A 288,358-nucleotide genomic window follows, 5' to 3' on the forward strand; every position below is an offset into this window, starting at 1 on the left:
TGGTGCCATGTTGCATCGCTGTACGGACAGCGTTGCTCTCACACAAAAAACCTCAATCCTTTGGTGCAGCCTATTCTTTGGATTTGTATCCAGAGTTGAGGAACAACAAAGCACTGTAATGCCTGGTACATACGATGAGATTATTGGACGAATGATCAACTGTTTTTTTTTTGCATGCTAGTTTCATATTAAAAATGAAGAGTTTACTAAAAGTGACAAAAAGTCTTGTATGATAGATGTAATGGGTTGTAGTGTATTTGTATTTTACTTTCGAAAGACAACTGTACTGATTCAACGAAAATTGCAGGATCTGGTGTTGTACGAGAAACATTTTTGTGCGCGTCCCATCAGATAATATCGATGGGACTATCGTGACTGGCTCTCGAAAGCTGTGTACTAACCATCAGATTATCGTACGATCGATTCGAAAGCGGTATTTTTCATACAATCGTGTGTACGGCTCTTGACAATTAAAGCTTTTTGAAGAATAATAAAGATTTCTGCCCTGTTTTTGGCTTGAGTTCAGTTGGGCTTTATCCTCCCTAGCGGTATTCCCGAGTGTGGTTCGGGGTTACATTTCAGTGCCAAAAGCGGTAACCCCGAGCCACACTGGGGGTACTTCTAGGGAGATCGCTGGATCCTGTAAGAGAGAGTACTTACCTTGTCCCCAGGATCCAGCAATGTATCCCGGCAGTGTGCAGTGGCTGGATCTTCCTCCCGATGCTCTGTGCCCCGGCTTCCGTCTGCTGCGACGTGACACTCGCAGGGGGGTTGAACCGGCAGCAAATTCTAATAGTAAAACACCCAAACACACTGATACATTGCAAAATAAAATAAATTCACATTAGTTTGCCCCCCCCCAGTGCCCTTTCCTGCAGTTTTACTGTACTTTTTATGTGTATATGTATATATACTGTGTATATATATATATATATATATATATATATATATATATATATATATATATATATACATATATATAATATGTATGATATATATATATATATATATATATATATATATATATATATATATATATATATATATATACTTTAACTTATTTATAGTTATTTATTATATTATAATTTATGATTTTGTGTTTATAACTTTATCATACCCGAGATGTTATAAGAAGGACGCACAGTAAAAAAAAATCATATGTAAATAGTTGGTTTGGGCTGCTCATTCTTAAGAATTACATGCAAAATAATGGTACCGCTTTCAGCACCTAAAATCGGAAAGAATCATACCGCCAGGGAGGTTAATTGTTGTCTGTTAATGAGGTATATGACCATAACACCAGGAAGTTCACCAGCTTTTCACACTTTAATGACTTATTATTGCCATAATGATCCATGATCTGTAGACTGCAATTTGATCGGCAGAAGAACCTCTTGGCCTTGGAATTGTAGGGCTTATACCAGCAAGATTATTTCCTGTGTACTAATAAACCATGATTTATTTCTACAGTGCAAACACTGTTACAATGAAATAATGCATTTTAACTCATTTTAGTAGATAGTGATGGAAATGAAAACAACAACATCATCATTAAGACCAGTCCATGTAGAAATTGTTATTTCAACCTCCTGTTGGCAGGAACAATCTAACCGTTTTCTCCCTCCCTAGGCATGAAGCTGCTGCATTTTGCAGAGGCTGTGTGGCAAAAAAAAAAAAAAAAAGAGCTCATCATAGTGTGAAAGGGAGAGGGTTTAACATCTTCATACCTCAGACACAGTAAAGTGTTACTAAACCCACAATGGTAAAATCAGTCTGTATATGCAGTAAAGCATGCTTGTTATACACACTGTGGAACCTAAGGGTTTTGATCCTGTCTTCTTTGATTCTCCCCTTCTTCCACTGTCCCTAATCCATCTGCTGATAGAGCAGTGACCTATAAGGCACTCTGCACATGCGCAGTTTGGTCTGTATTGCTAGAGAGTTCTTTTTTTTTTTCTTGGGAGGGTGCATGTGATCAGCACAGGGCCAATTAGCACTGTCCAGGCAGAGGGTCAGGGGTCCTGCAGCCTACAAGCTCCTCCTACAAGCTTTAGCGAGTGCTCACTTGGACACTCATAGTCATAGGACGGCTATATACTAATGACGAGAAAAGGTATTTATCAGTTTATATTTACAAAAATAATTGCATTTCCAGGTTCTGTGTACTGTGGGAGACCAGATATAGTGAATGCAGGCTCCTGGGTTTAGTAACACTCAATACTTCTTCATTGGTCTAGAATGGGGTTTTACTTTTGTTCCAATTCTAGCCTGTGATATGTTGTAACAGTTGCTTGATTGAAATTATGGAAACAAAAGTATTAGGGTCCTTTCACACGGCCACTCCGTGTGAAAGGTCCGCTGCGGGACTTTTTTTTTTTTCCACGGAGCCGATGACATTTCTGTCATCTGCTCCGTGTGCCCGCATATCATCCTATCCGTTTGCGGATGATATGCGGACATAATGTAAGTATATGGCACTGCGGATGTCAGCTGATGATACCGCTGACATCCGATTTTCTTTCCTTTCCGTTTTTTACACGGAAGAACAAATAGGGTTCTGTTCCATTCGTAAAAACGGAACAGAACTGAAAGGAGGAAAATCGGATGTCAGCGGATGGTATTTCGCTGACATCCGCAGTGCCATTAACTTACATTATGTCCGCAAATCATCCGCAAAAAAATAGGATGATTTTCGGACACACGGAGCGGCCGTGTGAAAGGACCCTTACATAGTTGTGTAACCAGTGACAATGTAACACTTGTAAAGACAATCTTTGAGGCAAAAGCCCATGGCAGCAGCTCCTACACATATACTATACAACTGTAGGGGTCCTTTCTCATGGACAGCATCCATTCCAATCAGCAGGGAATCCACAAACAGATCCCTTGCTGATTTAGAGAAGAATAGAACAAATGGAACTTTTGTGTCTGTTCAATTTTTTCCTTCACTTTAACCTCTTATCTATCATGGTAGGTCCGAAAAAAATGGAAAAGGACAACTCTTTATTTTTTTATTTTTTGTATGTAAGTGGACTTGGAGATAGTTGGACGGAAACAGACTCACTTCACTTGATATCTGCGTAATCATAAACTAAAGGTTTTTTTTGTTCAGATCTGTTGGAAAAACTGACAGGCTGATTTGATCAGAAAGCTCACCTGAAAGAATTAAAAAAATGGCATGACTAACATTAAAGCGGAAGTAAACCCAAAGATTAAGGCCCCTTTCACACTTGTGCCACTTGTCCTGTGATTTGGGACTGCAAAGTCGCATGACAAGTCGTACCCCATGATTTCCATTGATTTCAAGTTGCGGCGACTTAAAAGTAGTCCCTGCACTACTTTGTTCCGACTTTGATGCGACTTAAGGTCCATCGACCTCGAGATTACACAGGCATTGCTTCAAGTCGTGTCAAAGTTGTGTCAAAGTCCCGTTGAAGTCGCGTCAAAGTCGCACGACATTCAGGTCGCACAAATATGAAAGGGGCCTTAACAGTTTCAAAACACTTACATTTCTGGCACGTGTCGGGAATGTAACTGTCATATTGGTTGAGCTCTCAACCTAACTGTCAAACCATCCAATGGCTGGTGTCATAACTGATCACATGCTGGCAGTTGAAGATTAAACAGAGGCCAAGATGGCAGCTTCCTTGGCAGAAAATAGTAGAAGGGTTTACTTCCACTTTAAGAAGACAGAGGTTTGATGATCTTATTTTTTTGCTATTATCACAATCAAACCCCACAAAACTATTATCCCCATTACAATCAAGGAGATTCAAGGAATAACTGTTATGGACAGGAGGTTCCAGTCCATAACAGATTTACTCCTTTGGAAAGTAATGGTGATGAGATGGGAAGAGGATGGGAAGAGGAGATTTTTTAGAACCCCGGATGACCCCAAATGGGGGTCCCATAGGAAAAGAATACACTTGAAATAGATTTGGAGCACAAAGAGGAGGAGGAGAGGCAGACGGACAGGAAAGAGGATTAAAAAAAAGAAAGCAAAATTAGGAGAAGGTATTTACGATCTGAGTGAGACTAGACTATCAAAGGAGGAAATTAAGGTTTTAGATAGGGGTCTCAAATTTACTCCATTTAGGAACCTCAATACATTTCAGACTTATATTATAATATATTCGGACCTTGAATATTAAAAACAATATTTTTTAGCCAAACTGGTTATTGACTCTTCCTCTTACCCAGTAGGTCAACATACGGAATTGAGGAACAAATCAACTTTTAATCCCCCAATGCAGATTATAAGCATTTAGAAGTGTTCCGTGATATGGTAGTTAATGATTTGGACACACTGAAAAAAGTCCCTGATCCACAATACATCAGAAAGGGTATACAACAATTAGAGGAAAGGAGAGACATAATAATTAGACCAACAGATAAGGGGGGAGGGATTGTCCTAATGACCAAAGAAAAGTATAAGTAAGAAATGGGCAGACTGTTAGCTGATAGAACCACCTATAGCTTACTACAAAAGAACCCCATACGTGCGTTCAAGAGAGAGTTAGATCAATTAATTAAAAGAAGTGTAAAGAAAAATATTTTGAATGACAAGGAAGCTGAATATTTAATACCCTCTATTTATAGTACGCCCACTATTTATTTTTTACCCAAAATACATAAGGATTGCCACTAGGCAACCAGCAAGACCGATTGTCAACAGTGTTGATTCACTGTCTGCCTGGTTAGGTCAATATATACATCTACAGCCGCTTGGTCAATACGAAAGCATACCTTAAAGATTCAAAACATATGCTGCAGATCATTGAGGAACTATCTATTAACAGTCATGGTGACAACGGACGTAGGTTCGCTGTATACCATTATAGGGCATCAAGACGCTATGGAATCAGTTAAATGGGTCTTGAGATCATCAGACCTGACTAGGACACTCAAAAGATTTATTTTGGATAGCCTAGCATACGGGCTATGGCATAATTATTTTTGGTATGCTAATCAATATTATCATCAGATCACAGGGGTGGCTATGGGAGCCCGATTCGCTCCCAGTGTTGCCAATATCTTTATGGCCCACTGGCAGGAAGAGGTAGTTTTTATAGACAAACCCCAAGAGTTGATCTGTTACAGACACTACATAGATAATGTGTTTATGGTCTGGCAAGAAGAGGAAGCAGCATTAAGAAAATTTATGTCCAAGTTAGATAGTAATAATAAGAAGTTTGTTTTAACATGGCATGTAGATTTGGATAAAGTGACATTCTTGGATTTAGAAATATAGGAATGGTAGCACTTTGGGTACTAAGAATTTTCTCAAGCCTACAGATCGAAACAGTATACTATCATTGGATGGCTGCCATCATAAATCTTGGCTTCTGAACATTTCGAAGGGGCAGTTTATTCGCCTTCGGAGGAATTGTACAGAAGAAGATGACTTCTTCAAACAGTCTAAAATTTTAGAACAAAGATTTCTGGAGAAAGGTTATGAACAAACTGTTATTAGACAGGAAATTGACAAGGTCAAAAATATGAATGGAAGGATAGATTAGGGGTGGTCAATAAACAAGAGGATCAGTTTAGAATCATCTTAGATTATAAAAAAGTTGAGAATATTATCAAAAAGCATTGGGATATTCTACAAAAAGAGTGTTAGGTCAAATGTTGCCCCCCAGACCATGGTTTGTGTTTAAAAAAAAGCTCTGGCACTTAGAAATATATTAGTTCTGGGAGTAGTAGATGTCCCAAAGTCTAATAAAGGTACAAATCTTTTCCCCTCAATAGTAGGTTTCTATTCGCGTGGGGAATGCAAATCGTGTAAAACTTCTAAGTGTAATGTAAGAAAGAGGAAAGAATTCACAGCGTTTCCTACTGGTAAAATGTATGCAATTAGGGATTTTATCAACTGGTGCTCCAAGGGGGTCATGTATATGGTAGAGTGTGATTATGGCACACAATATGTGGGACGTACCTCCAGGGAGCTGGGGGTGAAAGTGAGAGACCATTTGGCGAATATTAAAAAAGGCAAAAAAGAACATAGTGTCCCGAAACATTTTAGTATGCTGCATAACAAGGATCCATCCAGAGTTAAATTCTGGAGATCAAAAAGGTTACTAAACATTGGAGAGGAAGTAACTTTATTAGGCAGTTAAGTCAATGTGAATCCTTTTGGATCTGTATGACCAAGGTTCTGGCCCCTTTACGTATTAATACAGATTTTGATTTAAATAGTTTTATTAGTTATAAATAATTAATATCCAGTTAGAAACTATAATTATTGGTCTCTATTTATTTATAGTGGTCTTTAGATAGAATGAAGGTGGTGGTAGGGAATATATTCCTAATGTCATTTTATATGATATTTTAAGTATGTGTTTTAGATTGTGTATTTTTAGAATTTTATATTTTTTGTAGTGTCGATATAAAATTTTCTGTAATTGGAGAATGGATTAGGCAGGTAAGAATATGAGGATTTATGAGTATTCTGGTGTAGATTGAGGTCCTCTAAAAGGTGTGGACACTGAGTACTGGGCGGAGCAGGAGTCAGTTTACAATATAACTCGCCTGCTGACCCTTGGGGTCACCATAGAAGGGATTGTGATTAGGGATCGCTAGTATGGAATTATGGGAAAGGCGGAAATAAACATGGTGTCTTCCGGTTTCATTGCAGTCCGGGATTTCATTTCCAGTGATGCCATTTCCAATTTCTTCCATGTCTTTAGCGATAGGTCCAGGTGACGATTCGTCACTTCCGGTGTTTGGGAATAGGGCGGAAGTGCCCATAGTGTGCATAGTGAGTAGGAAGGAAGAGGACAAGGGACATGGGGACACATTTAGAACCACTTACAGGTAATCCCACCCCCTCAGCCTATTGCACAGGGGTCCACACTCTGGGGAAGATTGTTAATTAGTAATGTTATATAATCCTCCAAAAATGCATGGCTCCCCACTTGCTTAAGAAGCTCACCAAGGAGTGTAATGCATACAGGAGGAAGGAGCTGCTATTCAGGACGTTTTTTCGTTTATGTATTAGCTGGGAGAGCTGATGATATGCTTGTGTATCACATTGTTATGTGAGTATTTTTATCCCTGTGTATAATTTTAAAAAATTATTTAAAGCAGAGAGCACTATGGTTTCCCCTATTATTTTTTTGATCATACACGAATGATTGAGATTCCTAGAAGAGTTCAGTTTGGTCCAGGAACGTCTTGTGGAGGAGTATCTTTGTGGTATCCAGAGACACATATAAACAGGCGATTGGGACTCTGTAGTGGGGTCATTGCTTGGAGGCGAGCAGACATTCCAGCTAGAGGTGGTGGTCACTGAAGTCACTGGATTATATTAATTTTTTGAACACTATTTAGAATTGCATGACGGTGGAATTTTCATATATATAAAGTGGGATTTTTAATATTGGTTGCGTTCACTGGATATGTTATATAGACAACTACCATTGATGATGTGGGAATCTGGAGCCCATTCCTACTTACTTCCGGGATTCCGAGCAGCTGGCTCGCGCCTGCGAAGTAGTAACACTGCACAGCGTGTTGTTTACAGGTTGCCATAACAATGGTGGCATTGGCAGAATGGACTGCCCCATTTTATGGCAAACTGTGAATCTACACAGAACTTCCTGTCTTGAAATATTGCGAGATTTCACTGTTAGCCGTTCCTAGGTATTCCTGTGATAGATGATGCCGATATCCCAGAGGTCCTAGGGAATCGCCTAATGATCAAATCGCCTTGGTGGCTGGGACAGGAAGTGCAGACTGCACAGAAAAATATAAGTTATTTAGCAATAAAAATAAATAAATGATTGCCATTACATTCTTTTCTGCGGGTGGGCATTGTCTTGCAAGGATCATGAAAAAAGGGGTGGAAATCCGTTTTAACTTTATGTTTATAGTTAATACATTATCAAACCCTTAAGCCTCATCCATGCGATGAGATAATCAGAGGAATGATCGTCCATTTTTTTTTTCTTTTGCATGCTAGTCTCATATCGAAAGTGAAGAGGTTACTAAAGTTAAGAAAATTCTCGAACGACAGAATACAACTTTGGAAGTGATGTAATGGGTTGTATTGTATTGTAATGTATTCTTTTAGTTCCAAGTATACATGGTCTTGGTCTTCCAAATTTTTTTCAGATGAATACTGTACTGATTAAAAAAAAATCGTAAGTTCTGGTATCATACAAGAACAATTTATGTGTTTGTCCCTTCAGATAATTTTGCATGACTTGTCATGCTCTCGTACGATCACTTCTAAAACTGTATTTTTCGTCCGATTTTCTGATTGTGTGTGTGGACTGGGCTTTAGTGCTCAATGGATAAGGCACATCTATTGTATTCTATCCACTGAATTTAAATTTTCATCTGCTTTTCACTCTTTGTAATTTAAATTGTCACAGAAGAAAAACAAGGTACTTGAGGTTCCATAAAAGAAAAGTTTATAGGTGTTCTTTGTGTTATTTTTAGGCCCACGAGCAGAAAACTAGGTTTGGGAGCAAACCAGGTTCACAACAAACTAATTATACTCTCCTGCCATTACCTCAAACAAATTATTCAGAATCACAAAAGCTTCACATTTTGGATTTTTTTTTGGGTTCTGACTAATAACTGAAGCATTTCACATAGGTTTGCCTCATGTGTTTTATTACTGAAATGTCAAATATAAACACTTGTTTGAGGTAATACTTGCTTTTTATGCCCAATTGGTTCTGCAAAACACAGTTATCATGGGGTAATTAAAAAAAACCCTTAACCCAGAAGGACCTATGAGGATAGATCCTACATTGCTGATTTATTTTTTAAAACAGAACTCTATCCTCACCTTTTATGTCCTATCTGCTTCTGCCCTGGGTGCTCAGTGGAAAACTGTGTGGCTCTTTATCCCCCCCCCCTCTTTATCCCCCCCCCCACTGTGTTTCTCCAATTTTTCATTGAGGGGTATTGCAGCAGGCACACTACCTGTATGCAGATATCCATTATTTCAGGTACTTATATAGCGCTGTCAATTTTACGAATTTGCAATGTATATGTAAAGCGCTGCGTAAAATTGACAGCGCTATATAAGTACCTGAAATATCCATACCCCCACAAGACCTGCTGATTGTCTTAGACATGCTCCCTGGGCTTTAGGGGGTTTCATTCACTGCTGCTGTGTCATTTGTGGTGGCATTGCGCACAACTTCCACAGTGACAGTACTAGCTAAATACCTTTTTAACCACGTGCACAAGGTCTGGGGCGCGCACGCAGGTACGTGATTTCGTACAGGAGGGCTGCCCTGCCACAGTATATGTGTGGGGTGGTCCTTAAGGGTTTTAAATGGTTTTTGGCTGGTACTGGCGCTGTGGAAGTTGTTTGCACCGCCACCGCAAAGCACACAGCGGTAGCCAATCAGCGGGTTCGGCAGACGTGATGTTCACAGGAGAGGCAGTTTGCCTATGTAAAGAAGTTTTGTCAGAGAGGAAGATGGAGATCTTGTGTTTAAGCAGAAACAGTGATCTATGTCTTCCTCCATTTAAGCCACCCCCTAGGAGCACACTTAACCCTTTGATCGCCCCTGATGCTAACCCCTTCCCTGCCAATGTCATTAGTACAGTGACAGTGCATTTTTTTTAGCACTGATCCCAGTATTAGTGTCACTGGTCCCCAAAAAAGGTCAGTTAGGTGTCCAATTTGTCCGCCGCAATGTCGCAGTTCCACTAAAAATCACTGATCGCTGCCATTACTTGTAAAAAAATAAATAAATAAAAATTCTATAAAAATATCCCATAGTTTGTATAAGCGATAACTTTTGAGCAAACCAATCAATATACGCTTATTGGGGTTTGCTTTTAGCAAAAAATATGTAGCAGAATACATATTGACTTAAATTGAGGAATAAATTAGATTTTTTAAATTTTGTTATTGAATATGTTTTATAGCATAAAGTAAAAAATATTGTTTTCTTTTTAAAAATGTCGGGTTTATTTTGTTTATAGTGCAAAAAATAAAAAACGCAGAGGGAATCAAATACTACCACCAAAAGAAAGCTCTATTTGTGGGGAAAAAGGACATATCGCATGTCAGTGCAATAGTCAGTTAAAGTAACGCAAAAAATGGCCTGGCCATGAAGGGGGGTAAACCTTCCGGGGCTTAAGCAATTAATCTTTAATGCTAGCACTTAGTTAAAGTGGCATTAACCGATATAGCCCATAGTCCTAGTCCATCTCAGGTGTGACCAAGAGAGGGTGGCTACATTCCCACATACAATGGGACCACGAAGAACAAATGTAGCAACCTCTAATAGGAAGTCAAATAACAGCAGCAAAAATTTGGAGCTTTGGAGGAGGCTGGGAACAATAGAAGGTACCTTTTAGAGTTAGAAAAATATGCTTGGATATATTTTTTGTTAAAGCCAGATTTTACTGTCACTTAAATACACACTTAAAAAAGGATGGTGTGGGCTGTGACCCGCTGCCTCCTTAGATGTCTTTATTACACATTCTATGCAGCAGTGTTTCATGGTTTTAATGTGAGATCTCGTGCATGCACAGACATGTTCTGGGTCTCTGCCAGGTATTTGGGACCGGGTAGAGACCCACAGTGTGTGTGCACATGTGTGGGATAATGTTTCTAGATTGCAAATTTCAGAATGAAAGGCTTCTTATCAGGGGCTGACTGGCAACCTTTGGCCCAGGGGGCAAATACAATCCAGAGGCTCATGGTGCAGCGACTCATTCCCCCTCCCACTTTCCCTCTTCCCGGCCTCCTTGTGACCCCTATTCCAGGCTAAAACTCTGCTCCAGGTACTCTCTACCCACCGGCCGAATCTGGGTTCCCAGTCTGGCCAGCAGGGGCAGTTGGGGGGAGCTAGGAAAGCTTAGTTGGGGCTGGCCAGGGGAGAGTCTCCAGTGGGGAATGAAAGCGGCTTCTGCCCAGACACAGTTTACACCATCCATGCTGGGGTGGGGGGGGGGGGGGGGGGGAGGTCTGTGCTCTGTCCTTGTCTTCATCCTCAGTAGGTCAGCAGGGGGGACTTTTTACTTCTCTTCACCAGGAATCATTTAGGCATGTCTGTGGCAGAAGCAGTGCAGCCTTTTTACAGGGCATCAGAGTGGCCCAGGGGGCAATTGCCCCCTTGCCCCAGTCCTCCTCTGCTGCTTATATGCTTTTTATTTGGAATATACAACATTGTACATTTGATCTTTGTACAGTAACTTTTTTGCAAAGCTTTCAGCACTGAAAACAACTCATACCATTGATCTACAACCTATCTATGTTAAATCAATTCACCCTTACACAAGCGTATCCCTCATTAACACTTTAATCCATTCTAATCAACCCTAATCATGGAGTTAGGTACAGAGATTTTTGGGTAGACCCAAACATTTCTAAATCCAACTCCTATCCTAAAGCCCTGTACACACGGGCCAAATGTCAGACCACAATAGAACAGCAGGAGAGATCGTTGTACTAGCATCAGATAGTCAGTTTTTTTTTTTTTTCGTTCAGCCCACTGGGTTGAATGAACCAAAAAACTATCAGTGTGTACTAGGCTTTACACAAAAAGTAAACCCTTATCAAATAACTTAATCCGACACTTAACCATCATCCGACTCTTACTTAAACGGTATTAAATCCAAAAACAAAAGTGAAATATAGTGCAGCTTACTAATCATTGGATGTAGTGGCTGCATTAGTTTTCCTCTGTTTTCATCTGGTGATCTGGCCAATAACACACCTCCTGTATTAGAGTGCCTACACTCTGGATTAAGGAGCAACACAGACACCTTTGAATAGCAGCAATGTCAGCCTGGGGGTACAGATTTAACAAGACTAAAGCTGGCCATAAATGGATTGAGTTTTGGTTGTTTTAGCACAGACCGCCTGAATTTCGATCCTTCAATGGTTGTTCCCGCTAGGGAGAAGCTGATCTAGAGATTGGCTTCTCACAAACGGAAATATTGAAAAATTAATGTTCAATCAGTGATTGCGGCCAATTGGATGCTGCCCTGATCAATGTATTCTGACAGCTGTGGAGTCTTGCTGTCAGAATACAATAGTGCAGCAGGGAGGATTGACCCCATTAGTTTTTTTTCTTATATATCAGCTCGCTAAATGATAAAGTGTGTATAGAAAAGAATTACCCTTCTTTAAAATAGTCCCATTTTGTTGCTTTGCAGCCTGAAATGAAGCCAGATACAGTTTTTTTTATCAAGCTATATTTACTCAATTTATAACATTCAAGTGAAAGATATAACACCAATATGTCAGAAAAAAAGGACAATTCAAAAACAAAATCACTGAGTTGTAAAAAGGATCACCTCCCTCCTAAAAATAACTTGTAAACTCAATCAGGTATAGCTAATCACCTTCTCAATGGCACACAAAAGCCTTTTGACTTTCAACTGTGATCAACTGTGGTCATTTTGATTAGCTCAGCATGAAAAGAGCTTTCTGGAGAATTTTAGTCCCTGGTAGTGAAACTAAAGCAACTAAAGCAAACAATCAACTATGGTTGGCAAGGCACTGTCAAAATGTACGGTATCTGGGATAAAGTTGTTGACAGGTACAAGTCATGAGAAGGATACAAAAAATGTCAAGGCTTTTTTCAATGCCTAGAAGCACAGTGAAGTCTATTATTAAGAAGTAGAAGGTATTTGGTACAACAAAGACCCACTCTCTGGATCAGAACTTTGCTCCAAACTGGATGAAAGAACCTGGATGAAACTGGTCAGAGAGGCTACCAAGAGGCCTACAGCAACACTGAAGAACCTGCTTGAATTTATGACAGGAGTGGTCATTGTGTGCATGTGACAACAATATCACAAGTTCTCCTCAAATGTGGCTTGTATGGGAGGGTTGCAAGACAAAAGCCACTACTCAAGAAAGGCCACATGCAGTCTTAACTGAGCTTTTCCAAAACACACATTGAGTATTCTGAGGCCACCTGCAAAAAGGTGTTATGGTCAGATGAGACTAAAATTTAAATATTTGGCCTCAACGCCAAACAATATGTCGGCTGAAAATCCAATACAGCTCACAATCAAAATAATTATATTCCTACAGTAAAGCATGGAGGTGGTAATATCCTGATATGGGGGTGTTTCTCAGATTCTTGAGGAAAATCTGCTGCCCTCTGCCAGAAAGTTATCAATAGGAAGAAGGTTTACCTTCCAACATGACAATGACCCAAAGCACACAGAAAAATGACCACACAATGGTTGAAGGAGAAAAAGGTGAATGTCTTTGAATGGCCTAGTCAGAGCCCAGACTTAAACACCATTGAAAATCTGTGGAATGACTTGAAGACTGCAGTCCACAAACGGTGGCCATCAAATTAAACTGAACTTGAGCAGTTCTGCAAAGAGGAGTGGGAAAATATTAAAAAGTCTAGATGCATAAAGTTAGTAGACACATAATCCAACAGACTAAAGGCTGTAATTAAAGCAAAAGGTGGTTGAACAAAATAGTGACACAAGAGGGTGATCCTTTTTCTATTCTTTTTTGACATGTTGATGCTATAGCTTTTACTTGGATGTTATAAATTGCACTGGGTAAATACAGCTGGATAAAACAAAAACCATGTCTGTCTTCATTTCAGGCTGCAAATGGGGTAATTCTTTTCTATACTCACTGTTTGTCCAGCTTAACAAACTAAAGCTAAACTCCAGCTAACACTTTTTAATAAGTTACAGTAACTTATTAAACTTATTAACTCAATAACTACTGTAATTATTTTCCTTTTAAATGTACCTATTTTACATAAGTGAATAAAAGCTCACCATTTTAGGCACCCCGTCGGTGTTAAATGCTACATCTGCATGGCAGCTTGTTCTGTTGAAAAATAACAGACTTACTGGCAGGATTACTAGGTGAAAAAAAGAGAAAGAAAGTCTAAAAATGAAAACAAATGCAGCCATTACATCCAAGAATTGGTAAGCTGCCATATAATAAATGTTTGCTTTTGTGTTTAATATTGCTTTAACTTATAACCTAACACTGAAATGAGACACCTAACAGTAACTATAATTTCTTTGGGCATTATGAGAACATAGGGGCTCTGTTGAGGAAGCAATATGAGAACAAAGAAACATGAAAAATTCATTAGACATAGGTACTTTGAGCTATAATATAGGAGTCGTTTTTGCTTCACTGTCTGATTAGACCTTATTTGCCATATAACCAGCCCTGTTATCGCTGAAAAAAGTGCAAAGTCTTATGTTATAATGGCAATATTCATTTACTTTGTAAAACCTGCCTCTGTCACTTGGATTGGTGCACTTCAGGTAATAGCTTTTGGCACTATACAGTTAGTATGACCATGACCAGTCCATCATTTCCTTAGCAAATCTTCATCTGTTCTTTCTACTAAGCAAAGTCCAAGGCCTGTGCAACAAATTAATCAGGATTTACGTAAGAACATGAGTAATTGGTAATGCCACAGCTGCCCTGTCATTCTTGAGTCCCCTCTTCTCCTTGTTTCTCCTATCTACTTATTGCTCGAAACATTTTTCTTTGCTGGAAATAAACTGATTTTCTTTTTTTTTTTACAGGAAATCCTCGTTTCAATACTTAGTGTTTGTAAAGTCACATTTTGACTTTACTGGTATCCCCTCTGGATTTCCTATACTGTGTGTATTTTTTTTAAATGAAAAGGCTAAATACTTTTTCTCACACCGCAGCTGTGCGGTCACATGATCCCCGTCCGCTCTTCCTCCCCGATCTATGGAGATTCCCCTGTAACGTCAGCCGGTCAGCGGAGGGGTATCACGTGACCGCACAGCGACTGTGTGGGGAAAAGGTATTTAGCCTTTTCATTTTAAAAAAATGTGACAAAATGAAATCATCATGGCGTAGTATGTAGTTAAACCATTGCACAGCAGTTAGAGGAGGTACACCCGTGATGGATAAAATAAAATAAAATCTTCAGTGCTTCATTCCTTCAACCCCACATGCAATGCAAACTCACTAGATGCCAACTTGCAAACCCCCTGTCACCCACACAGTAGTGTTCTATCAATGGTATCACTGCCTCAGAGACCCCAACATCGTTATGGTAAGGGGACAAGTTCACACTCCCTCCTCTCCGTATGGCTTACAGATAGAACAAACAGTGTGTAATGTTGAAGTATCATTTATTGAAAGATAACCATTGTATAAAAATATCTGTACAAAACAAGTAAATGCCATTCACATTTGAAACACTGCCACGAACAACACCTGCGGCAGCGTAATGTCATGTGAGCAGCTCCACCCAGCGCGTTTCCAGCCAATGCTTGTTCTCAGGGGCCTATAGATCATGCCTTAAAGGAACCGTTTTATTTTTTTTGTTGTTTTTTTTTTAGGGTTACAGCCACTTTAATTGTATTTGCTTCACACTTTACATGCTCTAAGCTGTTGAGAACCTTTTTTGATTGGTTGTTATCATGGGCTGCTGCATGCCACTGTTCATGTCCTCATGTGTTTGTGGACATTTGCGATACCTGCTTTTCTAAATGGTACTTTACATAAGGCAAATATAGTCGTGTTATGTTTAATGATAGATTGGACATCTGTTCATAAAAGTCACAATTATTTAATGCAGGAATCTCTATTGAATATATGGGATTTTAAGGACATTTACACTTATATGTAGATTTAGGCCAGATTTAGACCTTGGCGGGCCCAGGGCACTTCAGGTTCTGGGGGACTCTCATACACAGAGATGGTTTACATTCTCAGTGACAGTCACTTATTTTTTAACCGCTTCCATACAGAGCAGTTAGACACCCTTCCTGCCCAGACCAATTGTCAGATTTCAGCACTCTCACACTTTGAATGACAATTGCTCAGTCATGCTACACTGTAACCAAACAAAATTTTTATCATTTTTTTCACACAAATAGAGCTTTCTTTTGGTGGTATTTGATCACAACTGGGGTTTTTTTTTCGTGATATATGCAAAAAAAGAGCAAAATTTTTTTTAAAAAAACACTTTTTTTTAGTTTCAATTATAAAATTTTGCAAAAAATTTATTTTTCTTCATACATTTGGGCCAAAATGTATACTGCTACATGTCTCTGGTAAAATTAACCCAAATTAATGTATATTATTTAGTCTGTGTGAAAGTTATTGAGTCTAGAAGCTATGGTACCAATTACTGAAAATTGATCACACCAGATGACCCCTTTTTGTAAAGAAGACAGTCCAAGGTATTTAGTAAGAGGCATGGTGGGTTTTTTGAAGTTGTAATTTTTTCCCACAATTCTTGGGAAAATTAAGAAAATTTTTTTTTCTTTTTTTTCCCCACAAAGTTGTCAATTTATAAGCTATTTCTAACACATAGCATGTACACAGCAAAAATTACACCCAAAAATACATTCTGCTACTCCTTCCGAGTATGGCGATACCACATGTGTGAGACTTTTACACAGCCTGGCCACAAAAAGAGACTCCACGTCCAAGAAGCACCTTCAGGCGTTCTAGGAGCATAAATACACATAAAACTTTCTTACTACCTATCACACTTTTCAAGGCCCTAGAGCACCAATACAATGGAAAAGTCCACAAAATGACCCCATTTTGGAAAGCAAACACTCCAACGTATATATTCTATGAGGCATTATGGGTCGTTTGAAGGTGTCATTTTTTTCCACAAGTTTTTGGAAAATGTGGGAAACAAATGAAAACCTTTTTTTTTTACACAAAGTTGTCAATTTATAGGATATTTCTAACACATAGCATGTAAATAGCAAAAATTACACCCCAAAATACATTCTGCCATTCCTCCTGAGTATGGCAATACCACATGTGTGAGACTTTTTCACAGCCTAGCCATATAGAGGGGCCTAACATCCAAGGAGCATCATCATGCATCCTAGCCACTTGCCTAGGCCTATTTTTGACATTTGGTGTTTACAAGCTAAAATCAGTTGTTTTGCTAGAAAACTGCTTAGAACCCCCAAACATTATATATTTTTTTTAGCAGAGACCCTACAGAATAAAATGGAGATTATTGCAATATTTTTTATCACACCGTATTTGCGCAGCGGTCTTCCAAACGCAATTTTTTTGGAAAAAATTCACTTTTTTTTTAATTAAAAAATAAGAAACCAGTATAGTTAGCCCAATTTTTTTCCATAATGTGAAAGATAATGTTATGCCGAGTAAATAGATACCCAACATGTCATGTTTCAAAATTGCGCACGCTCACGGAATGGCGACAAACTTTGGTACTTAAAAATCCCCATAGGCTACAATTTAAAAATTTCTACAGGTTGCCATCTTTGAGTTATAGAGGAGGTCTAGGGCTCAAATTATTCCCCTTGCTCTAACGATCGCGGCGATACCTCACATGTGTGGTTTGAACACCGTTTACATATGTGGGCGGGGTTTCTGTATGCTTTCGCTTCTGCGCGCGAGCTCACGGGGACAGGGCGCTTTAATTTTTTTTTTTTACTATTTATTTTATTTATTATTTTTTATTTTTACACCGTTTAAAAAAAAAAACATTTATCATTTTTATTTCTATAAAAAGGAATGTAAACATTCCTCGTAATAGAAATAGGCACGACAGGACCTCTTTTTTGTGAGATCTGGGGTCAAAAAGTCCTCAGATCTCACAAGTACACTAAAAGATAGAAAAAAAAAATATATTATATAAAATGAAAAAAAAAAAAAAAAAGGACCTTTAAACCGGTTGCTAGGCAACAACATTTTCCGTAGCTCCGGTCCTCCAAGACCATAGAGTCAATTGAGGGCAAGCTTGCCCTCACTCAACATCCTGTCTGTGAGGATATGGGACCGGATCGTTTTCCCCGCTGCCGGCGGGTCCGGTAAGCGGGGAAAAGGACCGGAACGCGGCGGGAGGGGGGGGCGCCTCTTCCGCCATCCCGGAAGGGTGATCCCACGGCGAATCCGCCGCTGGGACCACCCTTATCGGAAAGCCAACCGTCCACCGTTTAAAAAAATACCAGGGTTATGGCAGCTATCTGCTGCCATAACACCGGTATTTAGGTTTAAATGGAGGACGTATATAAACCTTTTTGGACTTGGACATGGTGGCTGTATGAAGGGTGACAGGTACTCGGGTACTTTGTTGGGCAGGTGACAGGTACTCTGGTACTGATGAGCAGGTGGCAGGTACTCGGGTACTCCGATAGGCAGGTGACAGGTACTCAGGTACTCTGATGACGGGTACTCCGTTGACAGGTACTCAAAGTACCCGAGTACCTGTCATCAGAGTACCTGAGTACCTGTCATCAGAGTACCCGAGTACCCGTCATCAGAGTACCCGAGTACCTGTCATCAGAGTACCCGAGTACCCGTCATCAGAGTACCCGAGTACCCGTCATAAGAGTACCCGAGTACCCGTCATCAGAGTACCTGCGTACCCGTCATCAGAGTACCTGCGTACCTGTCATCAGAGTATCCGAGTACCTGTCATCAGAGTACCCGAGTACCTGTCATCAGAGTACCTGAGTACCTGTCATCAGAGTACCCGAGTACCCGTCATCAGAGTACCCGAGTACCCGTCATCAGAGTACCCGAGTACCTGTCATCAGAGTACCCGAATACCTGTCACCAGCCCATCAGAGTACCCGAGTACCTGTCATCTGACTACCTGATGGCCTGATGGGCTGGTGACAGGTACTCGGGTACTTTGATGGGCTAGTGACAGGTGCTCTTTATTGGGGGGGGGGGCAATCAGTGTGTTTAGCGTGCACTGTAATCGGTAACTAGCTGTTACCGCAATCTCCTCCTCACACAGGATCAGTGTGTGAGGAGGAGAACACGGTGACAGCTAGTTACCGTGTTCTCTGTTGACATTTGTGACCGGCTGTGATTGGACACAGCCGGTCACGTGGTAAAGAGCCAATTTCATTGGCTCTTTACCTAGATCGGGGATCGACTCTGTCCGAGGGACGAGCCTCGTCCCCGATCACTGCTCTGCGCGCCCCCGGGGGCGCGCATTGCAGAGAGAACGAGCGGCTCGTGCTGGAGCCGCTCATGTGATCGGCTGTGATTGACACAGCCGATCACATGGTAAACAGCCAATTTCTATTGGTTGTTTACCTTGATCAGGGATGGGCTATGTCCGAGGGACGAGCCTCACCCCCGATCGCCGCGCTGCGCGCCCCCGGGGGCGCCAGTAGAGGGGAGATCCGGGCGACGTCATATGACGGCGGCCCGGATCCTTACAACCACTTTGCCGACGTCATATTACATGACTCGGTATGGAAGTGGTTAAATGCAGGACACAATGTCATTCTGAAGTTATGCATGCAAACACACGCACGCAGTCATATTGAATTGAGCGCTGTCATTTCTAAGCCTTTGTTTCTAATTTTTAGGGACTCGTTAAGGACTGGAATAGTACCACTGGATTGGCGTAGGGCCAATTTGGTGCCTATATTTAAAAAGGGATCAAAGTCTTTGCTAAGTAACTATAGACCTGTTAGTTTAACTTCTATAGTCGGGAAGATATTGGAGAGTTTAATAAAAGACCACATAGCTGAGTTCTTGCTGGAAAAAAATATTTTAAGCAACAGACAGCATGGATTCATGAAAGACAGAAGTTGTCAAACAAACCTGATTTCTTTTAATGAGGAGGTAAGTAAAACCTTGGACAGAGAGGTGGCTGTGGACATAGTAAACTTGGATTTTGCAAAAGCGTTTGACACAGTTCCCCACACACAGCTAATGTGTAAGGTAAAGTCTACTGGCTTGGAAAGATCAGTTTGTAATTGGATAGAAAATTGGCTAAAAGATAGAATTCAGAGAGTAATGGTTAATGATTCTTAATTTGAATGGTCTAAAGTTATCAGTGGTGTAGCCCAAGGTTCAGTGTTTGGACCCTTACTTTTTATTATCTTTATAAATGATATAAGGTCTGGGATTAAAAGTAGCATTTCAGTCTTTGCAGATGACACCAAGCTTTGCAGTGGAATAACTTCTTTACAGGATGTCTCCAACTTAAAAGCTGACCTTAATGCACTGTTTCATTGGGCAACTATGGGACAAATGAGGTTTAATGTTGATAAATGTAAAGTTATGCACTTGGGGGCTAAGAATATGCATGCATCATACATACTAGGTGGAGTAGAACTGGGGGAATCCATAGCGGAGAAGGATCGGGGTGTTCTGGTAGATCATAAGCTTAATAATAGCATGCAATGCCAAGCTGTGGTTTCCAAAGCAAGCAAAGTCCTTTCTTGTATTACCAGTGGCATGGACTCCAGAGAGATAGAGATCATTTTGCCCCTGTACAGATCATTAGTAAGACCTCATCTGGAATATGCAGTTCAGTTTTGAGCACCAGTTCTTAAAAAGGATATCGGGCAACTGGAGAAAGTGCAGAGAAGGGCAACCAAACTGATAAGAGGCATGGAGAACCTCAGCTATGAGAAAAGATTAGAGGAACTGAATGTATTCTCTCTTGAGAAGAGGAGATTAAGGGGGGATAGGATCACCATGTATAAATACATAAGGGGTCCATATAGTGAACTTGGTGTTGAGTTGTTCACTTTAAGGTCAACACAGAGGACAAGGGGGCACTCTTTACACCTAGAGGAAAACAGATTTCGTCTCCAAATACGGAAAGGTTTCTTCCCCGTAAGAGCTGTAAAAATGTGGAATAGACTCGATCCAGAGGTGGTTCTGGCTAGCTCACTAGATTGCTTTAAAAAAAGGCCTGGATTCTTTCCTAGGTGTACATTATATAAATGGGTACTAACATTTTTTTTTTAGGTAAAGTTGATCCAGGGAATATCCGATTGCCTCTTGGGGGATCAGGAAGGAATTTTTTATCCCTGCTATAGCAAATTGGATCATGCTTTGCTGGGATTTTTTTCACCTTCCTCTGCATCAACTGTGGGTATAGGATTGTGTATATGGGATTGTATGGTTGGGTTTTCAATACTGTTTTTTTTTTTTTTTGGTTGAACCAGATGGACTTTTTTCAACCTGACTAACTATGTAACTATGTAACTATGCTCTATATGTGGTTAGCTTGGGCTGCCAAAATTCGTTTTTAAATATGATACAATATAATTTAATAATGGCCGGAAAAATACTACTTCCCAAGATATATTTAATAATATATATTTTTTTTATTATTACATATTTTATATTATTTTTTTAAATTATTTTATACATTTTTTTATATTGATTTATATTATTTTTGTTTAGAGGGGACCCCTTCTGTCAGGGGGTCCAGGACAGTTGCCCCCTTAAAAATCCGGCACTAGTGGATACTGTACTGAATTTTACACGGCCGAGGCATAACATGTTTGTATTACTGTGCATGTCCATGGTCTGTAGGAAAGTTCACTGTATCTGTGAGGCTGTCTTGGAATTACTTTATCTCTATTGTTTATCTTTTCAAAAAAAAATCTGGCACTGCTTATATGTGTCCAGTGATTTCCAAACCTTTCTGTGTTTTGATAGATCATGCTGCCATCCCTCTAAAAAAATAAAATTAAGTGGGTTAATCTTTGTTTAAGATTCCTCCACCTACACAAGAAAGGTAGATGCTGGGTAGATAGCAGCACTAACCACTATAGCAGCACTAATACAGTTATCAAAGGTTACAGTTGGTTGGCTGCAGCCACTGATTAATGGAAAGTCTCCCAACAATCTCCCTTCAAAAGAAGTTGATTAAACTATTGACTTTTGTGGAACCGGGAGCCAACAAACTGATCAAAATTCATCTGGTGGATCTAGCTTCTGAAGAAGCCCTATGGGAGGGGTGAAACACGTAAGGTGGAGTCAACCAGTGATGTCACTTTCAGCGTGTGGAGTGCATGCTGATAAGGTGCTTCCGGGTTCTGTGGTTTCAACTGTTATGCTGTTTTAAATGGGAGTGTAAGCCATTTTATGCATTGTTTTAATAAAAGTGGAATTACGCTATGGGCGCACCTTCTTGTTTATCCCTTTACATGTGAGAGGCACCAAGCACCTTACTTTTTACTGTTCTGGGGGATCGGTGGAAGAAGGAGAGGAGCAGAGGAGAGTTCATCTAATGAGCTTTTATAAGCCTGGAAATACCTGCATTTCAAGCACTTTTGACTCTTAACCTCCCTGGCGGTATGATTATGTCAGGAATTACATACCAAAAGCGGTACAATTGTTTTCATGGAAATTTGGCGTTATGTATTATAGGCCTACAATTCTTAGTAATTACTGACTTAAACCTGACCAAAACAAGACTCTAGTAGACATCCCAGATGTGATAAATTATAATCGAATCAATAATATTATTTTATTATTTAATATATAATATATATAATAAAATTATATTATTGATTAGATTATAATTCATGCATTATATATTATATATAGATATATGTGTGTGTATATATATATATATATATATATATATATATATATATATATATATATATATATATATATATATATATATATATATATATATAATATATAACGCATTAATTGTAATTGAATCAATAATATAATTTTATATGTGTATATTAGTATATAGTATATTATGTGTGTGTGTGCATATATATATATATATATATATATATATATACATATATATATATGCATATATATATACCGGTATATATATATATATATATATGCGCATATATATATATATATATATATATATATATATATGCATATATATATATATATATATATATATATAATGTGTTTTGTGCAACGTTTTTTTTTTTTTTTTTTTGAATTTCCCTCCCTAGTTCCGCTCCCATGCAGCATTGCTGCTGCAGGGAACGGAACTAGGAAGTGATCATACCGATGGAGGACGGAGGAGCGGCGGGACTCTCGGCTGGCGATCTCAGCAATGAGAGATCATCGCTGGATCGCCAGGATAAGGTAAGAGAACACCGCTGCGCTCTCTGCAATCCACCCCGAGCGTGACTCGGGGTTACCGATCCTGCAATGAAAAATCAACCCAGATTCACGCTCGAGATTACCGCCTAGGAGGTTAAAGTAGAACCATAGGCAAAACTTTTTTTTTTCTTATTGGAGAGAGTAATGGAGGGTTGTAACCCCTGTCAGATTTTGTTTTCTCCATCTGTGCCCCATTACAGAGCTTTTTCTTCACTTCCTGTCCCATAGCCAAACAGGAATTGAGAGGAAATCCCTACAAATGAAAGGAATTTCTCAGGGACCCCCAGATCACCAGAACTAGTGTTCTCATTGGAAGATCTCCCCTCTAATGCTTTTCTGGGGAAAACCCAAAATTGGAGATGTTCTTTTACTTTTACTTTCAATGATAATGGCAAATGTAACAAATAAAGTTGGTAAATTTCCCTAATGGGGCACAGACAGCAATAAAAACTGACAAGACTTCTAATTCCCCCCCCCCCCCCCTCTCTCTATCTAAAACTTAAAAAAAGGGTTTTGCCCTTAGTTATACTTTAATGCCTTTGGCCTAGAGTCCACGTTTTCTGGTAAGTGTGAGAACAACAGGGGGGAGCACAGCGCTGTTATTGTCTGCACCAGAAAATAAGTTGTACACTGGCACAAGAGACTGCACCAAGTTATGAGCACTGGCAAACTGGAAACTTGTTTCTTTGCTTTTTCGCACAATATAAATATATATGATGGTTTCATAATTATATAGCAACATTGGTGGTGGATTTAAAGGGGCAGTGTTATGAGTTCCGGATATCATCTATTGAGGGTATTAAGCCTTTGTAACAGCAGCCATCCCATTTTAGTGTAAAGAGTGGCGACTCTGGGAACAATATATAGGGGGGCACATAAGACACCACAGTCCAAACTACTATTAATTTTCACCACTAAGTTGTACTACTGAAATTTTTTTTTATAGAAATAAGATTACTAAATACGATAGTAATATGGTATGCAATGATACCTAGGGTAGACGGGGTCCCTGCCCACAGGGAATATGGGGTCCCTGTCCCTAGGGTAGATGGGGTTCCTGTCCTCAGGGGAGATAGGGTTCCTGTCCCTAGGGGAGTTGGGGTTCCTGTACCTAGGGGAGATGGGGTGGGGTATGGGATGGTGTATGGGGAGATGAGATCATCTCATTCTCTGTGACCAAGGTGGAGGGACAGGTAATGGAGTGCGGGTACTAGATTCTGGCTAGCATGATCTAACTGTGCCACCCATGTCCACCTGGCTGTTGTAGTTGGTGAGGAAGCATACAGCCGTCCCCCTCCAAGCACTTGCACATGGTCGCTTTGGCTCCCTCCAGCAGCAGCACAGACAGAGTGATCAGTATGGGAGGCCACATCCTCTACTCCATGGGCTCTCCGAGGGTGATCTGTGTATGATGAGGTGGTGGGGGGGGGGTCTGGGAGACAAGCCTGCGGCTCTCATAGGGTTGCACTAGTGTGCAAATGCCTGGTGTGCCCAATGGCCAGTCCAGGCCTTTACAATGATATTGGTAATATGCAGCATGGAGGTGGCTTTTCAACTGCTCACAAGTGATGGTCACTACTGATGCATTAGGGACCAGTGGACCAGTGGCATTTAATTAACCCCTTTGTCATGCATTAGTGACACCAGTGTCAGTGTTTCTAAACCTCTCCATGCTTCAGCATATAGGGGTTACCTAGCACTGACACTGGAGTCACTGCCACTAATGCAGGACAAAGGGGTTAATAAAAATGCCATTGGTCACTAATGCGTCAATGACCAGTAGCAATACATTAACCTCCTCCATGCTGCATATAAAAAATAGCATTGTAAATGAATTTAAAACCACCCCCCCCCCTGCCCCCCTGTAGCGATGCCACTGAGTGTAAACTATTTACGTAATTTTTCACATATCTATGTAAATTTAAATTTTATTGATTTGTGGAATATTTCGCAATCCTTTCACGGGTAAGCAAAGATAGATTTAGAGTTTGGATAAGTGTATAGCCTGCTTTTGGTTTGGTTAGATTCATGTATAACTCCAGTTAACAGCAATATGAAGCTAAAGTGGATTATATTCTTGCTCTATTCTACTAAAAACAATGTTTTATTGGTGTCTGTGTCACTTTTGGAAATTCCCCCTCAGTTCCTTTGCTGTAATAAATAAAGGGCACAGACCACAGTAGAAACTGATTGAAGATTTAACCCTTCACCTCCCTTCACCTCAAAAACTAAAAAAAAAAAAGAGTTTTGGCTGGAGGTACACTTTATTCAACATAGACACTATCACTACAGTTATGTAGTCTGTTTTACATACTCCATATTTTATCACATACACTGGCTGGTCTTTAAAGGCCTACTCCTGACATTTCTTTTTTTCCCACGTTGTCACTAATTTTCGAGAATGTGTGGAACCATTGATGAAAGCTGACCTTTCTGTGCTTCATTGTTTTCTACCTTACAGGCGAAACACAGTTTCTTTTGTGCACAGGAAAGGAGTAAGAGGAGCATCAAACTAAACAGAAAGGCTCATGCAAAGTAAAAGTCAAAAGCAACATACTGTAGACGAAGGCAGTAATATCATAATCTCTTTTTTATTGTCACTTACACATACTTTACTTACAAAGCTAATGAGGTGGCATTTATATAACCAAATAACTAAGTGATCAAGATTCCTTTGTGCTTTCTTGTTGTCATTCACCATGTTAATTGGATATGTGTAACTGCGTGTTATGTTACGCTAGACCTCCTTAGAATCAATCGGAGCTTTTACCAGAGGGAAATGAAAAGAATTACAGTCTGTATACTGTAAAAGTACATGTAGGTGACAATTGCCTTATCGGGCCTTTTTGGGCTGATCAAATGATGGCTCTGTGGGGCTGATTCAGGGCTGGGCCAAGGTTGAAGAGGCGCCTACTTCGGGTTCCATGCCACTGGGGGGCCCTGCGTCAATGTCAGTAAGAGGGAGGGAAAAAACAAGCTGTGAAGAGGAGGCAGCTGATGATGGGAGCAGGGAGTATAGAGGGGGCAGTTGTTGGTGGGAGCAGGGAGTATAGAGGGGGCAGTTGTTGGTGGGAGCAGGGAGTATAGAGGGGGCAGTTGATGATGGGAGCAGGGAGTACAGAGGGGGCAGTTGATGGTGGGAGCAGGGAGTACAGAGGGGCCAGTTGATGGTGGGAACAGGGAGTACAGAGGGGCCAGTTGATGGTGGCAGCTGGGAGTACAGAGGGGGAAGTTGATGGTGGGAGCAGGGAGTACAGAGGGGGAAGTTGATGGTGGGAGCAGGGAGTATAGAGGGGGAAGTTGTTGGTGGGAGCAGGGAGTATAGAGGGGGCAGTTGATGGTGGGAGCAGGGAATATAGAGGGGGCAGTTGATGGTGGGAGCAGGGAGTACAGAAGGGGAAGTTGATGGTGGGAGCAGGGAATATAGAGGGGGCAGTTGATGGTGGTAGCAGGGAGTACAGAGCGGACAGTTGACGGTGGGAGCAGGGAGTACAGAGCGGGCAGTTGATGGTGGGAGCAGGGAGTACAAAGTGGGCAGTTGATGGTGGGATCAGGGAGTATAGAGGGGGCAATTAATGGTCTGGACAAGTAGTAGCGAGGGGGGCAGTCGATGGTGGGGGAAGACAGTACAGAGGGGTCAGTTGATGGGGGCGAAGGCGAATACTGCTACCTAAACACTTTTTACCTTAATGCAAGAAATGCTTTAAAGTTGTTGGAAAGTCACTACTCACAAATCCTCTAATCCCCTCTGTTACAGAAAGATATACTGTGCAGTATCTGTGTGTTTTAAAAATTATGCAGCAAAAAAATTTATTTTACAGCGCCGCTGTAAGGTCATGTGACCTGCCGACGCTCTCCTTCCCTGATCTGAGGACTACAGTGGGAGGGGCTGAGATTCCCCATTGACGTCAGCTGGAAGGAGAGAAGGAGAGCGGTGGGAGGTCACGTGAGTGCCCAGCAGTGCTCTGCAATCAGGTATTCCGCTGCATAATTTCTAAAACACAGACACTGCACTGTATATCTTTCTGTCCCAGAGGGGATTCCAGGAATTATTATTAGTGATTTTACATCTACTGCGGTGGGGGGACGAGGAGACAGCTCACACACATATTCCCGAGCTGACAGGCAGCGAGAGAGGGAGAGAGGGAGAGAGAGAAGCGGGATAATAGAGGCATGTAATCTGACCACGGTATCATGGATCAGTGTCCATGATCATCTTGGTCAGAACACTAAGGGGGGACACAGCAACATGCAGGATCAACCAGGTATATTACAGTATAGAGATGGGCAAATGACCCTGCACTATGCTATATATCCCGCTTTAAAAGAACAGGTTCTTTTTTTAGGGTTACAACCACTTTAAGGTAAAAAATGCTTAGGCTTTAGTACCACTTTAAGTGCGAGGCCCCTGAGCAGCTATCATTGGATCAGATTTGTCCATTCCCATGCTCCATATCTAATATTTCTCTTTGATTCTTGCTGGTCCTTGGCTAGGTGGTGCTAAATGCTTCGGCCACTGATCCATTTATTACACTGTAGCATCCTCCCCTCGTTCCTCTCAGGCCATGCTGTCTAATCAAGAGGCAGTGATGAGAGGGATCCAGAGTGGCAGCCACTCTACCCAAGCTGAATGGTTCTAGACCATACGTGGATCTCCTCTGAGCTGCAGCCACAAGTGACAGATGCTGCTGCAGCTCAAAGGACGGCTTCTGAAATTGAATCCCCAATGTGTACAGAGAGTTCACAGTGGGCCTCATCAGCCTGAAAATATGAAGGATATGCCACTGATGTAGCAATATTATTACAGAGTGGCACAGATGTCAGATGTGGAATTGCCTTTAATAATAGCCTGAGATCTAGGACCCTATAATGATGTTGCTCTGTACACAGCAATCTCCTACTCATTTATAAAATTGCATTGCTGCAAAGTCCAGTCAATTAGTTGAAATAGTTGCATAGGCAGTTAACTATACCAGGCCTTTGAATAACCAGGTGGTATGATCTTAGGAACCAGCAGTTAACCTTGACACTAATATGCTGGAAAAACAAACATTTCATACCCACATCAAATACATTAATCTTGCAGAGACCGGGTGGCTAGCAACAATTTACTAACAGTGACAGAATAAAACTGAAACAGAGAAAGTTTAACTCTCTGATTATGCCAAATGTGCAAATGTATGCAACAGCTTGTTTGTGAATCATAAACTGGCAAGAATGATGTTCATATGCTGTATTTAACCCAGCAATCATACAGCATATAAAGCAATGGTGTTCATCCTTAATTTCTTTTCTTTTGCTGATCATGAGCCCAGATTATTTTCAAATAACAAGTGTTGGCTATGGGCAAGGTAACATTATTAAAATATCTAAATTTAGAATGGTAAAAATATCTATGTAGGGGTATCAAATGTGTTCCTGGATACATTTCTGGTATCTGATACATTTTTTCCCGGCCAGGACCAAACTTATACTAATAATGTAGAAGATGGCCACATTGGGCACTTTATTAGACTTGGTAATGCAAATAGTTAAATGACAAATGATGTGGCTGGGATTTTCCCTAATGTTTTTGAGCGATAGGTGACTTGTGCTAGCTATTATACATGTGCAAATGATCACAGGTCTCTATGATCATTTCACAAGCCCCTCCCCCTCACAGTTAGCAAACACTCCCCTAGGCTCACAATTAACCCTTTCATCACCCCTAGGTTAACCCCTTCCCTGCCAGTGTCATTATTACAGTAACAGCGCATATTTTTACCACTGTAGTAATGTCACTGGTCCCCTCAAAAGTGTCAAAAATGTCAGTTAGGGGTCTGATTTGTCCTTCGCAATGTTGCGGTCCCGCTAAAAATCGCAGATCGCCGCCATTACTAGTAAAAAAAATAAAATAAAAAATGACATAAATATTTCCCCTGGTTTGTAGACGCAATAACTTTTGCACAAATCAATCAAAATACGCTTATTGCAATTTTTTTTTTTTTTACCAAAAATATGTAGCAGAAAACAAATTGGCCTAAAAGGATGAAACATTTTGATTTTTACTTTTTTTTTGGGGGGGGGGGGGGGGGATGTTATATAGCAGAATGTGAAAAAATGTTTTTTTTCATAATTGTCGCTCTTTTTTTGTTTATAGCGCAAAAACTAAAAATCGCACAGGTGATCAAATACCACCAGAAGAAAGCTCTATTTGTGGGGAAAAAAGGACATACATTTTATTTGGGTTCAGTGTTGCACGACCGCGCAATTTTCCGTTAAATGAACCCAGTGCCGAATCGCAAACAATGACCTGGTCATTAAGGGGGCAAATCCTTCCGGTTCAGAAGTGGTTGATTAATAGTTTGCAAAGTATTGTTGGTTGCACTATTTTCTGTTTGTATATTTGAAAAACCTTTTTTTAGACACATTTGATTTTATTTTTTTTTTAATTATCATTTAACTTTCTCTGCTGTTAACTTTAGAAATCCAAAATATGGTAAAAAGCAGAAAAGTTACTTACGTAACATTTCACTATTGCACTATTTTCTGTTTGTATATTTGAAAAACATTTTTTTAGACACATTTGATTTTTTTTTTTTTTTTTTAATTATCATTTAACTTTCTCTGCTGTTAACTTTAGAAATCAAAAATATGGTAAAAAGCAGAAAAGTTACTTACGTAACATTTCATAATTGTAATAAAAAAAAAAAAAACACAAATTCCTAATACTTACTGCAGTTACAGTATATTTAAATTTTGAATAACTGTTGTAAGTGCATATGCATTTGCATTGTTTTCATTAATATCAATGACATTCAAATGAATAAAACTAATTATATGCAACAATCCTGCAAAAAAAGGAAAATGACTAAACACACACTGCACATGCACATATTTTAATGCTTAAGCTGACTGTGTCCTTAATAAAGTTTACTCGTCAGCTCCCCTTTTCTTTCCAGGAGAACAGAGCAGCACTGTGACTGTAATCAAGCACCGGGAAAGCTTTGGCTTTGGCTCAGCTATTACTGTCATCACGAAAAGCTCTACCACCTACTCAGCTACACAAGCTGGCAAAAACAATTGTTACCCAGCACCTGGGAGAAAAGTCATCCAGTGTTTCTAAACCTTACATGATCCATCTCCACAACAACCTCAATCCACAAATGGCTGTAAAATACACATTTAAAGGAAACCTAGACTCCCATTCCTATCCTATTCTTCGTAATGCTAGTTGCCTGACTGATGTACTGTCCCCTATACTGCAATACTTTGAGGTAATGGCCCAGAATAAATGTGACAACACAGTGAAGTGAGTGTACTTGATCAGCATATTTATTTGAAGTTTGTAATTTGAAAATTCTTGAGGTTAATGGAGTTGGCTGCCTACTATGTGCTATTAATATGGGCATCACTTATGGGATAGCAGGCAGGACCTTATTCTATACATTTAAATAACTTAAACTAAAATAAAAGAGACTGACAACACCATTTGGAAAAATAAAGGCCGCGGCCGTTTTAATACTTGTATTAAAATTTTGTTAAACATAAACTCAATAACTTTAACCCGATCACTGAGATCCAGGTTACCAACAAATTATCATATCAAAAAGCAAATTATCCACACATACTCATCCCAATAACAGGGGATAAAACACCAAAGAAAAAGTCCCTCTTTGCACCACACAAAGATGACCCAACAAGTATAAACTGGCCGCGACAGCCAAGGGGAGGGGAGGGAGGGGAACAAAACTTTCAGCTTGACACGACGTTCTTCCTGAGGTAAGTGTGTGCTTCAGGAGCAGAGCCCCCCTTTAAATAGACCCTGGGCAGGCTCAAAGGCGGGAGAAAACAAGAAAATACCAGTTTAAGTGTTATTCTTCCTAGCTACAGAATAAGCCCCACAGTGATTGGGGCTTATTCTGACCATACACTGGCTAGCCCAACTAAATCTGCCTAGTAACCTATCTGAAATGACTAAAAGGATACCTATTTATTTTCAAAAAGGCCTGCCGCCATCCCATCTAGAAAAAGGGGTTATGAAACCCCTTTTTCTTTACATTCCATTGAGTGTCGGTTCACACATATGGGATGTCAGACTTCGCATGTGAATCGGAGCACACTGCTCTGAAAATCACATGCGATGTCTTTGCGTTTCGAATTCAGCCATATGGATTACATGGCTGAATTCGCATCGCATTCGGATCAAAGTCGCACAGGACCCTTTTTTTGGTCCGCACCAGAATCAGATTGCATCATACCTATGTCTGAACTGACAGATCGCACTGTTGCAAACTGATCTTGGGGTGTCGTTAACTTTGCATTGACACCCCCAGCGATTTGCATATGGCAGTGTGATTTGCCTGTGAGTCACTGCGATGCGGGAATCCGCAGTGGATTTTCAGGGTTCCCGCATCGCACCATTTTGAACTGGCACTAAAATCATAAAGCTCTATTTTCTGATGGAATGGAAAAAGAATGAAAAAAAAAAGAAAAAGAAAAGAAAATCGCAGAAGCAGATTGCCGCAGTGCCCGCACTGGCCCCACACCTACATGCGCATGGTCACATTCAGACACAGGCCCAAATGCTCCAAGCCTCCTCCAGTGCACAATGCCAGTCCTCCGTCGGACACCATTCGCACCCCCCGTATCCCACAAGGTGGATGTCTTTGCAGGTTCTCCGCCAACACGTGGGATAGCCTCTACTGCGCTCCAGCTCTCTCCGATACTCACAATCTTGCTCCTCCGCACACGTGTCTCCCTTTCAGCCCCACCCGGAGGTGGAAGCAATTTATAGACTTTCCTTCCTGTTCCAGATTGGCTGTGCGTGAGCGGTGTCTCCCCCCCACATCTCCAGATTGGCAGTGGCTCCTCCTGCTAGAACTTTCCAGTGTGCGCTTTCCTGCGCGGTATAGTAACCCTTCCGATGCCGCTCCCACTCAGCTTAGCCTGCATGGAAGTTAATGTAAAGCAGACCATGCCTCTCAGCTTGCACGCATCCGCTATCCTTGCATGTACCAGGGCTCCAACTGCGCCTCCATCACTCTGAGCCAGTTGACCCTCTTTGCTAGTCAGTAGAATTGTCCCACTGTCAGATGCATGGCCAACACTTCTCTTCTTAGCATTTGTACGAGCAAGACTCACCATACTGTATTTGAAAAATGTCCCACTGTCATTAAATGCATGGTCAACAGATTTCTGTACAGCATCCATTTTGCCACTATTTTGGAAGAATGTTCAGCTGTCATTGGATGCACGGTCAACATTTTCCTGCATAGCTCTGGCACACACATGGCCCCCGGCACACCAATCCACATGCCCTGGGCCGCCATTTTCTCCGTCCACACTTGCACCATTTACTGTTAACCTCTTGCCGACTGCCGCATGACTATATACGGCGGTGGTCAGCCCCTCCTGGGCAAAGTGACGTATATATACGTCACTCGCCCGCGAGCCAATAGGGGGCCAGCGCGCGCCGCCAGAGGCGCGCTCCCGCCCCCGCTCGTTCTCGGACATTCCAGCGGAGTGACCGGCGGCTCGGATGTCCGCCGGTCACTCACGATCGTCCGCTGCAAAGGGAGAAAGGCAGGCGGCTGCTGTAAACAAAGCCGCCTGTCATTCTCCCTGGTGTAACTGCAGAGATCATACGATCCTGCTATTTAAGATCGTATGTCTCTGTGGTTACATGAAAAGCCTCGCCCCTTTACAGTAAGAAGCACGCCCCTAGGGACACATTTAACCCCTGCCTCTCCAATAAAGTATTTTTACAGTAACAGTGCATATGTATAGCACTGATTACTGTAGTAATGTCACTGGTACCCCCAAAAGTGTCAAAAATGTCAGTCAAGGGTCCGATCTGTCAGCCGCAATGTCGCAGTCCCGCAAAAAAATCGCAGATCATCGCCATTACTCGTTAAAAAAAAAAAACACCAAAAATGACAGAAATCTTTCCCTTAGTAAACGCAATAACTTTTGCGCAAACCAATCAAAATACACTTATTGCGATTTTTTTTACCAAACATATGTAGCAGTCAACCCCTCACAGGCAGAGTGACGTATCGGTACGTCACTAGCCTGTGAGGCTCTGGGGAGCGAGCGCGGGGGAGAGGGATCGTCGGGGGAGAGGGAGAAAGGCAGGCGGCTAGTGTAAACAAGCCGCCTGTCCTTCTACCCTGTGTAGAAACAATGATCATACGGTTCTACTATGTAGGACCGTTGATCATTGTTCCTACAGCTCAAGCCAAAGCCAATCACAGTTAGAATCACGCCCCTAGGGACACACACAGCCCCTCCCTCTCAAATAAAGTTAACCCCTTCACTGCCAGTGTAATTTTACAGTAATAGTGCATATGTATAGCACTGATTACTGTAGTAATGTCACTGGTACCCCCAAAAGTGTCAAAAATGTCAGTCAAGGGTCCGATCTGTCAGCCGCAATGTCGCAGTCCCGCAAAAAAATCGCAGATCATCGCCATTACTCGTTAAAAAAAAAAAACACCAAAAATGACAGAAATCTTTCCCTTTGTAAACGCAATAACTTTTGCGCAAACCAATCAAAATACACTTATTGCGATTTTTTTTACCAAACATATGTAGCAGAAAACAAATTGGCCAAAAATGTTAAAAAATTTTGATTTTTACATTTTTTTTGGGGAATTTCATATAAAAAAATGTGAAAAATATTGTTATTTTTTTTTCAAAATTGACGCTCTTTTTTTTGTTTATAACGCAAAAAGTAAAAATCGCACAGGTAATCAAATACCACCAAAAGAAAGCACGACCGCGCAATTGTCCATTAAATTCACGCAGTGCCGAATTGCAAAATAGGCCCTGGTCAGGAAGAGGGTAAAGTCTTCCGGGGCTTAAGTGGTTAAGCAGGCACAGTCCATTTTCACAGTAAGATGCATTTCTCCCGCTCTGCAGCACATCACTTGATCAAACAATTTGCAATTCTGACAGGAATTATTCCATTGCCATGGGCAACCATTATTGTACATTTGATTCTTCTTCCCACTCTCCCTATCTCCTGGCGAGCAGGCCTCACACTTCTCTTGAGCATTAGAACACAGTTCTTGAGAGAAAAATGACATTTTCACAACTTTTCTTTGGCTGTTGCTGTTAGCAACCATTCCGGTAACCCAGGGCGACGTCCCTGATGAGCCCCCAAATGTAGAACTGCCCCCTGGGGAGCTGCTGAGATTGGATTCCCTTGGGTTACCCGTAGCAACAGTCCGTAGAAACTTGTCACTTTAACACTTGGCTCAGACAATGAACAGTCCAGGGGATTTGGTTTTCTGTGTTTTATTTTAGAACTTGGATGGGAGAAGGGATAAGTGGGATACTCCAACTTAGAACTATGCACAATGTAGAGGACATCTATCTGGAGAATGCGGCAAGGCCGCTGCTTCACCTTGCCACTAAAGTGAAGATAAAGAATATGGACTCACTTTGATTACTCTTCAGGGTCTAACTTGGCACCCTCTTTGTCACTGACTGTGTGTGCTGACCTTCTGTCTACTGACACCCTCCTGGAGTGGTTCCTGTCCTGAGCAGATCCCTGGTACTCAAGGACACTTTTTTTTCCTCAGGTCGCTCTGCCACTTGCTCTTCCATCAGTATACACAGGATAAAGGAAAAGGAATTGGCAGCACTCCAGGTTGAGTCAAAATCCAGATTTATTGACTGGACATCCATTGATGTCCAGTCAATAAATCTGGATTTTGACTCAACCTGGAGTGCTGCCAATTCCTTTTCCTTTATCAAGTTTTCACGGAGGCGAGCCGGGGCATGCACCGGTGTGAGTCATCAGGCAATCACACCACCTTGAGCAGTGAGTTCTTGTCTTTTCAAGTATACACAGGACCTCTTGGCTCAGCACCACACTTCTGGTCCACTAGGCCGACTGCCTGTGACCACCTTCCTCAGCAACAGGAAGAGAGACAGCCGTCACCCTCCTCCTGGGACCTGGCTTCCCGCCCAAAGACACCCTGTCACGTGTACCCCTGGCTTTTATGACCTATCCCAGGATGCACCGGTGTTGTGCCAACCCACTGGGACAGCCACAAAAGCCTGTCTGTCACTGGCTGGGTTTCCTCCACTGTCCAACAGGCTCCCCTATTGGACACAGTGGGGACACTCCCTCAGACCAAGTGAATCACACATGGACACATGTAACAGGCCTAACAATTGATCAGGCTCTCCTGTGAAGCAGGTACAGCAAACTATACTTTTCCTATCACCTACCTAGGAGGTACAAGTGTTTACATTTCCTGCTGTAGAAATCTTCTCTGGTGCTGCCTACATTTCCTTAGTAGCTCCCCATAAGCTTGAGTGGGGCTATACTTTTACAGTAGATACACTAGAGGTACAAACCAATGCCAAATATGAAATATCTTAAGCAATATTCAGTAGGATATAATTTATGATATTATCTGAATTGATTTGCGATATATTACTTGTTATAATTTTAAAACAGTTGGGCATCGAAAGCAGTTGGTAAGATGTCACATCTATTTTGGTTAATTCCGCCTCAAAATGGTTTGACTTACAGGTCAGATTGAGCAAACTCTGAACCTCTTTGATATGGTTATATTTCAAAATTGACTGATCCTGGGATTTCATAGCAGAATTGATCATATCAAACTTAATCTGCCAAATCTGCAAAAAATAGGTTTATATGTAGATAAAGAGCTAGCAAAAGCCATTTATATCTGTTCAGAAGTCTATAGATATTCTTAGATTGTAAGCTCTAATGAGCAGGGCCCTCTGATTCCTACTGTATTAAATTGTATTGTATTTGTACTGTCTACCCTTAAGTTGTATAGCGCTGTGTAAACTGTTGGCGCTATATAAATCCTATATAATAATAATAATATTGCTTGGCCATCATAATTGATATAATACATGTATCACTTACTACACGTTGTCATCATTTGACTATTCCTATTGTTTTCCATTCAAATGTTTTTGGACCCATCTGCTAAGCAGACCCCTCTTCTCCATCTTCTCAATAGACACTGTTGGATGGACACCCTTTTGATTAGTTATTCTTATTTATTTATTGGTCTGCTGAATTTTGCAGCCTCATAATGAACTCATTTATTTTGTAACCAATATTATTTGTATGCTCTATGTTAGACATTGAAATGTTCAAAAGGAATCATAGCACAGAAAAGTTCTTATTGAAAAATCACAGGTGATTCTCATTGCAGGCTATAATTATTTATCTAACATAAAACTCAGTGACACAAAACTCCTTAATACCTAAAAGGCAAAGTCTCCATTTACCACGTTTTTATTCATTGCCTTTCATTTTTCTAGCCTGATATTTTAATCCTGGTCTCTATTGTTCATGGAAGTTCATTTCATGGTACATTAGGTCTAAAATCCTTCTGTCCACTGCTGAATTATTGTAGGCAATGCTTTTTTCTCCCTTTAGAAATATTTCAGAGCACTCTCTGTCTGTTAGGTTATAGAAAAAAGACCAGCGCTATGGACTATTAGACGTGGAGGATGTGAGTAATAAAAAAGGTGTAAGCTGCCACCAACCAACCCTCGGGGTGCAAGGGTGAATGTATAAAAATAATACGTGACGATTGGTACTGGCGCTACCTTATATGTGACTGTAAAATAAACCACACGGTGTACAGTACGAATTCAAAAGTGAAAATATAAACACAATGTGACCAAAAAGTTTGTGGGTGTGATTTAGTGAGAGAAATAGAATTAAATTGTCAAAAAATTATATTTATTTAAACAGCACAAATTGAACAAAAAACAAAAAACCTTGGTGATTGTGAGTGAAAAACACTCTCGATGATTATTGGGGGATAGCTCCTCCCACTGGGAGTGAGGAGGAACCTGAGTGATAAAGACCGGTGTGTGAATTGACTTAGTGAAAGCCAAAAGCCCGGATGTGAATAGCAAAAACCTCAGTGTTGATTATCCAATGTTGGTGAACACCATATAGTGAAAAGTGGAATAAATGTGCTCATCCAAATACGCCACTAGGTGGCGTGTTAGTAATACGACCTGTATGCGGTCCACACTGGCTGTGTGGTTATGGGGTTCGTACTCCACTTAAGGGGAACAGTGAGCCGATGATCTTGCTCTAAATGCTCCAACAGAGATAAAACCCCATAATAAATGAGTTGCCAATGCAGTAGTATAGATTGCCGATATGCACTGCATTGGCAACTCTCTGTTGGAGCATTTAGAGCAAGATCATTGGCTCTCTATCTCTATCTATACTCTCTATCTGTATGTGCTAGTCATTAGCTCATATACTGTAGATTCTTATAACATGGTAAGAAATTAAATTAGTTGATTAGCAGGTAGATTTTGGCTATTATTTTAAAACTTCTCCAATGCTGGATATGAGCACCTCCTGACCCATATATACATACCTTCATTGCACTCCCAATCTGTCCAAGCCTCTGTATAATTTTTGGCACTTTTCCACTGCATGGTACCGCATGGTATGTGTTAGAACGGTTCGGTACGGTTTGGTACGGTTTGGTACAGCTGCGCTTTTCCACTACATGGTACGGCTCGGTATGGCTCGCTTAAACAGTTCCACCTCATTTGGGGTTCCAAGCAGGCCGTACCTATACCATATCCCACAATCCTTTGCATGCAGCCTTGATTGTTTGTCACTACTAGTCACTGATTGGTCAGAGAATCATTGCCACTTACTACTTTAGTGGAAAAGCAAATGAGCCGAGTAGAGCCTATACAGTGCTGAAACTTGCCGACTCGTACCACACAGTGGAAAAGCAAACTGAGCCGAGCTGGGCCAAGCAGTGCCGAGTGGAGCCGTGCAGGTACTTGCAGTGGAAAATTGCCGTTTGGGTATGGTGAAACAGGTGACTTCCTCTTATGTTTTAATGCTTAGGTCTTAACCGCCAACCACCAGGCCCCGAAACTGTCACATGAATAAGCTTCACACCATCCAAAACAGAGTTTTCACATACTGTGATGTAACAATTCTAAATACTACTTAATGGAATAATTTAATAATTGGTTCCTTGACTAGTAATGCTATGCAAGCGTTTATACCTAGGTAGGATTTCCCCTGACCACTATAGTAGAGGGCGCTTTGGAGTGCCTATAACTGACCACTAATATAGGTGTATCACCCTCCTAGTTAGGTGCTAGCAAGATAAGAAAGAGGTAAATGTAGTAGCTTTTAGGCTCTACTGTAGCCAGTAGAGTTTGTGGTTGGCTTTTTGTCTACTGGATTCTGTAGCTGCAGGCTTGCCTGTCTCCCTCTGTCTTTCCAGAAACCTCTGGAACATTGTGGATGGAGAAAGTAGAGTCTAAGCTGGCCCTGTATACAACCTCAGACAATCCCTGGTTGGGAGAGTGACCAGCAGGGGGCTGAGAGGGGTATATGGGGGGCTGGAGCAGACAGTAGCAGGGTCCTTTGCCTACTGGAGAGTGATCCAGCCTGGAAGTGCTGTCAAACCTTCCAAGGCTCAGAGACGCTTTCAAAAGTCCTGGATGATTCTAGCTCACCAAGGAGCTGAAGGACTTTAAAGTTGCAGAAACACCCAAGCAACATCCAAATAGGATCTTTCTGAGATACTTTTTACCAGTATCAGCTGAAGCAAGAAGAAGGTCATCAGACTGTCTGTGATGTGACATAGTGAGGGGGCCTTAGAGAAACCTCGGGAGAGAGATTCTTGCCTTTGCACCCCTTTGTTTCTAGAGGGACTTATGCAGACCTGCTGTCAGGGTTGTGTCCATAGTGGAAGTCCCCTGTGCTGAATTTTTGCTACTTTCTGTACAAAAGACTCTGCTTTATGTCAGTTAACCGTTTCAAGCTAGTGTCCTCCTTCAAGTTGTTAGTTCTGGGTATCCCAAAGTTTTTCCCAATCCCTATCTCAGTCCTACAAAACAAATAAAAACCACAAAAAAAAAAAAAAGATAATATCTGCCTGATTAATGTGTGAGAAATGATTGCGAGTTGATGCACCTGGCTAAAAATACCCCATGTCTGGCTGTTTGCACCATCAAGAAATCAGAACCTGGGTTAACAGTGGGACCATCCAAGAGTCTACGCACTACATAAATAAAAATGGCATTTCCACTGACCACTTTGAGAAAGGGGACTTCTGTTAGGGAACCTTTCCACTAACAATTTACACTCTAGCATTTACGAACACGTTGTGCTTTCAAACACATACTGGAGCAATTTTAGTATTTTTTAGCATACCTGTATATTTAGTGCATTTTAAAACATGCATATGTTAAAATGCAGCAAGAGGCACAACATTACATGCTAAAATCAATTAAACAAGAGAAAAGGCATAAAAAAGTATGTGAAAAGGCATTTTTTATGCTTTCGTGTTTTCCATGGGACTCTGTTAATTTTAGTTATATCATTTTGTTTACCGATTCAATATTAGTAGAACAGTGGATGTTGGAGTCATTTTTTTAGACCACCTACCTAGACCACATATAATGCCTCGTTTCCACTGAGCGGAACGGTTCGGGTCGGTACAGTTTGGAAGGGTTAGAATGGTCCGGTCTATTCAGGTGAGCGTTTCCACTGCAAGTCGGGCCACCAGGGACCATGCGGGGTTTACACCAAATTAGGTGTTTGTTTTGCTCTTTCATTTGACGTGAGCATTGATGGTTTCCTGTCCGCCAATCAGAGGACTCTATCGTGTGACGCCAGTAGCTCCGCCCTAACCGTACCGTACCATTTCCTATGGCCCTACATCTGAAGCAGGACCAGGAATGGTGCGGTTTGGTTCGGTTGTATGGGCCACTTTCATAATGGAAACACTCAAATTAGCGTACCGTACCGAACCGATCCGCTCAGTGGAAACGAGGCACTAGCTAGCTATTACAAGTAGTCCATATATGGAAGCTTATTGACCAGGTAGTTACTGATAATGAGAAGGGCTGAAAGATGAGGAGCAATTAAATAAATAATGTAAATAATTGGGTCAGGATCAAAGGTCCAATAAAGGAGTGGGAAGACTTTCTGGAGCTCTTAGTTCATGGCAGGAGATGGGAAGAGGAAGTTCAACAGGTTCTTTTCCACTATATTTCACTGTATGAAAATGTTCTTACTTCTTACATAATTATTATGTTCTTGGGCTGTGTGAAAATGTGCTAGTGCCACCAAAAATATATTTGCCTGTTTTAGATATGTTTTTCTAATTTTTGCATTACCTGCTTCATTGCTATTCCAGAACGTCTTGTCTTCCGACGGGCTCACAGCCTCTTGTTTGCATGCTTTTAATCCCTACAAATAAAACAATGATAGACATTATTTACCTGTTTTCCACTGTGCACAATATCTTTTTGAATTATTTATTCAAATATTTAAAAAAGATATCAAAATAGGCACACATAAGAACAACCAGCAAGTCCTAATATATATAAAATGGAGATCCTCATTTTGAAATCACTTATGAATGATACCCCTAAATAAGTATTGTATGCAGATGCTTCTATACTTTACTTGTCCTCTGGTAAATGCTGTGCTGGGTGCAAGCTATTGTTTTTTGCCTTCATTCATTTTAAGTTATTCAAAGCAATAAAGGACTGGGAAAAATGTACCTAAGGCTGGCCATACATGTTCAATTCTCTTGTACAATTTTCCATTAGATTTACCAAAAAAAAAAACACATAATATGAGGTCAAAATAAATTTCAATTGTCTCCAATTAGGCAGGGCATTGCACTACCTAGTTTGAGGTAAATCTAAAGGAAAATTTTGCAAGAAAATTGTATGGCCAGCTTAAACATTGAATGAAAATTGGGAAAAAGAAAACCTTAACCGCTTGCCGACCGCCGCAAGTACATATACTGCGGCGGTCAGCCCCTCACAAGCAGAGTGACGTATCGGTACGTCACTAGCCTGTGAGGCTCTGGGGAGCGAGCGCGGGGGAGAGGGATCGTCGGGGGAGAGGGAGAAAGGCAGGCGGCTAGTGTAAACAAGCCGCCTGTCCTTCTACCCTGTGTAGAAACAATGATCATACGGTTCTACTATGTAGGACCGTTGATCATTGTTCCTACAGCTCAAGCCACAGCCAATCACAGTTAGAATCACGCCCCTAGGGACACACACAGCCCCTCCCTCTCAAATAAAGTTAACCCCTTCACTGCCAGTGTAATTTTACAGTAATAGTGCATATGTATAGCACTGATTACTGTAGAAATGTCACTGGTAACCCCAAAAGTGTCAAAAATGTCAGTCAAGGGTCCGATCTGTCCGCCCCAATGTCGCAGTACCGCAAAAAAAATCTCAGATCGCCGCCATTACGCGTTAAATAAAACCCAACAAAAATGACAAAAATCTTTCCCTTTGTTAGTAAACGCGATAACTTTTGCGCAAACCAATCAAAATACGCTTTTTGCGATTTTTTTTACCAAACATATGTAGCATAAAACAAATTGGCCGAAAATGCTAATAAATTTAGATTTTTACATTTTTTTGGGGGGGAATTTCATATAAAAAAATGTGAAAAATATTGTTATTTTTGCAAAATTGACGCTCTTTTTTTGTTTATAGCGCATGATCAAAAAATAGCACAGGTGATCAAATACCACCAAAAGAAAGCTCTGTTTGTGGGAAAAAAAGGATGTCAAATTTGTTTAGGTACAGCGTTGCACGACCGCGCAATTGTCCGTTAAAGTCACGCAGTGCCGAATTGCAAAATACCCCCTGGTCTTTCAGCAGCCAAATCCTCCGGGGCTTAAGTGGTTAAAAAAATAAATAAATAAAAAAAAAAGTACCCTTTCCCCCTCTCCTCCGTAGACAGCTATTGAAAAGCATTGTTCTCCCCAACCTGAAGCAAGTGTTATTTAAAGTGACTCTGTCACTATGAGACCTGCCATTACCGGCGCTCTTTTAAAAATGCCTGTTGCCCAATTTTAATACTTTTGCATTACAAACCAGCATGTTGTAAATGAGTGGGAGAAAAGTGTCAGAATTTATTACTTCTATCATTGTTCCAGGGCAGTGAAAAAGAAGGCATTAAAGCCAAAGCATGAACATGACCACAAGGGAACTAACATTCTCAAAGGTGAGTTCAGCAGTGGCGACAACGATACATGACAAAATCACCTTAAGGAGTAATAAATCTGTGTAATCTTAAAAAATTTACTTTACCATTGATTTTTTTTTTTTTTAATAGTTAAAAAAACGCTGTTTTATAATAGCATGAGAAATGATAAAATCCTACTTAAAAAGTAAGCTAAATAAAGCATGTTATACACCTTTTTGAACTTTGCTAACTGAGCCTATAGTTTACTTTCTTGTGAAAATCAATAATAAGCAACCCTATGGCTTTAATCCATGAATCTAGTAAACATGCATGCATATACCTAAAAATGTGGCAATTGAATCTATTAGTAGTTGGATACCACAATCTGACAATTATGTTGATTTTCCAGTGACTAAGAAACCAATGAAGTGGCAGCTTTTGAAAAATTTTCTGCCGGAAAGGTAAGTATATGCAGTCCTCTTTCAGCATGTATACGGTACATATAAGTGACCCTGTCCTGGTAGGGTCACTTTAAGTTGATCCCTTCCACATGTATACCGAAATCTATTTTAAAGTAGTTTCACCTTACATTGTTAAATGCTAAGCATTGTTGTGAAGATATTGCATTGGTCGCAAGAAATAGTTTTTTTAAAAAAAGCTGCTTCTAGTATTTCTCCTATGACGCAAATAATTCTATTTATTTTCACTAAACCACGGATATCTTTAAACAGAGCATCTCTCCTGCTATGTGATTCTCTGTCAAACTTCGTTTATTTTTCCCTCATTCATAGAATTTTATTTTCCACAATTTACATGATGACGCAGTTATATGTTTGCCTTGTAAAGACATTTTTATGGTCTGTGTGTTTCTCATCCATGTAGCATTTTTTGTGAGTTATATTCCAAGCATTTGTATGTTGTTGATAACTATATAGCTATGTATTGCACAATGTCTGCCAATCATATTAACCCTAGTACACATTACTAATTTGTTTTCTTTCGACCCAGCAAGTTGAACGAAAAAAAAAAAAACCTGCCAGCATCGGTCAGAGCTGCTGTACTAACAATCCAATGTTAGGACAGCGATTTTCCCCACTGAGCTATTGTGTTCTGACAGGGGGGTGGCCACTCCCACCAGAACACTTCGGTCAGTGCTCTCAGCCATTGGCTGAGCCGGCCTGCTGTTGGTTTTCCAGCATGCATGTCCAACAGAAGGCGGCTGAACGGCTATCTTTTTTTCGGACCGGCTACCATACACATGGGCCAAATGTCGACTGTTTTTTATTGAACCGTCCGATGTTGCCCGACGTTTTTGGTCTGTGTGTACTAGGCTTTAGGCTGCTTTAGACATAAATTGCTGATAATTAACCTGTAAATGGGTTGAAGTCAACTGCTATAGCTGGTTTATTAGGTTCCAGCACTGTTTAGCATAGGTTTTTCAACACCAAAAGTGCAGACATGACTTGACCACTTGCCTAACTTATAGGCTGTTAGGAAAAAAAACAAAATAAAAATTACTTGACCCCCCCATCCACACACTCAAGGTGGATAGGGGGGGTCCTCCCACTGTGCCTTTGTATTCTGACAGTTGGGAGATGTTAGAGTACACTGATCAGTGCTGCTGGCTACAGCCGGTAGTGCTGAGCGAGCCGAAATTTTCCAATATTGCAGTTGTACAACAGTCTATCTGTAGTCTATCCCTGCTGAACCAGCCATATTTCGATCCATGTATGGTTGGCTTAAGCTTTACCTATGTTCTACTGCTCTGTTGAAGAGAAAACATCTGCTGAGGGACCACCAATTCCTAGAGCAAGGGTCTTCAAACTATGGCCCTCCAGCTGTTCAGGAACTACAATTCCCATCATGCCTAGTCATGCCTGTGAATGTTAGAGCTTTAAAATGCCTCATGGGATGTGTAGTTCTGCAACAGCTGGAGGGCCGTAGTTTGAGGATCCCTGTCCTAGAGTGTTGATCAACCGTGTCCCCCCTACTGCACTCATGGTTTCCCCAGCCAACCTTCATATCACTACAAGACAGAGTTGTGATGTGGAGGTTAGAGGAAGAAACCACTGAGTGCAGCGGGGGACACAGGAGATCAACACTCCTGGAAATATCGTTTTTGCAGCAGAATTCAGCAGTAGATTCCTGTTGAGTGATGTTGTGTGGCACCGACAGCAAGCAAGATATTTATTTTCTTTATGTTCCTTTATGTTACACCTGAACCTTACAATGTAATTTTAACACTTAACCTTCCCTAAATCTTAATCCTTAACCACTTTACCACCGGAGGATTTTGCTGTCTTACGTCCAGGCCACTTTTTGCGATTCGGCGCTGTGTGATTTTAACTGACAATTGCGCGGTCGTGCGACGCCATACCCAAACGAAATTTGCGTCCTTTTTTTCCCAAAAACAGAGATTTCTTTTGGTGGTATTTGATCACCTGTGCGATTTTTACTTTTTGCGCTATAAACAAAAAAAGAGCGTTTATTTTGAAAAAATAACAATATTTTTAAAAATTTTTTATATGAAATTCCCCCCAAAAAAGATGTAAAAACCAATTTTTTTTAAAATTTTTCGCCAATTTGTTTTCTGCTACCCATGTTTGGTAAAAAAAATCACAATAAGCGTATTTTGATTGGTTTGCGCAAAAGTTATTGCGTTTACTAACAAAGGGAAAGATTTCTGTCATTTTTGGTGTTTTTTTTTTAAACGCGTAATGGCGGCGATCTGCGATTTTTTTGCGGTACTGCGACATTGCGGCGGACAGATCGGACCCTTGACTGACATTTTTGACACTTTTGGGGGTACCAGTGACATTACTGCAGTAATCAGTGCTATAAATATGCACTGTTACTGTAAAAATGACACTGGCAGGGAAGGGGTTAATTTTATTGGAGAGGGAGGGGTTAATGTATGCCTGGTGCTTACTGACGTGTGGGGGGGGAGGTGACTGAGTGAGCCAGGGACAGATCGGATGTCCAGCTATGCTGAACACTCCGATCTGTCACTCCCTGTCACTTGGGAGATCCGCCCGCTTGTGTTTACACAGGCGGGTGGATCTCCACACTAGATCCCCGACGATCGGGGAAGAGCGGCGGCGATCGTCGCTGCTCCTCCCCTGGCCCGACTCCCGCTGTGACCGAAAACAGCGGGAGCGAGCCTCCGGCGGCGCGCAAGCGCCGCCCAGAAGGGGGAGTGTCTGACGACGTAGTACTACGTCGTCAGGCGATAACGAGCCAGTAATATTACTGTGGGCGGTGGTAAAGTGATTAAAGAGGTAGTTAACGCTCTATCTTAACTTGTACCCACAGGTAGGCTAGGTAGGTAGCTAAGCTGTATACTGAGGCAGATCAGTTTAGCAATTTTTTGGGCAATCACCTTATGTTTGTCCTTCTTACGATCTGTAAATTCTCCTCAGGTGTCAGACTATTCCATCATTTGGGCTTGGCTGAATCACCTGAATACCAACATTGTCATCCAGATTTGTTAAAATACCTGTGTTCGTAATATATCCAATCTAGCGCCCCAACCCTACCTTTAGTATAAACTTATTAACTAGAGGATCATGTTTCTATTAGTATTTTATAGAACCCAGTGTGTGACACAGATAGGTTTACACATAAGCTGTCATGCTAGACCTTAGAAACTCTTGTGTAACTGCATTAATTTTAACCCAACCCAAAACAATTTGAAATTTGGGAATCCCATATGATATACTCTATTAACACCTATAAATGATAAAATTTTTATAAAGATCAACAATTACCTCCCTCACAGCCCCCAATACATAACATGAAAGGATCTTTTTTAGTGCCATCTGATAACATTATGTCATCAAAAAACCTTTTTTGTGTATTGTCACTAAATTTAATGCATGAATGATCTTGACTGTGAAGGTGAAGTAATTAGGGTTCCCAAAACCAATTGAAAACACCCACAGCATAATAACTTCCTCTCATTAGACATAATACTGTTTTCACCAATAGCTTTAGAAGGTTGACAATACCTAGTAATTAGAAGATAAATCCAGAACAGATATATCCTGACAATATTAGTGAGGGTTCTTTTTTTCTTTTTTGGGAAACATGCATAGAAGAAATGCCTGCTTAAAGTATAACTAAAGGCAAAACTTTTTTTTTTAGCTTTGGATAGAGGGGAGGGGGGTTAGAATGCTTGTGAGGTTTTTATTGCAGTCTGTGCCCCTGTTAAAGAGATTCACCCTCTCTATTTGTCCTGGTTACCATTATCATTGAAAGTTAAAGTAAGAAAATCCCAAATTCTGGGTTGTCCCCAGAAAAGTAACAGAGGGGAAATCTTCCAATGGGAAAACTAGTTTTGGTGACTTGGGGGTCCCCTAAGAATTCCCTGAATTTGCAGGGATTTCCTCTCACTTCCTGTTTGGCTATGGGACAGGAAGTGAAATCTTTGCAGTGGGACACAGATGGTGAAAAAAAAATCTGACAGGGGGTTATAACCCTTCCTTGCTGCTCTATCCAAAATGAAGAAAAAAAAAAGGTTTGCCTATAGTTCTACTTTAATTAAACTGATCACCTAATAGCTGGATACTTTTACGCCAAAATCACAATAAACAGTGAAAAATAAATGAATGATCCCATGTTATTGTTTTAACACAACTCTTCGGTGTATGGCTGGTGGCTATAAATGCGATGATTTTCAAGAAGGAACATTCATTAAATATCCTTTATAGTATCTGTGATATTTAAATATTTAAATAGAATGCCACTTGTATGATTCTAATGTAGTTGGTCATTCTTTCTGATTGCTTATGCTATGAACAATAAATGTTAAGCTGTAATTGGCCCATGTGCTCAACATTTTTTTGTACTGATAACTTTTTTCAAAATGACTGCCTGCATACAATGGTTTACCAACATGTTGTAAAATAATTTTGTTCAATATATCCCATTTTATCTGACCTCGGTGATTGTTTTTGTACTTAGAATTCTGTTATGTCTTTGATATTCATTGAAAATTTATGTTATGTCTTTAATATTCATTGAAAATTTTGAGGGTTGTCAAATGTTCTCAAAATTGCCAGTCTATATTATGTGGTCTCCCTGATACAACAATTAGTGTAATCCTAGGAATATAGAATGAGACTTAATGGTCTTCTCTATATAATGTATATAAAGAGCAATTTCAGGTCAGTAGCCAGTGGATACAAATATTTTTTGCCATGTGTACAGAATAAGACATAAAATACACAGTCAGATGATAAAGTATCATAAAGTACACATGATGCATACATTTTTAGTGGAATTGTTCATTGAAATGAATCAGTAGAACTGAATCATAGAAGTGTCTTAACTGGGAACTTTTCCCCATGCTATCCATTCTGGCAACAGGTGAAATCAGTAACTGAAAGTAAGAGAAAATCCCATATGAGTCACTGTAACAGGAGGTGAAGGGTAATCTGCCAATGTGGACACCTGTTCCAGTGCAAACTATAAAACTTTGGATTTTTTTTTTTTTTTTTCAGTTAAAGCAGAGCTCCAGGTTCTTTCAGAAAAAGTAAGAAGTCAGCAGCTACAAATACTGTAGCTGCTGACCTTTAATATTAGGACACTTACCTGTCAACAAATCCAGAGACAAGTGGTGTGTTGGGCGCTTGTGCCGATGGATAGGACCCGAACTGAGCTGTAGATGGAATGGAGGGATGTTGATCCTAATGTGGCAAAATCCGAAGTGGGTTCCTGAAGGCAGCACTGTGAGCAGGCAGAAGCCGGAATCCCGCTGGCACATATGTAATTAGAAAGGACAGGCGCCACTCAGTAATACAACCACGATTTATTAAACAACAATATAGCACACTTACATGTAGGTAATGTGTGGGCTTCTCCTGTTATTCTCTCAACCCTGTGGCATGGCGCTCTCTTCCTCACAGCTGAACCAGCAGCCGGGAGATGACGCCGCCTCGATAGAGTCCAATGGTGGAGCGCCATGCCACGGGGTTGAGAGAATAACAGGAGAAGCCCACACATTACCTACATGTAAGTGTGCTATATTGTTGTTTAATAAATCGTGGTTGTATTACTGAGTGGCGCCTGTCCTTTCTAATTACATATGTCAACAAATCCAGGGGTGTTTTCACCCGAGCCAATCTTTCAATTGGTTTTCAGGTGCTGCCTCCGCCATCTCCGGTAAGGGAAACCGGCAGTGAAGCCTTGCGGCTTCACAGCTGGTTCCCTAGTGCACAAGAGTGAAACATGCTGTGCTTTGTGAAGGACCGGTCGTGGGGGAAGGAGGAGGGGGGCCAAACTTCCATATGAGTTTGCCATGGCGAAGTCATCCAGAAGTGAAAGCAGGTACCTGTCAAAACCAGGTACCCACTCCCCCCTCCCACCCGAAAGGTGCCAAATGTGGCAGCAGAGGGGGGAGGAGGCAAATAAGCCGAGCTTCCCCTTTTGAGTGGAGCTCTGCTTTAAGCAGTCTATACATTTTTTTATTTTCTTTCCTTTCACCATGGGTGTAAGAAAATAAAATCAGTCACTCAATTCCCCTTTTTAAGACAGTCAGTTTTGATGGGGGAATCCCTCCCACAGCGCTATTATATTCTGTCACCGGGGGAGAGCGCAGGGAGCCTTCCTGGCTAGTAGAACACAATTATTACAGCTGGCGGCTATAGCTGCCAGCAGTAATCATTTGTAAAAGACGGACATGCTGGTTTTATCCAAGTCGATTGATGGATCAACTTGGGTACAACCAGCTTGCCCATAGTTGGATTAAAACCAGTCCCTGCCGAATCGGTTGAGATTCTATGCCCGGCTTCAAAATGTGTTGCTATGCAAAACTTTTCTTTACTTTACTTTTGAATAGAATGGGGAAGGGCTAGACCCTCTGTAAAGGTATTAATGCTATCTGTGTCTCCAATGGGGACCTTCACCCCTCTCTTTTTACTTGTGTTCATTGTCATTAAGAACGAAAGCGAGGGGAAATCCAAAATGTTAGAGTTGTCCCCCCAAAGCAAGAGGTAAGGGGAATTCTCGGAATAGGGACACTTGTTCTAGGGACAGCTGTCTAAGAAAAGAATTCCATTGAATTTGGGAGATTTACAGCTGTGTTTCTGGGACACAAACAGCAAAAATAAATTGCCATTTTCAATCCTTTGATACTTTATCCAAAAAAAAAATGTTTTTGCTTTACATTGTTGAGAAAAATCTAAACAGGGACACACCAATAAAACCACAGATATTTGGCTGGACTTTCACTTTAACCACTTGCCGACCGCCGCACGACTATTTACTGCGGCAGTCAACCCCTACTGGGCAAAGCCCGCGAGCCTCTAGGGGGCGAGCGCGCGTCGCCGGAGGCGCGCTCCCGCTCGTTCACTAACATCCCCGCACGAGTGACCGGCAGCTCCGATGTCCGCCGGCCATTCGCGATCTCCCGCTGGAGAGGGAGAAAGGCAGGTGGCTAATGTAAACAAAGCCGCCTGTCATTCTCCCTGGTGTAACTGCAGAGATCATACGATCCTGCTATGTAGGATCGTATGTCTCTGTGGTTACATCACAAGCCACGCCCCTCCACAGTTATAATCACACCCCTAGGGATACATTTAACCCACTGATCACCAATAAAGTTAACCCCTTCCCTGCCAGTGTCATTTTTACAGTAACTGTGCATATTGATAGCACTGATTGCTGTAGTAATGTCACTGGTACCCCCAAAAGTGTCAAAAATGTCAGTCAAGGGTCCGATCTGTCCACCGCAATGTCGCAGTCCCGCAAAAAAAATTGCAGATCACCGCCATTACTAGTTAAAAAAAAAAACAATAAAAATGACAAAAATCTTTCCCGTAGTTAGTAAACACAATAACTTTTGCGCAAACCAATCAAAATATGCTTATTGGGATTTTTTTCACCAAAAATATGTAGCAGAAAACAAATTGGCCTAAAATGTTAAAAAATTTTGATTTTTACATTTTTTTTGGGGAATTTCATATAAAAAAATGTGAAAAATATTGGTATTTTTTTCAAAATTGTTGCTCTTTTTTTGTTTATAGCGCAAAAAGTAAAAATCGCACAGGTGATCAAATATTACCAAAAGAAAGCTCTGTTTCTGGAAAAAAAGGGACGTCACTTTCATTTGGGTATAGCGTCGCATGACCGCGCAATTGTCCATTAAACTCACACAGGGCCGAATCACAAAATAGGCCCTGGTCTTTGAGCAGCCAAATCCTCTGGGGCTTAAGTGGTTAAATAATGCTGCACTTACATATTTCTAATAACTACTGTTATACTTGACATAACCATTCATGACTGTTGAAGCAGAGCAAGCAAAGCTCCTCGGTTTTTCTAAATATAATCCCAAATCAAATGCAAGGTAATCATGAATAAATTGAATTCTGCAAAAGCAGAAATTATATAATATGACATTCCTAAAAGTTACCAGCTGCCATATTTAATTTACTAATGTTTAGTATTTCCACAATAGAATTGCCTTTATACACTTACTTTTCTTGACATAAAACATTTGCATATCCCTGAGGTCCCTAATCCCACGTGCTTGCTCTATGTATAGTTTGACATACAGCCAAAGTCAAGATCTTTGACAGAACTCCACAATAGAAAGCATGTGCCTCTCCGCCTGTTAGCATGACTTCTAGAAAGTCAGTTGCTGTTAATTTTACAAAGTAAGACTAAGTCAAAGCTGCTGATTTGGCTGCAGGTCAAGATTTATGTATAGCACTTGCTGCCATGACTTGTGAATCCACTCCCACCAGGGGCGAACTGGCTGACCAGGACTTAGGATAGCAGCTGGGTGGATGGTAGTGAAAGCCACAGAGTGGACACAGAGGATTTGGCTGGCCGTTTGCTTAGCAGAAGTCAGAATGATGAGAAGGGCCAAGGCACAGAGTCTAAGATTCCACCTGGTCTTTACCAGAGCTCCTAGAGGTGGAGATTTTGCACTGCAGGTGGTATCCAGGTTGCAGTCCTCCAGCTCATCCGAGCCGACCACAAAGAACTGTCATTCCAGATAGCAAGCAATTGAGCTGCAGGTCTGAAAATGACTTGACAAGCTATTGCTAGACTTGTCAGGCTTCACAAATTTGTTGCACAATTAAAGCATGTCTGCATTGCATGACTCCAGATCAACTTTCTTTGCAAACATTCTGCAAGTCTGCTGCAAGTTCTGGTTAAGCTATTTTGTGCAATAGTCATCCCACCACAGGGGTCACTGTGACTTGCAGAGCTCTTCCTGTAGACTCACTATTGCCACTTTGCTCTTGCTAGAGACTTGCCACGCAAATTTGCTACAAATTGGAAAAGTGTCAACTAGAACTTCTGCTTCAAGTGCTCTGCAAATGTACAACTTGCCAGTGAAAATGTGCAGTAAGTTAACAGACTTACAATTCAACACTGTCACAAATTTGTGGCAAGTTATCCTTGCTATTTGAGTTTCAGCGTTGAGGTACTGGAATCACCAGACTGCAGAGTACACAGACAAATATCCAATGATCACAGAGAGTCTCTAAGGCAGGCCATAGACGGTGCAGGCTAGGACAGACTTTGAGCAAGGCTGAAAATGAACTGGGACACACTGGAAGCAAGACAGGAAACAAGTTTGGGCACACTAAACGCAAGGCTGGAAGAAATACACTATATTACCAAAATGTTGGGACGACTGCCTTTACACACACATGAACTTTAATGGCATCCCAGTCTTAGTCCATAGGGTGCAATATTGGGCTGGCCCACCCTTTGCAGCATTAACAGCTTCAACTCTCCTGGGAAGGCTGTCCACAAGGTTTAGGAGTGTGTCTATGGTAATGATGTTCATTCTTCCAAAAGCGCATTTGTGAGGTCAGGCACTAATGTAGGCGAGAAGGCCTGGTTCACAGTCTCGGCTCTAATTCATCCCAAAGGTGTTCTATCGGGTTGAGGTCGGGACTCTGTGCAGGCCAGTCAAGTTCCTCCACCCCAAACTCGTTCATCCAGATCTTTATGGACCTTGCTTTGTGCACTGGTCTAAGCCATTTCGTGGAGGGGGATTATGGTGTGGGGTTGTGTTTCAGGGGTTGGGCTTGGCCCCTTAGTTCCAGTGAAGGGAACTCTTAAGGCATCAGCATACCAAGACATTTTGAACAACTTCATGCTCCCAACTTTGTGGGAACTGTTTGGGGATGGCCCCTTCCTGTTCCAACATGACTGCACACCAGTGCACAAACAAGGTTCATAAAGATATGGATGAGTGAGTTTGGGGTATATGAACTTGACTGCCATGCACAGACCTGATAGAAAACCTTTGGGATGTATTAGAGCGGAGACTGTGAGCCAGACCTTCTTGTCCACATCAGAACTCACAAATGCATTTTTGGATGAATGGTTAAACATTTTCATAGATACACTCCTAAACCTTGTGGACAGCCTTCCTAGAAGTGTTGAAGTCGTTGTAGCTGCAAAGGGTGAGCCAAATCAATATTGAACCCTACAGACTAAGACTTGGATGCCATTACCGTTCATGCGCGTGTAAAGGCAGGCAACCCAATACTTTTGATAATATAGTGTAGGAACACTGGGGTTTAAAAGAGGCACAGGGAAACACACTAAGAGAATTTAGGGTGGCCTAGCTGGATGAGTTGCTCGAACACTTCGCAAGACGATAGCTACACACAGAGGGAAAGACATGGATATTGAAATCAAACAGGAAAATGTGACACTTACCCTGGTTTATGGATACCAGGAAGGTGGGCAGAGTTGCTTTTTTCAAAAAGAATGTTATGTCTGACATTCTGAGGCAATTATTAAACAGTATACTGTATTAAATGAAGGTACAGGTTCACCTTTAAGAAATGTCTCTGTCACAGACAGACAGGCATATGACACTGATACCATTCATCATGTGCAGGTTCCTCCAGTGACTATTATGGCAGCAGGAGTACACGTCAATAACAAGGTATCAGCTAGAGTTCTCCTCAAACATTAATTACTAAAGTGAATACATTGATACTCTTGTGTTTGTCTCCAAGTGCGTCATCCCGCAGTGACTGTATTGAAAGCAAAATTGTACCATGGCTAGGGTAGGGGGGTTTGGAGATTTAACAACTTGTCCATGTTATGTAGACGTACTTAATGCAACTATTATATGTGCTATAATAATATGTGATAGAAAGCATCAATTCAAAAGGATATGACATCGTTGTTGCATTTTGAATTTATGTAAATAAATCAAAAATGTTAGTTTACTCTAGACCTCGGCTACCTCCAATGTGTATGGATGACAAGTACTCTTTAACATGGCGAAAACAGGAAAGAAGACATTGCGCTAAACACAGGGATTTGAATGACCGTGAATAAAATTACATATGAAAGATGATATTTGGATAAGAGTATTTTTGTTTAAAAATTGGAAAATCCTCAATAAAACAGTTAGGTGTCAGAAAAATATACAGCGGCTGTATAGAACTCAGGAATATGCTCATCCCAGTGAACACAGACAAGGTAAATGTAGACACATAAGTAGGGAGGAAGCTTTCCCTGTGGTATCAGGTGTACAGCTTCATGTCTACATGCCAACAAGAAATTGAGAAGCTACATTGCTGACTGTGTATTGAACTCAACATGCAATCGACACTCAAGCTGCTATTTTCAAGGCATTACATCTTGTGTCTAGGATTTGATTACCAATTCAAAAAACAGAAAGGTTCAACTGGTTCAACTATACCTTCTGCAGCTACCCAAATATAGGCCAAAAATGAACTTATGTATATTCCACTGAGCCCATCTATCAAAGGAATCACTGGGAATGATATTTAGGAAAATCAAGGATCTCGTGCTCAAACATTTGCTTTGCCTTTGTACAATATACAGGAAATAGTAGCAATATTCAAAATGACTATAGGTCTGGGAAAAAAAACCTGGCAGCTATGGTGTTCGTCTAAACTACTGGGGCTACTCAGTCTTAAAGTTATCATTGTTTTATTAAAACCACAAGCTTCATTACTCAGTCGACAGGGGGTGTTGTTCATTTTCTCAGTTAAAAGATTTTTTATGCACACAAAAGTTGCATGTTCAGATGCAGGCACACGTCCCTTTATCTCTAGTCCCACAACTTCTTGGGTTCCTAGACTTGTCCAATGAAGATATGGTTCTCTGTTTCACTTCCTCAGTAGTTCAGGGAGATCACACCTGATGCGTTAGAAGTAGCCATACAAGTGATATGCAGCCAGATGAGGGGCCCTCTACTGCTAGAACTGGCATGCTGGCAGCCAGGGCAAGAGCCAATTAGTACACAGCTTCTCTGGAAACCCCAGCTCTGCAGAGCACCCCCCCCAATTGCTAATTGCTACCCCCCAAAAGTACTTCAAGTGTGGTCCCCCCTTCCTCTGTATCTTCAGACGTGGGATCCCTCCAGCTGTTCACATGTGTTACCAGAGCTACTCTAAACTTCACTGAAAGAGATGCTGTTTATGAGATATGCTACCCCCCAAAAGTACTTCAAGTGTGGTCCCCCCTTCCTCTGTATCTTCAGACCTGGGATCCCTCCAGCTGTTCACATGTGTTACCAGAGCTACTCTAAACTTCACTGAGAGAGATGCTGTTTATGAGAATATAAATTATGAAAATAATCACAGTTTTGTGTTTGTGAAGTAGTTGTGTTTGTGAAGTAGTAATTTGCAGCTAGACTCTTTGGGGTTTATATATTAAAACATGAGAGTGCAAAATCTGGTGCAGCTCTGCATAGAAACCAATCAGCTTTCAGTTTTTCAAGCCTAATTGAATAGGCTAAAGTTATAAGCTGATTGGCTACCATGCACAGCTGCACCAGATTTTGCACTCTCTGGTTTTAAATAAACCCCTTTATTTTTATAGAGACTTATAGAGACTATGCTATGTAGCCAAGTGTTACTCTGATTGAGCCACAGAGACATTGCTGTGAAGAGTCTGTGTTTGTGCAACTTTCATTATTTTTTTTTTTTTAAAACAGTGAGGTTTATTGAAATCTTTGGTACAATACAAAAATAAACCGTGCATTGAAACTGCAATCAGGTTCATAACACATTGGGGTACAAAAATACAAATATACAAAATGATCATCACCGAGAAACAGAACAGACATAGTAAAAACAAAGCAGTAGTCAGTGGCTCTCCGTCGATCCAACACTCGAACAGAAAATATTGATTTACCAGGGGCGGTCAACATAAAATAGTTACCCACTGCATTACCGAGCCGTATCAGGGCACTGCACCCATTTGTCCCAAATCTTGTTGAACTTCTGAGGGCACCCTCTATGTTTATATAAAAGTTTATGAAATGGGATGACACTATTAACCTCCTTAATCCACAAACCTAGAGTAGGAGGAGTAGGTCTCATCCACCTCCTGGCTATCAGTTTACGTACTATAAACAAAGTTTCCTGAAGAAATATGACAGTGGATTTGGGCATCTCTCCATCTGGGTAAACCCCCAGGAGACACTCCTTAGGGGAGAGTTGCAGAGGAGACCCCATCTTGTCATGGAGGAATGTGACTACTTGTTGCCATAGAGTCTGTAATTGGGGACAGCTCCACAAGAGATGAAAGAAGGAGGCGTCAGGGTCTCCACACATAGGACAAGAAGGGACCAAGTTAGGGTGATATTTGGACAGTCTAAGTGGGGTGAGATAAGCCTGGTGTATTATAAAGGTCTGAGTTAGGCGATCCGACAGTTTTGGCGACACTCTGCGGCACGTCTCCAGGGCATCCTCCCATTCCTCATCCTCCATGGCCCCCACACTGCGCTCCCAGCGGGTCTTAAGTGCAAAAGCCAAGGCGGTCGAGGAAGGTGTGTGAAGTTCAGAATAGAACATGGAAATAAGGTGACTGGGTGCTGTACTTTTAACAATCTCAAGGGTGGTAACCGATTCTAGCTCAGGAGGGCCGTCAGGGAATTGAGATCTATAGGCATGGGAGAGCTGTAAGTATCTGTAGTGCATGGGGCCCTGGATCGCAAACTGATCCTGCAAGGCCTCGTAAGACCGCAGACCAGTGGTCGTGGAGATATGGCTAAGGAGAAGAATACCCCTCCCGCTCCATATCGACAGGTCAGGGATGGAAAGGAACTCGCGTAATGCGCTATTATGCCACAGAGGGGTGAATGTGTGAAATGGAGGGCACCGAAGCCTGGACGCTACCACCTCCCAGATCCGACAATAGTGGTATAGAAGAGATCTGGGGCACAAGGGCTCCGGCGAGCCCCTGACACCCCTAAGGATAACTAGGAGGGGGTCCCCGAGGGGATGAGCCCACCCAGGGCAGAGCAGGGTCAAAAAGCGTTCTCTATCCGTTTTATCTATGTGAAAGAACTGGGACAACTGAGCTGCCAGATAGTACAGATTAAAATCCGGCAGGGCCAATCCCCCTAGGTTTGTAGGATTCTTGAGTTTGCGCCAGGAGATCTTGTGCCGGTTAGCACCCCAAACAAAGGTCTTGAGGAGTGATTCCATCTGCTTAAACAGCTTGAGTGGCAGGTAAATAGGAGAGTGCCATACTACATAAAGTATTTTGGGAAGGAGAATCATTTTAATTAAATTGACTCTACCCATCACTCCCAGAGGTAATTTGGACCATACTTGAATTTTAGCCTTAAGCAGAGGGAACAGGGGTTGAACGTTATCCGGGACATAATCTGCTGAGTTAGCTGTCACTTGAATCCCTAAGTATTTAATGCGGGATACACATTGTAGGGCCGGGCTTGCGGGGGCGATTGCCTGTGGGCTCTCGTCAAGCGGGAGAATTTGTGACTTATCCCAGTTTATCTGAAAACCGGAGAATCGTCCATACCGTTCAATTAAAGAAAGGGCCGTGAGTAGGGATTCCCGAGAGTCTTCCAAATATAACAAAGTGTCATCTGCATACATGCTGATCTTCTCCTCCAGCGGTCCCTTACATAGGCCTCGAATCCCGGGATGCGCTCTAATGGCCATCGCCAGAGGTTCCGCGGCCAGGGCATACAGCAGGGGGGAGAGGGGGCACCCCTGTCGAGTGCCACGGGATAAAGGGAAGGCGGTCGACTGCCAGCCATTTGCCAGGACCCTAGCTACCGGGGCGCTATATAGAAGTTTGACCCACTTAATAAAATTAGGTCCAAAGCCGTACCGGTCCAGACAGGTCCACAGAAACGGCCACTCTACCGAGTCAAATGCTTTAGCCGTGTCCAATGAGACCACCACCCTGCCACCCATTCCGTCGTGCTGTGCCTGGAGATTCATGAATAACCGGCGAAGGTTAAATGAGGTGTTCCTCCCAGGCATGAACCCGGCCTGGTCCGAGTGTATGAGTGAAAGGATCACCTTGTTAAGGCGGAGGGATAAAATTTTCGCAAGGATTTTAGTGTCTACTGGGAGCAAAGAGATGGGACGGTAAGACTCCGGGGCGTGTACATCCTTGCCCGGCTTGGGAATGAGCACAATTAGCGCCTCCCGCATAGAAGGGGGTAGGGTTGCATCTTTGAATAGAGATTGAAACAAAGCCAATAATTTAGGAGAAAGGAGTTCCGAATATTGGGAGAAAAATTCAATCGGGAGGCCGTCTAGGCCGGGGGCCTTAGACCTAGGGAACTTGGACACGGCTGCTGCAATCTCTTCCACAGAGATGGGTGCCTCGAGGGTCGCCAACTGGTCGGGTGTCAAAGTGGGAAAGTCAATAGAGTCCAAAAAGTCATGCATGTCAGTGCAGTCAGCGGGAGCCCTAGAGGTGTAAAGAGTACTAAAAAATGAGCGGAAGCACTGTGTCACCGCAGCAGGATCAGCGATCTCATTACCCAGGTCATCCTTCAAAGTAATAACTACCGGGGGCCTATCCTCACAATGAACTAAGTATGCGAGGAGTTTCCCCGCCCGCTCACCATGTGCAAACAGATTCTGCTTCTGAAAAAACATCTTAGATTTCGCCCTCTCATAGTCAAGTTGGGAAAGGACTTTAGAGGTCAATTTATACTGAGATTCATGTGCCGGAGTCGGGTCCCCCATAAAGGCCTGTTCAGCTTCAATTAGATTTGTCGTTGCCCTGGAGATCTCCTCGGCAGCCCGCGCTCTAACAGCCTTGATTTTGGAAATCAAAGTGGATCTGGCGAACAGTTTAAACGCCTCCCACACCGCAGCCGGGGAGGCAGTGCCCTCATTGTCAGAGAAGAATTGTGTCCAGGTCCCCTCAATGTCGTTCCCATCCGACACCAAGGGGAGCCAGGCGGGATTCAGGCGCCAGGCCGGGGGAGGTCTATTGCAGGGCAAGGACAACAGTATCCAATAAGGGCAGTGATCAGACAGAGTCCGTGGGGCGAAGCCTGCCGTCAATAACCTGGGGAGCAGGGTTCGAGACAGCAATATCAGATCAATGCGTGACATAGAGTGGTGTGCAGCCGAAAAACAGGAGTACGCGCGCTGCGCGGGGTATTTGCTGCGCCAAGAGTCGGCCAAACCAAAGCTCTCCAACAATCGGGAGAACCTGGTCGGGGACGACCCCGGCGGCACCTGGGAGGCGCCACCGGACCTATCCAGACCCGAGTCCATCACATTGTTAAAGTCACCCAGCCAGATCACCGGGGCCCCTGGGCTCTGTGCCATAAACGCCAGTCCCTCCATAATAATCACAGCAGAGTAAGGGGGGGGCACATAGAAAGCCATCAGTAGCATCAATTCCCCATAGACTGACGTTTTGAGAAAAACATATCTACCCATTGGGTCGACCTGAGATCCTAGGAGCTGGAAATGTACCGATTTGGCCACCAGTAGCGCCACACCCCTGGAGTGTGAGCTATAAGCAGAGTGCTGCACCCAACCAACCCAGGGCCGTTTGAGGGACTGTTGTACACGGCCCTCCAAATGTGTCTCCACCAGAACTATAATATCAGCCCGTACACGGCGTAGGACATTAAAGACAGCCGTTCGTTTAATCTTATCGCGCATACCCCTGACATTCCACGTCAACAATTTCAATGCGGCCATGGCAGGGGTAGTACAGAGCGCGGAGCGGAGGCTCCCAGGATCTCAGGCAGCAAGGCCACGGAACCAACAAGTCCACGGTCACACACCAGCGGCGATAAACGGCAGCAAAAGAGCAAATAATTATTACTTGAGGTCAATGTACATAAAACAGAAACAGTATAGAGATTGTACCAAATATAAACCATAAACAATGGTAACACCCCAATCCCCCCTCCCTGCCCTGCACCAACCCCAACTTGTGCGGGCATGTTCCCAAACAAGTGCCTCAACCAGAACAGGCCCACATGCGACTGGGAAAGAGCAAGATCAGGAGGCCAGGGACCCCCAAGGTATGCAGCAAAAATACAGCAAAACACAAATAGAATAAACAAGGGGGCCCGGGGGCCCAGGTCCAGCAGAAGTCGCAGGGGGCAACAGGGGAGTTGGGCACAAACACACGCCTTAGCGGGTGTAGGGGGCGAAAACCAACAGGTGTATCGCTGGGTAGCAAAGCCTATGGGCAGGTGGAAGTCCATAGGAAGAGAACAGAGAAATCAGTTCCATCTGTGGAGCTAGGGAGCTCCGCCGGTCAAACACAGGAGCAATAGTGCAGGAAAATGAGGGGGGAGGGGGGGGGAAGGGGGATGCAAAGTCTTGAGTTCCACAGGATCTACAAAACCCCTCCTCCACCCTTGCTGCAGCTTAAGGTATAGGCCATCAGGGGGAAAGTATCATGAGGTCGCCAGGGCAAGGTGGTCAGGCTCTAGCTTCCAGTCCTTCTAGCCAGGAGATGGCGGCTTCCGGATCCTCAAAGAAGTGGGCTCGGTCCTCGCCCTCCACTCTAAGACGGGCCGGATACAACACGGAGTATTTGATATTCTTGATACGCAGTCTGCGTTTGACCTCCAAAAAGCTCTTGCGGCGCCTCTGGACCTCAGCAGAAAAGTCGGGGAAAATCGCTATTTTGTGATTTCCAAATGGAATGTTCCCCTTAACCCTGGCCAGGCGCAATATGGCATCTCGGTCCCGATAGTTCAGGAATTTAGCGATGAACGTGCGGGGGGGTGCACCCTGAGGGGGGGGGCGCCCTGAGAGGCGATGTGCACGTTCCACAACAAAAGTGGGTGAAAAGGATTCTCTGCCATAAGTCTGAGTGAGCAATTGTTCCAAATATGATGAAGGGTCAGCACCTTCAGAGCCCTCCGGGAGGCCAATGAACCGCAGGTTACAGCGGCGCAGCCTATTCTCCATGTCATCTTGTTTTTGGAGGATAAGGTGTACTTGTTGCTGCAGCCTGTCTGAGGAGCTTTGCAATGGGGGGAGGGAGTCTTCCACCTCACTAATTCTGTGTTCAGCCTCACCAACTCTGTCCCTTAGCTTCTGCATATCCTGACGCATCAAAGATATATCTACCTTCACCTCCTCGATTTTAGTTGTCAGCATGGTCTGGCAAGTGGCAATCGCTTCCAAAACCTTGGATGTAGCAGGGCTCTCAGGCTCCTCCACCACGAGCGACGGGCCGGCGCCATCTTGGATCGGGGCCTCCTTCTCCAGCCTCCGGAATGCAGCCAGTTTTGCCGCAGCTTCAGAGCCTTTCTTCGGCGGAGACATGCGGAGGTCGGTGCCGCGGGTGTGCGGGAGGTGAAGGAAGGATTATCGTGCCCGAAGGGCTGCAGGATTAGCGGTGAAGGATATCGGTCCGGCGGAGCTCCTCTCACACACGTCCTCTCACATGCTGCGCCAGGCCACGCCCTCCGCAACTTTCATATTTCTGGAGTATATCCACGCTGTTTACCATCCTCAATATGTTTTGCATTATTGCTTCTAACTGTTCACCTGTTTAGTTAGCTGCAAGCTAACAAGCCAGGGCAGTTTTTTAATACCATTCTAGAATTTCTACTATAGACTAAAACTAAAGGAGATTCTGGTCCTTGGCATTTGACAGCTTAGGGATACCTGCCTACACACACAAACACACACCTTAGCTTTTCTTTTATTTATATTGGCCCCTCTACATTTTTTTTCTTAACTTTGACCCCATTTTGTTTTTTATTTTAATTTTAGGTTGAGATGCTCCAATACTGTAAATTTGGTTGCTTGGAGAATTTATGTTTTTATAGGTTAAAAGGTGATAAGGTTGCTAGGCAGTGGTTGCTTCAGATTGCTGTAGCTACGCTAGGTGGAAGAAAATTTCACCTACCTACTACGCCTTTTCAGGAGAAATGACATCCAGTGGGCCGGTCACTATATCTGTAAATATCTATAGTGTCTTCTGTTTTCTTCTATGTTTTATCAAGAAAACATTGCTTACTATGTGAGTGGACAAATGACGATTACAGAAATAGTTTTATATATCTTACAGTGGCTGATGATTAAGCTTAGGTGTCTGAGACATGGTTTATGTTATAAAAGTTATAGTTTGGCTTGAGCTTAAAGTTCTAGAGCAGGGATCTCCAAACTTTCTAAAGAATGGGTCAGTAAAGACTTTACGGGGGCTGGACTGTGCCCAGTGGGAGTAAACAATGCCCGATCTTTGGTATTAGCAGAAGAAATAGTTGGTAGGGATTGTTGGGAGGAAGAGTGCCCGATTTTCATTGTGAGTGGAAGGAATTATGCCCCATCGTTGGTGTCAGTGGAAGGAATTATGCCCCATTGTTGGTGTCAGTGGAAGGAATAGTTCCCCACTGTTGGTGTCAGTGACAGGAATTATGCCCCACTATTGGTGTTAGTGACAGGAATAATGCCTCAAGGGCCAGATAAAGGCAAGCAAAGGGCCTCAGTTTGGAGACCACTGTTCCAGAGTCTAGTTTTAATGTGATGCTATTCTTTCTAAATTACATAGTTACATAGTTAGTCAGGTGGAAAAAAGACACAAGTACATCTAATTCAACCAAAAAAAATTAGTATAATTGTTACATAGATATCTAACCCCAATAAAGCACTGTGGCCAAAAAGGCAATGCAAATATATTTGTTTTTTTATGTATTTTAATTTAGCAATTGTTTGTTGATGCTGTTTAGTGGGTGGGGGGGGGGGGGTAGCTATATACAAAACTATGACAAAAGGTAAAGTGAAAGTGGATGTGGGTAGTTTAATATATTTTTACACAGAGTTTTCACAACTTCTATCAAGTGATTGCAAGAGAGCAGTGACATGAGAAAGGTGTCAAACAATGAACAGCTTCTCTGCCCAGGTACTATTACAGTATATGGTGAAGCAAGCAAATTGATATAGGTCATTTTGACCCCAAGGAAATATAAATACCTCATGTATCAAATACTTTCAGGGAAATATTTTATATTTTTTATAAAGTAACTTAGCACATACAGGAGCTATCAGAAGGCACTCTGTGCATTTCTCTTGTCCTCCAAGAGCATGGGCAACCTGTCCAAAAAGCTATAAACTTATAAATGTGTAGAAAAGTGCTGTACTCTACATTCACAGGAATGAAACTTGCAGCTTCAAACAGTCTTTGACATTATGACAATCTGTTGCTTCTATTGGCTTTGGATTAGGGAACGTTGGAATCTGATTTGTTGACACAAAGGAACTTTTCAGGAGATATTTTAATAGTTAAATATTTTACAAATAATACAGTGTTTAACCACTTAAGCCCCGGAGGATTTGGCTGCTAAAAGACCAGGGTTTTTTTTGCGATTTTTTACTGCGTGACTTTAATGGACAATTGCGCGGTCGTGTGACGCTGTACCTAAACGAATTTGACATCCTTTTTTTTCCCACAAACAGAGCTTTCTTTTGGTGGTATTTGATCACCTGTGCGATTTTTTGATCATGCGCTATAAACAAAAAAAGAGCGTAAATTTTGCAAAAATAACAATATTTTTCACATTTTTTTATATGAAATTCCCCAAAAAAAAATGTAAAAATCAAAATTTTTTAACATTTTCGGCCAATTTGTTTTATGCTACATATGTTTGGTAAAAAAAATCGCAAAAAGCGTATTTTGATTGGTTTGCGCAAAAGTTATCGCGTTTACTAACAAAGGGAAAGATTTTTGTCATTTTTGGTGTTTTTTTTTTTAACGTGTAATGGCGGCGATCTGCGATTTTTTTTCGGTACTGCGACATTGCGGCGGACAGATCGGACCCTTGACTGACATTTTTGACACTTTTGGGGGTACCAGTGACATTACTGCAGTAATCAGTGCTATACATATGCACTGTTACTGCAAAAATGACACTGGCAGGGAAGGGGTTAACTTTATTGGACAGGGAGGGGTTAAGTGTGTCCTAGGGGCGTGTTTCTAACTGTGCAGGGACATTGCTATTGGTGTAAAAGCAAAGATCCATGGTTCTACATAGCAGAACGGTCAGATCTTCACTTTTACACAGGGAGAACTGACAGGCGGCTTGTTTACATAAGCCGCTCTGTCTTTCTCCCTTCACAGGAGCGATCGCAGTGTGACTGGCGGACATCGAGTCCGCCGGTCACACGCACTGACTTGTCTGTGAACGAGCCGCGGCGGGCGCGCGCCCGCCCGCAATTGGCTCGCAAGTCAGTGACAGGCGAGTGACGTACCGATACGTCACTCTGCCTGGCCGGGGCTGACCGCCGCAGTATATAGTCGTGCGGCGGTCGGCAACCGGTTAAAATAGCTCACTAGGTGCCAACTAACCTGATTTAATTTTTCTCCTGCAAATTGAGAGTTGGAAGAATAAAAATTGAATTCTGACTGCTTAAGAGCCGGCTCACACTATTACGACTTGCCAGGCGACTTGGTCAGCCTGGCAAGTCGCGCACCGTCGGGTCCATCGAGTAGTACAGGAGCCATTCTAATAGGAGCGACACAAGTCGCTCCGACTTAGATAAAGGGTCCTGTACTACTTCAGGGCGACCTGGAGGCGACTTGCATTGACTTCAATTATATGAAGTCCGTGCAAGTCGCGCCGAAGTCGCGGTGCACGCAACTTCACAGGTCGCCCCCGAAGTCGGAGCGACCTAATGTGAACGGGGTCTTAGAGCAATACAGAGTGTTTTTGTTACATAAACATTGATCATCACTTTCAAAAGTAAAATTAAAATGCTCTTTTTTTAATTATGAGTTTGTCCTAAAAGATACCATCTAACAGACATATCAACTTTTCAGAAAAAGAGAGTCATCCATACAAAACAGAAAAAAAAGTTTATGATAAACAAAATGAGGTGTCTATAAAATGTTATCTGTAATAAATGTTATATGTAGCAAATACAATCCAAAGTCTTCTTAGTTATCTCACAAAAGGTAGTTATATTCACGCAGTCTCACGAATGGAATTCTTTGGGATATCTGTGAAGGGCATACTGTATCTTGGATAATGTAGCCGTAGCAACACAACAACAAACTATAGAGCCATATGACACCACAAGTATGGAATATTCAGGAAGGAAAGACAGCAGATATCCATTACATCCCTTTTATAAAAAAAGAACTTGAAACAATTAAAATCTAATCTTCAATCTAATCTCATAATCTGCATTGAATCTAGTACAATTTTCTCTTATTTATCTGAAGGCTTATCTTTTAACATTTTATTTAGTTGTTGTATAGTTCATTACAGTTCAGTATGGAACAAGTATTTATACTAAATCATAGAATCTTACAACAATAAAGGTTTAGTGGCAATAAACTTTAAACTATTTCAGTAATGCATTGCAGTAAAAAAAATTGCAGTAATCCATAATGTGTATTTGGTAAGGCAGGGTACTGGGCACCAGTGAAGTACAAACTGCACTAATTTACAGCCAAACAGGATTGGAAAAGATCAATCAACACAGTTGTTGATTGGTGGATATCTTGAATAGGTTAGTGCACTTTGAACACCCTTATTGCTTTATGCAGTGGTTTATTGAATATACCTGGTAGAAAAACAACAATTTACTGTCTGAGAGAAACGGAATTTAATTACAGTTGGTAGATATAGGTTACAGCACTTTGTACTTTATTACTGAATTAACAATGGAAGGGATAGAATAGCTAGACAACTGCAGTAACAGTTAAAAAAGATATAGGGGGTTATTTACTAAAGGCAAATCCAATGTGCACTACAAATGCAATGCAAGTGCACTTGGAAGTGCAGGCGCTGTAGATCTGAGGGGGACATGCAAGGGAAAAAAAACAGCATTTTTGATTGCACATGATTGGATGATAGAAATCAGCTTCCCCTCATTTCAGATCTTCCCCTCAGATCTACATGACTGCACTTCCAAGTACATTGAATTGCACAGTGAATTTGCCTTTAGTAAATCAACCCCTTAGTCCATAAGTAAAAGGAGGACCAATGTAAAGACTTCTGGAATACAGATGAAAGGATGCACTGGACGCCCTTGCTGCCATTGTGCTATATGCTGGTTTTCCAGTGTGCCCCTGTGCCTTTAAGGAGGAGTGAACTCCCTCCAGGCTCACCTGCCCTCTGCCTATCCATTATATTGCATGTGCTTCTACTATGGCTCTCAAAGTTTAGAGTTAGGACTGCAGATAATACTGGGGTGTCAGTTTACGCATGTATTTGCAAATGTGTGCAAAGTAAACCCCTGTTTTTATTGCATACTGTTAGACAGGATAATTTGGTTGGTTGCAGACTGGTCGGTCTGGGTATTTTTTTATTTGGTTTTGTATCACATGCGTCGCCCTTCCATGTGCTCCTTCCTGCAAAGGCTATATATAGGTGGGGGAAGTGGCCATTTTTTTGACCAATCTAAAGACCCCTGCCAGTGTCAAAGTTATCACGTTTCTCCTGTGTTTGCATGTAAATGTGGAGAAAACACAAATAAAGGCATGTGAAATAAAGGGATTAATCTACTAAATATAAATATAATATATGATATATACTATCTAATATAATCTAAATATAATCACTAAATATAATATTAACATGTATGGACCACATACATGTTATCAGAATATGATATTTTTCATAATAGACGTCTTTTAGGGTCTGGCCTACAAGACATTTTCCACAGATTAGAGTTCTTTTATTATAGGTTTTGCAGAAGCAATGTAAGGTCATTTTGAAGGGTTACTGCAGTACACAAAACAATAAAAAGACATCTACAGTAGTTGAATATCATTGTACAATTTCCCCAGCAGCCAAGGATTCATCAGTCCTGATTTAATAGTATTTTCATAGCTGGAGGGACTGTCTGGGCTGAGTAGTTAAAGGGAGGGGAGGGCGGGAGTCTGTAGTCTGCAATGATTTTGAGACTGTGTTAGAAAACAAAAGTTATGTTCCTTAGAGAAATATGGGAGAGCTGCAGCATTTAGTGCACTATAGGTAAATTATGGGGCATATCTAAAGCCATGGCAGCACATGAGGCAGGGAACCTAGGGGCAAAGAACATTTTAAGCTCCATGTAATTTCTCCGTGTTGCTCACTGGCTTCACGAGGCCAATCACTTGTGTTGGGCATGTGGAACCCATGAAAGGTTTTCCACTTCTTGCAAAATAGAAACCTGGTGCTTGGCATCTCTTTAAGGCAGTTGAATGTTGAGGGCACAGTGACGTAACCATTGGTTTTGTGTCTGCCATCTTGTTCCTCCCACATCAGCATTTGCCCATTTTAAACTGTTGCTGTAAGGACTCACCTCTTCTAGACCACAAGTTCATATTTATTTTGCAATAGGGAAGTGTGGATGGCTTTAAAGAGAATATAGAAAACTGTAAGACATCTGTGTGGATATGTACAGTCCTCATTGTCTATGTGGATTAATCCAAAGAGAACAGTGAATAGCTTCAATGGGGTTTATGAATGGCTTTTACATGGTGTGCAGATCTACATGGTAAAGGGTGTGTGATGATGGCCTAGGGGGACAGTGGAAATATAAAGAAATATACAGGAGGTCTAGGTGGATATACAGTATCTCACAAAAGTGAGTACACCCCTTGCATTTTTTGTAAATATTTTATTATATCTTTTCATGTGACAACACTGAAGAAATGACACTTTGCTACAATGTGAAGTAGTGAGTGTACAGCTTTTATAACAGTGTAACTTTGCTGTCCCCTCAAAATAACTCAACACACAAACATTAATGTCTAAACCACTGGCAACAAAAGTGAGTACACCCCTAAGTGAAAATGTCAAAATTGGGCCCAATTAGCCATTTTCCCTCCCCGGTGTCATGTGATTCATTAGTGATACAAGGTTTCAGGTGTGAATGGGGAGCAGGTGTGTTAAATTTGGTGTTATCACTCTCACTCTCTCATACTGGTCACTGGAAGTTCAACATGGCACCTCATGGCAAAGAACTCTCTGAGGATCTGAAAAAAAAAAAATTGTTGCTCTACATAAAGATGGCCTAGGCTATAAGAAGATTGCCAAGACCCTGAAACTGAGCTGCAGCACGGTGGCCAAGACCATACAGTGGTTTAACAGAACAGGTTCCACTCAGAACAGGCCTCGCCATGGTCGACCAAAGAAGGTGAGTGCACATGCTCAGCGTCACATACAGAGGTTGTCTTTGGGAAATAGACATATATGTGCTGCCAGCATTGCTGCAGAGGGTGAAGGGGTGGGTGGGGGGTCAGCTTGTCAGTGCTCAGATCATACGCCACTCTCTGAATCAAATTGGTTTGCATGGCTGTCATCACAGAAGGAAGCCTCTTCTAAAGATGATGCACAAGAAAGCCTGCAAACAGTTTGCTGAAGACAAGGAGACTAAGAACATAGATTATTGGAACTATGTCCTGTGGTCTGATGAGACCAAGATAAACCTATTTGGTTCAGATGGTGTCAAGCGTGTGTGGCGGCAACCAGGTGAGGAGTACAAAGACAAGTGTGTCTTGCCTACAGTCAAGCATGGTGGTGGGAGTGTCATGGTCCGGGGCTGCATGAGTGCTGCCGGCACTGGGGAGCTACAGTTCATTGAGGGAACCATGAATGCCTACATGTACTTAGACATACTGAAGCAGAGCATGAACCCCCATCCCTTTGGAGACGGGGCCGTAGGGCAGTAATCCAACATGATAACGACCCCAAACACACCTCCAAGATGACAACTGCCTTGCTAAAGAAGCTGGCCAAGCATGTCTCCAGACCTAAACCCTATTGAGCATCTGTGGGGCATCCTCAAAGGGAAGGTGGAAGAGTGCAAGGTCTCTAACATCCACCAGCTCTGTGATGTCATCATGGAGGAGTGGAAAAGAACTCCAGGGGCAAGCTGTGAAGCTCTGGTGAACTCCATGCCCAAGAGGGTTAAGGCAGTGCTGGAAAATAATGGTGGCCACACATAATTTTGACAATTTGGGCCCAAATTAGACATTTCTACTTAGGGGTGTATTCACTTTTGTTGCTAGCGGTTTAGACATTAATGGCTGTGCGTTGAGTTATTTTCGGGGGGGGGGGGAGGGGCGGCAAATATACACTGTTATACAAGCTGTACACTCACTATTTTTCATTGTAGCAAGGTGTAATTTCTTCAGTGTTGTCATACGAAAAGGTATAATAAAATATTTACAAAAATGTGAGGGATGTACTCACTTTTGTAAAATACTATATATATATATATTTTATTTTGGGTGAGGAGAGGGGGGGGGGGGGACCCTGTCAAAATCTAGCTCTTTATTTGTTTGAAATGAACATTTGGGGTACAACTACAGTATAGTGGAATCCCGATTTTTACACTATGCTTAGGATGCACACTCAGATCACTTTGACTCCATATCCCACAACTCCCTTGGTGGATATGTTCAGGTAGTATTTATTCATCAGCTTCCCTCCCTCAGCAGCTCAGAAAAGCCATATGATAAGGAAAAGGTAGGTGGGCAACTGATCTGCCAGCCCGTTCTGAAGCAGTCCACTGTCATAACTAGAATAAAGACAGACAGGCCTAATAGCGCAGAGCTTTTCCAGAAGACTCAGCTCCTGTCAGGAACACCTCTCAGATTGCTACTAGAGTACTCCATTTTCAATGTGTGGCCCTTTGTCCTCAGGCTTTGCATCCCTCCAACTGTTCACCTGTGTTACCAGCACTATCTTAAACTTCAAAAGGAGAGACCCTGTTTATGAGGATAATTGCAAATAGCTATGCTCTGAACTGTTTTAATGAAGCAGCGATTCTCAGACAGGCTGTTGTTACATAGTCTTATAGAAACTGTGCTACACAGCCATATATTAACTAAGACATTCATTAATTGTTTGAATCTATAGATTATTGTTTCTGGGTGTCGTAGGGTCATATTCATAAAGTAGTAAATTTTTGTTATTCTAAAGAAATCCATTTTTGTTCCTCTATTCTACTGTGCTGAGTGGGTCTAATGGGAGTGGTTTCATAATTATCTATCACCTGTGGCAGTTGCAGGGCTCTAATGAGGAAACCTGCTGGGCCTGCATCCCTTTAGAAGTGTTTCTATTGGAAGTATGTCACCAAATAATGACATTTTTGTTGCAGGGGATGCCAGAAATCTGACTTGTATCTTAGGCAGACTTCTGGGAAAATTGGTAAGCCAATGACACAAGCAGAAAATCATGTTTCTTGGGTGTGGTCAGTACACATTCTGTGTACAGAACACCTCCAGGTAGCCATATTGCATTGCATTTGCAGAAATTTACAACAGCTGCAGATTGAAGAGCAAAGGTAATTTTTAAAAACATTCAATTACAATATGATTTGTGTCACAATTGTATACGCTGTTATGTTTTTTCTTTATTTGCTATTTTTTTTATTATTTTCCTGCTGTTGTCTTCCTTTTTATTACTCTCTAATACTCAGTCTAGCTGTTGGCAATGCACATAATTGATAGCACTTTTGGAGAATTAATAACAGGGTCGGATTTCTGTATAGCCAACATGAGCTATGCCCTGGGGGTTGCAGGGCTGCCACGAGCAGCACATAAGCACTCAAATATCACGTTTCTGTCTATCAGTAACACATATTAGTGTTTAGTGAATGTTTCCTGCCTGGTGCCCGTTTCCGAGTACAATTCAAATAGGTCGTCCTTTTTGCTCCTGCACTGTTTGGGTGTTTTTCTTGGGTACTAGTATATTATGTAGTTATATTTTACCCATTCTGGGTTCATACACCTATGACTGAAATCAGGTTAGAGTTTACCCTTGTAAGCAGATAGAATCCTTTTTGGGGAAACCTTCTTCCCTGGGTGGTGTCAAGGTCTTACCTTGCCCTCCTGTTGGCAGCCACCTTGAACATGTGCAGACTGCTGTCTCTTATAAACTCTGATTGCATCATCACTTGCCTGCTGCCTGGGTGTCACACAGTGATGATGCTGCACACCTGACTATAGCTATTACCTGATGGGTTGCAGTCCTTGCTCTTGTGTTTGAGTTCCGAGGTGCATCTCTGGTAGCAGCCTTTTGTTCTCCATGTTCCTCCGTGTATGACCTGGCTTGGCTAACGACTCTCCTAACTCTCGACCCCGCATCAGCAGATGACCCGGCATTGGTAGACTACCTGCTTCTAGACTCCACCCTGGCTTGGATGACAACCTGCTTCTGGACTTGACCCCGGCTTGTTCCTGCTCTCACTTCCTCACTTTTGCCGTGAGTTTATTATTGTTTGCTCCAATAATCTGCTTTATTTTACCTGCATCCCCATGGGGTCTGGTTTTGTCAGGAAGGCTCTGGCAGAGGATGAGTTAAACCCACAGGCTAATCCTGGCTCCACCCTTCTCATCAAGGAAGAGCACTATTTAAGCTGGATCAGCACACAGGTTCAGTGCTGTCTCGTCTTCAGCTTCCCCTGTAGTTCCCTGCATCTGCTACCTGTCTCCTGTGAAATACCAACCCGGCTTGCTTTTGACCACCCCTGCCTCCTGCCTGCATCGACCTCGGCTTGACCTTGACCATCCTTCTGCTCCAACAATTTCATCTGATCTGCTCTTCCTGTGTATGACCCGGCTTGTTTAACTCTGCTTACTTTCAGTTCCTGGAAGCTCCCAGTCACAACCGCTGCCTTCCCTCCACTGGAGTTCTGTGGCCACCTGACATCCTACTCTGCTATTAACCAGCACCAGCACGCCATCAGGCACTCGTGCGACTCTGTACTCCTGCGCCTCCTGTTTACACTACCAGGGGCCCAGAGTCAGAGGTGTAAGAGAGGCCTTCCTCAGCATATTCAGGCTCCACCCACCAGGTACGTGATAGGTTTCCTGGCACCCTGACAGGTGGATACTGTGTGTAGGGTTAACATAGATTCTTATAAGCTAGAGCTGGAAGAGCTTGGAGCAGAGGCTGATGGAAAGAGGTTACATGCAGCATAATACAACATGCTATGTAAGGTTGTAGCTCTAAGAATCTAACCCTTTTGGGTAGACCTGGTATAGGCTCTTTGGAGAATCTAATGGTACCTACAATAAGGAACTGGAAGCACTGGTTGGCATCCCTCCCTTAAAGTTGACTTTGAACTCTACAGTGATTCTGATGTTTCTGTAAAGAAGCAGAGCAAAGTGGTGCCTTCGCAAAGAACTGTATACTTTGTTCCTGATACAGTAAACATTAAAAAGGCTGCAGGTGTGGAAATTCCTTTATTTCTAGAGGTGGGCCTCAGGTTAGGGGAATATGATCAACCAAGATTGCAGAGTTTTCCCATGTTAAAGGTGTTTGATACCCTATCTCGATCCTGCAGCAGAAGGATGGCGGGGGTGGGGGCCCTTGGCCAACATTGTTGCCAGAAAATCAAGGCCCTCTTTATACCCTGCTCTTTAAGTCATCGGTTCTAGGTATACTGATACAGAGTAGGCAACCTGTAGCTTCTAGCCTCTCCACCCCTAGCCTTGGTGCAGGTATGATATCCAATCTTGTTAGTGTAGTAACTGCAACTGCAGCCCCCTACATTCCATCTGAATATTCTGTGATAGCTAAAATATAATTTGGCATTGTATCATTTGTGTTTATTATTCTTACTTAGAGAAGTCTAAAGCTGTAGAAAAAATGCAACTTACTTTATAAATTACACTAAATCGTTTTGATGATACAGATGTTGGCAATTCATCCTTAAACCATCCTCCTATAAGCAGAGTCCTTGTACCATTAATACTTATTGTGTTTCCTGTCAAAATCCCATTCCTGTGTGCCAGGGCACTGTAAAACAATGCTTTATTGATACATATTCATACAAGCAGCTTTGCTCTCTACTAATTTCAGACATGAATGAATGCCTTCTAGATGCCATTTGCAATGGCCTCATTCATATGAAACCCTCTTCATGATTTCTTTTTGTTGAAAGATCGGTTTGAGATGAATAAAAAATAAAACTACCAAAATAGAAGATTCACTTACAGCTGGTCCTTGTTTTCTGTTCCTCTTTATTTAGCAATGAATTGAGTAAAAATGAAAGCATTGTAAATGTAATTTATCGCTCTCATTTATTAGCTTGGTTATACTGCTATTATCTTTTTTTTTTCTATAAACACATCTGTATTTTTAACCCTCCTCTTATGTTAGGGTCAGAACCGACCCGTTTTCAGGTTTTGAATGTCTATAAGTATCACATAAATTTGTTTATTGCATCAAGATTTTTTTACTTTGTCAGGAACCTCTATTTAAACAATGTAATAGAAAAATAATCCTTTTCACTAAATTATAAAATACTGTGGTGAAAATTAAGACGTTCATGGTGTTAGGGTCAATTCTGACCCAGTTATAATATAGGATTTTAGGACACTAATAAGTGCCAAAACTGAAATCATAAACACTCTCTCTGCTTAGTAACACTGACAGCCAATCCCCTCTCAACCCTGTGAGCTGTAGTTAGGGAGGGGCCTATCTCTTTTGCTGCTTGTCTGCTTCTCTAAATAAAGTGAAGAAACATAGGACAAATTCATTTCAGAGTTGCTGACTTCATTTTACCATTTTTTAAATTTGAAAATACTACCTGTACCTCGAGCCACACCAGAGAGGCAGCGGGAGATTAGGGAAGTTAACGAGTGGCTGAGGAGCTGGTGTAGTAAGGAGGGTTTCGGGTTCCTGGAGAACTGGGCCGACTTCTCAGTCGGTCACCGGCTCTTTGGCAGGGACGGATTGCACCTAAATGGGGTGGGTGCAGCCGTACTGGGTGCGAGGATGGCCAAAGAGTTAGAGGGGCTTTTAAACTAGGGAATGGGGGGGAGGGTACAGATGTAGAATTAGCCAGTGGGAAGCAAGTTTCAGAGGGCAGAAATGGGGGCATTAGCGGTAGGGTGTTCGGAGCTCCTATACCCAGGGTGGGTACGGGGAAAAATCAAGAGAGCAACCTAAAAACATCAAAATTACGAGGCTTATATACCAATGCCAGAAGCCTGGCCAACAAGATGGGAGAGCTGGAGCTGCTGATGTTTGAGGAGGACTTAGATTTTGTGGGGATAACTGAGACTTGGTTTGACAGCTCTCATGACTGGATGGCGACCATTCAGGGGTATTCCCTTTATCGCAGAGATAGAGAGGGTAAAAAAGGGGGAGGGGTATGTTTGTATATTAAGAACAGTATACAGGTAAATATGAGGGATGATATTAATAATGGAGCTATGGACGAAGCAGAATCCCTATGGGTAGAGCTTCAAAGGGAAGGCACGGTGGGGAAGGTAATATTGGGCGTATGCTATAGGCCCCCAAACCAGAGGGAGGAGGGTGAGGTGGACCTCATGTTACAGATAGGATTGGCAGCAAGGATGGGAAATGTCATTATAATGGGGGACTTTAATTATCCTGATATAGACTGGGCAGAAGGAACCGCGCATTCAGCCAAGGCTCGACAGTTCCTAAATGTTTTGCAGGACAATTTCATGGGTCAGATGGTGAATGCACCGACAAGAAACAATGCGGTACTTGACCTACTGATTACCAACAATACAGACCTGCTCACGGATATAGAAATACGGGACAACTTAGGGAACAGTGACCATAGGTCAATTGGTTTCAGTATTAATTACAGTAATAGGAAACACAAGGGTAATATAAGGACACTGAATTTCAAAAGAGCCAATTTCCCTAAACTGCGCTCGCTGCTAGAAAATATCAAATGGGATAGAACCCTGGGAACAAAGAACACGGAGGAAAAATGGGAGTGCTTCAAGAGCATACTTAACAAGGGGGTGGGCCAGTGCATTCCACAGGGAAATAAATTTAAAAGAGCAAAACTAAACCCTGGATGGCTAAACTCCAACATAAAAATGTATATTAGAGCTAAAGAAAAGGCCTTCAAAAAATACAAGACTGAGGGGTCATTGGCAGCATTTAAGCACTACAAAGAGTGTAATAAGAAATGTAAAGATGAAATCAGGGCGGCTAAAATAGAACACGAGAGACATATAGCGGAGGAGAGTAAAAAGAACCCCAAGAAGTTCTTTAAGTATATAAACAGTAAGAAAGCGAGGCCAGAACACATTGTCCCCATAAAAGATGATAAAGGAAAAATGGCCACTGAGGACAGAGAAAAGGCGGAAGTGTTAAATAATTTCTTTTCTTCAGTCTTCACAAAGGAATCGGGGGGCTACACGAACCCCGCTTGTAAGGCCGAACTAAATAATACACCTCAGGAAGTGCCGCCATGGCTAACAGAGGATAGACTTAGAGCTAAACTAGAGAAACTTAACATAAATAAATCCCCGGGACCGGATGGCTTGCACCCAAGGGTTCTTAATGAGCTCAGCCAGGTGATTGCCAGACCATTATTCTTGATCTTTAAGGATAGTTTACAGACAGGTATGGTGCCAGCTGATTGGAAAAAAGCCAACGTGGTACCAATATTTAAAAAGGGGCCGAGATATATCCCGGGTAACTATAGGCCGGTCAGCCTAACATCAGTAGTCTGCAAAATTTTGGAGGGGATGATAAGGGACCACATACAAGACTTTAGTAATGAAAACGGTATTATAAGTAGTAATCAGCATGGATTCATGAAAAATCGTTCATGCCAAACCAATCTATTAACCTTCTACGATGAAGTGAGCTGCCACTTAGATAAAGGTAAGCCTGTGGATGTGGTGTATCTGGACTTTGCAAAGGCCTTTGACACCGTTCCCCACAAACGCTTACTGTACAAACTAAGGAAGGTAGGTATGGATCATAAGGTGAGTACCTGGATAGAGAACTGGCTCCAGGGGAGAGTCCAGAGGGTGGTGATTAATGGGGAGTACTCTGATTGGGTGGGTGTGGAAAGTGGGGTCCCCCAGGGTTCTGTCCTGGGACCAATCCTGTTTAATTTATTCATAAATGATCTAGAGGAGGGGATATCTAGTACAATCTCAGTATTTGCAGATGATACTAAACTAGGCATGCCAATATCTTCTATGCAGGATGTGGAAATCTTGCAAGCAGACCTGAACAAAATAACGGGGTGGGCAACTACATGGCAGATGAGATTTAATGTAGAAAAATGTAAAGTAATGCACTTGGGGGCCAGAAACCAGAAAGCAAGCTACTCACTAGGGGGGGAACCTCTGGGTGAGTCTAGGATGGAAAGGGACCTGGGGGTACTGGTAGACAACAGGCTTGGAAGTGGCATGCAATGCCAAGCCGCTGCAAGCAAAGCCAACAGAATACTGGGTTGTATAAAAAAGGGGATTCACTCCAGAAATAAAGAGATTATTCTCCCACTCTACAAGACTCTGGTCCGGCCACATCTGGAGTATGCTGTCCAGTTCTGGGCACCGGTCCTCAGGAAGGATGTGCTGGAACTGGAGAAAGTCCAGAGAAGGGCAACAAAAATAATTAGGGGAATGGAGGACATCAGCTATGAGGAAAGACTACAAGCACTGAACCTATTCTCTCTGGAGAAGAGACGATTGAGGGGGGATATGATATCAATGTACAAATACTGTACTGGCGACCCTAGCATAAGGAACAAACTATTCAGAGAAAGGAGATACAATAAGACACGTGGCCACTCACTAAAACTTGAGGAAAGGCGGTTTAACCTTAAAGTGCGTAAGGGGTTCTTCACTGTAAGAGCGGTAAGGATGTGGAATTCTCTTCCGCAAGCAGTCGTATCAGCAGGGAGCATCGATAGTTTCAAAAAACTATTGGATGGACACCTTAAAGACCACAACATACAGGGGTATACAATGTACGGTTAAAAGCAAACACACACACACATCATAGGTTGAACTGGATGGACTTGTGTCTTTTTTCAGCCTCACTAACTATGTAACTATGTAACTATGTAAAATGAGAGGTATGCTATCAAAAGAAAGGTCTAAGGGGTCACACCAAAAATATTAAAACCAATCTTTTCAAGGATAAAGAAGAAACAAATTTGATGATAAATAATTATTCAGAGGGTATTTTATGGCTGATTTAAAACACGGGTCAAAACTGACCATAACATCATGGATAGTAACGGAATTCTAACATAAGAGGAGGGTTAAAAAGAGAAAGTACATAAAAAATGGAGAGCAATTTGAAATGAGAGATTTTTTTCATGGTGTTCACATTTAAGGTATATTTTTTTTAAATATTCAAATTTAAACAGAGCAAGTAGGTGGAGGGAAAGTAGCATAGCTGGCAATGTTGAATGCAAACAGTTGTTATAAAATTAAATTTACTTTGTTTATATTAAAGTAAACCTTCCTTTTGGTCCCCCAGTGATATCATGCTATTGCCATTGCCTAGTAAAATATCTAGTATGTCTCGGTATGAGAGAGTATAAAAGACATGGACCAGTTCCTAGGGCAGCAGGGTAATAGGGCACCACCAAGCCTAACAACTTTCAAAGTTTGACAACTGTTTAGTTCTTTTGTTTACCTATTTGTTCTCCTTTGCACATTTATGGCTTAATTCAAAGTCACTCAATTGTAGAGGAAAGGAAGTGCCAGTCAGACCACTCTTTTTTCTCTAATTGAAATCATGTTGCCTTCTGGTGATCTGTACCAGCAAAAAGTAGTAAAAAAGACAGTTAATATTCAGGTTGGCTTTGTGTATCCCATTTCCTCCCAGCATTAGGAAAATGTAAAATATAAATACTTTACTGCCCAGATTCTGCTTGTGTTCTCTAGGTAAAGTTAGTGTCCCAGGTCTTTTGGCCATGACTTTGGAACACTGAGGAGCTCAAATCTCATGAGAAGACACACCTGCACAGTACTGGGGGCACCTTTTGGTTCCTCAGCCTTCTTAAGCTCTCCTTTAAATCACAAGATGTCAACTTCTCTGTTGTGAATTTTTGCATGAGGGTGGAAGTCCGATAGATAAGTGGATGTTGCATTTTGTTGGAAGATCTACTTTTCATGAACCTGTTGCTTTGTCCTGCATATGCAAAGCTGGCCGTGCATCCCACAGAGAGGTGGTCAGCCATTATAAACTCTTCCGGCCAGTTCCTTGTTTCTTTTGTGCATGTGCATAAAATTGAATTACTTTGGATCTATCATTGGGACTCATTATTCTTCATTGTTAGTAGTCTTTTTGCAGTACAAAACACAACAATCTATAACATCTGATCTGGTTTCAATTCGCTTAGTCAGTCCCACTAGTAAACCTTTTAAAGGCTTGCTCTTCCACTATTTTATTACATAAACCTCCATGTCAAAGGAGACATTTTAGAGCCCTCTTTATATAACTACATTCTATCCAGTGCTTATGCAAATTAAACATTTTGTGGATGGAACCATGTTAATGTTGCGGTTAAGCCATTTTTCCACTTGGCTCAACCAGACAGACTCAAATGCAACTAAAGTAGACTAAAGCCATACAGCTTGGTCAAGGTCCACCCTGGCCTGTGAATGGATTGTGAAGAGCAGCAATATATGAATAAAATACTCTTTGTACTCTTTCTTCCTATTAGTTGCCTATAAATGGGGCAACATACATAGTAAATCTTGATTAGCATTAGGGCTTTGCTGAACTAGCAATCCTAGCCAGCAGCGGCATCACTAAATAGAACACTTGTCAGCTTCTAAGGCATTGCTTGCTCATTAAAGTGAATGTGCAAGGGGGTTGAGACGGCGCTACCTAAAAGTGATCGAGTGCTAATTAAAGTGCATTCATGTGCAAAAACCTCATATATTGAGGGGGGGTGACACCCACAAATTATAAATACCAAAGGCCAAAGTAAGAAACACACTGTTGTGTCAATCCAAAACAACCGATTGGATCTGTTAGTTTGTGGTGAAATTTATCCAAAAAGTGCCGGAGGTGCAACAAATAGACAAAACCTATGCAATAGTGAATTTATTCCAATATTAAAATAATACAGTGCTAATTGGTCAAAATAATAATAAATGGTACATATGTATTGATGGTTATAAAAGAAATTCCTGGTGGTGAAGTGGTAAAAGTGGGGAAATAATTCCAAGAGTGATATATCCCACAAAGGTTAGGTGCTGCATTCACCTAAGAGACCACTAGGTGTAGCATATACAACCTGTTGAATGAAATGGTCCGGCTGAAGTAAATTCCGGGGTTCCTCTCCACAATCCAGCAAGGCACAGGCTGGCGATCTCACATAAAGGAGAGAGATGGGAGCCCCATGAAGCAATATATAGTAGAAATGCCAGTACAAAGATAGTATAAACTCACGGTGAAGCTGCCTCGGATCAGTGTTGAGCCACGCCGGGAAGCTTCCGCGTTCCACGGCTGCAAAGTCTGAAACCGGAAGTGACGCTATGACGCAATGGACCCGCCCTACGCGTTTCGTCAGAGGACGTCTCCAGCAGGAACCCCGGAATTTACTTCAGCCGGTCACTATTGCATAGGTTTTGTCTATTTGTTGCACCTCCGGCACTTTTTGGATAAATTTCACCACACACTAACAGATCCAGTCGGTTGTTTTGGATTGACACAACAGTGTGTTTCTTACTTTGGCCTTTGGTATTTATAATTTATATTTTGTGGGTGTCACCCCCCTCAATATATGAGGTTTTTGCACATGACTGCACTTTAATTAGCACTCGATCACTTTTAGGTAGCGCCGTCTCAACCCCCTTGCACATTCACTTTATTCTTAACTCTTCGGGATTTGGTTGTTGGCTGCTCACACCTACTATTTTATTCACTGTTCACTTAATACTCCATAGCGCTGGTCACCTTTGTCTTTTACTTATTGCTTGCTCATTAGCTGAAACGCTACCAATGCTAAAAACTATTTAGGAATTTAGAATTTTTAATAAATGCATAACTGGAATAATTTATATATGCCTACACGTTTGCATTAAGATGTTGTATGACGAGAAATTGTAAATGTTATTTACATCTAACACCTTTTTTTCATTTATTCGATTTTTAGCCATGCTATCCTTTATGTCAGATAATAGGTAACTAATATGGAAATGTACACATAAGATGTTTAAATAAAATGGTCTATGAAATGAAAGTCTTTGCTGGACATCTGCAGAAGCCTGAACCAATGGAAAAAAATGAAGTAGGATAAAAAATCATATAAAATAAGACCTTGCAGCTTTTTTGACATAGTTCTTTGATCTATTTCTGGTTTCTTTCCTCATATTATCAGTCTTTTAACATCCCTATTTTTTAATACAGACACAGCGTTTTTCAACATAACTGGCTTCTGCAAGAATAGAAACAGTTTGATGTATGGCAGTTGAGATCATTAGCGGAACTGACCTTGAGGTAAGTCATTGGAAGTCATTTCTAAGTAAAGGCGAAGCAGCGGCGTGTGTGTATATTTAAACCTCAACCTCAAAATGACATTATTTAAATAACAGTTAAAAAATTGTGTTAAATAAGCAAAGATACTCATAAAATAATTAAATGCTGAGCATTTTAAAAATAAAAGTGATTGCAATAGGATTATCATCAAATTTATTCCAGCAATAAATTATTCTGTTGAGTTATGCCTTTCACCACTTTCAGATAACTTGCAAGGATGATCCCAGAGCAGATTGCACAAAAAGGCCCTTCAGCTGCAAAGTAAAATTGCTTTTAGGGGTAGCACAGAAGCTCTCTGAGTAAAATCTCTGTCTAACCATGGGGTACAAAAGTCAATTACCTCCTATCTGCATGTCATCTCTGGATTCTCTTCATTTAGTTTTGGGTTTTCACTGAGATACTCTTCTTTCCTCCCACAGTCCAAAATTCATTGGTAGATTATTGGGCTTCCATTAAAAATTGCCTAAATTGTAAATTTCTGAGGTAAAGATATTATTGACCTAAAAGACTAAAATGTAAGAGTTTGTCAGACATATGACCCATGTAATTTATAAAAAAATGAATACTAGACTCATTAAGGTATTTGATAATGGTAAAATTTAGCTTTGTGACTTTGTTTATGTATGTAAACAGCTTTGACCAACCTCTTAACCTGGGCCTACATCCTTTTATCTGAAAATCAAAAGACCCAAGTGGAAAATTGTTGGTTGAACAGCAGCTACATCCAATCAGATGCAGCCACTGTTCCGGTATTCTGATTGCAATGGGTGCCTGATGTCGGAATAAAACAGCTGGTAGGGGAGATTAAAATAAAAGCTATGTATATGCCCACATTATTAACACCCCCACACTCAATACTTTAACGGCTTGCCGACCGCCCACAGTAATATTACTGCGGCAGAGTGGCTCCCCTGCATCCAGTCACGTAGTACTACATGACTGGAGTGCATGTGACGCCGCCTCCCATTATCATCCGAGAAATGGAGAGAAGACCCGCCTGCTTATGTAAGCAAAGCAGGCGGATCTTCTGTGAGACAGGCAGGGACAGACCCGCAGTTTCAGCTCAGCTGACACTGTGATCTGTCTGTGCCTGCCACAGAACCCCCCCCCCCCACACACAGTTAGTAAGCATATAGGCATACATTAACCCCTTTGATCACCCCCCAGTAGTAACCCCTTCCCTGCCAACGGCATTATTACAGTAAAAGTGCATATGTTTAGCACTGATTACTGTAGTAACGTAACTGGTATCCCCAAAAGTGTCAAAAATGTCAGTTAAGGTTCCAATCTGTCCGACGCAATGTTGCAGTTCCGCTAAAAATCGCTGCCATTACTAGTAAAAAAAAAAAAAAAACGAAAAACAATAAAAATTACATAAATCTTTCCCGTAGTTAGTAGACGCGATCAGTTTTGTGCAAACCAATCAAAATACGCTTATTGTGATTTTTTTTTATTGTGTGCTCCTTCCCGATTGCCCCCCTCCTGTCAGCAGCAGGCTCTGTGTAATTCCCGTTCACTGCCTACACTCTCCTTCCCCCCTGGTAAATGGCAGCTGCACCAATTAGGAAGGGGAGAAGAGCAAAATGGGGCATGTAGTCCCAGGGAGTGGAATATCCATAGAGGTGAATGGGACCTGAATTACAGCCGCACATAGCCCTGCAAAAGAAGAGGAAGGGAAAGCAGAACTGAGCCAAAGCTTGCGGAGAGTTCAGTGTAGCCTGGGCAGAGAGTGTGAGAGGACCAAGCTATGGGGCTCCATCTCAAGAGAGAGGGAGACAGAGTCACTGGGGGCCATCACTGTGTGGGGAAACCAGAGAGAACAAAGCCTTGACCTTATTGTGGAGAGACAGACCCTCTTCTGGGATACAGGCTGTGCTGTCTACCGCAGTCAGCCATTGCTTCACATGTCCTCTAGAGACTGAGCCTTTAGGATCCACACAACTAGCTGCCCTATAGCCAGGCCTTGTTGACTACATTTAAGGGTGCCAACGGTTACTGGGCCCCAACATTTATCTGGCTAAAGAGTCAGGACTAAAGACTGCCCCTTAACAATTCCTATCAGAGACCTTCCCCCACTTTGCTTAGTTAGGAGGTACCTCTTAGGAGATGCTGCTCCAAACCCCAGCCAGTGATAGTAGTATCACTCATACTGCATTCAATGTTTTTTACATTGCTTATTGCTGAGTTGCTAATTCCTGTGATGATTTCGGTTAGTGGTATAGGAGCTGATCGATCCTAGTCACTTTGGCATAGTTATTATTCTGTCTAGGGGACTGTGCCAGAAATGACCTGCTGTGTGTTCATTTATGTTCTAGGCCAGTGATGGCGAACTTTTTCGAGCCCGAGTGCCCAAACTGCAACACAAAACCAGCTTATCTATTTCAAAGTGCCAGTGGGTTAATACCGGGGGGGGGGGGGTTAAGGTGATACATCACCTCCTATCCACCTGTCAACTGCCTTCTGACTATTGATCCACCACAGATTGCTTCTCAGAGGGACAGAAAGGGCTGCTGCATATGCAAATGCACCCCAATCCAGCTGCTCACCTCTGCACCCCAAAGCCCCCCTCTTTGCTTACATCTACATGACCTCCTCTGCTCACTATTGCACCCCCACAAAGCTGCTGACCTCTGCACACTGCCTCTTTGCCTACCTTTGCTCCCCATCCTACTGCTCACCTTTGCACTCCAAATAGTTAACCCCCCCTCCTGCTGACCCAGTAATACAGAAACCTGAATGCTGTACCTGATGGAACATCCAGCATTGCAGTGGCAAGCAGGACTCTCAAGCCTGCTTCTGTCTGTTTGCATCCACTTCTCTGGCACCATTCAGGAGATAAAGGTGGGTGGGAACTGGGGGAGGGGCGGCATTTGCATATGAATGCCGCGCTATTTATATATTTATATTTATAAATAGTGCTGTATACATGGGAATGTCATGCTAATTACACATGAATAATTTCCTATTTTTTTTATGAATCACACTGTAGCAGCACTGGGCAGAAATAGTGAAGGGCTCAGGGACGGGAGGAAAATTACAGGACGCTGCACTGTGTCTCTCCTTCCAGCAGCTAAAAGCTGGCAGGAGAAGAATCCGTCCTTCAGCTGCTGGAAGGAGAGACACAGTGCAGCGTCCTGTAATTTTCCTTCCATCCTGCTACACCGATCCCCCTGTGTACCCCCCTGTCGCTGGCCCTGAGCAGAGTATCTAATAAGTGGGGAGGGCAATTGCTGAGACCATTAACAAACAGCAGCAGGCTGCAGGTGAGACCAGCCTATTGGAATCTTACCCAGCTCTGGCATCCATTGTCGATGTGACTTCATCTAAACCCGCCAGCACCACCTTGTCTCGACCACGCCCATCCCAAATACATCATCCCCTGGCCCTAGAGCCATGTGGGAGATGTCGTTTTTTGGGAGGGGGAGTGCAGTGTGGAGGAAATATACCTCGTATAGGATGTTCGATTAGTGTGCGCTCTCCTTCTTTGCGTGCCCACAGAGAGGGCTCTGCGTGCCAGCTGTGGCACGCGTGCCATAGGTTCGCCACCACTGTTCTAGGCCATATCTATAGATTAAGTGAATTTAAGTGAATTTATCACTAAGCAGGTGTGTCTATTTTTGGGTAGTAACAGCGACTTTAGATCAACTAGTTTATATAATGTTTGTGATAACATTTTAATGAATTAAACTTGTATGGGGCTTTATGCATTCATATATATGTTTATATGTTTTAGAGGGATAAGAGCATAAAAATAATTGTTTATGTTTTTTTGTTCAATCTGATTTTTTTAAGTCAAAGTAAAGGGTTACATTCAGATAATATGAACATACAGTAGCCTCAGAGATCAGGGTAGAAAATAAGGATTTTAGTATAAAAGTGTGATCACACATATTCAGGGTACAATAGAAATTAAGGCAACTGTATAACTACAAAAAAAGAAAAGCTGGAGCAAAAGGGTACAAGGCACCAACATTAATATCAAGTGTAATTACTTTTGGCTTATAGAGCTTCGTACAGTATATTAATACACAAACACTCTTGGAATTGAAGTATGCTGAAGGAATCACAGATTGTCAGATATCCGTCTATGACACTTTGCACAAAATATGAGTAAAGTCATCAGGTAAATAACAGATGTTATGATAAAGGGAAAAAGAGAGAGGTAAGAAGGCTGCATGAATAGGCAGGGATATGGTATTGCTAGGTAAGGATGGAGTTGAAGCCACTCTCAGCCCACGCAAAAAACTCTGTTGAATAGTGGAATGTAGACCACAAAGTCCACGTGAGAGAAAACTGGTCTTCCTTCCCCCCTTCCTGCTCCAACAGACATTCCAGGTATGTTATAGGGTCCATCTAATTTGCCCAGTCCCCCAGGGAAGGCATGGCTGTTGACCTCCAGTGATGGGGAAAGACTGCCCTAGCTGAGGCCAGAAAGTGTCTCAAGATATCTTTCTTCATAGATTTACGGGGTCCAGGGTTCATGGTAAGAGGGTTACTTCAGGAGAGGGTTGAATAGAGGTCACCATCAGCTTACAATGTACAGTAGTTCAAATATCAGGGGGGCAATCCCAACAGACATGAAGCATGAAGCCTTTAGAGGCACGACATCTCCAGCAAGTGTCCAGCATTGATGGATTGAAATGGTGAAGAGTCGGCATCTGTACCATCTGGAAACCAGTTTAAACCCTTTTTCTTGGGGAAGAGAAAAGGGACAATATCCTTGATAGCATATAGGGGCCCAGCCCGATTATATATTTTTTATTTTATTTATTGCTTTTTGAGTATTTACACCCCCATAATTTTGTGCACATGTGAAAATGTATCTAGATGCACAATAACAAATGTCAGAAAAGTGCTGCACCTGTAAGTAGTAAATATATATTATGGAAGTGGAGATTACTCCATTCATGCTGTTTAGCGTGGAAGGGAGAATCGCTAGATTTTTCTATTTTCGGGTAGGGGGTGCATGCGCCCGCCGACCTGGCGGTGATCGGATTAGTTCCAGAACCAATCACTCGTCAGGTCCAGGCCAATGATTTATGGCCTGGACCTGCTGGTCAGTTTTGGCGAATCACAGAATGTCCTGTGCCTGTGTAATGTAAACACAGACACAGGAAATGATGCATCCTTTCCTTCTGGAGCCCTTTTCAGTTCCAGCGAGTGAGGAGAGAGCATCTACTGTGAGTCCACAAGCACTACACTGAGACCGGTACACATAGGCACATATTTGACCCCCTGATCACCCCCAGTTAACCATTTCACTCCCTGTCACAGTATCACTGTCACAGCGTAACGATCTTTTTTCTGATCACTGTATTAGTGTCACTGTGACTTACCCCCTGATCACCCCCAGTTAACCCCTTCACAGCCCTTTCACAGTTTAACTATTACAGTGTACAGATCTTTTTCCTGATCACTTTATTAGTGTCACATGTGACGTCAGTTGGCGTCAGCGTTAGTTAGCATCAATCCAGGATAGCGTCAGATTGCCCGCCACCTATTCAGTAATACATTTTACCCTTTAATTGCCAGTGATACACACTAAACACCTCCATTACTAGTATAGGGTCTGAATAGATCAATATTGTTGATCAGATCAGAACTATACTAGCGTCCCCAATAGTATAGTATAGTGTTCCCAAAATGCAGAGTTAGCAGGATCAGCTCCGAAACCTGCCAGAACCTGTGTTTAGCCCCTATACTCAACCCCCCAGAAGTGCTGTATCAATAGATCACTGTCACTTCTCATACACAGCACACAAAATAGCAGCATTAGCAGAGTCAGGACTGATCTCTGCATAGCGCTAGCAGTTCAATTTTTTGGTAACAGTTCAAACAGTCCTTGACAACCAGGTGCTTTTTTACCTGTGAGTCACACTAGGTACCTCTAAATTTATTGGCCAAAATGTCCAAACAGAGGTACACTAGTGAAGAGGCCTACACAATGCTGAGCATGACAGATGAGAGCGATGAGAAAGCCTCACTGTCAGAATCAGGCTCAGTATTCAAACCTGTCGAGAGCAGCGGCACCCTGACAGATAGCTCTGATGATGAAATAGTGGTCCCTGCTAAGGTCAGGCGTACCTGACCCCTTTCCCAGGTTGCTGACGTGCAACAATCGCATGGTTCTCGTATGCAGCAGAGTGTCAGTACTAGTGCCGCTTAACCTTCTGGTGAACTGACGAGCACCAGCGGCCCAGTGCATCCTGGTCATAGATAAACCAGCACTGCAGTAATACTTGGTGATGTGGCAAGTCCCATAAGTGCAGTTCAAGCTGATGCAGTGGCTAGCACAAATAGTGTGTCCCGCAGCCACCAAGAATTCAAAGACAGGCTCGTAGAGCCCATAGTGCCCTTCCTGATGCACTTTAAAATCCTGATTGGGAGCCCACCACTTCTGCAGCACCTGTTCTTCCCCACAATCACTGGCCAATTCAGGTGGAAACAGCCGATTTTACGCCCCTTGGTTTTTATGAGCTGTTTTTCCGGGAAGATGTGTACAGATCTATTGTGGACCAAAGCAATTTATATGCCAATCAATTCATCTCAATTTACACCCCAAATCCCAATCTGCTGCTTCTCCTGAGTACTGGGATACCTCATATGTTAGACTTTTTGGCAGTATAGCCGCGTACAGGAACCCAAAAACCAATCACCGCCTTCAGGCTTTGTAAGGGCATAATTGTTTGTTTCACTACCTATCACAGTTTCAGAGGCCATGAAATGCTAAGATACCACAAACCCCGCCTCCCCCCCCCCCCAATGACCCCTTTTCGGAAAGTAAACACCCCAAGGTATTTGCTAAGAAGCAGTGGCGGCTGGTGTATTGGGGGCGCAGGGGTTTCGACCCCCCATCCATGCGTCTGGCCCCCTAATCTGCATGCAGGGGCGCCAGACGCATGGAGCTTAATGTTTTTTTTTTAATTACCTGATTAGAGCCAGAGGCTCTAATAGGGTGATGCAAAGGGTGGAGCCGGGGCGCAGAGCAGTGCGCCCCGAGCCCACCCATTATGTGACAATAGCAAATGAAAATTCGCTATTGTCACACCGATCCTCCTCCTGGCCAATCAGGAAGCGCGTCCGATACGCACTTCCTGATTGGCCGCAAGGCAAACCCCATGCCATTGGCCGAGGAGGAGGCGGAGTGGGAGGACTGGAGGAGATGCGCCGCCAGGACTGAGGAGAAGCCGCGCCGGGGGACTGAGGAGAATGTATGCAGTGACCAGGGTACATTCCCCCAATGCAGAGATCAGCGTGCTGGTCACTGCATTGGGGGAATGTACGCTGGTCACTGCATTGAAGGGGGCATGTACGCTGGTCACTGCATTGAAAGGGGCATGTATGCTGGTCACTGCATTGAAAGGGGGCATGTACGCTGGTCACTGCATTGAAAGGGGGCATGCACGCTGGTCACTGCATTGAAAGGGGGCATGCACGCTGGTCACTGCATTGAAAGGGGGCATGTACGCTGGTCACTGCATTGAAAGGGGCATGTATGCTGGTCACTGCATTGAAAGGGGGCATGTACGCTGGTCACTGCATTGAAAGGGGGCATGCACGCTGGTCACTGCATTGAAAGGGGGCATGCACGCTGGTCACTGCATTGAAAGGGGGCATGTACGCTGGTCACTGCATTGAAAGGGGGCATGTATGCTGGTCACTGCATTGAAAGGGGGCATGTACGCTGGTCACTGCATTGAAAGGGGGCATGTACGCTGGTCACTGCATTGAAAGGGGCATGTACGCTGGTCACTGCATTGAAAGGGGGCATGTATGCTGGTCACTGCATTGAAAGGGGGCATATACGCTGGTCACTGCATTGAAAGGGGGCATGTACGCTGGTCACTGCATTGAAAGGGGGCACGCTGGTTACTGTTTTGAAGGGGGCACGCTGGTCACTGTTTTGAAGGGGGCACACTGGTCACTGTGCATTGAAAGGGGGCACGCTGGCCTCTCTGCATTGAAAGGGGGCACACTGGTCTCTCTGCATTGAAAGGGGGCACGCTGGTCTCTCTGCATTGAAAGGGGGCATGTATGCTGGTCACTGCATTGGAAGGGGGCATGTATACTGGTCACTTCATTGAAAGGGGGCATGTATGCTGGTCACTGCATTGAAAGGGGCATGTACGCTGGTCACTGCATTGAAAGGGGGCATGTGCGCTGGTCACTGCATTGAAGGGGGCACGCTGGTTACTGTTTTGAAGGGGGCACGCTGGTCACTGTTTTGAAGGGGGCACACTGGTCACTGTGCATTGAAAGGGGGCACACTGGTCACTGTGCATTGAAAGGGGGCACACTGGTCTCTCTGCATTGAAAGGGGGCACGCTGGTCTCTCTGCATTGAAAGGGGGTACACTATACCTTGATTACTGAAGGCCCCTTTCACTCTTTTGCGACCTCAAAGTCACGCAATTTTTACAGCGTTTTTTGCCGCACATTTTTCGTTTTGCGCACCCCCCCCCCCCAAAAAAAAATTTTTAAAGACCAGCCGCCACCGCTAAATAGCATGGTGAGTATTTTTGCAGCTCTCATTTATTTTGTAAAATGTAGAAAGAAAAAGAAAATTTATTTTTTTTTCTATTTTACATTTCCAAAACTTTTTTTACAAAAAGCGAGATCTGCAAAATACTCAATATACCTCTCAGCAAATAGCTTACCGTGTCTACTTTCCGAAAAGAGGTAATTGGGGGGGGGGGGGGGGGGTTCTATCTTGGCATGTTGAGAACTGTACCCAAACAGTGGTGGCATCTGACTGGAAGCACCCACTGTTTGCCCACCAATTATCAAAGGATGTTGGGTGGGAGGAAGCTGACAGGGATACCCACCAAGCTAATTTTGGTTGACAATTTTCTGCCTGAATCCTTTGACTAGACAAAGTCAGGGGGCAGTTTGCTAACAGGTCTACTCATTAAAGTGATTGTAAAGTCTCGTTGTTTTTTTTAGTTAAAAATAACAAATATGTCATAGTTACCTCCTCTGTGCAGTGGTTTTGCACAGAGTAGCCCCGATCCTCCTCTTCTCGGGTCCCTTTTCAGTGCTCCTGGCCCTTCCCTCTTGTTGAGTGCCCCCACAGCAAGCAGCTTGCTTTGGCGCACCCAAGCTAAGTCACAGCTCCCTAAGTCAATTCAGACATGGAGCCATGGCCCAGCCGCACCCTCTTTCTCTCCACATTGGCTCACTAACTTTGATCAACAGCAGTGGGAGCCAATGGTGCCAACGAGGAGGGGAGTCCCAGGCAGCCAAGACACAACTGCAACATCGCTGGATCTAGGTCCACCTCATGTAAGTATTAAGGGGTGAGGGAGGCTGCTGCACACAGAAGGCTTTTTATCTTGATGCAAAGAATGCATTAAGATAAAAAAACCTTATGACTTTCCAACCACTTTAAGCAAATTTCACATAGAGTATGGCGATCTTTAGATGAGGTGGAATTCAAGTATCCACACTATTTGCATTTGCAACTACATTTAACAAAGTTTTAATAGATACATGTTGTATTTTTTGGTTATATAGTATTTTTCTACAGTTTGGCTGTAAAATATAAAAATCAGCATAAAAATGGCACAAATAATATGAGATGGCCACAGACTTATAATGTCCTTGTAAAGGTACTCTGTAGAAAACACATTACTACTTTGCTAGATAATGCTGTCTCATTACTTTTACAATGAACAATTCCTTAGCAGAAAGCTAGTGCATTTGCAGCATTGTGCCTTGAACAATGAATGCTTGTTCTTGGAGTTGAGATTGAAATGTTCTTGTAAGACCTGTCACAGACTTTAACATTTAGGTCTGTGCGGCAGTGACTTGTGATATTATTTACTTGGTGGTAACAGTTTTTGCTATGTTTGTGATTCATCTTGGAGAGTGTGAAGCAACATGTAAACTAAACAACAATTGTACTTCCATAATGCATCATTTGATGTGTTTTAAAGAATGTTATTTTGTAACCATAAATCTCTTTGGGTTGCACTATGTGATTAAGTGATACTGAGTCAGCATCATGCTAGGATCACTACTACTGATCAGGGAAAATTTCCAGGAGCTCCCCCTACCAATTAAAGGGGATATATAGTTGTTTTCTATATATTTTTTTTTTTATCTTAGTTTGTTTTGATTAAGACTAAAAATTAAAAAAAAATAGTTTTTTTTAAATATACTGTATATGGAAGGATATATACTACAGTGGCTAAGTTGTTTGCACTTCCACTCAGTAGCTCAAGGGTTGTTGGCTGAAGTCCCAACCATGGCACTAGAGTTTACATGTTCTCTCTGTACCTACCTGGAATTTTCATGATGTTCTCTATGTACCTGCGTGGGTTTCTTCTACCGTAGGTACTCGGGTTTTCTCCCACACTCTAAAGACATGCTGGTAGGTTAATTGACTCCTTTCTAAATTGGCCCTACTATGTATTAATGTGAGTTAGGGATCTTAGATTGTAAGCTCTTTGAGGGCAGGGAGTGATGTAAATGTACAACTTATGCAGATTTCTATTCAGCCAACAGGTTGAGCACAAGTCTTAATTTCAAACCAATAGCATGACTGCTTTTTAGATGTGCTAAAAAAAAGCCAATTGTTTCCAGGATTGGATTGAGTTATAACAGCAGTGACTTATTCCTTATCAGACTGTTCTGTTATGTGTATAGTGTCTATAAAACAAACAGAGCTACAAATCTGGTATGCTCTTGCTGTCTCTTTAGATAACATTTAGTGCCGAGTGCTGCACCATTTGGTACTTTTTATCATATTTTAAAGTGATCTGTCCAAGCTCTCTGGCTGATGCATGTATTCTACCAATCCAAGTATGTGAAATACCTGCTCCCCCTCCACATAGAGTGGTTCCTGCCAAAAGCATATACATTATCTCACAAAAGTGAGTACACCCCTCACATTTTTGTAAATATTTTATTATATCTTTTCATGGGACAACACTGAAGAAATGACACTTTGCTACAATGTAAAGTAGTGAGTGTACAGTTTTTATAACAGTGTAAATTAGCTGTCGCCTCAAAATAACTCAACACACAGCCATTAATGTCTAAACCGCTGGCAACAAAAGTGAGTACACCCTAAGTGAAAATATCCAAATTGTGCCCAGTTAGCCATTTTCCCTCCTCTGTGTCATGTGACTTGTTAGTGTTACAAGGTCTCAGGTGTGAATGGGGAGCAGGTGTGTTAAATTTGGTGTTATCGCTCTCACTCTCTCATACTGGTCACTGGAAGTTCAACATGACACCTCATGGCAAAGAACTCTCTGAGGATCTGAAAAAAGAATTGTTGCTCTACATAAAGATGGCCTAGACTATAAGACGATTACCAAAACCCTGAAACTGAGCCGCAGCATGGTGGCCAAGACAATACAGTTGTTTAACAGGACAGGTTCCCCCCAGAACAGGCCTCACCACGGTCAATCAAAGAAGTTGCATGCACTACTCAGCATCATATCCAGAGGTTGTCTTTGGGTAATAGACACATGAGTGCTGCCAGCATGAGGTTGAAGGGGTGGGGGGGGGTCAGCCTGTCAGTGCTCAGACCATATACCGCACACTGCTCTGCATGGCTGTCATCCCAGAAGGAAGCCTCTTCTAGAAATGATGCATAAGAAAGCCCACAAACAGTTTGCTGAAGACAAGCAGACTAAGGACATGGATTACTGAAGCCATGTCCTGTGGTCTGATGAGACCAAGATAAACGTATTTGGTTCAGATGGTGTCACGCGTGTGTGGCAGAAACCAGGTGAGGAGTAGGGATAATCGAACGGTTCGGGTCGACCATCGGTTCGACCCGAACATTGACTGTTCGAAATTCGGCCGAATTCCGAACTTTTTGCGGAAAAAGTTCGGAATTCGGCAACCAGAACCGACCAAAATGCAATGGGACAGGAACTGGGCTTTAAAAGCCCGTGTTTGGACCAGAACCATCAGTAAAAGCCAATTGAGGGGGCAGGAGGATGCTAGGAATGTGATTGGAGTGACTAGGGGGTCCAGAGGCCAATCAGTAGTGAATACACCCCCCAGTATATAACACAGCTAGGGGCTGTGGAAGAGAGTGGAAGCAGTTCTGTTACTCCTGCTTCAAAAGTGTCATTTAGCAATTATAAGTGTGAGGAAAGGGATATCTAGTGTAGTAAGGGTACTATTTTCCACTATAGTTAGATTCAATAATCTAGTTTCTGTAGGGAAAGTGTTGAGTGTCAGGGTGACCGTAGGGTAGTGTAGGGTGAACTAACTCTGACTGCTATGGCAGGGTGACCAAACTCTTCCATGTCAGGGTGACCGCCATAGAAAAAAGATCCTTTGTCTTAGAATTGCAGTAGAGCAGGGATATGGCTCTGCTACTTTCACACCTGGCCGTTTTTGTTGCAGGCGTTTATTGGGCTTTTTTGTTGACGTCTTTGGAGGCAGGCATGACATCTGAACTTCTGTGTAGGGGTATATATACACACACACATATATGTATATATATATACACATACACACATATAGGTGTGAAAGTAGCGGAACCCTATTCCTGCGCTAATGAAATTATTTGCAGGCATAGGGCTCCGCTCCTATCACACCTATATGTGTGTATATGTATCTATACATATATGTGTGTGTGTATATATACCCCTATACAGAAGTTCAGATGTTATGCCTGCCTCCAAAGACGCCTAAAAAAACACCTGCAACAAAAACGCCCAGGTGTGTTGTAGCAGGCGTTTTTTTGGGCATTTTTTAGGGGTCTTTGGAGGCAGGCATAACATCTGAACTTCTGTATAGGGGTATATATACACACACACATATATGTATTTATACACATACACACATATAGGCGTGATAGGAGCGGAGCCCTATGCCTGCAAATAATTTCATTAGCACAGGCATAGGGTTCCACTACTTTCACACCTATATGTGTGTATGTGTATATATACATATATGTGTGTGTGTATATATACCCCTACACAGAAGTTCAGATGTCATGCCTGTCTCAAAAGACGTCCACAAAAAAGCCCAATAAACGCCTGCAACAAAAACGGCCAGGTGTGAAAATAGAGGAGCCATATCCCTGCTCTACTGCAATTCTAAGACAAACAATCTTTTTTTTCTGGTTCTGGACATGCTACAGAGCTGAAACGTCACAGGTACACTTTTTAGACACCCCCCCCCCCCCAGACACTAAATCCAAAGAAATCTCATTTTTTTTTTCAATAATTTTTTCAATAATTGGCTCTCTATCAAAAACGAACATTTTTAAGGACTTTTTTGTGTGATTAATAGTCCCTGAGGCATGACCCAGAACCCTAGGCACTTTTTAGGGGCATTTATTGGATTTTAGGGCTTCAAAAGGGTGTTTTTTGATTACCGAAGTTCGGGTCCCATTGATTTCAATGGGGTTCTGGAATCCAGACCCGAACTTTCGGGAAGTTCGGGTGTTCTGGTTGAACTGAACTTTTCAAAAGTTCGATCATCCCTAGTGAGGAGTACAAAGACAAGTGTGTCTTGCCAACAGTCAAGCATGGTGGTGGAAGTGTCATTGTCCGGGACTGCATGAGTGCTGCCGCCACTGGGGAGCTACAGTTCATTGAGGGAGCCATGAACGCCAACATATACTGTGACATACTGAAGCAGAGCACGATCCCCTTCCTTCAGGGACTGGGCCACAAGGCAGTATTCAAACATGATAACAACCCCAAACACACCTCCAAGAAGACCATTGCCTTGCTAAAGAAGCTGAGGGTAAAGGTGATGGAATGGCCAAGCATGTCTTCATACCAAAACCTATTGAGCAGCTGTGGGGCATTCTCAAATGGAAGGAGGAGGAGCACAAGGTCTCTAACATCCACCAGCTCCGTGATGTCGTCATGGAGGAGTGGAAGAGGACTCTAGTGGCAACCTGTGATGCTCTGGTGAACTCCATGCCCAAGAGGGTTAAGGCAGTGCTGGAAAATAATGGTGGCCACACAAAATATTGACACTTTGGGCTAAATTTGGACATTGTCACTTAGAGGTGTACTCATTTTTGCTGCCAGCAGTTTAGAGATTAATGGCTGTGTGTTGAGTTATTTTAAGGAGACAGCAAATTTACACTGTTATACAAGCTGTACACTCACTACTTTACATTGTAGCAAAGTGTCATTTCTTCAGTGTTGTCACATGAAAAGATATAAAAAATATTTACAAAAATGTGAGGGGTGTACTTACTTTTGTGAGATACTTTATGTCACAACAGGACCTAAGACTGGATGGGAGGAACCACTGTGTGCAGAAGGGGGTAACAGGCCTTCTATCCACCCAAAGGGTTGATGAGCTACAGTGTTTCAACACACAGGTTGTAGCAAAGGTGAGCACATTGCCTTTTCTTTTGCAGGCTTGGTGTCAGGGTCATTTTAAATATTTTGTAAAGCAAATATTTTATATAGATAGTGATGATACAAGACCTCAGATTGGAGGGTTTCCTATCCATGTTTTAGTATGGGAACATTCTTTACTTTAAACTGAAACTTTAAATCTCAGATAACTAAATTAATTGTGGATCAATTATTGTGACTTTATGAGGGAGTGCTAGATGTCCTCCAGCTCCTTTGAGTTCATTTGAGTCAATTTAATGCCTGTTATGAAGTATTCAGTATAGTAGAAACCATCTTGCCAGTTCCTACTGACATCATTAGCCAGAATTAATTGATCAAAAAACATCCTGACAAGCTTAAATACATGTTGTGAATATACTGTACATCATGGTGATGTACAAATGAATATATTGTGTATCTTAAAATAAAATAATATATAAAAGTGATCATAAAATATATGTAGTCGTTTTTTAGTTTTGGATATAATTAGGAACTGTTAAAACCCCTCTCATGTTTTTTTTACAGTCCCTATCGTGAAGATTTACTCACTATATCTGTAGTGATGTCGCGAACCTAAAATTCGCCGTATCACAGAACAAAAAAAATTACACAAATGCCAGCCCTCAAAAGGGCTTTTGGGGACAATAGATATAAATATATACATCACAGAACAAAAAAAATTACACAAATACCAGCCCTCAAAAGGGCTTTTGGGGACAATAGATATATATATATATATATATATATATCCAAAAAAAACTCAAATACCAGCCCTAGGAAGGGCTTTTTGGGGTGCTGTCCTTACAGCAGGAGTGTACCAAGAACACTGGCTAACAAGACCGGGAACTGTCCCCAGCTATAACAGCAGCAGCAGCACCAGCACTTTCCCTGCTCTCAGTAACACAGAAATGATCTAAAATGGATGCTGCCCTTGCTTATTCATAGGAGGTGGGAGGGAGGGTATGCTGATTGGCCTGGAATGTGTCTGCTGACTGTGATGTTCAGGGTCAAAGTTTGCCTCAATGATGATGTATAGGAGGCGGACCGAACATCGCATATGTTCGCCCGCAGCGGCAAACGCGAACATGCGAAGTTCGCCGGGAACTGTTCGCCGGCGAACAGTTCTGTACATCTCTATATATCTGTCTTGGGGACCATTGTATCCACTACTACAGTAGGTGATGGGAAATCCTAAATGTTATATTTATCACTGGAACAAGAGGTGGGGAAAAGTAGTTTCCAGTGGGAATTTGGAACACTCTTTTTTCGGGAGGCAGTGACAAGCTCAGTGACGTCACCAGGGCCTCCAGAATGTAGACAGTCTGTTGTAGAGGATTTTTAAAAAAAATAAAAATTTGGGAAAGTGTGAGTGAAATTTGAAATAGATACAGAAGTAGAGGCTAATGTAGAAATCAGTTACAACGGTTAATTATTTGCGGCAACTGCCACAATGTTAGCATCATATCGCAGTTAAAAAGCTGATTTTTAAAGGATGTAGACGATTGAAAGTAATTTTAGAAGGCCAGAAAGCTAGCCTGTAATTTTACATCACACTTGAACAGACAATTCTGGTGAGAAAAGCATGTGTAGATGATTAATATAGCAAGGACTAAAGTAGTGAAACGGTCTGATGAGAAAGTGGTTTGCTCCTTACAGGCTACAGAGCCAACTCTGTTGCATGATGAATTGGCCCTCATAGCAACTCTAAAACAATACTATACAGATGTGATGAATTGATTTATGTAATTGTATTTTTAAGTGCTGATGATTCTAGAAGCACTTGTGCTGTTGAATTGGAAAAGGTGAACTGTTCAAGAAAAAACTTTCTCAACTTCTGATTTGTCAGTGGCTTACTTATATTAGCAAAGTGAACTGTTATTCCATGAAGGTTGCAGATTTGAAATGCTGGAGGACTCACTTAAAGCTGATAGAGGGACTTACTTTAGTTCTTCAAGGTTTACCTGATACATTTGGTTATGATAAAAATGGTAAATTGGCCAACCAAAAAGTCCATGTTGTAACATATCATGCCTATATTTCTATAAGAAAAACCTAGCCAAAATAAAGATTTGGCATTGTTGTCAGAAACTAAAGCCTAGCAGGGCTGAACAAAAAGAAAAACTCACAGCTCAGGAGGAACCATTGTACTAACAATCTATTGTTACTACAGCGATCTCCCCTACTGCCCAAATGTGTTCTGTCAGGAGGACCGCCCCCCCCCCCACCAGAACACTCCGGTCATCCGGTCAGCACTCTCAGCCATTGAGCAAAGTAGTACACCACTCAAGGTAGTCACCCTTTTGCTCCACCTCCACTGCACAAAGAAAAGGTGCTGGCCTTGCACATGGCAGAAAGTCTGATGCGAACAAATGTCTGGATGGCCGCACTCCAATAAAATCACCTTTATTTGAATCCAAAAAACATATAACACAGTCCATATAGCAAGTAAGAGAAAAGATACAGAAAGCAATACAGCTAACATGTTTCACACCAAGTCAACGGGTAGATCACCAATTGGAACCCCTTGTCACTGAATTGCCAGGATATCTTAGTGATATGAAACAATTGCTGGTAAAGCTTCAGAATTTTAGGCGGCATCTAGATTATGCATGGATCACATGGTATACAACAAGTTTGTACTCATCTATTTCCCATGCTTTGGGATTATAGGCTGCCGCTTTTTCTCTGAGGAATTCCAGCAATTATTCTTTAATACATCAGGAGTTCATTTTACAGTGTTTGGAATATCTTTGAACACATTATTTTTTCATGTTCGATGGGGACTACTTTCTCAGGGACCTCCATGTGGATGTCAAGTTCTCCCCATCCCTAGCCAACCTTTATTTGGGCTGGTGGGAGAGGTCACACATCTTTGGGGCTGGTTGTCCCTATCGCTCAGACATTGCATTTTTCTGTTGCTATATAGATGACCTGCTGTTCATCTGTTCTAAGAAGGTGGGCACCCTTGAAGATTGGCTGCCATATTGATCTAAACTTAGATTTTACTGGTCACATGTACCCTAAATCTATTGCCTTTCTGGGTGTTACTTTGGTGGGAGAGGATGACAGGGTAGTTTTCAAACTTTATAGGAAAACAACTGCCGGTAACTCTCTCTTGAGAGCCAACTCCGATCATCCTCGCTATACCATAAAGAACATACCAGTTGGACAGTTTATGAGGCTCCATTGAATTTGCAGTATACCTATGATTTTGAAAGGGAATCACAAGCTATGCAGCAATGTTTTAAAACTAGAGGTTATCCTGGTTCAATCTTGAATGGGGCAGTTAATATTGCCAGTGGGATGACACAAGCAAATTTGTTATAAAATAAAAATAAATCTTCCCAGAGCAAATATATTCCTGTCTTTTCTTCTTCCTACAGTACTGAATTCAGGAAAGTTAGTAACATTGTTCAGAAATATCTACCGGTCCTATTCAATTATCCAATATATGCACAGATTCTATCTAAAGGTATGAAAACCATTTCCCGTAGAGCCCCAACTCTCTGTAAATCTTTATCTCCCAGTCTGTATTCCAGCGTAAAAACCCCTTCCTATTGGTTGCAGTTTAAGGGCTGTTTTTGGTGTGGGGGTAGTTGGTGTCCTTGTTGCCCCCAAATAAATAGAGGGATGTTGTGCATTCCACTAACACTAATAAAAATCGCAGGATCTCCTCCTTTATTAATTGTAACACTAAATACCTCGTGTATGTCATTACCTGCCAGCTATGCCCACACAATATGTGGGTCGCATTACTCGCAGACTAAAAGATCGCCTGCATGATCATTTGTGCGATATTGAAAAAAATCATTCAACTTATGTAGCTAAACCCTTTAATGAGTGTCATGCGGGTGGTGTCTCAGATCTATGTATATAGGGAGTGGAGGAAATATTGTTAACAAAGAAAGGAGGAGACAGGTTTAGACTTTTGCGTTAAAAACAAGTGTTTTGGATTTTTTGTTTGAACACCAGAAAGCCCTCAGGTCTCAATTTTAAATGGCATGTTTGCCCTTTTTATGAATGAGATTGATCTATTTCGATCTGGGGTCTCTCTGTGTTTCTTCTTTTGCATGTTTGTATCAAAAGTTTGAACCATATATTGTAAATGTTTGCTTTCTGCGCTTTGTGATTTTTGTATGTGCTGACATTTTTCTAATGACATGCTTACATACACTTTACATATACATGTATATATATTCCATTGGGATATTATTTCCCTATGTAATTGATAATCTATATGTGTGGTCATGCATTAAAACACATAAATTACATTCATTAGAATAACTGATGTCATTAAGACAAACAAATATATACATGTCACTGTTATATGACTATTTTCATTTTCATTTTTGTGTTTTGTATTTTTTTTTTTTAACTTTTTGTTTTTACATATATAACATTTGGATTTGTTTCTCAGATTCTTTTACAAACAAATTTTTAAATGAGGAGTTTGTTATGTGCGACAAGATGGTTAATTAATTAACTACTTACATCTGTGTCTCCTTAGCTACACATGGTTTATTTTTGAATTGAAGGTCAGATAGATCAAGGCCAGTATATTATGCATGTATATACAGGTGTGTAGTGTTGAGCGAACACGGACTGTATTATTCGTGTTCGTACCGAATAATTGGATTTTTTGTACCCGAACACAGACACGGACACTTTACTGTATGTTCGGGTAAAAATCCGTGTTCGGTCGTTTTATTTCCGGGTTTTGCATGCTTTGGCGCTCTTTTCATGGCGGGCTTTCAACAGCCAATCAACAATCGTTTAACTGGTGTGCCTTAAGCCATCCCAGCCATGCCTGCAAATGTCTCAGTAGCTGTGATTGGCCGTCTGAAGCATGTGACCAAGTCTTTATAAGTTCGAGGCAGCCGCAGCGGCGTCATTATGCTGCTTAGATTCAGGGACAGAGCACACATCAACGTGCTGGCTGCTGATTAGGGAAAGATAGGCAGGAAAAAACCATTTGTGTCCGGATAGAATTGAGGGACAGGTCGGAGTGTTTAGGCAGGGCGAGTTGTAGGCATTTTAGGGATAGAGTCTGCTGAATTATAGGGTCAGTGTCTTCTACAAACTACAATCGATATTGCTGTGTGGGGGGTGGGGTCTGCACTCAATCCTGATCTACGATCTCTTCTCAATCCTGTTAGGGACAGAGTCTGCTGAATTTTAGGGAAACTGTGTTCTACAAACTACAATCGATATTGCTGTGTGGTGTGGGATTGGAGATAGGCAGGTGTCAGTGATCCACATCCATTTTTCTGTGTGTGAGCTGCAGTGAACACAATCTTTTTGGGCTGCAGTGAACACAATCTTTTTGGGCTGCAGTGAACACAATCTTTTTGGGCTGCAGTGAACACAATCTTTTTGGGCTGCAGTGAACACAATCTTTTTGGGCTGCAGTGAACACAATCTTTTTGGGGTGCAGTGAACAAAATCTTTTTGGGGTGCAGTGAACACAATCCTTTTTGGTGTGCAGTGAACACAATCTTTGTGGGGTGCAGTGAACAAAATCCTTTGTGGGGTGCAGTGAACACAATCTTTTTGGGGTGCAGTGAACAAAATCCTTTTTGGGGTGCAGTGAACAACATCCTTTTTGGGGTGCAGTGAACACAATCTTTTTGGGGTGCAGTGAACAAAATCCTTTGTGGGGTGCAGTGAACACAATCTTTTTGGGGTGCAGTGAACACAATCTTTTTGGGGTGGAGTGAACAACATCCTTTTTGGGGTGCAGTGAACAAAATCCTTTTTGGGGTGCAGTGAACAAAATCATTTTTGGGGTGCAGTGAACACAATCTTTTTGGGGTGCAGTGAACACAATCTTTGTGGGGTGCAGTGAACACAATCTTTTTGGGGTGGAGTGAACAACATCCTTTTTGGGGTGCAGTGAACAACATCCTTTTTGGGGTGCAGTGAACACAATCTTTTTGGGGTGCAGTGAACACAATCTTTGTGGGGTACAGTGAACAGAATCTTTGTGGGGTGCAGTGAACACAATCTTTGGGGGGTACAGTGAACACAATCTTTGTGAGGTGCAGTGAACACAATCTTTGTGGGGTGCAGTGAACACAATCATTGTGGGGTGCAGTGAACTCAATCTTTGTGGGGTACAGTGAACACAATCTCATACTTCTGAAGGTTTGAGGGTGCTGCCTGTTCCATACTCCCCCTACTCCTAGCCTTTTAGGGGTACAAACAATAGTAATTGGGGCCTAGTGTGGTTGTGTACGTGTGATATACATACACTTTTTTGGGATCATATTTTCTATTCCGCTATTTAATCAAAAACCTTTGGGGATCAGTTAAATTGGGGGATAGTCTGTGTTGGTACGTGTGAGAGAGATCCACCTTTCCAAGTTGTTGGGGTTCATCTCATACTTCTGAAGGTTTGAGGGTGCTGCCTGTTCCATACTCCCCCTACTCCTAGCCTTTTAGGGGTACAAACAATAGTAATTGGGGCCTAGTGTGGTTGTGTACGTGTGATATACATACACTTTTTTGGGATCATATTTTCTATTCCGCTATTTAATCAAAAACCTTTGGGGATCAGTTAAATTGGGGGATAGTCTGTGTTGGTACGTGTGAGAGAGATCCACCTTTCCAAGTTGTTGGGGTTCATCTCATACTTCTGAAGGTTTGAGGGTGCTGCCTGTTCCATACTCCCCCTACTCCTCATCTAGCCTTTTAGGGGTACAAACAATAGTAATTGGGGCCCAGTGTGGTTGTGTACGTGTGATATACATACACTTTTTTGGGATCATATTTTCTATTCCGCTATTTAATCAAAAACCTTTGGGGATCAGTTAAATTGGGGGATAGTCTGTGTCGGTACGTGTGAGAGAGATCCACCTTTCCAAGTTGTTGGGGTTCATCTCATACTTCTGAAGGTTTGAGGGTGCTGCCTGTTCCATACCCCCCCTACTCCTCATCTAGCCTTTTAGGGGTACAAACAATAGTAATTGGGGCCTAGTGTGGTTGTGTACGTGCGAGATACATACACTTTTTTTGATCATATTTCCTATTCCGCTATTCAATAAAAACCTTTGAGGATCAATTGAATTGCGGGATAGTCTGTGTCGGTACGTGTGAGAGAGATCCACCTTTCCAAGTTGTTGGGGTTCATCTCATACTTCTGAAGGTTTGAGGGTGCTGCCTGTTCCATACTCCCCCTACTCCTCATCTAGCCTTTTAGGGGTACAAACAATAGTAATTGGGGCCCAGTGTGGTTGTGTACGTGTGATATACATACACTTTTTTTGGATCATATTTTCTATTCCGCTATTTAATTTAACTGGGCCTCCATGCGAGACCTGTGTGCCTTGTTGCGCTGTTTTGAGTACTCCACCAACATGGCCAGTGGCAATGACGCCGTTCTCAGCTTAACTATCCCACTTCTATGCCTCCTTGAAAAAACAATTCGGGCGATGATGGAAGAGGATGTGGCACAGGATGAGGAGGAGGAGGAGGATGAAGAGGTAACATTTCCAAGGCTTTCAGGGCAGTCATTCGCAAGGGGCTCCGAGGGTGGGTTCCTGCACACGCAAACGCCAGGGACGCAATTGTCCAGCAGGGGCACAGTTCTGGAGGATGAGGAGGATGAGGAGGAGGAGGAGCTGGAGGAGGAGATGGAACCATGTTCACAGCAGGGTGGCTCTCATGGCCATCACTGGTGCGTGGCTGGGGGGATACAGAGGACACGGACGATACACCTCCCACAGAGGACAGCCTTTCGTTGCCTCTGGGCAGCCTGGCACACATGAGCGATTACATGCTGCAGTGTCTCCACAATGACCGCCGAGTTGCCCACATTCTAACTTGTGCTGATTACTGGGTGGCCACGCTGCTGGATCCCCGTTACAAGGACAACGTACCGTCCTTAATTCACTCACTGGAGCGCGATCGCAAGATGCGCGAGTACAAGCGCACGCTGGTAGACGCCATGCTGCTGGCATTCCCATCTGACAGCGGGGCCACAGTGGAAGCACAAGGCAGAGGAGGAGGAGGAGGAGGTCGCCAACGCAACCAGGGCACCGCCAGCACCTCAGAAGGCAGGGTTAGCATGGCCGAAATGTGGAAAAGCTTTGTCAGCACGCCACAACAAACAGCAGCACCAGCAGCTCAGATGGAACGTCTTAGCAGGAGGCAGCATTTTACCAACATGGTGGAGCAGTATGTGTGCACACGCCTACATGTAGTGAATGACGGGTCTGCCCCCTTCAACTTCTGGGTCTCCAAATTGGGCACATGGCTTGAGCTTGCCCTTTACGCCTTGGAGGTGCTGGCGTGCCCTGCAGCCAGTGTATTATCTGAACGGGTATTTAGCACGGCTGGGGGCGTTATAACAGACAAGCGCAGCCGCCTGTCCAGAGACAATGTGGACAAGCTCACGTTCATTAAAATGAACCAGGCATGGATCCCACGGGACTTTTCCGTACCTTATGCAGAATAGCAATGGATACCGACCTTACCCACCCATTGTTCCATTTTTGCTCTTTCTCACTCTTTTGGGGTGTACCCTCATTTAAAATTTTTGAAAAGAAGCAGTGTTGGCTACCTCGTCCTCCTCCTCAGGGCCAGATTAATGTAGGGGCTATTGGAGCTGCAGCTCCAGGCCCCTACCTTTTATATAGGCCCCGGGTTGGCCATATTCACTGTTACCGCTCTTCTGTCACTTGTAAACACAGAAGTCTGGCTTCTATGCTCGCTTCCCCAGGCAGCACCCTCAGAACCTCCCCACACAGCGTGAAGGCCGGACAAGGAGGGACAGTTGGCGATGCATGGATGTGTTTATGGGCTTCAGAGACAGCATCCCATGTTGAATTAGGCATGCATGGCTGCACCCTTCCTCCTCTGGGTGCATGGCAAGGCACGGCCCTTAAGGCCCTTCAAAATCCTCAGCACCAAGCCCATGATGCTGTTAATCCGGCCCTGGTCCTCCTCCACCGCCGCTTCCACCTACACCGCCCATAGGTGTGCGCAGCCTATTGCATTAAGGTGTGCACCCCAAAGTTGAAATACACATGCATGTGTTTGCCAGCAGGGAGAGTAATGTATCGGGGCCATGTACCTGTAGGCAAGGAGAAATAGAGCAGAGCAGGTCCCAGGGAGATCTTTCCCATCTCCTCACTGGCAATGCTATGTGCCCTAGGTGATTAGGGTGTGCCCAGGCACACCCAGCACACCCTGTGCGCACGCCTATGTCACCGCCACATCCACCACCACCTCAACCTCCCTCCTACTCCATATGGGCCTCGTCCTTCAGAGATGAAGAAGAACATTGTTTTATTTTTCTGTTTTTTTTTTGTTGTTTTAAGTTATTTCCCTATCCACATTTGTTTGCAGAGCACTTGCCATGCTCTTAATTACGTTTTGCTGCCATTTGCAGCACTCTAGCCCTTTCCTTTGGTGTTTTAGAGCCATTTTAGTGCCTTAAAGTTCGGGTCCCCATTGACTTCAATGGGGTTCGGTGTCCGGGAAAAGTTCGGTAAAAGTCCGGGACACGGACCCGGACTTTTTTTTAAAGTTCGGCCGAACCCGTCGAACACGGACATCTAGGTGTTCGCTCAACCCTACAGGTGTGTGTTAGCTTATAGTTTCAGCTATAATTAAGCACCAAGAATGTTGTGAAACGCGTTAGCTGTATTGCTTGATGTATATTTTCCCTCGCTTGCTGTATGGACTGTCATTATATGTTTTTTGGATTAAAATAAAGGTGATTTTATTGGAGTGTGGCCATTCGGACATGTCTTGGCATCAGGCTCTCATCCATTGTCTGAGAGCACCGATCGGGAGCTGGTTGACAGACCTTTTTTGATCGTGCCCTATCAACAGGGTCAGCTTCTGTCTGAAAGGCTGCAGTACACACAGGCTGAATTTCGGCCGGTTTCTATTGAACCGGCTGATGCCACCGACATTCCGCCCGTGTGTACTACGCTTAAGATGTAGCTGGTAAACCTCACCATAGGTATCTATAAGTTGGCTCTTTGAATGGGTTAGGGTTTATGTAGATGGACATTTAAACGCAGCGCTGCTAAAAGAAAAAGGAAACAGATATATTTGACCTGCTTTCCCTGCAATACAAATGCACCTTTAAAAATAACTGCAAAGCAAAGGTTAAATAAAGTCTCAGAACAATCATTGGAGTAAATGGTAATCTGCTCACCCAAAATTGACATGCTTTTCAAACAAAACAGCTGATCAAAAGATCCATGTTGTGAGTGAAAAAAATGAAAGATCAGGAACGGACGATGATCAAAAAGAGACATGTCCCCGAAATGTGTAACCACGCCCCCTTCCCATCCTGTCATACTTATTTATCTCTGGCTCTGCTATGGGTTGAAGATGATGGTGCGCTCCATGCTGGCTCCCGCCGAAAGTCCCGGTTATCACTGCTTTCTACTTCGGCTCTGCAATCTCCAGGCACCTGTTCTGCATATAGAGCACAGCTAGTTCCAGACATCACTCTGCTCTACCTGCCCTGCCGAGCTCTGAAGATACCAGAAGACTAGCGAATCAAAAATGCCGTATGCACTTGGTAGAAAACCTAAACTGAAACCGAAAATGACAGTTTTTAAAAAATATTTATATTTTTATATATATAATAGTATTATATTCGACTTTTTTTATTAATATCATGAATTTAAATTGATATGAACTTATTGTCAGCCATTATTGGCACCTTTAGTGCAAGAAAAAAATGTACATTTTTAATTTCAAATTTAAATTCTATGTATGACTTCACACTGGTCTGTTGTGCTTCCATTGTGGTGTTAAAAAGTCTGCTTGTTGCATTTCGCACGTCCCGATTGAAGTGCATTGAAAACGCAGTAGGAATGCATCATTAATGCACCCATGTTACGTTTTTAATGTCATATGACCTATTAAAAACAAACCATAAGCACAGTAAAATCATGGTATAATGAGTGCAAAATTGCCACGAATTTGTGTCAAAATCTTGTCAACACCACTGCGAATTTGCAGTAAAATCTGGTGCCACAAATTTGCGGTAAAAGCATTTTTGCAGCCATTATCAACACCTTTTTCTCCTATCAGCATAATGGCGACAACACCATTTTTAACCGATATGTTTCGGCAGCGGAAATTTCGGTGCATTTCTACTAGTCTTCCTTTGATAATGTATACAATGTGAGTGCAATTTTAACTTGTTTTTTGTTTAATTTGTTTTTATTGAAGATTTGAAATTTGTTCAGAACAATTCAAAAAATAAAGATACAGTGAATTAACAAGAAAGTAAAAATACAACAATGTTTCCTCATAAGCGTGTATAAAGGCACACAATAGTTGAGAAAACCAAAGGTGCCATTCCCCTTATTATTGCCATATGTCGGGGTTATTGGGGGTTGATTAAAAGAATAATAGGTAAAAAGAAAAATGATTTTAAAAGCCATGTATATTTCATATTATGCATATAAGAGATTCTGAACAGGATGGCGTCCATCTTGTTTTTAAGGTGAAACAAAGTTCATATATACTTGTTAAACAAAATGTCTCTCACAGGCTTACAAAGGGTCTATGGTCTCAACAGAGATATTTGTATTTCTATGTAATCGTAAATAAGATCCCTTTTGACATCTCGATCAGATAAAACTTAGTCAGTCTGACGCTATGTTAAGGGGTGATATCTCAGTCTGTCTATAAGTATTTAACAATAGACAATGGCTCAGTGTTTCTCATCAAACATTTAAAGATGAACTATATAAGTTTTTTTTAAAGGTACATAATTATATGTGAGACGATATTAGCCATAATTATATTATTATATTATGTAAGGCATATACATATATATTTAGGAATGTTATATCACATTTTGGGTTTATATTCTCATAGTAATAATCTTACTTAGAATTCTTTTTCTAATAAGTGTAAGGACATATGTATCTCGTCACTAGTTACCTCATTTCAGAGAAGTCTAGTCTAAGTGCTCAAGGTGTCGTAAATATTCCCAAACCTAGACTATGTCTGACAGCCCTATGTCACAATCCAAATAAGTAATGGCTATTCACTAGCTAGAGGTCAAGAGGTCATGAGATAAGAAGGATGGGTAATTGTTTCAAATTATGTTAAATACAAAATCTAATGAACGGTACGACACTGCCCTCTGGAGACAAAATACCAGGTGCAGTCTTGAGATAATTTCAGATTTCCATATAAAAATATTATATTGTGTTAAATAATATAATTATTGGAATGGCATTACTTGCACAGGTGAATTATGGAGATACAGGTGGACATTTATGTATGTACTGGGAGTCTAGACAAAGTTTTATGTTGTGTTATATGATTAATCTCACATATAGAGAAATCATCATTTAATTTTATTATCCAAGTATGGGGTTAATTATCAAAAGAGGTGTCTATGATCTCATCAGTTTAGGTATAGAATATCCCAACCAATTGGGATAATGTTTCATCCCTCTGGGTTTTACTTATGGTAATTTTTATAGCTCTTTGTTCTTACCATATAAAAGACCAACCCAGATATGAGATAGACAGACTTTACACTACTGACAACACACCTCACACTTACACCACACACGCTATTAGATTCCTTAACAGACTCATCCAGACATACTCCATATTTGTCCAATCATTCATCTGAAACTTGAAGGGAATCCACCATCTTAAGAAAGGCATCCATCTTAGGACTCTGGTAACGATTTGAAGCTAGCAGCCATAAGTGTGGTAATTATGCCTTGCTGTATTATTTGATTTTATTCAACAATTGTTTATTCCTTCCTTATATGTTTTATATTGCATATTTAAGGGTAATGAGATTACAATCCCAGCCGTATAAGCCATGGTATATTTTTCTCTAAAAAGCTGATTTTTGTTTTTATACATTTTTATTAATATCAGATTCAGTGCATTATTTGCAATTTTAAGTCTTCCGTTTTGCATGGCTTATTCTCATTCCTTCTGCAGTGGAATGACTTTGGGCCGTGTGATTCGCAGACCATTGTAGTCTGTTTATATAGAACATTAATTTATGGCTTATACTATACCTGGGAAGAAATGGTAATCTTGCTTTAGTTTTACTTTCACTTTGTTTTATTTCACTTTGTTTTAGTTTCACTTTCATTATTGAGCTAAACATCACATTGCATTGATTATTTGAAGTTAGTATTTTTATGCAGAGTTATCGTTTTGTGTCACTTCTTGTTTGATCATATATCGTGTTTGCATGTCTGGCGAATAAATATTTTTATATATATTCCACACTGTAGACTGTACTCACTAAGATTGGTATATGCTTTTAAAAAGAAATTAATCAATTAAAAAGAATTCACGACATTGATTTATGGCAATAGGTGAAGACTCTCCTTTTTCACAGATCTTTGCTTATTAACCATAAATAAATACACTGCTATATTCAGAGCAGTATAAATATTCTGACATACTGAAGTACGAGCGCAAGATATTTATTATTAAATATTCTTACAGGTCAATCCATCCAAATATTATGCCTGCAACAGTTCCTGCGGAGCGTGGTATGCCACGTATCCAATCACCCCCAGTGGGATCACAAACTGCGTCTGGACCCATGGCACACCCCCCACCCCCTAAAGCAACAGAGGGAGATAAAAGGAACATCATCATCTAAATATACTTAGAGTAAGAACAAAAGTAAAGCAAGCAACACAAAAAAAGGAAAAGGAACAAAGGAAATAAACAAACTCAAACAAAATTACCACCTGTAAGGTCTCATTAGTCTTCATCTAATTTGTTTTCATCTTTTCAAATAAATCTACACTTAGATAATGGCGCTTGCTGTTTCTTTTGTTTTTCAACAAAACTCCAATCTTCCTAATGCCTAGTACACACAATGAGAAAATCGGACAGAAAATACCGCTTTCGGAGCGATCGTCTGATAATCTGATCATTAGAACATAGTTTTCGAGATCCGATCATGACAGTTCATGTGAAAATATTCAAAGGGAAAAAACACAAAACATTTTTTCTGATAAACGATAAGAGAACAAACAATTTTCCAAAAAAAAAACTTGTGACCAAGACCACACATGCTCGGAAATGAAAGAATACTTTACAATACAATAATAAACATTACATCACTTCTGAAGTTGTACGAGAATTTTTGTAACTTTAGTAACTTATTGGTTTTTGATATGAGACTAGCATGCAAAAATAAACAGACGATAATTTGTCCGATATTCTTATCGTGTGTACAAGGCAATAGCAATAGTTGTTTACAATGAAACTGGCTTCCTCAACTGTCAAAGTTAGTTACTCTGGATCTAAGGTGTTTTATGTAATTGCTGGATAAAATATGTAATGTTGTAATTTTTTAATTTGTATGAGAGCTTTGACCCTTAACATTTACCAAGAATGTGGTGGTGTCCATTATACTGCTTGGGTTTTCAGTGGCTGATACAGTCAAGAAAGAATGACGGTGTTTTATAGATGGATTGAAATTTGGCCAGTTCAGCAGGGACTGGACGAATTTCAATCCATGTAAGGACACAGTGGTTGTACAACAGTCCATGTACCTATTGGCCTCTGTACAACCATTTTGCATGAAAATTTCTACTCGATCAGCACTGCAGACTATAGCTTGCAGCACTAATCTGTGTGCAGGAAGTCTCTCTGCTGTCAGCATACAATGGCAATGTGGGGTTAATTTACTAAAACTGGAGATGGCAAAATCTGGTATACCACTGCATAGAAACCAATCAGCTTCCAGTTTTCTTTTGTTATCAAAACTTAATTGAACAAGCTGAACTTAAGAGCTGATTGGCTACCATGCACAGCTACACCAGATTTTGCACTCTGCAGTTTTAGTAAAGCAACCCCAGTGGAAGGATTTCCCCATCCACTTTAACCACTTTAAGACTGGAAGGATTTGCCCCCTTAATGACCAGGTCTTATTTTGCGACTCGGCCAGTGGCGGCTGGTGCTCCATGGGCCAGGGGGGGGGCAGACGGACCACACCATACAACCCCCGGACCACACCAGGCCGCACACCATCGGACCACAGCAGGACAGGACCCCCAGGACAGGACAGGATCACTCACCCTAAATGGACATCAGCGACGGCGGCGGCTTCTTCCCCGTCTTCTGCATCTTCTCCATCCTCCTCCTCCATGCCCAATGGCATGGCTTCTCCTTTCGGCCAATCGGGAAACGAGTCTCAGAACCCGCTTCCTGATTGGCCAGGAGCAGGATCCATGTGACAATAGCAAATTTTCATTCGCTATTGTAACACAACTGGGTGGGCTCACTGCACCCCAAGCCCACCCTTTTTTTTAGCCTGTGAGAGCCCCACAAAAAGGCCCATTGAACTCCATGCGTCCGGGGCCCCGCATGTAGATTAGGGGGCCAGACGCATGGATAGGGGGTTCGGCGTCCCTTTGCCCCATATGCACCAGCCGCCACTGGATTCGGCACTGAGTTACTTTAACTGACAATTGCGCGGTCGTGTGACACTGTACCCAAATAAAATTGATGTCCTTTTTTCCCACAAATAGAGCTTTCTTTTGGTGGTATTTGATCACCTGTGCAATTTTTATTTTTTGCACTATAAAAAAAAAAAAAGAGCAACAATTTTGAAAAAAGAAAAACAATATTTTTCACATTCTGCTATATGACATTCTCAAAAAAATTTTTAAAAATCAAAGTTGATTCTAACTGTGGGGGGGGGGGGGGGGCTTCTGAAATGACCATAGAGACATGTGTTCCAATATAGGAGGATCACATGGGCTCTATGATCATTGCAGGGAGAAGAATGGTCAGCTGTGTTTACAACAGCTGACCGTTCTTCTCTCTCAGCGGGGAACGATCGTGGGTGTCAGGCGGCAATCGGAGCTGCCCGACACACGCATCAGCTTCCTTGATGATGAGCGGGGGCGGGAGTGCTCCGCCGGTGGCTCGTGCTCGCCCCCAAGCCTCCTGAGAGCGAGCGACATATACTCTCGTCACTTTGCCCAGGAGCGGCTGCCTGCCGCAATATATCTGCGGTGGGTGGTCGTAAAGTGGTTAAATATGTAGATTTGGGAATTGGGTCAGTTTTTTCATTCAACCCACTGGTTGAACAAAAAAAGCAGACCCATCTATGGCCGGCTTTAGATTTGATTTTCTGTCTTGCCCCAGAATGTTTGCAATTCCACTGGTTACTGTGAGCAAACTTATATAATCCTACTTTACTGTTTATATACAAGAAACCTAAGAATGCAATATGTTGACAGCAATTACAATTTTGGGGGGAAAAAAATGGAAAACCTTCAAGCAAGTCATTGAGCACAAGAACTTTCAATGTCCAAAGTTTTAAGGGCAGCCCTGCTTCATTCCTTTGTATTAATTACACTTTTGACTATTAAAAGACACAGCTTTTTGGCAACCACAGCCTTTCCTGGCACTCTTTCAAAACACTCTGGAAACTGGAGATCTTGGAGTTGTTAGTCCAGAATTGTCAATGTGTGTATATTTTTATTGGGATCTGTACAATGTTAAGACATGTATTATTAATACTGGTGATATATTTTGCATTTGTCCAGAGCGTTTCAGTGAAAGCAAGTCCATCTGTCATTGGTACAATTATCTCATTAATTAAAGTAATGCTTTGCTGTGTCAGGTTTCCTTTTAGTCCACTAGAGCATGTTTGTAATAGTGCCAACGCATTCCACAACTCATTAAAAAGAGGGCATATCCTCCTGTGAATTACACTTTCATGTCCTGTGGAAAGAATCCATTGTAAATGGAAAGAATGATGCTATGTCCAGACGGAAATCAAAGCCTTGTGATCAGATTGAACAAGGATAATGTGATAAGTAGGACGGCAATACATTACTGGTTATTACAATGACTGTACTAGAGCACCTATTGATTATATTAGTATTAACTTTAGAACAGTTATAGAAGGAAATGAAATGGAGATCAGAGTCTTGGTAATATTTTATTTTCATTAGATTTCATCGCCAATACATTTGCTGGAAGAAATACTAAATGTTATTTATGGGGTTGTTTTGTCATTGTTCCTTGCATTTCAAGTTAAACTCCAGCAAACTACTAAATCACAGATGAATAACATTTAAAGTGCTTGTAAAGACTGAAGGTTTTTGCCTTAATGCATTCTCTCGATCCAGCCATTGGCTCTCACTACTACCAATCACAGCCGGTGAGCCGATGAGGAGAGAGCAGGGAGGGAGGGCCGGGCAGCGGTTCTATGTGTCTTATGGACACATAGAGCAGGGCTTGGGAGCGAGCATGCACCAGTGTCCCCATAGCAAGTGGCTTGCTGTTGGGGGCACTGGTCAAGGGGGAAGAGACAGGAGTACCGGTGGGGGACCCAAGAAGGGGAGAATCGGGCCTGCTCTGTGCAAAACCTGGGCAGGTACTGTAAGTATGACAGCCCTCAAAAATTCCACTCGCCTGCTTGCATTTTGGGAGTGGAATGATGAGGAGGGCGAGTAAGAACAGGGCTATGCTGTATGGGGAATGTTAATTTTAATCTTTCCTCATTTCCTACAAACTCTCCGACATTTGCCCTGTGAGGGGACTCCTGCTGCTGGTTTGATTGTGTGCCCGCTCCGGCCGCTGACATCCGGTGACGTCATCAACCAGTGCGGCCGAAGTCCCAGGAAGTACAGGAGAAGCCGGCGCTCTCTGTGGTGGTGTGAGGTACTTCTCGGGGGTGACTCTCCATTCACTACACACACAGCCCTTGTCATCATTCCTTTGAATTGTTTTGGACACTTCACCCTCAGCATTGGCTCCCTCTTCAGGTTCTGTCCCATGCTCTTATGGAGTTTTGGGGATGTTCTTTGCCATCTTTACACCGGAGCTTTTTGTAGTGACATTTTAAAAAATTGTGACATTTTTCCTTTACCACTCAGCCTTGTGGTCTTTTTATTTTGGTGAGCGCTATTCACCCCATCACTGTTGTTTTTAGTGAACGCCCAGTGCCCACCACTGCTGCCATTCACAGCGCAGCCTGCATTCTCTAGTACAGCTCCTCTCCACCTCCTGCCCCTGGGACCACCCCTCTCCACCTCCTGAATGTCCCCGCCCCTCACAGGCTCGCAGGGCGAGCATTACACTTAGTTAACTGGGCGCCTGGGACCTCCTTACTCCACCCCCACCTGATACACGTCCCGTTAATATTTATTTTTTGCAACTTAACTCTGAATAAAACATTTAACAGTGTAATTTTATGAGATATTTTACGAGGGAGTGTTTAGGGGTGGAGCAGGGTAGGGTTTGGGTGGGGCAACAAGTGATCAGTAACTCTTAAGGCCAGGACTTGAAATTTTGAGCCCTGAGTATGACATGTTTTTTTTTTTTTTGTTTGTTTTTTAAAGACAAACCCTTAATACCACTTTAAGAGAGCAGTTTTATCTGCCAAAGGAATTTTATTTGTGGTCATCCAGTTCTGAGATTTGCACAACTTTGCTTCATAGCACAGTCTTGTCTGGCAGGGCAGAGGACCTGACTGTTATCTTTACTGCAGTTATTTAAAGCTAACCATACACCTTTAAGGTTCTCTTAAGTAACCCCTTTTGCTAAATGAGACAAATTAGTTGATTCCCTTATCAACATTAACTACTTCAATACCGGTCACTTTCACCTCCTTCCTGCTCAGGCCAATTTTCAGCTTTCAGTGCTGTCACACTTTGAATGACAATTGCGCAGTTATGCAACACTGTACCCAAATTAATTTTTTTATCATTTTCTTTACACAAATAGAGCTTTCTTTTGGTGGTGTTTAATCACAGCTGGGTTTTTTATTTTTTGCTAAAAAAGAAAACGGAAAAAGACCAAAAATTTTGTAAAAAAAAAGTTTTTCCTAATTTCTGTCTGCAATTTTTTTTAAAAAGTAATTTTTCTCCTACACTGATGTGCGTTGATGAGGCTGCACTGATGGGCATTGATGAGCTGGCACTGAAGGACACTGATGGGGTGGCACCGACGAGGAGGCACTAATATGCAGCACTGATAGGCGGCACTGATTGTCACTGATAGGTGGCACTGATACCCACTGATAGATGGCACTGATAAGCAATGATAGGTGGCACTTATGGGCACTGATGGACGGCACTGATGGGGACTGATGGGTGGCACTGATGGGCAGGCACTTATGGGCACTGAAAGGCAGCACTGATTGGCATCACTTATGGGCAATGATAGGTGGCCCTTATGGGCAATGATAGATGGCACTGATAGGCACAGAGTGGCATCAATAAAGGGCACTGTTGGGGCTGCATTGTAATCAGGGCACTGATGATCAGTGCCCTGATTACCTTTACAAGTCTTCCCTGTCAGGAGATTCTGCTTGCCAGCTCTCCTCACCGCACACTCTGTCAGTGTGAGAGAGGAAAAGCCGATAAATGACACTTCCTTGTTTACATGTGATCGGCTGTGATTGGACACAGCTGATCACATGGGTAAAGAGCCGCAGTTATTGCCAAGATTGGGGTTGCCTGGTGGACAAACATGTCCCACGATCGTGGGTAAACTGGGGGTCGTTACATGACTTCGTCCCAGAACGAGAGCCGCACCGCTCCGCCATCAAATGGGCGGGAAGTAGTTAAACATCAAGGATGAAGGAATCTACCCGGCCTGCAATCATATTTAGCAGCAGATGGGACCCTCTAGATGCTGAACCCGCAAACAGTGACTGCATCTGATTGGACACAGTCAATATTTGATCATTTTCTGCCTGACAAAATCAGCATTTGTCTAGCCGGGAGCTACCAATAGAGCCACCAATAGCTCAATTTTCAAGCAAGTCTCCTTCCCACACTCAAAATATTCAATATATTCAATATTATTTTTATTTCTTTCTGTGTCCCTGTTGCAGATTTTTCCTTTTTTATTGAAACTTACTTTTTTATTGAAACTGTGTTTAGCAAGGCAGGAAGTGGTGGGAAATCTCTATAATGAAGTTTCAGATAGCAATAAAACACAGGCACCTACGCACGCAAGCCCCAACAATTTTAGTAGCCCCACCAAGCCACCACAACTCCGGAGGGCCTGAAGAGGAGAATAAGCCGGCTTAACTTCTATTTACAGGATACATGCAGCATTATCTCGCCCTGACTGCCTGTATTCCTGGACTTGCCCATACTTGTTAACGCTATTTTTCTCACCTCTTTTTATTCAGTTTCTCAGATAGCAATAAAACAAATGCGAGGTTCTAAGCATTCCACTGTCTTTTCAAAACTAGAATAAATTTATAATCTGGAATACGCCTTAACTTTTCTCCTTTGGTCCCTCTGTAATAAGCTGTATACTGTGATAAGCTAGGAACGTATTTGGTCTATTTGCATGTACCAAGAATCTATTACTGGAAACTAAACACTGCAGTTTAAACATTGCTAGTGGAAAAATCAAGTTGACCATTCTGTGAAAAAGATATCACTAACTACCTAATGAATGCACAGCTTCTCGTGTTACTCTTAAAAATCCAACAAGTGAAATTATATGGTTAGTGAAAGTTTTTCCTTAATTAAGCTATGATCCACAGCAAACATTGCTAGATAAGGTTTGACCCATGAGCAAGCAATGCTATGCAATTGTAGGTACTTTGGCAAGCACAGGTCACAAATAATAATTCCGAATCAAGCTGCCTTTACCTGTTAACCACTCGGGCCGAGTGAGATGTGCGGCAGCTGGGCTATCTCTTCCTATTTTTGCAGTACACAAATAATAGAGCTAATTTCCTAACGTGTATTTGTGGTTTTGCAATAAAAAAAATGCTTGAGAAAGGTGAGAAATGTAACTCTTTCTTTTTCAGGAAACTCCACTCAGGACACACTCCCTTGTCTGAGCTGCGGGACGAGACCGGAACACTCCAGAAGGGGAAGGAGGCTGTGATGCAAGTGGTCAGCGACTACTACACCAACCTCTACTCCCCGAAAGAAACAGATACGGCTGAGGCCGACAGGTTCTTGTCAGGTATCACTAACCAAATTGATCCTGCAGGTATGTCGGCAATCAACGCCCCCTTGGCGCTGGAGGAACTGCACTCTGCCGTCAGATCCTTTAGGCAAGGCAGGACCCCGGGCTGCGACGGTCTCCCAGCGGAGCTCTATGTAGCGCTGTGGGATCTCGTTGGCCCGGACCTGCTCGAGCTGTACGAGGAGATGGTGGTGGAGGGCACAATGCCTCCGTCGCTGAGGGAGGGGATGATCACGATTTTGTATAAGCGTAAGGGGGAGAGAGGGGATCTGAAAAATTGGCGTCCCATCTCTCTCTTGAACGTGGACTACAAAATCCTCGCCAAGGTTCTGGCCAACAGGCTGAAATCTGTCATCGGACAGATCATCCACCCGGATCAGACTTGTGGCATTCCTGGTCGCAGGATTGCGGACAGCCTTGCGCTTGTCCGGGACACGGTCCAGTACATTCGAGGCCGCCGTGTGCACGCGGCCCTGGTCAGCCTTGACCAGGAAAAGGCCTTTGACCGTGTCTCCCATGAGTTTATGTGCAGAGCTCTGCGCAGGTTTGGTCTTGGGGACATGTTTTGTTCGTATGTGAATGTGATGTATAATGACATTTGTAGTACGGTGCTGGTGAATGGCTGGAAAACTGACCCTTTCCCTGTTCTCTCTGGGGTCAGACAAGGCTGCCCTCTCTCACCTCTGCTTTTTGTTTGCTGTATAGAGCTCTTTGCCGAATGCATCCGACAGAACCCAGAGATCAGAGGGATCACCGCACCGGGACCGGACAGAAGGGTTGTCAAGTGCTCACTCTACATGGACGACGTAACGGTGTTCTGTGCTGACCAGCGCTCCATCGACTCGCTCGTCCAGACCTGTGAGGACTTCGGCAAAGCTTCAGGGGCAAAAGTCAACTGCGGGAAGTCAGAGATCATGCTCTTCGGAAAGTGGTTCCTGCCTTCTTCTGCATCCATCCCTTTCAGCATCAAGGCGGACTTCATCAAAATTCTTGGAGTTTGGTTTGGAGCAGAGGGCGCAGCCCTGAAGTCTTGGGAGGAGAGACTGTCCAAGATGAGACAAAAGTTTGGACTATGGAGCCTCAGAGAACTCACCATCGAAGGGAAAACACTGGTACTCCGCAGCGAGATCCTCCCTGTGTTGCAGTACCTCGCCCAGGCCTGGCCCCCCCGGGTTAACACCTGCAAGGCCATCACCAGGGCGGTGTTCCACTTCATCTGGGGCTCCAAGATGGACAGAGTGAAGCGAGCAGTCATGTTCAAGGAACCCCTCAAGGGCGGTAAGGGCGTGCCCGACATCGCAACATTACTGGGGGTGTTCTTTGCCTGCAACTGCATCCGCAGAACTTTGATTGACAGAACTTCGGACTCTGGAGGCAACTCCATGTCCCGTTTTTTCCTCCTGTCTCTCTGGAGGTCCCTTGGATGGGACAAATGGGACAGCTCCATCCCCTACAACTGGGACACTCCTTGGTACTACTTGGACACTTTCAAGTTCATCAAGGAGCTGGGGCTGCATGGAGTTAAGCCCGACTTGTGGAAGCCAAAAACTATCTACAAGTTGATCAGAGCATCGGACATTGCTGAGACTGTTCCAGGCCTCCCTTCAGCCACTTGCAAAGTGGTCTGGAGGAATGTTTCTTCAAAGAGACTCACCAACAGGCATAAAGATCTGGCGTGGATGGCTGTCCAGGGAGGGCTGCCACTCAGGACATTTATGCATGCCAGAAACTTGTGCAGATACAGGCACTGCCCCTTTTGTATCATCCATGAGGAAACGTCATTTCACGTTTTCTGGGAGTGCTCATTTGCACAGAGCCTGTTGAGGGCCTTGGAACCTGAACTGAGAGACTTTGTCCCACAGACTGCCATCACACATTTTGCTGTGCTGAATGGACTTTTTCATGGGACTTTTTCCCAAGAGGACATTGACAATGCCTGGCGGGTGTTGTGCTGCTTTAAGGACGCTTTATGGTGCGCCAGAAAGCGCCTTATCCACCAGAGGGAGAGGATGTCCATTGAGGACTGTCGCAGACTGATCCACAGTCTGCTCAGAGACTATAACCTGATGGATCTCATGGAGGAAGAGGAGGTCTGAAGATTTCCCCTTCCCCCACTCTCCCTTGTGTGTCTTTGTCCATTCAATAAAGCTTCGGGCCTGTGATTTCATTCCCCCTCCCCCTACCCCCACTCTCCCAACCCCCATCACACCTGTTGCTTTTTTGAAATGTTTATTATTTGATATCGTTTAAGGAATGCAACGTATAGATAACGTATTTTTCAGTTTCATGCTTTAGGGGTATTGCGGCTTCATGCATGATGTGATGGCACGGGGTATCCTTACTCCGCACAACACATCAGGCATCATACCGCAGAATGAATGTATGTGATTGAATGTATTTATTAGTATGACCGGAAATGTATTGTAATGTAGTGTATTTATGCGCTGCGTCGCAGTACAGGGGAGAATGTACCCCGACAAAAGTATTGTTTTTTTGTATATCTTTTATGCAAAATAAAGATTACATTTTCAACCAAAAATAAAAAAAATGCTATACTGCATCATTTACGGTGCATTGGGGTGCATTTAGAATGAATGGCACCGCATTCCACTAGCAGGTATAACAGAGGTTACTGTGTGGGTTGTAGTAATGCTTGGATTGCCATAGCGCAACAGTGAAAATATGTATATACAGTATCACACAAAAGTGAACACCCCTCACAGTTTTGTAAATATTTTATTATATCTTTTCATGTGACAACACTGAAGAAATGAGACTTTGCTACAATGTCTTCCCCATCTTGTCTCGGCAGTTGGCAGCAGAGAGGATGACAGAACTCTTCCACCAGACCCTGCACTTCTCTGTGCAGCTGCGGAGGCACTCGTCTCTGCCACCCTCCTCCCCATCTCAGGAGTTGGCAGCAGAAGGGAGGACAGAACTTTCTACAGATCCTACTCCTCTGTGTACAGCTGCAGCACCCCCTTGTCTCCGCATCCCCTGGTCTTGACATTCAGCAGACTCTGGCTGTTGACTCCAGCCCTCCTCTGGTTCTCCTCCAGGCTCTGCATTTTCTGCTTCCCAGCCCCTTCCCCGGCTTCTCCCCAGCAGAAGCACAAGGTAAAAGGGGAGAACTATAATTTAAAGGAGGGTGGGAGGCTCTTGACATCTGATGTAAGGGGGTGTGGGGTGCTCTGGACATCTAGTCTTACAGATACAACCGGCCCTTTGAAGGCAACCACAATACTGATGTTGCCCGCAATGAAACTGAGTTTGACACCCCTGCTGTAGATGATACAGTCTACCTCTTTGGCCCTACAATCAGGGATGTATAGTAACTAAGTAGAACTACTTCACTACTGTACTTAAGTACCGAAAGGCGGTATCTGTACTTTCCTAGAGTAGAATTTTTTTCTCCTACTTCCACTTTTACTTCACTACATTTTTTCAATGATTTCAATACTTCTACTCCAATATTTTTTTTGTGCTGCATAGTTACTCATTACAATTATAAAAATTACCACTGCCAGAACAGTAGATGGACGGTTTCATGAAGCTCAAAACATGTGTATTATCAGCGCATACGAAAATAAATGCTACTGTATGTATAAATATAAGCTGCATTTGAAATAATAAAAAACAATATGATGTTCAAACTTTTGACTTCTTTCTTTAATAACTACATAACACAGTACTTGTACTTTTACTTTCAGTACTTGAGTAGCAATTTTTTTTTCAAAACTACTGGTACTTTTACTTTCAGTACTTGAGTAGCAACATTTTTAAAAAAAACTACTTGCAATACTTAGGTACAAAAAATGTTGAATACTTTAGTACTTCTACTCAAGTCACTTTTTGATCGAGCACTTCCACTTCTACTCAAGTCACTTTTTGATCGAGCACTTGTACTTTTACTCAAGTATGGGTTTCGAGTACTTTATACAACTCTGCCTACAATATTGTACATATCTGTATGCTTTGGTCCAAGCTGCACTGTGGCAGGAAAATAACTCTATCGTATTTGTATACATACGAAAGTATATATGGGAGTAATCATACAGACCCACACAATGCTTCTTCTATATTTAGCTTCTAATAGACTTTTGCTTCAATTTTGGTCTCATTGTTGTCCTGATATAGCATTGCATAAGATGCTGTCTGTGCAGAGGTTATTCGGACATAGAACTGTACGTCAGCTGTAGCTTTATTTTTAAAAGGTGTTATACAACATGCTTACTTACAGATGGACTTTGACTTTACCAGCATTATCTAACATTTCAAGGGAGAAAATACATACCATAACCTAAAGGTCAGACACAGATAACATTTACAGTTATAGCATATAGATATCTAATGTGCAGTAACTGACAAACTTGGCAGGCTTGTCTGGAATGTAGGGCATTGGGTGTGTTGTTATGGATGTGGATAGGATTTACTTACCTATTTATTCTCCATTTTCAACTATGTAAAGAAATAAAGCAGTTGTTTTATTTTTATAATGTTCCATTTCTCATTTTGTTTTTTTGTTTTTTAATTTTCTAAATTAGATTATTATGAAGGACATTGATTCAAGTAATATTTTTTTTTATTCTTCTGTGTTGGTTATACATGTATTTGCATACATATTTTGGTATTAAAAGAATGGCCAGGAACCTGTTGTTGTATATAGGAAAAAGAAAAGGGTTTAACCAATATCTCACTAGTGGTTATTACTGTCAGACTTAAATAGGCCAATGCGACAGCATCCCCAGTGATTGCTGACTCACCTTGTAGAAGGTGTGATCCAAGTGACCCAGGTTAATATACACAAAAAGAGATTTGGGGAAAACCCAAAAAGGAAGTCATAGCAGGACCGTGCTGCTTAATCACAGAATAATTTATTAAATTTTAACAAATACAAAAAAATTCTGGATAAAAATGCCACCATCACCTTCACCTTAGTGAGAAATAAAAAGACAACATTGTCTGGGATAGACGCAGCGGCGACCACACAATGCACACATATACATAGATCACATTCATTAGCTTGTTAAAGCATATTGCTGTCAGCAAGAAAAGGTATACCTGTTAATGGATACTAATAAAATTGGGATATGATAGCTCCTTAAGATCAGCAACAAGTAGTTATAGACAGGGCTCGAGTCAAGAAGGAACGCATGGGAACGGCATTCCTGTACTTTTTCCACAGCAGGAACGACGTTCACGTTAGCAGCCGAGTCCTGCAGGACTGGCCTTTATATGCGAGCTGTCTGTGGCATCTGTGTGTGTGAAGAATTAAGCTGCACTAGAGGAAGCAGAGCCCATGCTCCTGTCACTGGCGGAGTGATACCAAATGTACTCCGCCTGTGACAGGAGGGATACAGGAAGCATCGGCTCTGCTCTCTTCTGCAGCCGCATGCTTTCTCCAGCGCTGTTCCTGTCACATTGATTCTCAGGGATAAGCGGTGGGTCGGGAATAAGTAAGTAGTACCTGCCAGCAGTACCAAACAGCAGTACCAGCCAGCAGTACCCACCAGCAGTACCAGCCAGCAGTACCAACCAGCAGTACCAGTCAACAGTACCAGCAAAATTATAAGAAAAATAAAAAAATACCACGCTGGTGTTAATTAAAATATATCAAACTAATAAGCAGCAACTATTTCATGAGATATACACAATGCAAAAACCAAAAAAGATATAAGTTGTGCTAAGAGTGATGAGTGTCTATATATAACAAACATTTCATAAGTGAAGATGAAACCTGTCCTTGATGTGATGAAACCACTCTCCATCACCATAGAAAGGTAATAATAGCACAACCACCACCACCAAAGGCTGAAATGGTCTTTCACCTGTTCACATTGTCCCCATTGTCGGAGGTCAATGACACCTGTGGTTTTCCATCCAGCCAAGGCCCTTAAGGGATCCAGGGTCCTCCTATGACTGTACACAGGGCCGGCCCTACCATTTTTTTCAGAAGTTTTGTGTGTCATCAGTTTGCGGCGTGTTATGTGTGTCATTTCCCCATATCATACCTTCGCCTGTAGTGCAAACAGATGAGTATAAGGAGGAGGAGAGTCTCCTCCAGGGAATGTCCCTCAGGTGATCGTGGTGTGCGCAATGACGTCAGACATCAGTGCATTCCATGTCACGCAGGGCAGGCTGGATCTTCTAGGGTAGTGGGCAGACATAGGAGTGACAGGAGGACAGACAGTAGGTGTTTGGTGGACCGGTCCGGTGGTGAGTTAAGGAAGAAGATAGCAGTAAATATAATATTTTCTACATTTTATATTTATATAAAATAATAGATGTGGGGGCCTTTTGTTGGGCTTGATTCTGGAGCATACTGTAGCTCGTTGTTTCCTCAGACTAGTGACAAGATGTTTAGGAGATATTTACAGTACCTATAGGTAAGCCTTATCATAGGTTTACTTCCTCTTTTAGACCTATCACTAATTATGGCTAGATGCCTGGACAATGCAGATCATTTCTCAACATTGTAGCACCCATAGCAATTTTATTGCTACATTTATGTTATATTGACACTGATTGCTACATTTTATTGATGTAGCTACTGAATACTCACTAATATATATATATATAAATATATCACTTTTGCTACTTAGTAAAAGGGATGCACCAATATATCGGCCGCCAAAAATTATCAGCTAAAAATAGGGTTATCGGCATTTTGGTGATAGAAAAAAGATACCAATAATGACCGCTGAAAGTTATTGGTCGAAAAAAGGATTATCAGTGTTTTGCTGATAGAAAAAAGTGCCGATAATGGCAGAAAATAAATTCATATTCATTTAAATTCATGATAATAATTAAAAATTTGAATACAATACAATGATATACAGAAAATATATATATTTTTAAAAACTGTCCATTTTGGTTTCTGTTTTTGGCATCCTGTGGTATTTTTTTTTTTTTTTTTTTTTGCGCATTTGCATTTCGAAACATTTGGGTTTTTTTGGGTTTTTTTGTGTAAAAGTGTCATATTCACTTTAAGATTGTATACATTTTATTTGTATCTTTGTAACTATAATGCTAATGTTTTAAAATATTTTGTTCATAAAAAAGCAACTGCATAAAAGAATAAATCTCATAATTATCTGGGCAATGTTGTATTTGCTTTTCTTAGCAATCTGTAAAATGTCATTCTTTTACATGCTTTGAATGACCTATCACATAGATGTGTTTTGAAAAGTTAAGCTGCAAAACTGAAATTTCCTTTAATTCTTTTGTTACTATATGAATTACAATAGGACTGTATGGCTTACTTGTGGGTCCGCACGTAATTATACTTGGGTTTGGTGCTGATGGGTGAAGATATTGTTAAAATAACATTTTATAATGTGCTTATGAGGTCAGTGTTAATATTTAGACAGGATACTTGTTAGCGGTTTTAGGCCCCCTACTGTGGTATGTACTGTAGTACTTTTACTGCCAGGGTTGGAAAGCTTCTTTACTGTATGGATTATAACCTGTCAAGCCTGTGTGGTTATTATTACTGATGTTACACAGTCAATCTTAAAGTGATACGTCATCTTCATTTGATGTTGCTGAATATCCATGAGGACTTGTAAATCTATTAATAAGAACGGAGGGGGGCATCAGAAGTTGCAAATCTGTATTTTTCAGGGAATTTTTTCATACTAATTTACAAAGTCTTTTGCGGTTATTGCATATTTCCAGCTACATGTATTCCATTCTAAAATTAGCAAAATGTAATTCGTAGCCTCTAAACAACTGAAAAATAACTATGCGGAATCTGGAAACATTCCGTTAATATATTATATTTTAAATACAGCATAAATTTCAATTTTGAATATTAACGTAGATGTAAATCTAATCACTTGAATCCCATATAATATTTAGCATGTTATTGTAATTTCAAAAGTAATTTTCAACATTTTTAAATCTACAGCTTTAATTAAATAAAGCTGTAATAATTTCATTAAAATAAAACTGTTCCTGGTATGGGGTGGCAGCACTCTATCCCTTTCCCCTAATTGTGATTTTACTTAGTCAGCCAGTAACCTACTTCTGGAGTATACTAGGCTGGCCATAGACGGTTCGAATCTCGGTCAGTTCAGCTGGAACTGGCCAAGATTCGAACTGTGTATGGGCAGGCTGAATGTACTGAGTTGATTAAACGATCAACATGGGTACAACCAGAGTTGTATAAAGTACTCGAAACCCATACTTGAGTAAAAGTACAAGTGCTCGAACAAAAAGTGACTTGAGTAGAATTGGAAGTGCTCGATCAAAAAGTGACTTGAGTAGAAGTACTAAAGTATTCAACATTTTTTGTACTTAAGTATTGCAAGTAGTTTTTTTTTTAAATGTTGCTACTCAAGTACTGAAAGTAAAAGTACCAGTAGTTTTGAAAGAAAAATTGCTACTCAAGTACTGAAAGTAAAAGTAAAAGTACTGTGTTATGTAGTTATTAAAGAAAGAAGTCAAAAGTTTGAACATCATATTGTTTTTTATTATTTCAAATGCAGCTTTTATTTATACATACAGTAGCTTTTATTTTCGTATGCACTGATAATACACATGTTTTGAGCTTCATGAAACCTGCCATCTACTGTTCTGGCAGTGGTAATTTTTATAATAGTAACGAGTAACTATGCAGCACAAAAAAAAATATCGGAGTAGAAGTATTGAAATCATTGAAAAAATGTAGTGAAGTAAAAGTGGAAGTAGGAGAAAAAAATTCTACTCTAGAAAAGTACAGATACCGCCTTTCGGTACTTAAGTACAGTAGTGAAGTAGTTCTACTTAGTTACTATACATCTCCGGGTACAACCAGCCTGCCAAAATTATTATTATTATTGTTATACAGGATTTATTTAGCGCCTACTGTTTACACAGCACTTTACAATATAAAATAGAAGACAATACAGTTACAATACAATAAAACACAAGAGGGTTAAAGGGGGCCCTGCTCAGAAGAGCTTACAATTTACTTGTGATTATCACTAGTGGCTGCTATAGCTGCTAGCAATTATATCTGTTTTCTCATAGCGGGGGTGTGGTTGCAGGAAAGAAATTTGCACCATCTATGGTCTGCCTAAAGCAGGGTACACACTAGTAGAAAATCTGCTGAAAATTCCCGCCCGATGTGAAATCGTCCGATTTTCGCCTAGTGTGTACACAACTTTCAGCAGCCGATGCCAACATTATCAACGAAAAAAAACGGAGGGACAAACACGAAAATTTTTTTCGTCCGTCCCCAGACAACCGATTTTCATTTAATGTGTATGCAGTACGTCCGTGAAAAATCGGATACGAAAGACAGCGTATGATCTGAAGTTGCTGACAACCCGGAAGTCTAGGAACAAATGTGCCAAAAAAAAGAAAAATCGGACGAGAAATTTAGTGAACATTTATGCACTGTACGGCCCTTTAAGCTCAATGTACAGGCATTGTCCACTGCTGTCACCATAAAAATACCTGCCTAGAGCAAAAGCATTCTGCAGCCAATGGAGCATGTGTGTGTGGAAGTAGATGCAAAGAAACTGGAGGAGATCAGCAGCACTAGGATGCAAAAAAGCTTTAAATAAATGTAAAAGCAGGATAAGCAGTTGATTTACTAAAACTGGAGAGTGCAAAATCTAGTGCAGCTATGCATGGTAGCTGATCAGCTTCTAACTTCACCTTGTTCGGTTAAGCTTTAACAAAAAACCTGGCAGCTGATTGGTTTCTATGCAAAGCTGCACCCGTTTTTCCACTCTACAGTTTTAGTAAATGAGCCCCCTTATTTTGCTAAAGCAATGTCTTCTAGAAAAAGTTGCCTTTATTTCCCAAAAAAATATAGGTGTCCCCATTTTTCATTTCAGTGCTACTGGTCTCCTCCAGCCTCCTGGCATCCATCTCCTGTCTACCCCCATACACTCCAGAGTTGGCTGGATGCCACTCCATAGGGTGAGCTACCTGATAGTGAAAACAGTGCTGGTGCTGCTGCTTGTAGTTTTCACTGGAAGCACATGCGGCAGGGTTACAAAGTGCAGGTGACAAGGTGACAAAGAGTAAGGCAGACCATACACAAAACCTGTAATCTGTCTTCCATCATATCCATGTCTGTCTTTGCTCATAATGTTTATTACTTGTTTCTCTTCTCCCCTGTGAGTTCAAGCCTGCATTTTTATCTGCATCTTTTTTACTCCCAGCCTGTGTTACTCATTTGTCTCTTAGGCTGGCCATAGATTCGAATCTCAACTGGTTCAGCAGGAACCAGCCAAAATTTGAACCGTGTTCTAGCAGGCTGAATGTACCAAGTTGATCAATTGATCAATTTGGTTACAACCAGCATGCCAGGTTTTACCTACCTTGATAATCACTGTCTTCTCCCAGTGGGGACGGGTTCCTCCACCGCCAGAAGAAGACAATGGCCTGGCCTAATAGGGAAATGAGGACAGTGGTGGACCATGTCTGCACATTGAGCTTTAGTGTCCTCCAGAAGCACACGTGATAGAGTGACTATGAAGGATCACAGTTGGGTGAAAGGGACATTGTTGCCACCTTATAAAAGGAAGTATCTGAGCAAGGACTGCCATGGCAGAATTACCAAGTATTAGTTTAATAAAAGCTGTAGATTTAAATAGAAATCAATGTGCCCCACATAGCCCTCTTTTCACGCATACCACTTTTGCCCCAATCTATTGGTCTTTCCATGCCCACATTTTGCTCCTTCCTTACCCTCTTTTCTGGCTTCTGGCTTCAACGAGGTCACCCGTCGCTTTCCTTGTATGGGTACTCTGGGGTTTCGGACACAGCATGATCCCCATTGGGGGTGTCAATCCCCCTAGGTGCTCAACCCCCGTTACATTTGTCTTACCTCGCCAACTCCTTGCTCTGTTTGTGCTAGTTAGGGTGGGCCTACCCCGATTCCCCCGTGGGCATACCTATTCCTCTGGTCGTGTATGATTATTGTATTTCTAAATGGCCTATGTTATGTTCAACTCACACAGTCACTTTATTTTCCAGTCATTAGGCGTGAGTCTGTTACTATTCCTGTTGCTGTTTTTTCTCCCTTCGTACAATTGTTGTGTACTATTCTGTATGCTTGCAAATTTTTCAATAAATTGTTATTAAAAAAAAAAAAAGAAATCAATGTGACTTTTGAAAGAATGTTTACATGTTAAAGATTTGAGTGAGAGTTAGATGTCTAGGTTTTCATCTATTTTACCAAACAAAATCAGCATATGTACTACTACTAGTACTACTAGTAAAAAGAATCAAAGAGCAATATTAATGCCCACTGACAGTATAGGATTAATAGTAGGTTATCTATGTCATGTCATTTTCCACAAAGGTAAGGATTAAAACCTCTTATTCTTTTGTAGGTCTGACCAATACCTCAGGCTTTATAGGTAGACCAAATGGACTTCAATGGAGTGGAAAGGGAAATTCCCAACAGCATTATAGATTTCTTTGTTAAGTGTGTTGACATGTGGTTGTAGTTAAGTTTATATAACCCTTCTGTACCCCATTACTGAAATTTAAGGATTCTTCCTCCAGAGACTTAAAGGAATGCATGAAATTTGTAAAACTAAGCACCTTGTAGGTACCAGGAGCCTGCAGCTGGCAGACTTCTGGGATCTCAGAATTCTTTCATCATCAAATCTTAGTTTTTGACAAATTCTCAGGCATGCTGGATAGAAACCATCTGGCTGAAGTCATAGGCTAGGAAACGACATGGTATGCTTGATTGTAGAAAATTTCAAGGAGACAATTTTACCAGGAAAGAAATAACTGCAAAGACAGAACTTTATTGTTTCTTGCGGAAAAAAAAAAGGTCTCCACAATGTGGCACACGCTATATTCAATCACCTGCACTGATATAAGCTGTATAAACTAGAAGTTAGTAAAATGTACTTAAAAGAGTGCATATACAGTACATAAATAAATTACTGTAGTTTCCGTGCAAAGTAGTACCATAGAAGATCCAGTATATACAGAAAAAAACACAACAAAAGCAATTTAAATTATGTGGACTTTTAAAACTTTTCATTTGAGATGGAACTTAAAACACAAGAAATAATAATTTTGTTCCTTAGACGCATTGTGCAAATTATGCACAGATCAAAATTTTCATTTAAAACTAAGCTATAGGAACTTGGTTCAGTGGGAATTATTGTTCATCTAGATTATGATTTAATCAGTAATTAGAAGATATGTACATGCTGACATTAATATTTTGAAAAGTAGTGTTTGGATATCAAATATATTGATGACTTAGCCTAATTCTCTGATTGCTCTGTTATTAGCACTCTTAAGAATCATACCGCAGTCAGTTACCTCTGATTCAATAAATGGCAATAGTAAATAAATGCGTGTAGCCATCACTTAATAAATCTGTTGGATTCCTGGCTCAGTCCAATTTGAGTCAGTTTCCCTGTGACAATGGAACAAACACCGAAATTTGTTTGGAATACTTATTTAGCTTTGGGGAGCTCTTTCTGAAAGGGCCTGGGTTTACTGTGACAACCTGAAGTTTTAAAATTCAAATTGACTGCCCAGCAAGGAGAATCTTACCTTGTAGATACCAACTATCACTTTCTTCATTGATGTACTGGGGTTGATTTACTAAACTTAGGGAGTGCAAAATCTGGTGCAGCTCTGCATAGGAAAAAAATCTGCTTCCAGGCTTTTTTTTTGTCAAAGCTTAAAAAAACAATCTGAAGTTAAAAGCTGATTGGCTACCATGCACAGCTGCACCAGATTTTGCACTGTCCACTTTTCCTAAATCAAACCCAAAATGAAATCAACCCCAATCTGTCCTGTTTACAGACAAATTTTGCCAACTAAAGCTGACCATCACGTCCTTTTTACTGGTCAAGGAAAGCTCAATGTATCTATACTGAGGGGAAGTTGTGCTAACTTTCAATCATTCAATCATGTGCAAGCCAAAATCCTTTCTTTTTATTCTCTTTGCAGATGATTTTTTATCCACTGCATTTCCACTTAGCTTCATTCATTAAGCAAAGTAATAATTCTAAAATAAGGTGCATAAATAAAACACTAGGTCCTGCATTTATACACTAGCAGCGCTACTGGGCTACTCTCCTTATGCCCTATAATGTATCCAAAGATAATCAAGTTACAGGTTATTTATACACGTGAATGCGTGATAAAACCCAATAGTCCTTTCACATATATTTGATAAAATGCAATAAAAGTCCCAAATGTGTATAGTGGAATCTTCCTTAAAACTGGAAAGATAGATGATAAAAATACACCTCCATCACACCTCCGTGAGCCCCTTAGGTATTGCACGTACCCTTAAGACTAAAGTCTGGCGCTTTGGATAGTATAGAGGCTTCGTCCACCTCAGTCTGGCTGTACACATTACGGTCCTGGAACAGGCTTTAGATGGTAATCTACACTCCTCCAGACAATATCCCATATCCATGGCCACATAGTATTAAAAAAGGGGACCCATAGTGTAATACGTAACACAATTGTACTTTATTGTAAAAAGTCTACTAATATTGCACTCACATTATATATAAAAAATACAGCATGTACAAATTTTTTACCAGCGCACCCGCTGCTCCATACGTTTAGCCGCACACTCACTCCTGCCCGGGGGCTGGATGTCCACGTACCAGGCTTCCGGGTTCCGGGGCGTGACGTAGGACGCTCGTGGGTTTCCTAGGTAGCACGCAGCTCGGTCACCTCGTAATTATACTCCTCCTAGAGGGGCGGAACAGGACGTCCATCCTGGCCGTGACACCGGAAACCAATTCTAGGACAATGTCCCTAATCCGCCATTTCTGAGGGAGTGATCCTTATGCTAATAAGTATTTAGATCACAATATGCATCCGGTATGTCCTCCTCAATTGCGGCGGTGTTAGCCTATTAACGGCCAATATGTGCAATACATACCCACAACCGCCTATCTCATTGGGGGACACCTACTATCTAAAACCACATAATGTCATGACCAGGATGGGAAACAAATAATTTGCACATCTCCAAGTAATAATTCACTTTGCAAGGTGAAAATTCTCAACAGAGGGCGTCTGACGAAGCGATGACGAAACGCGTTAGGGCGTGACCACGCAGCTCTCAAGTAGAGACGCAGATCGACTTTCCCTGACCGAGGATATCCGCTGGTCGGATATTGGCGGTGGGTGGCTGATGCTGCGCGCTCTGTTCTTATGTTTTATATGTAGATTTTAAGAATACCCTTTTGTAAGTGCATATGTGTAAGGGGGGATTGGTGTGTTATTCAATAAAGTTTTGGTTGAATTGCACGGAGTTTCCCCTTCTATTTTCGGTGGTCCTAAAACTTGGAGTACATCTGTTCTGAGAATCACCTGCATACTCCCTGGAGAGGTCCTGTGAGAGGGTCTGATGAGTCAAGCTTAGTGTGTGTTTGCAAGAGGACACCATGGAAATTACAGGCTGTTAACAAATGCATTTCTGGTGAGTGTTTGACCACTGGGAGAGGCTGCACGTGGTGTGGTGATGGATTATTACGCTACAACCCTTGATTTTCCTTACGTGGTGTACCCTGTGAATACTCTCTGATTAGCAGATATATGGACTGATCAATTTATGTTATTGTGATCTTTCGGGCTATTATAAAATTTTGATGGTCTCATGTCCTAAGGGGTGCTGTGTCAGTCTAGCATTTATCTGTATGATCGAATAGCTACATGATAATATTTTAGCATTTACTGATGGTTTGTACTCTTTAACCAACCTTCACAGCCAATACCACCCTTTTGAATCATTCAAATACTATAATTTCTTTTGGGGTACCTACTACCCAATATCTCATTGGCAGCGCCATATTCCCTACCCTTATTTAACCATATTCTTGATATAGTCTTTGGCTATATTTTAGGGAGGCTCCAGCCCTTTTTTTTCCACTTTCTCCCAATTTCCATAGCGCAGGTTTTTTCCTATACATTGATGTTATTATGATTGTTGCTTATAGCAAACCAGGACTTTTTGTCAAATCTTTTGCAAAGCCTTCATCTCCATCTCTAACCATTCCCCCAGATACTGTCATGTGCAGAGACAGTGACATGCCTGTCACAGAGAGCTATTTGAAATGCTTTAAAACCTGACTTCACCTTCTATAAACTAGATGATGTGCCTAATGGTGGTTCCAAGTTGGGGAGGTCTTTTTAATGAAAGATCATTTACAAGCGTACAGAGTGCTGACCTTTCTCAAACTAAACAAAATAGGCCAGCCAGAGCAACCCATCCTAACTGATCAACTTTCTTCAGCCAAGCAAACTCATCCTGGGTGCAGCAGCCATGTGTCATTGAGGAGCTTTGAAATCTAAGAACATTTTATGTCCAACTATATACTATATGGTTAGATAGGGCAAGATGAACATTTGGTAAATCCTCTGGGTACCTTCTGGTACTTCTTATCTTTAAACTATAAAGTCCGTTCCACAATAGAAGGTGTGAAGATTAATAGGACCTAATATCTTCAAACTATAAAATCAGTTACCCAATAAAATTTCTGAGACCTAATGACTATTTGTAACTCCTATAAATGTGGTTTTTGTATCTCCTACAATTTTAACATTCCTAAACTGATTTATGTGCGTCAGTAAGATAACAATATTTTGTTATTTATTTATTTTTTGTGGATAAATAATGTGGTTTTTATATCCAGAACCATATCATGCCTAACAACAAAAAAATCTAATATTTTTTGTAAGCTTTATTTTGTAAATTAGAAAATAACAAGGTGTGGCTTTAATTCCAAATTCCCTACTTTCATATAAAGTATAGTACTCTGCTTTTAACATTTAAAAAGAATTACACAATTTTTTTTTTATTTTTTTACAAAACTGCAGTGTAAGAATGAAAACCACATGTGGGATACATTATGTGTGTACTGCTAGATCTGCATTATAACATTTTTAGTTGTAGTATTTCTTGCATGCATTTTGTTTATCTAAGTTCAGATAAATAATTTATAGCTTGCTGTATGATGACATGATAGGCTAGGATAGGATTCAGAAAATGGGAACGTAAACTGTCCAGCCGTACAAATTCTTTCCAAATTCACTTCCCTGATTCCTACCATCTGTATTTCATTTACCAGTTGGACCTGCTAATTTACATTCTTTTTGATGTAATCACTGTTACATTTTAAATGTATTGTTTTAATGTGATCAGGAGCCAGAGCTGCAATTAAAACCATTCAGCATCTGTCTGTCTGTCTAAATATATAGAACCCAGTAATTTTGTTCATCTTAATGATTCACTGCTAGGCATGTTGTGGGAATGTTTTTTAACTTGCCCCTCTTGTTTTTGCAATTGGTTCTGTGCAAGCCCCTCATTAATGAAACCGTTGAGTACTGCTTAGACCTTGATGAATGGGACATACCCCAAAAGCCTGTCCTGAAAAATTGTATGTTGGTGCAAATATAAAAAGTATCGCAGGTAGTACTCGGTTTCTATCAAATATAGTAAGACTAGAAACCAAAGCTGTTAAACCATCTTACATCAGTGTTTAAAAATATGGTTTGCTCAGAGACAGACTAAAGCCCTGTACACACGGGCCGAATGTCGGAAGACATCAGCCAGTAAAAAAACATTTGGCTGGCTCCTTTCAGACGAGCATGCTTGAAAACCAGCAGCAGATCAACTCCTGATTAGCGCTCGATAGATAGATAGATAGATAGATAGATAGATAGATAGATAGATAGATAGATAGATAGATAGATAGATAGATAGATAGATTAATAGAAGAAGAAGGAAATATTATTTGTCAACTTCAAAAAGTCATTTAGCTTGTTTTCCTTTCCTAAAGATTAAAAAACACAAAAAAAGCTGAAATTGATCATCAAGAATCTGCTGTCCATGATGTGTATGCTCCATACTTGTATGGCCTTTTATTTTCATACAATGGTCTTTTCCGTTCTGAGTTGCCACCTAATTTGAGTGGTAGTCAGCACATAGAATAAAATAGACTTAAAGCATATGTTAGTGCAAAACTATATATTTCATACATCTACTCAATACATGCCAGAAATATAGTATGTTCCTACCTTCCTCTTTGACATGACAACCCTGTGTATTTTGGCTCTGAATTCCACAGCATGCGTTGTCAGCCCTGCCTATTTCATTTCTGAAGCATTCACATGAACACAGACCTCTTCTCATCTCCTCTGCCCATCCTCATCTCTTTAACACATTGTGCACACAGAAAGAACATGAAGTTATCAACTCACAAGATTTCTGGCAAATCCAACAGATATTTTTGGCTTTTAATTGGTAAATTTAGCAGGCCAAACAGGAGCAAACTGCTAGAATGCTCTATTGGAGGCAGAATGGGGTCTGCTTCATATGCCAATCTACTTTTCATAGGTACACACCACTAAACAAGAAAAGGGAGAGATGGCTTCTTGTATCCTGATCTATAAAGGATCTTCTGACTCATTTCATCAGTTCCTACAACCACTTGCCCCTACAGTTCTCTAGCTAAATGAACCATAATTATCCAGACTTGTCCAGGAAAAGAAAAGAAGACTAGACTGCATTTAAAGGTCCTGGCTCAAAAGTTTCTCTATAGTAAATGAAGGGTCATCTGGTTCCTTTCATGATTCCCTGAAACCCCTTCCCACTACAGTTCTCTAGCTGAACTAGCCACAACTAGTCATCAGGAGTTCGCTCATCAATCCATAAAATTCCTTCCACCTATGGTTTTCTGGCTGATCTAGCTAAAATTACCTAGACTTGTCCAGGAAAATAAAAGAAAATAAGACTTTCCGTAGGCCCTGACCCAAAAGTTTCTCTATAGTAAATGAAGGGTCCTCTGATTCCTTTCATGATTCCCTGAAACTCCTTCCCACTACAGTTCTCTAGCTGAACTAGCCACAACTACCCAGACTTGGCCAGGAAAAGAAAGAAAAATAAGACTACTGCGTCCTTTTTTAGGCACTGACCAGAGATGTATAGTAACTAAGTAGAACTACTTCACTACTGTACTTAAGTACCGAAAGGCGGTATCTGTACTTTCCTAGAGTAGAATTTTTTTCTCCTACTTCCACTTTTACTTCACTACATTTTTTCGATGATTTCAATACTTCTATTCCAATATTTTTTTTTTTTTGTACTGCATAGTTACTCGTTACTATTATAAAAATTACCACTGCCAGAACAGTAGATGGCAGGTTTCATGAAGCTCAAAACATGTGTATTATCAGCTCATACGAAAATAAAAGCTACTGTATGTATAAATAAAAGCTGCATTTGAAATAATAAAAAACAATATGATGCTCAGCGCCGGTTCACACTGGCGCGACGCTACTTTCAGGGGCGACCTCCGAGATCGCGGTGCGAGCAGCGCGCCGCGACCTCGGAGCGGCCGCCACAGACTTCATAACATTGAAGTCTATGGCGGTCGCCTCCTGGTCGCCCCAAAGAAGTTCCGGACCCTTTTTCTAGGTCGGAGCGACTTGTGTCGCTCCTATTAGAACGGGTCCGTAGCTTCCCTATGGGAGGCGACCTGCGGCGACCTGTGAGGCGACCAGGTCGCCTCACAGGTCGCCCTAGTGTGAACCGGGGCTAAAACTTTTGACTTCTTTCTTTAATAACTACATAACACAGTACTTGTACTTTCAGTACTTGAGTAGCAACATTTTTTTAAAAAAACTACTTGCAATACTTAAGTACAAAAAATGTTGAATACTTTAGTACTTCTACTCAAGTCACTTTTTGATCGAGCACTTCCACTTCTACTCAAGTCACTTTTTGATCGAGCACTTGTACTTTTACTCAAGTATGGGTTTCGAGTACTTTATACAACTCTGGCACTGACCCACACGTTCTTCTGTAGTAAATGAAAGGTCTTCTAACCAGTGGCGTACCAATGGGGGGGGCGGGGGGGCGGCCCGCCCCGGGTGCCATTTACTGGGGGGTGTCAGCGGGTGTGTTCAGACAGATCCCGCAGTGTGAAGGCAGCTGCAGTGGCAGCTCCTTCAGTCCGTGCGGAGCCGTAGCGGGAATAAGGGGGCGGAGCCGTGGCGGGAATAAGGGGGCGGAGCCGTGGCGGGAATAAGGGGGCGGAGTCTCGGCGGAAAGAAGGGGCGGAGCCTCAGCGGGAAGAAGGTGAGTGCCCATTGCAAAAGTGTGTGCTGGATAGGGGGATGGGGCTGCTGCATATAGAGGAATTCATCTTTCTCTATTCTTCCTGCAGCTTCCTGCTGAATAACTGATTCTCCTCCTCTCCCTCCTGCAGGAAGAATAGGGAAAGATCAATTCATCTATATGCAGCTGCCCCATCCCCCGGCCCCTCCTATACAACTTCTTTTGCTGGCCCCCCAAAGTTCTTAACCTCCTCCAGTGCTCCTAATCCCTCCCTCAGTGCTTTTAGCCCCACCCCCAGTGCACTAGACCCCCCCTGTTCTTTAGCCCCCCCATGCTCTTCAGCTCCCCACAGTGCTTTCTCCCTCCCCCCAAGTGCTCCCTGCCCCCCCCCCAGTGCTCTCCACCCCCCGATTTTCCTTGCCCACCCCCCTAAGTGCTCCCTGTCCCCCCCAGTGCTCTCCACCCCCTGGTTTTCCCTGATCGCCCCCCAAGTGCTCCCTGTCCCCCCCCCCCCCAGTACAATCCACCCCTTGCACCTTCCAACCCCCCTACAATGCTTTCCAAACCCCCTCTTAATTCTCTCCAGCCCCCCCCCCCCCCACACCATGCCCTTCAGCACCTCCAGTGCTCTCTGCTTCGTCTGTGCTCTCCGGCCCCCCTAGTGCTCTTCTATCTTCTATCATGTCCTCAGTCTCTGAGCATCTCCTGCATCATGTCTGCAGTCTCTGACCATCTCCTGTATCATGTCTGCAGTCTCTGACCATCTCCTGTATCATGCCTGTAGTCTCTGACCATCTCCTGTATCACGTCTGCAGTCTCTGACCATCTCTTGTATCACGTCTGCAGTCTCTGACCATCTACTGTATCATGTCCTCAGTCTCTGACCATCTCCTGTATCATGTCCGCAGTCTCTGACCATCTCCTGTATCACGTCTGCAGTCTCTGACCATCTCCTGTATCACGTCTGCAGTCTCTGACCATCTACTGTATCATGTCCTCAGTCTCTGACCATCTACTGTATCATGTCTGCAGTCTCTGACCATCTCCTGTATCATGTCTTCAATCTCTGATCATCTACTGTATCATGTCTGTAGTCTCTGACCATCTCCTGTATCATGTCTGTAGTCTCTGACCATCTCCTGTATCATGTCTGTAGTCTCTGAATATCTCCTCTAGCAAGTCTACAATCTCTTACTCAAACTTATACACATTGCTAATATTAGCTATCTATCTATGCTGAAGGTAGGACTGTGCAGGGGAGGCAGAGAGTGCAAAAGGGGGAACTGTGATTAGAGAGACGGAGGGCAGACCGCAAGGGGCACTGTGATGGGGGGCTGTGAAATTTGTGCAAAAAATATTCTTGAAAACATTACATTTTTTTGTGGGTGTTTTTACATTTTAAAGTCGGGGGGTGCCAGATATAGGATCCGCCCCGGGTGCCAAATGCTCTAGGTACGCCACTGCTTCTAACACATCTCACCTTCCCTGCAATCCCTTCCTCATACAGTACTCTAGCTGAACTAGCCAGAAATACCTGGGCTTGCACAAGATAAGAAAAGAAAAAACGACTACCCTACAAGTGTTACTGAGCCTGTTATTGCAAGAGGTTCTGCACCTGTTATCGCAAGTATCCTGTATAGGTGCCTGCTAGTGTTCTGCACCTGTTGCAAAGTAATATTACTAGTGCTAGCATCTGTGTTCTGCAAGCAACTCTACTAAATACAATTACTGATAATTCTTCATAGGCTCTGTCTGTGCTGCTTTCCAAATTTAGAGTAAAGGATATGTCACCAGCACACCAAGGATCTCCAAAAATGGGTCCAAAGCTTTATTCAATGATCACATCACAGTTAAAACAGTGATGTTAACAGTGGCCGAGACATGCTAGGACACTGTTGCAGGAGTCCTTGTTTATGGCACGTAAGGCCGTTGCCCTCAAGTGGATTCAACCTGCTCCTCCTTCGGTACGTATGTGGCTGCAGCTGGTTAATCAAGTGTTGCCATATGAAAAACTTGTGTTTGAACATAGACATAGAGGTTGCCCGGCCAAGTATGATAAGGTCTGGGGGGCATGGTGCGCCTCTGATCTTACCAACTAGCTTTGGCTGTATGAAGCTGGTCCCTTTTTGTATAAGCCGTTCTCTACATTGCTCTTCTGTTATGTCTGATGGTTTTACTTCATGTCATGTTGGACTACAGTATGCTGTTTGATCTCTAAGATAACATGATTGAGATACAATGTTTATCATGGAAACTATCTTTAATGTATGTTTGCATAAGTTGATGTACCGTTTCTGTTTGCTCTTTATTTGATATGTTGGCATTCCTGTTGAGTGCCTTGTTGTATGTACTTTATGCCTTTTCTCCGCTAATAAAAAGAGTTTAAAAAAAAAAACAGTGATGTTTCCAAGCCATGCAGGACCTCTTCATCAGGCATATGACATTACATGCCTGATGAAGTGGTCCTGCGTGGCTCAAAAGCATTGCTGTTGTAGCTGAGTGGTGATCGTTGAATAAAGCTTTGGACCGTTTTTTTGGAGATCCTTGTTGCTAGTGACATATCCTTCGCTCTGAGCGTTTCTGGTCCCCAGCTGGTGATCATTGCAGCACGGAAGCGCAGGCCTTGGGAATATTTTTCTGGGGTTCCTTAACTTGGGTACCTTGTCCTGGCCACACCCACAAACTTCTATTGCTTGCTGCAGTTGGGTGTTTAGTCATTTTGTCTACACCTGAACTTGTTTTAAGGGCACCCAAAGAAAATTGTGGTAAGTGTGTTAGAATATATATGAGTACTGTATGACAGAATATACAACATATGAAATAACTAGTCATTTAACAAAAATGATTTAAGAAAAAGTACAAATAATAATGTACACTAAATGTGAATTCTAACTGATAAAGGTGCCATAATTGTGCTATATTGTAAATATAGGTACTTACAGTAGTACAGCTTGTTTGACTTTCCCAGTAGTTGACCTGTTTGACATGAGGAGATTTAAAACTCTCAAATGTTGGGTCATCCAGGTAACTGTGACACAGTGAATACTCGGGCTCTTCTTGGGTAGTTGCTATATGCATCACAGTAGGTACAGGTGTGTATTTCAAGTGTTTATTTTGATGTTTATCCTTGCTGGCTGTTGGCTTCTTTATCCATCTTCTGACCTAGAAAAATAATATGAAAGCCACTCATAAAATGTGTGCATTTACATTAATTATTTATATTTTCCTTTTATAAAGTGCATTTACAGCAAACACCTAAAATATTTAACATATTGACCTAACGGGGCACTTTATTTTTAACATCAGACTATAACATTTTGCATGTCTGAGGGTTCACACACACTGGCAGTGTATGCAGACACCCAGTACCTTTTCATTTGTTCCGCAGTGCTTTGTTTCCTTAGTTCCCCAACCCATTGGCCCAGGAAACTATTTGAATGAACTGAACAGCAGCATTAACCCCTTCTGGACCTAAAGGTTTTACCCCCTTAATGACCAGGCCATTTACTGCGATACGGCACTACATTACTTTTCCTGACAATTGCGCAGTCATGCAACGCTGTACCCAAAAAAATTGATGTCCTTTTTCTCCTACAAATAGAGCTTTCTTTTGGTGGAATTTGATCACCTCTGTGATTTTTATTTTTTGTGCTATAAACAAAAAAAGAGTGACAATTCTGAAAAAAAAAACAATATTTTTACTTTCTGCTATAAAACACAGCCAATTAAAAAAAAATATATATATTTTCATCACTTTAGGCCAATTTGTATTCTGCCACATATTTTTGGTAAAAAAAAAATCCCAATAAGTGTATATTGATTGGTTTGCACTAAAGTTATCGTGTCTACAAACTAGGGGATAGATTTAAGGTATTTTTATTTATTTTATTTTTTAACTAGTAATGGCGGTGATCAGCAATTTTTAGCAGGACTGCAACATTGTGGCGAACAGATCGGACACCTAACTGACATTTTTGATACTTTTGAGGGGACCAGAGACATTACTACAGTAATCGGTGCTAAAAATAGGCACTGTTACTGGACTAATGACACTGGCAGGGAAGGGGTTAACACCAGGGGCAATCAAAGGGTTAAGTGTATCCCTAAGGGGTGATTTCTAACTGTGTGGGGGATGGACTCACTAGATGAGCACAGAGATTGGTGATCCTAAATAGCAGGAACACAGGATCCCTGTGTTCATCTGTGACAGAACGGCAGGCTGCCTTGTTCTGTCTCTATGGGGAGTGATCATGGGTGGCCGGCGGACATTGCGTCTGCCGGACCCGCTAATTAGCTCCCCCTCTGGCCAATCACTGCGTGTGCCCTCACTGGCTTTTACACAAAACGGCGTACAGGTACATCATTTTGCATAATAGAGCCGACCTGCCGAAGTATATATGCTGCTGCAGGGGAGAGGATGGAGCGCTGACAATGGCTGGGACATAGGAGCCTATCTGTGATCTCACGACTCCTGGAATTCCCTGAATCGTGACTTGACTAGAGTGGATTAAAAAAATGTAGATACACACATCTTTTTTTTTTTTTTTACAGGTTGGGCATGATAGTTAGGAAGAAGGGGTAGGGAACATTTTTAAGAATAGTTCGACTTAGGCTTTTTCCATTTTAAGGTCAGATTTACTAAAGTTTTTCAAGGCATATTTTGGTCAAAATCTGGCCATACAAACATTTGGGTGGATTTACTAAAGTCAAGTTGACTGTGTACTTTGCAAATGCAGTTGCAGTCATTTTCTCTAGAGTTTAGTGAATGTTGTAAAGCCATGCAAGCAAAACATTTTTTTTTATTTCTTTGCACCCAATTCGGTATTCTTTATAAGGTGAAGCTATGGCTACCATTATTCTAGCCAGATAAAAGATCCAAAGCTTTTAAGCTGAGACAAATCATGCCGTGGTCTTTACCATAAATAACCCATGGTATAAGAGCCGGTTCACACTACCACGACCAGAAAGTCACCCCATGAAGGAGCGACTTTTTAGCAGAGATTTGCAAGAGACTTGCAAGAGACTTGTAAGAGACTTGTAAGAGGCTTAAATGATAGGTGACTTTGTCTATGGGGAATGCCTGGCTAATCTTTTTCTTCTTCCTGGAAAGTCTGATCACAGTCGCTTGAAAATAGAAAAGGATCCGACTTAGAGGCAACTCCCATTGAAGTCTATGTGCCCAAGTCGGATAGAGGTCACCTTGAAGTAGTACAGGAACCTTTTCTGAAGTCGGAGCGACTTCAGTAGTGCATATTAAGTCGGCTCTCATTCATTTACATTGAATTTGTAATGACAAGAGACTTGGAGCGACTTGAGGGCACACAAGTGGCGTCCCAAGTCGGAGTAGTGTGAACCGGCTCTTAATATTAGTTTGGAGATTGAAGAAGCAAGTGTAGAAAAAAGCTGACCAAGGTTTCAACCAGTTTTACCAGCAACCTTGTAATATGGATGCTGTTGAACTGGATTTTACTAATTGGATTGTTTTGGGACAAGTTCATTTTTTGCCCAATTGTTTGTGAATTTTAGGCAAATAAAAATTTATACTGAGTACTATCTATCTTAATATAAGAAAAGGTTATACAGCGTTTATGGAAAGATTATATGTTGACCTCCTGGGCTCATTCTCTTTTAGCAAATGTGCCTCGTTGAAAGTTATAGTTTGGAAGATCAGATCCAGATGCACAGCTGACAACAGTTTGTGTAAGGCCTGGTCTTTTAAAATTTGCAGACACCACTAAGCTCTTCAGTATTTTATGCTCATCTCTTTGCTATGAGTTTTAGAATAAACATGTTTTGAATGGTTTACTTTCCACTTCACTTTTGCAAAGGAAAGGAGTTAATTTGCTAAGGCATTAATTGTCTTTCCCAATGAAGCGAACCTGTGTTCATATCAAGCATTAAGTACTGAACAGTGCAGTTATAAAAAAAAGGAATGTCTCTTATATGTTGTTGAACTGATTCATAGTACTAACTAAAGTGAAGTGAAATTTACTCCTTTGTTAAATTAATAGAACTCTTCATAATTTCCTTTCCATCCATTTATCAAGGTTGGTGTACTAAAGTAAATGCATCAACAAAAAAGACAAATAAGTGTTGCGGCGCTGGTTAAAATAAAATTAAATAACACTATTTAAAATTAAATGAATAAAGTGCAAAAAGCATAATTTATGTAAAGTGCATGTATGCAAAGAATATTCAATCATGTGCAAGGTAAAAAAAAAAAAAATAACAACATTTCTGCTTGCACATTATTGGATGATGGAAGTGATAGCAAATTCCCATGCAATGTTAACAGCCTATTTGCCTTTAATAAATCAAACTTTGATAAATGTGTACACATTGTCTAGATCAGGGCTTCCCAACCTTTTTGGGCTGAGACCCACTTCTGAATACAGTTATTTTTCGGGCCCACTTGCAGCCATTTTCACGTCATAGTGCTCCTTTACACATTGCAGCGTCCCATTACACTGTAGCCATTTTCACGTCATAGTGCCCTTTACACATCACAGTGATATGCTAGTGCGGTATGACTTAACTGGTTCCCGCCGCCCGTCACAGTTTTTATTTGTAAATTACTTTACTATTGCTTTAGGCCTTGTTCACATGTATGCGGGTTGGGGCTCACATTTGCACAGGCATAGCAGCCCATTAATTTGAGTGGGCTGCTATGCCCTCATTTTCAACAGAAAAAAGGTGCATGCAGCATTTAAAAAAAGCATGCTTTTGCATCATTCGACATACCTGCAGTTCCTGCACTGGCAAGCTTTCTGCATTTTTATAAACTTGGGCCCAGCATTTAAAAATACAGTTTGCATGTGCAGGAACTGCAGGTAAGTTGCATGGTGCAAAAGCAGGATGGATTTCAAGGCCACTGGACTTTTTAACATTCTGCATGCACCTTTTTTCAGCGGAAAACGCAGGCATAGCAGCCCATTCGAATCAATGGGCTGCTATGCTTGTGCAAATGTGGGTCGCCAACCAGGCCAAAAATAAGCCATCAAGCAGTGACTGGACTCTGGCTTACCTGGTGACTGGTCCTGGCGCTCAGTTCCGATGCGATGCACTGCGCTCTGATAACGGCTCCACTCAGTCAGACTCCTACCCAGAGGCGCCGCCTCCTGTACGGCGCTGCCTCCCAGACGGCACTGCCTCCTGTACAGAACAGCATGCACGGCAAGGGGCGGGGTCGGAGCGTCAGTGGAGCTCAAGTCCCCGTCTGCCTGCTTGTAGTAACACAGTGCGCCGCCGATGCCTGGGTAGCTCTGGATCAAAATCCGCCGGCGACCCACTGAAATGTAGCTCGCGACCCACAGTTTGGGAACTCCTGGTCTAGATAAACAACAGCAATGCCAGGGCATGCCTAAATTAACCTTCCTAGCGGTATTCCCGAGTGTGGCTCGGGGTTAAATTTCAGTGCCAAAAGCGGTAACCACGAGCCACACTCGGTGTACCGCTAGGAAGATCGCTGGATCCTGGTAGAGGGGTTACTTACCTTGTTACCGGGATCCAGCATGTATCCTTCCTCCCGATCCTCTGTGTGCCCAGGCTTCCGTCTCCTGCGACGTGACGTTCGCAGGGGGGTGGAACCGGCGGCAAATTCAAATGTAAAACACAACAAACACACTGATACAATTCAAAATAAAATAAATTCACATTAGTTTGCCCCCCAGTGCCCTTTCCTGCAGCTTTACTGTACTTTTTATGTATATATGTATGTATATATATATATATATATATATATATACATATATATATATACATAAAAAGTACAGTATATATATATATATATATATATATATATATACTTTAACTTATTTATAGTTTTTTATTATATTATAATTTATGATTTTGTGTTTATAACTTTATCATACCCGAGATGTTATAAAGAAGAACGCACAGAAAAAAAAATCATATGTAAATACCGGTAGTTGGTTTGGGCTGCTCATTCTTAAGAATTACATGAAAAATAATGGTACCGCTTTCAGCACCTAAAATCCGAAACAATCATACCGCCAGGGAGGTTAAAAAATGTGATTTCCTCTACCTTTTTTTTGGTCTATCTAACCCTTGCTTGCAATTGTAATTGCACATATTATTGAGGAATAAAACCACATGAAGCTCACTTGGGTTTCTTCAAAGGGGACTGTAATTTGTAGAAAGCCCTAGTGAACCATACATTTAGAGGCAGGGCTGCTGTTAGAAATCATGGCCAGGGCCCTTCCTGCCAAGGCCCCCCCAACCCCCTGAGGTGCAGAGGAACAGCGGCACTGACAATGTCTGCCTACGACCTTCAAACGAAAAAAATAGTCCTTCCTCTGCTCCCAGGTTTGGCCCCTCTGTTGATGTGATGGGGCCCAGGGATATGTAATTTAAGCCCTGATAAACAGGTAGGCATTTGGGGTGTGGTCTAGTAAAATCGATTTATTCATTAGGGCAGAAATTAACAAAATTTAGTTTAGCTTTTTAGCTGTTTAGCTGATGAGGCTTGGGCCCAGTGCAACAGGACCAGCTGTACTGGCTTATCAGCAGCCCTATATAGAGGTATTGTACTTCACATTCACGGATCCTTGTGCACATACCAAAATTATAATATGAGACAGTTTACAGGATTCCATATGTTGGGTCTAATGGACATTTCAATTTAAATTCAATATAAAACCTTCACATATACTGACACCTTCCTATCATACCATGGCATACCAGAATTTCTAACATGCTTTTTGTGGGGCATGCACACCTCACTGCATAGCGAGCTGGTCACTTAGTTTTTTTCTAAGCATTTTAAAGAAAAATGTTAAAGTGCACATTTTGTGGTGTACCTTACAGAAGCCACAAAGGCAACAATACTTGAATATTAAACATGCACGGCAAACTAGGACCATATCATACACATTGAGTATCAGTGTACATTCAACTAGATAGGTTCAGGGATAATAATTCCTATGCGTATGAATGTCTGCACCTATATGTATGTCTTCAATTCAAGCATACAATACCAGTTTATGCTTGCTCCTATTCCCCTCCTTTGGTAATTCACCTCTCCACATTACCCTTCTTAACACATATCCCATGTAATGCTGTCGAATTTTCATTCAGCTTGCAGACTGAATTAAAAAAATCGACCTAATTCCTCCATACAATGCAGATGAACAAATCCCCTGCTGCGGCTATTGTATTATGACAGACGGCACCAGTGGCTCTCAGAATATCTGAACAGTGGCTCCATCTGATTGGATGCAGTTACTGAAATATAAATAGAATTCAAAAAAATTTCCGCACTAGTGTGATAAGTGAAATAATGATAAATGTCAGCAGCCAACACAAAATCAACCAACAATGACTCAAATTAATAATAAAACGTAAAAGTGTAGCGCTAAAAGTAAAAAATGATAAATAGTGTCCAAATGAATAAACAGCTGATAATCACAATACTGTGTATATGAGAAAAAAGGAAAACGATAGTGTCCAAATGAATGAGTCCCATAGAAAACTGGTGTGAAGTCAAATCAATCCGCATGCACAATAATCCAAGGGGGGATTCTTCCCGTGACACCAAGGGTATGTGGAAGAAAGGAACACCTCTGTGATGGGATAATAAAAGCAGCTTACCAGATTTCCATGGCTGCTCAACTTAATGAGTCAGCCTCTCCCAGCTCTTAATCAAGACCACTGAAGATCTGATATTACATGGATGCTTATTCAGTACAGATGGACCACCTCTCAAGATGTGTAAAGGGATCAATACAGGATAAAATTTCCTCAAAATTTTCCAACAGTCATAAATGAATCTTATGAAGCCTGACTGGAATACTCCGAGGACGTTGCTAAGTGAGGCCTAGTCATCACTGCTCTCCTCCACCATCACAGGAGTGAGCTCTTTCTTTTATTCAAGCCCCCTCACATGCTCTTTCTCCTCTGATGCAGTAGCACTGAGCTCCGCTTGGATTATTGTGCATGCGGATTGATTTGACTTCACACCAGTTTTCTATGGGACTCATTCATTTGGACACTATCGTTTTCCTTTTTTCTCATATACACAGTATTGTGATTATCAGCTGTTTATTCATTTGGACACTATTTATCATTTTTTACTTTTAGCGCTACATTTTTGGATGCAGTTACTGGTCAGCTGACAATTTTCCATCTAGCTAACTGGGTGAATTATGTCCATTGCATCTTGTCATTCAGTGTGAATATGAAAATTTAGCTATGTGGATCTCTGACAGTTGCAATTAACTCCACCACCCTGGATATTTCATTACATCCAAACAATGTTCTAGTCCTTTCTCGGAAATGGTTTGGAAATCAAGTAATGAATATCCTCAAATGGCAGCATTGACAGGAGTTGTTTCATTTGCCTCAGTCTTTCTGATTACAAACTAAATTGTTACTGTTATTGGTGTAATAAATTCGATACACATTGCTGTATGCAGGAGAGTTAAATTACTTTTGTTTTGTCTCACATGGACTTTATTGGTGCGATCTCCATGTAAAGAGCTAAAAAACTCAGAGTATTTAAATTTTCCCCTAAAAGGGAACCTGTGAAGAACTGTGGACCCCAGATGGACAATGCTGGCAGGGCCATCTTACCGAATGGGCATGCTGGGCAGTTGCCCGGGGGCCCCACTTGCCCGGGGGGCCCCACCGTCCCAGTGACCCAGCCCCAGCCAAACATTAGTCCCAATTCCTGTGTGCATCTTGCCGCCGAACTTAGCAGGTGGCAAGCACCTATCAGCCCTGCGCTGCTGTCAGGCCACCTGGGCTGTGGAGGGGGAGCCCACAACTGCAGGAATGCCTGTCCGCCTCCACGGGAACAGGCACACACAGGACAGTTGAATCTGACTCCCGTTTCTGTGTGTGTTCACCGGACCCAGCCACCGAAGTTGGAAGCTGTCATTAGCCCGGCACTACTGTACCAATAAATATTGCTTTATCGATAATATGCATTTTTATTTTCGTGGGTGATTGTGTAGGCGGGGCCCCAGTGCACTGCATTGCCCGGGGCCCTTTAATGCTCTTAAGATGGCACTGAATGCTGGTGTCCAAAGCTGTCTTCATTGCTCCTCCATCTAGAGTGGAGCCACCCTAAGACAGGAAGTATGTTACTGGGCAGATCATCAAGTGAAAATAAGGGGGGGGGGGAACCTAAAAAAATAGAAAACTGATGCAGACACCACATTTTAGAACTGGTAAACTGCAATATATGCCATTTTGGTTTTGGGTTTAATATAGCTTAAAAAAATGGTCTGCATTGACTGACAAGATCTGCCTTCTCAATTTAACATACATATGACCAAGCCTAAGCATGTATTTATGGACATTGCAGGCACACAGCAAAGACTGCGATGATGCAATCTGCTTAGTCGATTTACACATATAAGTTTTAGTAAATCAAGCCCAATGTCTCTGCACATACTCAGAGATTTTTCCTTCGTGAATAACAGACAAGGGGAAGTGAGGCCTAAAGGTGCCGTGAACATCTAGGTCGTCACTAGAATCATCATGATAGGACAGTAATGATCTAGTCTACCTCGGCATATATCAAAATGTTTTTCAGGCTTAAATGCACTTTGACTTTTTGCTGAATCATTCTCCAGCTCACTAAAACTTTGGAAAGATAAATGATCCCTTCAATGTATATAATCCAAAATTGCCATTGCAGTAAAAAATCCAAAACGTCATTGGCTTTAGTAAAATATATTACGTATCGTAAACCAGCCACACCACCACACTAGGCCTCCTTGAAAAAATATATATACCGTGACACCTAGAGTGCGCCTCCTTTTCTTTACTTTTCCCTGCAGTCACAGAGACAGATCTGTGATTTGTTATAGTTTTCTTTGGAAGGAGATGTGCTTAATATAGACTTTTGTGGAAACATTTTCCATGATGCACATACGGAAATGTGTTTCTGATTTAAAACTCAGATTTCGAAGCTGGAGCAATTCATAATGTGCTATGTGATGGAGACTGGATATTTTACATATTTCAGTTGAATAAAACCTGCATTTATTTTGACACATATGCTTTTTTAGTTTGTGATTAATATGAACATTGGATTTATGCATTTCCTTGGATGTGGATTTTAAACTTATTCTTTTACTTTCAGGAGCCCTGTGGCAAACCATAGAGATTATTCCCCCTAAAGAAAGAACAAATACATAAATGATTTCACTTTCCAGGGAAGGAAATAACGGTCTGTGGGCTTTGTTTAACACATAAAAATATATTGCTTTTACTACCTATTTCATGCCTTTGTCTCTTAAAAAATATTATAAGTCTAATATGTAATGGCATAGGGCAGGGATATGCAAACTGTGGCCCTCCTGTTGCAAAACCACAAATCCCATTATGCTTCTACCTCTTGGTGTTATGCTTGTGGCTGTCAGAGTCTTGCTGTGCCTTATGGGACTTGTAGTTCTGCAACATCTGAGGGGGCCACAGTTTGCATATCCCTGGTATAGGGAGTATAATATCTGTAGGGAGGATTTGCTACTTTGAAGCTGTACCAGTATGTACCCTGCAGCTTCTAATCTTCCACAAACCCTCTTTTGAAAGTGGAAGTCTACTTTAGCACATTTACTCACCATGCTCAGATGTAGGTGCATGTCCCTTTAACTAAATCTCCTGCTGTTACCTGGGTTCCTGGATCTGCCCAGGGTATATAAACCCCTCTCCTTCCCTCCATTTTATGCTTAAAGGGGACATACCTGATGAGGCAGAGGTAGCTGGGCAAGTTATTTGCAGCCTGGTGAGAGGGTCTCCACTGTTAGAAATGGTGTGCGGGCAGCTGGGTTAAAGCCCAATACCATGCAGCTTCTCCAGATGATCCAGCTACTTTGGGGAGCCCCACCCTTATTGTTACCAGAATTCCAGCAGGGTTCCTTTTTGTCATTAGGCCTAGGATCCCTTCAGCTGTTCTCCCGTGGTACCAAAACTATCCTGGACTTAACTATGAGGAATGCTGTTTATAAGGATAATCACAAGTAGCTGTTCGTGTTCTTTATTGTTTTACTAAAGTAGTTATTCTAAACTACGCTGTCTGTTTTTATAAAGTATTATAGACTATGCTGTGCAGCCACATTATACTCAGATTGAGTGAACAGTCTATGTTTGTGCTTTCATAATCTGTCTTGAATAATTCTGCAATTTATGCAAGTCCTGTGCCACCCTGACCCTGTTTTTCATCATCACTTATACATTTTCTTGTGTTTAGAATATTAGATAATCGCTACAAAAGTTATGTGCCACATCCTACCAAGATGCTGCAAAGACTAAAAAAAATAATTTTCTTTTCTTTTTTTTAGTCTTTGCATTTTCTAAATGCTAAAGGCGAAATATCTACTTTGTTACCTTGTGAATGCCATAGAGCAGTGGTCTCCAGACTTCCAAACTGCGGTCCTCCTACTGACATCAACAATAAGGCACCATTCCTTCCACTGACACCAACAATGGGGCACAATTCCTTCCACTGACACCAACAATGGGGCATAATTCCTTCCACTGACACCAACAATGGGGCACAATTCCTTCCACTGACACCAACTATGGGGCACAATTCCTTCCACTGACACCAACAATGGGGCATAATTCCTTCCACTGACACCAACAATGTGGCACAATTCCTCCCACTGACACCCAGCAACTTTATTCTTCCCACTGATCTGAATGATGAAACAGATACAAACGATAGGGCACAATTCCTTCCACTGACACCAATGACAACAAGGAACTATTCCTTCCCTGACACTAACATTGGGGCACAATTATATGTTTTTTTTTTACTCCCACTGACTTTGTTACCTTGTGAATGCCATAGAGCAGTGGTCTCCAAACTTTCAAACTGCGGTCCTCCTACTGACATCAACAATGCGGCACCATTCCTTCCCTGACACCAACAATGGGGCATAATTCCTTCCACTGACACCAACAATGGGGCACAATTCCTTCCACTGACACCAACTATGGGGCACAATTCCTTCCACTGACACCAACAATGGGGCATAATTCCTTCCACTGACACCAACAATGTGGCACAATTCCTCCCACTGACACCCAGCAACTTTATTCTTCCCACTGTTCTGAATGATGAAACAGATACAAACAATAGGGGACAATGCCCTCTGCTGACTCCAATGACCAGGAACTATTCCTTCCCTGACTGTAATAATGGGGCACAATTATAAAAGTTTTTACTCCCATTGACTGCCAAATTTAGAGATATTGTTTACTCCCACTAATGCCTAGAACCAGTCGGGAGACATCAGCCAGTTCCATAAAAATCTTCCAACATTCGGCCCATGTGTATGTCAGCCGATCCTACAATAGCCGGCTGAGCATGCTGGAAAACCATCAGCTGACCAGCTCCCGATCAGAGCTCTCAAGTTAGTTGAATGAAAAACGATCTGTGTGTACCAGTTTTCACTCTGGGGCATTTTTTAATCCCACTGGCGTCAGTCTGTCCAGCCCCCCTATAGTCTGAAGGACAGTAACCTGCCTCTTCGTTTAGAAAGTTTGGAAATCTCTGCTATAGAGTTACAAACACAGGCTAAAGGCATACTTCCCAACTTTCTGAGATGAGAAAGAGGGCAACTGTTTAGTACAATTTATCTAGACAAAGGACACATCCCTTGCCAATCCTCAATTCATAAAAAAGTGAAGATTAAACATGTACAAAATTATGGCATGATTGGTTATATAGAAGCTGGAAGAAACATTTAGTGCAGTGTAACATATTTGTTAGCTAAATAGTAAGGCTTTTTGTTAAGAATTATGCATAAACCCAAAGAGAGGAACAGTAGAGTAAGAGTAGGAGGAAAGGAAAGAATGATTGGGTTCCAAATGATGAACAGCCCCTTAATATAAGGGACATTTAGTCTGTATTTACAGAAAACTCCTGAGAAATACTATGACTGCCCTTACACAGTTGTGAAGATTAAATATGTTTTCTGTACTGACTTTGATAGCCATCAAAGGCTGTCCCTGGGCATCCATTCATCTCCGTGATGAATGGAGCTTACCCACAGGGTATGGCGCATGTCAAAGCCACAAATACAGTTTTGCGCATTTATGGATACTGATGTCTTACTATAACAGTTGGGTTTTTATTTTATTTTACATTCCAAAGAATACAGCAAAAAGAGAGTGTTTTTGTCTGTTGAAGAAGAAATTATGCTTTAGATAGCCAATCCCTGTAAAATGTAAGAAATTTGTAAACTTGTGAATTTGTTTAACAGTGTAATCGACTGAATGATTACTCAGGGAGAGAATGTAATTTTCTGTTTGCCAAACCAGTGAAAAGTTAGAATTATTAGTGTAAAACAGGTTCAGGATTGCAACAAACATGCATATGCTGCAGAGTAATGAAAGCTGCACAAACATAGACTCTTCATAGCAATGTTTATATGTCGCATTCAGAGTAACATGTAGCTGTGTACCATTGTCTCTACAAGACTCTGAGAGTCTATTTAGTAAAAACAGTTCAGAACACAAACAGCAACTTATTCTTATGAACTACAACCTTCACAGTGAAGTTCAAGGTAGCTCTGGTAACACAGGAAAACAGCTGCAAGGATCCAAGGCCCAAGGACAAAGGGCCACCCAACTAGAACTGGAAAACTAGCAAAAGGGGATGGGCTCCTTGCAGTAGATGGGCATTTTGGAAGAGCTATATGCTATTAGGTCTGGTCCACATGCCGATTCTAACAATGGATGGCTGCTCACCTAGCTGCAGAACACTTGGCCAGCTACCTCTGCTTCATAAAGTGATGCCTCTCTGAGATGCTTAGGAGGAGCAGAGGACCTTCTCTCCTTGAGCACATCCAGGAACCCAGGGAGTGGTGAGAAATTAATTTAAATGGAGTAAATGGGCACTGTGGTACATCCTATGACTTGAGTATACATTATTAACCTTCTTAGCGGTATTCCCGAGCGTGGCTCGGGGTTAAATTTCAGAGCCAAAAGCGGTAACCCCGAGCCACACTCGGGGTACTGCAAGAAGCATCGCTGGATCCTGTAAAAGAGGTTACTTACCTTGTCACCGGGATCCAGCGATGTATGTGAGCGGTATGCGGCAGCGGATCTTCCTCCCGATCCTCTCCGTGCCCCGGCTTCCATCTCCTGCAACGTGACGCTCCCAGGGGGGTGGAACCGGCGGCAAATTCAAATGTAATATATATATATATATATATATATATATGTATGTATTGTGAGGGATTAGCTCGGTGGCGGGTGTGGATGACCCCTTTGGGGGTGCGTTTTCACAGAGAGATAGCCGAGCAGAGGTTGAAAACAAGACTGATTTATTCATGCAATTTACTTCACACAATTGCAAGCGTCAAAACAGCCAAAATAAAATAAAAGACAAAATAAATCCTTGCCTCTGTGGGCGGCTACCTTCTCACGCTGGAACCTACCTAAGAAGTCTTTCCAACCTACTGTTGGGCCGACACTGCTGATCCTACAGCAGACACTCAAATGTCCATTTGTTTGCTTTTCACACAGCACAAACATTGTCCATTGAACATGTCCCTTTGTTTCTTTCACATCAACACATGTTCATTTATAACAGGATCCTTTACTCTTCAGATTCTTCACATTGAACACAGTTCATTTAACAGGTCCCTTTACTCTTCACACTCTTCACATGGAACACTTTGTCTTCTCACCTTTGAGACGTCTTCACTCGTGGTTACCCTCCTTAGCTTCACTTCGCTGTAGGGGGTCTTCTCCCATGCTCACCAGCTTGTCGGGAGGCACACATCCGACTGTCCCCCTCTCCCAGCCCACACGGCGACAGGCGGCAGCAGTCCTTCTCCCATGCCCACACGGCGTCGGGAGGTACACGTATGTCTGTCCTCCTCTTCCCAGCTCACACAGCGACAGGAGGCAGCAATGCATAAACTTTCTTTGGACAAATTATAGAGGCCTTAATTTCCTCATTCCGAACAGCTGAAGGCCTTTCAACCTCCTTACACCTTCCTGCTGCCTTTGGCAGCTGACACCCTATAATAATTAGTGAACTTTTCAAAGCAGGTGGGAATGTGTCTCCTCTCAGTGACTACATTCCCAGATTTACCTGACTTCCTGTCACAGTATGTATATATATATATATATATATATATATATATATATATATATACATATACTGTGAGGGGATTAGCTCGGTGGTGAGTGTGGATGACCCCTTGGGGCGGTTAGTTACACAGGGAGATAGCCGAGAAGTGGTTGCAAACAACAGTTTGGTTTATTCATGCAATTTTCTTCACCAGACTGCAAGCGTCAAAAACATCCAAAATAAAATAAAACACAAAATAAATCCTTGCCACTGTGGGCTGCTACCTTCTCACACACAGGAACCTACCTAAGGAAATCTGTCCCCAACCTACTGTTGGGCAGACTTGGCTGATCATACAGCAGACTATCAATAGTCCATTTATTATCTCTTCACATAGAGAATGTCCCTTTTCTCTTCTCACAGCACATGTTCATTGGACTTACCTTTCCCATAGAAAACCTCCATTGGTTTTTCTCTTCACACTCTTCAACTAGAAATAGTTCATTTTCTCACCTTGAGAAGTCTTCACACTTTTTACCCTCCAGGAGGTCTTCCCCATGCTCACACAGCTTCAGGGGGCATTCCTCTCCCCATGCTCACACAGCGTCGGGAGGCACACATCTGACTGTCCTCCTCTCCCCAGCTCACACAGCGTCAGGAGGCAGCAATCCTTAGACTTCCTCTGGACAAATTATAGAGGCCTTCATTTCCTCATTCTGAACAGCTGAAGTCTGTTCAACGTCCTTAGACAGTTCTGGCTACCTTTGCAGCCGACACCCTATAGTAATTGGTGAATTTTCTAAACCAGGTCGAAATGTATCTCCTGTCTGTGACTACATCCACAGATTTACCTGACTTCCTGTCACAATACTTATGTACTTTTTATGTATATATATATATATATATATATATATATATATATATATATACACATATATATATATATATATATATATATATATATACATATATATATATATATATATATATATATATATATATATATATATACATACATACATACATACATGCTTTAACTTATTTATAGTTTTTTATTATATTATAATTATATTATAATTTATGATTTTGTGTCTCAAACGTTATCATACCCAAGATATATAGTTATAAAGAAGAACGCACAGTAAAAAAAAATAAAAATATGTAAATAGTTGGTTTGGGCTGCTCATTCTCAAGAATTACATGCAAAATAATGGTACCGCTTTCAGCACCTAAAATCCGAAAGAATCACACCACCAGGGAGGTTAACAAACACTCACCGGCCACTTAATTAAGTACACCTTTCTAGTACTGGGTTGGACCCCCTTTTGCTTTCAGAACTGCCTTGATTCTTCTTAGCATAGATTCAACAAGGTGTTGGAAACATTCTGCAGAGATTTTGGTCCATATTGACATGATAGCATCACTTTTGTTGGCTGCACATCCATGATGCGAATCACCCGTTCCACCACATTCCAAAGGTGCTCTATTGGATTGAGATCTGATGACTTTGGAGGCCGTTGGAGTACAGTGACTTCATTGCCATGTTCAAGAAACCAGTTTGAGATGATTTGAGCTTTGTGACATGGTGCATCATCCTGCTGGAAGGAGCCATTAGAAGATGGGTACACTGTAGTCATAAAGGGATGGACATGGTCAGCAACAACACTCAGGTAGACTGTGGCATTTAAACAATGCTCAATTGGTGTTAAGGGGCCCAAAGTGTGCCAAGAAAATATCCCCCACACCATTACACCACCAGCCTGAACCATTAATACAAGGCAGGATGGATCCATGCTTTCATGTTGTTTACTCAAATATGACAAATTCTGTCTCTACCATCTGAAATCGAGACCCATCAGACCAGGCAATATTTTTCCAATCTTTTATTGTGCAGTTTTGGTAAGACTGTGCGAATTTTAGCCTCAGTTTAATGTTCTTAACTGACAGGAGTGGCACCCATTGTGGTCTTCTGCTGCTGTAGACCACCTGCTTCAAGGTGCGATGTGTTGTGCGTTCAGAGATGGCATTCTGCATCCCTTGGTTGTACCAAGTCGTTATTTGAGTCACTATTGCATTTCTATCATCTCAAACCAGTCTGCCTATTCTCCTCTGACCTCTGACATCAGCAAGGCATTTTTGTCCACACAATTGACGCTCACTGGATATTTTCTCTTTTTTAGACCAGACTTTGTAAACCCTAGAGATGGTTGTGCGTAAAAATCCCAGTAGATCAGCAGTTTCTTCCCAATTCTGTTGCTCGCTTCGAACCTCAGTCTTCATCCCGTCCAGATACCTAAATGCATTGAGTTGCTGCCATATGATTGGCTGATTAGCAATTTGTGTTACCAAGCAATTAAACAGTTGTATCTAATAAAGTAGCCGATAAGTGTATATTAAAGTGGAGGCAAAACTTTTTTTTTTCATTTTGGATAGAGCAAGAGAGGGTTCTAACCCCTGTCAGATTTTTTTCGCCATCTGTGTCATGTTGTGGAGATTTCCCTTCACTTCCTTTCCAATACACAGACAGGAAGTGAGAGGAAATCCCTGCAAATTAGGGAAATTCCTTGGGGACCCCCAGGTCACCAGGACTTTCCCCTCTATTACTTTTCTGGGGACAACCCAAAATTTGTGACTTTCTTTTACTTTCACTTTCAATATTAATGGTAAAGAGGACAAATAGAGAGGTTGAATCTCCCTATTAGGGGCACAGACAGCAATAAAACCTGACAGGCATTCTAATCCCTCTCCCCTCTATTCAACACTTAAAAAAAAAAAAAAAAAAAGTTTTGCCTTCAGTTATACTTTCATTTTAAATGGCAGGTCATTTTAACTAGAATCATAAGTGAGTTAAATGTTGCTTACAATGATTTTAACAGGTAATGTAATAGTAATACTAAAAAAGGCTAAGGGCCAGTTCACACCATACGAATGCAGTCTAAACGCGTTATGGATGCTTTTCTGCATGCACATTTTTTATGATGAGTTTTTTGATGCAGTCCAGTGCATTTTTCCCCTTTCTTTTTTATTAACCTTAAATCGGGACATGTGTGTTCCAGTGCGTTTTTGGTGCGTTTAAGTGTGTTCCAGTGACTTTTTGATGCATTTTACCACCTTCCAGTACAGTCTAATGGCGAAAAAATTAAGCATGTTCTACTTTTTTTCCTGGAACTGGAATGCACTGGAATTGACTTCACTGGTGTGAACTATGATATTGAAAACCATATAACCTACTATCCATTCATTTTTGATGCAGAAAAAAAAAAAAAACACTGGACTGCGTGTGGCCCTGAAACAAAATGGGGTTGATTTACTAAACTGGAGAGTGCAAAATCTGGTGCAGCTGTGCATAGAAACCAATCAGCTGCTTCCAGGTTTTTTTTTTTTGTCAAGGCCTAATTGAACAAGTTGAAGTTAGAAGCTGATTGGCTCCCAATCAACCCCAATCAGGGGTGTCAAACTGGCGGCCCTCCAGTTGTTGCGGTGCTACAAGTCCCATCATGTCTCTGCCTGTGGGAGTCATGCTTGTAACTGTCAGCCTTGCAATGTTATATGGGACTTGTAGTAGCTGGAGGGCAGCCAGTTTGACTCCTGTGGCTCTACATGTAATGACAATGATAAGTGATTGATAACCATCTGATTATACAAATACACATAGTAGCTAAGTGGTTAGCCCTTCTACCTAGCAGCACTAGGGTCATCTCAATCATGGCACTACCTGCCTGGAGTTTGCATGTTCTCTCTGTGCCTGTGTGGGTTTCCTCCGGGTACTCCGGTTTCCTCCTACACTCCAAAAACATGCTGGTAGGTTCATTGGCTCCTGTCTAAATTGTCCCTAGTATATTAATGTGAGTTAGGGACTTTAGATTGTAAGCACTTTGAGGGCAGGGACTGATGTAAATATACTGTACAATATATATGAATATTGACAATGATATATAAGTACCTGTGATAAAAAATAAATAAATAAATATGATGGAGGAGTTTTCCCAGACCATAGAGGACTGGCTTTGATATAAGTTACTGAGAATATCTGTCAATATTAACAGGTCAGGGTGAAAGTTAGATAGCATAGTTCTCATAGAGGCCACAGTGTACCCAGCTCAAATAGCCAGCAAACTTCACACCTACCCCACCTCTGTGTCTGTTGCAAAATACGATCTGTCACAAGAGTGAGCCAGGCTTGGCACACAAATACAATCAGATCTGATGATTAAATTATTCACGTAAGTGCTGGAATGTTACTAAAGATAGAATCCTGAACTTTGGCTAATGCAAGATTTAAAATGGCACACATCAAAGGCTGTAACACTACCAAACACAATGTGAAACACACCTGAATTCATACGTATTCTGACATTCATTATGCTACTATGGCTGGCCCAAGACATTGTGCTGCCTGGGTCCAAGAATTAAATACTGCCCCCGCCCCGAAAAAACATCACACCTGCAAAAAGTCCCCCACCTCCATTATTTTATATCATGATCATTTTAAAACTAAAATTAAATTTATCGCAAAGTCAGATATACATACAACAACACCTTGTCTATATTCAAAATGATATGACATACCATTATCTTCAATTCCAAATCACAAACCCTATGCCACAGGCTTCCCTTTATCACAGACCATCCCATCAAAGATCCCCTGCCCCCCCCCCCATCAGACTCCTCTTCATCACATACCCCCCCCCCCCCCCCATCACAGACTCCTTCCAATCACAGATCCCCATCACATACTCCTCTCCATAACATTTCCCCATCACAGACTCCTCTCCATAACAGGTCCCCCATCACATACTCCTCTCCATAACATTTCCCCATCACAGACTCCTCTCCATAACAGGTCCCCCATCACATACTCCTCTCCATAACATTTCCCCATCACAGACTCCTCTCCATAACAGGTCCCCCATCACAGACTCCTCTCCATAACAGATCCCTCCATCACGGACTCCTCCCAATCACAGATCCCCCATCACATACTCCTCTCCATAACATTTCCCCATCACAGACTCCTCTCCATAACAGGTCCCCCATCACAGACTCCTCTCCATAACAGATCCCCCATCACAGACTCCTCTCTATAACAGAATCCCCCCCATCACAGACTCCTTTCAATCACAGATCCCCCATCATAGAATCCTCTCCATAACAGATCCACTATCACAGACTTTTCCCAATCACAGATCCCCCATCACAGACTCCTCTCCATAACCATTCCCCCATCACAGACTCCTCTCCATAACAGATCCCCATCATAGACTCCTCTCCATAACAGAACCCCCCCCCCCCCTGCACAGACTCCTCCCAATGACAGATCCCCCATCACAGACTCCTCTCCATAACAGATCCCCCATCAAAGACTCCTCTCCATAACAGAACCCCCCCAGCACAGACTCCTCCAAATCACAGATCTCCCACCACAGACTCCTCTCCATAACAGATCCCCCATCACAGACTCCTCCCAATCACAGATCCCACATCACAGACTCCTCTCCATAACAGATCCCCCATCACAGACTCCTCCCAATCACAGATCCCACATCACAGACTCCTCTCCATAACAGATCCCCCATCACAGACTCCTCTCCATAACAGATCCCCCCATCACAGACTCCTCGCAATCACAGATACCCCCCATCACAGACTCCCACACTCGGGAATACCGCCAAGGAGGTTAAAAAAAATGTAAAAAGTCAGTTGTATGATGTAGATGAACAAGCCCGATATCGGTTCCAGTTGGAATTGGAGTTTGTTCAGTGCCTGGCAAATCCTAATTACCTTAACTGTCGTGGATTGAACACCCATGTTGATCTAAACGGGAAAGTCGCCCACCCCACACCCCATTTAAAGGAGAAGGGATCAGCGCCATTCCTACATCAGTGTCTTTTCAAGCCTATTTTGTTTATCTTTTTGGTAAGAGGCCATTATTGTCTTAGCACTGCTGTTATATCACATGGTTGGAGGTGGACATCACGTGAAAAGTATATTTTGGATTACATTGGATTCACTTATTGCACTTACCTTTTCTCCACCGGGTAAGGAGGAAATTCACCAGGTGGAGGGACATCACTGTTATCTATTGATTTTGTTGGATTCCTTTTAGTCCCCGTTCACACTAAGGCGACCTGTGAGGCGACCTGGTCGCCTCACAGGTCGCCGTAGGTCGCCTTCCATAGGGAAGCTGCGGACCCGTTCTAATAGGAGCGACACAAGTCGCTCCGACTTAGAAAAAGGGTCCGGAGCTTCTTTGGGGCGACCCCCCAAGTCGGATCGCCCCTGTGTGAACGGGGCCTTACACCTGTATTTTGCATCATATTGACCACAAATTGAAGAGAAACTTTCACTTTGGACTGTTGGACTATTTATTGTTTGTGCTTTGTCACAACACACTTGTATTTAATTTGCACATTTTATTTATATCACTTTTGGGTCATTCACCAGCACCAGTTGTTTATATATTTTTATATGTATACCTCATTTTGAATTAGCGCACCTTTTTATTTATTCATTTCATCTATTTATATTTCTGGTAGCAGCTTTTTCACTGATCAGCGCACCCCCTTTCCAATTACACATATATATATATATATAATATATGTATAATATACTTTAACTTATCTATAGTTATTTATTATAATATAATTTATGATTTTGTGTTTCAAACTTTATCATACCCGAGATGTTATAAAGAAGAACGCACAGTAAAAAAAATCATATGTAAATAGTTGGTTTGGGCTGCTCGTCCATAAGAATTACTAGCAAAATAATTGTACCGCTTTCAGCATCTAAAATCGGAAACAATCATACCGCCAGGGAGGTTAATAGGAATATTTCATAGCAGAAAGTAAAAAAATATTGTTTTTTTTTTTTCAAAATTGTTAGTACCGTATTTCTTTATATGTATATCGCAAAGAAAACAATAATGCAGAGGTGATCAAAAACCAACAAAAGAATGCTCTATTTGTGGGAAAAAAAGGACATAAATTTTATTATGGCACAGCGTCCCATGGCCGTGAAAATGTCAGTTAAAGTAACCCAGTGCCATATCACAAAAAATGGCCTTGTCATGAAGGGGGGTAAACCTTCCAGAGCTGAAGTGGTTAATGTTGATAAATGTAAAGTTATGCACTTGGGGGTTAAGAATATGCATGCATCTTGCATACTAGGGGGAGTACAACTGGAGGAATCAATGGTGGAGAAGCGAACGTGAAGGAACGCAGTTCCAGCACCTACAGCCATGAATGTATTTAATCTAATCGAATGATGCTGGCTGTGAGGGATCTATTGTCGTTGGTGGGGAGGTCTGTTGTTGCTGGGGAGGTCTATTGTTGCTGGTGGGGGGTCTTATGTTTTGGGGGGGTCAATTGTTGCTGGGAGTGATCTACTGTTGAGGTAGAGGTCCACTGTTGCTTGCTCTTGGAGGGTCTATTGATGCTGGCTGCTAGGAGATCTGTTGTTGCTGCTTAGGGTCTAATGTTGCTGGGGTAAATTTTTGTTCGGGGGGGGGGTCTATTACTGTGGGGAAGTCTATTGTTGTGTGGGGGATCTATTGCTGCTGGCGTGGGGTCTATCGTTGCTGGGGGGGTCTACCATTGCTGGGGGGTCTATTTTTGCTCACTGCAGGGGATCTATTGACTGTCCTTCTTGTTATCATTAACAAATTCAGTGCAAATCCCTTAGTAGCACAAAATGATACTTGATTCTGCATTCTCTAAAAAGGGCGGTACTGGGAGGTGGGTAGGAGGTGGAACCAAGGGATGGTGCTCAGAGGTGAGTAGGAAGCAGAAACGAAGGGTTACTCAGAAGGGGGGAGTTCTTGCACCTATTCTATGAGAAAAAAAGCCCTGTGGAGAAGGATCTGGGTGTTCTGGTAGATCATAAGCTTAATAATAGCATGCAATGCCAAGCTGCTGTTTCCAGAGAGAGCAATATAATTTCTTGTTATAAGAGAGGCATGGACTCCAGAGAGAAAGAAATATAATTTTGCCCCTGTACAAATCATTATTAATACCTCATCTGGAATATGCAGTTCAGTTTTGGGCACCAGTTGACAAAAAAGGATATTGGTGAACTGGAGAAAGTGCAGAGAAGGGCAACCAAACTGTAAGAAGCATGGAGAAGCTCAGCTATTGGGAAAGATTAGAGGAACTGAATTTATTCTCTCTTGAGAAGGGGAGATTAAGGGGGGGGGGGTATGATAAACATGTACAAATACATAAAGAGTCATATATTGAACGTGGTGTTGAGTTTTTCAATAGGTCATCACAGAGGACAAGGGGGCACTCTTTGCGTCTGGAGGAAAGGAGATTTATTCTCCAAATACGGAAAGGCTTCTTCACAGTAAGAGCTGTGAATATGTGGAATAGACACCCTCAGAAACTGGTCCTGTCCAGCTCAGTAGATGGCTTTAAAAAAAGTCCTGGATTCTTTCCTAAATTTACATAATATAATTGGATACTAACATTTATAGGTAACGTTTATCCGGGGAATATCCGATTGCTTCTTGGGGGATCAGGAGCATGGATCATGCTTTGTTGGTTTTTTTGCCTTCCTCTGGATCAACTGGGTATGGGACTGTTTATAAAGGATTGTGAAAAATCTTGTTTTCCCCTTTTATTGGTTGAACTAGATAGACTTGTGTCTTTTTTCAACCAGGCTAACTAGGTAACTATGAGCCTAATTCACTATAGCACCTGGTTGGGAAATGGGTGAACAAATGGTCACAAGCGACTAAAACTAGTCAGAAACATAATTCACTATAGCACGCGGTGAATATCATTCAAATTCACGATAGGTCACATAAATCAGTGACCGTCTAAATCAGTAGTCGTGCTAGAAGCAGGTGAATTGCACATGGAAATAATGTTTAGAGCTTAATCTGATAGATTAAATTTTTCCCAAACATGTGGTATATTGTTTGGAGATGATCTGCTTTTAAATTTCTTGAAATATTGTTGTGAAAGCAGAAATTTGATTGAAAGTCTGAGAAGAGATGAATTCACCCTGTTTTTAGAACTCTGTGCTGACACAACTGAGCATGCCCAGACTAGAAAACTAGTCACAAACCATCTCTCATTTAGTTTTAGCCCTGTGCTATAGTGAATTCCGAAATACGTGAACGTCTAACAAGTGTGCATTTGTGAGCGTCAGCAAACTATGTACTATTTATTTATAGATGCAAGTGTCATTGATTCTCATTGTATAACTGTTACTTCCACAAAAACATACATTTTAATTTTGACATGAACTCTTTACTTCCTAAAATAAATTGTGCTTGCTGGGTTTTTATGTTGCTTCTTATTCCTTTTTTTAAACAATGCTACAATGCTAGTAATGAGTAATGTTTTCCTGTTTCTGAACAGATATTATTCTATATTTATATATATATATATATATATATATATATATATATATGTAGCAATATTTCCAGGCATTGGGCCTGATATGGGTTGCCATTGTTACCGGTAATACTTCCAATACATTTAAGTTGAAAACCCAAGTGTGAGAACTGAGACAATGACCATTCCAGCATCTTTGGTTTGTTTTGTTTATTTTGTAATGGGGATGGGAGAAGGGAATGAGTGGGATACTTCTCTGGCTCAATTAGGTTCAACTAGGACACTGTACAGGAAAATGCCTGTTAGCGATGTCTTGACGCCAGCTGAATGTCAGCCAACGCTCTCTGGCGCTTGAAGATACTGTTCTGCTGAACTGTGCTGGAACTTCGACTTTAATACTCAGGTTAACTCAGAAGATCCAGGACTGTAGGACTGCTGGAAACCTCTCTACACTTCAGGGTCCTCTCGCTAGGCACCCCATCTGACACTTCAGGGTCCTCTCACTAGGCACCCCTCTGACACTTCAGGGTCCCCTAGCTAGGCCACTCCCTTGACACTAGCTGGCTCCTGGATCCCTGGGACCTTCACTGGAGTGGTCCCCTCTACACTTCGGGCAGTCCCTCAGGGGCAATTCACAGTACTCACAAACTTGGCATGCTTTCCTGGAACTGAATCCCTCTATCTCCACTGGTCCTCGGCACACCAGATCCTCTCTGCAGCTCAGCTCTCTCTCTGGACTCTCAGGCAGCCACCCGAGACTCCCGATCCTTCTGACAGGAGGAGAGACAGCCGTGCTTCCTGCCAAAGACGCGGCATCATGCGTTCCCCTCAAACTTATAGCCACTCCCAGAATCCTCTGCGGCAGAATCTGCCTTCTGGGGTAGATACAGGCTGGAATGAGCCACTGATTTCCTCCAATGCCCAATGAGAATCCTCCCATGGAGCCAGTGGGGAGACTCCCCTCTCAGCAGCCACACCTGGGAGACATGACAGCTCAGCCAAAAACCACGGCCCCACCGGAACGGAACACTTTAATCATATAGCATATATAGCATCAAGTCAATATAGCATAGTATAGCATCAAGTCAATTAAACTCCTGGGTTGTTGATCTGGTCAGTTAAGTAGCAGAGGGGGTTGTTAATCAGTTTCAGCTGCTTTGGTGTTAATGAAATTAACAACAGGTGCACTAGATGGTATGTTATTTAGCAAAAATATTATTCTGTGGAAAAAAAATAATCAAGCACTAGTGAACATGCATAGTTGGGATTTAAACTCATAATCTAAGAGCTTTCTATTCATGAGCACAGACCATTAAGCCAATGTGCCAAGCACAATTTGACTTGCATATTAGTTTAGTATGATTAAAGAATGAACATAGATAATTAGAACTTTATAGTCTCCTAAAAAATAAATGTAACATGAAACAAAATAACATATAACAGATATGTAACTGTAAATGATAAATACATGTAACTTCATGGAATAGCAGACATTACTCTGTAATAATCCTTCAGAACAGCATTCGGTAATAAAAGAAGAAAACAAACCATGCACACTAATTGTAATATAAATAAATAGCCACACGCGAGGTAGAGTATACCTCATATTTATTGGCATACATGTACACACATGATCGTAGCTAAATACTGCAGTGCAGTTTCATATAGGAAACTCATTGGCAATTGGCAGTTATGGAACCGTGACTATGCCGATTTGGAATTCAATAATGCATATTCGCCTATTTGTACTCCTACTTTTCTGTTCACATGTTCACCTAGTTGAGGTCTCAGTTGTTTTAATTGGGAGTAATTAAATGTACAATGACTATTTCTTCACCCTATTCTTAGTGAATTAGGGCCTTTGTAACTATATACAGTATATACTGTTAACCACTTACCGCAAAGTGACGTACCCGTACGTCGGCTGACTTTGCGGGGTTATACCAGGGTGATGCCTCTAGCTAGAGGCATCACCCCGGTACCGTTGTTTAGAGCAGGCGGTCGGCTTTCCGGCCGTAATGACCGATGCGGCTCGGGAGCTGTTCGATCATTACCCCGGCGAGCGGGAGGGGACGTTCCCTCCCGCCACTTTCCGCGGCTTTGCCTGGGTCTTCCGTCCCGCCGGCTGGATGGAGTCCTGATCTAAGCCGGATGTGGCTTCGATCAGGTCTCCGATGATGTAACCCGGAGGCGGCGTCCATGACGTCACGTCCGGGTTACTTGGCTGCTAAAGGCGGCAGATTAAAAAAAAAACGAGTGTATTCAAAAATGCAGTTTTCGGAGTTTTGAATACATGGAAGTGTAGTGGAGGGGTCGAGGGTCTTTTAGACCCTTGATCTCTCCATAAAGAGTACCTGTCACTGCATATTGGTGTCACAAGGGATGTTTACATTGCTTGTGACAGCAATAAAAGTGATCAGATTATTTTTTTTTTTTTAAAAAAACCTATGATAAAGTTAAAAAAATAAAAAATAAATAGGAAAAAAAATTTTTTAGCCGCTCCCGTCGCCGTTAGCTCGCGCATGAAAGAAAACGTATATGGAAGTCGAGCCAAAAATTAAATCACTGTTCAAACCACACCCGATCGCCAGAGCGTGAGCAATAATTTAAAAAAAAGAGCTACACTCTAACTCTAAACTGGTAACCGTTAAAAAAGTTTAAAGCGTCACCTATTGAGATTTTACTGACCATAGTTTGTCACCAATCCACGGGTGTGTGCAATTTTAAACCGTAACAAGTTGGGTATCTATTTACTCAGCGTGACATCATCTTTCACAATATACAAAAAAATGGGCTAACTTTACTGTTTAGTTTTTTTTAAATGCAGTGAAATATGATTTTTCGTAATTTTTCCAGAAAAATGGCGTTTTAAAGACTGCTGCGCAAATACCGCGTGACAAAAAATATTGCAATGACTGCTATTTTATTCTCCAGAATCTTTGCTAAAAAAAATATATATATATAATGTTTGGGGGTTCTAAGTAGTTTTTTAGGAAAAAATACTGATTTTAATTTGTAACCAAAAAGTGTCATAAATAGGCCTGGGGCTTAAGTGGTTAATATCAACTTCCTCAGGAGAGGTGCATACTCAGGGTGTGTCTTGTATCCTTCTTTTGCTCTATATGCAAAAAAAAAGTTTAATGATGGACTTATCTAATTCTTTTGCATCTATCCAACAGGAAATCTCAGCTGCCAGGAAGTACATGCGCCAAGTGCAATCACCCGGTAATCCTTTGAGGTGAGACCCTGATCTAGACCGGAGATGAAAGAGGTGCTGAAAGTGGGGGTATAATGCCAGGAGTAAGAAAAGATCCGAGTCCCCTCATGTAAGCCATTAAACTAGGAGTTCCTGGGGCAGAGGGACGACCTGCGGGAATTATTATTAATCACATACCTTTCTAATGTGTGAAAGTCCTTATAGTAAAGGGGAAATGACAATCTTTATAAGGATTTACTGTTAAATATAACTATGATTTCCTTTACCAGACCTTGTGATTTCATGTTCTTTTTTTTCAGCGTTTAGGTTCTCCGAGCATAAAGCCACATTTCTCTATCTATTTTTCAAAGCTGTTGCAGGTGTCTTAGTGAATTAAATCACAGCAGTGCTAACACATTTATGTTCAGGTAAGGACACTCTCCTTAAGGTTAGTGAGTTAAAGTAGGTTAAAACCCTAACTGGATGACATTTAGTTTATTGAAACACTGTATATCATAAACAAGTTGCTCCCTTTTTTATTCCAATAAAAATGTTACCCTTTTTATCCTTTAGGGGTCAGTACTTCTTATAACCTGCAGCCCCCTTTGCAGCCACATCCTGTCAACATGCAAAAATGTGTCGCATTCATTTTTGGGTAGATATAAAGTCTGTCACAGACAACAACCTGCTTTTGTTGATTTCTGTAGGCATTGCATACAATGTGGTTCAATGCATCAGTAAAGTAGTCTAACCCTTAGCAACATAAGTGTAGCATGAAAGTTTAATCAGCTTGCGCCATTACGTCACGTCGAGAGAGGGGATGTCAGGAGCAAGCCACCGTGCAACCAGGAAGTGCCGGCAACGACTACGGGAGCCGTGACCGCTGGAGGCCATCCTGAACATTTCACTGGACTGACAGTCTCTACACATGGATAACTTTTAAATATGGATCACGCCCTACATCTTTTTTATTTTTTATATTATTGTAACCCTTAGCAACATGAAACTATTTTGCAAATGGTAATCTTTTGTATCCAGTTACTGCTGGAGAACAAAGTTAAAAACAGAAACAACAACTGCATGTGCCTTGATGTTACATAGTATTGCTAGTGATATTTAGCTTTATTGGAAAGTCCTGTATAGCATGGATTTCTTGTCTCTCTTTATGCCCTAGGTATCCCAGAATATGTGGTACTGACTTAATGTAAATAATTCAACTTCAGAAGGCCACAGACAGACTGTACGATAGGAGGGAACATGTCTACTCATTATCAGTTGTGTAGGGACTCACTGCTATATGTTTTGTAGCTCAAGCTGTAGGCAGATGCAGGCATTCTTCCTGCCTGTAGGTGGCACTGTGCTAATGTCCCAGGGGAAGAGGGGTCTGACAAGGGAAATGATTCCCCTATGGACCCTGTAAGTCATCTCTGAGAAGGTAGGTAACATGTAATGGAGTGAAATGGACATCGCTGTCCCAACCAGCTTGTATAAGAAGGAGATAAGGAACAGCCTCACTTTTCTGCACTTCTCCTCAAACCACGTCCCCCTGATGCATTTTGCCCTGCCCACCAGGACTTAGTGATGAAGCCCCAATGGGTGGGGTGAAATGCGTCAGAGAAGTGTGGTTTCTACAGGAGTGCAGTCTTAGGCTGTTCTTTATCTCTCTCTTACACGAGTTGGTTGGGAGAGTGGTGCCCTTTCTGTCATACGAGTGTGCTTTTGCAGATTGGTAGCTTAAGGAAAGCAACCTGCTAGTTAGGGGCAGCGCTAAGTGCAGGGAAAGGTTCCTGGCAGGTAGGAATAGTATAGTGGACACTGTCTGGTGCCAAAAAAGTGTTCTGAGGATTTCTCTCAGTGAGTCAGTGCAGCTATGGACATGCAAGATCCCACCACCCCTCCAGCAGGGGCTGTCCCCTGGTAACATTACTGTGAATTACATTACAGAGGGCTTTATTAAATCTATCTTGTTCACCATTGTGCCATAAAGTTATTCCATTGTAATTGCTGTATGTCCAGATAATCCCTATAAAGTTACTGCATTGCTGAAGTCCCTGTGTGTGTGTGTGTGTGTGTGGTTCACTTTATTGCTTCCTTTTTAAAGCCTTGCACCCACGGGCTGAAAACATAACTAGCCTTTACAGTAATGTGCACATGAAGGGTCTGTAAAGGCTAGTTATTGACTGGGGTGGTTGCCATTTATCATTACAGCTGAATTTGATGCAGGGACACGTTGGATACCTACAGCTGCCATTGTGCTTTTGCTGGGTGCCCAAACTTGCCATATCCAGTGCTGTATGTGCTCCATTTTTCAAATTCTCAAAACTCAAGTGTTAGGACCATAGTATGCAGAGACGCTTTGGTGAGACACTGTGGCTTTCAAATATGTTTGCAAATGTGTTCAACTAAACCTCTGTTTTAACATGAACTGCTAGACAGGGCTAGTTTGGCTTTGTTGCAGGCTAGCTGGTAAGTGTACTGGGAAATTTTCAGTTTTTTTGTATTACCCAGTGTCCTGTGAGTCCGGAAGCCTGGGGAAAGAGGTGTAACTATAACCATAGCAAACCATATAATTGATTCTGGGCCAAAAAGCACAGTGGACCCAATGCTATCTGGTTCACAGTGGCCTATGGAGGTAGAAGTAGCATTTGGCAAATATATTTGGGAACACAATGAATGTGCATTAAAATTGAGAATCTCTGTAAATATGCTATGAAAGCATTATGTATTTTGTCGTGATAGAGGTGATGCCTGTTAGAAAGAGATTAGAGAGAGACACGTGGTCCTTTAATTGATGTGCTATGAGGGTCCTTAGTCCTATCACACATAGTTTCAGCCTTGCTGGGGAAACTCTAATATGTAAATATACTTATTGGTAAGGGTTGCCCCCCCCTCCCCTCCCCTATTTGCTAACAAGGTAGTTAGTCACAGCGATGGGCCAGTGGGATGGTCCATAGATGGAAGAAAGCAACTTGGTTATTGGCTTCATCTCAAAGTGTCAGAAATTGTATAATAGAGTGCCATGGGCCTCCAAGATAGTTGGTTAAATGTTTGAAGTTAGCCTGCATTTATTTTATTTATTTCAGGTACTTATATAGCACTGTCAATTTACGCAGCACTTTACATATACATTACACATTCACATCAGTCCCTGCCCTCAAGGAGTGTACAATCTAAGGTCCCTAACTCACATACATACACAGTAGGGCCAATTTTTTTATACAGGATCCAATTAACCTACCAGCATGTCTTTGGAGTGTGGGAGGAAACCTTTTTACTTTTTTTTTTTTAAGCCCGTAGCGTGTGAAACACACTCAAAAGACTTCACCCGGTGCATAAAAAAGTGCACACACACAAACGTGAGGAACACAAAAAGTGCACAGGGTGTGCGAACAAATGGTCTTCCCTCCGAAGAGGTAGGACCCGAACCTCGATCCCCCGGGGTGCAATACTCCTGACAGGGATTTAAGGTACTCATGGTCTGTCTGGCCGGAACCAGACCGACCCCGTTCTTCAGGGGGACTGCCGAAACAGCCCCCACCGAGTACTAAGTGGGGCTCCCCCGAAGGGAGACCCCATGAGAGAGGGCAGACCAAGCCAAAAGGCCATATCCACCCCCCTCCCAAGACTCAAGGTAGGGCCCGAGGACCCACACCCTACAAGTCGTGCAGGTGAAAAAAGGTGATAGAAAAGTGACAAACTACAAAGAAAAAACACACACAAACAAAAAGGTGGGGAAGGGGAAGTGGAGAGGTGAATTAGTGCCTAAGTAAAAAACAAAGGCAGGCCTTCCGGCCGGAATAAAAATTCCTCTGGTCGAAGCCAAAAGGCCTTGCCCAAGAGGCAGGTGCTTAAAAAAGTGTGCGTAGGTGCAGTGACCATGGTGCCGAAAAACTCAAGGCGAGCTGCCCCTCACCAGTGAGAATTAAGGCACCCCTGGGCTGCCACCCCAGGGGCACATACACTACGGGCTTTCTCTACCCCGGCCCAAAGGCCAGACCGAGTGTAGCCCTATCCTACCAGGAGGCATCAGAACTTTGGACAGCTTAGGGAGAACCTGCCTTCAACTGGGGACAAGCCTTTTGCAAGGCCAGATTCAACCCAGGAGGAAAGGCTCCCCCACCGCCACCGCCGTTCCTTACCAATCACATCCAGGAGCAGTACTAACTGGCCGCAGATCCAGTTTTCTCGCTCCCTTCAAACTGGTAGGGGCGGACCCATTCAAATCAGGAAGGCATTGGAACCATCCGGCTTTCTCTGGTTTGGCCTACTCCGGTCCTCCAGTTACGCCCAGAGCGCCCCGGTTAACTTCGGCCACCACCGATACTAACCTTCAGGTTCCATTCCAACACTGATAAGAACAGATACTACACTTGATCTTAGCCAAAAGGCCGAGAAGCGATGTGGGAGGAAACCAGAGTACCCGGAGGAAACCCATGCAGGCACAGGGAGAACATGCAAACTCCAGGCAGGTAGTGTTGTGGTTGGGATTCGAACCAACAACCCTCTTGCTGCTAGGTGAAAGTGCTAACCACTACACCGCTGTGCCGCCCCTGCATGTTTTTAATTTGGCAGCTATGATAAACTGACCTTATTCAGTGGACTAAAATGATGCAAGAGCCTGCTTTGACATCAAGGTGCTGAATCTTGCCTGATTCCTATAATCAGATCATCATAGGACTAATCAGAGGAAAACAGGACAATGAGGTGCCTAGTTATCCAAATGAACCTAATGTCAGGTCAGGATAAGAAAGCTCATTTGTGCCTATGACAAATAAAAATAGATATTTCCATGGCCTTTTGTGCACCCGCTTTCAGGCAATAAACTAAAACTGTTACGTAAATCTTGTCACAGGTTCACATATTGAAACATGATCATTTATATGTTAATCACCGCAAGTTACAGATTACCAAGCATTGCCTTTTCAACATACAGATTTTTAAAATCAATAAATATTGAGCCTATTTGAACCAGGTTTCCGGAAAGATTAAATTCCCATTACAAATATTTGCTCGGCCCAATATAATTAATCTCAGGAAAAATATATCTTATGTTTTTTAAGACCCTGTAAATGATTACCATGTTGCTAAGGAAGTGTATGGGAGCAAACAATTACCATTTTCTCATTCACTCCTATTTCTAGAGAAATTGGAAAAAGGGAATTAAGTAACCAGCAGAAGGTAGGAAACATATGAGTACACGTTAGTCAAAAGCCCTGATCTAGTTGCATTTGTGCTCCTAGGGTTGTAGAGAAATACAGTATCTCACAAAAGTGAGTACACCCCTCACATTTTTGTAAATATTTTATTCTATCTTTTCATGTGACAACATTGCCGAAATGACATTTTGCTACATTGTATAGTGAGTGTAAAGCTTGTATAACAGTGTAAATTTGCTGTCCCCTCAAAATAACTAAACACAAAGCCATTAATGTCTAAACCGCTGGCAACAAAAGTGATTACACCCCTAAGTGAAAATGTCCAAATTGGGCCCAAAGTGTCAATATTTTGTGTTGCCGCCATTATTTTCCAGCACTGCCTTAACCCTCTTTGGCATGGAGTTTACCAGAGCTTCACAGGTTGCCACTGGAGTCCTCTTCCACTCCTCCATGACGACATCACGGAGCTGGTGGATGTTAGAGACCTTGCATTCCTCCACCTTCCATTTGAGAATGCCCCACATATGCTCAATAGGGTTAAGGTCTGGAGACTTGCTTGGCCTGTCTATCACCTTTACCCTCAGCTTCTTTAGCAAGACAGTGGTCATCTTGGAGGTGTGTTTGGGGTCGTTATCATGTGGGAACACTGCCCTGCGGCCCAGTCTCCGAAGGGAGGGGATCATGCTCTGCTTCAGTATGTCACAGTACATGTTGGCATTCATGGTTCCCTCAATAAACTGGAGCTCCCCAGTGCCGGCAGCACTCATGCAGCCCCAGACCATCACACTCCCACCACCATGCCTGACTGTAGGCAAGACACACTTGTCTTTGTACTCCTCACCTGGTTGCCGCCACACACGCTTGACACCATCTGAACCAAACAAGCCCCCTCTTACTTCAGTAGTTGCTGCCACTGTGAAGTAAATTATTCTCAGAATTTTCTAGGGAAGGCTTCTTAGTTTTGGTCTTAATATCTCTGTAGCTTGGCTCACACCTCCCAGTAATCACTTGGCAGCCTGCCACCCTTTCAGGCTCTAATGTAAACACAGAGCAGGTGCATAGGGTGAGTGGAAAGAAAAAAGTGCTAATACCCCACTAGACTGAGAATGAGTTGCCCCACAGTGGCTGCAACTACAGAGGTCAGTAAGAGGTAATTTTAAATAATATTTTACTGGGTTTTCTTTTTAATATGTAAATATTTGAATGTCCACAGCCTTACCAAAGTTAAAGGGCAAGGCTATGGACATCTGCAAAAGGGGCATAGACAAAAAAATGGCTGGAACAGGTTTAACCTTCCCACACTCTACTATTAAGCATTATTTCTACTACATAGCTGTTGTAATTCTGCTAAAGAGACTTTCTTTAACTTCCAGTTCCAGTGACAACACTACAAGGAGTAGGGAAAAATCTCCCTGAGAGGGCCACAAACAGCAATTCAACTTGAATAATATGGCTTTACACCTTAAGAAGTGAAAGTTGGAAAAATTTTGAAAATATGACAAACTATTTGCTTCTTTATGTCATATCATATGATCCCCTAATCTACTGGCTGTTTACTACTGCTCTGAAAAATCTTGAAAATAAAGTTAAAAAAAATTGACTGAGGCACTAGGCTTTTCCAACTTACAAAATTAAAGAAAGAGAAAGTTTTGGCTGGAGTAGCACTTGATAACCCTTATGGGATGAATGCAAACATTCTGCATTGATTGATGGGTAACATGGTATAACACTCTGCTAGGACCGTGTGTAGAAAACCATAATGGAAAATTAAATGTGCACTCACAGTGAGCACATGTTCTTTTCTGACTTAAGTTTGCACATTTTCCAAGTTGATGCTTACATTCATTCTTTCACTTCCACAATTTATACTTTTAAATGTCAGATTTTTACAATATTTTATTCTGTTCTATGAAGTAGTGGAAACTTTTACAAGGGCATATGCATCATTAATGAAAGCGAAGGAAAACATTCACTTGCATTATACATTCAGCATCCCACTTGCTTAGAATCATTTCCACGTGCAAGCATTGCAGGGGCATCAGGCCAGAAATCCAAATCATGCTGACCTGGCTGGACCTCTCCAGCATGTTGTTGTACAAAGTAATATACAGAGAAAGTCAGTTGTTGAGAAGTTGAACTCTGGGATAAGCAAAAATTGTCTAAATATAAGATGTGCTCCCTTACTTGAATCTTAGTGTCCTTTGTGTATTTTTTCCAGATCTATGCAGTAATCCAGTGCAAACTGTTGCCTTTGTGCAAGAGCTTCCTGCAACAGAATGACCAGTCATAGCTGTTCTCTCTCTTTGTACAGGGTGAGTGGTCTTGGATCCCCCCCTTTAGTTTTCTGCAGGCAGCCTGTACTGAGAGGACTTGCTTGGTCCCTCCCATAGCTCTGCTTCATGCACATATAAACAACACAGTGATTGTGTCACTTCTACTTTTACAAGATTTTAAATTAGAACCTTTTTTTTTTACATTTTGGATAGAGTAAGGGATGGTAACAACCTCTGTAAGTTTATTTTTTGCCATCTGTGTCCCATTGGGGATAATTCCCTTCACTTCCTGTCCCATAGCCAAAACAGGAAGTGAAAGGGAATCCTTGCAAATTAAGGGAATACCTTGGGGCCCTCCCAGGTCACCAGAACTAGTGTCCCAATTGGAAGATTTCTTACTTTTACAGTGATTACTTACCCCTTTTTACTTTTCTGGGGACAACCCAAAATTTTAGATTTTCTTTTTTCGCTTTCACTTTTAATGATAATGGTAAACAGGACAAATGGAGGGGGAGAATTTCCCTAACGGGTGCACAGACGCACAGACAGCAATAAAAACTGATAGGTGCTCTATTCCATCTCTACTGCGGCAATTAAGGAATTAATTAAGGAAAAATTTAAATACATTTTTTTGTGCCTGGAGTTCAGCTTTAAGAGACTTTGTTAGTTTACCCTTTTAGGAAAAAGTAATATTTTATTCCTATTCAGGGAAAAGTGATAGAATCTCTATAACCCCTTTCACTGCCAGAGCCATTTTTTCATTTTTTTTTCACACATGTTAAAATGCACATTTTAGGCCTGGAGAGTATTGAAAAATCCAAAAACATTATTTGTTTTCTAAAAGCAGAGACCCTGGAGAGTAAAATGGTGTTCGCTGCAAATTTTCATGTCTCATGATATTAGCGCAGGTTTCAGGCAAAAATACAATGTAATTAATTTTAGTGCACACAAACGCAATATATCACTATTTTTGGTAAAATATAAGTGATCGGGTTGCAATGAGTAAATAGAATACCAAATATGTCAAGCTTTAAAATTGTGCACATCTGTAAAACTACTGTGAACTATGTTAACCAAGCTTGTCCTCAGGCAAGCAAGTCCTTAAAAGCCTTTAAAGGGCTGAAGGGGCAAAGTGAAAGTGCCTCTTTAATAGAAACATGTAATTAAATATGGAGGATACCATTGCTGACCTCTCCTTTCAAAAAAGCTAGTTGTCTGGTTGTAATGCTGATCACAAGGCTTTAATAATTCTGTTGCACCAACCCAGAATAGGCATGCAGATCACGAGTTCTCACTTCATTTAGACTTCACTTTCTGTATACTTGTTCTAGGTCAAGGGCTAAAAAAAATCAGAAACAGCCTTGAAACTAGCATTTTCAAAAGGGTCAGTAATGGTGGCCTTTTGTAATTCTTTCAGTACCGTTTTCTTTTCTACAGACAACAAGCATTATCATTGTAACAATGGCCAAACATCAATACATAAAATACATCAGAAAAGCATGGTGATGGTCATTGCTAACCTCTCCTTCTGTAAATGCTAGTTGCCTGACCACCATGCTGACCCTCCTGCTTCAATATTTTCAGTCAGGGACCCAGAGCAAGTATGCGGGATAAGGACTTGTGACCTTTATCTGGTCTGCATAATCTGAATATATGTTCTGGATTGGTAACTAACATTAAAGGAAGCCATAATGTTGGCATACCAGCCTGAGAAGTGGCATTTTAAGTAGGAGATCAGTATTGGACTGAGATTGAAAAAGCCTGTAGTGTAAGTGCCCCTGGGGTGGCAGCCCAGGGGTGCCTTAATTTCTCACTGGTGAGGGGCAGCTCACTGTGAGTTTTTTCGGCACCTTGGTCACTGCACTATGCACACCTTTCTCGCACCTGCCTCTTGGGACAGGCCTTTTGGCTTGCACCAGAGGAATTTTTTATTCCGGCTGGAAGGCCTGCCTTGGTCCCTCACATGGCACCATCGCACTTTCCCCACTTCCCTTCCCCCACTTCTTTGTTTGTTTGTCCTTTTCTTTGGAGTTTGTCACTGCACTGTCACCTTTTTTCTTTATTTGCACGACTGGAGTGTGTGGGTCCTCGGGCCCAGCCTTGAGTCTTGGGAGGGGGTGGATATGGCCTTTTGGCTTAGTTCGACCCTCTCCCATGGGGTCTCCCTTCGGGGGAGCCCTACTTAGTACTCGGTGGGGGCTGTTTCGGCAGTCCCCCTGAAGAACGGGGTCGGTCTGGTTTCGGCCAGACAGACCATGAGTACCTTATATCCCTGTCAGGAGTCTTGCGCCCCGGGGGAATCGAGGTTTCGGGTCCTACCTCTTCGGAGGGAAGACCATACGTTGTCGCACACCCTGTGCTTTTTTGTGTTCTCACTTTGTGTGTGTGTACTTTTTTATGCACCGGGTGGAGTCTTTTGAGTGTGTTGCACACGCTACGGGCTTTATAAAAAAAAAAAAAATCAGTATTGGCAGCCCCATATTTCCATTATGACAGGGCCAACCTAAAAAAGCATTACATATTAAATGTAATGTAAATGTAATAATAGCTAAATGATCACCTACTGTACAATGGTCTCCAAATTTAAAGTATGTGGCAGTCTTTCCATTGTACACTAACCATTTTCTTCAGCTTTCTGCAAATATATATCTGTAGAATTATTTGTACATATGTTTATGTATTGTCCTGCAGATGTTAATAATTGTGCGGCTCCAAAGATCTGTGACCATAAGAAATAAGAAAAGTGGCCGACGGCCAGATGTAGTTGGAATCTAAAGTTGTTGTCATTACAACACTACAAGGCAGTTATTTCAAATTATATGATCCCGAAAGGCCGTCATCATTCAGAATGCTAACCCCCCCAGGGGAAAATGCAGAAGCACACAGCCCAGGAAGGAAAACCTTATTCAAATCTGAACCAAATTACATTAGTTTATATTCAGACAGGAACTGGTCCATTAACACCAAAATATCATGCTGCATCAGTTATGTCCTGTATTTAGTAATAAAGCCCTGACGCCATGTAATTCAGAAATAAGTTATTTAGAGGAGGCATGTAAAATGAGAAACAGTGAGGGCTGCCTTTATCGATCTCATTGTTTGGCTGTCATCTTTGTTCCCCGAATTCGATACTTTTTTTAATTTCTAAGTCTCTGACCTACAACATGGAACGCAGATAAGAAATTCTGGAATCACTTGCTAGAAATTTGGTGGATGTCTTCAATTCTGAAAGTGATGAATCCAAAAACAGCTAGGTAATTAGGAGGTACGAATCAAAATTCCCTGAATTTCCTTTGGAAATAAATCTGTGTTTTTCCCCAAACAGGATTGAAGAAAAGTTCACTTTACAGCTGAAGACTAGGTATGGCAATTTTTACATAGTTACACCGGGCCTGCATTAACGAATGGAAATATGGGGGCTTTTTTTTTTAGCGGGAACGCGAGGGAACGCAGTTTCATCATCTCTAGCACTGAATATATGTAATGGCAAGGGGTGCTGGTGTGTGCTGGAGGTTCTATTGATGCTGGCTCCTGGGGAATCGATTGTTGCTGGAAGGGATCTATTTCCGCGGGGAGGTCTATTGTTGCTGGGGAGGTCTAATGCTGCTGGTGGAGGATCTATTGCTGCTGGGGGTGGGTATTATGTTACTGGGAGGGGGGGGTCAATCATTTTTGGGAGGGATCTGCTGTTAAGGGCGGGGTCTATTGTTACTGGCTGCTGAACTTACTTTTGATGCTGGCTGTTGTGAGTTTAATGTTTCTAGGGTGGATCTGTTGTTGTTGGGGGGGGTCTATTGTTGCTACCTACAGGGAACCAATTTTACTGTCTTTCTTGTTGTCATTAACAAATTCCATACAAATTACTTAGCACCACAAAATGATACTTGGTTCTGTATTCTCTAAAAGGAGTGGTACTGGGAGGTGGGGAGGGGGTGGAACCAAGGTACGGTGCTCGAAGGTAAGTAGGTTGCAGAGACAAGGGTGACTCGGAAGGGGAGAGTTCCTGCACCTATTCTCTGCGAAAAAAAGCCCTGGTCATACCTGTGGGATCCCTGTGGAATCTGGAAAATACTGTAGTGGGCACTCCTACTACAGTGATTGCTGAGAACTTCCAGGTCTTGTGCCAATGCTGCTTGCTGAAAAGAGAAAACCACTCAGCATGGGCGCCATTCAGAGGCCACTTTGCATTGTCTCAATGAATGAAGCATGTTCACTGATTAAATTAGTTGAAAAGATAGCAATGCCACTGCCCTGCCACTCCCCCTTGTCCAATCAGGGAACACTTGGCATACGTTGTGTAAAGAAAGGAGTGTGCCTAGCTGGGCAGAGCTATAGAATGCAACATACTGAGAGACTGTGATTCTTATGAGGGCACCTTGATTATACTCAGTTATGGAAGCTGAATTATGTGGACTTAGTATACATGGAGAGTGGTTCTAACTCTAAAGTGCTTCCAGTTAGAGAGGAGGTGCAAAGGGAAGATGGCTTACAAGTTAGGTGCTGGCGTTCCACACCTAAAGGACAACTGCAAAATATCTGCTCCTGTGTATGGCGTTCTGCGCCAAAGAATTCTGTCAGGATGTCAATGTGATGTTAGATGTACCATCTTTGAGAAGTTACAGTAAAGTGCAGAAAATATATTTCATGTGTGGACAGTCCTTTATTCCTTAATATTAGGGCCTACCGCCAGGGATGTCGTGAACGAGTCTATGGCCAGAAGTTTGACACAATATGGCGAAAGCTACAACTACCAGCCGGAGGGTAGCTGTTATATCAAAGAAGAATTGGCGTAAGAACTTGTGCAATTTGGCACCAACACCTACCCAATCGTGCTCCCCCTTACACCTAAACTTCCGCTTTAATTTACTACTCCCCAGAAGTACATACTCACCTTTCCTTTGCTCCCCTGCCACTCTATTCAATGGAAAACCAGGTGTGTTTACTGTTGATTGGTTTAAATTTTTCCAAAGTGACTATCGCTAATTAGAAAACAGAGCATGAGAAACTCAATAGGCAGGACCCATCAATTTTCAGAGCCATTCAGCATCTTGCATTAGCCACTGCCGCCACCACCCCATTTCAAAGCAAGGCCTACATATTATTCTTAACAATCTATGCAACAGCCCTCATTTGTTAGACTCCTAATTCATATTCCAAAGCCATATGGCATTTGTCAAGCCCTCTCCACATTTGTATAGCCATTCAGGCCCATCTAGTTAAACTATAGCCAGCCAAAGACTTCCCTGAAACCTCATCTTTCTCTTGCCTGTGTAACCAAGTGGCCAAGGCACATGTAACATGTAATTGCCATGTGTCCTAGCAACCAATCACAGCTAGTTAACTTGAAAAGTGGGGCTGCTCCCTCCTTCTATTCAGACCAACCAACACTCCCATCCTCTACTCCACTGTGAAGATGATAGTAGCAGCTTCACAGTGGGGCAGAGGACAGGAGCGCTGGTCAGTCTAGACAGTGGGCGTGGGAAAGAGAGGGTATACAGGCAGGTGAATGGCATGGTCGCGGCAGTCTGGACAGACCTGTTGCTCAGTCCGGGTCCAGACCGCGGTCTGCCATTTAGTGATGCCTAATCTATACTCACCTATGTAGTCGCAGCATCGGTTAGATGCTGTAGCTGTCCCCTGGCAGCTCTAGGACCAAGAACTGAGTAATCACATGACTGCTGATCACTCAGTTCTTGGTCTTCACTGAGTAGAGGGTGATGATGACTGTCAGGTACTGCTCAGTGGAGCACTGGGCTGTGGAGGGGGCAGGAGTGTTTAGCTCAGGCTCTCAGCTGCACACTGACAGGCTGAGCTGGCTGCCAGTCAGGCATATGGATGGATCTGGACATTATTTTTGTGAAAAATCCAGAGATTCGAGCAGCTCGATGATGTCAGACAACAGTGGGATGTAGCCCACTGTTGGCTGAATCTGGGTCACCGGAGTGCATAAATAAGTGCACTCCTGTGACCTGCAGGAGAAGTACGGCCAGAGGAGATTTGACCATACTTCTCTTTTAATGCAAACACTCTAACATACCAAGCTAAAAACTGTGTTAACATAAGGAGTCTATTTATACATGTTTTCGCACAAGATTCAAACAATTTTCCACCCAAAATTCACATATGACATGGATTCAGTTGGAAACATGTATGAATCCTGTATAAAAATATTTATAAATAAGCAATTATGAGTCATACAGCTTATCCAAAAAGTCTCCTAGTTGCTGAGCAGACACCTAGGATTTTCCATAACCTCTTGGCTTCAGTTCTGCAAACTACACAGCTCAAAGGTCATAGACTTATCCACACTACCCTTTTAGCATATCATGATATATATTTGCATGATGGCCAGAGAATATCATTGCACAGAGGAGAGTGGCCCTCCTAGTTCTCCATTCTAATTTGTTGATAGTTGTATTTTTTATCTACCTGCCGATAGCTCACGGTATATATACTGCTAGTGGGCAGTAGGTACAGGCACAATTACATGTGTATGTGACAGCCTTCTTCTGGGTTTGGGGCATGCATGTGACTGTGCACCCCCTGCTGACCTGTGCAATGATTGGACACTGCATGAGTTTGCCAGATTTTGGCTGAAATCAGCTGATGGCTTGTGTCCAATCACACACACAGAGTTCTGTGTTTACAAACACACAAAACTCAGTGTGCATAGGAACAATGATCTGGTTAAGCCAGATCAGAAAAAAAGCATGCATTACATATTATTAGGCATACAGTTAACCCCCTGATTGCTCCTAGATGTTCACCCCCTTCCCAGCCAGTGACATTAGTACAGTGTCAGTGAACAGTATTATCACTGATCACTGCATTAGTGTCACTAGCAACATCAGTGTTAGTTAATGACCCTCCCAGATAGTGTCTTTTAGCGCCATATTGCCAGCCACCTTATCACAGCCCCCACTATAAGTCGCTGATCACCGCCATTACAGTATAGCGTCTATAGCTGCGTAAATACCAGTATGTATACCATAGTTTGTAGACACTATAACTTTCGCACAAACCAAATAATATAAACTCATTGGGATTTTTTTTTTACCAAAGACTTGTAGCAGAATACATTTTGGCCTAAATTTTTTAATTTTTTTTTTTTTGGATATGTTTTATAACAGAAAGTAGAAAATATTTTTTTTTTTCTCCCAACATTTTTAAGTCTTTTTTCTTTTACAATATAAACAAATAAAAAATGCAGTGGTGATCAAATACCATCAACAGAAAGCTCTATTTGTGTAAAAAAAAAAAAAAATTATATAAAATGAATTTGCGTACAGTTTTGCATGACTGCGCAATTGTCAGGTAAATTAGCACAGTGCTGAATAGCAAAAAATGCCCTGGTCATAAAGGGGGTAACACCTTCTGGTTTTAAGTGGTTAAAACGTATAAAAAGTTGCATAAAGGAGCAGGAGAGAGGGAGGATTGGGTGGGGATACAACTGCCCTATTACACTCCGGATTCTTGACAAAGAACACTTTCCTTTAGATCAGTGATGGTGAACCTTGGCACCCCACATTTTGTGGAACTATATTTCCCATGATGCTCATGCTCTCTGCGGTGTAGTTGAGTATTATGGGAAATGTAGTTCCAAGTCATCTTTTATGCCAAGGTTCTCCATCACTGCTTTAGATCATATCACCACCTTCATTACCTAAAAATGAAGACGCTACAAGATGGCATTTCGTTAATGTAGCACTGCCCCCATAAGGACTGCCAGATTTCACATTTTCGGGTCTCCCTGAGTTACAAGCATACAAAAATTACAGTTTCAAGTCTTTACTCTCTCCTTCTTTGGTTTGTTCCAATAATCAGTCCAGGGGCATTTGGTTGTTTTGTGTTTATTATAAATTAGGGATAGGAGAAGGGAATAGTGGGATACTCCAAATTAACTATGCACAATGGTTGAGGACTCCTATCTTCAGGTACAGCCAGGCTGTTGAATCACCCTGCCACCATGGGTGAATTTGGATTAAGTCTCTTTTCCTAAGATGACTTGGTGAACTGACAATTATCTTCAGTCTCTCCCTAGTATCCTCTTTCTCTTCACTGCCGACACCCGTCCACTGACTATCCCACATGACCCTCAGGTCAGGCCCCTTGACTCACGATACTGTGGTCCCGGGGTCTACAGTGTCTCCCCCTCAGTCAGCTCTCCTGGACTTCTGGGTTCAGCTCCTCTCATCTGTTTCTCTGGCCCTCAGGACGACCTCCTGTGACTCTGCTCTCCAGAAAAAGACCCCACAGCACATGTGCTTCTGGCTTTTATACAGTATCCCAGAATGCACCAAGGTGACCTGCCCCCTGCCAATCACCAGGACTGTATCAAAGCCTATGCATCCATTCGTCAGGTTTCCTCATACTGTCCAACATGCCTCCCTATTGGACCAGTGTGAAACACTCCCTAGACACAATGAATCGCATACAGAGCACATTGAGCAGACCCTACTAACCAATCCTGTTTTCTGATAGGCTGAGAACAATATAGCTTTACCTGCAGCCCCTTTGGTAAGCAGACAGAGCTCAAAACTATACTTTCTAAAATATAGATAGATAGCGCAAAAGGTAACAACATTTTGCAAGTATACATGCATACTCAATGTTCAACTAGTAAAGCGTTTGCATTAAAAAGTATAGAGTACTTTTTTTATTCTGCTTTAGTGACTGGTGAGCTAATTGTTCGATGCTTTAGAAATATGCCCCACTCAACAACACAGCTGTCCTCAGAACTTGAAAGTATTATGGGGAAGAATTGCTATTGTCTGGATGCTGTTAATTTTTTTAAAGTAGAGAATTATCGGACCATATATTTTACAGAGAAGTGAGAGAAAATCTTAAACTGAAGCTTAGAACATAAAAAAATTACCTTGTTCTTGCATTGGGAATGCCCAATGCTGCCAAACACGGCTGGTGTGAACAAAGCATAATAACAGCACTCTCTTCTAATTGAGATTTGACATTCAAAAGGGATCACCAATTAGAAACAGCATTTTATGATTTAGTATTCTCTTAGCAGCCTCAGACAAAGATAAAGGTCATGAAGTAAGCTCTGAGATTCTCAGATACAATGTTAATTTTCGTTTCTCATACTTGGCAAAAATACAAAAGATATGTTCACTGACACAAAATGTTACATCAGTGGACAATTGAATGCATAGTGAATAAACATGCACACTCAGGCAATCTGACAGAGTAAATTTGTACCTAGCAAACCTGCACTCCTGAGACACCACTTTATCCTGGGGAAAAACAATATCAATCATCAAAACCAGGGATCCTCAAACTACCACCCTCCAGCTGTTGCAGAACTACACATCCCATGAGGTATTGTAAAACTCTCAGACATGACTAGGCATGATGGGAATTGTAGTTCCTGAACAACTGAAGGGCCATAGTTTGAAGACCCCTGATCTAAACTGATCCAAAACATTATTAATGTGTTAACGATATGTATAGCATTTAGTTCATTGTGAGGGGTAATTTAGTAGGTTAGAGACTGATGTCTACTAATGAGACTTGTTTATATTTAGGAAATTTAGGTAAATTAATTAGGAGAACGCTCAGCACACAGAGTTATAAGTTTGGACCGTGATGATATTATCACACACCATCATTGTATCAAGCACAGTAGTAGCCAAGGTTTGTTCCTTTTTTGACAGGTTACCCACCACAGCCTTTTTAGGTACAGTTTTGATCAGGCCCCGACTGGCCATAGGGCAAACCGGGTGTATGCGGGGTGGGCTGGGGCTATCGGGCTGCATAGCCTTCTGGGTCCCGAATAACTAGACAGCTGTACTGCTCCTTGGGATGGCACCGCTCACCCGGCCTCTCTGCTACTGGCACTATGGCATCCAGCCTCCTTTTCAATTCAGGCTGTGAGAGCCAGGGGGCGGAAATTATGTGTCAGCTGACTGTGAAGCCTGATGTTAAGAAAGGTGTCTCTGAAGCCACACAGCTACACACTCCAGGGCCTGAACTGTTGATAAAGCGAGTGCCACTATGCCAGGCTGCCTGTTTGCCAAATTAGACAAATTTTGTACTTTGTTTAGCTGTGATTAGAGGGGATTGATTGGGAACTTCTCTTTGCTGGACTGGGACTGTCTCTTTGCTTGACTGGGGCTGTCTCTTTAATGGTCTGGAGGTGTATGTTTGCTGGTCTGGGGGTCTCTCTTTGCTTGACTGGGCTGTCTCTTTGCTGGACTTGGGTTGTCTCTTTGCTGGACTGGGGCTGTCTCTATGCTGGCCTGGGCTGTCTCTTTGCTCTACTGGGGCTGTCTCTTTGCTGGACTGGGGCTGTCTCTTTGCTGGACTGGGGCTGTCTCTTTGCTGGACTGGGGATGTCTATTTGCTGGACTGGGGATGCCTCTTTGCTGGATTGGGGATGCCTCTTTGCTGGATTGGGGATGTCGTCTTTCCATATGGGGATGTCTCTGCTGGATTGTGCCGTCTCTTTGCTATATGGGGCTGTCTTTTTGCTGGATAGTGATGTCTCTTTGCTATATGGGGATGTCTATTTGCTGCATTGGGTGTCTCTCGGATGAATATCCTGTCACCAACCAAACCCCCCCCCACACCCCCCAGGGACTGGGCTGCCCAATTTAAAATGCCCGGGCCTATTTTTTCCCAGTCCCGGCCTGGTTCTGATTACTGAATCTAAGGCAGTTTCACAGGAATTCAGTATAGCAAAATGAGGGTGGGAAAAAGGTTGGTAATGGCGCTACCTGTTGTGAAAGGAATAGCACTAGATCCTATCGGTGTGTATAAGTAGTGACCATACAATATAAAATCCAAATGATGTTAAAGTGCAAGTGCCAAGTGACAGGATCTATATTGGGCATGGAATATATAATGCCCACAAAGTGCTCAGCGCTGTAAATAAATGTGCGGTGTATCAAATATAGGTGTAAATCTATTTATTATAGTGCAATATTGTTTCCAAAATATAATCAAAGTAGGAGTGTTGTCCAAAAAATATATCAAGGTAAAAACTCTAAACACTACTGTGCTGAGAGCAGTGCTGGTGTAAAATAAAAAGGGTGGTGGATAAACTAAGGTAAGTGACAAAGTGCTGGTACCCGTGAAACCACCAGGTAACGCACTCACCCTTTTAATGGGGTATTGAATGCAGGCAGGAATGGTCTCTCCACATGCAGCAGATATGAAAAACTTTGGGGTTCAGTCTTTGATGGCTGGGCAACCCTTATGAGGATCCTCCGGTGGTGGGTCCATTCTGGGTGCTCAAAAAGAAAGAAAACCCCATGGTGTAGTAAATAATGCAGACTAAAGGCAAGTATAACACACTCACAGTTAAGGCTGATCAGTTCACATTCAATGCGGACGCCGGGATTCTTCCGCGTTCCGCGGCTCCTCAATGCAAAAACCGGAAGTGACGTTGACGTATGAAGCCCCACCCTACACGTTTCGTCATTGGACGTCTACTGGAGCGGTATAGCAGTTACCACATTTTTGGGGAGCTATGACCTCTTAAAAATTCAGAAAATCCTTGTGACAGTTTCACAGTTAGCAAACTGGTGTCAATTAAGACCAACTCTGTGCTGGCGTACATAGAGACTCCTGTGCTCAAAGTGGGGCTTGTCTATGCTGGTAAGCTGTCAGGGATGTAACAGGTTCCTTGATTGCCACAAAGCCAACGTCCACTGGAGTTAATCAATTACTCATCCCTGGCCCCATTCAGTTGCCAGCCAGGAGATTACCCAGCCAACAGTTGAATTTAAACATAGAGGGATGGATGTTGATGCGGTCTGTACCCAAATAGTGCAATGGTCATATTTGGACAAATACAGGCAGCTGATTGGGGCCAGGAATGAGTCATTAGCACAACTAATACTGATGTTCTGGAAGGGGGGTGCTGTGTTGTTGAATCTGCATTGAGGATGGATTTTCCAATATGGAGTATAGCCTCAATGCTACCACCCCCACCATGCAACAAACTCATGTACCTATTTTCGACAGGTCCATAAATTTGTTGTAAGCATCAACATTTATCATGCAGAGGCACGACAGGATATTAAAGAGCATCTACAATTCCAGGGATTTTATGGCAAGCTTTGTTTTTCATGGGCCATAATATTGCCTTCCAAACTAGTCAGGTCTGATTCAGGATGCAGGTCTGATTCAGTAGGCAAAGAAGATTTCTGTACCTCTTACTTTGCCATATTTACTCATGGAAACAGCAGCTAAACAGTCAGTGCCATCTGCTTTTCATACTGCAGTATTTTTTAGCTCAGTTCAAACAACACGTAGGTCTCAAAGGGGCATAGCAGCTTCTCTGCAGTGCTCTAGTTTCTCCTCCAATGTAGATTCTGTAACAAAAGATAATTCATCATTTTTTTTTAAATATTTTTTGGAACATCAAAACGAACATGTCTAGGACATCTTTTAGAACAACTTAATCATAATACTACTCATTTTGTGGTATGAATTAGCATTTGCTGAAGCAGATAATATTACTATAATAATTGATTTGGCTTAAATAAAGTTTAAGTGGACCCAGTGGTATACCTAGCAAATCTGGCACCGGAGTCTGGGCGAGCATATTTCTAACAACCCCCTACACACACACAAAATTGATCCAAAGTAATAAAGTAACACAAGTAGCACCAAATTGTGCTAACATTTGTTAGAGGCCTAAAATGCCATGGCAAAATAAATCCCCCCTTATGCATGGCACACATAGGCCAGTCCTTTTTCGCTCAAAATTTGCCACAAGTGAGAGTGACATGTACAAACCTCTGCAAATTAATTTTTTATAATATTTATCTTCCATTAGATATGCTATTGTACACACAGCCTACCCTAACCACTTCCCGCCCACCCTCCCGGCAGGCTGGCTTGGCAGCACGTATCACCATACCTGTACGGCGATCTGCGGTAGTGATCCTAGGGAAGCGCACCCCTATTTGCCAGCAGGGAAGCTGATTTACGGGTGATTGCCGCCGGGCACTCACCATAGCTCCCCGTGGGGAGAGAATGGCGGTTTGCTGTTGTAAACACAGCAGACCATTGTTCTCTCTGGAATCAATATAGAGCACCTGTGTTCCTCCTATTTAGGATCACAGGTCTCTGTGTTGATTCCATAAGCCCACCCCCCTCACAGTTAGAAAAAACCCTCTAGGCATACATTTAACCCTTTGATGGGTTAACCCCTTCCCTGCCAGTGTCATTATTACAGTAACAGTGCATATTGTTAGCACTGATACTGTAGTAATGCCACTGGTCCCCCTAAAAATGTCAGTTAGAGGTCCGATCTGTCAGCCGCAATGTCGCAGTCCCGCTAAAAATCGCAGATCGCCGCCATTACTAGTAAAAAAAAGTAAATAAAAAAGACATAAATCTTTCCCCTAGTTTGTAGACTTGATAACTTTTGCGCAAACCAATCAAAATACGCTTATTGGGATTTGTTTTACCAAAAATATATAGCAGAATACAAATTGGCCTAAAATGATGAAAAATTTTGATTTTTACATTTTATTTTTTTATTTGGAGTGTTATATAGCAGAAAGTAAAAAATATTGTGTTTTTTTCAGAATTGTTGCTCTTTTTTTGTTTATAGCGCAAAAAATAAAAATCGCACAGGTGATCAAATACCACCAAAAGAAAGCTCTATTTGTGGGAAAAAAGGAAATCAATTCTATTTGGGTACAGCTTCGCATGACTGCGCAATTGTCCTTTAAAGTAACACAGTGCCGAATCACAAAAAATGGCCTGGTCATTTAGGGAGTAAATCCTTCCGGTCCAGAAGAGGTTAAAGAAGAACTTCCAGAGTATATAATGTACATAGATTGCAGTGGTTAGGAGAATGTCATATACAGCCCAGTGTACAGAATGTAGTAGTCAGAAGTATGAAATGTACAACAGGTCTCATAGTGTCCATTGCGCACAGTTCAGGAGTGCATACCGCACAGGGCGCAGAGCACAGGAGTGCATAACACACAGAGTGAAGGGACTAGGAGTGTTTAATGCAGAGCTGCAGGGCTTAGGAGTACATATTGAACAGAATGTAACACAAAGCCCTCAGCACAGACCCCCCCCCCCAGCACAAACCTCTCAATAAAGACACCCCCCAGCACAGACCCCTTAGTACATACACTCCCCCAGCACAGACTCCTCAGTACAGACATCCCCCTAGTGCAGACCTTCCAGTACAGAGCACCCCCTTCCCCCTCAGCATAGATCCCTCAGTACAGATCGGTAGTGCGGGGAAGGAGCCTTCTCTTGGCTCTAAACTGCCATTGTTAAGGGTGCAGAAGTGACACTACACTGCATCACCATGCAACACAAAAAATAAATAATGTTAGGGTCCTTTCAGCTCTGATCAGATCTGCCTGTCAGTTTTTTAGGTGGATCTGATTTGATCCTCCATGCATCCCTATGGGGCAGTGGATGTCAGCGGAGACATATCCGCTGACACCCACTGCCATCCGCATCCGATCCTGTCCGTTAAATCCAGATGGATGGAAACCCTATTTTCCATCCGTCCAGGGGATCGGATGGGATCGGATAAGAGCGGACAGGTGGTCCGCTCTCATCCGATTCCCCCTTAGAGATGCATGGGGCTCTGACACCTCCCTCTCCGCACACAGAGCGGAGAGGGAGCTGTCACCTTCCTGCTCAGTGGGGATCAGTGTTACTGTTTACGATCCCCTGCTGAGCAGCACGGATCTGCCTACGGAGGCGGACTGTGTGAAAGAGTCCTTAGGCAGCCGCAGCACCCCCCCAGAGAGTTGACATCCAGTGTGGACCACACCCTTTGTGAGAGGTAATAAACACCAATAAGTATTACACTTACATATTATTTAGCATGCATGATTTAAAGTATAACTAAAGGCAACATGTTTATTTTAGTTTTGGACAGAGCAGAGAGGGATTAGCACACCTGTCAGTTTTTATTGCTGTCTGTGCCCCTGTTAGAGAGATTAATTTTCTAGCTTTTATGTTTACCACCATCAGCAGAAAACTCCACAATTTTAGTTGTCCCCAGAACAGGAATAGAGGTGAATTCTTCCAATGGGGACACTAATTTAGGTGGGCCTGGTGACAACCAGGGTATCTCTCACTTCCCTTCCTGTCTTGGCAATGGGACAGCGAGTTAAGGGAAAATTCTCCAATGGGATGAGGGGGAGATGGGACTGTACAGACTGAGCATGGAGGGGGGGGGGGCTGTGAAGAATGAGGATGGAGGGACTGTGAAGCCTGAGGATGGTGGGGGCTGTGCAAACTGAGGATAGTGTGGGAATGGGACTGTGAAGACTGATGATGGGGATGGGACTGTAAAGACTGAGGATGAGGAGGACCAAAAAGCCTGAGGATGGGGGCTGTGAAGCCTGAGGATGGGGGCTGTGAAGCCTGAGGATGGGGGGACTGTGCAGACTGAGGATGTGGGACTGTGAAGCCTGATTAGGGGGGGGGGATTGTGTGAAGCTTGAGGACGGGGGAGTGGGAAGACTGCGTATAGGGGGTACTGTGCAGACTGAGGAAGGGGGGGGGGGCTGTGAAGACTGAGGATAGTGTGGGACTGCAGACAGAAGATGGGGGGGGGGGCAGTGAAGCCGGGGGGGGGGGCGACTGTGAAGACTGACGATGGGAATGGGGCTGTGAAGACAGATGATGGGGATGGGACTGTGAAGACTGAGGATGGGGAGGACCATGAAGCCTGAGGATGGGGGCTGTGAAGCCTGAGGATGGGGGCTGTGAAGCCTGAGGATGGGGGCTGTGAAGCCTGAGGATGGGGGGACTGTGCAGACTGAGGATGGGGGGACTATGCAGACTGAGAATGGAAGAAGGACTGTGAAGACTGAGGATGAGGGGGACTGTGCAGACTAAGGATGTGGGACTGTGAAGCCTGATTATGGGGGGGGGGGGTTGTGTGAAGCTTGAGGACGGGGGAGTGTGAAGACTGCGTACAGGGGGTACTGTGAAGAATGAGGATGGGGATGGGACTGTGCAGACTGAGGAGGGGGGACTGTGAAGACTGAGGATGAGGGGGAACATGCAGCCATTTTCCCTCCTGCATTATACACTACACACTATATTGTATATTACAGACTTCTCACCAAAGTTTTTTTTGTCTTAACGGTTGCTGACTATTTTAATGAAGGTCTTCTCAAAGGAAGCTCAGACAAAGTGTTATCTCTCTGACTATTTTCAGTGTACACGAAATCCTATGTAATGGAAGAGTTTTATTTATTTATTTTTTCATAATTGAGCTGTGGTTTATACACATCTGTGGGTCTCTTTGTTTTTGTTCACTACACCCCTTTAAGCCCCTTCCACTGTCTACGCATTTTGGCTGCACTCACCATTCACCCCGACTCGCTACATGCGCCGCATTACTACTACATTTGAGGTTCCCAAACACACCCCAGGTCTTCTACAATTCTAGCAAAACCCCAGCCACAATGAAATTTGCTCACACTCTTTGCCACAATGCACTAAGCATGCTGCAATTTTTTTTTTTGGCAAGCAATGGGGCCCAACCTATGATCTTGCACACAGGCACACTGATTTTATTAAATGCCCCTGTCTTGACTTTTTGATCGGTCTATTGGACTGATTTACTAAAATTGGAGAGTGCAGCATGGAAACCAGTCAGCTCCCAGGTTTTTTGTAAAAGCTTAACTGAACAAGCAGAACTTACAAACCGATTGTCTACTATGCACAGCTACACCAGACACCTATGAACTCAAACAAGCATGTATATATTAGGCCTTTAAACACTTTGTATGTACACTTTTCTTTCAGGTTTTTGGCTCATTAAAAGTGAAGCAGGACAACCCTGGAACCAGTGGTGTATTTAGGTTTTGTGCTGCCCTAGGCCTGACTAAACTTGTACACCCCCTAATTTAAATATAATGCACCCCTTCCTGTAAAGGCCACACCTCTTCCTATTTATGACCCACCCTGACATCTGTAAACCACAACCACAGTCTATCAGTGCCCGTCAGTGTAGCCTCATCAGTTCCCATAAGGTCAGCCTCAACAGTGCCCATCATCATACCATCATATCATACTATATCATACCAGGAGGTAGCAGTGTGACCGCTTTATGGGGGTGCAAGACTGATTTGCCTCCTGGACCCTGCCCTCCAGCCCAATTCACCCTATAAGACTGGCACTATACTAAAAGTGTGTAGTGCAAGCCGTCAGGTACTCTTTTTAGTGGGGGAGGCGGGAGGAGGCTATTTTTTTCTTGTGCGTGGTGCAGCTTTTTTGCTGCCCCCCTGCAAAGTGCTGCCCTAGGCCTGGGCCTTGTTGGCCTAGGCCAAGATACAGCACTGCCTGGAACTTGCACCTTCAAGAAGAGTCTGCATTGGCAGTTTGCACATACCCTGACAATTTCCCTTTAAATTATCATGGCTCAGTTAGAAGAGCGCCAGCAGGGATAGTAGGGCAGCAGCTGCACCAGTGATTGTAGATCACTTCAGCATGTGTCATTATCAATGTGAGATCTGCCTGTCCATGGCCACCCAAAGATCACAGACAAATGTCATTGTATGTCTGTGCAGAAGTACCTAGAAAATTACCTAAAAAGTACCTAAAACAAAAAAAAAAAAAAGAAAATGACACTGCAAGTTGCTATGCAACCAAGAATAATACAATAAACATTCTCAGTTTCTGCAATACTGCAAAACCATGAAACACACATACTGAAGCATACAAAATGACAGCAATGACCATATGAAAAACACCAATGAGATAAAAATTAATTAATGAACACTGAATTATACAGCTTTATATTGTAACAGGCAAATGTGGTTTGTCAATTAAGTTAGACTGATAATGAATGGTTTAATCTTGGCAATATTAAAGCATAAGAAATAATTAGGCATATAGATTACTGCCAACAAGCCAGCTTTGCATATAAAGGACATTATTCGAGTGTTATTTTTACCAGATCATACATTCTGCAACAAAGGAAACTGCGGCCCAGTGCGCTATGTTCAATGATATGTCTGAAACTGATCACATATTTCCTATATTATAGCTTATAGCACAGTTAGCATTTAGAATGCTAATGACATTGCATATCTATTGACAAACATCACATGCATGCCTCTGTGAAACACAATGTTCAGTAACCTTGTATATGATTATTAGGCATTACTGACGTCAATTGTTTACCTATAATTATATTGTATTTATATGCTTTGTCAAACATGACTTATTTTGCCGCAGCCAAATTATAAATATACGTATATGTAGTGCATGTGTAAGTAAGGGAGATACACTATCTCTTAAAGTACACCTGTACCCAGACTATGGACATTAAACTAGCTAGAAAGCAGTAAAAGCTTTAAAACAGGCCATCCCTGACCTCTCTAGTTGCTTTTAAAGTGATATTAAAATCTTGTTTTTTTTAAATAACAAACATGTTATACTTACCTCCTCTGTGCAGTTGGTTTTGGACAGAGCAGCCCAGATCCACCTCTTCTCAGGTCCCATGCCGGTGCTCCTGGCTTCTCCCTTCTGCCGGATGCCCCCACAACTAGCAGCTTGCTATGGTGGCACCCAAGCAGGCAGGGCTCTGTGTAGCTATTCACACACGGAGCCACGGCTGGGCCCCATTCCCTCTGTCTCCTGATTGGCTCACTGGCTGTGATTGACAGCAGCGAGAGCCAATGTCGTCACCCCTGCTCTACATAATAATGCTGTGCACTTTACGCAATTTTACATCATTGTTGTTCCATCAGCGGCATGCTTCGAAATTCAAGTAGGTGCACCGCCAGCATTCAGAGGCTTCCAGCAGCTCCGTGATGTCATCATGGAGGAGTGGAAGAGGACTCCAGTGGCAACCTGTGAAGCACTGGTGAACTCCATGCCCAAGAGGGTTAAGGCGGTACTGGAAAAAAATTGGAGACCACACTTTATTGACACTTTGGGCCCAATTTGGACATTTTCGCTTAGGGGTGTACTCATTTTTTTGCCAGAGGTTTAGACATTTATAGCTGTGTGTTGAGTTATTTTGAGGGGACAGCAAATGTACACTGTTATACAAGCTGTACACTCACTTCTTTACATTGTAGCAAAGTGTAATTTCTTCAGTGTTGTCACAGTAAGTGTACTCACTTTTGTGAGATACTGTAGACTAACATTGAGGGGCATTTAGAGGCAGAGAAAAACCCATTAAACTCCTTAGCTGCAGTTGTCATGAGTCGGTTTCATCTGTTTTTTACAGCTTAGAAATACTTGCTGGTTGTTTATATCAGAGAGCTGGCAACCAGCGAAAATTATGTTCTCATAAAAATTACACAGTGCCTGTGTTGTAAATTTGAAAATGAACTTCTTCACAGTACAATAGACACAGAGATAAATGAGGGCTTGTTTTAGGGTCTCTTGCACCCTGGACGTTTTTACAGCTGCTATTTCTGGCTTCAGGTGTTTTTTTCTGCAGCCAGTAAACTCCCCAGCATGTTATCCTTTGTGTCCAAAGCTGTTATTATGGCCGGGGCGTTTTCTGGCTGGAAAAAAATCCAGAATTAGTGGGTTTTAAGAGGAGTTTTTCAGCTGTAAAACCACTCTAACTCTTTCAGTTTTTCACCCTATTTCCCTCCTTTGTCATCAGTTTTTCATCTCTTTTTCCTCCTTTTTTATCAGTTTTTCATCCAATTTTCATCCTTTGTCATCAGTTTTTCATCCATTGTCTTGTGTTGTCATCTGCTTTCCATCTGTTGTCATCAGTTTTTCATCCCGTTTCATCCATTTTTCATCCGTTGTAATCTGTTGTCATCCCTTGTCATCCCTTTTCATCCGTTTTTCATCCGATCCGTTTTTTTAACGGATGAGAAATAGGGCTTTCATCCGTTCAAAAAAACGGATGTTGACGGAAGCGTATGAAAACAGATGTAAATGAATGATCATCCATTAACATCAGTTTTTTCATAGGAATGCATTGATGTCCATTTTTCATCCGTCAATGGATGGATGAAAAAAGGGCAGCATGTGTGAAAGGGGCCCAATACTACAGTACTATATATTCCAGTCTACAGTCTGGTATTTCCTCACATAATTAAAATTAGGGATATCTGTGCTCAGGTAGGTGATTTTGCTGAAACAGCCTTCTGAAAAAATACTAACACCCTGGCTGTCATGGTAATCCAATAGGTAAAACCGGTCCAAAATCATTGACCAGGAACACAATTACAAATAGGAGGCTCTAATGTCCCTCTGACTAAATTGGCTATATGCATTTGGGACAGGTTTCCTGAAACATGTCACTACAAATCAACTGAAGACTGGGGATAGCAAACCAGTGACCAATAGTGGCAAATGAAGAAAAGAATACAGAAATAGCAGTCATATTGAATCAGATACGAAGATACTTCCTAATAGTGACAAAACTTGCCCACTCCACTCTGCCTCTTGCATGTTCCTATTAGCCTTCATTATGGAGGATCAGTAGGATTTGGGAGAAAGCAGTGAAGCTTTGAAAATAATAGGACGCCTCAATGCTCTGCAACCTGCATACAGTTTGCATGTTCTTCCTGTGCTTGTGTGGGTTTCCTTTGGGTAATCCGGTTTCCTCCCAGACTCCAAAGAAAGCTGGTAGGTAAAATGGCTCCTGTCTATATTGGCCCTAGCATGCTTAAGCCTGGTACACATGGGCCAAATTTCGAGCGACATCGGCAGGTTCAATAAAAAAATGGCCGACATTCAGCCCATGTGTATGGCAGCCAGCCTGACACCATTCGGCCGATTTCTGTCAAACATGCATGTTGGAAAACCAGGGAGCTACAGGCTCCGGATCAGCGCTCTGAGACAGTTCCTCCAACCCCAGATGATGCCTTTGACAGGGGAAAACAGGAAACGCATTGTGACGTCACTACGTTCCTGACCTGCTGGTTCATTCCAAGGTTGGATCCTACCTTTACTGCTTGACTATAATTTTTATCTTGCAAGTACCATATTTTTTTAGTATTCAATAAACGATGTGGCAATACTGCAGGATGAGCCCTCTTCTTTTCTATATATGAATTTTTTTATCACGGCCCGAGTAAAAGAGATAGCTAATTTGTGGTTTGCAGCAAACTTGGACAAGCATGTGTGGAGGCTGGGACGCTAACGATTCAAAGAAAAAGTGACCGCACTCAGAGGAATTTGAAGAATGAAGTGTTTAATACCCCACAGGATATAATTCACAGTGCTTCACATAGACACAGGACAGGTAGACGCGTTTCACCTTTGGTAATGACTAAGCGATCTTAGAATCGTGAAACTCGTCTACCTGTCCTGTGTCTATGTGAAGCATTGTTTGTATTATATTCTGTGGGGGATTAAACACTTCATTCTTCAAATTCCTCTGAGTGCGGTCACTTTTTCTTTGAATCATTGGACCTTCGGATGACGGATCCGACCTGCACCTGAGCACCTTTCCTTGCCTGAGCGGCTCTCCTCCTTCTATCTACACTGGGACGCTAACCACTAAGCACAGGATTCATTCTGAGTTACTGTATGAAGCTGTGAGTGAGATTGGCTATCCTATAGAGACCTCTCTGTTCTACGCTTTTCATGTTCTCCTATAATTTAGAGATCTTGATTACCTGATAAGAGGCTAATATTTATTAAAACATGTGTGGAGTATCAAAGCTCTTGACTGCGTATTACTCCTTATTGGAAGAAGTGCACTTTGTATTTTTTTACGTTGTAACACAATAAGGACACTGATGCTTATTCAATTGTTTTTGATTTCTCACATATGGACATATGTTTTTTGTAGGTTGATACATTTGTATTACATGTTTCTTTTTCTTTTTTCTTTTCACTTTTGGAATGGTACACATTGCTTGTGGATGACCCATAAGCAAGAGACAGCATCATGTTTTAGTTTTTTCGCTATATAAAATGATATAAATACCTGTAATAATAACAATAGTACTTGTAAGGCCCCGTTCACATAGGGGCGACGCTACTTCGCACCACGACCTCCGAGGTCGCGGTGCGAGCAGCACGCCGCGACCTTGGAGCGGCCGCCACGGACTTCATAACATTGAAGTCTATGGCGGTCGCCTCCTGGTCGCCCCAAAGAAGCTCCGGACCCTTTTTCTAAGTCGGAGCGACTTGTTTTTTTGGTTGAAAATGTAATCTTTATTTGCATAAAAGATATACAAAAAACAATACTTTTGTCGGGGTACATTCTCCCCTGTACTGCGACGCAGCGCATAAATACACTACATTACAATACATTTCCGGTCATACTAATAAATACATTCAATCACATACATTCATTCTGCGGTATGATGCCTGATGTGTTGTGCGGAGTAAGGATACCCCGAGCCATCACGTCATGCATGACGCCGCAATACCCCTGAAGCATGAAACTAAATAACATTGTCTATACGTTATGTTACTCAAACTGAATCAATACTGTAACATTTCAAAAAAACAACAGGAGTGATGGGGGGGTGGGAGAGAGGGGTAAGGGGAGGGGAATGAAATCACAGGCCCGAAGCTTTATTGAATGGACAAAGACACACAAGGGAGAGTGGGGGAAGGGGAAATCTTCAGACCTCCTCTTCCTCCATGAGATCCATCAGGTTATAGTCTCTGAGCAGACTGTGAACCAGTCTGCGACAGTCCTCAATGGACATCCTCTCCCTCTGGTGGATAAGGCGCTTTCTGGCGCACCATAAAGCGTCCTTAAAGCAACACAACACCCGCCAGGCGTTGTCAATGTCCTCCTGTGTAAAAGTACCATGAAAAAGTCCATTCAGCACAGCAAAATGTGTGATGGCAGTCTGTGAAACAAAGTCTTTAAGTTCAGGTTCCAAGGCCCTCAACAGGCTCTGTGCAAATGAGCACTCCCAGAAAACGTGAAAGGACGTTTCCTCGTGGATGATACAAAAGGGGCAGTGCCTGTATCTGCACAAGTTTCTGGCATGCATAAATGTCCTGAGTGGCAGCCCTCCCTGGACAGCCATCCACGCCAGAGTCGGAGCGACTTGTGTCACTCCTATTAGAACGGGTCCGCAGCTTCCCTATGGGAGGCGACCTACGGCGACCTGTGAGGCGACCAGGTCGCCTCACAGGTCGCCTTAGTGTGAACGGGGACTTATTATAACTACGATTCATGCCTAACTTTGAGTACCTGCAGGCTGCTACAAGTACTTGCCTGAACTTAATACCTGACATATTTTTTGTGACAAATTCACTTTAAATATATTTAACTTTAAAATAGTCCTTTATACCCTCTTGGTGATGGATGACATTTATTCAAACAAGAGCGGCCCAGGGAACGACCATTTTGCCCATTATTAGCCTAAATATACCTATACTGTTTTCCAGTATTCCCATTGATTTTCTCTCTCTCTTTGGTAATTATCAAGGTGCATTTCTCTTGCATCCATTGGATTTTTTTTTCCATTCAGAAAATTTGCATTCAACAAGCATTAGATTCTCTACGTTCAGTAATTGATGCTGGAACACACCAATTATACACTAAAACACAGAAGCCAGTTAAATCAGGATAATACTTGCTAGGAAAGAATTCCTGGTGAACTACTTGACACTTGTGTAACCCAATTAGCACTGAGTGATAACTCTTCATTTAGGAGGGGCAGAATAAATAAGTAACCATATCACAAAAGCATTCTGCAGAACTGTAAATCCAATGGAGATAAGTTTGCGAATTACCTAATTAAAGAAAGCCTTTGCATTGTGTTTTCTTTACAGTTGTAAATGCACTGTAAATACTCCGACAAGCTGTTTCAGGTTACTGTAAAAAGTAGAGCACTTAGACGTGATGACTTTGAATATATTATGCAGATTACTAAAAAAAATAAGATCAAAGTAGGCAGATTTGGTGCCAATATCCTAGGTATATTTATACGTAAAGAGGTCACAATTAAGATTATGTTACATGGCTCAAGGGGGTCGACCTAGTAAAGGCAAATAGGCTATTCACTTTGCCAGGGAATGTTCTGAAGAGCTTGATGAACATGATAAAATTTCACTTTGCAAAGAATACCTAATCACGTGCAAGGAAAATGAAAAACAAAGGCATTTGATTGGTTGATTGTTATTATTATTATAATACAGGATTTGTATAGTGTCAACAGTTTGCGCAGCACTTTACAATATAAAGGGAGACATTACAGCAACAATAAAATTCAATACAAGAGGATTAAGAGGGCCCTGCCCCTGCAAGCTTACAATCTAATAGATGATGTAAGTAAGCATAGCTACACCTCACTCACTAAGCTCCTTGGAAACTTTGCAAATTTCAACTTCCCCTGACATTTCCTATACTAAATCAACTTGATGTGACCATAGACAGTAGAGAACATTCACTGTCAGATTGGGGAACACTTGAATGTTTGAAGGCCCCCTCAAGGACCCTAGCTGAGCCTTCTCAGTTTAACCCCTTTAGCCCCGGAGGATTTTCCTGCTTAACGTCCAGGCCACTTTTTGCAACTTGGCACTGCGCGACTTTAACTGACAATTGCGTGGTCCTGCAACGCCGTACCCAAACTAAATTGACGTGCTTTTTTTCCCACAAACAGAGCTTTCTTTTGGTGGTATTTGATCACCTCTGCACTTTTCATTTTTTGCGATATTAATAAAAAAAATAGCGAACATTTTGCGAAAAAATTGACATTTTCTACTTTGACAGTTAAAAAATATCCAATATATAAAATTTTTGTCATATATTTAGGCCAAAATGTATTTAGCTACATGTCTTTGACAAAAAATTCTCAATGAGTGTATTTTTAACCGCTATAAGACCGGAAGATTTTACCCCATTCCTGACCAGGCTATATTTTTCGATTCGGCACTGCGTTACTTTAATGAAAAATTGCGCGGTCGGGCGACGCTGTACCCAAATTAAATTTATGTCCTTTTTTTTCCCACAAATAGAGATTTCTTTTGGTGGTATTTGATCACCTGTGCGATTTTCAATTTTTGAAAAAAAGAGTGACAATTTTGAAAAAAAAAAAAACAATATTTTGTACATTCTGATATATAACATTCCCCAAAAAAATTTATAAATCAAAATTTTTTAACATTTTAGGTCAATTTGTTTTCTGCTACATATTTTTGGTAAAATAAATCACAATAAGCGTATTCTGATATGTTTGCGCAAAAGTTATTGCGTTTACTAACTACGGGAAAGATTTGTCATTTTTATTGTTTATTTTTATTATTAGTATTGGCGGCGATCTGCAATTTTTTTTGCGGGACTGCGACATTGCGGCAGACAGATCGGACCCCTGACTAACATTTTTGCCACTTTTGGGAGTACCAGTGACATTACTACAGTAATCAGTGCAATAATATGCACTGTTACTGTAATAATGACACTGGCAGGGAAGGAGTTAACTTTATTGGTGATCAAGGGGTTAAATGTATGCCTCATGCTTACTGAGGTGTGTGGGGGGGGAGGGGATTGTGTGACACAGACACAGATCGCAGGCTCAGCTATGCTGAATCCTGTAATCTGTCACTGTCTGTCACAGAGGAGATCCGCCCGCTATGTTTACACAAGGTTCTATGTAGAACCTTACTACAAGATATACAGGGTCTCTAGAGCAGTGTTTTTCAACCTTTTTTCATTCAAGGCACCCTTTAACCACTTAAGCCCCAGAAGATTTTACCCCCTTCCTGACCAGGGGGGGGGGGGGGTTTTGCGATTTTTTTACTGCGTGACTTTAACGGACAATTGCGCGGGCGTGCGATGCTGTACCTAAACAAATTTGACGTCCTTTTTTTCCCACAAACAGAGCTTTCTTTTGGTGGTATTTGATCACCTGTGCGATTTTTTGATCATGCGCTATAAACAAAAAAAGAGCGCCAATTTTGCAAAAATAACAATATTTTTCACTTTTTTTATATGAAATTCGCCCAAAAAAATGTAAAAATCAACATTTTTTAACATTTTCGGCCAATTTGTTTTATGCTACATATGTTTGGTAAAAAAAAAAAAAACACAAAAAGCGTATTTTGATTGGTTTGCGCAAAAGTTATCGCGTTTACTAACAAAGGGAAAGATTTTTTTAATTTTTTGTGTTTTTTTTTTTAACGAGTAATGGCGGCGATCTGCGATTTTTTTTGCAGGACTGCGACATTGCGGCGGACAGATCGGACCCTTGACTGACATTTTTGACACTTTTGGGGTTACCAGTGACATTACTGCAGTAATCAGTGCTATACATATGCACTGTTACTGTAAAAATGACACTGGCAGGGAAGGGGTTAACTGTATTGGAGAGGGAGGGGTTAAGTGTGTCATAGGGGCGTGTTTCTAACTGTGATTGGACATGGCTACTAGTGTAAAAACAGAGATCAACGGTCCTACATAGTAGAACCATCTGATCTCCATTTTTACACAGGGGAGAATGACAGGCGGCTTGTTTACATTAGCAGCCTGCCTTTCTCCCTTCCCGGCGAACGATCGCGAGTGACCGGCAGACATCAGGTCCGCCGCTCGCGCGCACTAACTTGTTAGGGAACGAGCCGGGGCGGGCGCGCGCCTCAGCGGGCACGCGTTCGCCCGCTATTGGCTCACAAGGGAGTGACAGGCTAGTGACGTACCGGTACGTCACTTTGCCTGCCCGAGGCTGACCGCCACAGTATATGTACTTGCGGCGGTCGGCAAGTGGTTAAAATTGTTCACAATCTGGAGGCACCCCATTCTAAATTTTGTAAAACTGAAACTATGGACTAAACATAACCCAGCAACATCCACATTTGTAGGACACCCAACATTAGTGATTTATTCTTCTAAAGAAAATACACCTTTGCACACTGATGCTGACTAGTATTCTGACATTTCTCTTCTCAGTTTTGTGCCCTCACTCAGCTAATGTGACCCCAGTGCTGGCGGAGAGGGGCAAACAAGGATGCTGTGCAGGCACCTGACGTCCTCCTTTTCAAGCGATGACATCATTGGTTGATAAGATACCGGCGGCTAGAAGGTTGTAATGGTGCACAATAAAAACCCGTGGCTTTGTGTAACAAAAAAGGCAGGCTTCATCCATCTGCTGGCTTATACACAATTTTTGGTAAGTTTTTAGGCATTTTGCCAAGGCATCCCTGAAGAGACCTGAAGGCACCTCAAGGTGTCTGGGCACCTTGGTTGAAAAAGGCTGCTCTAGATAATATGGATTCTGATCATCTAGGGTTAAAGGAGACACTAGAACTGTAGTATGAACACATATCCTTTACTGAAGGCTTACCAAGAGCACATTGCTAGCACATACATTAAAAAAACTTTTTGCAGAAAACGTAAAGCAATGTTGCAGTTCCAAACCTAAAGATTTTAATGCAGCCTTTTAATTACAACATTAATGCAATAAATTGTTAGTTGGTGATAGTGGAAGATAGATATAATGGCGACATACAGGGCTGGAACAAATTTTTACAAAGCATTCAAGATTCTGAGATTTTTTTTTATCCCCTTATTTATCTTTGCTTAGTTTGCCTGACAGTGTACTATACAGTATATGTAATTATTTGGAGATATTCTCTTACTCTTCCTTGATTTATATATTATATTGGATTTTAGTGCTTGACATAGGGTTTCTAGTGCCGGAATTTTTTTTTTTTTTTTTTTTAACAATGCAGAGTCTAAAGGAGAAGCATGGCCAAAGCTATGGTAGAAATGGATTGGATGGCAGCACTCCAAAAAATTAGTCCTTTATTGAAGAAACAAAAATGCAGAAATACATGAAGGATGATCATACCACAGCGGAGATGATGACACTGGCAGCTAACGCGTTTCGCACCCAAGCTGGTGATTAGTCAGATCATCCTTCATGTATTTCTGCATTTTTGTTTCTTCAATAAAGGATTAATTTTTTTGGAGTGCTGCCATCCAGTCCATTTCTTTCATATGCTTCTGTTGCAACCAGGGTGTGCATCTGAATTTCCTCTCTGAGGCTGAACTTTAAACGGAGGCTTTTTGTCCTGGAGCAACACAGTGTCTTGCATGGCCAAAGCTAGTTTGTCCATACTTCTGTTCTCGGTCACAGAAGTACACATATTTCGAATAATATTAACTGATTATGGTAAAACCCCCAGTTACTGCACATTTATAGTACACCACAGTACATTAAAGTGATACTAAAGGTTCAGCTTTTTTTTTTTTTTGTTAAATAAACATGTTATACTTACTTGCTCTGCAGTGGTTTTGCACAAGGCAACCTCGATCCTCCACTTCTCGGGTCCCCTGCCAGCACTCCTGGCTCCTCCCTCCTTGTTGAGTGCCCCCAGAGCAAGTTGCTTGTGTGTGCTCACTCTCGAGCCGCCTTTGTGTGTTCATAAGACACACAGAGTGCAGCTTGGCCCCACCCCTGCTCACTGTCTGTCTCACTGTCTGTGATTGACAGCAGCGGGAACCAATGGCTGTGTCTCTGCCATTGAAGAGGGAGAGACCTGGGGAGAGCCGCTACTCTCGTGCATATTGCTGGATCGGGCTCGGGTAAGTACCCTGCTCAAAAAAAATTAAAGAAACACTTATTAATCAGAGTATTGCATCAAGTCAAGTAAACTCCTGGAATATTGATCTGGCCAGTTAAGTAGCAGAAGGGGTTGTTAATCAGTTTCAGCTGCTTTGGTGTTAATGAAATGAACAGGGGCACTAGATGGGCAACAATGAGACGACCTCCAAAACAGGAATGATTTTACAGGGGAAGGGCACTGCCATTTTTTCCCCACTCATCTTTTCTGACTGTTTTTCACTAGTTATGCATTTGGCTAGGGTCAGTGTCACTACTGGTAGCATGAGGTGATACCTGGACCCTATATAGGTTGCACAGGCAGTCCAACTCTTCCAGGATGGCACATCAATACGTGCCATTGCCAGATGATTTGTTGTGTCTCCCAGCACAGTCTCAAGAGCATAAAGGAGATTCCAGGAGACAGGCAGTTACTCTAGGAAAGCTGAACAGGGCCGTAGAAGGTCCTTAACCTATCAGCAGAACTGGTATTTGCTCCTTTGTGCAAGGAGGAACAGGATGAGCGCTGCCAGAGCCCTACAAAATGACCTCCAGCAGGCCACTGGTGTGAATGTTTTTAACCAATCAATCAGAAACAGACTTCATGAGGGTGGCCAGAAGGTCTGACATCCTCTAGTGGGCCCTGTGCTTGCTGCCTGGCACCATGGAGCTGGAATGACATTTGCCATTGAGCACCAGACTTATCAGGTCCGCCACTGGTGCCTTGTGCTTTTCACAGATGAGAGCAGATTCACCATAAGCACATGTGACAGATGTGAAGAAGCCATGGAGAATGTTATGCTGCCTGTAACATTGTTCAGCTTGACTGGTTTGGTGGTGGGTCAGTTTGGAGAGGCATATCCATGGAGGAACGCACAGACCCCTACAGGCTAGAAATGGCATCTTGGCTGCCATTAGGTATCAGGATGAAATTCCTGGACCCATTGTCAGACTCTTTGCTGGTCCTGGGTTCCTCCTGGTGCACAACAATGCTTCATGTGGCAAGAGTATGTAGCCAGTTCCTGGAGGATGAAGAAATTGATACCATTAAATGGCCCCCAAGCTCACCTGACCTAGTGATATTATGTTTCGGTCCATCCAACGCCGCCAGGTTTGCACCTCAGTATGTTCAAGAGCTCAGTGATGCCCTGGTTCAGATCTGGGAGGAAATACCCCAGGACACCATTTGCTGTCTCATTAGGAGCATAAGCCGATGTTGTCAGGCATGCATACAAGCACGTGGGGGGCCTTTCAAACTACTGAGCACAATTTTGAGTTGCTGCAATGAAATTTCAGCAAAATTGAATAGCCTGCTGCATCATTTTTTCACTTTGATTTTTGGGGTGTCTTTGAATTCAGTCCTCTGTGGGTTGATCATTTTAATTTCCATCAAACGATGTGGCATCCTTTTGTTCCTAACACATTACCCAGCCCATATCAGTATAGATATCCAGCATGAGATTTTTCCCCATTGAGACCCGATGTGTTTTCAAAGTGTTCCTTTAATTTTTTTGAGCAGTGTATTAAAGGGGGCTGAGGGGGGAGCTGCACACTGAAGATGTTTTACCTTCATGCATAGGATGCATGAAGGTAAAAAACTTTTTAGCTTTTACAATCACATTTTTTTTTTTTTTTTTTGCAAAGTTGTTTTTATTGTTTTTTGAAAAATACTCTACAAAACAGAGCCTTTGGGCATTTCCCAGCTCGAAAAAACACAACAATCTCAACTGTAGTCGCAACACCAGTACCCCTCGATCAACGAGGGTAATAGCATCCACATGACCAAAGTAAGTAATCAGGAGGTGGAAGTTAGGCACGATCATAGTGATTAGGCACAAACCAAATTTCAAAAAAAAGGAAGCAAGAAAATTAGAGTGTAACACAATAAAAAATAAAGTAAAGTATAAGCAATATATATTACCAGCAAGATGCTAAAAGGTAAAGAAGGGGTACATGGGGGGACCACGTCAGGTCAACCCTCGGATAGCCCTTCCCCTTCAAAGGAACAAAGAATTCACACACTATCCACAGTCAAGCACAGTATCGTCTTTAGCATTCGTAGTAAAGGGAGATTCAATACAAATGTCCCAGACATTGTGAAATGTTTGGGGTCAACAGCGGAATAGATATGTCATTTTATACCATAGGACCACTAAATTAACTAGTTTCTTCAGTTCTCCAAAGTCTATCTGATTTCCATGTCAAAACAATAGGTTTTCTAGCGTACAACAAGATCCAAAAGAGTTCTGGAGGCCCTGGAAAAGTCTAGATGGTTGACCAAACCCAATAGACAAGCAGCTACTGTTTGAGGAATGGAAATTGTGGTTACTGAATGAAAAAATTGTAGGACAGTAGGACATCGGCCCAAAATGTTTGTATGAGGGAACAGGACCAAAAAACTTGAAAAAAATCCTCAAGTGTGTCTCCACAACGCCAACAATTAGGTTCTACTATGGGGAACATTCGGTCTAATCTCTGCAGTGTAAGGTAGGCCATCTGGAGAATTTTGAGATGGATTAGCCTATCCCATGTGGCCACTAGCCTTTACAACTACTTTAAATATTTTTTGAGCAAATTCCTTCCACAGTACATCAACCTTTATTCTTCATTGTTGTAGAAAGAGTACTTGAGAACCAATCATATCAGTCTTTGTCTCTTAAGAGAAGCTTACACTTTAATGTGCCCCCACAGACACTAATATTAGCATTGTCATTATACATGTACAGTATATAGCTCTGCCGTAGAGTGCTGTGCTGTAAATGTTTCACCATTCACATTGGTCACATTGGTCACATTGGTCTCAAAAGAACATAAACCGTAATGCTTTCATCACAGTTACACATATTTATTATTATGCTTATTCATTTTTATTTAAATGAATGGTTAAATAATTTTTTTTCAGCTCTAAAATACTGTATTTCAAAACAGTTTACCAAGAACACAGAAGTATTCACACTGGAGAAGGGGTCAAAACTATTTCTGTACAGGGAAATGCTGACTGCCCTAAAATAGACAAAAAGATAAAACTAGGGCATAGTTAAAATCCTTTTGTGACCGGAGGTCACTGAAGCCTAGATGCCCAGGCCAAATTTAGTAGCATCAGTTAACTTGACTCTAACTCTATGACTAGTTTACATGTGCTTATATTTTTTAATTTCATATAAGGACTTGGTACACTAAGCAATAGCTCATTTTTTTTTTTTTTTTTATTATAAACTGACAAATGTGCAAACTTTTCAATTAAATTTGTTTTAATAATGTATTACTGTATGTCAGTATTAAACAGAAGTACACTGCCAATTTCAAGTGGAAGGCTTATTTTGTGAATTTAGTCTCCAGGCTGTATGCGATAATTACCACATCATTGGGAACCACTCTGATTGGTTGTCCGGTACACAAATGAGATTATCGAACTAATGATTGCCCTCTTTTTTTTTTTTTGCATGCTTGTCTTATATTGAAAATGAAAAGTTAAAGACGTTAATGGTAGGTCAACATATGCGCTCTGGCTTTAGTCAAAGTTGTGATGATGAAAACGCATCAGAGCGTGAGCGTCAGGGCGTGAGCACGCAGTCAATAAGGAAACAGGACGCCTGGACGCCATACTCGCCACCCGGGAGCCACTGATCAGCTGTTTTAGAGTGACGGACGGTGAGAGCGGTACAGCGGTACCAGAGCGCATATGTTGACCTGCCATTAACGTCTTTTTTGGATACATAGGCTTATTATTTTATGTCTGTCTGTAAGTACAACATTTGAAGGGAGATGGGGATATTTTATTAATAAATGGATGACAATACTACCCCATGAGTCCCCCCTCTATTTTTTATGATCGTTTATGGTTTTCACTGCCAATGGGAGTTCTGGATTCCAAGGGTGAATAACATCATCAGACCAAGTGAAACAAACAGGAAGGGGGTCTAGTCCTCTCTGGAAGTGAGCAGTGTATTGAAACCAGGGACCAGATTAATTCTCTTAAAGGCGCAGTATATAAGGGTTTCTGGTGAGTGAGCATCGCCTAGGGCAGTGATGGCGAACCTTGGCACCCCAGATGTTTTGGAACTACATTTCCCATGATGCTCATGAACTCTGCAGTGTGGTTGAGCATCATGAAGAATGTAGTTCCAAAACATCTGGGGTGCCAATGTTCGCCATCATTGGCCTAGGGGAATCACGAAGGGTGTGGTGAAGGCTCATGTTGTGACTAATAGTTACAGCGGTGAAGGATAAGGACTGCTCATTAAGGAATTCCATTGAACTGTTATTAGACTATAATCTTATTGGAGATAATAAGGACTGTATGTAGCGCTGCTAATGGGTTACTGCTTCTGGTAGTTTGTTTTCTTAGTTTGGGGAGTGTAACACATGTGGTACTTTTACTAGATATGAGCCTTGGATTGGAGGAATTTGTGTTCTGCACAATCCTGTTTCCACAAAACTATTAATTATATTAAAATATGAGTTATTATTATTATTATTATTATTAATAATAATTAAAACACACCCCTTGTAACTACCTCTACTTACCTCCCAGAACCATCTCTTTTTAAAAGAATAAATCCCTAAACAGCAAAAATAAATTTCTCAGCAGCAGCTTTAAATCCCCCAAGAAGCAGCAATAACTCCCTCAGCAGCAACAATAACTCCCCCCCTCAACAACAATAAATCCCCAGCAACATTAATAAATTGCCTAGCAACATCAATAAATCCCCCAGCAGCATAAAAAAATCCCTCAGCAACATCAATAAATTGCCTAGCAACATCAATAAATCCCCCAGCAGCAACAATAAATCCCTCAGCAACATCAATAAACTGCCTAGCAACATCATAAAATCCCCCAGCAGCAACAATATCAAATTAAGTGTTGTGGAACAGGAAAAGTATAGCATGGTATATGGAAGGAATTGGTGCAGAAAAGGCCATTAGATGTGTGGCATAGGGAACATACAGCATGGAATATGGAATGGGGCAGTGCAAAGAGACCTGCAGTGATTGCAGTAACAGACAGCCAAGGCCAGTGATAGCAAGCCTTGGCACCCCAGATGTTTTGGAACTACATTTTCCAGCATGAGTGTTCGACAGGAAGTGGTCGTTAGTCTAGCTTCTGTTGAACAGACAGCGGTACACGCATACGAAGATTGAATACATGTATACCTAGGTGTACGCTACTCACTTCTTCTGCCAGGGTCTGCGCTAGATAATGCTATCAGTCAAAGCCCAGCAAAGGATGTGAGTAGTGTAACTTCCTCTGTCCTGGGACTTTGTTTACATTTATGACAGCAGCAATTGGTTATGCCAACTGTAACTGTGAACCCCCACTGATTGGAGGTCTGAAAGTGGCAAAGCTTAAAGCAAAACAAAATGTAAAATTGACAGAATTGCAAACAGACAGGCTTTTTTTTGGCAGAAGTAACAAAGGGAGAGGCGCCTCTAAGAGTAGACTGTAAACAGTTTTAATGCACAGTTAAAACATAGGCAACTCACACTGAGTAGCGTATAAAGACTAAGAGCACATCAGATGGGGGGGGGGGGGGGGAAGTCCAGATGAAACTTCAGTGGACATGTGGCCATCCGTTGTCAAGGCAGTGCCGTGCAAACTCCTCTTCGCTGATCATGGTAAAGGCTGGCTGTACGGTTGAAGGTAGTCCAAAATGAGGCTCAGAGCGCGGATGGTGCGGCGGCGTGGATGGATGACGCCACCGGAATGCAACGTGTTTCTGAGCGTGTGTGCTGCGAGTGTTTCGGCAGCCGCGATTCTTCCTCATGGCAGAGATGGTGCGGTGGCATGGATGGATAACGTCACCCGGGATGCGACGCGTTTCTGAGCGTGCATGCTGCGATTGTTGCAGCAGCCGTACTCCTTCTTCATGGCAGAGATGGATAGAAATCAATCAGGTCTTTTGTCAAAGCTTAATTGAACAAGCTGAAGTTAGAAGCTGATTGGCTACCATGCACAGCGGCACCAGATTTTGAACTGTCCCAATTTTAGTAATGAAGTACATTTACCTGGCTGTTGTCAATCCTTTGCCGAATATATGCTGTGCTGCACATGCACAGCTCATTTCATATCCTGGCACACTGCCATTGTGCCCAGATGACTACACTGCCATGTATGTGTGGGAGTGAAGTCATGCCATGCTGGCCAATCAAAATGGCGTTTGACTATTGGAAAAAAAGATATGTTTTTGTGCCCTTACTGTGTAACTGAGGCAAAAGTCCACCACTGTCCTTGAGGGGCATGACACCCCCCTGCCAGGACCTCTGTAATAAAGCCTTGCAGTCAATACATCTAAGCACTGGTAAACTGCATCATATTACATTTTTAGTTTTTGGGTTTAGATAAACTTTAATGCTTTAGAATTGTTTATTAATCCAGACGATTAAGCTGAAATCAAAGTGAAGGTGGGGGTGAAGACCATGTGACAAATGTAACAGATGCATACTTTCTTCCTCCTCCACTGGCTCAAACCTTATGACTATAGCATTATTTCTCTTTTTTTCAAATCTGCATATGTTTATATCTTCATGACAACTGCTCATATTGTGGCAAAACATTTAAATTTGATAACTCCCACAGTTCCTTTTTCCTTGTTAATGTGAACTCATTGTTTCCACCCACTGTGGTTATGAACACTCACAGAGGAATGATGATTCTTCAGTGGTTGAGATACTTAGTCACAGCCATGCCTTCTTTCCACATCCTTATATGAAACATTCCATGCATCCCAGGCACAGATTCCTAATACCACCGTTACCATAGTAAATGGAGAAAACACAAGTACAGCAACAACATAGTCCATTGTTCAGGTACTCTGAGTGAGTATTGAAATAAAAAAAAATAAAAATAAAAAACAAAAATTATTGTTGAGCAAATCTGGCCACAAAATAACATTTGTTATGAGCTGATCGCCACGTGATCTTTAAATATTTATATAGATGTACACGTAATATCGTGTGAGTAAGTTCTGCAAGGTTGTATAGGTTATCTGTATAACTGATTAAAAAAAAAAAAAAAAACCCCACATGGTATTTGTAATATATTTGGATGCCCCCGCTTTTGTAGGCATGAGAGAAGGTTATATATTTATGTGGTTTATAGCCTCTGAACCCATCCCATTACTTAATTTGCTTTGTAACTGTTAGTACATAGGAAAAGGCACTATCAGCCAGTGCTATAAGCATACAACCTGGCATTACTTCCAGGGCTGCAGTTAGAAATCACGGGGCCCCATGCAGCCTACTTGACAGGCGCCCACCCCCTTTCAAAAAAATATTTTTGCCATAAAATACACAAAGATCAATAATAGTAGACAAAAACACAACATAACTTTTAATTAAAATCTAAACAATAAAACTGTGCCGAATTATGCAACAATCGCGGCAAACCACACTGCATGAAGCTCGTCGCCCATAGAAGAGAAATGTGGTGGAAGGGAAAGGGGGAGAAGCCGCTGGACTTCAGGATTTGTTTCAGAAATGAGGCAATACAGGTGACGTTTCTGCTTGTCAGGTTCCCCCGGCCCCCTTATGAACTGATGGGGCTGGGGCCCGGTAGAGGAGGGCCTGCTGTACTGCCTTATCAGTAACCCTGATTACCACAACTAGAGTCCTGAAAATATGGGGAATTCAGGTGTACCAGGCAAGGTTTTAGATAGAGGAAAAGACTAATGGCGCTTTTCCACTGCATGGAACCGAACGGTTCAGCTCGCTTTTGCGCTTTTCCACTGCATGGTACCGCATGGTATGGCGTTGGAACGGTTTGGTACGGTACGGTACGGCGGCGCTTTTCCACTACATGGAACCGAACGGTATGGCTCGCTTAACCACTTAAGCCCCAGCCCTATTTCGGACACTTTTTGTTTACAAGTTTTAATCAGTATTTTTTCCTAGAAAACTACTTAGAACCCCCAAACATTATATATATTTTTTTAGCAAAGACTCTGGAGAATAAAATGTCGGTCATTGTAATATTTTTTATCACGCGGTATTTGCGCAGCGGTCTTTAAAGCGCCATTTTTTTGTAAAATTTCTGAAAAATCACATTTCACTAATTTTAAAAAATACTAAACAGTAAAGTTAGCCCATTTTTTTTGTATATTGTGAAAGAACATGTCACGCCGAGTAAATAGATACCCAACATGTTACAGTTTAAAATTGCGCCCCCCCGTGGGATCGCGACAAACTACGGTCAATAGAGATCTCAATCTGCGACGCTTTAAATTTATTTAACGGTTACCAGTTTTGAGTTAGAGTGTAGCTCTTTTTTTTAAATTATTGCTCACGCTCTGGCGATCGCGGCGATACCTCACATGTGTGGTTTGAACAGCGATTTCATTTGCGGCTCGACTTCCGTATACGTTTTTTTTTGTGCGCGAGCTAACGGTGACGGGGGCGGCTAAATTTTTTATTTTTTTTCCCATTTATTTTATTTATTTTTTTAACTTTATTAAAGTTTAAAAAAAAAAAAAAATCTGATCACTTTTATTGCTCTCACAAGCAATGTAAACATCCCTTGTGACACCAATATGTAGTGACAGGTACACTTTATGGAGGGATCGAGGGTCTAAAAGACCCTCGACCCCTCCACTACACTTCCCTGTATGCAAAACTCCGAAAACTGCATTTTTGCATACAGCCGTTTTTCAAATTTGCCGCCTTTTGCAGCACAGTAACCCGGAAGTGACGTCATGGACGCCGCCTCCGGGTTACGTCATCGGAGACCCGATCGATGCCGTTTCCGGCATTCATCGGGACTCCATCCAGCCGGCGGACGTGCCGGCTGGGTGCTCGGGGCTCCCGGTGGAACGGGAGCCCCGGGCAAAGCCACGGAAGGCGGCGGGAGGGGGGGGGCGTCCCCTCCCGCCCCCCCCGGGTACCGATCGAGCGGCTCCCGAGCCGCATCGGTCGGTACCGACGGAAAGCCAACCGTCGGCTCTAAACCACGGTACCGGGATGGTGCCTCTAGCTAGAGGCATCATCCCGGTACACTACCCCAAAGTTTACCGACGTAGACCTACGTTAGTATGCGGTAAGTGGTTAAACAGTACCACCTCAGTTGTGGTTCCAAGAGGGTCGTACCGGTACCATATCCCACAATCCTTTGCATGCAGCCTTGACTGTTTGTCACTTCTAGCCACTGATTGGTCAGAGTATAGTTGTTATCCCACCCACTTTACTTTAGTGGAAAAGCAAACCGTACCGAACCGTTCCAACACCGTACCATGTGGTACCATGCAGTGGAAAACCAAACAGAGTCAAGCAGGGCGGAGTGGAGCCGAGCCGGTACTTGCAGTGGAAAATTGCCATAAGGAACTATTCCCCCTCTTCGCCGTCACCTTAAAAAGACACCAGGTTCTTCTGCACCTCGGTGCACTGTGGTGTGGAGGTGCAGTTTTTCATGGTTTTTGTATAGTTCCCACCTACTCCCAGTGAAATATTATTCATTATATTTTTTTTATTATTATTATTATTATTATTATATAACAATTTTTGGCCACAGATGTTTTTTACTGTAGCAACCACTGAATTTATTATTTTGTGTTTCCAGTTCATTATGGAAGAATGAAAGGGAGAATGGTATTGGTTGCTATAAAACAGCTTTTCATGTGAATGACAGCCAAAATGAATACTGTGCAGCAACTCCCTAGGCAAAAAAAATATAAATACATAAATAAATAAAAAAGTAAATTCATTTCTGCTTTAATGGCTATTATTAATGATCTTGGTCATCATTGCCAATTGATATGAAGAGTTAATGCAAGCTATTTGCCCTGCCAGTTACACAGAGCAAGTTCTCCCAGGCTTCAGCTATATCTTGACTCATTTTATTTTAATAGCAAAGAGTAAATATGTACTGTAATAAAAGCAAGCATTCAGCTTGCAATTTCTTCAACCTTTTTTATCTGTTATATGTACTTAAAAATTTGTTAGTTCCAGACAGGCCAAGCACCATTTTTTGCAAACGCCACAATTTACTTTCACTGCATAAAACAGTGAAAGGTAAATATTATTATGTAAAATACTCACATGCCCATTGAATTAAGTGTTGTCCTGCTCTAATCCACTGCAGCACACCCAGTACTGTACTGCCATCTTCTTTTCAGATTTTAGAGGGAGCTGGCTGTCCCAAACAGGTACTTGAGGCTGGCCCCCAGATTACATGCTGTAGCACATGTGCATTGTGTTCTAGGTTGCCCCAAAGCCTCCTGGGATATGTGATTTATGTGAGTACCCCAAGAGGCTGTGGGCAACTGGAGTAAGTTGTTCTCACCTAGGCGTTAAACTTGGAACTGTGGGGCCTTGCACAGTGTATATATATATATATTGTATCAGTACTAGTAAACTGTTTCTTTACATTTTTCATTTTTTTTCACTGTCAGTTTTTTTTTTTTTTTAGTTCTGTGGAAAATAATGAGGATAATGAAGGATGTTTTTTTGACATAACAGCAGGGTCAGAATAGCCGATAGGATTTTCTGTAACCCTCGCAAGCTGTTTATTCACTTCAGCTCCAGAAGGTTTTACCCCCTTCATGACCAGGCCATTCTTTGCTATTTGGCACTGCACAATTTTAACTGCTGTACCCAAACAAAATTGATATAATTTTTTTCACACACATAGAGCTTTTTGTTGGTATTTGATTTTGGATTGTGACATAACTGAAAAAAAAAATACAAAATATATGTACTGCATATATATATAAGAGACCTTATAAAAATTTTACCTTGGAGAATCAATTAGTGTGAAAAAATATTCCTGAAAAATTCAACCCCAAAAATCTATTGCTGTTACAGATGTAAAACTTTTCATAGACATACATTTTAAGGGTTCAACTGCATTTGGCCAGATCAGGTGACAATTGTCTTCTGACACCTGGCTACTTAACGAAATGTCCCAGGACAAGAGATTGGGTCACAGCTTGCTAGCACAGTCCCAGAAAAGCTTGCTTGATATTACATCCAGCATCTTTAACCCTTTCATCCCTGACAAATGTAGTACTTTCCCACTGTCCCCAAAATCCTGCTGCCCTAGAAGAGATGACTGTTCAGGCCTTCTGCTGTACAGGTCCTTCTCCACAAGCCAGCATGTTTCCCAACTGGAACCACAAGATAGTAGAGATACCTCACTACTTCTTCCTCTCCCAGCTCCCAGCCTGGAGGCAGAGCCCCCACCCCCCTCAGCCTGGAGTCCCCTCCCAGGCCACATGACACAGCTTCCTTACTCCATCTTCCACCCGACTGCCCTACTGGCCAGGCTCCACGATATTTAAGGGCTCATCCAGGCACTCTGCCAGGGCCTTCTGTCTGGGGATTGGCCAAATTACTTCAAGTATGAAGTATAGGATCTCCTGGCCTACGTCCACTAGCTTCCAGAAGCTTCTCCAAGCTTCTAAAACCAAGGGAAGGTACCAGAGATCTGCCCTGTAGAGCCCCTCAGCCTGACCTAGAGTAACCTGACCCAATTACAGACTCACACAATTAACATGAGTCACAAAACAAATTTACCTACACTAGTCTAGCACTAGAAGGTACTACGCTCTTGACCCCCCCCCCTTTCCCACAGCTATGACATCCGCATGCTCAGAAGCCAGTTTCCAAAACATCCTCCCATGAGCTTATTTTGCAGTACCGATACATCATACATCTTTCTGGCAAGCAAGCAGTTGCTTCTATGTTGCCCTCACGCACTTGTGTCTACAGTGTAAGCCACTGGCAGCACTAGGTGCATGCTTGGCCAGAAGCTTTGGCGGGGGACCCGAGAAGAGGAGGATCTGGGCTGATCTATGCAACACCACTGCACAAAGCAGGTAAGTATGGCATATTTGTTGTTTTCTTTTTTTTTTTTTAAAAAAGCCAAGCCTTTATTATCACTTTAAGAACATTTCTTGGGGACCCCCAGGCCCCCAGAACTAGTGTCCCCAGTAGAAGATTTCCTCCCTATTACCTTTCTGGGGACATTTTCTTTTACTTTAAGTTTCGAAGAAAGCGATAAACAGGAGAAATAGAGAGGGTGAATCTTCTTAAAAAGGGCATAGACAGCAATAAAAACTGACCAGAGTTCTAACCCCTCTGCATTTTATCCAAAGTTAAAAGAAAAAAAGAAATTGCCTTTAGTTATACTTTAAATGCAGAATACACAGCACTTATACTACTCCCCTAAGTACATTTTAAATATATATTTCCCTACAGAGCTTAAGGCAAGATAAAGTTTTACTCATTTACTGTATGCTTGCTGAATGCATTCCTAAAGCTGTACTGACATGAGAGAAAAACTCTACACGTGTCAACATTACTATTTATCAGTGACATTTGTTCATAAGCAGAAGGCTTGATTTAGACCTTGTCTGCCAGTAATTGTATGTGTAGCACACTCCTAGGTAGGTGCTAGAGAGAGAGAGTATAGTTTTGGAACCTTTTTCTTACCTGGGAGATTGCTAGGTAAATCTATATTGTTCTCTGCCAACCAGAGAGCAGGATCTGCTAGTGAGGTCTGCTCAATTTGCTTTGATGCAACTCAGTTTGTCTGCAGTGTTTTACACTTGTCCAATAGGGAGGCATATTGGACAGTGGGAGGAAACCTGACAAATGAGTGCACAGGCATTTAGTACAGCCCTGTTGATTGGCAGAGGAAAGTGTCGCATGCATGCTGGGATACTGTATAAATCCCAGGAGCACATGTGTTTGGGGTCTTGCAGCTGGAGAGTGGAGTCCCAGAGGGGGCAGCTTCCTCCTCCTCTGTAGAAGTTGCCATGTGGCCCCAGGTGGTTTACCGGAGGGCCTAAAGAGCTATAGAGGAACTGAACCCAGAGGTCCTGTAGAGCTGACTCAAAGGGAGACACTGGAAGGGTCTGATTCTGCATACAGTGAGTACAGATCTGTGTCAAGGGGTCTGACCTGGGGGGGGGGGCATCCCTGCAGCTAGAAGAGTCAGTGAACGGGTATCAGTAAAGGGGATGCTAGAGAGTATCCTAAAGATAATGTAGTTCAGTAAGTCTATTGCTGGAGAAAGAACAAGGAGACTTTACCTTTCCATACATGTGGCAGTATGGTCAAAGCAGTGTGACTACTTACACAAGCAGCATGGTGAGGCCAAGTGAGAGTTGTCCTTATCAACTGTATATACTTCCAGTTGGAGTATCCCACTATTCCCTTCTCCCATCCAAGTTCCACAATAAAAACTAAAAACCAACACTCCTGGACGGTTTATTGAGTAACGAGCCATAGGGAGTAATGCTCCGTACACACGTGCAGATTATCTGAAGACTTTTGTCTGCAGACTTACCAAAACCATATACTATGAGGTCAAACCTAAACACTTTCAATTTGTATGCAATCCGGCAGGCCCTTGCACTACATAGAAAAGATAAGTCTGCAGACAAAAGTCTTCAGATAATCTGCATGTGTGTATGGGGCATTAGGATGAATGTGTGAACTGTACCCTAAGTGACTGTCTGCTGGTAATCAGAGGAGGCCCAATAAGTCATCATACAGCAAGTCCTATGGGGACAGTGCAACATATGTATGGGACACAGTTACTTTTCCTCCAATAGTTACCCACTCAGGTATTAAGCTAGGTATACATGTATTGAAATTCTGCTGAACAGGACAAATTTCAATCTGTGTGTAGTCCAACTTCTGTTGAACAGTCCTGCTGGAAACCACTGGTTGAACAAAAAAGGCCTCGGTGGGGTTGATTTCCTAAAACCGAAGAGTGCAAAATTCGGTGCCGTTCTGCATAGAAACCAATCAGCTTCCAGGTTTCTTTTTGTCAAAGCTTAACTGAACAAGCTGAAGTTAGAAGTCGATTGGCTACCATGTACAGCTGCACCAAATGTTGCAATCTGCAGTTTTAGTAAATCAACCCCACTGTGTGTAACCAGCTCCCCATACCCAGATGGGAAGAAAAATAACATTGCTCAAGGACCTTAACTTAGCATGGGTTCTTGATTTACTTTTTTATTGTCTCCTTCTCAATATGGGTTTCTGGCACCTGCCTAGACTACATATTGTAAAGGTAAAGGTGATATAATTGGTTATGTGCCACATCGCTAGAATTCAAATACAAAAGGTAGGAATTCCCCTATTGTAGGGCTTTTTAGGCACTTCAATCATATACCAAGTGAAAAAATGAAATTCATAAAAACTAATTTTTTTAGTAGATGACTAGATAAAAGAAGCACTGAAACAATAAATATATGGCATGAACGGCTATTGATACACCAACTATGAGATATGGCAATGATACAGTATGGCTTCCTCCACCATTGGGTGGAGGAAGCCATACTGTAGCATCGCCACATCTTATAGTTGGTGTATCAATAGCCATTCACACCATGCATACCTTATTTTCGTATTTATTTTATATAGTCATGTACTAATAACATTTGTTTTTTTAAATTTCATTTTTGACTTGGCATATAAATGAAGTGCCTAAAAAGTCCCACAATAGGGGAATTCCTACCTTTTACCTAGACTACAAATGTGCATTTCATTTGGAAGTACATGTGGCTGGCCAAACCTTTATAGATGGCATATTTAGCTGCCTAAAGACCTTTCTGCTCAGATGTTTCCAAATGCTGCTATGTTCTCCCCCTTACTAACCACCCTTATAACCTTGGTGCACCCTGGAAACTATGCTGCTATGTTCTCCCCCTTACTAACCACCCTTATAACCTTGGTGCACCCTGGAAACGACGCTGCTATGTTCTCCCCCTTACTAACCACCCATATATCCTTGGTGCACCCTGGAAACTATGGAATTCTTTATCTATTAAATTCTAAAGAACTAAGCACAGTCACCCTGGCATTTAATGTATGGCACAAGATGGCTGGATACATCAGAATCTATTGGGCAGACTAGATGGGCCAAATGGTTCTTATCTGCCGACACATGCTATGTTTCTATGAATTGTAATAGGTAACATACTAAAGTGTTGTCTAACACATACTGCTCATGAGCAATACATTGTTAGTTTGTAAGTGGTACGATTCCTCTCAGTTATGTAGAAATCAAGACCTATGCATTTTCTCATTCTCAAATTAGCCCCTATCTGACACAGTGAAAAGAAAAAGGTTACCTGTCATAAAGGACTTAAAGTGAAACTTTTCCTAAAAAAGGGAAGTTCCTCTTTTCCTTCTCTGCCCCCCCCCCCCCCCCATCTCTACTACATTTAAATGTTTTTGTTTTCTTGGAGCAGGTACCTTTTTCTGACAAGTATCCGCTCCCACTTCCTATCGGATTGACCAGGCGATTCGATCAGAAGTTGGGCCCCTCCCACTTGCCTGCAACCTCCTGGGCCTTTTAGGTGTCCCAGGAGGTTGCAGGCAAGTGGGAGATACCCAACTTCTGAACGAATCGTCTGGGCGATCTGAGAGGAATTAGGAGTGGGTACCTGCGGGTCCATTGAGAAAGCACAGCACTACTCATGCATGCGCCTTGGGAAGCCAGCTGTGAAGCACCAGGAGGACACAGCCGACTTTCCACATCCAAGATGTCAGTGCCAGGGACCTGAAGACCAGCAGAGAACTGGCCCGAGTGAGGACAGCCCTGGATCCATAGACTGGTAAGTGCATGTTTATTAAAAGTCAGCAGCTACAGTATTTGTAGCTGCTGACTTTACATTTTTTCTTTCCAGGGTGAATTTCCTCTTTAAAGTGGCGCTAAATGAAATCTTAATTTTCCAAAAATAAAATATACATCTACTACCTAATGGCCCTATAGTTGATTAATTATGAATTTGTTTCTTTACTGTGTTTTTCCTCCCCATTGTAATGTCCTCGGTGATCTCTCAAAACTCTCCCTTTCCCCCCACTGCTGTTTGTTTGGAACAAGCAGTGTAAGTTAGTAGCAGTTATGTGCAATGCTCTATGTACACTACAAACCCCATAGTCAATAATCCCTAGTCGGTTTTAGGAGGCTAAGATCAATAGAAGGTTATTTTTTGCATTAAGAATATATACTTGAATATTATGAAAAATATTGAATATACATACATATGCATACGTGTGTGTGTGTTTTTTTTTAAGAGTTAGTGTCACTTTAAGGCATTGAAAAGGGCGACAAATAATCTTTTTGTGAAAGATCTGTTGCGAATATCAGGGATTTTCCAAGGGCTATCAGCATGCACCAATGGTCAGGGAAGCAATTTCACTTATCACCCACCATGCTATAGAAAGACTACCAGGGGAATTATCCAATTGTCAACGTGAGACTCCTTCGCAGAGGAAAATGACAAAATGGTTTTATGTGCAAGACAGAAGACTGGCAGGTACAGTGACATCACTTCACACTCTACAACACAACAATGTCATCATACAAACAAAAAAAAGGGGTTTCAAGTGTGGTTTCTGTTTCATGGCTGCTCTACTCTTGTATAAAAGCTTTAGCAGAAATATTATATTTTATGTATTGTTCCCCAAAATTCAGGTTGCATGTAAATTTACAGAATTATGCAAACTGCCATTTCTGATCTCTCCTTTTGAGAATGTCAGTTGCCTGCTAATGCTTTAAGGTTGATTTACTAAAGGAAAATAGGCCGTTTACTTTTCAGGGAAGTATTTCCTTTTCTTAGTGAATGTGGTAAGAATGTACTTTGCGTCATGTGCAAAAAAAAAAAAAAAAAGTGAAAAAAAAAAAAAACAGCATTTTTTTTTGCACATGTTTGGTTGATGCAAGTCAGCTGTTTCACCTCATTCACTCATTCATTAAGAGGAAATCCTCTTGCAAAGTGAAATTTACCTTGCATAGTAAACAATCTATTTGCACTCAATGCTGTCTGTCACTAATCCGGGACGAGTATAGAGATTAGAAATTCCAACACTTTTTCTGACTCTCAATTTCAGCATGCTTCTTCAAGGTATAAAAACTAGACAAGCAACAAGCATTTTCTTCAGGAGGCCAACAATGGAAATCCCATACATTACTTATGCCAGGTGTACATTATTTTTCAATGAACGTGTAAATCTGTGTAAAAATCAAAACAATAGTGTGTTGAGCATCATATAAAAATACCTGCAATACCTGATGTCAGAGTGCATTTTTCTGCCATCATACATAACAATAGAAATACAAACTGACTTGTATTGTATTTCCAGGTTCATAGTGATAGTTAGCTCTTTATGAAATAGATAACTTGCGTGACCTGATGTGTCTTTCAGATGCATTTGGCGCACCTTACACCTTTATGTGTATTGACCATATATACAAGTTTCCATTTATTCTGCATTATCTATTGTATGTGCATTATTTTAAATATAATTATATGTATTGTACAAACAATTACCTGTATGGTCCATTGTATGGACTGTAAATGATACAGCTACATGTATGGTCCATTGACATTCACGGAGGACCTATCAGTCATAATTATAAGTAATGCTAGCAGCAGGTACCCTAATGTCTACATATATTTGGTCATAAAATTGTCATAATGTAACATGCAGGACAATCCTGATTTGAAATGCTCATTCAAAATGGGTATGTACATGGTATTCTGTATTGATAGTTTTTACAAATTAATAAAAATGTATTGTTTAAAAAAAAAAAGGTTTATTAAAAACATACAATTTCACAATAATTTGTCATCCGTCAATGCAGGATGCTAAATGAGAAAGCCTACTCAAATTTCCCAAGGTTCTTCTTTAAACTTAATTCATCCCTGCCCGAACTGTACATGATCCACTTTTTAGTCTGTATGCATACTATAGTACATTTGGGATAGCGGTCATAAAAAAAAAAAAAAAATGCATTGTGTGTTTCAATGGATATTATTAATCTAGGGCGGAGTGGTTCTCTATATTTTGTAAACCTTTGTGCTATGTAGATGACAAAATATTTCAAACTGTGTCATTAAAAAAAAAAATGTAGGCAGACGATGCACAAACACTATGCAAGGAATTGATTTACCCTGAGAGTACTTTTTTGTATTGATAAATGACCTATTATAGCATGGTCGAACGGCATGAATATATAACTGTTGCAAAATACAGAAGAGACAGCGTAGACAATTAGGAATAGCTTTAGTGTCTGTACTGATGAAAACAGACTTGGCCTATGATGCACCTAGTTCCATTTTCCAATGCATATGATCTCATGCAGTTCCAGCACTAGATTGATTTTATCAATGGAAGCGTTCTGCAGATGCTAGTAGCACAATCCCTGTGCAGTCAGCTCCTTATCCATATACCCTGCTTCACTGGTTATCTTTTTTTTTTTTTTTTTGCATGCATCTATTTAACCGTTGCCTAGGCAGACTTTAATTGTATTTCCTTATGGAGCATGCAGTCTTACCCTTTTTTTAAAGAATTGAAAGGCAGAACACTTCTTGACTGGGAATCCATTCATGTCTTTGTTGACCATTTTCCTCAATTGGAAGCACCCAGTAAAAGATCCACAGACAGGCACTTGCTTAGTCACCGCATCCGTTTCCCCCCTTTTGAACCCAATGTGAACACAATGTACACTAGACGGAGGGAAGATCAGTAAATTACAGGCTCAAACAGCCACGAGTTCCTGAATCTTTATCCTGATCCATTCATTCTGCACCAGTTACTGCAGCAGCCTGCAGTGAGAAGTCAAGACTTTTAATCATTCATTAAAAGCAGACATGCTAAATGCTGTATCGCAGCAACTTGCTGAACGACCCATATGCAGAATGAGGAAAAATTGAGCCATCCTGGTCCATCATCATGTGCTCATGGCTTAGCGAAAGACACAGCTCCCTCCCAGAGCCTGTATTTTGCTGTTTCTCAGGTGACGTGATGCTCTGCTGTTAGAGAGATGAGAGCTCTGATTCTTCAGCCTGCTTTTTTTGATTGGGTACCATCCATTGGGAATAGTGCTGGCATAGCGAGAGCGAGAGATGGAAAGAACACTTAACTAATAAGGTTACTAGATCTCTACTGTAGGCAAAGGGCTTCTAACATACAGTAACTGAGAGACGCAGCAGACCCAAGGGAGGAGTACATATGTGACAAGTGTTATGCTGTGCAAGGAGATGCTAGTTATCGGTCAGTGTTGCACATCATACGTTATTCAGTTTGGATTCTTTTATGGTGCATTGTTAAATTAAAGAAAGCTAGGTGCATGTATTTTATGGAAAACATTGAATTTGGCAATTAAGCATAATTAAAAGGAGTGTGTAATATTTTTTCATGTATTTTTAATGTATTTGTTGTGTTTAAGACTGACAACTAACTAAACTAAGCATGAAGTAACTATCCTATTGGATAGTCACTGCATGTTCCCAAAGAATGAGGTCAGCTGACTACCTGAATATACTGAATGACCAGGTTATTCTATCAATGGATTTTTTCTTCCCTGATAGCACGGGCATATTCCAAGATGATAATGCCAGGATTCATCAGGCTCAAATTGTGAAAGAGTGGTTCAGTTAGTATTAGACATCATTTTCACACATGGATTGGTAACACAGGGTCCAGAACGTAACCCCATTAAGAATCTTTGGGATGTGCTGGAGAAGGCTTTGCGCAGTGGTCCGACTCTCCCATCATCAATACAAGATCTTGGTGAAAACTTAATACAACACCGGAGAGAAATAAATCTTGTGACATTGCAGAAGCTTATCAAAACAATGCTACAGCGAATGCATGCCGTAATCAAAGCCAACAAAATATTAGAGTGTGTGACCTTTTGTTTTGGTGGCAACTTTTTTTTGGCCAGGCAGTGTGTATATATAGATATACAGTATCTCACAAAAGTGAGTACACCCCTCACATTTTTGTAAATATTTTATTATATCTTTTCATGTGACAACACTGAAGAAATGACACTTTGCTACAATGTAAAGTAGTGAGTGTACAGCTTGTATACAGTGTAAATTTTCTGTCCATTCAAAATAACTCAACACACAGCCATTAATGTCTAAACCGCTGGCAACGGAAGTGAGTACACCCCTAAGTAGAAAATGTCCAAATTGGGCCCAATTAGCCATTTTCCCTCCCCGGTGTCATGTGACTTGTTAGCGTTACAAGGTCTCAAGTGTGAATGGGGAGCAGGTGTTATCTTTCTCACTCTCTCATACTGGTCACTGGAAGTTCAACATGGCACCTCATGGCAAAGAACTCTCCAAGGATTTAAAAAAAAAAGAATTGTTGCTCTACATAAAGATGGCCTAGGCTATAAAAAGATTGCCAAGACCCTGAAACGGAGCTGCAGCATAGTGGCCAAGACCATACTGCGGTGTAACAGGACAGGTTCCACTCAGAACCTGTCCTGTTAAACCGCCATTGTCGACCAAAGAAGCTGAGTGCATGTGCTCAGCGTCATATCCAGAGGTTGTCTTTGGGAAACAAACATATGAGTGCTGCAGAGGCTGAAGGGGTGGGAGTCAGTCTGTCAGTGCTTAGACCATACGCCGCACACAGCATCAAATTAGTCTGCAATTGGGGGGTACCCACGCATAGTGCAGTAATGCACCCTCCAGTAGTCTATCTCCAGTGAAGGACCTCCCAAGCTGGCAGCAATGAGTTAGAAGGGGCATGGAATCCCTGGTGACTATGGTTGTACTAACTCCTTACCTTACAACTGTAAGGTAACAGCATGTAATACGACTCCTAGGCAGGTCTGCATGTGGGGATCCTCCTCCTTGCACTGCAGTCTACTCGAGATCGCTTATCGGGGCAGGTGTATCCATCTTTGGTCCTGGTGCTGGTGCGTGGTCCAGATGGATAACTCAGGGCAAGTGTATGGGGGAGAGAAGGCTCCAATAGTGTGATATCGTTTTTAAAAATGTTTTATTGAATAAAAATGCTAACAACTTACATTTAAAAAAGCCGCAAGCGGCATAAGAAGCAAGGATGGCTGGCTCCCTCAGGCAACAATTTTGGTATGGTCAGCTACCCTACGCGTGTCGTCATTTTCATGTGACTTCTTCAGGGCATGCTGATACATGGTAATGATCTCATTTAAATAGACAGAGCTGCGGGAACAGTTGCGGCGAAGATTGGAATCAATGTAACAGATCAGTGAAACTAGCTGGAAAGTAGTCAGTACGGTGCAGCCTATAGCGGCAAACATATAGTGACAAGGGGATGAGAAGACAGACAGATGTCTAATACGGTGAAGCCGCCCAAATAAAACTGATGATGCATCCATAATAGGGTGAGACTAGTAAGTGATGTGACAAAGTAAACAAAGTGAGACTAGATGCATCAATATACGGTGATGAAGAGGGATGGAGGTGAACTCTGAATTAATCTTACTTTGGGGCATTAATAGAGCCAGCAACGGCAGACAAACAGTGAAGGAGAAAAATGGAAAATTATATATTACGGCAAAACCGCCAGGAAAACAAGATGATAAAGCTGTGTTTAAGTGATAATGTTAGGGACAAGACATACCGGGTGAAAATAAAAATACCTCAGAATAAGGTGACGATAGTGGGCACAGAATTAATCATTCTGTGAAAAAACAAAGTACAGAAGACATAAGTGAAGTGAAAATAAAAGATCCGATATGCGGGAATAGAATAAAAATTATTAATTTTGTGAAACAACAAGGTACAGAAGACATAGGCTGAAGGGGTGGGAGTCAGTCTGTCAGTGCTCAGACCATACGCCGCACACTGCATCAAATTAGTCTGCATGGCTGTCGTCCTTGAAAGGAAGCCTCTTCTAAAGATGATGCACAAGAAAGCCCGCAAACAGTTTGCTGAAGACAAGCAGACTAAGGACATGGATTACTGGAACCATGTCCTGTGGTCTGATGAGACCAAGATAAGCTTATTTGGTTCAGATGTGTCAAGCATGTTTGGCGGCAGCCAGGTGAGGAGTACAAAGACAAGTGTGTCTTGCCTACAGTCAAGCATGGTGGTGGAAGTGTCATGGTCTGGGCCTGCATGAGTGCTGCCAGTACTGGGGAGTTACAATTCATTGAGGGAACCATAAATGCCAACATGTACTGTGACATACTGAAGCAGAGCATGATCTCCTCCCTTCGGAGAGTGGGCTGTAGGGCAGCGTTCCAACATGATAATGACCCAAAACACACCTACAAGACGACCACTGTCTTGCTAAAGAAGCTGAGGGTAAAGGTGATGGACTGCCCAAGCATGTCTCCAGACCTAAACCCTATTGAGCATCTGTGGGGCATACTCAAATGTAAGGTGGAGGAGCGCAAGGCCTCTAACATCCACCAGCTCATCATGGAGGAGAGGAAGAGGACTCCAGTGGCAACCTGTGAAGCTCTGGATAACTCCACGCCCCAGAGGGTTAAGGCAGTGCTGAAAAATATTGATGGCCACACAAAATATTGACACTTTGGGCCCAGTTTGGATATTTTGACTTAGGGGTGTACTCACTTTTTTTGCCAGCGGTTTAGACATTAATGGCTGTGTGATGAGTTATTTTGAGGGGACAGCAAAATGATGCTGTTATACAAGCTGTACACTCACTAATTTACATTGTAGCAAAGTGTAATTTCTTCAGTGTTGTCACTTGAAAAGATCTAATAAAATATTTACATAAATGTGAGGGGTGTACCGACTTTTGTAAGATACTGTATATATATATATTCAGATATTCCCCGTTACTAATGGGGAATATCTGAATATGCTGCATGGGACAATTCCTGTATTAATAGGTAATATATAGCATGTGGTGGCAATTTCTGTACTAATGGGGAATGTCTGAATATATTGCATGGGACAATTCCTGTACTAATAGGTAATTGTACTAATAGGTAATATATAGCAATTTTTTGCTACGTTTTTTTTTGCCGCAAAGCAATGCCTATTACATTTTTCTGTTTGCGCCCCCCAAAAAATTTGGAGCACCAGCTGCCACTGGCACTGGGGGAGGAATTTCCCCATCAGCACTGAAAGTGTCGAGGGGGAAATCAAGCGATTTTCTTTCCTGCAACCCATGGTTGGCAGAAAATTGCATCATCTATGGCTTGCTTAATACAGGAAGTCTGTTACTGGCCAGATCACCAGGTGAAAACAGAGGGGAAAAAGACTAAAAAGAAAAACAAATGCAGCCATTACATCTAATGATTGGTAAGCTGCAATATATTGCATTTTTTGTTTTGGGTTTTTAATACTGCTTTAAATATACGCACTGCCATTCTGTATAAAAGCTACACAGTATACAAAGATATGTAGTCTGTGCCCTGACATACTAAGTAAGTCAGCGCTCAAAACCTAGAGGAATAATAACGCAATGTTTTGGCTGAATGAAGTAAAACAATCAAAAGAGCTCGGCCAGTTTACAAATGTTCTGAGACAGAATGACCAAGCCATTACATACAGTACAATAACAAAATTACAGTGGACCTTTCTGTAACTTTACAAGTATTTGCCTCGGCTTAGATGAAGTCATCAGTCTGTTGTCTAGAGGAGGAAGAATTTATTCAGTCTTCTGCTCCCTGGTGATTAAACAGTAATATTTTTATCTTTGCAGCAAGTTGCAAGAGCAAAGATTGCAGAAGGAGACCAATCTGTGTCAGACATTGGTCAGACGTAATATTTAGCATACGTGTACTAAATATGAAAAATATATCTTATGCCAAAAAGATGTTATAGATGGCCCAGTTGGTAAGAAAAAAAAAGACAGAGTAAAATACAACTTTTGTTTAACCTTCTGGATGCAAGCACATGATAATACCCATGCTCCAACAATACAGTATCTCATAAAAGTGAGTACACCCCTCACATTTTTTGTAAATATTTTATTATATCTTTTCACGTGGCAACACTGGAAAAATGACACTTTGCTACAATGTAAAGTATTGTACAGCTTGTATAACAGTGTAAATTTGCTGTCCCCTAAAAATAACTCAACACACAGCTATTAATGTCTAAACCGCTGGCAGCTAAAGTGTATTCTGTACACCGCTAAGTCAAAATGTCCAAATTGGGCCCAATTAGCCATTTTCCCTCCCCAGTGTCCTGTGACTCGTTATTGTTACAAGGTCTCAGGTATGAATGGGGAGCAGGTGTGTTAAATTTGGTGTTATCGCTCTCACTCTCTCATACTGGTCACTGGAAGTTCAACATGGCACCTCATGGCACCTCATGGCAAAGAACTCTCTGAGGATCTGAAAAAAAGAATTGTTGCTCTACATAAAGATGGCCTAGGCTATAGGAAGATTGCCAAGACCCTGAAACTGAGCTGCAGCACGGTGGTCAAGACCATACAGCGGTTTAACAGGGCAGGTTCCCCTCAGAACAGGCCTCCCCATGGTCAACCAAAGAAGTTGAGTGCACATGCTCAGTGTCATATCCAGAGGTTGCCTTTAGGAAATAATAGACGTATGAGTGCTGCCAGCATTGCTGCAGAGATTTAGGGGGTGGGGGGTCAGCCTGTCAGTGCTTAGACCATACGCCGCACACTGTTTCAAATTGGTCTGCATGGCTGTCATCCCAGAAGGAATCCACTTCTAAAGATGACGCATAAGAAAGCCTGAAAACAGTTTGCTGAAGACAAGCAGACTAAGGACATGGATTACTGGAACCATGTTCTGTGCTCTGATGAAACCAAGATACACCTATTTAGTTCGGATGGTGTCAAGTGTGTCTGGAGGCAACCAGGTGAGGAGTACAAAGACAAGTGTGTCTTGCATACAGTCAAGCATGGTGGTGGGGGGTGTCATGGTCTGGGGCTGCATGAGTGCTGCTGACACTGGGGAGCTACAGTTCATTGTGGGAACCATGAATGCCAACATTTACTGTGACATACTGAAGCAGAGCATGATCCCCTCCGTATGGAGACTGGGCCGCAGGGCAGTATTCCAACATGATAATGACCCCAAATACAATTCAAGACGACCACTGCCTTGCTAGAGAAGCTGAGGGTAAAGGTGATGGACTGGCCAAGCATGTCTCCAGACCTAAACCCTATTGAGCATCTGTGGAGTATCCTCAAACGACCGGTGGAGGATCGCAAGGTCTCTAACATCCACCAGCTCTGTGATGTCGTCACCCCTGCTCTACATAATAATGCTGTGCACTTTACGCAATTTTACATCATTGTTGTTCCATCAGCGGCATGCTTCGAAATTCAAGTAGGTGCACCGCCAGCATTCAGAGGCTTCCAGTGGCCCGTGGCTGTTTCTGGAACCATGCAGGGGTGACCATTGGATATAATTTTATTTATAGAAAAAGTCAGAGAGACTGAAAAATAGCTGTGAATTTTATTGTGAACCTTGGTAATTCAGTTTGTGCGGCAAGCTGTGCTGTATGTGCTTTCCTGCTCTTACTCCCTGTGGGAATCACCACTAACTTTTTCAATCAGGGAAAACACAGAAGAAATCAATAGCTGAAAATGATTTGCAAAGGACAGTTTCACCGCTCCAAAACTATTATAGCTAGGAAAGATAACTTGTGATGCATACTAAAACTTGAAGTTGAAATCCGGGCTAAACAAATATTCTCTAAATGCCACAGCCATATATGTTTTATTCTTTAAAATCTATGCAGCATAAAAAAAATCTCCTGCATTTTATCTATGTGCAGGAGCTTCCTGAAATAAAGACCACTTCTCTCTCTCCTTGAACTGGGTGACTGATCTTGTATCTGCCCCTCTCTGCTTCTCTGCAGGCAGGCTGTAGTGGAAGGATTTACAGTAAGTCCCCAACGTTCCAACACTCAACTTATGAACTTTCACAGATGTGAACATGTGTTTGCATGTCCCATCCTGTAAAGCTGGTGTGAGGGATGCGGGCATCAGATCCCTGTCCTCACTAACTTGTGAGAAAGGACCGGCAAATCTCACACCCCACCGTCACTTACGTAACAATGCCACTCTCAGCTGCACCCTGCACAAAGATTTTCCAGCTCGCAGGACCACAATCTAGGTGCCAGTGCAGCGTCCCACTCATGACATGTGGGAACTGCAAATGTATTACTACTTTGTCATTGCTGTATTGCAAGTGCATTGCTACACCTGTTTAATCCCTGTTCATAGGCTGGTCAAGTGTGCTTCATACTTCCCACCACAAGATGGGGATAGCACCACTTTGGGATATCTATCCCAGCTCAGGTTTATCTGTGGTCAGTGTTCAGTTCAGGAAGTGAGTGTACAGAGAGAAAGGAGAATGTGAAGGTGACAGAAGGTCAGTCCAGAGAAGGGACAAATTGGAACTGCTTAAATCAAAGGGTAAAAGCCACCAAACGGCAGCAAAGACCTTTGAGAATAAAGGTGAAGGATTTCTTAGCCACTGGCAATCTCACCAAATTTCCCTGGATTCAAAAGGTACCAGAAGCCAAATCACTTACAAGTAAGCACTATACTGAACCACAGCCTGAGTAAAGACCTACCAAAACCTATTAACAGTGGATCAGCAGAATTCCTCTATTTACCCAGAGACTGTATTCTATCTGGATGTTTATGCTGCAATCAAAACCAGTCACAGTAAAAGTTGTGAGTTGTATCCTACCACTGTCTACCTCATTCTTCACTATTGCTATCACAACTGGTTGTACCACCATTAACGGTACTGGCGTCACGACAAATACCATCAAGGGACCCAGCCACCACAAGCACTCTAAACACCCCTGTCATCACGGGCACCTCAACCACCATCTTGGCTGGCATTTCCCTATCACAGAGCGTGCCCCGGAGGATTTCGTGCTGTCTTCCTCTTCACTGTGCGACCAGCCCAGGGAGGCTTTCTGCTAACCGTGAGTAAACCGATGAACTGTATTATTGCTGTCTCTCATCGGCCCACCGTGCACCTCACGTGTCACCCCTGTGGTTCTGGCTCGTCGCATAAAAATTTGGCGTCACGAACAGGATTATTAACCCCTGCGCCTTATCTAAAAGACTGTCGCATCAGAATAAGCCCCTTTGCTTTATTGAGAGACTGTTTACTTATTGCATGCTGTGTGGGGCCACAGAACTGTTTAAACTGTTTCAAAGTCGCATGGAAGTGTTATCCCAGTTATCAGCATAAAAATCGCAGTATCCAAAGAGAGGAAATCAGACATTTGTGTGTCAACAAAACTGCTTGCTGTATTTGAATTGACTGTTTCTATTCACTCAAAATGGCTGCCGGAGGCCTTCATGTTTAAAAATTTCTGCGCCATCACTGTGGATAAGTTATTGACACCCCCTGCAGAGCGGGAAAGTTTGGTGCCACCCATTTATGCAAAATTGTCCAGCCAGCCCGCCTTACCTTTTGCTGTGTCAATCCTGGGAGGTGAGTGTGACAAGTGCACGCCCCAGAAGTCGCCAGACTTCGCATGCGAGCAAAAGAAGAGAAAATAATCGCATTGCTTGCCATCCGAGCAGTAATCGCAACCTGTCATTTGCCTCTACTAACTATAAGCAGCACTAATAGCAGGAACTCTGCCAGAGACCCAAAATCAACATTGCTGACGCTTTATTCCTCATTTTGCCCAAGTTGCGGGGCCAATACTAGAACTTCTGAGAGGACATCCTAAGAGGTACCAAAAGTCTCCAATACCAGTTGAATGGAACACAGAAAGAGAAATTGCCTTCCAGCTCCTGAAGAAGCAGTTGACAGAACCACCAATCCTAGGCTATCCAGATTACCAACAGCCATTTCATCTTTACACAGATGCTAGTAAGAAAGGTCTGGGAGCTGTCCTGTCGCAAGTACAAGAAGGTAAAGAAAGAGTTATTTCCTACGCTAGTAGATCTCTTAGAGGTGCTGAAAGAAACGACCAAAACTATAGTTCCTTCAAATTGGAATTCCTCGCACTCGTGTGGGCTGTTACAGAAAGATTTAAAGATTACCTTGCCGCAACACCATTTGTGGCCTTCACAGATAACAACCCGCTAGCACATCTTAATACCGCTAAGTTGGGAGCATTGGAACAAAGATGGGCCTCACGCCTAGCTAACTACGATTTCACCATAAAATACAGAACAGGAAAAGCAAATGAAAATGCGGATGCATTATCCCGTCTGCCTACCCAAGAAGACCCTACTACACAGGAAGATGTTTGGGAAGAGGTAGAAATGCCAGCTTTTTACAAAAATTTTGCCCAACAAGACATTATCACCATCAAAGGAAGAAAAGTTCTTAACCTTCAACAACAAGTGGATCCAAGATCCCAAGTGGACAAAGAAAGGTGGACCAAGCTGCAAAATGAAAGCAGAGTGTTGGGAGAACTGCAAGATTTCTTCACCAGCGGAAGAACACCTGAAAGAATTCGCAGAAGAAATGCTGATCCAGAATTGTCAAAACTATGGAGACACAGAAAACATCTCTTCCTACAGAAGGGCCTACTATTAAGAAGAACTTTAGACCCAATTACCTGGGATCGTCTATACCAAATCTTAATACCACGCCGAGATGCAAGAATCATTCTTGAAATGTACCATGACCAATCGGGACACTTTGGCGTGCAGAAGACAGAAGCTACCATCCGTAGAAGATTCTATTGGATTGGGATGAGAGGAGACATTGAAAAGTGGTGTCGAGAATGTTCCACCTGTGCTGTTGGAAGAAATGAAAAACATGACCAAAAAGCACCCTTACATCCCATTGTAAGCAGAACACCGCTAGAAATAGTTGCAATTGACCATGTTAAGCTGGAACCAAGTCGCTCAGGTTACACATACGCCATGACCATCATTGATCATTATACCAAATTTGTTGTAGCCGTACCTGTCAAGGACTTGACCGCTAAAACAACTGCAGATGCTTTCTGGAAACATTTCCTATTGCCATATGGATGCCCAGAAAGAATCCTTACAGATCAGGGATCTGCCTTTGAGTCGCAACTCTTCAAAGAACTGTGTACACTTCACAATTGCCAGAAGATCAGGACCACAGCCTACCACCCCCAAGGGAATGGACTTTGTGAGAAAATGAACCAAACTTTAATTGAGATGTTAAGAGCAGTACCACCTGCTACAAGAAGTGATTGGCCTACTCTATTGCCTCAATTGATGTACACCTACAATAACACCATTTACTGTTCTACTGGGTATACACCTTACTATCTCATGTTTGGCCGACAAGGTAAACTACCTGCTGACCATACTTTGGGCGTACAAGTGCCTGATGCAATCAACCCTCTACCAAAGACTGATTGGGTGAGTGAACACCAAAGACGTCTAATTGATGCACAAGAAATTGTTCAACATCGCATGGAACATGCTCATGAAAAGCAACAAAAAGATTATAACCAATCTGCCAAAGCAGAACCTCTCAAAATAGGTGACCATGTGTGGTTAAAAAACGACCATCGCACCAGCAAGTTATATAGCAGATGGGAGAGAGAACCATACACCATTACAGCTATTCTCAATCCAGAGACTCATACTTATGAGATCACTAAAGAGAACAAATCACGTGTAGTACATCGCAATCGCCTTAAGTTATGTCTCAAGGAAAGTACTCAAGAAGAAACTCTTCAAGAAGAAGCTGTCCAAGAGGAAACACAATCCATAGAACCAGAGCCTACAAAATCATCTGATTCAGAGAATCCACTACAGTCCTTTGGAAAAGCATTATTAGACTCTGATCCTTTACAATGGTTCCTTACACCATGGCTCAATATCTTAGTGCCTGCCAAGACCAATACAACCGCAATTCAACCAGAGGAGCTATCTCAAGAAGTGTCTACTTCAGCTCAAGAGACACCAAGTTCCCTTGAAACAAGGCCTGTAGAAACTCAGCCACTACGAAGATCTGACAGGACTACACGAGGACAACCACCTGTCCGTTATAAGGATTTCCTACACCAGCAGTCGAGAAGACAACTACCAGCCCTGCCATCTCATCGTTGAATGCATCCTTACATCGTCTGAAGTTCCAGAGTGAGAAGAAGACTTACTTGTGATGTCATGTTCATTTCCTTTAAAGGACTTTTTAAAAGGACTACTTACCTACTGTTTTGCAACGTTCAAGCCTGCACCCGAAGATAGACTTTCACGTACCTGAGCCTCCGTAATATTCATCTGTTGACATTTTCCTGTGCCCAGGGAACGGACTCATACCCTGTGAGCCTCCTGAGATGTTATTTTTGTTTTCTTTTTCTTTTTCCATCTCATCGTGGACTATTCTGGTTTTGCCATATATCACCAGTCCTCAGAGGAAAAACTACACCCCTTTTTGACACATTTCGTTGATGCCTGAGATATGTTTGCCTAACCCATTTTACTTTCAGATACAAGAAGTACAAGAATGGGGTTATGTTGTTATTTCCTATGCATGCATGCTTTTCCCTTTCTCTTATATCTTACAGGAAGACACAACATCGAGTCAAAAATGTGTCGAGGTCGACACACGTTTTACCATGGGGGTATGCAGCGTCCCACTCATGACATGTGGGAACTGCAAATGTATTACTACTTTGTCATTGCTGTATTGCAAGTGCATTGCTACACCTGTTTAATCCCTGTTCATAGGCTGGTCAAGTGTGCTTCATACTTCCCACCACAAGATGGGGATAGCACCACTTTGGGATATCTATCCCAGCTCAGGTTTATCTGTGGTCAGTGTTCAGTTCAGGAAGTGAGTGTACAGAGAGAAAGGAGAATGTGAAGGTGACAGAAGGTCAGTCCAGAGAAGGGACAAATTGGAACTGCTTAAATCAAAGGGTAAAAGCCACCAAACGGCAGCAAAGACCTTTGAGAATAAAGGTGAAGGATTTCTTAGCCACTGGCAATCTCACCAAATTTCCCTGGATTCAAAAGGTACCAGAAGCCAAATCACTTACAAGTAAGCATTATACTGAACCACAGCCTGAGTAAAGACCTACCAAAACCTATTAACAGTGGATCAGCAGAATTCCTCTATTTACCCAGAGACTGTATTCTATCTGGATGTTTATGCTGCAATCAAAACCAGTCACAGTAAAAGTTGTGAGTTGTATCCTACCACTGTCTACCTCATTCTTCACTATTGCTATCACAACTGGTTGTACCACCATTAACGGTACTGGCGTCACGACAAATACCATCAAGGGACCCAGCCACCACAAGCACTCTAAACACCCCTGTCATCACGGGCACCTCAACCACCATCTTGGCTGGCATTTCCCTATCACAGAGCGTGCCCCGGAGGATTTCGTGCTGTCTTCCTCTTCACTGTGCGACCAGCCCAGGGAGGCTTTCTGCTAACCGTGAGTAAACCGATGAACTGTATTATTGCTGTCTCTCATCGGCCCACCGTGCACCTCACGTGTCACCCCTGTGGTTCTGGCTCGTCGCACCAGCAGGCTGAGAGTAATTGTCATGGGACTAATTAAGCAAATAACCCTTTAAATGCCACCATCTCCGTTTGGTCAGAGCAGGAGGAAGCTTGAAATTCTGGCAATACCAATTATGATGTTAGAATAATCGTCTGTACCACACACTGTCACCACAGACAGGTATGTTCATAGAATTTATTCTATACAGTAGCACTCTTAAAGAGACAGGTTATTTTTTTAGCTCGTATTAAGAGCTTAGGGACAAGGTTAACACTTTTCAAAATAAAATCTTAATAATGAAAAGGTCAGGGTTGGTGCAAATAAAAAAAAAAAAAAGAAAAAAGGTGTTTCAAAGAAATAGACACATAATTCAGCAATAGAAAAATAAGATAGAATTGAGGAGGAAGAGTACTTGCAATCAATGTCCTGGGTGTTAGCAGAGTTTAGTCAATGAGCCAGGTGTTATCGGTTCTCAAACTTGACAGATGTTTCTGCTTTGATGGTACCATGAGAACTCCCAACTGGTTAGGGATCTCCCTTTTTCTCTGGGATCAAACAGGTGTTGACAGATGCTCCTGACCAAATTAAACGGAGTGGCCATGGGCTGTCCTGGGGTTATTACAATATCAGGTCCCTCCCTTTTATACCACTATTCATATCTTCCAATATGTACCGGTTGCATTTTTGAAACTGATAGATTATGGTTCAGTATTGAATTTTGCATCCAGGGATACTGAAAACAAGGTGGCTCAGATAAACCTGTCACCCAGGGAATATCTGACAGCTTTCTTCCCTTCTATATGTGCTAGTATGGTCATGTATGACCTTAATTCGTTCAGTATGACATTTCTCATCCAAATATATACTTATTATTAATGTGTCATGTTTCTGTCTGAATTTATGAATCGTGTACGGATTTGTTAAGTTTTAAATTGGGCAGAGCTCTCTGATTGCCTTTTACGATCCCCATTAGTTCTGGGTATTCTTATTGGATTTGGTCATAGTTTTACCATAGACCTGGACAGCAGAAACAAACATCTTGCCAGGACTCACTTAGTGGTTTACAGTTCTGCACAGGCCTAAGCACTGGTTTCTGATTTCTCTGAGTTGAATCTGAGCTCTTTTGAAGTGTAGAACTTATGCATTCCATGAATTAGAGGAGGATGAAGGGGGTAATCACTGCAGCAATGTGCAACTGTTCTGCAAGATTGTCATGGCTGACCTATAATGACTGAACAACTCGACTGCTTGCTACAGATTTTCGTGTGTCCAGTACAGGAGATCATTACAGCTGGGTACACAAACTCGTTTTTTTTTTTTTTTTTTTTTTTTCAACCCAGCAGACTGAGCGAAAATTTGCCTGCAAGCGCTGATCTTTGCTGGACTTACAAACAAGTTGAACTTACGAACGAGCTCCCGGAACGGAACTCGTTCATAAGGAGGGGACTTACTGTACTTCTAGGTCCCTCCCACAGTTCTGCTCTCTGCGCTAGCTATGTAAAGCACGGTGATGATGTCACCACTACATGTACCAGGTAATATCTGGGTTTGCAAAGGCATTTGGTGTGCACAAAGTGGATTTAAATCCTTTTTGACTAATTAAGAAAAAATTGAAATGAAAGAACTTTGTGTGACCAGAGTCCAGCTTATTCAGTTCATGCCAATGTATTTTTCATGCTTGAAAAAATTGTTAAAAGCACAGTACGTACTCTTGTTTAGTGCTGCCATGACAAGTGGATAAAAGGAACCCTTGAACTGAAGCCCCAAAGAGGAGTTTCACCCTCCTGTCTTAACTGTGCAGAGTTCTCATCAGGAAACCTACATACTCTGTGAATACAGCATTGTCCTGCTGCAATCTACTGTGCTGCAACAGGGCCGGTCCTGTGCTGCCATCTTGCCTTCCTCTTGTCATTCTGGGTTCTTGCAGCTGGCTCTCGATGACACTCATCTCCATCACTGGCCACTGTGAATCCTTACTCTTGCAGCCTCCTGGGATATGTGACAGGGCTATCCCAGGAGGCTGCAGGAGTAGGGACACCTAATTCTCACCTAGAGTGGAAAGGAGGAGAAAATATATTTAATGATATGTTACTAAAGCAGAGCTGCAATAATTTGTTTGCTTTATATCTGTTAGCTTTAAGCTATTTAAAAACTATTTACAGCTCATTACCCTGATTGCTTTTGGCTAGAATATTAAAAGTTCCCACACTGGGTGAATTGGGTGAATGGGGAATTGAGACATATCAAACTTAAAGGCAGCTCAAGTCAGTAAATCTCTTTCATACTTGATACTTCAAGTAGCATCTGGATAACAAGGTATCTCTTGGGTACCACAAATTAAACCCGACTATCTGAAGTATCAAGTGGAGTGATGTGAAGAGATCCTGTGTTCACTTCAAATGTCAAAGGATGTGCAAGGAGTTTCATATTTTATTAATCACTCTGTATATAATTGGAACTTTGCAGCAAATGCAGGATCACTTTATAAATTTTATTTTGCCTCATACTTGGAGAAGAAGAGCCAAAACTCTTTTGGCCCTACTTCTCCCGTAGGTCAAAGGCATGCACTTCGTTCTGCACTCCTGTGACCCGTACTCAGCCGACAACTGAAGCTCGCTGTCAGCTAGCATCACCCAGCCAGTACAGCCTTTGGAGGGATCCCAACGTTAATGTTAGGATCCACAAAGATGCCTAAATGGCAGCTGCTAAGAGTCTGAGCCAGCCTCTTCCACCCTCTGCACAGCGCAGCAACCCAGTGAGAGTTGGAGGGGCAGAGAAGAGAGCCGTCTGTCACTGTCTATTTGCTTAAGTGGGTTACACACTAGTAGAAAATCTGCCGAAAATTCCTGTCTGAGGTAAAATCGCACGATTTTCGACTTTCAGCAGTCGATGCCGACATTTTCAACGAAAAAAAAAACGGAGGGACAGACACCAAAATTTTTATCGTCTGTCCCCAGCACGACCAATTTTCGTTTAATGTGTATGCAGTATGTCAGCAAAAAATTGGAAGGACTGTGCATGATCTGAAGTTGCTGAGGACCCCAAAGTCTAGGAACAAATGTCCCAAAAAAAAAAAAATGGACGAGAAATTTCGTGAACATTATGCACTGTCAACTAAAAACGGTTATGACCGCTGAGCATGAGCGAGAAAAATCGGAGGATATTTCGTTCGATTTTCGTCAAGTATGTATGAGCCTTTACTGGAGACTGAGAAATGAGCAATAAGTTGTTTTTGATCACACAGTTCTCGGTGTAAAAGGTGGCGGAAGCCCGATGCAGCATTGGGCAGATGCTGCATCCACCCAGGTAAGTATGATTTATTATTATTATTTTTTAAATCCGCACATTGCTTCGCTTTTTTTGCAGACATCAATTGGGAGAAAACTGTATTAGCTCAGTTTAAAAAGTTTGGCTGATAAACTTTTGTTTTCTTAGAAATCTCCAGATCCTTTTTTGTGTATGTGTTAAAGATTAGGTTTAGTACAATACATAGTTACATAGTTAGTGAGGTTGAAAAAAGACAACTGTCCATCCAGTTCAACCTATGATGTGTGTGTGTGTTTGCTTTTAACCGTACATTGTATACCCCTGTATGTTGTGGTCTCTAAGGTGCCCATCTAATAGTTTTTTGAAACTATCAATGCTCCCTGCTGATACGACTGCTTGTGGAAGAGAATTCCACATCCTTACCGCTCTTACAGTGAAGAACCCCTTACGCACTTTAAGGTTAAACCGCCTTTCCTCTAGTTTTAGTGAGTGGCCACGTGTCTTATTGTATTCCCTTACTCTGAATAGTTTGTTCCTTATGCTAGGGTCACCAGTACAGTATTTGTATATTGATATCATATCCCCCCTCAATCTTCTCTTCTCCAGAGAGAACAGGTTCAGTGCCTGTAGCCTCTCCTCATAGCTGATGTCCTCCATTCCCCTAATTATTTTTGTTGCCCTTCTCTGGACTCTTTCCAGGTCCGGCACATCCTTCCTGAGGACCGGTGCCCAGAACTGGACAGCATACTCCAGATGTGGCCGGACCAGGGTTTCTGAATAGATTCCTGAACATATGCAATAGACATTTCCAACTTAACAAAGTATCCTACATCTCAGACAATCACCCAGGCTAACTAGTGCTTTGATCCTACCTAATCACTGGCCAGTGAACATGGTGACAAAGTCCTGCTGGAGATGGGGCCCACATATTGTAATGTTGGAGCTCAGACAAAAGCAGGTTGTTAAAGGTTTCTTAAAAGGTTGGAAGTTCGTTTCAGAGTTCCAGTGATCCTACAATGGCTAGGGAAAGGATCTCCTCCCTATCCCTATGCTCACCTCTCAAGCAAGAGTTCTGGGACATTTTATCCAGGTCTAGCCAGAATTGCTGAATTCTCCCCCTGGATCTCTGTAAGCAGGCTCTCCTCCTTCAGCAGCAGCAGTAGGTAGCCTGGGCTGTTCAGCACACAGCATAGACACAGCAAGGCTTCTTTCTCAGCAGAAATTAATGGGTGGATGATGGAACACTCTCCAAGTGATCCCAGCCTCCCATGTAGGTCCTCAGGGCATTTAACAGAATACATTTTGACCAAAACATGAAGAAATGTAATTTTTTAATTGTTTTACTAAATATGTTTTATATCAGAAAAAAAAATATTATGCTTTACTTTAAAATTTCAGTCTTTTTTCGTTTATATAATAAAAAATTGAAAACCCACTGGTAATCAAATACTACCAAAAGAAAGCTCTATTTGTGTGAAAAAACTGATATAAATGACCAGTTAAAGTAGCGCAGCCCTGAATAGCAAAAAACTGGCCTGGTCATGAAGGAGGTAAAAACTTTCCATGGCTGAGGTGGTCAAACAAGGGGAAATATGTATGCATTGAAGAGATGTACTACATAGTAGTGTTAAGGATAAGAGGAGGTAAACGTGAAAAAATTTTTTTTTATGAATTTGGTGAATATTGCTAGAATCGAATTTTGACTGAATCATTAAAGATTGGCGATGACCCTCTAGCTTTATTACTGTAGTTAGATTGTTTAAAAACATAAAAAAAAAAAATAATAAGATATATATATATATATATATATATATATATAAAAACATTTCCAAAAAGTAGAAAAATCTATTTAAATAAATATATGTATAAACAGCAATGGTGATAAACAACCTTGGGGCATTAGCACCAAAGAAAATGTTTCACTGGGACAGAATTTTTGCATTTGATTCACAATTGTATTCCAATGATGGTACAGTGATAAGAACAACAATTTACTGTAGACTCAGTGAGGAGCTTGTCCAGCAGAATACATGACACCAGCTATATAAAAACACTGCTTTAGGGTTCTAACATTGATAAAGATAAGGTTTCCCTGTGTAATAGATAGGAGTTACAGTTAAACATGTATGTGAGCCTTGATGAGGAATTCTGGTTCAATGGTTTACGTTTAAAGAATTCTAGACCTTTATGATGACAGTAAATGGCAGCAAATTATTTTAACTTACAGGATGTGCTTTTTCACTTTAATCAATTACTAAGTTATATTGGGTATTTATTATTCAGATTCATGTATCTCCAGACACAAGGGTTTATATATTTTGAGAATTATGTACAAAATATGCAGAAATATTCTCTTTCAAGCAGGTTTCTCTATTTTACTGAGCTGAATGTAATATTTTTTTTTTAACATCAGGAAACTACAAGCATTCTAATTCAGTACAGTAATCAATTCCTATATTTTAGTAGCAGTACTGCTTTAATGCCAAACACTAAGCAATAGGTTACAGATAAATAAAAAGAAAGTGAAACATTTGAAAATGTCAAAGAGGAAGCTAAAGTCAGCTGAAGCTGACTATGTCTCAGATAATTATTTTATTATGCCATCTGTTTTTTTGTATTACAGTTGTATTACATCTGTTCTTTCCACTCCCTCATCAGATTTTAAGTTGCTCTGCTAATAAAAGTGTAGCAGGTTTTCCAGGCCTGTGGCCTGATGTGGGTCTGCCATTGTTACCGGTTACCTCTCCAGCCCCTGGGTGTGAGGACTGAGACATTGACAACTCCGGCATCTTTGTTTTGCGTTTTTTTTTTTTTATAGAAAAAGGGGATGGGAGAAGGGAATGAGTGTGATACTCCTTTAGGCTTAACTAGATACAATTTGGGACTTTATCCAGAAAAATGTCTGTTAACCACTTGCCGACTGCCTAACGCCGATCTACGTCGGCAGTCAGCCCCTCACAGGCAAAGTGACGTAGGGCTACGTCACTAGCTTGTGAGGGTCTAGGGAGCGAGCGCGCGCCCCCGGAGGCGCGCTCCCGCTCCCGCGTGGTCACGGACCCCCCCGCGCGTGTGACCGGCGGACCCGATGTCCGCCGGTCACTCGGCGATCGGCGGGGGAGAGGGAGAATGTCAGGCAGCTTGTGTAAACAAGCTGCCTGTCATTCTCCTTGCTGTTAGGATACTGATCACTCGGATCTAGTATGTAGATCCGTTGATCAGTGTCCATACAGCTCAAGCCCCAGCCAATCACAGTAGAAAGCACGCCCCTAGGGATACACACAGCCCCTCCCTCCCAAATAAAGTTAACCCCTTCACTACCAGTGTATTTTTACAGTAACATTGCATATATATAGCACTGATTACTGTAGAAATGTCACTGGTAACCCCAAAAGTGTCAAAAATGTCAGTCAAGGGTCCGATCTGTCCGCCCCAATGTCGCAGTACCGCAAAAAAAATTGCAGATCGCCGCCATTACACGTTAAAAAAAAAAACAACAAAAATGACAGAAATCTTTCCCTTTGTTAGTAAACGCGATAACTTTTGCGCAAACCAATCAAAATACGCTTTTTGCGATTTTTTTTACCAAACATAGGTAGCATAAAACAAATTGGCCGAAAAAGTAAAAAAATTTTGATTTTTAATTTTTTTTTTGGGGAATTTCATATAAAAAAATGTGAAAAATATTGCTATTTTTGCAAAATTGACGCTCTTTTTTTGTTTATAGCGCGTGATCAAAAAATCGCACAGGTGATCAAATACCACCAAAAGAAAGCTCTGTTTGTGGGAAAAAAAGGACGCCAAATTCGTTTAGGTACAGCGTCGCACGACCGCGCAATTGTCCGTTAAAGTCACGCAGTGCCGAATCGCAAAATACCCCCTGGTCGGAATGGGGGTAAAATCTTCCGGGGCTTAAGTGGTTAACACTGCCATGACCCCAGCCGTCGCTAGCCAGAGCTCACTGACGCTTAGAACACACTATTACTTTACTGAAGTGCTGAATCCTCGACTCTTGGTCAAGAAGACTCAGGACTGTGGAGCATAGAACTACTGATGCCAGAGGCGTAACTACAGGGGTTGCAGGGGTTGCAATCGCTACCGGGCCCCATGCTCCAGGGGGCCCGGTAGCAAACCAGTGGGTGAACTTCCAGGATCGCAAAGGTCACACTTGGGACCGGACCCTGGCATTGCACCACTGTGGGGAGGCCCCAAGATTGCAGGAAGGGGGCCCACAAGATTGCAGGAAGGGGGCCCACTGCAGAACTTGTGAAAGAATCCTGCTGCGGGACCGTAATAAAAGGCCATGCAACAAGTGTAAAGAGCCCCAGGATTAGTGGGAAGAGCCCTGGGCTTGAAGGTAAGGGCCCCGACCAGGGGTCTGGGGGGCCCTTCATGGTTTCTTGCATCAGGGCCCTGAAGGTTCTAGTTACGCCTCTGACTGATACTACTGCAATGCAAAGTCTCTGACCACTCTCTCCAGCCTGGCACTGGCTGGAGGTAGCTTGCTGTGGATTACTGTATAGCTGCAACTCTTAACTGGTACTCTGCACCATTCAGGGCCCAAACCGCAGGTGCCCCCTTTACACTTTAAGCTCTTCACGATCCACTGACTATGTAACCCCTCTATTACTTCAGGGTCCTCAACCTAGGTACCCCCTTTCAGCTAGCTAGCACTAGATCCCAGAACCTCCTCCGGAGTGGTCTCCTCTAACACTTCAGGCAGACCCCCAGGGGCAATCCTCAGTACTCACGACCTGTGTAGGCTTTCCTGGGACTGGACCCCTCTCGCTCTCTGCTGGTTCTCGGCACACCGGATCCCCTCAGCTCAATTCAGCACTCTCTGGATTCCCAGGCGACACCCCGAGACATCCGTTCTCTCCCTCCTGGGACTCTGCTCCCACCAAAGACATTGCGTCACGCGCTTCCCCCAAACATATACCCACTCCCAGAATCCCTTGTAGCATAATCTTCCTTCTGAGGTAGTTAAAAGCTTGAATGTGCCCCTGATTGGGTTTCCTCCACTGCCCTATCAGAAAAATCGAATAGAGCCAGTGGGGAGACACCCCTGTCACAGGAAACACACTTTGAAATCATGACAGCCTACCTAGCAAAAATAAACATGCCCCTGCTGTTAGGCAGACAGGCCCACTATGCATTTACCTAGCACCTACCTGTAGGGTGCTACAAAAGTAATAGATATACCCTGGCATCAAGTTATGCATTATTTACAATGCATCCTATAAGTCAAAATGGAACTGCCACCATAAATAAACCACAATATCTTCTAAGAAAAAAAAAAAAGACAATAAACCTTAAATGAGTATACCAATCTAGACAAAACTGAACTATAAACTAATGTAATATTTTGTTATGTCTGCTTGGTAGTTTTGTTTTGAATAAAAAAAAAAAAAATGATGGCTTCAAGCACTAAAATTCCCTTACACTCATTTAACATGTTTTTCTTTCTTTTACCTTTAGACACTTTTAGATATGACCTCTGTCCTTGTGCCATGTCAGTTCCCCTTTTGGAAGTCATGTTTGATGGATCCAGTGCTGAAGGGGATTGGTTGCATCTTTGTGATGTCATACCCGTGCGGTCTTTTGAGGACCCTGCAGCCAATAGGAGGTTACCACATCAGCCAGGCAGTAAAGATGTAGAAGGACCCTGTAATAGAAACCAAAGCACCAAATGAACACAAATTGAAGTATTTTGGGCATTTAAAACAGTTTTTATTTTCTTAACCACTTTACCCCCAGCCCTATTTCGGACACTTTTTGTTCACAAGTTAAAACCAGTATTTTTTCCTAGAAAACTACTTAGAACCCCCAAACATTATATATATTTTTTTAGCAAAGACTCTGGAGAATAAAATGTCGGTCATTGCAAAATTTTTTGTCACGCGGTATTTGCGCAGCGGTCTTTAAAACGCCATTTTTTTGGAAAAAATTTGAAAAATCACATTTCACTAATTTAAAAAAATACTAAACAGTAAAGTTAGCCCATTTTTTTTGTATATTGTGAAAGAACATGTCACGCCGAGTAAATAGATACCAAACATGTTACGGTTTAAAATTGTGCCCCCCCGTGGGATGGCGACAAACTACGGTCAATAGAGATCTCAATCTGCGACGCTTTAAATTTATTTAACGGTTACCAGTTTTGAGTTAGAGTGTAGCTCTTTTTTTTAAATTATTGCCCACGCTCTGGCGATCGCGGCGATACCTCACATGTGTGGTTTGAACAGCGATTTCATTTGCGGCTCGACTTGCGTATACGTTTTTTTTTGTGCGCGAGCTAACGGTGACGGGGGCGGCTAAATTTTTTTTTTTTTTTTTTCCTATTTATTTTTTCTTTTTTTTAACTTTATTACAGGTTTTTAAAAAAAAAAAAAATCTGATCACTTTTATTGCTGTCACAAGCAATGTAAACATCCCTTGTGACAGCAATATGTGTGACAGGTACACTTTATGGAGGGATCGAGGGTCTAAAAGACCCTAGACCCCTCCACTACACTTCCCTGTATGCAAAACGCCAAAAACGGCATTTTTGCATACAGCCGTTTTTTAAATCTGCCGCCTTTTGCGGCACGGTAACCCGGATGTGACGTCATGGACGCCGCCTCCGGGTTACGTCATCGGAGACCCGATCGATGCCGTTTCCGGCATTCATCGGGACTCCATCCAGCCGGCGGACGTGCCGGCTGGGTGCTTGGGGCTCCCGGTGGGACGGGAGCCCCGAGCAAAGCCGCGGAAGGCGGCGGGAGGGGGGGGGACGTCCCCTCCCGCCCCCCCGGGTAACGATCGAGCGGCTCCCGAGCCGCATCGATCGTTACCGACGGAAAGCCGACCGCCGGCTTCAAACAACGGTACCGGGATGATGCCTCTAGCTAGAGGCATCATCCCGGTATAACCACTCAAAGTCAGCCGACGTAGATCTACGTGGCTGGTCGTTAAGTGGTTAAACTAAAATAGAGATTATTGAGGTGTGAGAGGGATTGGGGTGCTGAGTGGAGTTCAATCTTAAGTGTTAAAGTGGTTATGAAGTTTGTACAAAGCACATCTTCTAAACTGTGTACTTGTTTTCATCCAAAGCACTGAGTGTAATTTCTCGCTGCTATTTCATTCCTCTGTTATCAGCAGCAATCACTTCTGACAGGTTTTCCTGACACCAAAAGATAAAAAGGTGATGGGGGAGGAGAGCCCCAATGCACAGCCAGTGATTGACAGCCTCAGCTCTATTTCTGTGTGTTGTGTGGAGGGGGGTCCTTCTCTTTAATCAGCTGTCAGAGCTCTCCTCACTGGGCTGTACACTGTTTACCTTTAGTTCCTTGTAAACTGGTTTGTGTTTATGTGAAAAAGCTATTTTATCTGTGTTTCCCAAGGCTGCACAGTACAAATGGCTGCAGATAAACAGGTACAACGTATGTTAAAGGATTTGTTTTATCTCTATGAATCACCTGATTATTCATATTACCATTTTAAATTAAAGAGGAGCTGATGTCTCTTTACACGAGACTGTAAGCAGGCAGGCAATTATCTAAGAAGAGACATGCTATGCATGCGCAGCTCAGTTTACATTGCCAGCATGGTCCCTGTGTGCACAGGAGTTACGTCATCCCATGCCAGTCAATGAAGAGCTCCAAAGTAAGTATACTGACTTGAGTTCCACTTTAAGTGGGAATGTCCACTACTGGATCTTTGGGTCTCTTCCACATAATGCCTTTCCACTCCATTCACAAGGGGATCCATAAGCAGACCCCCTGATGTATCGGAGCCAAAGGAGATGGGTGCCAGTTTTTTTTACATTCATGCTTGTTCAGTTTGTGTCTGAATTTTGTCAGTGGACATGGGCAAACCCATGATGGCTTTACGGTCAGCTGGATATAAATGGACCATTTACATCAGGCTGCTTCTGATATGCTACATTTAGGCTCAGAAAAATGGACGCAGTCCCTTTTTGTTTCCAGACCTGGACGAACACAGAGGTAGGCAGGTATATACAGACAAAAGTCTATTTACATCAGCCTGCTTGTAGACCCACATGAAGCTTCTGGTCAGGTCTGCCTGAAGAACTGACACTCAGACCTGATTGGAAAGCCTGGGTGAAAGGGCCTTTTCAGGCAAAATATGCCAACAACTGATGGGTACTTTTTCTGCCAAACATGAAATTGAGACACACAGTGCAGACATGGGTTATTAGCTGTTATTATTTTGCATGTAGTTCTATATTTTTTGAGTTGTTCTTCTATTTCAGAAATTCGATTACAAGATCTTATATATCGAAAATCATTATCCAAAGAGTTCCATTCTTTTAGAAAATGCTATACACAATAATAATTAATCATTTTTCTGTGTGTTAGTTAACTAGACTACAACTCTTTGAGTAATTTGTCAGTTTGACAGTAGGATCTGAGAATTAGGAATGCCCACCGGTGCACTTTGCTAGTTCTTTGCTGAAGTGTTCAAATAAATTCTCACAGTCAAAGTGAAAGGGGATATAAGGTAATATTAAAAACAGAAAGAATTCCCAGCTCTATTCACCAACCAGTTTGCTGACCAACTGAATTAACCTTCTTTTTTAGTAATATTTATTTTATATTTAAACAGGTTAATTCAGTTAACAGTATGCGTAAAAATCTGGGGTTTAGTTAGCACACATATTTGCAAACGCATGTGTAAGCTGCAGGGCCACTTCAGGGCACCATATATTACCTGCAGTCCTAACTCCTGTAAATTTATGAGTCACCTCAGTGAAAGCACTCATTCAGTCTAATGGATAGATAGAGGGCAGGTGAGCCTGAAGGTAGCCCAACCCTCCTTAAAGGCACTTGGGGGCACAGTGGATGCCCAGCTCATAGCACAATGGCAGCAAAGGCTTCCAGTGTGTCCACTCACCAGTATACATGAACAACAAACAAAATGGCCCACGCCCCCACCTATAACTGGCCTTCATAGCAAAGAGCACATGGAAGGACAAGATATAAGGTAATATTTCCTGCTTCCTGTAATGTAACTGTTTTTAAATAAAAGCATTATACTTACATACTGTATTTCTTCAGCTTCCTTATTGGGTACCACTCAATATTCCCCAGCCTCAGCCAATCAATGAGGGTGGAGCCTACCCTTAGAGAGAACAACGAAAAAAGAATAATCGGTAGATCCAGAGATAAAGTTAGCTAAAATTGCTTACCAAACTTGCCTCGTAAAAGTTGAGTTTGGCCCTACTTCAACAATCTCTTAACCACTTAAGCCCCGGAGGATTTGGCTGCTAAACAACCAGGGGGTATTTTGCGATTCGGCACTGCGTGAATTTAACGGACAATTGCGCGGTCGTGCGACACTGTACCTAAACGAATTTGGCGTCCTTTTTTTCCCACAAACAGAGCTTTCTTTTGGTGGTATTTGATCACCTGTGCGATTTTTTGATCATGCGCTATAAACAAAAAAAGAGCGTCAATTTTGCAAAAATAGCAATATTTTTCACATTTTTTTATATGAAATTTCCCCCCAAAAAAATGTAAAAATCAAAATTTTTTAACATTTTCGGCCAATTTGTTTTATGCTACCTATGTTTGGTAAAAAAAATTGCAAAAAGCGTATTTTGATTGGTTTGCGCAAAAGTTATCGCGTTTACTAACAAAGGGAAAGATTTTTGTCATTTTTGTTGTTTTTTTTTTTAACAAGTAATGGCGGCGATCTGCGATTTTGTTTGCGGTACTGCGACATTGGGGCGGACAGATCGGACCCTTGACTGACATTTTTGACACTTTTGGGGTTACCAGTGACATTTCTACAGTAATCAGTGCTATACATATGCACTGTTACTGTAAAAATACACTGGTAGTGAAGGGGTTAACTTTATTTGGGAGGGAGGGGCTGTGTGTGTCCCTAGGGGCGTGCTTTCTACTGTGATTGGCTGTGGCTTGAGCTGTAAGGACACTGATCAACGGATCTACATAGTAGATCCGTGTGATCAGTGTCTTTACACCGAGGAGAATGACAGGTGGCTTGTTTACACAAGCTGCCTGACATTCTCCCTCTCCCCCGCCGATCGCAGAGTGGCCGGCGGACATCGAGTCCGCCGGTCACACGCGCGGGGAGGTCCGTGTCCACGCGGGAGCGCGCCTCCGGCGGCGCGCGCTCGCTCCCTAGACCCTCACAAGCAAGCGACGTAGACCTACGTCAGTTTGCCTGTGAGGGGCTGACCGCCGACGTAGATAGTCGTGCGGCGGTCGGAGAGTGGTTAATGTCTATGTCCATGCAAAATGAAAAAAACAAAAACTCAATTTTTCAATTGGTGTCAATAGAGCCACTTTCATTTTCTCCACAACATGGAAATTATTATTATTATGTAGTCCATGATAAGAGCCTTAGTGGGCTAAAAGAAGACACAGTGTGCAGATGACAGAAGACAGCTCTGACGTGAATCTGTTTTGCACTTATCGAACAGATGCAACAGAATGCTTTCAATGGTATATTTAACAGACCAAAAGCTAGAATTTATCTCCCAGTCTGCACGCTATCTGCATGGAGTTTGCATATTTTCCATATGCTTTTGTAGGTTTCCTCCCACACTCTAAAGGCATGCTGGTACGTTAACTGCTTCTGTCTAATTTGGCCCTGGCATTTCTGCATATGAGATAGGGATCTTGGAATATAGGGTACTGATGTGAATGTTCAGTATGTAAAGTGCTATATAAATTGTTAGCGTTATATAAATACCTGTAATAAATAATACTCCCCCTTAGTCCTTTAATACGATAGACCACTTCAGTGACTGGTGGGAAGACTATGGGTAAACTAAAGGCCAAATGTGTATAAAACCCCAGCTGCCATATATGGGGTCTCTTGATTGTTTGGACACAGCTTTCACTGAAGGTAGTATCAGTGTATGTATTTTTTATTTTTAATCTCACTTTGAATTTTTTAGATTTACCTAAATTTGCTCATCTTTTCCTATATGTTAACATCTTACAATCCATGGGAAAAAAGAATCTCTCCTTGTTGCACACCAATACTTATTACAAAAAGCAACATGTCTTACCATTTTACGTGACAAAAAACTGTGGAAAATCGCAAGAATATTCATCTACTAGAAGCAGCTGCCATTACTTAGTGCATTAAATGCTGTGGACATATTCAGTGCCTGGCCTTTGTTATATAACCTGTACTTGGAACCAAAAACATTCACTTTAGCTTTAAACATGATGTCATGATCTATACATTCATCATAGCATTCCCTTTTTATTTCTCAATCTCTTTGTATGCTCCACAAACCTTCGTGAGGATGTTCAGCAGCTAAAAATGACAGATGCATATGTACGTAATGGATCATAAAAGACAATGAGCCTGGAAATGATATATTTCACGGCCTTCTGGTGTTTAATGAATAATAGAAAACAAACTACTTAACAGAATGCACTCACATACAAAAGTTTGCTTGCTGGCACTTGCGTCCTTTATGATGTTAGTCGTGTACATTATAGTACTACCTAAAAAAATGGAGAATCTGAATATTTAGTTTTACGTGCAATATTATAATTATGCAGGCTTACTTATGAATGTGTTTTCCTAACCCTTGCTTATCCGTATGTTTATATGGCCTTGCTTTTTTTTTTTTTTTTTCAGAGGGCCGCTCTTGAAATTTGGTGCTTTAAGGACTTTCGGCTTCAAGATTACCTGCCATTCACTCTGTTGAAAAAGTTCCTGTGCTGGGAGCGTCTTGCTGGAGAGGTCCTGCCTATCCTGTCCACTGGCCAACCTCTGGCGAGTTTGTTATCAGTGGGTTGGACTTTACTCAGGTAAAATGGCTGGACCCTGTTGTGGAAGGGTCTGGGTAGAGGGGCAGTTTATCTATGTGTCTGATCTGAGGTCCTAAGGCTTTAACCCAGATCTAGAGGATGTCATCTCTGTGTAGGCTGGCCGTCTGCCTGGAGGCCATGTGGGCCTGTATGAGTCCTATGCTAGAGGTAGAGAGTGTTATTTGCCCTTGATTGACAATATGACAATCAATGTGTCTTTAAAGACTGGGCAGCCGTACATTTGTTCCAAAGCCAACTTTGGTGGTTTAATCTCCACCATCCTAAATGTAACTAATAAGGACATGCTTTGATTAATTAAAACATTTAAGCAGGTCTTCTGTGGAAAAATACCTACCTTCAAAATGTCTGAAATATTTTTAAAATGGTCCTTCACTGCACAAACCAAAAATAATAGCTCACCACAGCATGTTCAGGAGGCATTGAAGTCTGCAGAATGGTAGGGGAGGCAACGTGGGATCAGTTTTCAAGTGCAACTTTCTTTCACTGCTCTGATATTGTAGTTTTGCTTGTTTCAGGAATTCAAGTTTCAAACACAAGCATACAAAGAAATCAAAGGCCTGCCATCATTCCTCCTCCCTGTATTTCAGAAGAAACCACTGTTCTAGTTCCCATTATGGCCATGAGGCAGCCTGAACCCCAGTTACACAGCGCAGTCCATTATATGTCAAACCGCTTTCTTCAGCTCCAGGTCCAAGTAGCATGGACCGTCCAGCTCAGGGTCCTCGTTGGGCTTACTCATCAGCCTTACCCAGAAAATGAATCTGTGCTACATGCTTGAAGGAGATTTCAATGGATAGAGAGGCTGATGCTGAGAAAGTAGAAGTTCACCCTAAAACTAAAACCTGTAAATCTACTTGCATCCACAATCTAAGACTAACCTATCTAGCTCTGTAAAAAATAAATCACCATTAGTGATGTCGCGAACATAAAATTCGCCGTTCGCGAAGGGTGAACGCGAACATCGGCGAACGTTCGCGAACCGGCGAACATTGTGAACCGCCATAGACTTTAATAGGCAGGCGAATTTTAAAACCCACAGGGACTCTTTCTGGCCACAATAGTAATGGAAAAGTTGTTTCAAGGGGACAAACACCTGGACTGTGGCATGCCGGAGGGGGATCCATGGCAAAACTCCCATGGAAAATTACGTAGTTGACGCAGAGTCGGGTTTTATACCATAAAGGGCATAAATCACCTAACATTCCTAAATTGTTTGGAATAACGTGCTGTAAAACATCCAGTGTGTGTATACGATCAGGTATGATGTTGTATCGATCAGGTAGTGTAAGGGTTACACCCGCTTCACAGTGACAGACCAAACTCCCCATTTAACGCACCGCAAACAACCGCAAACAGACCAAAACAGACCAGAACCGACCAAAATGGGACAGGAACTGGGCTTTAAGGGTTAGGTTTAGTGTTAGGGGCTAGGGTTATGGTGAGATACTTTGGGTTAGAGTTAGTAACCCTACCCCTACGCCTCTAACCCTAACCGTCTAACCCTAAGCACTAAAAATAACCCTAACCCTAGCTCTAATTTTTTTTCTGGTTCTGGACATGCTACAGAGCTGAAACTTCACAGGTACACTTTTTAGACCCCCAGACACTGAATCACACAAAAAAGTTCTTAAAAATTGTAATTTTGATAGAGAGCCAATTATTGGAAAAAATATAAAAAAAATAAAAATTTCTTTGGATTTATTGTCTGGGGGGTCTAAAAAGTGTACCTGTGAAGTTTCAGCTCTGCAGCATGTCCGGAACCAGAAAAAATTACAAATTAGGGTTAGGGTTATTTTTATGGCTAGGCTTAGAGGGTTAGGGTTAAGGTTAGAGGGTTAGGTTTAGTGTTAGGGGCTAGGGTTACGGTGAGATACTTAGGGTTAGAGTTAGTAGCCCTACCCCTACAACTCTAACCCTCTAACCCTAAGCACTAAAAATAACCATAACCTTAGCCCTGACCCTAATTCTATTTTTATTCTGGTTCTGGACATGCTACAGAGCTGAAACTTCACAGGTACACTTTTTAGACCCCCCAGACAATAAATCCAAAGAATTTTTTTTTTTTTTTTAAATTTTTCCAATAATTGGCTCTCTATCAAAAATGACAATTTTTAAGAACTTTGTGATTTAGTGTCTAGGGGGTCAAAAAAAGTGTACCTGTGAAGTTTCAGCTCTGTAGCATGTCCAGAACAAGAAAAAAAGATAATTTTTCAGTAGAGCAGGGATGGTGGGAACCCCTTTTACACCTATATGATCTTTTTTCACACACACAAAAAAAACTCAAATACCAGCCCTAGGAAGGGCTTTTTGGGGTGCTGTCCTTACAGCAGGAGTGTACCAAGAACACTGGCTAACAAGACCGGGAACTGTCCCCAGCTATAACAGCAGCAGCACTTTCCCTGCTCTCAGTAACACAGAAATGATCTAAGATGGATGCTGCCCTTGCTTATTTATAGGAGGTGGGAGGGAGGTATGCTGATTGGCTGGAAATGTGGTGCTGACTGAGATTCAGGCTCAAAGTTTGCCTCAATGATGATGTATAGGAGGCGGACCAAACATCCCATATGTTAGCCCGCAGCGGCGAACGCGAACATGCGAAGTTCGCCGGCGAACAGTTCGGGACATCTCTACTGAGGAACTGCTCATTGACATACTACTACTTTGTTTGGAACTTTTCTCAAAGAGAAGACCTAAAAGAGTTAGAGTTTTGCAATGTTGCCCAGCAGAGAGTCCAAAAGCATTGTCCTACACGCTGGCTTTCGCTAAAAGGCGCGATCCCGTGTAGGGCAAGTTAGCTAAAGTCTTGCGAGAAGATTGGTCAACAGACCAACATTTCAGCCATATCAGGCGACGGTTCAATACCGCCACACTTGAAAGACGCGCAGCCAAAAGATACCAAATCTAAGTCTGCATCACACAAATACATGACACCCTGATAAATTTGATCCACCATAGCCAAAGTTGTCGGCGGGGCAGTCAGCCACCAGGGTGCGCCTGAGCACCTGCGTCCAATCCGCAATAGCCTGGGCTGCCATAATAGAAGCAAAAATAGGCTTCAGCATAGAGCCAGCAACCATATAAGAATGACGGGCCAGAGACTCCAATCTCTTGTCCGTCGGGTCCCGGAACACCGGGGTATCCTCAGCAGGGATCGCAGTGGATTTATTTAAAAACGCCACTGCATGATCCACCTGAGGCGGCACACACCAGCGCTCATCAGTGGCGGGTGTAAATGGATAACGCAGCTTGAACCTACTCAGCACAGCAAAAGGCTTTTTTTAAATTGCGCCATTGCTCATCCACCGCGCGCTGAAATTCCGTAGAGCAAGGAAAAACCTGCGATGTTTTGCGTTTCCTTTGCGTCCCATAAGAGGACAACAAAACAGGAGGACATGGTCCATCCTGCAAATGCAGCGTTTGCTTGATTGAAGAGCTTGCACTCATGGATGAGTTGGTTGCTTCTGACGAGCCAGGGGGAGAATTTATCAACCCCTTCCACCTCAGCCTCCCCCTCAGATCCCACAAGGTCTAGAGATGAGTGAGACCCTGAGAAGGGCACTCCAGCCATAGCAGCCCCATCGCCCTCTGAATCAGAGGAAAGACAATCTGGGCCGTTTTGTGGATCAGCCACCAGCATCTGCACCTGAGCAGCCAAGTTTGCCACCATAGTAGCCAGATCAGCCCCCTCGGGTGAAGCAGCAGCCCCTTGGCCCCCCACCAAGGTGGGAGGAAACTTGCAATCCTGAGAATCCATGCCCCAGTAATATTAGGAAAAAGGGAGTACTGCCCCTTTAAGATCGCGGCTAGCGTAGCCCACCGCACCAACTGAATACACCGACCCCCACAGGGATAAGAACACTGGGCAAGGAATACAGGAAAATGGAAAGGTAAAAACCTGGAGAGATCACACAGGCTGCTGCCACCGATCGCTGTCCCAGAGCAAAAGGAAGTGATGCAATGACTGACCTCCCCTGTAAAGCCTATGTAAGGCTACACAAACATGGCCGCTCGGCTGAGGATTCCATAGGCAAATAGAAAATGGCGCCGACATGGCCTGATCGATCGCCGCCAAAATGGTGGCGTTTGGCGCCAAAACGCCGCGCCTTACCACACAGGACCGGCCACCAAAATTCTGCCGCAAAAAAATGGCGGGTCGCCGCAGCAATCGCCGCACAGCATGCCTAAACCCAGACTGCTTTGTGTATGCACTCAGCAGAGGAGGAGAGCCCCCCCCCCTTGCAGCCCACACAGGAACTGACAGGGAGCTCAGCAGCCACACATACATGCAGGGTCACACAGTCCCAGACTGACACCCAAATAGACAGGTCCCCACATAGAGTTACACTTAACCAGTCCGGATGGCGTGGGGAGCCCGCTCCGGCGATCAAACCGCTGCACTGAGGACAGGGAGTGTCGCAGCCAGGACGCAGTGGAACTGCGGTGCGAAACCGCAATGGCGTCCAGTGAGGTAGCCACCTCACCCATAGCATCCCTGCAGCGAACAGGGATGGGTCGTTCAATATGCCAGGGAAACCTGCGCTGAACGCTCGATGGCAGGCTGGGAAGCCCCTGGTCCTGATCCCTGGGATCCAGGGTGGCCAGTCCGAGACCCAGCTCCGCACGATCATCTTCATCCGAAGAAGCTAACTAATGTTGAAATCAACAGCTAAGTAAAAGAAAGAGAAAAAGACTCAAAATAAAATCAAAAAGAGAAAAGAAGCTGAGACAGAGCCCCAGCACAGGAACAGCCAGCCTACTCCTAAGCTAGGCATTAGAAACTGAGTTGGGAATGCAGGAAGCAGGGAGGTATTGACTGAGGGGACCACCCCCTGGGGGTGGGATATGCTAAAAGCTTTGATATTAATATATTCTGTTGCCTAGCTACTCCTGCGGAGTAAAGGTCAATAACCCCATTAGTGATGAATATGAAGTGCCGGCGACTGTCGGAGGACGTAAGAGAAAAGCAGTTTACAAAGGCTACCTCAGTCAGTGAAGGGCTGGAGGGAGCAGCACTCAAGGACTTTTGAGCTAACCAGTGTCAGAAGTCAGGCTTAAGTACAGTGCAAGCAAGTCAGTGATTCAAGGGTCAGCATCCAGCTGGCGTCAAGTCATCGCTGAAAGGCATTGTTTCTTAAGTGTCCCACTTTGTACCTAGTTGAGCCAGAGGAGTATCCCACTCTTTCCCTTCTCCCATCCCCATATAAAAAAAACCAAAGATGCTGGACTGTTTTGACTCAGATCTTACACTTGGCAATCAACTTAAATATGCTGTTGATGTTAGCGGTGACCATGGCAGACACACAGACCAATGCCTGGATATATTGCTACACAGCCTACCTGACAGGGCCCCTCCATTCCTGGCTGAAAGTTAAGGACATTTATCAGTCTCTTTGCAGCCTCACCAGCACAGATCAATGAATGGGAAACACTGAGGCTTCCTGCTCAGTCACAAACTGAAGCATAGTAAACACTACCATTCTTGGAGAGATTAGTGGACACAGGAGTGATTAGTACCGATCACTTAACTCAGAAATGGAAAGGGCCAGGAAATTATATTTCCTAACCCCTCCCAATATCTATCCTGGAACATATCCCTTTGTGCCCGCAGGAGAGGAGAGAAGCCGGCAGTGCTGCAGGGGAAATGGGCACATGTGCTTGGACCAATCCTCCTGCAGTGCAACCAGAGGAAGAGAAACTGGCAGCGCTGCAGGGGGTGGCAGAGAAGGAACGGGGCTGCAATAAGACCGTACAGCCTGCCCTCCTGCCGATCAGGTGCCTGAACCCCCCCTTCCCTTTTGAACAGAGGGTGCCTGGGCCCAGTAAAGGAGGGCTGGCTGTACTGCATATCAGTGGCCCTGCTAAGAATTACAACCTAAAACAGATTCTGCTACTCCCGAGTATGGGGATACCACGTGTGATCGTCATTATGAATAGATTATGGACCAGATAGTGCATCTTGTGCATTACAAATCAACCAAATGTATTGTAATGGTCAGGGAATTTAGTGTAATGTCACAGTTCCTACAAGTCTAGCAAGCTTAGCCTACTGGTACATGGCTGCCCACAAGAATGCCGTGTTCACTGGCCAGAAGTACAGGAGGCTGAAGAAAGGAAAAAGCTTCTGTGGTTCCAGGCATGCAGGGGATGGCTAGGATTGGCATCTCACAATAATGTAGTCCGCAGGATGTGCAGATAGATCAGTCCAGGCAGAAGTGTGGCTGATAAACAGGCAAAGACAACACTACACGGTTGCTGGTGTACACTGGTCTGAAGACATTGGGGACTAGTATGGCAGCAATCAAGACACTGACCGATGTGGCAGCGATTAGGGATACTGACTGGCAGCACTGGTCTTTTACTGCTGTGGCAGTGATCAGACAGTTGGTGGCACCAATATACACCGATATCAGAGCAGACAGCAATCACATTTCAAAGCCAATCAGTGGGCCAGTACACCGGGGATCTGTTATCTATGTCCGCAGAACTAATCTCACTACACATTGACACCAAGGATGCACTGATATGTCCTTTTAGAATGATGCCCGTCCGGCCCAGGCACGTGTGCATTGGCCAGGTGGGAGGTAACCAATGAACAATCAGGAGTTTGAAGGTTATATGTAATCTTGTTTTAAATTGATTCTATGATTTTAGTATGCATCACATACCTACCTTCCTGCATTTTCTTCAACTAGTTGAGAAAACAACTTTAAGGGGACCCACCATCACAAGGCCTAATTGTATACTTTAGTGGTCAAATACTAAGCCAATGTTGTGCATGGTATGCGCAGGGTAGTAGTTAAAATTTAAAATTCATTGCATGATCTTAAATTTATAACAAAGCTGGAATACTATTTCTACTACCATTATGTGCATACACTTATTCTGTACCAGTCAAGTCTGATCACATTTTCTCTTTTTTATGGTAAAGTTGTACATTTTCAGAGGTTAGTCATGTTATTTTAACAAAAAAATATACTCCTCCCTCCCCCCCCCCCCCCCTGCTCTGTGCAGTGGTTTTGCAGAGGGCAGCCCGGATCCTCCTCTTGGGTCCCTGGCTATAGCTTTTGGCCCCTCATTCATATTGTGCCCCCACAGCAAGCAGCTTGCTATGGGGACACCCAAGCTACAGCTCCCTGTGTCCATGCACATGAAGCTGCCATTTGGCCACACCCCCTCTCCCGATTGACCGAGTTTAACAGTGGGAGCCAATGGCGATGCTGCTGCATCTCAGCCAATCAGGGAAGAGTCTCAGACAGCTGAGGCACTTGGATAGAGAGTGGGCTCAGGTAAGCATTAGGGAGACTGCTGCACACAGAAGGCTTTTTAGCTCAATACATAAAATAGATTAAAATAAAAACCCATCTGAATTACCTTTTAATCTAAGTGTAAGCACACTGCCCACCACCATCTAGTTAAAACACATGGTAAAAGATGGAAAGACACTGCTTATGTTTAATCATGTCAACATTTATTCTTCACAATTCTGTACAATATTTTTTACAATGTTACGAGGCCTATTTTTTTACAATGTTCGGTCATTCCAAGGATGTCAACGTCACTTGGCCTCCTGAGTTCACCTTGACTTTGCTTGCATACGAACACTGCCAGTATAGGTGAGCAGAATGGAGGCAGCAGCTAAAAAATAAAAGATTAGATTAGAGACAAGACATCTGAGCATGGCCTTTAAAGTGTATTTACAGCCATATTCACATTACACCCACTTTTTATATTCCTTAAATGTTGCAGTTACCATAGCATACCTTAGAAAATTAATATATAAACATTTTTAAAGTACTTTACCTTCTTAAAAATCCCTGCATGCTCTTTGTGATGTTTTCTATGGGGTCTGAATATACACTGTACCAAACAGAGTTCCAGGAAATCTCCATTACCCTATAAAGGATAGTGAAATTGTAAATGGTTAATTATACCTGTGCCAATATTGGGTCAGTGCTAAAATAGTCTATATGCACTCCGCTTCCAGCCATAGGGGTGGAGTAGCATTTAGAAAAAAATTCAAAAATACGGGAAGTATATGGACAAAACACTTGAAGCCAACAGAACACCCCTCCCCAAATGCTTTTGTTAAGCTAGATCGAATGAAAAAACCTTTCCACTTACATCCCATACATAGATTTCCTTGAAATATTTGTACTACAAAAAGGTTACATATGGATGCTTACCAAATCCCAACACCAACAGTGCATTGCCAGAAATTAGCCATGCTGCTCATCCAGCCACCTGAATGAAATGGAGGCACCATTAAAAAAACACACCGAGGATGACAGTGCCTTTAGACCAAGTAATAACTTTTTAAACATCTGTTCACCATTCTGCCTATTCTGTGCAACAGAACTGTTCTAATCATATCAACTTGAGTTGCAACAACTTAGAAAAAGATTCCTATGCTACTTTTGGTCCGACTTTGGTACCACTTGCATGGACTTAAGATAAAACTTTGAAGTTGGGTGCAGTGTGAACCTGGGCCATTAGACAAACCATACATTGTAAAACCATGAAATGCATTCCTGACTGGGCTCTTGAAGTACGAGTGAAAATTTTTTATGATTGATCAACATTTAAAATGTAATATTTTATTTTTAATATTTGACATTAATATTTGACACTGCTTCAGGGTTTGAGCAAAAAAATGGATGCGGCCCTTTGTGGGACCACAAAGACTGCAGCCAACAAAAAAAAAAATCCTTTACTGCACCAGGGTGGACACAAAATGACCAGCGAAGAGTAATCACTGGCACAGTATACACAAGCAATTAGAATGGGCTTCAGTGATCTTCAAGTGAATAATCTACATATTCTGGAAACGTAGAGTGGGGCTAAAAGGGCTGCAAAACAAAATTGATGTGCAATCTGTTAAGCTACCTTAGTGGAGCTTAACAGGTAAACCAACGATTTAAACCTATTTGTTTTTAGTGGGAGTGGCATGTGTTAGACCCTTTTCCCCTAAGGGCATAAGGATTCTAACGCAATACCAAAAAAGTCTGACCCAAGAATAGGAGTATTGATGTTGGCCTGGTCCAAGCATCTGCTGACTCTAGTATGGTGCCCTCATACTCTAACCAAGAAATACCAGGAGCAGTCCAAATCAACACTCTGTATTCCCAGGAAGAAAGGATGTGCAGTCAAAGATAATCCTCCCGTTCCAATCATGAGCCATAATTGAGCCCCTGGACTGGATCCCAAGCCGTTCTGCAGCAGAGGGCAAAAAGAAAGAATCCCCCCTAGCCCCGTCCTTCATGAAGGACTGGGCACTCGCCCTCCAATTCAGCCAGGACTGAGATTGACCCAGTCTCCAAGTCCTCTGCTACAGAAAAGCCCATTCACCAGCCCAGTGACCCAATCATAACCCACAAAAGGTAAGGTCAGACCATCCAAGAACAGCAGACCCTTTACTTCCAGAGAGCAGATTTGCTCTCTGTAGACTTCCCCCCAAGAGGTTTCAGAGTGAAATCCTTGCTCTTCCATCCATCCCTGTATATGGCAGAAAGAACTCCTAGAAACCGGTAACCTGCAGGGTAAGCACAAAATGTGGATTTAGGAGGCCAACAGAGTCTGAAGCAGCAGGGCGGGGCTAAACACTGCTACAACAAAGCTCAATCCACAATCCAGGAGCTCATTTCTTCCCAGAGACTTCCGTCTGAACAAGAATTTCTCTTAGACCCCAAAATCTAAGGGATATGATAGGATATGATAAGAGTTATGATATAAAGTTCATAACTCAGTCTGTTGATTTATAGCAAGCTATGGACTAACTGGTTAGCAAATTCCTGTGGGTCCACATAAGTGTGTGGCTAACCCAAGCCAAGCGTTCTAATAAAAGCTCATAACTCTGTAAGACCTAGCAAACCAAGCTCTACTATCATTTGTGGGTCCACATAAGTGTGTGGCTAACCCAAGCCAAGAGTTATAAAAGCTCATAACTCTGGTAAGACCTAGCAAACCAAGCTAGACTATCATCCTTAATGCGTTTTAGGTGGGTACCCACCTTCCACTAATTCTGCAGAAGAGAAGGGATTCCATCTTGCTTGGGAGTGTTCACAGCCTATAACTTGCTTGCAGTGGTCAAGGCTTCTAACTAGTTATGAAAAAAAAATAAAAAAACATTTTCAATGGGTCTACTTAAGAGATAAAATTAGATTTTGGTTAAAAATACAAAAGTTAAGACATGAGCGGCTCACTGCTGACGTAAAATTCTTTTGTAAAATTCTTGACCTGCTGTTATACTTAACACTTGGCTTTAGGTGTTCCATATCACTCCATACTTGTCCTGGTTAAGAGCTTCAGTATGACAGCCAAGAAAGTGAAATTTCCAGAACCCTCCATTGTTTCCTATGCTTCTAGTCCTAAAAAACTAAAAAAATAACTACCCTAGGTAATTCTATACTTAGCAGAGCCAATACTTTTTTGCTTCAATTCTACCTTGCAATGGTATACTGAAAAGCACAGACAGTAATGGACTTGTTGCCTTACCAACTTAAGTTAGTCTGAAAACAACCAAGCCTGAAAACAACCAAGCAGTCGGTGAACATCTGAATTCCTTATTTTTCAGGTCAGACACTTAAAGCATTGGGGCCAAAGAATTAGCAGAGGGCCAGAACAAACCTCACAAAAGAAGTCTTCCAGCAGTGGCAGCCTCTGTACTGTTCTTATGGTTAAGGCAGGACTGGATGAACCCCAGGGAACCAGGTCAGCATGGCCAAAGAAATTGCATCCTGGAGTTTAGGCTGCCAACCAAATGCTCCACACAAACAGCACTCGCCCACCCCAAGTATCCTGGGCTCTGCTTGCCCATATGCAAGCCTAAGACCAGCATAGTGGGTGCACATGCGCTCTTCCTCCCCCCTTCTGGTGGCCAACTCCGAAGGCATGTGTGACAACTTCCAGGTCCCCATTGACAATTTCCCCAGCCATCAAAGCCACAAAAGAATGTAATGCAGTGCGATGTGCATTGCTTTACATTCAGTGGAGCATAGGGGAGACGTGCAGGGGGTCATTAAAGAGAACCTTAAAAATGAATACAAATTGAGTGGTGCTAAATCTATTGTATAGAAAATGAATGTATAGTTAAAAATATTATAACACCTCACCAATATATATCAAAAATCCAGAAAAACATCAAATTAATGGAAATATTGTACAATAGTGGCCACAATAAAGTAGAGTAGCTACACTAACCAAAGCTAGTAATGAGCATTTAGAAAATAATTCTAAACAGGAGAGCATATGGACCAGACACTTAAAGCCAACAGAACCCCCAGTCCCCCAATGCTTTTGTTAAGTTAGATCAAAAGAAATAAACACTTTACTTACATCCCATTGTATCCCGTACATAGATTTCCTGAAATTGTTAGTACTACAAAAGGTTACATATGGATGCTTACCAAATTCCAACACCAACAGTGTCTTGCTAGAAATTAGCCGTGCTGCTCATCCAGTCATCTGAATAAAATGGAGGCACCATTAAAAACACAGAGGATGATTAAGTGCCTTTAAGCCAGAGTATCAACTTTTAAAACATCTGTTCAATGGAACTGTTCTAAACTGGTGCAACAAACTAGAAAAAGGTTCCTGCGCTACTTTTGGACCATTTGCATGGACTTATTTACAACTTTGAAGTTCAGTGTGAACCTGGAACAGTAGACAAACCAGACATTGTAAAAACCATGACATGAATTCCTGACTGGACTCTTGAAGAAACAGGAGTGAACAATTTCATCATTTTATACCATTGATCTTTAATTTAAAAGAATGTAATATTTTTAAATATTTTAAACTGCTCTAGGGTCCGAGCAAAAACAAAAAAAAAAAAAGTGATGTGGCTCTTTGTGGCACCACAAAGCCTGCAAAAAAAAAAAAAAAAAAAAAAAAAAAAAAAAAAAAGACATATTCACATCCTTTACTGACCAACGAAGAGGAATCACTGGCACGGTATAAAAATGCAACTAGACTGGGCTTCAGTGATCTACAAGGGAATAATCAACATTCTGGAACCGTTCAGTGGGGCTAAGAGGGCCTGAAAACAAATTGATGTGCAAACTGTTAAGCTACCTCAGTGGAGCTTAACAGGTAAACCAATGATTTAAACCCAATTTGTGTTTAGTGGGAGTGGCATGTGTTAGACCCTTTTCCCCTAAGGGCATAAGGATTCTAACGCAATACCAAAAAAGTCTGACCCAAGAATAGGAGTATTGATGTTGGCCTGGTCCAAGCATCTGCTGACTCTAGTATGGTGCCCTCATACTCTAACCAAGAAATACCAGGAGCAGTCCAAATCAACACTCTGTATTCCCAGGAAGAAAGGATGTGCAGTCAAAGATAATCCTCCCGTTCCAATCATGAGCCATAATTGAGCCCCTGGACTGGATCCCAAGCCGTTCTGCAGCAGAGGGCAAAAAGAAAGAATCTCCCCTAGCCCCGTCCTTCATGAAGGACTGGGCACTCGCCCTCCAATTCAGCCAGGACTGAGATTGACCCAGTCTCCAAGTCCTCTGCTACAGAAAAGCCCATTCACCAGCCCAGTGACCCAATCATAACCCACAAAAGGTAAGGTCAGACCATCCAAGAACAGCAGACCCTTTACTTCCAGAGAGCAGATTTGCTCTCTGTAGACTTCCCCCCAAGAGGTTTCAGATTGAAATCCTTGCTCTTTCTTCCATCCCTGTATATGGCAGAAAGAACTCCCAGAAACCGGTAACCTGCAGGGTAAGCAAAATGTGGATAAAGGAGAGTCTGAAGTAGCAGTGATGCAATGCCCCGCCCTGCTACAGCAAGCTCAATCCACAATCCAGGAGCTCATTTCTTCCCAGAGACTTCCGTCTGAACAATTCATTCTCTCTTAGACCCCAAACTAAGGGATATGATAGGATACGATAGTTATGATCTAAAGTTCATAACCAAGTCTGGTGATCTATAGCAGGTTATGGACTAAAACTAAGTAAATTCCTGTGGGTCCACAAAAGTGTGGCTAACCCAAACCAAGAGTTCTAAAAAAAGCTCATAACTCTGGTAAAACCTAGCAAACCAAGCTAGACTATCATCCTTCCATTATTTGTGGGTCCACATAAGTGTGTGGCTAACCCAAGCCAAGAGTTATAATAAAAGCTTATAACTCTGGTAAGACCTAGCAAACCAAGCTCTACTATCCTCATTATTGGTGGGTCCACATAAATGTGTGGCTAACCCAAGCTAAGAGTTCTAATAAAAGCTCATAACTCTGGTAAAATCTAGCAAACCAAGTTAGACTATCATCTATCCTCCTAAATGAATTTGTGGGTCCTCAAAAGTGTGGCTAACCCAAGCCATAAGTTACAATAGAAGCTCGTAACTGTTGAAACATAGCAAACCAAGCTAGGCCATCATCCTTAATGCGTTTTAGGTGGGTACCAACCATCCACTAATGCTGCAGGAGAAGAGAAGGGATTCCATCTTGCTTGGAGTGTTCACAGCCTATAACTTGCAGTGGTCAAGGCTTCCAACTAGTTATGGAAAGATCACATTTTCAATGGCAATGGGTCTACTTAAAGAGATAAAATGAGGTTGAGGTTAAAAATACAAAGTTAAAAACATGACATGAGAAAGGGTCACTGCTGACTTGACTGCTCCTGGATCCTCCCTCCTGTTAAGTGCCCCCACAGCAAGCAGCTTGCTATGGGGCACACCCGAGCCAAGCTGCAGCTCAGTGGGTCCATTGACATGGGGCTGCCGTTCAGCCCTGCCCCCTCTCTCCTGATTGGCAGCCGTGGGAGCTAATGGCATCACGGCTGTGTCCCATCCAATTCGGAGGGAAGTCCCCAACGGCCTCCTGGACATCGTTGGGACAGAGAAGGACCTCAGGTAAGTATTAGGGAGTGCTGGGGAGGCTGCTACACAGAAGGTTTTTGATCTTAATGCACACACTATCAAAACACATTCCACTTAAATGGTCCCATAGATTACAGTCTTTACAAGTCAAATTCGATACATACCTCAACTTTTCATCTGTTCAGTGTTGCCATAGTTCAGCCTTGATGGGCACCTCAGCGGCTACAAGAATAAATGTAGGCATGAGAACCCCATAAAAATATAGAAAATTTAAATCACTTTGTAAGCACTTTAGAAACGCCCCAAAATTGTAGTAGACAGTTCAGTCTTTCAAACAGACAGTAGAAAATCAAACCTTATTGACTCCAACAAAGGCACAACGGCGTCATTTCAGTAAGGGGACCACAAGAGCAAATAATTTTCATTAGGGGTTAAAACCAGCAGTAAAGCTTAATACATTTCAAATCATTGACCATTTAAACCTTGAAGCTAGCCAATGAAAGTTTGAAGTGCTGACATTTTGTTGAAGTGGCATGTGTCAAACCCTTCTCCCCCAAGAAGAAAAGGATTTCAAAGCTAAAAGCTCACAACTCACCCAAGTGTTTGTATGGGAACCTACCATTTGTTGCTGCAGGGCCACAGAAGAGATTCCACGCTGCTTTGAGCCTGGTTACTGCAGGGGAAAAAAAAAAAAAAAAGGCATCATTCCCACTGAAATCTAATGCTTATATCAAAACTCATACCAGAAACCTATGAGAAATGTGGGATCTAGCATTGCTGGTTTCCTAGATCTGGCTGTCAGTTACCCCTTGTCAAGTATGCATATATTGGATAAAAATTCGCAATCTGCATACTTGCCTGGATTTCAAAGAAGACCAGCATGACAGCCAGGCAACTAGCATTGTTGTCACATCAAACCACTTCAAAAAGGACACCACATGAAGAGTTTTAAGGCAAAATAAGCAGCAGCATACACAGCCTTGCTATACAAAAAGCAATAACCACTGCCACACCTGCACAACAACTATGGTAAGATAATGGAGGATGAGGGGGGTCTGAAGGGGAGGTGTGATGGCTGCAGCCCGCCACATTAGGGAAAAACTGCATGTTCACCTTTAATACAGTGCAAACATATGTACATTTACAATTTAGGGTACAAACCAGCGCTAAAAATATTCTAAATTTCTAGCAAAGCGCATCTTCCAAAAGGGTGAAAAACATTTGAGACTTATGGGCCATACACTAAGATTTTCTGAAGACTCTCTCCTTTAGATTTCCCAAAACCACATATGAGGTCAAACCTAAACACTTTCAATTTGTATGCAATCTGGCAGGCCATTGCACTACATAGAAAAGGGAAATCTGAAGGAAATCTAAACACAAAAGTTGCATAATGTGTATCTAGTTTTAGGCTCCATTCACACCTTAGCGTATCATTTTCTCTGGCTTTTTTCAGGCGTTTTGCAGTTGTTTGGAGGAAGGCATTGACAAAAAAAATGTAATCAGCCAAAAAAGAATCCCATGTACTTTTTTGAGCTTCAGGAGTTCTGCTTCAGCAGAAAAAAGCTCTAATGTGAACAGAGGCCATTGAAATGAATAGGATTTTGCTTGTTGGGCTCAGGTGTGAACAGGGCCTAAGTCAAGCCTGCCTCAAAACACTGGAGTGCAACAGTAGTCTAAGAGCCAGGCAAGTAGCATTTTGCAGCTCTGCATTTTTCCTGAGAATGTAGCCCCCCCAATTTCTAAAACCATGAACAGTCAACCTAAAAAAGCTGTGGGAATACAGAGCAAGCCAAAAAGCTTGACGTAGAGAAGGCATTCTGGTTCCCCTGGAGCTACAAGGCAGAGAAAGGCTGATCTATGCAGTGCAAAGGCTTGCCTGTTTGTATACAGACATACGGAAGCCACTATATAACAGTTGATGCAAACTAAAAAGCAATCATAATAAGATTGCAACATATCACATTTAAACAAGGTAAGAGGAAAAAAAAAAAAGGTTAGGCTGTAGCTTTAAAATGCAGCCATAATGCCATTCAAACTGCTTACCAAGCCATGTGCTGGTGAAAGGGCAGATTTGTGCACAGGTGAGGGGATTTATGGGTAATCAGCCATTTTTTTCCCCCTTAGCCAACTTTATTTGTATTAGCACCAAACTGACAAAGCTCAAACTCAAAAAGGTTTAAAAAAATTTTTTTTTTTTTAAATCAGTGCCCAGATTTGTCACTACTGTATTCCTGTACAGGTGCAGACACAGCCAGCCGCACCGCATGGGGGAGCCGCACGGCCAGCCGCACCGCATGGGGGAGCCGCACGGCCAGCCGCACCGCATGGGGGAGCCGCACGGCCAGCCGCACCGCATGGGGGAGCCGCACGGCCAGCCGCACCGCATGCCAAAAGCCAATCTCATACCTCACATTAATCACCAGTACAGATGGAGGCATGCCTTCCACTGATCAATGATTTGGTTTCAGCAGGAATTCCCTGGAGTTAAAAGGCAGATAAAGGCAAGCCATTGCACTGCATAGATCAACCTGTTTGTATACAGACATATAGGTAAGCCACAATATAACAGTTGATAGCAAACTAAAAAGCCATCATATAAGAGTGTAAAATATTTATCACATTTAAACAAAGTGATAAAAGGGGGGGAAAAAAAAAAAAATAAGTTTAGTCTGTAGCTTTAAACTGCAGCCATCATTGCACTCAATCTCTACTTACCAAGCCATGTGCTTCCAAGTGCTGGTGAAAGGACAGACATGTGCACAGGTGAGGGTATTTATGGGTAATCAGCCATTTTTTTTTTTCCTTACCCAACTTTATTTGTATCAGCACAAAACTGACAAAGCTCACAAACTCTCAAAGGGATTGAAAACAAATTTTCCTTTTGAAAATCAGTGCCCAGATGTGTCACTATTCCTGTACAGGTGCGGGGGATAGGAAATAAAATGTAAAATAAGAAAAAATTAAAAGTCATGATGAACTAGAAACCTGAAGGTCAGCTGACACAGACACACATCCTAAATGTTAACCCCTTATTGCCCAGTGTCAGTGTTGCTTTATTGCATTACCCCAATTAAACATGCCTACATTTTTGTTTGAGTCTGGGTTCACATTGGTGCATGCTAACCACAGCATGTGATTTGCACAGGAATCCACCACATGTGAGTCGCACAGGAATCGCACCACATGTGAGTCGCACAGGAATCCACCTCATGTGAGTCGCACAGGAATCGCACCACATATGAGTCGCACAGGAATCCACCTCATGTGAGTCGCACAGGAATCGCACCACATATGAGTCGCACAGGAATCCACCTCATGTGAGTCGCACAGGAATCGCACCACATGTGATTTGCACAGGAATCGCACTATACAATTTGTATGGCTCAAATTGCATTGCATCTGCACCAAAAAGGGTGCAGGACCCTTTTTTATACCCCACACCTGAATCGCATTGCATCGGTGTTCACACCCATGAGATGCAATTATGGCAATCGCACTGTGTTTTGCGATCTGTTTTGGGGTGTTGCTAATCTAACATTGGCACCCGCAGCAGATCACATGGACGCTGTGCATTTGCTATGCAGTACGTGGGAAAAACGCAGTAAATCCCACATCGCATCAGTATGAACCAGGGCTCATGGTTTACAGAAGAAAAAGGTGCAGTAAGTGCTGGTTCTCACTATTGCAATCACAGACATCGCATGCGATTCAGAGCGCACTGCTCTTAAAATCACATGCGATGTCTGTGCGGTGCGAATTCAGCCATACAGTTTGTATTTTTCATCCTTTTAGGCCAATTTGTATTCTGCTACTTATTTTTGGAAAAGAAAAAAAAAAAATCGCAATAAGCGTTTTTTAAAATGGTTTTTGCCAAAGTTATACAAACTAGGGGAAGGATTTATGTAATTTTTAATTATTTTTTACTAGTAATGGCGGCGATCTGCGATTTTTAACGGGACTGCGACATTGCAGCGGACAGATCGGGCACCTAACTGACATTTTTGACACTAGGGGTGATCAAGGGGTTAACTGTGAACCTAGGGGAGTGTTTTCTAACTGTATGGGGGAGGGACTTGTGAAATGATTTTAGAAATCCTATATACTGTAGAAGGATCTGTGATCATTTCACAGAGAACGGTTGGCTGCGTTTACACTGTGTTATCTGTCAGCAGGTTCAGTGGATCGGGTTCCCCCGCTGCCTAGTGGGAGCGGGAGCGCGCCGCCAGCAGTGCGCGCTCGCCCCCCCCCCCCCCAGCACCACTCCCGTGAACCGACGTACCCCTATGACGATTTGCGCAGCCAAGCCAGCCTGCCACATTAGATCTGCTACGGGCAGTCAGCAGGTGGAACCAGAGGGATGATTAACCACTTGGAGCCCAAGCTATAGACGAAAGCCGGCTACAGCGCATGCTTAAAATGCCAGGAGGGCATCCATGGATGCCCTCCCATTCTCACGCTACCCCCTCGCCTCCTGCTGTGCATGGGCGGTGCGATCTGTGATCGCAGAATCCTTGGGACCTGGCTGATTACAGATCGGGGTAAAGGGCCATTTGCAGCAGGCCGGTTACCACGTGATCAGCTGTCACCCATTGACAGCTGATCGCGGAAGTAAACAGAAGCCGGTTATTGGAAAAAAGAAAGCCGTTAACCGACTTTTGTTAGAGGGATATCGGTCCCCTCAGTGCCCACCAGTGCTGCTAATCAGTGCCTACCAGTGCTGCTAGTCAAGGCTATCTATTAGTGCCCATCATTACTGCTAATCAGTGCCCATCAGTGCCTCCTATCAGTGCTGCCAATCAGTGCCTCCAATTAATGTAGCTTCATCAGTGCCTCCTGATCAGTGCCCATCAGTGCCTTCAGGTCAGTCCCGCCTCATCAGTGTAGCCTAGACAGAAGCTGAGCCTAGTTGCTGTATACAGTGCAGCATTGCTTGAACAAATTAACATCGGAAAGAAAATCTTATCTCAAAATGTCAGAATGATGCAACATATCTCACATTAGTGGCTGTAGGGGTGGTAAAACCGTGGTGCAACCACAGGCTTTTACCACCTTTACCAAGTGCTCCCACTTTAGCTGCAGAGGCAGCAGCCGGGGTGTACATATGCTGCAGGTGCAATGCCTTGCTTCGTGGCTGCAGCCGGAGTTATATCCCCTGATGCACTGGCGGGCACTACTGCCCACTCACCGTGACCTATTCAAGTGAATAGGGACGCTCTGCAAAACACTACTTTTTCCAATCGTACCACACCAAAAATGCATAATACAGCAGTACCATGTGATTTGGTGGCCGCAAAGACACAGCCTTTAGCAAGTAATGGCACCCAAATGCGTTTGACAAGGACAGCATAGTGGCATGTAGTGTAGGAAATGCGCATGGAACGCCCATTTCCCGTACTGTGTTCCAGTGTGAACCAACCTTTAGGAAAAAGAGATTTGAGAGAGGAAAGGATCACTGTTATATGGAAGAAAGGAAGGAGGGATCACTATGGCACATGAAAGGCAGGAAGGATCACTAAGGCACATGAAAGTCAGGAAGGATCACTAAGGCACATGGAAGGCAGGAAGGATCACTAAGGCACATGGAAGGCAGGAATGATCACTAAGGCGCATGGAAGGCAGGAAGGATCACAAAGGCACATGGAAGGTAGGAAGGATCACTAAGGCACATGGAAGGCAAGAAGGATCACTAAGGCACATGGATGGCAGGAAGGATCACTAAGGCACATGGAAGGCAGGAAGGATCACTAAGGCACATGGAAGGCAGGAAGGATCACTAAGGCACATGGAAGGCAAGAAGGATCACTAAGGCACATGGAAGGCAGGGAGGATCACTAAGGCACATGGAAGGCAGGAAGGATCACTAAGGCACATGAAAGGCAGGAAGGATCACTAAGGCACATGGAAGGCAGGAAGGATCACTAAGACACATGGAAGGCAAGAAGGATCACTAAGGCACATGCATGGCAGGAAGGATCACTAAGGCACATGGATGGCAGGAAGGATCACTAAGGCACATGGAAGGCAGGAAGGATAACTAAGGCACATGGAATGCAGGAAGGATCACTAAGGCACATGAAAGGCAGGAAGGATCACTATGGCACATGGAAGGCAGGAAGGATCACTAAGGCACATGGAAGGCAGGAAGGATCACTAAGACACATGGAAGGCAAGAAGGATCACTAAGGCACATGCATGGCAGGAAGGATCACTAAGGCACATGGATGGCAGGAAGGAAGGATCACTAAGGCAAATAGAAAGCAGGAAGGATCGCTATATTTTGTGGAAGAAAGGAAGGAAGAGAGGGAGGGGTGAGTTCAATCACAGACTGTATTCACTCACCCAGGGTTGGCTCGGCTCCAGAGGCTCAGGCAGCGACATCAGGTGCACTGCTTCAAAATTCCCCCCCATAAAAGTCCTTCAAAGGCACAGGATTGGCTACACAGCGGGGGTTGTAAGCAGACACAGGGGGACATGGGGAGGAGGTGGAGCAGACCCAGCCTCCCTCCTCTTTCTTTCATACGGAATGTAGAGTGGAAGGGAAGGCGGGAGAGCAGGTGGTCTCAGAAAACACCCTGGGGGGGGGGGCTGTGCTGGGTCAGCAATGAGCGTATCAGTCTCAACCTTGGCAGCTGCAGCACGGCGCACACTGGCAGGTGGAGTCAAGTGCTGAAACTTGTTGGGCTTCGCTGGGGAATTAAGCCTAGATTTGCGGGACACCGGGATTTACTTGAAATCCCTGGATAGTCCCGGCAAATCTGGGATGGTTGGGAGGTATGGTATAGTAATATGAACATTGATTGGTTGCTATGGGTTACTACATGACGTGCCAAGTGTGCTGCATCATGCGGGACAGACCATTGCTGATTCTGTTCTACAAGGTCCATGTCCTGCAGGGTGTCTCATTGTATGCAAAGTTCACAGTGTCAGTGGGGTGACGGGTGCTGGACAGCAGAGCGCCTGGCACTGTAGTCAAGGTATAGTCATGGCTTCAACAAAGAGGCATCACAACAAGAGTGGGTAATTAGGAAAGCAAGTGATAAACACAAATTTATTTCTACTCCCACTGATACCAGTGACATGGGGCTTATTTCACTGACACTAACCAACCAACATCATGGCTTATTTTTACTTCCAATGGCACCAATGATAGGGATTGTTTTTTTTTTTTACACTAATTATGGGACTTTTTTTTATTCCCACCAACACCATTGATGGGGCTATTTTCCTCCCACTGACACCAATGTATGGAACATTTCATCCCATTGACACTGATAGGCTCACTAACACTGATGTGGGGCTCATCTAAACCCACTGACACTGATGTGGGCCACGTTTCATCCCACTGATGCTTTTTCTCACTGACACCAATATAGGGCTTATTTTTTGGTGCCAACACCAAAAATGGGGCTTATTTCCTCCCACTGACACCAACATGGGGCTTATTTTTTAATCCCACCAACAATGGAGCAATTTTTCTCCAATTAAAGATATGGGGGTTATTTCCTTCCACTGACACCAAAATTACGGGGCTTATTTTTCTCTTTACACTGATGATTTGGAGCTTATTTTGCTGATGCTGACACCAGTGATGTGGTATATTTTCCCCCCCACTGACACCAATGGTGGGGTTTATTTTATCCCCACGGACATCAACAATGGAGCCTATTTTACTCACACTAACACCAACATTGGGATTTATTTTACTCCACCCACTCAATGATATGTGACTTATTTTATGTCACTGACACCAAGGACATGAGGCCTATTTTATTTTTACGTACACCAATGGTGGGTCTCATTTTGCTCCCAGTGATTTTAATGTTGGGGCTTATTTCCTCCCACTGACACCGATATGGGGCTTATTTACCTCTCCGGGACACCAATTATACTCCTACTGACACCAATTTGAGTCCTATTTTCCTCCTACTGACATCAATGACACGGGACTCATTTTGCTGCTGCTGATACTAACAGAAGGTTTATTATCCTCCGATTGACACCAACAATGGAACTTTTTTTTTTTATATATAGATATATTTATCCCAAATTACATTACATAAGGTTTAGGCTTATTTTATCCTCACTGACACCAACAATGCAGCTTATTTTTATTCCCAGTAACACCAACAATGAGACTTATTTTACTCACCCTGACACCAATGATGGGGCGTATTTTTATTCCCACTGACACCAACAGTGGGGCTTTTTTCTTTTTCTACACAATGACACCAACAATGGGACTTATTTCACTCACCAGGACATTGATGACTTGGGGCCCATTTTACTCCCACTGACACCAACAATACGGGTTTTAAATTTTATTCTTATTGCCACTGACACCAATAACAGGGCTTATTTGTCCTATGAATGACACAATTGAAGGTGAAATCAGTGAGGGGTTATTTGTATTCCTTCTGACGCCAGGATTATGGGGCATATTTTCTTCCTGGGACACAAACAGCATGAGGCCTATTTTACTCTCACTGACATGGACATCACGGGGCTCATTTTTTTCCCCCACTGTCACCAACAATATGGGGCTTATTTTCCTTTCCTTTTACTCCAGGCAAACCCCAGTGACAAGTTTTTTCTCCTCACTGACACCAGTGATGAGGCTTATTCTTTCCCCACTGACCTCACCCATATAGGGTCTTTCCACTCCTACCAATGTGTGGCCATTTTCCTCCCACTAACACCCCTGATATGGGCGGATACCAGCTAAAAAGTTTATTACCCACTTGCTGACACCAATGATGGGGCTTATTTATATTCCCACTGACACCAATAATGGGTCTTGTATTTACTCCTTATGACACCAACAGTGGGGACTAGTTTATCCCACTGATATCAGTGATTGAATGAACAGGAACATGCAAACAAGGGAAGCATTGGCCATTGGCTAGTACAGGGTAAAAATCTGGCTGCAGCTGAGTGCTTAGGCCCTGTTCACACCTGAGCGCTTTACAGCTCGTAAAACGCTCCTCTCTGAAGTCTCAAAATGCCCAATGCAAAATCCTATTCATTTCAATGGCCCCTGTTCACATATGAGCGTTTTGTCGCCTGAAACAAAATGCCTGAAGCTCAAAAAAAGTACATGAGCTTCTTTTTTGCAGATTACCAGCGTTTTTGTTAGATGTCAATGCCTGCCTCCAAACACCTGCAAAAAAAGCCTTAAAAACGCCCCCAAAAAAAAGCCTTAAAGTGATACGCTCAGGTGTGAATGGAGCCTGAAGTAAAACTAAAAGCACATTTTTTAAAAAAAAAATTGTATTGCTTGGAGAGGGACTGGAATCCCTGTCAGTTTTTATTGTTGTCTGTGTCCCTGATGGGGAGATATCCCCTCTCTATTTTGTCCTGTTTACCACTATCATTGAAAGTGAAAGTAAAAGAAAGTCCTCAATTTCGGGTTGTCCCCAGAAAAGTAATAGAAATCTTCCAATGGGGACACTAGTTCTGATGACCTGGGGGTCCCCAAGGAATTCCCTTAATTTGCAGGGATTTCCTCCCACTTCCTGTTTGGCTATGGGACAGGAAGTGAAGAATAATCTCTGCAAAGGGACACATAGCAAAAAAAAGAAAAGTTCTCGCAGGGGTTATAACCTTACTTTGCTCTAACCAAAATGAGAAAAAAAAGGAAGGGTTTGCCCATAGTTCTACTTTAAGTTTCTCTTCTGGAAATAATTCTACCAGTTAGTTATAGAGATATACAGGCATACCCCGTTTTAAGTACACTCACTTTACGTACACTCGTGAGTACGGACACAGCCTGGTCAGCTTGGCATGGCATTACTCCCAGTTTTTAACATTGGCGTCTATGGGAAATCTTGGTCAGCTTGACATGGCACTACTCCCAAACCATAAGTGACAGGGATACCAAACTTGGGGAGCAATGGGAGGATACCCAGGACTACAACATATCCTATTTGTGGCCAGCCAGCTTGCCTAGAAAATTAGAAAAAGGTATTGCTTCACTTTAAGTACATTTTCGTTTTACATACATGCTCTGGTCCCATTGTGTACTTAAAAGCGGGGTATGCCTGTACTATAACAACAAAGGTAATTAATTGGTAATTGCTGTAGTTTTCTAAGGACTGGCTCCACAGGCATGCTAGTAGACAGTGGTGCATTGTGCCACCATTCATGTTGAATTGATTGGCTTGATTTTGGAATATGCAATAACGTGATTGAGGTCAAACACTGGCTTCTGTTAAATTTACCCATGCAGTGGTGCCCATCTCCTCCAGCATTGTATGCCTTGTATGGGTAAATGTCTTTTTAGATAGGGGGGACTGTAATTATTACTAACCCTTACCCCATTCCTCACCACTGATCTCCGCTGATCTTCATTGTTGTAGGAGGACCCTCCCCGTTCTCATGTACCCTACAGGAGTTCTGGTGTTGCATTGTACATTATGACGGAGAGCTGCGAGGCACAAGCAGGCATTGGCTTCATGAATGGGAGGAATAAGGTAAGTATTTCAATTTATTCAACCCCCCCCCCAGTCAAAAGAGCATTTAACCCTTGGGAGTAGGGCTGGGGGTTCCAACTACATGGGTAAATGTAAAAGTAGCCTGGAGTTGGGCTTTAACCACTTAAGCCCCAGAAGGTTTACCCCCCTTTATGACCGGCCATTTTTTGGGATACGGCACATCGTTACTTTACCTGGCAGTTGCGCTGACATGGGACACTGTACCCAAATAAATAAATAAATGATGTCCTTTTTTTCCTCAAATAGAGCTTTCTTTTGGTGGTATTTGATCACCTCTGCGCTTTTTATTTATTGCGCTATAAACCAAAAATGTGACCATTTTGATTAAAAAAATATAATAATAATAATATTTTTTACTTTATGCAATAAAACCTATCCAATAAAAAAACAAAAAAATATAAAATCCAATTTCTTCATCAATTTAGGCCATTATTTATTCTGCTATATATTTTTGGTAAACAAAATCCCAATAAGCGTATATTGATTGGCTTGCGCAAACGTTATTGCGTCTCCAAACTAGGGGATATTTTTATAGAATTTTTATTTATTTATTTATTTTTTACTAGTAATGGCGGTGATCAGCAACTTTTAACGCGATTGCCACATTGCGGTGGACAACTTGGACACCTGACACTTTTTTGGGGACCAGTGACACTAATACAGTGATCAGTGCTTAAACAATGTACTGCCAGCCACGACCTCGTAGTTTTATCGTTCTCTAATTTGACAATTAAATTGGCTAAGTAACACTGGCGATTAAACAAATCTATACTCAGTAATGAATCTTACTGCTTAGATATTACCCTTTGAAAGCTTACTTTGATATTAATAGGGCAGAGGGCACAACTCCCGCCATCAATTTAGTGGCACACAAAGCTTCTGTTTGGGGGTTTTCTGATTCAGTTGATGTCCAGACTTAAAGCGGAGTTCCAGCAGAAGTGTAGCTGCTGACTTTTAATAAACACGCACTTATCTGTCCCACGACCCAACGATGCAGCCGGCGGAAGCCCCAATTCTCTCCCCCTCTTCTACCCGCGGTGCCGGCATCACTACTGTTGGCACCCGGCTGTGACTTTTGAGTGGAACTCCGCTTTAAGAAAGCTCACAAGGTGATCACTGCCAAAACTAAGGAATATGAAGTCCTAGCTACCCAGCACAAGCGTTGGTGTGGTTTACTACCACTTTAATGGCATTCTTGTTTTCCGCACGGCATGAATATAAGGCCCCTTTCACACTTGCGGACCATTCAGATCCGCCTGTCAGTTTTTCAGGTGGATCTGAACGAATGCCCCATGCATCTCTATCGAGCATTGGATGTCAGTGGAGACATGTCCGCTGACATCCGATCCGATCTGTCAAATCTGGACGGATGGAAACCCTATTTTCCATCCGTCCAGCGGATCAGGCAGTCCGTTCTCATCCGATTCCCCCATAGAGGACAGCGGGGACCTGACAGCTCTGTCTCCGCACACATTGGCATTGGCGGATTGATCCCCCGCTGAGAAAACCGGAGTCTGCCAACAGACTCCCATGTGTGAAAGGGGCCTTAAGGAGAAATTGCACAATCGTTTCTCTGATTTTCTAATAATGTGTACTAGACTTAAAACAGAGCTCCACCCATAAGGGAAAGTTCTGCTTGGGACCAACTCTGTTTAATTTATTCATATATGTCATAGCAGAGGGGATTAATAGCTCAGACATCGTTTTTTGCAGACGCCACAAAGATAAGTAGGGCAATAACTTCACATCAAGATATAGAAATTTTACAGAAGGACCTGAACAAAATAATAGGGTGGGCAACTACATGGCAAATGAGGTTTAATGTGGAGAAATGTAAGGTCATGCACTGGGGGGCTAAAAACAAATGCAAACTACTCACTAGGGGGAGAATCTCTGGGGGCATCAAGAAAGATCTGGGGGTCTTAAGTATATAACAGATTGAGCAATAGCATGCAAGTCAAGCTGCAGATACCAAAGCTGGCAGATTTTTGACATGCATAAAAAAGGGGATATACTCCAGAGATAGAACGATAATCCTGCCACTTTATAAAACTCTGGTTAGGCCACATCTGAAGTATTCCATCCAGTTCTGGTCACCAATCCTCAGTAGGGATGATCATCAAACTTTTGAAAAGTTCAGGTCGGCCAGAACACCCAAACTTCCCGAAAGTTTGGGTCCGGATTCCAGAACCCCATTGAAATCAATGGGACCCGAACTTCGGTAATCAAAAAACACAATTTTGAAGCCCTAAAACCCAATAAATGCCCCTAAAAAGTGCCTAGGGTTCTGGGTCATGCCCCAGGGACTATGAATCAGGCAAAAAAAAAGTTCTTAAAAATTGTCGTTTTTGATAGAGAGCCAATTATTGAAAAAAAATATTGAAAAAAAAAAAAGAGATTTCTTTGTATCTGGGGGGTCTAAAAAGTGTACCTGTGAAGTTTTAGCTCTGTAGCATGTCCAGAACCAAAAAAAAAAAAGATAATTTTTCTTAGAATTTTTAGTAGTGCAGGGATGGGGTTCCGATCCTTTCACACCTGGGCGTTTTTGTTTCAGGCGTTTATTGTGAATTTTTTGGTCGTCTTTGGAGGCAGGCATGACATCTGAACTTCTGTATAGGGGTATATACACACACACACACACACATATATATATATATATATATATATATATATGCACATATACACATACACACATACACACATATAGGTGTGAAAGGAGCAGAACCCCATCCCTGCGCTACTGAAAATTCTAAAAAAAATGATCTTTTTTCTCTGGCGGTCACCCTGACATGGATGACTTCGGTCACCCTGGCATAGCAGTCAGTGTCAGTTCACCCTAAACTACATTACGGTCACCCTGACACTTAACACTTCCCCTACAGAAACTAGATTATTGTATCTAACTATAGTGGTATATAGTACCCTAACTACACTGCATATCCCTTTCCTCACACTAATAATTGCTAAATGACACTGGAGCAGCAGAAGTAACAGAACTGCTTCCACTTTATTCCACAGCCTCTCTATTACAGTGCTAGAGATTTGGCGGGGCTATGTTATATACTGGGGGGCGTATTCATTACTGATTGGCCTCTGGACCCCCTAGTCACTCCAATCACATTCCTAGCAGACTCCTGCCCCCTCAATTGGCTTTTACTGACATTTCTGGTCCAATCACGGGCTTTTAAAGCCCAGTTCCTGTCCCATTTCATTTTGGGTGTATCTGGTTGCCGAATTCCGAACTTTTACTGCAAAAAGTTCAGAATTCGGCCTAATTTCGAACAGCCAATGTTCCGGTCGAACCGATGGTCGACCCGAACCGTTTGATCATCCCTAATCCTCAGAAGGGACATGCTGCAGAGAATCCAGAGAAGGGCAACAAAATGAATAAGGGGACTCAATTACGAGGAACGACTACAGGCACTAAATTTGTTCTCGCTGGAGAAAAGACGCTTGAGAGGGGACATGATAGTAGACATCCCAAGCCTCCCGCAAGGTGCGGGAGTCTCCCATATTTGAGCTGCGGCTCCTGACACCCGCAAGTGCTGCGCAACATCCTGGCTGTCAGAATGGAGCCGATGCTTCATGTATAGTTCCGGCTTTGTCCTGTCACAGGCGGAGAGATATCAAATGCACTCCTCCTGTGGGGAGAAAAACAGAAAGCATCGGCTCTGCATGCTTCCTCCATCGCCGCTCCTCACAGTCCGTTGATCGTGTGTCTCAGAGGAGCCAGTATTTCCCACCAGCAGTACCCGCCAACAGTACCCGCCAACAGTACCCACCAACAGTAACCGCCAACAGTACCAGTCAGCAGTACCCGCTAACAGTAACCACCAGCAGTACCAGTCAGCAGTACCTGCCAACAGTAACCACCAGCAGTACCAGTCAGCAGTACCCACCAACAGTAACCACCAGCAGTACCAGTCAGCAGTACCCGCCAACACTAACCACCAGCAGTACCCGCCAGCAGTAACCACCAGCAGTAAAGCATAATTGTAAGTATCCCAGCATGTGCAGTGTTTCTGACTCAAATCACTGACGTGGTCATGGTGGTTAGAGTGTTCCTTTAACCACTTGCCTACAGTGCACTTTCACCCCCTTCCTGCCCAGACCGATTTTCAGCTTTCAGCGCTCTCACACTTTGACTGAGAATTACTCAGTCATGCAACACTGTACCCATACAAAAATTGTGTCCTTTTTTTCACACAAATAGAGCTTTCTTTTGATGGTATTTGATCAATACTGGGTTTTTTATTTTTTGTGCTATAAATAAAAAAAGACTGAAAATATCGTGAAAAAACGCATTTTTCTTTGTTTCTGTCATAAAATTTTGCAAATTAGTCATTTTTCTTCACAAATTTTGGCCAAAATTTATACTGCTACTTATCTTTGGTAAAAATAACCTAAGTAAGTGTATATTATTTGGTCTTTGTGAAAGTTATAGAGTCCACAAGCTATGGTGCAAATCATTGAAAATTGATCACACTTGCTCACACCTGATGTACTGAAGGCCTATCTCATTTCTTGAGACACTAAAAAGTCAGGAAAGTACAAATACCCCCCAAATGACCCCTTTTTGGAAAGTAGACATTCCAAGGTATTTAATAAGGGGCATGGTGAGTTTTTTGAAGTTGTCATTTTTTCCCACAACTCTTTGCAAAATGAAGATTTTTTTTTTTTTTTTTTTTACAAATTGCCATATTAACAGGTTATTTCTCTCACACAGCACATGTATACTTGCAACTACACCCTAAAACACATTCTACTACTCCTCCTGAGTATGGCGATACCACATGTGTGAGACTTTTTTACAGCCTGGCTACATACAGAGGCCTAACATTCAAGTAGCCCCGTCCGGCATTCTAGGAGCACAAATTACACATATAATTTCCTGACAACCTATCGCACTTTTGAAGGCCCTGGAGCACCAGGACAATGGAAACCCCCATAAAATGACCCCATTTTGGAAAGCAAACAGCCGCCCAACGTATAATTTTTGAGGCATAATGAGTCTTTTGAATATGTCATTTTTTTCCACAAGTTTTTGGAAAATGTGGAAAGAAAATGAAAACACATTTTTTTTTTACACAAAGCTGTCCATTTATGCAATATTTCTAACACATAGCATGTACATAGCAGAAATTGCACCCCAAAATACATTCTGCTATTCCTCCTGAGTATGGCGATACCACATGTGTAACACTTTTTCACAGCCTGGCCACACACATAGGCCTAACATCCAAGTAGCGCTTTACACAAAGTTGTCCATTTATCCACTTTAAGACTGGGCCTATTTTTGACACTTGGTGTTTACAAGCTAAAATCATTTTTTTTGCTAGAAAATTACTTGGAACCCCCAAACATTATATATTTTTTTTTAGCAGAGACCCTAGAGAATAAAATGGAGATCGTTGCAATATTTTTTATCACACCATATTTGCGCAGCAGTCTTCCAGATGCGATTTTTTTGAAAAAAATTCACTTTTTTGAACTAAAAAATAAGAAAACAGTAAATTTAGCACAATTTTTTTCCATAATGTGAAAGATAATGTTACGCCGAGTAATTAGATACCCAACATGTCATGCTTCAAAATTGCGCATGCTCACAGAATGGCGCCAAACATTGGTACTTAAAAATCCCCATAGGCAACATTTTAAAAATTTCTGCAGGTTACTAGCTTAGAGTTACAGAGGAGGTCTAGGGCTCAAATTATTGCTCTCGTTCTAACGATCGCGGCGATATCTCACATGTATGGTTTGAACATCGTTTACATATGTGGGCGGGACTTGCATATGCGTTTGCTTCTGCGCGCGAGCTAACGGGGACAGGGCGCTTTAATTTTTTTTTTTTTTTTTTTCCTATTTATTTTATTTATTATTTTTTTATTTTTACACAGTTTAAAAAAAAAAAAATGTTTTGATCATTTTTATTCCTATTACAAGGAATGTAAACATCCCTTGTAATAGAAATAGGCATGACAGGTCCTCTTTATTGTGAGATCTGGGGTCAAAAAGACCTCACACCTCACAACTACACTAAAAAAGAAAAGAAAAAAAAAATTGTTGAAAGAGGAAAAAAAAAAAGAAAAAAAAAAAAAAAGCGGCCCTTTAAACCGGTTGCTAGGCAACGTCTTTTGACGTAGCTCCGGTCCTCCAAGACCATAGAGTTGAGTGAGGGCCATCTTGCCCTCACTCGACTTCCTGTCTCTGAGGATCCGGGACCGGATAGTTTTCCCCGCTGCCGGCGGGTCCGGTAAGCTGGGAAGACGTCTGGGACGCGGCAGGAGGGGGGCACCTCTTCCCCTGCACCGTAAGGGTAATTCCGCGGCGAATCCGCCACTGGGACCACCCTTATCTGAAAGCCGACCGCCCGCCGTTTCAAAAAATACCGGGGTTATGGGGGCTATCTGCTGCCATAACCCCAGTATTTAGCTTTTAATGGCCGACGCATATAGTCGTTAGGCGGTCAGTAAGTGATTGCATGTATATGGCAAACAGGTGACGATGACTGAAGGGGTGACAGGTGACGATGACTGATGGGGTGACAGGTGACAATGACTGATGGGGTGACAGGTGACAATGACTGATGGGGTGACAGGTGACGATGACTGATGGGGTAACAGGTGACGATGACTGATGAGGTGACAGGTGACGATGATTGATGAGGTGACAAGTGACGATGATTGATGGGGTGACAGATGACAATCACTGACGGGGTGATATGTGACGATGATTGATGGGGTGACAAGTGACGATCACTGATGGGGTGTCAAGTGACGATGATTGATAGGGTGACAGATGACGATGACTGATGGGGTGACAGGTAACGATGACTGATGGGTTGACAGGTGACGGTGATTGATGGGGTGACAGGTGACGGGCGATGGTCACTGATGGGTGACAGGTGATGGGCGATGGTGCACGGCGGTACTGATGGCAGTCTCTGGTGACCGGTGAACATTAGGCTATGTCCACATGTGAGCGTAGCGATCGCGGGCAGAATCACTGCGATTCTGCCCGTGATCCAGAAATCATTGCAAATTGCGGGACGCCTGTGCTTTGCACGTGATTTGCAATAGCACCCCAAACGCTGTGCGATGTTACTGCGATTTCCGCCTGCCGAATCGCGGTAACATCACGCAAACAACGCATGACGCCCCAAAGAAGCTCTTGTACCTTTTTTGGGCGTCATGCATTGTTTGCGCGATGTTACCGCGATTCGGCAGGCGGAAATGGTGGCAACATTGCACAGCGTTTGGGGTGCTATTGCAAAAAACGGGCAACACACAGGCGTCCCGCAATTTGCAATGATTTCCGGATTGCGGGCAGAATCGCGGTGATTCTGCCCGCGACCGCTGCGCTCACATGTGAACGTTATGGGTGTCAATTTCTGGGCACTGATGAGGTGACTGTTGGGTGACAGGTGACATTGGGGGGGGCTGAGGACTGTGTGGGGGGACCTTTATTAGTGTGATTTTACTTTTGCAGGTACACAGAGCAGTAACTCACTGTTTCTAGTTCTTCTCCCCTCATACTGGAAACTGTGTGAGGGGAGAAGAGCTAGTAACACTGAGTTACTGCTCTTTGTTTACATTTTCTGATCGGCTGTGAATGGATTCACAGCCAATCGCCAATCACATAGTAAACAGTCACTATCAGTGACTGTTTACTACTGCCGGTGACAGCTGTGTTCCTACGGAACACAGTGCCACCGACATGACCGCGCTGCGCGCTCCCGATCGCGCATGCGCGGTCATCTCCCGGCCGCCTCCATTGTGATCGGCTGTGTCATTGGAACACAGCCGATCACGTGGGAAACAGCCACGCCCAGTGGCTGTTTCCCCCCTGCCGGTGACGGGGGGTGTCCCGGGGACACCCCGACACCGGCAGTGCACGGCGGCACGCCCGCGATCGCGCGCCTGCCGTGCATTTCCTGGGTCACGTCATATGACGTCTGCCCAGGATAATAGCCGCACCGTCCCGCCGTCATATGACGGCGGGCGGGCGGTAAGTGGTTAATCACTTGCTGACCGTTCACAGTAATCCAACTGCGGCAGGTCGGCTCCCCTGGTCGAGCGACGTAGACCTACGTCGCTGGACTAATAGTGGTCTTGGCGGCGCGCGTGCTGCCAGAGGCTCGCTTCTGCTGTGTTTAGACACAGCGGGAGTCAGGCCGGAGGTGAGGCGGCGATCGCCGCCTTCCTTTCCCCGATCGCCTGGGAAAGTGTGAGAAGACCCACCTGCTTATGTAAACAAAGCAGGCGGATCTTCTCAGTGACAGACAGGGAGAGCTCACAGGATTCAGCATAGCTAAACCTTCGATCTCTGTCTGTGTCACAGAACCCCCCCACACACACGTCAGTAAGCGTAGGCATACATTTGACCCTTTGATCACCCATAGGGTTAATAACTTCTCTGCCAATGTCATTATTACAGTAACAGTGCATATGTATAGCACTGATTACTGTAGTAATGTCACTGGTACCCCCAAAAGTGTCAAAAATGTCAGTTAAGGGTCCGATTTGTCTGCCGCAATGTCGCATTCCCTCAAACAATCGCAGATCGCCGCCATTACTAGTAAAAAAAAAAAACAATACAAATTACATAAATCTTTCCTGTAGTTAGTAAACGCGATAGTTTTTGCGCAAACCAATCAAAATACGCTTATTGTGGGGTTTTTTTTACCAAAAATATGTAGCAGAAAACAAATTGGCCTAAAATGTTATTTTGATTTTTTTGGGAATGTTATATAGCAGAATGTGAAAAATATTGTTTTTTTTTTTTTTTAAATTGTTGCTTTTTTTTGTTTATAGCGCAAAAATTAAACATCGCACAGGTGATCAAATACCACCAAAAAATAAGCTCTATCTGTGGGAAAAATAGGACATAAATTTTGTTTGGATACAGTGTTGCACAACCGCGCAAATGTCTGTTAAAATAATGCAGTGCCGAATCGCAAAATAGGGCTTGGTCAGGAAGGGGGGGTAAAATCTTCCGGTCTTAAAGTGGTTAATATCTCTCAGAAGAAGTAAGCAGAAGCGGCTCTAGGCTCTGTGAGGCCTAAGGCAAAACTTGGACACGGGGCCCCACTCACACCCATAATGGGAAAAATAATTCAAGCGATAAAAATTAACTGTATAAATTGCATATATTAAGAGCCTTAACCTTTGTATTATGAATTCACAGTTTCTAGAATTTTCTCTAACCAATTCTTCTTTAATCAAAGATCATTAAACATCGGGTATGTATGTATGTATGTATATATATATATATATATGTATATATATATATATATATATATATATATATATATATATATATATATATATATATATATATGTCTGCTCTTACATCACAGTCCCCAGCATTTCCCTATAGGTCATGATTCCCTGAGACACTCCTTACATCAGAGTTAAGTGTCCCCCCTTACATATGAGTTCTCCTTTAAGTCAGATTCTCCCCAGCATCTCCTCCTTACATCAGAGTCCACAGAATTCCTCTTTACATTAGAGTCCCCCTCTTAAATCAAATTTGACAGAGCCCCCTTTACATCAGAGTCTCCAGAGTTCCCCCCTTACACTGTAAGAGGGAACTCTGAAGCCTGATGTAAGAGGAGTTCTGGGAACCCTGATTTAGGGGGAATGCTGGAGACTCTGATGTAAGGAGAGTTCTGGGAACCCTGATTTGAGGGGGAAAGCTGGGGACTCTGGTGTAAAAAGGAACTCTGTGGACACCAAAGCTCCCCCTTGCATCAGAGTTTCCAGAGTCCCCCCTTACACTTCCCTTCCTCAGTCCACCACAGTCTAGGGCACGACAAGTCTCACTGCAGAAGGCTGCCATACCTGAGTCCCCACAGAGGGCACTGTAAATTCCAGTATAGTGCACTGCCATTCCTCCCTGAGGAATGGAAGCCTGCAATGCTTGGACTTGTACTGCTCTCTGTAGGGGACTTAGGAACTACTGCCTGCTATGCTAAGACTTGTAGTGCCCTGTGTGGGGACTAAGGCATGGCAGCCTGCTATTCTGGAACTTGTAGTGCCCTCTGTAAGAGACTGAGGATTCCTCAGTCCTCCACATTCTAGGACACTATAAGTCCCAGCATAGTGGGCTGTCATTCCAACATCTAAAGGACCACTCCAACCAAAACTACCAATAATGTACATTAGCCTATATGCTATATAATGTCACAGCCCCGCTACCCCTCACCTTCCACTGTCTGCTGCTGTCATTGTGTATGGCAAAGGGCTCCAGCTCCACCATGTTTGGCTTTGATGTCAGATATGCAGGACTGGCACAGCTCCGCTCTCTTCCCTGGCAACTGACTCTGGCGTCACAGGGGGGCCTCTCCTCCTCCCCCAGCCACCCAGGGGCCCTCTCCTTCTTCCCCAGCCACCCAGGGGCCCCTCTCCTTTTCCTCCAGCCACCCAGGGGCCCTCTCCTTCTTCTTCTCCAGCCACCCAGGGGCCCTCTCCTTCTTCTCCTCCAGCCACCCAGGGGGCCCTCTCCTTCTCCTCCAGCCACCCAGGGTCCCTCTCCTTCTTCAGCCACCCAGGGGCCCTCTCCTTCTCCTCCAGCCACCCAGGGGCCCTCTCCTTCTCCTCCAGCCACCCAGGGGCCCTCTCCTTCTTCTCCTCCAGCCACCCAGGGGGCCCTCTCCTTCTCCTCCAGCCACCCAGGGTCCCTCTCCTTCTTCAGCCACCCAGGGGCCCTCTCCTCCTCCCTCAACCACCCAGGGGCCCTTTCCTTCTCCCTCAGCCACCCAGGGGCCCTCTCCTTCTCCCTCAGCCACACAGGGGCCTTCTCCTCCCTTAGCCACCCAGGTACCCCCTCATTTTCCTTCAGCCACTCAGGGGCCCTCTCCTTTTACCCTAGCCACCCAGGGGCCCTCTCCTTTTCCCCTAGCCACCCAGGGGCCCTCTCCTTTTCCCCTAGCCACCCAGGGGCCCTCTCCTTTTCCCCTAGCCACCCAGGGGCCCTCTCCTTTTCCCCTAGCCAACCAGGGACCCTCTCCTTTTTCCCTAGCCACCCAGGGACCCTCTCCTTTTCCCCTAGCCACCCAGGGACCCTCTCCTTCTCTTCCAGCCACCCTCTCCTCCCCCAGCCACCCAGGGCCTTCTTCTTCTCCTCCTCCTCCACCAACCATTCTAAGACTCTTCCAACTTCCCTGGGCTACTCACCCCCTTTGCATAAAAGACACCACAAATCTATGACCAGCCTGCAGAGTGACAAGTCAGGGCCTTGTTACCTCTATGTTCCCGGGCCAGGGCAGAGCTCTCCTCCCAGAGCAACAACCGATGATAGCAGAGTGAGCTGACCGGGCAGTCACTTCCTACTAATGCAGGTACACGCCCACCGATTCCTCCACTTCTTAGGATTACATGATCAGACGGCCAATCCCCAGGCAGAGAAGGCGGGGTAGGTGTCAGCGGACAACAGACACCTGGCAGCTGCAGTGAAGGGACTGCAGCACACTGCTGCAACTTTTATATCCGAGGATTTAAAGCAATCTTTTACTTGGGATATTTCCCTGACTGCGCCCTTCTAAATGTTGTCGCTCCGCCACTGGCCGTGAGGCCCCTGTATGTGCGAGGCCTTAGGCGACCGCCTAATTTGCCTAATTAGAGAGCCGCCTATGGAAGTAAGCCTTTGTATACTGATTCCGTTTCATTTGATAATCCTCTAGTTGTGTTAAATTGGTGGGGGGAGCGGGGGGGCACGGAGTGCCACCTCCCTGAAATGAGTTTTTGCAGGTTGGGATGTCTGCAGAAAAATGAAATGCATCACCCAGAGCAAGTGACATGTTTACACTGAATGAAATGAAAAGGAAAGGCCCTAATATAAAAGAACGCTGATGGTTGAAACATTTCCTCTATATATACTGTATATATTTTTTTAAAAAGATGACAGATTGAATCATGTTATTACAAAAACACTTAGCGCCCATTCAGACTGGCGCGACACGACTTGCTGGGGCGACCTGTGAAGTCGCGGCTTGCAGGGACTTCATATAATTTAAATCAATGCAAGTCGCCTCCAGGTCGCCCCAAAGTAGTACAGGACCCTTTTTCTAAGTCGGAGTGACTTGTGTCGCTCCTATTAGAACAGGTCCTGTACTATTCAATGGCGAGCGACCGACCGCGACTTGTCAGGCGACCAAGTCGCCTGACAAGTCGCGCTAGTGTGAATGGACCCTTATATTAAGTGTTTGAAAAACATGACAAGGGATAAGGCTCAAGCTTTTCATTGCCTAGAGCAGAGGAATGGATATGTTTATTTCCCCCCATTCTATGACCTCCTCAAAAATAGAAGAACAAAGAAAAGCTGTTTAATGTCTTGGTCGGGACATCAGCTTTGGCTGCGGCCAAAGACATACATAAATTGGTATCAATACTGAGAATTTTAGCGTGGCCCCTGCGTAAGGCTGACACGCATAATTGTGATAAGATACCACTTTTTTTCTTTTTTTTTTTACACCAAATCAATTCTACCCAATCTTTCTTCGTCCATTGGAAAAAAAAAAAAAAAAAGTAAAGCTTATTTAAAAAAAAAACTCATTATAAGGGCCGTTATTATCAGTATATTACTTGAGAATTGTTATTAAGAAAACTTGTTGTGGAAGATGAGATGAAGACTTTAACCGGTGGATGAACACCTATGGCTGACCTTTTGCCATTGATCAAAGCTACACGGTGGTATTGAGCCAGAGGATGTATCCAGATAGACAGTGCGCTGTTACAAGTGTGTGATTGAGGAGAACATTATGGTAACTGATAGTGAAATAGTCGAAGACTTGTAGGTATGGCTGAAACCTAAATAGCCTTTTCGGTTTGCTTAATGTAATTGGGGCTTAGAAGAAGCCACCCCCCTCTCGTTGATCTATATCAGTGGGCTGTCACTGGGGGCTCATTCAGTTCTATTTCCTAAAACATAAAAAGAAATGAATTTTATGGTGCAAGTAGTGTATGGGTAACCTCCTCATAACAAAGAAAAAAAACACTTGGATGCATAACCATGAGTCCAATAAACCAGTCTTTATCAGATATGTCAGTGGTAGATTCCCGAAAGCTTCCTTTCACAAGATGCAGCTCCTCTAGAGGGATGGAAGAAATCTCTGAATCAAGACATAAAAACACACACAGCGGAGGGTGCCATCTAGGTGCAGCATCAAAACATTTATCGTGTGATAAAAACTAGTGATCGACCAATATTGTTTTTTTTATCACCGATACTGATATTTTGGCCAATGCATATCGGTATCGGCCGATATTTTTGTGCATTACATTACTTTACAGGTACTCTTGTGGAGGGATCTGGGGGTCTAAAAGACCCCAAACCCCTCCTCTGCACTTAAAAACATTAAAAACGCCAAGTTTGGCTGTTTTGAATGTTGTAATTTTTTTGAATTTGGCGCAGAGTACCCAGAAGTGATGTCATGACATCACTTCCGGGTTTTTACATGTAGACCCGATCAGAGCCGAATGCTGCTTTGATTGGGTCTTCTCTTCGGCGGCCATGCAGGATGGTTGCTCGGGTCTACCAGTGGAACGGGAGACCCAGGCAAGCTGCGGAAGGCGGCGGGAGGGGGGGACGTCCCCTCCCGCTCCTTGTAATGACAGGGGAGCGGCTTCTCAGCCGCATCGGTTGTCATTACAAGACAGCCGACCGTTGGCTATGGAAGCCGGTACCGGGTGATGCCTCTAGCTGCAGGCATCACTCCGGTACAAGCACTTTTCCGAAATATCGGTAACCTCTGAGGCCGATTCCGATATATTGGGGAAACTGCAGATCGGCCCTCGATATATCGACTTTGCCCATAATCGCTCGATCTCTAATAAAAAACAAAATGGTTGGAGGTAGATTTTAAAAATGCCAGTCACAAAATATAATATAAAAATCTATTTTTATTATAATCATTAAAAATATTATGTAGAACCCTCCTAGATAGGTGCTAGGTAGGTAGTGTATATTTGCTCTGCCTGCTTATCAGGAGAGTGACAGGTAAAACCTAGTGGCTCTTTCTGCTTATCAGAGAGCAGGATTTCTAGTCAGGCCTGTTACATGTGCCCAGGGTGTGATTCATCTGGGCTGAGGGAGTGTCCCCACTGTATCCACTGTATCCAATAGGGAGGCCTGTTGGACAGATGAGGAAACCCAGCCAGTGACACACAGACTTTTTTGGCTATCTCAGTGGGCTGGCACAGACCGTGGTGCATCCTGGGATAGGCTATAAAAGCCAAGGGCACATGTGACAGGGGTTCTTTGGGCGGGAAGCCAAGTCCCAGAAGGAGATTACGGCTGTTTCTCCTTCTGCAGTTGGGAAAGGTGGTCACAGGCAGTCGGCCTGGTGACCCTGAAGGTGTTGCTGAACGCAGAGGTCCTGTGGATGCTGACAAGTGGAGTTTGGAGGCAACGGTGACTCTGGAAAAACAGTGTCCGTGAGTACAGAGGAACTTGCCCCAGGGGTCTGCCAGGAAGGGGACCACTACAGAAGCTAGGGTCAGCAGACAGGCATTAGCACACTGGTGTTGAGAGGAAAGGGGGTGCCAGTTACAGGACCCTGAAGAAAATAACTAAAACAGGAACCTTTAAAACTATCTTCACTTCAGTGGCAAGGTAAAGCAGCGACCTTGCCGCACACTACAGCTAGCTGTCCTCAAGATTGTGCATAGTTCATAGTTGGAGTATCCCACTCATCCCTTCTCCTATCCCAGTTCTCAATAAAAACACATCCCCTGGGTTGATTATTGACTGAGCCAAGGACTTTCTATGCTGTTTATCTGCTATCAGTTGCTAAGGGTAACCCAGGGGAATCCAGAAAGCATAATTTTCAGCAGTCCTCTAGGAGGCAGTACTACAATTAAATCAAATAAAAACATCTATAAAGAAGTTATCCATACAGTACTGTTTGCAGTATGTTCATCTCTACATGTTTCACCAGACTATGGCTTCTTCAGGAGGTTTTGCTAGAGTATTGCATAACAGTTAACTACAAAAGAGCAATATATTAATAGACAAATCTATCAATACATGTCAATAGATCTACATTAGAACAACAAATCATGGTATGTGCTATTCAGATAGATCCGGGTAATTAAAACCCATAATTAGGGTTGAGCGAACACGGACTGTATTATTCGTGTTCGTACCGAATAATTGGATTTTTGTTACCCGAACACGGACCCGAAAACTTTACTGTATGTTCGGGTAAAAATCCGTGTTCGGTCATTTTATTTCCGGGTTTTGCATGCATTGGCGCGCTTTTCATGGCGGGCTTTCAACAGCCAATCAACAAGCGTTTAACTGGTGTGCCTAAGCCATCCCAGCCATGCCTACAAATGTATCAGTAGCTGTGATTGGCCATCTGAAGCATGTGACCAAGTCTTTATAAGTTCGAGGCAGCGCCGCTGCGGCGTCATTCTGCTGTGTACTAGTTCAGGGACAGAGCACACATACGTGCTGGCTGCTGATTAGGGACAGACAGGCAGGCAAAACTCATTTGTGTCCGGATAGAATTGAGGGACAGGTCGGAGTGTGTTAGACAGGGACTCTTTCTGGCCACAATAGTAATGGAAAAGTTGTTTCAAGGGGACAAACACCTGGACTGTGGCATGCCGGAGAGGGATCACACAAAAAAAAGTATTTAAAAATTGTAATTTTTTGATAGAGAGCCAATTATTGGAAAAATTAAAAAAAAATAAAAATAAAAAATGTCTTTGGATTTAGCATCTGGGGGGTCTAAAAAATGTACCTGTGAAGTTTCAGCTCTGTAGCATGTCCGGAACCAGAAAAAATTACGAATTAGGGTTAGGGCTAGGGTTAGGGTTAGGGCTAGGGTTAGGGTTAGGGTTAGGGCTAGGGTTAGGGTTAGGGTTAGGTTTAGGGTTATTTTTATGGCTAGGCTTAGAGGGTTAGGGTTAAGGTTAGAGGGTTAGGGTTATGGTTAGAGGGTTAGGGTTAGGTTTAGTGTTAGGGGCTAGGGTTAGGGTTACGGTGAGATACTTAGGGTTAGAGTTAGTAGCCCTACCCCTACCCCTCTAACTCTAACCCTAAGCACTAAAAATAACCCTAACCTTAGCCCTGACCCTAACCCTAGCCCTAACCCTAACCCTAACCCTAGCCCTAACCCTAATTCTATTTTTTTTCTGGTTCTGGACATGCTACAGAGCTGAAACTTCACAGGTACACTTTTTAGACCCCCCAGACAATAAATCCAAAGAAATTTTTTTTTTAAGTTTTCCAATAATTGGCTCTCTATCAAAAATTACAATTTTTAAAAACTTTTTTTGTGTGATTTAGTGTCTAGGGGGTCTAAAAAGTGTACCTGTGAAGTTTCAGCTCTGTAGCATGTCCAGAACCAGAAAAAAAGATAATTTTTCAGTAGAGCAGGGATGGTGGGAACCCCTTTTACACCTATATGATCTTTTTTTTCCTGGTTCTGGACATGCTGCAGAGCTGAAACTTCACAGGTACACTTTTTAGACCCCCCAAACAATAAATCCAAAGAAATGTTTTTTTTGTTAAGTTTTTTTTTTTTTTTCCCAATAATCGGCTCTCTATCAAAAATGACAATTTTTAAGAACTTTTTTGTGTGATTTAGTGTCTAGGGGGTCTAAAAAGTGTACCTGTGAAGTTTCAGCTCTGTAGCATGTCCAGAACCAGAAAAAAAAGATAATTTTTCAGTAGAGCAGGGATGGTGGGAACCCCTTTTACACCTATATGATCTTTTTTTTCTGGTTCTGGACATGCTACATATATATATATATATATATATATATATATATATATATATATATATATTAAAAAAAATACTCAAATACCAGCCCTCAAAGGGGCTTTTGGGGACAATATATATATATATATATCACAGAACAAAAAAAATTACACAAATACCAGCCCTCAAAAGGGCTTTTGGGGACAATAGATATATATATATATATATCCAAAAAAAACCTCAAATACCAGCCCTAGGAAGGGCTTTTTGGGGTGCTGTCCTTACAGCAGGAGTGTACCAAGAACACTGGCTAACAAGACCGGGAACTGTCCCCAGCTATAACAGCAGCAGCAGCACCAGCACTTTCCCTGCTCTCAGTAACACAGAAATGATCTAAGATGGATGCTGCCCTTGCTTATTTATAGGAGGTGGGAGGGTGTGGGAGGGAGGTATGCTGATTGGCCTGGAATGTGTCTGCTGACTGTGATGTTCAGGGTCAAAGTTTGCCTCAATGATGATGTATAGGAGGCGGACCGAACATCGCATATGTTCGCCAGCAGCGGCGAACGCGAACGTTCGAAGTTCGCCGGGAACCGTTCACCGGCGAACTGTTCGGTACATCTCTAATCACCATACATACCTTTTCTGAAGCCGCTCTGGTCTGGTCCTATGCTGAGCTGTCAGCGGCAGATTCTCTGTGTAGGTGGGTGCAGAGGAGGAAGCCCACAATGGAAGCCCTATAGTAACTCCATGGGTGACGTCACTTCCCAGCCTTTGCCAGCTGTCTCCTGCATACAGCATCTGCCGCTGGAGACCGGACCAGATCGGCTTAAAAAAAAGGTATGTATAGCGTTTTTTATCTTTACAGGGCTAGATAGTTTAGTCTTCGATTGTGGATGCAAGTAGATTTACAGGTTTTAGTTTTAGGGTGAACTACTACTTTAGTTCATTTTTAATATTCAAAGCAAACAAACCCATCCATTCATGTCTCTGTGCTTTATTTTGTGGAGAAATCACTTTGAAAAACAACCCCTAGCATTTCTGGCCGTGGCCATCTTCAGTAAGGGCAGATAATTCACGTAGCATTTACTTCTTGGAATCCATCTGAAGAGCTCCAGCCCAAGAATTCATGCTGGAGCGTGTGCTTAGCTGAGAAAACCCCTCCTTCTCACCTCCCCTCCTGAAGACCCTTGGGGTACCTAAAAATAACCCAGTTGTTGACCCTCTTGAAGACTCCTGGGGTGCATGACATAATTTGCCCAGGCAAGAAACAAGGAAGTAACTGAAGAAATGTAAAAAAAAAAGTAAATATGATATACTTTTCTATCTATTTCCTAATGCTAGAAGCATAAGGATTAAAAATAATCAATGTTGATTGAGAGAGTGAAGTTCCACTTTAAGCTACATGCTTGTTAGACCATGTCTAAAAACCAAGGTGTTGTTGTGTGCATACTTAAGTACAAATATATATAAAAAAAAAAATAGAAAGCCCATTACAGCTTTCACTTTAGGTAAGAAAATTACTACCTGGGTATCCTAGGGGAACAATTCCAGAGCTTTGCCTTTTGTAGATTGCTCTTCACACTGGCTGGTCCTATTACAGTCATTCCCTTGTATCAATAATAGTCTTCTGTGGGTTTGTAAAAATCAAAACAACTTAGTAATCAGGAAATAACATCCTTATAATGCTGGAAGATAAATTGAAGACGCATAAAATCTCAATAAAGTGTACATCAGTTTATTTTCTGTTTGTGTGTTTTTTTACATTTAAAAATTACTTACAAACCAATCTTCCTTATTGTACAGCCATGACTATTTTATGAGGAATGTTTACAATTTTAACCTTAATAAAAGGAAAGTTAGTTTAATGAATTAAATTATGTGGCCTGATGGAGTACATTATGTGTTTTTCCCAGTGCTGGCTAATCTTAAATACTAATGAAACATTTGACCATGAGCCAAAACGTATGACACTGACAAACGGTCTGCCTGGGAGTGCATAGCCAGGCCTGACTCTCAAATATCTGAGTTAGAAAGCACTCTAGAGAAAACACAGATGTCTGTCTACAG

The 288,358-nt window shown here is 42.4% G+C and overlaps 1 protein-coding gene and 1 long non-coding RNA gene across 2 annotated transcripts; one reads left to right on the forward strand and one right to left on the reverse strand.

The window, feature by feature from the left end:
* Positions 1-14,291: 14,291 nt before the first annotated feature.
* Positions 14,292-217,996, reverse strand: LOC309550568 (uncharacterized protein; the record flags this gene model as incomplete). Its single annotated transcript, XM_082250916.1, has 6 exons — positions 217,340-217,996; positions 136,515-136,736; positions 39,980-40,052; positions 38,312-38,397; positions 35,344-35,452; positions 14,292-14,344 (listed from the first exon to the last, which is right to left on the reverse strand). Exons 1-6 carry the CDS (start codon positions 217,406-217,408, stop codon positions 14,292-14,294), a joined length of 612 nt encoding a protein of 203 aa, XP_082107042.1. The 5' UTR covers positions 217,409-217,996.
* Positions 163,146-214,435, forward strand: LOC309549424. The gene is made up of 3 exons (XR_014225017.1): positions 163,146-163,209; positions 163,488-163,595; positions 214,365-214,435. It is a non-coding gene; the product is annotated as an uncharacterized lncRNA (long non-coding RNA).
* Positions 217,997-288,358: the final 70,362 nt, after the last annotated feature.

This window comes from Pelophylax lessonae, assembly GCF_965119305.1.
Source record: "Pelophylax lessonae genome assembly, chromosome: 3".
Lineage (NCBI taxonomy): Eukaryota > Metazoa > Chordata > Amphibia > Anura > Ranidae > Pelophylax > Pelophylax lessonae.